The following is a 256,401-nucleotide window of genomic DNA, read 5'->3' as shown; positions in this document are numbered from 1 at the left end:
CTGTCACGTTCCTGACCTATTGTTCCTTTTTCCTTTTATTTATTTAGTTGGTCAGGGCGTGAGTTGGGGTGGGTTGTCTATGTGTGTTTTTCTATGTTGGGGTTTTGTGTTCGGCCTGGTATGATTCTCAATCAGAGGCAGCTGTAGATCGTTTGTCCCTGATTGAGAATCATACTAAGGCAGCCGGGGTTTCACGTGTGTTTTGTGGGTGGTTGTATCGCGTGTCTGTGTGAGCACCACACGGGACTGTTTGCGGTTTGTCACGTTTGTTGTTTTTGTATGTTAAGTGTTCAGTCTGTCTTCATTAAATAATCATGGACACTAACCACTCTGCATATTGGTCTGATCCTTCTCGCCTCTCCTCCTCGTCTGAGGAGGAGGATTACGACGATCGTTACATTTTCTCTATGCCCAAATTGTGTAGACTTGCAGGAAATTAACTTTAAAAGTGAGATTTTTCTCTCTGCTGTCAAGAGGGGAGGCCACTAAACACTTGTGCCCGCTTGGTGGGGGGGCCCTCCAACCAAATCTAGCTTCCTCTCTCTTTCTCTCTAGTCTTGAGGCTGGATTATGAGACAGTACAAGTTTACTCGTACTTTAAGACACACTATACTTGAGTCGCAACCATGACTAGTTGTGTTACTTAGGCCTATGTCATAGCAATGAATACCATGGCATCCAGACACTTACCATTATAACCAGCCATGTTATAAAATTGTGACATTTTAGGCCATAATGATGAGGTTTTTCATTATTGCATTATCGTGTCATATTGTAAAATCAGCTATACCACATTTAGGTGTTTGGTTTGCATTAACAGTAGAGGCTAAATAATCTATCTTTTTACTCTTAACAATTGCCATTACTTCACATTGTGGTTTAGGATAGATTCTTATACACCCACAAACTATAAGGCTACACCTGAATGCTTAAGGTAATGTCTCCATCAACACATATAATCTACCAATATAGCTACTACCCATCCCATCCCATAATAGAATTAGGTATTGGGAAGGTGCTGGCTCATTTGTTTTGCCCCCGCTAGATATGGCTATATCGGTCCGCTACATTCTAAAAGGAAAAGGTTTCTGCAGTATCCTTTTAAGGGGTTCTTCAAATTGAAACGGTGGGGGAACCCCTATAAGTTCTTTGAAGAATCCTTTTTAATGGATCCTCTAATAACCTTTTGAAGAACCGTTTGGGGTACATTTTTGAACTACCCGCCCCATTCCCGTTATTCTTATTAATAATAAAACGCTTAACAATGACAACAATAACACCATTTTTTTGTTCTCAGTGTTTATTATGATTTCAGTGGCAAAGCAGAATAAAAAAAATCGAAATATGAGGTAAACTCCCAGAAGAACCCCAAGTCCAATGGGTATATCCTCTGGCCTGTTGATGTTCATGTGTTGATGTCCTCCGTATCCATAGCCAGAATGATTTTACAGTGCATGGTGCTCAAACAGGTTTCCTGTTATATTCATCAGAGGTGTAGGGAGGGTGAAAAAGAGTAATTATACAGATGATTAACAAAACATGCACACGACAGTATTCATACCTGTTTTAGTGGTGAATGTGAGTGAAAAAAAGGGTTTTGTTAATGGCTTCCATACATATACCTTGTCCATAATGTAGAGGGCTATGGTATATTTGTTGACGAGGTAAGGAAAGAAGATGGTAAATGGGATCTGCATAACATTCCAATACCAATTGACATACCTTTGTTGATTCATATCCATTGAATTGTGTCCATTTTCTGTTTTAGAAAGATTTGTACAAATATGAAAAGATAGATGTTATCATCAAAAAACAATATCAATTTAGAGCATGCAACACTCTAAAAATGAGGGGTTCAACAAGGGTTCTTCTAAGATCCTCAAAGTTATTCGAAGAACCTTAGGGTTCTTGGCACTGAAAATGTCTCTCAAAGGTTCTTCCAAGAACCCCATATGAGGCGGGGGTCCTGCAGCACCCTCAGCCCCCCTACTGCCCGTGGCTATGCGCATGTCCTGGATTGTGTGGGACAGCCCTGCATTTTGGCCCTTTGTATCCACGTCGTGCAGCCAAACAATCATGTCCAGAATTTTATCAACAAATTCAAACACCAGTCATTTCCAAAAAAGGATGATTTGTCCCGTGTTTCAGTCAGTCATTCCAGCCTGTCTTTTTGCAGCATAGAGGAATAGGCGAAGCGATTTCCCTCTCGCTTGCCTTCCCGCCTTTGGGACAGTGACACCCATTGTTAGGGCGGAAACATGAGCATCTCGTCATTATATACAGATCTCTATTTGCAATAACGTTGACAAGACATACATCATAAGGATGTGGTACGGGTGATGTTAAACACTTATCTGATCGTTTTTGAGATCTGATATTCTGCACAGCGCAAATTGTCAAATAATTTCAGTCTAAATTACAGCTAAATTTGGAGAGGGCAGTTAACTACTTACAAACAGCGTGCTTCTGACAAAGAGCTACAAAAGGAAGTAAATAGCCATATTAGACTGAAAATTTAGGTGACTTCGTCAACCTTGTGAGGCTCTCCATGCTCATTAGTTGCGCATTCAACATATTACTGCTACTTTACTCAATCCGGTTTTCAAAGTATCCCTTTCCCAACTGTTTTACATTCCCTGAGACCAACCATAAGTATTTCTTTGACCAAGTATTCCCATATTTTCATAAAACAGCAACACATTTAGTGTCCCGTTTCTACATGACCAACGTTTGCAATAGGCAAAGGAGTACTTCGAGGATTACATTTAAATTCAGAAAGGATTTTTGCGTAAAAAAATGACACTTCTCTGTTTTCTCAATGAGATTCAAATCAGCATTGAAAAAAGGCTCAAGTTTAAGTTTGTTCCACCTGAGCGAGTCTGACCACAATGATGACACACCAAATGTGTTTGATGGATCGTGGTAAAAGAGCAGGAATAGGCTTTTGTAAACTACAGTCCAAACTATGTCTTCCAATTGCGCGACTGCTGTCGGCATCCAAAGATTATCCAACTTGAATAAACGCTTGGAGGTAAGGATGACAGCAGTGGTGTAATCTACGGCGATACGGATATCACTTATTTTGTATATCTACATAGTGCATTGACGTGAATCGCACTGCTGCTCTGTCATTAAGCTATTTGCGCCTTACGGATTGTGCTTGTTGTGGATGGCTGTTTATATATCTAAATGTGTATTTGAACCAAATAATGGGTTGAAATCAGGAGGCTTAAACTGCCTGTCAATCATTGTTTTTGAAACCAGTGGACTGCCAGTGAAAAATGCCCTATTGCAACAGTTGCATAGTGCGGATCCAAGCCCATGGAATAAACGTTTATTGCTCAGTCTAATTCATGCTGATAAAAAAAATCCATAGGCCAAATGGACACATGCAAAAACTTGCACATTTTTGATATACTTAAAGGGGCAATCTGTAGTTGCTACATCCATTTTGGGAGTTATAAATTATATATATAGTACCAATCAAAAGTTTGGATACACCTACTCATTCAAAGGTTTTTCTTTATTTTTTACTTAACCTTTATTTAACTAGGCAAGTCAGTTAAGAACACATTCTTATTTACAATGACGGCCTACACAGGCCAAACCTGGACCAATTATGCGCTGCCCTATGGGACTCTCAATCACGGCCGGGTGTGATACAGCCTGGATTCGAACCAGGGTGTCTGTAGTGACACCTCTAGCACTAAAATGCATTGCCTTAGACCACTGCGCCACTCTACATTGTAGAATAATAGTGAAGACATCAAAGCTATTAAATAACACATAAGGAATAATGTAGTAACCAAAAAAGTGTTAAACAAATCAAAATATATTTTAGATTCTTAAAAGTAGCCACTCTTTGCCTTGATGACAGCTTTGTACACTCTTGGCAAAGCATGCCATTCCATGAGCGTAGCATTTGTTTTTCAACTCGAATCAATGAGCAACAATCAGTCCCCCATGACAACAAAATCATAAACAACAGAGAAGGGCTGGCTAATAAGTCCTTCGTTTTGGGGTCATGCTCAGGTAAAACAATTTGTCTAATCTATACTTCCATATTTCCAAATCCTATTCTAGAAGATCAAGGGATATAACATTTATTGGAATGACTGGAATTCTGATAGACTTTGGATTTGAACGTACATATATAATTTAATCGTATTATTATGTAGTAGAAAGCGATGGGTTAGAAGAAGCCTACATAACCAACCCATAAAATGTAACATCCATATATAAGGCCAGCTATGTAAACTTTAACATAGATTTATCCTGCAACAGATGTCATTCAATTGGTAACATACATTTTTGTCTTTTTCTAATGCCTCTTAAGGGGAATGTAATCTAAAAGTAACGGAATGTAATCAGATTACGTCACTGAGTTTGGGTAATCCAAAAGTTACGTTACTGATTACAATTTTGGACAGGTAACTTGTAACTGATTACATTTAGAAAGTAACCTACCCAACCCTGAATGTAGGCTACACTGTCCCGCAGAATCATCACTGTGTCCCGCATTTGGGTATTTTAAATGTGGTTACACATTTTTTAAGTTAATTTGTTTGTTAATAGGGGTCTCTGGATAGGCTATTCAATCTAAAACAATTACTAAGTGCTGGGCTTATCCAGTTGTTGGGGGGGGGGGCAGAAATTGTTTTGGAGCCCTTGCTACAAACAGATATATTGGTCCGCTAATACAGGTCTAGTATTTTTCAAATATTTTCAGGGGTTGCTGCACCCCACTTCCCGCAGCTATGCCCTCATGTGCAACCAATCATTACCCCTATGTTTTATGAGTCTTCCCTCTGTGTTTTGTACCCTCTGTGTAGTCAAGGTATGAGGGGTAGCCTACTATCCCAGATTGACAAACACTGATGTAGACAGGTGGTGCTGGTAGTCTATACAATTGCTGTCCCAAGAGTGCAATTCTGACATGAGCAGCACTAGAGATCTAGCATATGCATCATCAACATTTTTACTGTTGAGTAGCAGGTCCTACTAAATCTTACCTTAGAAATGCATCTTGGTTTAGCTTATCACCACAAGTCATCAAAATCTTGGTATACCTATAGGCCTATGAAATGATGGTCTTGACTCAATCCGTATCACTGGAGATCAGCGCTACTTTTTACATTTAAAGTCAAAGTTCCCGCATTCCCGGTTAGCGTGCATGTCGGCTCCGTCGGAAATTACCTTTACAATTTCAATTGTTCTTTACTGTGAATCTTCCGTGATGCGATTGGATCGAGCCCTAGATGTTCAATGTCTGAGGACAGTATCTCCAGGTAGTGCTGCAGACGTGTGCTATGTTTGGTGATGTAGTGATTCTGGGGGAACAGACAACAAAGTAGGATATGTCCACACTCCTGGGCCATAAAGGTCCAGACATTACCCTTAGACATACAGGTCTAGGATCAGCTTACTCCTCCCTGACCATAGATCTGTTTGTAGTTGCCTATATATATATATCTACACACATGCACAAAAACATACATACACACACAAGATTAAATCAATATCATAAATGAAGAGAATTAATACAACATTTATCAAAAATAATATTGGATATTTGCAAGGACACATTTTCTGGAAGTATTCATTTTTATGTATCAACAGCATCTGTCAGACTATTCTGGAAACACTCCAAAACAAACTAGCAGGAATTCCGGTTTATAAATACATGAAAACATCAAGAGACTAAACAGCAGACCTGTGAGTTGAACTACTCTGTACTGTTCGATCAAATCAAACTTTATTGTTCATAGAACGTTTTACAAAGGTAAATTCATGCTATCTATTTATCTGAAACCCAGAGAATGAATGATCCAGAGTTGCTTTGCTTTTCCAAAGTGTTGTCCATCTTCAGACAAGATGTCTTTGTCCTAATTCGTTTCCTCTTTGTGTTTTCATTCGGTTTTCTTCATTTGTTTCTTTCTTTCTGGACATTTGTTCCTGTGTGAGTCAGTATGTGCAAGTTCAGGTTCCCTTTCCGATTGAAGCTTTTCCCACAGTCACCACAGCTAAATGGTTTCTCTCCGGTGTGAGTCAGTACATGCCTCCTTAGGTCCCCCTTCTGAATGAAGCTTTTCCCACAGTCACCACAGGTAAATGGTTTCTCTCCTGTGTGAATCCTCATGTGCCTGGAAAGATGTCCTTTGAGTTTGAAGGTCTTTCCACAAAAGGGGCAGGTGCAGGGTCTCTCCACGTGACAGAGTCTGACATGGGCCTTCAATTTACAGTTGGAGTTGTAGCGTTTTTGGCAGAGGCGGCATTCGCTGGGTCTCTTCTTAGCGAGAGTCACATGCCCCTGCAGGTCAGCTTTCAGAGCAAACGTTTCACCACAGTCACAGCAGCGGAGAGTTTTTCTAGATGTGGTGCTGGGTTTGAAACAGTGTTCCCCCATTGATAGGTTGGGATTCAATGGTGGGCTGGGATGGAATGGTGACAGCAGCCTAAGTCCTACTGGGTCACTGCTTACAGCTGAGCTGTGGCTGTAGACATTGTTTTGATTATCTGGAGGGTCACAGGGAATGTCAAGACTCTTCAGGTGGGTAACAGTGACAAAATGTGGGAGATCCACTGGTTTAGAGTTACTGTCTCTGTTCTCCACCGTCTGGGTTTGGGGAAGAGTCAAGGACTGAAGTGGGTTTTCCTGATCACATTTACTTTTCACACAAAGAGGGAATTTTAAAGCTATGATATCAGCCTCCTGCCCTTGAAGCTGCTCTTCCTCCTGACAGGTCCAGAGTTCCTCCTGTTCCTGTTTAATCTGTGTGGGTTCTAGGTCCTCCTGCTGCAGACTGGTTCTCCACTCCTGCTCACAATGCTGCTGCTCAGGTGGACCCTCGTCTTCAGAGACAGATAAGCGAAGGGACTCTGGAAGGAAGGCGAAGAGGAGCAGAGGTTATCGATACCATATAATTAAAAACACTTCATCTCTATAAGATATACAGTACCAGTCAAAAGTTTGGACACACCTAGTCATTCAAGGGTTTTTCTTTATTTTGACTTTTTTCTACATTGTAGAATAATAGTGAAGACATCAAAACTATAAAATAACACATATGGAATTATGTAGTATCCAAAAAAAAAGTGTTAAATAAATCAAAATATATTTTATATTTGAGATTCTTCAAATAGCCGCTGTTTGCCTTGAACACTTTGCACACTCTTGGCATTCTCACAACCAGCTTCATGAGGTAGTCACTTGGAATGCATTTCAATTAACAGGTGTGCCTGTTACATTTGTGGAATTTATTTCCTTCTTAATGCGTTTCAGCCAATCAGTTGTGTTGTGACAAGGTAAGGGTGGTATACAGAAGATAACCCTATTTGGTAAAAGACCAAGTCCAAATTATGGCAAGAACAGGTCAAATAAGCAAAGAGAAATGACAGTCCATCATTAATTTAAGACATGAAGATCAGTCAATCTGGAAAATTTCAAGAACTTTTAAAGTTTCTTCAAGGGCAGTCGCAAAAACCCACAAGCGCTATGATGAAACTGGCTCTAATGAGGACTGCCACAGGAAAGGAAGACCCAGAGTTACCTCTGCTGCAGAGGATAAGTTCATTAGAGCTAATTGCACCTCAGATTGCAGCCCAAATGCTTCAGAGTTCAAGTACCAGACACAACATCAATTGTTCAGAGGAGACTGTGAATCAGGCCTTCATGGTCGAATTGCTGCAAAGAAACCACTACTAAAGGACACCAATAATAAGAAGAAGACTTGCTTGGGCCAAGAAACACGAGTAATGGACTTTAGACCATTGGAAACTGTCCTTTGGTCTGATGAGTCCAAATTTTGTATTTTTGGTTCCAACCGCCATGTCTTTGTGAGACGCATAGTAGGTGAACCGATTATCTCGGCATGTCTCGTTTCCACCGTGATGCATGGGTAGGGGGTGTGATGGTGCTTTGCTGGTGACATTGTCAGTGATTTATTTAGAATTCAATGCACATTTAACCCATATGGCTACCACAACATTCTGCAGTGATACACCATCCCATCTGGTTTGCGCTTAGTGGGACTATCATTTGTTTGTCAACAGGACAACGACACAAAACACACCCCCAGGCTGTGTAAGGGCTATTTGACCAAGAAGGAAAGTGGTTGGAGTGCTGCATTAGATGACCTGGCCTCCACAATCATGCAATCTCAACCCAATTGAGATGGTTTGGGATGAGTTGGACCGCAGAGTGAAGGAAAAGCAGCCAACAAGTGCTCAGCATATGTGGGAACTCCTTCAAGACTGTTGGAAAAGCATTCCTCGTGAAGCTGGTTGAGAGAATGCCAAGAGTGTGCAACGCTGTCATCAAGGCTAAGAGTGGCTACTTTGAAGAATCTAAAAAATATTTAGATTTGTTTAACACTTTTTTTGGTTACTAAATTATTCCATATGTGTTATTTCTTAGTTTTGATGTCTTCACTATTGTTCTACAATGTAGAAAATAGTACAAATAATGAAAAACCCATGAATGAGTAGGTGTGTCCAAACTTTTGACTGGTACTGTATATAACCAACTTTTAGACATGCCGGTGTACGCATACCGAGCTATATGCTATAATAAGCTTTTCGTGACAAACTTTTTCATCATGCACGATAAACGTTACATTGAACTATTTAAAAAGTATTAAATGGTGATCCCTGTTAGCCTAAACCATTTAGCTGTTCATAAAACATTATTGTAGCTAGATATTTATAGATCTACCTACGAACCTTTTCTACATAGTTTTATGTCCGGTGTTATCCGCAGTAGTCTCCGTAGCCGATCATTCTCTTCCTGGTACTCGACTACCGTTTTCTCAACTGCCCCAAAAATCTCCACAGCAGCCGCCGTTAAACGTTCATTTAAGAACACGCGCAACATCTGTAATGTAGACATTTTCAGGTGAGTATTCAACTAGTATGGCAAATACACTGATAACTAACCCCTTTAATATGTGGTATGGTTTTGTACACAAACAAAACAAACCCTCTCCCAGTTTTACTTCCGTATTGTCTTCTTCTGTTTCTATCAGTCGGCGGTGAGCCCATAAACAGATCACAGCATCCCCATGTGGATGGATGTTTACTAGAAGGTGCACAGACAGAGTTTCCAAACAGTCTGTGGTTCAGACCAGTAATAATGGAAAAAGATTAAATTACAAATGGGGAAACAGTTATAATAACTAATATCTATGATCATTTCTTGCATGAACTGAACTGAAAAACAACACATTGTAACACAGTTACAGTCTGGCAACTGTATCGGCTTGGGAGGGACTGATGTGATAGCGTGTGCAATGAACCAGAGAATGCAGTTATCATGAGCAATTATAAAGAATGTTATTGAAAATCACTGTAATGCACTTAAAACAGAGTTTGCACTTATTCAAAGTGCACTTATCAGGAGTGAAGTGCATATCACTACTTTCAAATACATTTTAACAAAATCATGAATGAGCAGCATTACAGTTTTTCCCAAGTGTTAACACACAAAAATTGGAACTAGAAACGCAATCACAGAAACCTGAAACTCATGTACCAAATCCCTAAACCAAGTCTGAAAAATTGCAAGCACAATTCGTTCTTTACACTCAGTTTTCAATTCTCTATCACACTTTTTGCAAAACACTACACACAGTTCTCTACATTAGGCACAACATTCCAAATGAAAATCTATTTTGTTCCCTTTGGAAAGCAACGCCAATCACAATGCCAAGCTCTATACACCAATTGGCAACACCCACTCCTCACAGGTGTAAACACTAGTTGCTGAATTGTTCGCTTAGAAATCAGAGCTTTAGCGCTATAAAAGGCCACAGATGAGCTCTCCTGTTTTGGAGGAAAATGGAAGTCAATGGTGAAACAAGAGCTAGAGGTGAAGGAGTGAGAGGAAGAGGAGGACAGTTGTCTCAGATGAGATCAGCGCCACATTGGTTGACCATGTGCTCAACCATGGATTGAGAATGAGGGAGGCTGGGCAGAGAGTTCAGCCCAACCTGAGCCGCTACACGGTTGTATCTATCATCCGTACATTCAGAAATGAGAACCGGTAAGTTACCTACCATCTACACTATGCTCTTTATGTATGTATACTGCAGACCGACATATCAGTAGGCCTATGTTACTCAGTGGTTGTTGGCCAATGTTACAGTAATGTAATTTCATATGGAAAGAAAATAGATAATTTTAGCTTACTGTAACCAACCATATCATATTTGGGGATCTTCTGCAGAACTGAGAGATGACCAGGCCATGGTGGAAGACACCAAAACAGGAGACTACTATTGTGAACATGGTGGTGGCAAACAATACCATTAGACTACGAGAAATCCAGAACCACATAATTGCAGACAACACAATATTCAATAACATTCACCAGGTGGGCTTGTCTAAATTGTACCGTGTATTACAGCGCAACCGAATCCGGATGAAACGGGTTAAAGAACAGCTCTATGAATATGTGCAAGTAAGTACTATACTGTGAATTTACTATCATATCAGCACTGTATAGACACATTACAGTACTGTAATCCAGTGTATTGTGCCTCACCATATTGACTGCTCTAGGTCTACTAGGTCTATGTCACATATTGTCTTGTCTGTTTCAGAGTCTTGGAGCTGGATGCCGCTGCAATTCAGCACATTTATATTTACAATGATGACGCTGGCTTCAACCTGGGGACGGAACATTCTTGGCCACCGTGCCATTGTGAATGTCCCTGGACAGCGTGGAGGCAATATCACCATGTGTGCAGCCGTTAGCCAGCAAGGCGTCCTCCTTCACCATGCCAACCTTGGTCCCTACAACACCGCCTTTCTCATCACATTCCTGGACACACTACATGGCATCCTCATTCCAGCCGACCAGAGGGGTGGACCAGAGCAGCCCAGGTATGCTGTCATCTGGGACAACGTGAGTTTCCACCGGGCTCCTCTGGTCCGCAACCGGTTCATCGACCACCCACAATTTATTGTTCTATACCTCCCATCATATTCCCCATTCCTAAACTCAATTGGAGAGATTTTTCCCGGCATGGCGATGGAAGGTGTATGACCGCCATCCCCTCGCACGCATGCCTCTTCTCCTGGCAACGGAGGACGCATGGTGGTGAAGTTGAGGTGGGGGCTTTCGGCGGCTGGATCCGTCACTCCAGAAGATTCTTTCCCCGCTGTTTAGCCAGGGAGAACTTCGATGGTGATGTAGATGAGGTGCTGTGGCCAGACCAAAAATAGGATGCAGTCTTTGTTCTTACATTTACATGTGTTTTTGTCTTTTTTGTGTTTAGAGTTTTGAAAGAATGAGCCACTTTCATTTAAAAAAAAATTGTACAGAAAACCCTTTATGTTACTGAATGTTTTTCCTGTTTTTCTCCTGTTGGGTATGGAAAGTGTTACATACAAAACACAAATACTGCATTTTGGAAATAAATGAATGTTTTTGTTACTGTATTGCATTTGTGTGTGTTTATTTATGTATACATTACTGTAACAATCTTTTACAACGGCTACAGTGTAACACAAAGGCATAAACCTACTGATGGATATTCATAGTAGTGTTGAGCACATCAGTGTGTTGTTGGTAGACAGATCTACTCCTGTATGCCATTTTGATGCTAAAAAAAGAGAACAGTTTTGAATGCAGTGTTTGATTTTGCTCGAGATTTGTAGAGTTTGGGGTTTGTGCTTTGTGTTTAGAGTTTTTGGGGAAATGGGCCAAAGATTCAGCAAATGTGTGGAAAACTGTAAAACGAAATTGAAATCTCGGACAAATGGAAGGAGATCTTTTCTGGAAAGTATATATTTTTTTATGTATCAATAACAGTCTGACCATCACCCTGAGAGACATTCCAATACAAACAAGTGGAAGAGGAGAAGTCCAGTGGCTATAAGACTCAGGCTGGTTCCCATACTTGCCCTCTACAACATCATCAGCAGACTCCATCACCATCATCTACCATCCTCTTACCAGCTCTCTCCGCTCAAGCCATGCACTGACCCTCTCCATCTTCGGTGGATGCAGCATTCAAAGACTTGGCCTCTATTGATTGACCTGGGCTGATATATTGCTTGTTTTTTTGTTGTTGCTCTTGAACCCCTTTAGATTCTATGAAAAGCGCTATAGAAGTTGAATAAATAATTATTATTCACCTGCTTCCACGGAGTACATATTTATTATCCTTGGGACGACCACCAGAGGCCCGGAGTTAGCCTGCGTTCCCCATTGGGGGGGGGGGGGGGGGGGGGGGGGGTAGAGGCTTGCTCTGTAAAATGAAATATCAACAAAATGTAGAAACAAGTAGTACGCAACCATATAATAACACGCTCAAAGTTCCAATACAATTACAATGCTCTGATTTAAAATGGCTGTGGATAGTTGATACCATCTCCTGTGCAGCTGCGCTGCACTCTTAGCCACCCATCCATTGTGAGTCTGATCCCACGCAATCTGTGGAAGAAGATGGTAGGAATGAGAATCAGTCTTTACCCATCTATCGTTTTCTACCTTCAACTATCACTCAACCATTTCCGAATTACAAACCCTTTGTGTCCTGTGTATTGCGTTTGGTGTATTATTCCACAAATGTTTCTCGACAGGATATGAAGATTTGTTGGCATCTGGGAGGTGGTCCTTCTTACGCCCGAAGCCAAGCCAGCCCTCTCTGCTGTTCTTGGACTTTACATCCAGGTTGGTCGGCTCTGGACCACATGCAGGAGTTTGAGTTGGTCCGTTGGGGGCAGAAGGACTTTCAGTCACGTGGCTGGTCTTCTATTCCTGGCCCAGGATGTCCACATGCAGTGCATTCGAAAAGTAATCAGACCCCTTGACTTTATCCACATTTTGTCAAATCAAATCAAATGTTATTGGTCACATGCACATGGTTGGCAGATGTTATTGCGAGTGTAGCGAAATGCTTATGCTTCTAGATCCGACAGTGCAGCAGTGTCTAACAGTTAATATCTAACAAATTCCACAACGAAACCTAATATCTAACAAATTCCACAACAAAACCTAATACACACAATCTAGTAAAGGAACGGGATGAGAATATATAAGTATAAAATTTATGGATGAGCAGTGACAGAGCGGCTAAGATGCAATAGGTAGTAAAGAATAGATAGTGAAGGATACAGTATACAGTCTATACACATGAGAAGAGTAATGTGAGATATGTAAACATTCTTAAAGTGGCATTATTAAAGTGACTAGTGTTACATTTATTAATGTGGCCAATGATATCAAGTCTGTAGGTAGGCAGCCGCCTCTCTGTGCTAGTGGTGGCTGTTTAACAATACGATGGCCTTGAGATAGAAGCTGTTTTTCAATCTCTCTGTCCCAGGTTTGATGCACCTGTACTGACCTCGCCTTCTGGATGATAGTGGGGTGAACAGGTAGTGGCTCGGGTGGTTATTGTCCTTGATTATCTTTTTTGCCTTCCTGTGACATCGGGTGTTGTAGGTGTCCTGGAGGGCAGGTAATTTGCCCCCGGTGATGCATTGTGCAGACCGCACCACCCTCTGGAGAGCACTGCGGTTGTGGGCGGTGGAGTTGCCGTACCAGGAAGTGATACAGCCTGATAGGATGCTCTCAATTGTGCACCTGTAAAAGTTTGTGAGGGTTTTCGGTGACAAGCCACATTTTTTCAGCCTCCTGAGGTTGAAGAGGCGCTGTTGCACCTTCTTCACCACACTGTCTGTGTGCATTGACCATTTCAGTTTGTCGGTAATATGTACACAGAGGAACTTAAAAGTTTCCACCTTCTCCACTGCTGTCCCGTCAATGTAGATAGGGGGGTGCTCCCTCTACTGTTTCCTGAAGTCCACGATCATCTCTTTTGTTTTGCTGACATTGAGTGAGAGGTTATTTTCCTGACACCACACTCCGAGGGCCCTCACCTTCTCCCTGTAGGCTGTCTCGCCGTTGTTGGTAATCAAGCCTACCACTATGGTGTCGTTTGCAAACTTGATGATTGAGTTGGAGGCGTGCATGGCCACGCAGTCGTGGGTGAACAGGGAGTACAGAAGAGGGCTGAGAACACACCCTTGTGGGATCAGCGGAGTGGAGATGTTGTTTCCTACCTTCACCACCTGGGGGCAGCCCGTAAGGAAGTCCAGGACCCAGTTGCACAGGGCGGGGTCGAGACCCAGGGTCTCAAGCTTAATGATGAGTTTGGAGGGTACTATGGTGTTGAATGCTGAGTTGTAGTCAATGAACAGCATTCTTACATCGGTATTCCTCTTGTCCAGATGGGACAGGGCAGTGTGCAGTGTGATGGTGACTGCATCGTCTGCGGACCTATTGGGGCGGTAAGCAAATTGGAGTGGGTCTAGGCTGACAGGTAGGGTGGAGGTGATATGATCCTTGACTAGTCTCTCAAAGCACTTCATGATGACAGAAGTGAGTGCTACCGGGCGATAGTCATTTAGTTCAGTTACCTTAGCTTTCTTGGGAACAGGATCAATGGTGGCCATCTTGAAGCATGTGGGGACAGCAGACTGGGATAGGGATTGATTGAATATGTCCGTAAACACACCAGCCAGCTGGTCTGCGCATGCTCTGAGGACGCGGCCAGGGATGCCATCTGGGCCGGCAGCCTTGCGAGGGTTAACACGTTTAAATGTTTTACTCACATCAGCCACGGAGAAGGAGAGCCCATAGACATGAAATTACATTTTATTAGTGACATGCGCCGAATACAACAGTGAAATGCTTACTTACGTGCCCCTAACCAACAATGCAGTTCAAATAAAAAATTATAATAATAATAATACGAATAAGAATAAGAAATAAAAAGTAACAAGTAATTAAAGAGTAGTAGTAAAATAACAATAGCAAGACTATATACAGGGGGGTACCGGTACAGAGTCAATGTGTGGGGGCACCGATTAGTCGAGGTAATTGAGGTAATATGTACATGTAGGTAGAGTTACTAAAGTGAGTAGATGATAACAACAGAGAGTAGCAGCGGTGTAAATAAGAGGGGGGGGGGGGGGGGCAATGCAAACAGTCTAAGTAGCCATTTGATTAGATATTCAGGGGTCTTATGGTTTGGGGGTAGAAGCTTCGGTACCGCTTGCCGTACGGTAGCAGAGAGAACAGTCTTTAACTAGGGTAGCTGGAGTCTTTGACAATTGTTTGGGCCTTCCGCTACTTTGGTAGCGGTCCGTGTCAGTGGCACTGCATTGTCCTCAAAGCGCGTAAAGAAGTTGTTTAATTTGTCTGGGAGCAAGACGTCGACGTCCGCGTCGGGCTGGTTTTCTTTTTGTAATAAATCAATATTATTCTAGTTTTTTTTAAAGTAGTGGCATCATAATAATTTGCATGATATTCTGTAGTTCGTTGCTCAGTCTTATACCCAGGTATTTCATCCCTGATGGCACCCATTTGAACTGAAATTAAGTAATTGCAACAGGAGGACATCACTTGGATACAGGCATAGCCTCTGACTTCTGCCAATTAATCTTATAACCACATATATGTGAGAACAAGTCAATTGTGTTCAAAACCAAAGGGATTGATGCAGCCGGTTCCCTAATAAGTAACAATATGTCGTCAGCATATAAAAACAGCTCATGCTCTCTGGCACCTCCCATCACTCCTTTGATTCCTGAATCAGCTCTGATTGCTGCTGCCAAGGGCTCCAAAAATAGAGTAAAAAGGAGAGGTGAGAGAGGACTGCCCTGCTGGGTTCCCGTTGACAAATAAAAAAAGGAAGAGATCATACCATTTGTGAGGACTGCTGCTCTTGGATTGGAGTATAATACCTTAACCCACTTGTTAAATCCAGGGCCAAAGCCAAACTTTATAAGGGCATATGTCAAAAAGCCCCACTCCACCCTATCGAATGCCTTCGCCGCATCTAGTGAAAGGGCTGCCACCTGAGTATCCTCGTTTTGACTCAGCCACATGAGGTGAAGCATACATCTAAGATTGTCTGTGGAGGTTCTACTTTTTACAAATCCCACCTGATCCGTGTGAGTAATATGAGGTAAAACCTTCTCCAGCCTCATGACTAGTACTTTGGAAGGCACCTCACAATCAACTCTGAACCTGGGTCAGTGGGGTCTCTATCCTTCTTGAGAATTAATGAAATGAGTGCCTTATTAAAAGTGTCAGGTAGCTGCTCCAGTTCCAGAGCTTCTAAGTACACCAGTGTTAATATAAGAGCTAATACGTCATCATCCCTCTTATAATACTCAACCGGGAAGCCGTCTAATCCTGGTGACTTTCCAGACTTCATTGAGGTGATGGCTGTTCTTATCTCAGATTGTAGTATAGGAGAATCCAAATCCTTTATTTGATCTGGGGTCATGTGAATGAAATTTCAGATCACAGACTTGTTTCAATAGTGACTCAGTGTTTTTCTTGGATGACTATTTTTCCAACTCTTTAATTTCAAGACTCTAGTTTTTCAACTCTTTCTCCATCTTCCCTTTTCTTTCTACTGGTGTGTGCTATTGTCTTGCCCCGAACATAAGCTTCAGAGGCCTCCCACACCGTACTCAATTTATCAATGGAACCAATATTTGTTTGAAAAAAAACACTTGAGATCTTCATTGAGTGAAAGATGAAATGTTTCGCCTTGGAATAAGGACGTATTCATCCTCCATCTAGTGCTATTCTTAGCCATATCAGCCTCAACTGCTATACATAATTCCACTGTTGCGTGGCCTGTCAAAGCAATAACCCTTATTTTACATTCTATCACCTCTTTAGTCATACTCTTGGAAATTAGGAAGTAATCTATCCTGGAATGATATTAATGGTTATGTGAATAAAACATATATTCCTTCTCTCTAGGATTGACAAGTCTCCATATATCTACACAGACCCAGATCCCTCATTAATAGGTGTATCACTGCTCTGTCCCTTGGTACCGTTTTAGAATAAGTCGTTTTTATCAAGAATACCATCTTGAACCTGGTTAAAGTCTCCCGCTACCACTGTATTGCCAGCAATGATTTCTCCCATGACCTTATTAACCTTATGGAAAAACCCAGGATCCTCCTTGTTTGGTGCGTAAATATTACACATATTAACCGTATTACCATTTACCAGAGCCTCAACACAAATCATTCTTTCTGCCTCGTCGTTACGTAGCTTTAACATGACAAAATTGCAACACCGTGTTTTTTGCTTGAAAATGAGCTATGAAATATCTGCCCAACCCAATCCCTTTTCAATTTAGCAGCCTGTGAATCAACCAAATTAGTTTCTTGAATAAAAGCTATATCACTTAAAAGCGGTCACCCTAGTCCCAAGCCCCTCACCTCCTCAACACCCCCCCCCCCCCCCTTCTCAGGACACCTTAGTAAAAAAAATCATTAAAAAAGGAAATGATTTAAACATAGCATATACTTCACCCACCAAATGGAAATACGTAAAATTAACAGAAAGGGGGTTAACAACATTTTCTATGAACTCATAAAATCAGATCAATTAAAATAATGTCAAGGTTGTTAGTTCCATCTACTTAATTGACCGACATCTTTTCTTATGGGTAGTTTTGACAAGCCAACTTGAATACAGTCACTGAGTAACCGGCTAAACCTCCAGTAACAAAAATAGCAACATTGTAGCTATACAGTCTGAAATAGCCAAAAAGCTAAATACTGTAGCTATTAGTTTGCACGGTGTCTTTGCGATAGTGTGTCACATAAACACTGTACCATATAGAACTCGCCGGCAAATATAGCTATGCCATTCATGCCCTTGTTTCTGGTCCTCTGAGTTTTTCTTGAAGAATTCCATCGCCTTGCGATAGTCACCGAAGTAAAGCCTAGCACAGCTGGGTAGGCGAGTGTGAAACTTACATCCAACTCATGCAGCCTCTTCCTTGTTAAGGTAAACAGCCTCCTTTTATCCACCATAGCCTTGGTCATATCGGGAAAGAATCATAGCTTGAAGCCCTTACATGTCACCTCTCTCTTCTCCCGATACATTCCCTTCGCATTGGCCAGCTCTCTCTCCCCAGATCCCTGAGAAAGCAGATGATGATCGGTCTAGGCGGCAGATTTTTTTTACCTTTATTTAACTAGGCAAGTCAGTTAAGAACAAATTCTTATTTACAATGACAGCCTATCGGGGAACAGTGGGTTAACTGCCTTGTTCAGGGGCAGAACGGGGGATTTTTACCTTGTCAGTTCGAGGATTGTCAGCTCCGGGATTTGACACCTTACTGGCCCAACGCTCTAACCACTAGGCTACCTGATTCTCGCGTGGTATTGGTGCTAGAGAACCGTGGACTCGTTGAAGCTCAGATTCGTCCAGATCAACCCCCAGAGCCTCCGATATAATTCGTCTCACACATTCCCTCTGCTTGCAATCCTCCTTGACCCCTAAAAGTCATAAATTGAGGCGCCCTGTCTCGGTTAGCTTGCACCCTTCTGTGGAGATCCTCATACAGTTTGGTCATCCTCCAGCGTTGATATCGGACCATCTGCCTCATCTAACCTCTGTAATATGAACGATAAATGTTCTTGCATATCCATCTGAGATTGCTTGACCTGAGAAACATCCGATTCAAGAATAGTGCTGACTCAACCCATTTCTTCCATGGCCTTCTGTAGGGATGATTGCAAGGCCGACAACGAGCTGGGTTCTATGTTCTGCCCTGTCAAACGTCATGCTTGCTAAAGTGCTAGCAACAGAGCTAGCCCTGTTAGCCTCTGCACAAGGGATCGTGCTACGTGTACGTGTTGAAGCTGAATTCAATGCAGACATTGTTGAAAAACTTAGATAAACAACTAAAAGTACAGTTGAAGTCGATAGTTTACATACACTTACATTGGAGTCATTAAAACTCATTTTTCAACCACTCCACAAATTTCTTGTTAACAAACTATAGTTTTGGAAGTCGGTTAGGACATCTACTTTGTGCATGACACAAGTAATTTTTCCAACAATTGTTTACAGACAGATTATTTCATTTATAATTCATTGTATCACAATTCCAAGTGGGTCAGAAGTTTACATACACTAAGTTGACTGTGCCTTTAAACAGCTTGGAAAATTCCAGAAAATGATGTCATGGCTTTAGAAGCTTCTGATAGGCTAATTGACATAATTTGAGTCAATTGGAGGTGTACCTGTGGATGTATTTCAAAGCCTACCTTCAAACTCAGTGCCTCTTTGCTTGACATCATGGGAAAATCAAAAGAAATCAGCCAAGACCCCAGAAAAAAAATTGTAGACCTCCACAAGTCTGGTTCATCCTTGGGAGCAATTTCCAAACGCCTGAAGGTACCACGTTCGTCTGTGCAAACAATAGTACGCAAGTATAAACACCATGGGACCACGCAGCCGTCATACCGCTCAGGAAGGAGACGCGTTCTGTCTCCTAGAGATGAACGTACTTTGGTGCGAAAAGTGCAAATCAGTCCCAGAACAACAGCAAAGGACCTTGTGAAGATGCTGGAGGAAACAGGTACAAAAGTATCTATATCCACAGTAAAACGAGTCCTATATCGACATAACCTGAAATGATCGCTCAGCAAGGAAGAAGCCACTGCTCCAAAACCGCCATTAAAAAAGCCAGACTACGATTTGCAACTGCACATGGGGACAAAGATCAAACTTTTTGGAGAAATGTCCTCTGGTCTGATGAAGCAAAAATAGAACTGTTTGGCCATAATGACCATTGTTATGTTTGGAGGAAAAAGGGGGAGGCTTGCAAGCCGAAGAACACCATCCCAACCGTGAAGCACGGGGGTGGCAGCATCATGTTGTGTGGGTTTTCTGCTGCAGGAGGGACTGGTGCACTTCACAAAATAGATGGCAACATGAGGCAGGAAAATTATGTGGATATATTGAAGCAACATCTCAAGACATCAGTCAGGAAGTTAAAGCTTGGTCGCAAATGGGTCTTCCAAATGGACAATGACCCCAAGCATACTTCCAAAGTTGTGGCAAAATGGCTTAAAGACAACAAAGTCAAGGTGTTGGAGTGGCCATCACAAAGCCTTGACCTCAAATCTATAGACAATTTGTGGGCAGAACTGAAAAAGCGTGTGCGAGCAAGGAGGCCGACAAACCTGACTCAGTTACACCAGCTCTGTCAGGAGGAATGGGACAGAATTCACCCAACTTATTGTGGGAAGCTTGTGGAAGGCTACCCAAAACGTTTGACCCAAGTTAAACAATTTAAAGGCAATGCTACCAAATTCTAATTGAGTGTATGTAAACTTCTGACCCACTGGGAATGTGATGAAAGAAATAAAAGCTGAAATGAATCATTCTCTCTGCTATTATTCTGACATTTCACATTCTTAAAATAAAGTGGTGATCCTAACTGACCTAAAACAGGGATTTTTTACTAGGATTAAATGTCAGGAATTGTGAAAAACTGAGTTTAAATGTATTTGGCTAAGGTGTATGTAAACGTCTGACTTCAACTGTAACTTTCCCCTCAAAAACAATTATACTAAATTGACTATTCTATCGAACTTTGAAGAAATTGGGAGGGTTTTATCAGGAGGCTCCTTTCAGACAAGCACCTTTCTTCGTAGCATCACATGACTCCCCACCATCATCATCAGCACCTTTACTGTTGAGTTGCAAGTATTACTGAATCTTACCATATAAATGTGTCTTGGTTTAGCTTATCACTAATATACGCATTTCAGACAGAAGATGTAGTATATTACCTGTAAAAAAATATATTTAAAAATGATATGACCCCCTTTCATACAGCCCCCTATTTACCACTTTCTTGCAGTTCTACCCATTTTATACATATCAGTGGGTAACTGACAAATTGGGAGGGTTGGGGGCAGGGAGGTGTTTTTAAACCATGGCGGGCTGTTTGCATTTCAAATTCGGGAGGTGTTAATCAATGGAAGTGTTAAGGAAGTTACCTGCTGAAACGCAGAGAACCCTTCACACAGACCCGATACCTGTATTTTGATTACATGATCTGTGAAAATGCAGGAATCATGACCAGGGGTTCTATTCAATCTGTATCGCGGTAGAAATGTTAAGGTAATTTCTGATTGAGCCTACATAAACAGCGTTTACCATGAATGCAGACTCCGCTAACATAGTCTTTAAATTGAAGTAACGTTGTAATGCTACATTTCCGTGATATGGATTGACTAGAGCCCTAGGTCTTTAAGTGTATTTTATTTGTCTTTTTGTCTTTTGTTTTTTACCACCTACCCCTTTCAGCTATACGAAGAAGCAGGCATTGTAAATTAGTGAGATTTCCGTCTGTGCATGAAAGGGATCAGAATCTTGGTATAGGCCTATGGAATTAGGGGCTCGACTCAATCGCGACTGAAATTTAAAGGCAATGTTGTTGCCGTCTCGTGATTGCATTCACAGTAAGAAAAAACGGCATATGTCGACTCAATCGGAAATTACCTTTAAATTGAAATTGCGCTATACCACGGCTCTTCAGTGATACGATAGAATCGAGCCCTAGATGTTCAATGTCTGAGGACAGTATTTCCAGGTAGTGCTGCAGATTGTGCTATGTTTGGTGATGTAGTGATTCTGGGGGAACAGACAACAAAGAGGGGTATGGCCACAGTCCTTGGCTATAAAGGTCCAGACATTGCCCTTAGACATACAGGTCTAGGATCAGTTAACCATCCACTGGCTCCACAAATCCTACTCATATCCATGAGGAAGGGAAACACAAAACGTACCATATATCAGTCTGTAGTTTCCTACCATAGACACTGTATGAACAATAACAGTATTTAAAAATATATATATACAAGATTAAATCAATATCATAAATGAGCAGCATTAATACAACATTGATGAAAATTGATATTGAACAAATGCAAGTACACATTTTATTGGAGTATACATTTCTTTATGTCAATAACATCTGTCAGACTATTTTCCAGACATTCCTAAAACAAACGACCAGGAATTCCTGTTTATAATGAAGTGAATACATCAAGAGACTCTGAACAGCAGACCATGGGTTTTAAACTACTCTGTAGTGTTAGGTCAAATCAAACTTATTTTTACATAGAACATTTTACAAAGGTAAATTCATGACATCTATTTATCTGAAACCCAGAGAATGAATGATCCAGAGTTGCTTTGCTTTTCCAAAGTGTTGTCCATCTTCAGACAAGAGGTCTTTGTCCTAATTCGTTTCCTCCTTGATTTTTCATTCTGTTTTCTTTACTTGTTTCTTTATTTGTGAACGTTCTCTCCTGTGTGAGTCAGTATGTGCAAGTTCAGGTTCCCCTTCCGATTGAAGCTTTTCCCACAGTCACCACAGCTAAATGGTTTCTCTCCGGTGTGAGTCAGTACATGCCTCCTTAGGTCCCCCTTCTGAATGAAACTTTTCCCACAGTCACCACAGCTAAATGGTTTCTCTCCTGTGTGAGTCCTTATATGTTCAGTTAGGTGTCCCTTCTGATTGAAACTCTTACCACAGTCTCCACAGCTAAATGGTTTCTCTCCTGTGTGAATCCTCATATGTCTGGACAGATCTCCTTTGAGTTTGAAGGTCTTTCCACAAAAGGGGCAGGTGGAGGGTTTCTCCACATGACAGAGTCTAACATGGGCCTTCAATTTACAGGTGGAGTTGTAGCGTTTTTGGCAGAGGTGGCATTCGCTGGGTCTCTTCTTAGCGAGAGTCACATGCCCCTGCAGGTCAGCTTTCAGAGCAAACGTTTCACCACAGTCACAGCAATGGTGAGTTTTTCTAGACGTGGTGCTGGGTTTGGAACAGTGTTCCCCCATTGATGGGTTGGGATCCAATGGTGGGCTGCTGTCAAGTCCTACTGGGTCACTGCTTACAGCTGAGCTGTGGCTGTAGGTATTGTTTTGATTATTTGGAGGGTCACAGGGAATGTCAAGACTCTTCAGGTGGGTAACAGTGACAAAAGGTGTGAGATTCACTGGTTTAGTGGCACTGTCTCTGTTCTCCACAGTCTGGGTTTGGGGAAGAGTCAAGGAATGAAGAGGGTTATCCTGATCACAATCACTTTTCAAATAAAGATGAGGTAATTTGAACTCGATGATATCAGCCTCCTGCCCTTGAAGCTGCTCTTCCTCCTTACTGGCCTTGAGTTCCTGATGTTCTTGTTTAATCTGTGTGGGCTCTGGGTCCTCCTGCCCCAGACTGGGCCTCCACTCCTGCTCAAAGTGTTGCTGCTCAAGGGGAACATTCTCTTCAGAAACAGCGAGAGAGAGCTGCAAGGAGTCTGGAGGGAAGGTGCAGAGGTTATTTGTATACCACAGAATGAAATAGAACTGAATGATACATCTCTATGATATATAGATCTACAGCCTTTAGACATAGCTGAGTGCACATACCAAGCAAAATGCTATTTCAATAAGTTTTTCATGACAGACAACTTTTAAATCATGCACAGTAAAAAATACATACAAAACTGTTCTATAAAGGCTCGCTAATGCTAAAGCAGGCCATTGGATTCCATGAAAAGGTGGCGCCTAGTGTTTGGGTGAGTAGCTGCCGAAAGGGTTGTGGAATCCAATGGGCTGGTTTAGCATTAGCAAGCAGCATTTCAATCTTCTAATTATATCATTATCAACGACACCTTCCATCCCTGGATTGAGGTACATTTTTCAAGCTATATCCCTGATTTGTCACTGCAGTGCAAACATTATGGGCAAGCTGTGTTTCGACTTGAAAGAAAAGATACTGAACATCAAGTCGAGTTTTAACTAGATATGTATACTGCCCTACAAAGGCAAAGAGGACTAACTACACAAACAGTGAAACTGAGAAAAATGCCTGGAGTTTTTTTGCTACCAGGCCAAATATGGTGTAGGTAGATACAGTCCCTTAATTAAGTATTCACACCCCTTGACTTTTTACAAATTTTATGTTACAGCCTGAATTGTAAATGGATTAAATAAATAAGAATCTCACCCACCTACACACAATAACCCATAATGACAAAGTGAAAACATGTTTAGACATTATTTATTAAAAATGAAATCTCATTTACATAAGTATTCACACCCGAGTCAATACTTTGTAGAAGCTCTTTTGGCAGCGATTACAGCTTTGAGTCGTCTTGGGTATGTGTCAGAACATTCTATATCAGCTTTGGATTTGTGAATTTTCTCCCATTCTTCCTTGCAGATAGTCTCAAGCTCTGTTAAATTAGATATGGAGTGGCAGTGAACAGCAATCTTCAAGTCTTTCCACAGAATTTCAATGGGATTCAAGTTTGAGCTTTGGCTGGGCCACTCAATTACTTTTACATTTTTATTCTGAATCCATTACAGAAATGCTTTGGCTGTATGATTTGGGTCATTGTCCTATTGGAATGTAAATCTTGGCCCCCAGTCAAAGGTCATTTGCACGCTGAAGCATGTTCTCATCTAGTATTTGCCTGTATTTGGCTCCATTCACTGTTCCCTCTATCCACACCAGTCTCCCAGTCCCTTTTACTGAAAAGCATCCCCAAAGCATGATGCTGCCATCACCATGCCTCACGGTAGGGTTGGTGTTAGACAGGTGATGAGCTGTGCCTGGTTTCCTCCAGACATAGTGCTTTGCATTTAGGCCAAAGAGTAACAATTCTGCCTGATCAAACCACAGAATATTTTGCCTTATGCTCTCAGGAGTGGCGTCCTTCTGGCCACCCTCTCATAAAGCCCAGATTGGTGAAGTGCAATAGAGACTGTTGTCCTTCTGGCAGGTTCTCCTATCTTTGCCAAGGAACTCTGTAGTTCTATCAGGGTGGTTACTGGGATCTTGGTCACCTCTCTGACCAAGGTCCTTCTTGCCCAGTTTGGTCAGACGGCCAGCTCTAGGCAGAGTCTGGGTAGTTCCATCTTTTTTCAATTTCCCAATGGAGACCACTATGCGCTTGGAAATTTTCAACACCCTAGAAATTGTTTTATACCCTTCGCCAGCTATATGCCTCATCACATCTCAGCACTCTACAGACAGTTCCTTGGACTTCATGGTAGTTTCTGCTCTGACATACACTGTCAACTGTGGTACCTTATATAGACAGGTGTGTTTCTTTCTTAATCACGTCCAAACAATTTAATTGGCCACAGGTGCACTCCAATCAAGTTGTAGTTGTAGCGCAAGAATGATCAAAGGAAATTGGATGCACCTGAGCTCAAATTTGGAGCATCATAGTAAAGGGGTGTGAATACCTCAATAAATTGGCAAAAATGTGTAAAAACATGTTTTCACTTTGTCATTATGGGGTATTGTGTGTAGATGGGTGAGAATATATCAATAATCTCTGAAGGCACTGTATGTTTGGGGCAAATCCATCACATCACCGAGTACCACTCTTCATACATTATTTTCAAGGATGGTGGTGGCTGCATCATGTTATGGATATGCTCTTCTTCAGCAAGGACTAGGGAGTTTTTTTTATGATAAAAATAAATGAACAGCTGAGCACAGGCAAAATCCTAGAGGAAAACCTGCTTCAGTCTGCCTTCTAAAGACAAATTCACCTTTAACCTAAAACTCAAGGCCAAATATACACTGGAGTTGCTAACCAAGTTGACATTGAATGTTCCTGAGTGGCCTAGTTACAGTTTTGACTTAAACCAGCTATGACAAGACTTGAAAATGGCCATCTAGCGATGATCAACAACCAACTTGACAGAGCTTGAGGAGTTTTAAAAAGTATAACGAGCAAATAATATTGTACAATCCAGGTGTTTACCAAAAAAAGACTCAGCTGTAATCGCTGCCAAAGGTGATTCTAACATGTATTAACTCAGGGGGTTGAATACTTATCTAATGAAGATATATTAGTTCCATTTTTATCTTTTAAAAAAATGTTAGAATTTTTCATCCACTGTAGATCTTTGAAAAATTACAATTATATTAATTTGAATCCCAATTTGTAACAAGAAAATGTGTAAAAAGTCAAGGGGTGTGAATACTTTCTGAAGGCAATGTAAGTGGTAATGCATTGATGGATTATCTTATTATGAATTCATTTTTTCTGCAGATCAACCCTGACCACTGATCTGACCCCTATGCTGATACTGCAGTCTGCCTTTTGTATGACCTTAAACAACTGTATGGGTAATGCAAAAGCAAGGTGCAGTATCTACAATCTAAATGGGTTGAACCAACTTTTTTGTTGTTTTTCTTTTTGATGGAAAGAGTTTGAGAGCTCTAACTAAACTCACACATTTTTTATAGACTAGGCTAATATACATTTTGGGAATAAATCTTTGGATACCAACTAAATTCATGACAAACAAACAGTCAGTGAGTCATGATGGGATTCATGTCAACATGTATGTAAACTCAGCAAAAAAAGAAACATCCTCTCACTGTCAACTGCGTTTATTTTCAGCAAACTTAACATGTGTAAATATTTGTATGAACATAAAAAGATTCAACAACAGACATAAACTGAACAAGTTCCACAGACATGTGACTATCAGACATGGAATGTGTCGCTGAACAAAGGGGGGGGGGGGGTCAAAATAAAAAGTAACCATCAGTATCTGGTGTGGCCACCAGCTGCATTAAGTACTGCAGTGTATCTCCTCCTCATGGACTGCACCAGACTTGCCAGTTCTTGCTGTGAGATGTTATCCCTCTCTTCCACTAAGGCACCTGCAAGTTCCCGGACATTTCTGGGGGGAATGGGCCTAGCCCTCACCCTCCGATCCAACAGGTCCCAGACGTGCCATTGAGATCCGGGCTATTCGCTGGCCATGGCAGAACACTGACATTCCTGTCTTGCAGGAAATCACGCACAGAACGAGCAGTATGGCTGTTGGCATTGTCATGCTGGAGGGTCATGTCAGGATCAGCCTGCAGGAAGGGTACCACATGAGGGAGGAGAATGTCTTCCCTGCAACGCACAGCGTTGAGATTGCCTGCAATGACAACAAGCTCAGTTCGATGATGCTATGACACACCGCCCCAGACCATGACGGACCTCCACCTCCAAATCGATCGCGCTCCAGAGTATAGGCCTCGTTGTAACGCTCATTCCTTCGACGATAAACTCAAATCATACCATCACCCCTGGTGAGACAAAACCGCGACTCGTCAGTAAAGAGCACTTCTTGCCAGTCCTGTCTGGTCCAGCGACGGTAGGTTTGTGCCCATAGGCGACGTTGTTGCCGGTGATGTCTGGTGAGGACCTGCCTTACAACAGGCCTACAAGCCCTAAGTCAAGCCTCTCTCAGCCTATTGCGGACAGTCTGAGCACTGATGGAGGGATTGTGCGTTCCTGGTGTAACTCGGGCAGTTGTTGTTGCCATCCTGTACCTGTCCCGCAGGTGTGATGTTCGGATGTACCGATCCTGTGCAGGTGTTGTTACACGTGGTCTGCCACTGCGAGGGCGATCAGCTGTTCGTCCCGTCTCCCTGTAGCGCTGTCATAGGCGTCTCACAGTACGGACATTGCAATTTATTGCCCTGGTCACATCTGCAGTCCTCATGCCTCCTTGCAGCATGCCTAAGGCACGTTCACACAGATGAGCAGGGACCCTGGGCATCTTTCTTGTGGTGTTTTCATAGTCAGTAGAAAAGCCTCTTTAGTGTCCTAAGTTTTCATAACTGTGATCTTAATTGTCTACCCTCTGTAAGCTGTTAGTGTCGTAATGACCTTCCACAGGTGCATGTTCATGAATTGTTTATGGTTCATTGAACAAGCATGGGAAACAGTGTTTAAACCCTTTACAATGAAGATCTGTGAAGTTATTTGGATTTTTACGAATGATCTTTGAAAGACAGTTTCTTTTTTTGCTGAGTTTACATTCCAACTGTATTTAACGGTTTTATGTTGTTATGTTTTCACGTTTTGAATGTTCTATTTAAGTAACCCTCAATACTTTTTTCACCATAAGAAATATTTCATCACGGAGAATGTTTACTTAATAAATATTTCACATTGTATAACTATCATTATAACTCTTGTCATTTGCTTTATCTTAGCTAGCTCTTACATATTTTGTTTTATCTTTCTTACCATTTATGGGTATTTGCAGTTCTATCGTAATTGTTGCGCAGGACTGTGGTATGTTTATTCTGGTGATAACTGGATCACTGCCAATATTATGGTGTGTGCGTGATTATGATCAGGATGGCCTGAACTCGGAGCCCGGTAGAATAGCAAGGCAAACCACAGTAACTGCAGTAGGGATGTTAATAAAAGTTTACCATTAGTCACTGAAAATACATTTGACCGTCATGCTTATCAGTCTATCGGTTAACTTGCATAATTCTGTGGAATTAAATTGGTGTCCGAATTTCACAAAATCGGTCTAAAAACAGGCACAGTGTCTTGGTCGACGGGAATTGTTATTTAGCCGAAAATATTAATGTACAGTGAGTTAGAGTTAAAAAGTCGCTTTCTTATGTCAACTAATGGCTGTCAGTGAGCCGAGACTAGTTGCTAGGCAGGCTACAGGGAGCAGTGGGCAAGAGGTGCAAAAAAGCAGCTAACTAAGCAAAACGTTTCACAGCCTTTCTCTCATGTTCTACTGGTTTTTATATCAACTTTCTTTCGTTGTCAAGATGACAAAGTCACAATCCTAGTCCTAGTTGTTACATATTTACATTTTCCTCCAAATTTCTAATGAAAATGTTAATCTCGGTCACATGAATCTGTTCTTATCAGGTGCGTCTTTTAGAAGAGTGTTTTCCCGCAAATTGCATTTTGGCAAATGTTTGAAAATGATGTATTCCATTCTCTGCTTCATTACAGTAGTTGCATGTTCAATAATATGAGAGGATAGGCTTGCTATTGTCGCATGTTTTTTAAGCTCTTAGTGAAAAATCTCCGTTCCTTTACTTGGATTTTGTAGGTCATCATCTAAATTTAAAAAAAACAAGGCAAAGAGCAGTAAGTGAAGTTACTGCACTCTGAACCAATAGTGTGTGATTGCGGAGCACAATTCGTAGGGTTCCTGCATGTGGTTCCCATTGGTTCCTTCATGAACGCCCCCCCAAAGCGTCCCATTGGTTTCTGCATGAACGTCATCTTCTGTGGCGTTTACATCCAACTTTATGGTGCATTACCGCCACAAACTGTACTGCTCCCGCCTGTGTACCAGAGTCCTAGCTTAAAGAGAGATTGCCTTTAAAAGCAAGGAATCACGTTGAAAACGATGAGTCCAAAACAGCTAGTGTAAATAGGATAATTTTAGTCATAAAGTCAGTCTGGTCTAAAACTGAGTTTGGAACATCCGTGCGTCACAACGGGATAAATGAACGTTGGGTTTATATTTGGCGACGTACATTTTCCCACTAACATGGGATGAACAGCTGCGGTGATTGCGCTCTATCCAATAGTAGACAGTGAGACAGACCTGCCCCGCTGCCCGACTTTGTTTACCTACATAAGACAAAACGTCGCACATTTTTTTAACTTGAGAAATACTGCCCAAACACCTTACCTAGATGTAAAACATCCTCTGCAAAAACATCAACATTTATTACAGATTTCTTTAGTTATCTTAGATTCATTCTGGGGATTTTGAAGTAGTGAAATAGGCTTTCGAGTCTAGAGTGTCTCATGAGGGACAAACATCATTAACCAAACGTGGAATCAGTCAGGAAGAACACCTCCAAGAGCAACACATCAGTGGCACTTAAAAAATGGCCAATAGAAGTATAAAGAGGGGTTCCTGTTGCATCCTCCCATGACATTCCATTGTTTACAGTTTGTTGTGGAAGTGTCTGGTACCCTGGCGTCCCTGATCAACCAAATCTAAACTATTTGGTTTCACCCCAAAAACTTTTACAGTCAACAGAGGCATTTAACAATAATTACAATTTGATGTGTTGAATGTGTCCTTCGCTAACAAATATGCGTTTAAAACAGCTTTTTATCCAGCGCCTGTAGAAGTGGGAGATTACATTGTAATTTACTCTCGCGTGACTGTTTGGTCTAGAATGGGATACCCAAGATACACTTTTTTTTTAAACGGAAGAGCACATTCAATACGTCTAATAGTCAGTATTGTTCGTAGATATACTAAATATGCTTCTTGACTGGAAACCTTTATGGTGAATCCGAATTGTTTAGATTTGGTTTATCAAGGACGCCTGGCTATGGAAGCGTCTGTAAACAACGGCGTTGCAGGAACGAAGCAAGATTCCTACAGATGCAGAAACGCCCCGAAATGCGGGACGCAATTGCACCCTTCCCTGAACAACTAACGTTAGTTATTGCAAATTGGAAATTCCAGTTTCTCTTAAACAGAAAATAATTTAACCAGGACACTTTGTAACAAGATAAAACATATACTACAAAGCTTGATTTGGGTCTCAACAAAATGTTGACCAAAAGTGTAGTTACTGCTGTTTGCAATTGTACGGCAGAATAGATCTAAATGATACGAGCTATTTTACATTGTTTTATGTCCGGTGTTATCCGCAGTAGTCTCCGTAGACGACAATTCTCCTCCTGGTATTCCGTTACCGTTTTCTCAACTGCTCCGAAAATCTCCACAGCAGCCGCCGTTAAACGTTCATTCAAAAACACATGCAACAACTGTAATTTAGACATTTTCAGTCGACAGGGTTGTATTTTCAGCAAGTATTCCCTTCGTTCACAAGGAAAGAATGGTTGCCACAAACAAAACAAACCCGCTCCCCGTTTTACTTCCGTATTGTCTTCTTCTGTTTGTATCAGTGGGTGGGGAACCCATAAAAACATCACAGCCCCCCCATGTGGATGGAGTTTCACTACAGCCCTGTGATGATGGAAATAGATAATTAATGTGGGGAAGTTTCAATTAGTAAAAGGGTGATCTTGGATGATCATTTCTTGCATGAACTGAAAGACAACACATTGTAATACAGGTGACTCCTGACAGCTGCAACGGCTTGGGACTGATGTTTTTTATTTTTTTATTTAACCTTTATTTAACCAGGTAGGCAAATTGAGAACACGTTCTCATTTACAATTGCGACCTGGCCAAGATAAAGCAAAGCAGTTCGACACATACAACAACACATAGTTACACATGGAGTAAAAACAAACATATAGTCAATAATACAGTGAAAAAAAATAAGTCTATATACAATGTGAGCAAGTGAGGTGAGATAAGGGAGGTGAAGGCAAACAGATATATGTATAAATAAATAAAAATATAAAAAGGCCATGGAGGCGAAGTGAGTACAACACAGCAAGTAAAATAAAAACTAAAAAAACACTGGAATGGTTGGTTTGCATTGGAAGAAAGTGCAAAGTAGAGACAGAAATAATGGGGTGCAAAGGAGCAAAATAAATTAATAAATAAATACAGTAGGTAAAGAGGTAGTTGTTTGGGCTAAATTGTAGATGGGTTATGTACAGGTGCAGTAATCTATGAGAAATCTATGTGAAAGCGTGCATTAAACCAGAGAATGCAGTTATTAAATGCTATGACCTCGCATTTTTTTTTCAAACTCACCTGTTTTGTATTCTAGGGACTTTAGTGAGTAGACTGGTACATGGTTTTATGAACATACAATCATTATTTGTTCTGTACAGTGCAATATTTGTTCCATATGGTGTCCAGGGGCCATACACAAATCTATTTGACCACAGTAAAAGTCCAGCAACAGTTGCTATGACCTAGCTATTTGTTCAATTTACATGTGTTGTATTCTAGGGACTCTACGGTGTAGATTGCACCATGTTTTTTTGGTGACACAATCAATATTTTTTTCTGTACAGTGCAATATTTGTACCGTATAGTGTCCATTAAGCTATTTGACCACAGTAAAAGTCCAGAAACACTTGCTATGATCTAGCTTTATTTTTGTTCAAACTCACCTGTCAAGCCATCAAGAGGATTGTGACCTAGTGTGAGAGAGGTGGCAGGAAGCCTCTCAGCCTGCCTTGGTTTGTTTTGTATTACCGCTTTGGCATGCCTTTTTGTATTTTTTTCCTTTTTGTATATATTTATGTTTTGGCACCATCTGAATAAATAATCATCTGTTTGGACTGGCCTAACATGGGAGTCCTGGCTGAGCTATCCCTGGACATAAGGTAAGGTTGCTGGCTCCCAGGAACATACTGTACATTCATCACCTAGTCGCATACGCGTTTACCCCTAGATATAACGAGTGGAGCCAAATCATCAGTAGGCTAGATATTGGTTTCGTAACATCCCATTCACTTTTCACACAGGAAGCAGTGAATATGAACTCTGTGATATCTACCTCCAGCCATTGAAGCTGCTCTTTCTCCTGACTGGGTTCCTCCTGTTCCTCTTTAATATGTGTGGGCTCTGGGTCCAAAGACAGAGTGAGGTGATCAGCTGTGGAGTCTGTTTGGAGCAGTTAGTGGAGCTGCTGTTATAAAACAGGTTACATTAGGACTCTGCAAGGACACCGACAGAGAAGATATGTACTCAGCAGAGAGTAGAACTAAGAGCTGGAAAACTGTGATAGATAAAAAGATAGAAAGCAGTATCAGTGCAGTGGAGCTACCAATGGAGTGGACTCAGCTGCCTCCATGCACAGGACTGCAGAGCTAGATATTCGTATATCTGTCTCCTCCACAGGCGCCTCATTTATAACTGTTACGTAAATGTCACACTCAATTCCTGTGTGTGCCATTTATGAAAAGTCTGCACATGTACAATAATATTGAGATTGATACCTATCCTAAAACTGCAGGCATGAATCAGCATTAAAACCGCACCTGGAAAATGTCTTCCATTCACCTTTAATGGTGTCAATAATGCACTTTATTTGCTGTATAATTTGGAACTATTAGTAATTGGGCTAAGGCAGTATCTTAAAGAAAGCACAATGGTAATTTTGATCACATTTCTGTAGAGGTGGGCAGAAGGTTTTAATATTTTGCAGTGACTTCATCTAAAACATACATGCTGTTTATAGCAAATGCCTGTCTATGCATTCTGCAAGATTGATTGTATATTCAAAATCATTTAAAAGTAGGCTAAATGCTACAGCCCACACTTCTATGCAAAATATATATTTTTTTCAATATTTAGTTAATCAAGAGATTATTGGGTTTACACTGTTGAAGTCAGAAGTTTACATACACCTTAGCCAAATACTGACAATTCCTGACATTTAATCCGAGTAAAAATTCCCTGTCTTAGGTCAGTTAGGATCACCACTTTATTTTAAGAATGTCAAATGTCAGAATAATAGTAGAGAGAATGATTTATTTCAGCTTTTATTTCTTTCATCACATTCCCAGTGGGTCAGAAGTTTACATACACTCAATTTGTATTTGGTAGCATTGCCTTTAAATTGTTTAACTTGGGTCAAACGTATCGGGTAGCCTTCCACAAGCTTCCCACAATAAGTTGGGTGAATTTTGGCCCATTCCTCCTGACAGAGTTGGTGTAACTAAGTCAGGTTTGTAGGCCTCCTTGCTCGCACATGCTTTTTCAGTTCTGCCCACACATTTTCTATGGGATTGAGGTCAGGGCTTTGTGATGGCCACTCCAATACCTTGACTTTGTTGTCCTTAAGCCATTTTGCCACAACTTTGGAAGTATGCTTGGGGTCATTGTCCATTTGGAAGACCCATTTGCGACCAAGCTTTAAGTTCTTGACTGATGTCTTGAGATGCTGCTTCAATATATCCACATAATTTTCCTGCCTCATGATGCCATCTATTTTGTGAAGTGCACCAGTCCCTCCTGCAGCAAAGGACCCCCACAACATGATGCTGCTTCACGGTTGGGATGGTGTTCTTCAGCTTGCAAGCCTCCCCCTTTTTCCTCCAAACATAACAATGGTCATTATAGCCAAACAGTTCTATTTTTGTTTCATCAGACCAGAGGACCTTTCTCCAAAAAGTACGATCTTTGTCCCCATGTGCACTTGCAAACTGTAGTCTGGCTTTTTTATGGCGGTTTTGGAGCAGTGGCTTCTTCCTTGCTGAGTGGAATTTCAGGTTATGTCGATATAGGACTCGTTTTACTGTGGCTATAGATACTTTGTACCTGTTTCCTCCAGCATCTTCGCAAGGTCCTTTGTTCTGGGATTGATTTGCACTTTTCACACCAAAGTACGTTCATCTCTAGGAGACAGAACGCGTCTCCTTCCTGAGCGGTATGATGGCTGCGTGGACCCATGGTGTTTATACCTGCGTACTATTGTTTGTACAGATGAACGTGGTACCTTCAGGCGTTTTGAAATTGCTCCCAAGGATGAACCAGACTTGTGGAGGTCTACAATTTCTTTTCTGAGGTCTTGGCTGATTTCTTTTGATTGTCCCATGATGTCAAGCAAAGAGGCACTGAGTTTGAAGGTAGGCCTTGAAATACATCTACAGGTATACCTCCAATTGACTCAAATGATGTCAATTAGCCTATCAGAAGCTTCTAAAGCCATGACATAATTTTCTGGAATTTTCCAAGCTGTTTAAAGGCGCAGTCAACTTAGTGTATGTAAACTTCTGACCCACTGGAATTGTGATACAGTGAATTATAAGTGAAATAATCTGTCTGTAAACAATTGTTGGAAAAATTACTTGTGTCATGCACAAAGTAGATGTCCTAACCGACTTTCCAAAACTATAGTTTGTTAACAAGAAATTTGTGGAGTGGTTGAATAACGAGTTTTATTGACTCCAACCTAAGTGTATGTAAACTTCTGACTTCAACTGTATGTCCTGCCTTGCTTTACTCTCTGAGACTAAATAGGCAATGATGTCACTCTCCTATCGCACAGCAATACTGTAGCCTATAGGCTACTGTAAAATATTTAACATAAGCTACTGGTCAATTTACTGTGTTGGCAGAATGCTTTAATATTTTGCAGTAATTTATGCTGTATCTAGGAAAGAACTTTGTCTATTTCCGAAAGAGAAAACAATGGCAAATTGTTGTGGACCTGTCAGCAGAACGTTTGAATTCAACAATGACTTTTCCCCAGTGCTTAATTTGAGACTGATCTGGTACCTCTCTTGGCATGCATTTTTTTCTTGCACTTTTTGCAATGTACAAATTATAACAAAAGCGATCAAAGTGCCTCTTCCTTAATTCTCCTGGCCCCTCCAAAAAAAAACTAATGTGAAAAAATTGATTTTCATAGTTGATTTTGGTTGGGTCAGCTTGGGTTTATGGTTGGAACACTTTCTATTGTCTCTCTCCCTCAGCTCTAATAGACATAACTCTGCAACTCTCATCTCTCCAGCGTTGCACTTCATTTATTTCCTTATAGATTCATAGCCGTGCGAAGGGTTCTCGAGGAGCTGCAGCACCCCTGAATAAAAAAAAAAAAAGTTGTCCAAAGGTATAGAATTACTGCTGTCCAGAAAGAAATGAAATAATTCAGAATATCCTACTACATCACGAGGCCTATAATTTAGCCTCAGAGGATCAAAAGTTTATTTTAAAATAGCCTAGCTGTGGATTGATTGTGTGTAGCCCAATAACAAGACATAGACTACCGTCGGGAATGCGCGGCAAATCTGTCAGTGAACAGCACTCAGACAAAACAGGCCTTTTCACAATATTTCAAATATAATTGTGGAAAAACACAGGTTGGAAAGCAAATGGCTCCTGCTGAAAAGAAAAGACTAATCTGTCTGCTGTAGTCTACCAAAATATTTGATCAACTTCCAAATATTGTTTTACTAAGAAGCAGGGGCGCAACTTTGGTTTTAGAAGTGGGGGGCATAATATATATATATATATATATATATATATATATATATATATATATAATATATATAAATTGTCAGATAAACGCTCCGTTTAAACGGCGTCCACATGGTCCTAATGTCACGCCCTGAACTTAGTTATCTATGTTTTCTTTATTATTTTGGTTAGGTCAGGGTGTGACTAGGGTGGGTATGCTAGTTTTGTATTGTCTTGGGTTTTTGTAAGTCTAGGGTATGTAGGTCTAGGTGATGTGTAGGTTTATGTTGGCCTGATATGGTTCCCAATCAGAGGCAGCTGTTTATCGTTGTCTCTGATTGGGGATCATATTTAGGTAGCCATTTTCCCTTTTGTGTTCGTGGGTTCTTGTCTATGTGTAGTTGCCTGTTCAGCACTCATTTGTATAGCTTCACGGTTCATTTAGTTATTTTGTTAGTTTTGTTCAGTGTTCATTCTTATTAATAAAGAAGAATGTACGCATACCACGCTACGCCTTGGTCTCCACCTTTTGACGACCGTGACAGAAGAACCCACCATAAAAGGACCAAGCAGCGTGTTAAGGAGGGATGGACCTGGGAGGAGATTTTGGACGGAGTAGGACCCTGGACGCAGGCTGGGGAGTATCGCCTTCCGAGGGAGGAAATAGAGGCAGCTAAAGCGGAACGGCGATATTACGAGGAGAAATACCAACGAGGTAGGCCACAGAAACCCCAATAAGTTTTTTTGGGGGGGCACATGGAGCCAGTCAGGGAGTCGGATGAGGAGTTCGACGCACGATTCCGGAGAGAGGTGCTAGCATGGAGAGCGCTGCAGAGCGGGCGTGCTGGGGAGCGTGTGACTGGTCAGACACCGTGTTACGCAGTGAGGCACACTGTGTCTCCAGTTTGCATTCATAGCCTGGTGTGCTCTATTCCAGCTCTTCGCACTTGCCGGGCTCAAGTGAGCATCCAGCCAGGACGCATTGTGCCAGCTATACGCTCTAGATCTCCAGTGTGCCTCCACAGTCCAGGACGTCCTGTGCCTCCTCTCCGCACTCGCCCTGAGGTGCGTGTCCTCAGCCCGGTACCACCAGTTCCGGCACCACGCATCAGGCCTCCAGTGCGCTTCCGCAGTCCAGTACGGCCTGTGCCTCTTCCTCGCACTCGCCCTGAGGTGCGTGTTCTCAGCCCGGTACCACCAGTTCCGGCACCACGCATCAGGCCTCCAGTGTGCTTCCAGAGTCCAGTACGGCCTGTGCCTATTCCCCGCACTCGCCCTGAGGTGCGTGTCCTCAGCCCGGTACCACCAGTTCCGGCACCACGCATCAGGCCTCCAGTGCGCTTCCACAGTCCAGTACGGCCTGTGCCTCTTCCCCGCACTCGCCCTGAGGTGCGTGTCCTCAACCACCAGTTCCGGCACCACGCATCAGGCTTCCAGTGCGCTTCCATAGTCCAGAGCTTCCGGCGACAGTACCCAGTCCAGAGCTTCCGGCGACAGTACACAGTCCAGAGCTTCCGGCAACAGTACCCAGTCCAGAGCTTCCGGCGACAGTACCCAGTCCAGAGCTTCCGGCGACAGTACCCAGTCCAGAGCTTCCGGCGACGTTTCACAGTCCGGAACCTCCAACGACGGGCCACAGTCCGGAACCTCCAACGACGGGCCACAGTCCGGAACCTCCAACGACGGGCCACAGTCCGGAACCTCCAACGACGGGCAACAGTCCGGGGCCTCCAGCGATGATCTCCAGTCCGGGGCCTCCAGCGACGATCTCCAGTCCGGAGCCTCCAGCGACGATCCCCAGTCCGGAGCCTCCAGCGACGATCCCCAGTCCGGAGCCTCCGGCGATGATCCACGGTCCGGATCTACAAAGGCGGAGGGATCAGTGTAAAGAGGGGGGGCGGCGTCCAGAACCAGATCCGCCACCGATGGTAGATGCCCACCCGGACCCTCCCCTATAAGTTCAGGTTTGCGGTCGGGAGTCCGCACCTTTGGGGGGGGGGGGGGGGTACTGTCACGCCCTGAACTTAGTTATCTATGTTTTCTTTATTATTTTGGTTAGGTCAGGGTGTGACTAGGGTGGGTATGCTGGTTTTGTATTGTCTCGGGTTTTTGTAAGTCTATGGTATGTAGGTCTAGGTGATGTGTAGGTTTATGGTGGCCTGATATGGTTCCCAATCAAAGGCAGCTGTTTATCGTTGTCTCTGATTGGGGATCATATTTAGGTAGCCATTTTCCCTTTTGTGTTCGTGGGTTCTTGTCTATGTGTAGTTGCCTGTTCAGCACTCATTTGTATAGCTTTGTATAGGTTCATTTAGTTATTTTGTTAGTTTCGTTCAGTGTTCATTCTTATTAATAAAGAAGAATGTACGCATACGACGCTACGCCTTGGTCTCCACCTTTTGACGACCGTGACACCTAAAGCACACCGTTGCCTCGTTTTGTATCACATTCCAATGATAAAACTGGCGGGAACAAAAATGCAATTTCAGAGGGTGGGGGGGACATGTCCCTCCATGTTCTCAGCGAAAGTTGTGCCACCTTTTCTGGCCATGATGGGTTCATATTCCCGAAGTAGCCATACAACAAATTAGCACGCATACGCATCTCTCATTTAATTGGACCTATACTCTCTTGGGTTCTCTCTGTTAGCTGTGTTGCCTGGGTCAGCTGTAATATTCTCATAGGTATCAGCAGCTCCAGGGCCTGGCAGAAGAGTTGCATAGCCTATATATAATCTAGTCTCGGTAGCAGTCTTTTTCATGAACGTTCCACTCCTTGCCACTGCTGTCATTTGCCAAAGACAGTGGCCTTTGGCAATCTCAATGTTCAATATGCATAGCGCGGGAAGTAGGGGCGCAGAAAAAAAAACAAAGAAAAAAATAAAATAATAATAATTAGTCCTTTATTACTCCGGTATGAGTGGGAAAAAATACTCTTCAGACCAAAATTCCACCTCAATCCCAGCTTCAGTTGCATTGCATTAAGGACTCGAAAGAAACACGAAATTGTCAGATGCTGTCATTCCTCACACATATGATGATCATCCTGATTTTCTTAAATTTAAAGAATGTTGTTATAATAATTTCCATTATATTATGGAATCCAGACACGCTACTTTAGGAAACTTTCTGAATGGACATAAAGAGAATTAGCTAATTACACACACACACACACACACACACACACACACACACACACACACACACACACACACACACACACACACACACAAACCCTAAAAGGACAGCTGGTGCACGATATCAGCTGGTGCACGATATCTAAGGAAGTCTTGAGGTTTTGCTCGCCTGAGGTAGAGTATCTCATGATAAGCTGTAGACCACACTATCTAACCAGGGGGTTTTCATCTGTATTTTTCGTAGTTGTCTACCTCCACAGACTGAGGGAGGCACTAAAACCGCACTCAATGAGCTGTATTCCGCCATAAGCAAAAATGAAAATGCTCACCCAGAGGCGGCGCTCCTAGTGGCCGGGGAATTTAATGCAGGGAAACTTAAATCGGTCTTAACAAATTTTTATCAGCAAAAACAAAACTCTGGACCACTTTTACCCCACACACAGAGATGCATACAAAGCTCTCCGACACCCTCCATTTGGCAAATCTGACCATAATTCTATCCTCCTGATTCCTGCTTACAAGCAAAAATGTAAGCAGGGAGCACCAGTGACTCGATCAATAAAAAAGTGGTCAGATGAAGCAGATGCTAAGCTACAGGACTGTTTTGCTAGCATAGACTGGAATATGTTCTGGGATTCCTCCAATGGCATTGAGGAGTACACCACATCAGTCATTGGCTTCATCAATAAGTGCATCGATGACATCGTCCACAGAGTGACCGTACGTGTATGTGTTTAGTTGGTCAGGGCGTGAGTTGGGGTGGGCATTCTATGTTTTGTGTTTCTATGTTTAGGTCAGGTGTAATTAGCCTTATATGGTTCTCAATCAGGGACAGGTGTTTGACGTTTCCTCTGATTGAGAACCATATAAAGGTAGGCTGTTCACACTGTTTGTTTGTGGGTGATTGTCTTCTGTGTCTGTGTATGTTGCACCACACGGGACTGTTTCGGTTTGTTCGTTCGTTTGTTGTAGTCTGTACCTGTTCGTGCGTTCTTCGTCATTTTGTAAGTTCTCATAGTTCAGGTCTGTCTACGTTTGTTATTTTGTAGTTTGTTTAAGTATTTTCGTGTTTTCGTCTTTACTTTAATAAACATCATTATGTCAAATTATCACGCTGCGCTTTGGTCCAATCCCTACTCCTCCTCTTCATCCGAAGAGGAGGAGGACAGCCGTTACAGTTTGGAGGAAAAAGGGGGATGCTCGCAAGCCGAAGAACACCATCCCAACCGTGAAGCACGGGGGTGGCAGCATCATGTTGTGTGGATGCTTTGCTGCAGGAGGGACTGGTGCATTTCACAAAATAGATGGCATCATGAGGAAAGGAAAATTATGTGGATATATTGAAGCAACATCTCAAGACATCAGTCAGGAAGTTAAAGCTTGGTCGCAAATGGGTCTTCCAGTGTATATAAACTTCTGACCCACTGGGAATGTGATGAAATAAATAAAAGCTGAAATAAATCTTTCTCTCTACTATTATTCTGACATTTCACATTCTTAAAATAAAGTGGTGATCCTAACTGACCTAAGACAGGGATTTTTTACTAGGATTAAATGTCTGGAACTGTGCTAAACTGAGTTTAAATGTATTTGGCTAAGGTGTATGTAAACTCCCAACTTCAACTGTACATATTACCTCAATTACCTTGACTAACCTGTGCCCCCGCACATTGACTCTATACCGGGACCCCCCTGTATATAGTCTCGCTATTGTTATTTTACTGCTGCTCTTTAGTTACTTGTTACTTTTATTTCTTATTCTTATTTTTTATTTTTTATTGAATTTTTGGTTAGGGGCTCGTAAGTAAGCATTTCACTGTATTACCCATGTTGTATTCGGTGCATGTGACTAATACAATTTTATTTTATTTTACCCACCAATCAAAGCCAACAGCGCATGTCAGACACACACAAATCACATTTCTCCTTTTCCTATAAACTTTTTCAAAACCTAGGCTCACCTTCAAATCTAGTCTGTAGTCCATCAGAAAGTAGTCCTAGGTTACATAATGTTAAACCTTTGTTCTAAGACTACAGGTGTCACTCAATCCAATCTAACTGACCTGTTTAACAAGCATGTAAGGCTACCTCTATTTTCGGGGGACCCCTCTCACCCCCTGTAACAGAAGTTCCAGCTGCTGTCCTCAGAGCATCAGTTCAGAGTGCCTAGCCTGAGGACCGCCAGAGCTCGTGGCTCCATTGTCATGAAGGCTATAGCTGCCATCAATGGCCTCTTCCTGTAGTTCTCGCTTGTTGCTGGTAGTGCAATGTGTATAGACCAACTGACTGGCCTACAGTTATGCACATATGTTTCTGTATGTATATATATAAAATAAATATTTACTGTATATTTTGTACATGTGTGACTCTATTTTGTAGGTTTTTTAATCTTCCCTTGTCGGTGGATATTTACTGTGTGCATGTTTTTTTATGTATGTAAACATATTTTTACATTACACAAGAATTGCCCTTCGGGGAGAATAAAGATGTATTGAATTTAATTACAGTAGATAGATAAATGTGTAGTGGCTTCCTTTCCTCTTTACCATAGCCACTGCCCTAGCCTGAAAGCGGGGTTGCTTCGTACGCGTACAGTCCACATTCAAGGTTTCCAAACGGCCAAAACATTAAATGAGATCCAGGGATATGGTGCAACAAAAAGGTTTATTCTTCTCATATCTAACCAAAAAAATTATTATCCAATCAACTTAAAGCATAGATTAATTGACATGGAAAATACATAATATGACCTGTTTGTATGTCTGTATGGTCAAAAGACTATACCGCTCCCGCGTCTAGCTAGGACTCCTCCCCCCAAAGGCCCAACTTCCTGCCTTTATCCTAACACACTTACCACAGTACAATGAATGGGCAAGAGGGGGGGCAAGAACTAAGTTAAACTAACAAAAAATGAATAGATCTCAATCAGGTAAATATAAATCATAAAGGTACGTACCTAATATTTCATCATATACATTTACACAAAAGTACATGGAGCTGCTAGTTATGTCTTTTATAGAAATATGTCCAAATTGGCTCTAACAATGTGTATTCCTGTCCCTGCCAAAGGTGTATGTGAAAGTCAGTACCCTATCTAGTGATGTGGTTGGTGGTGGCTCTATTCCTGTTTTCAGAGATTGTAGGAGAAAGTTACTTATAACTGCCCACAATGTCCTTATTTACACACACACACACACACACACACACACACACACACACACACACACACACACACACACACACACACACACACACACACACACACACACACACACACACACACACACACACACACACACACACACATCAAAGGATAACACAGTTTATGTATTCTGGAACGTCATAGTCTGATTTGGAGGCACAGTTTACATCCCCAATAAAGGCTTATTTTTCGTGCAATTTTGACCAGGGCAAGAGGGCTCCCTGCGGGTGTATGACCTGACCTGCTGTCTTTGTGTGGGCCAAACTTTCCCTATGCTGTTCATTGAATGTGATATATTCTGTGATATGGCTTCTAGCTTGTCTCATGCACTTCTGAAAGCAGCCAGTAGATGGAGATATAAACAATTCTTTGTCTAGGAAAAAAGTGGCAATGACATTTTACATTTTTTATTTTATTTTAACCTTTATTTAACTAGGCAAGTCAGTTAGGAACAAATTCTTATTTACAATGACGGCCTACACCGGCCAAACCCTAACCCGGACGACGCTGGACCAATTGTTCGCCGCCCTATGGGACTTAAAATCAAATCAAAGTTTATTTGTCACGTGCGCCGAATTCAACAGGTGTAGGTAGACCCTACAGTGAAATGCTTACTTACAGGCTCTACCCAATAGTCCAGAAAAGGTATTAGGTGAACAATAGGTAGGTAAAGAAATAAAACAACAGTAAAAAGACAGGCTATATACAGTAAGTAGCGAGGCAATAAAAGTAGCGAGGCTACATACAGACACCGGTTAGTCAGGCTGATTGAGGTAGTATGTACATGTAGATATGGTTAAAGTGACTATGCATATATGATGAACAGAGAGTAGCAGTAGCGTAAAAGAGTGGTTGGCGGGTGGTGGGTGGCGGGTGGCGGTACAAAATGCAGATAGCCCGGTTAGCCAATGTGCGGGAGCACTGGTTGGTCGGCCCAATTGAGGTAGTATGTACATGAATGTATAGTTAAAGTGACTATGCATATTTGATAAACAGAGAGTAGCAGCAGCGTAAAAAGAGGGGTTGGGGGGGGGGGGGCACACAATGCAAATAGTCCAGGTAGCCATTTGATTACCTGTTCAGGAGTCTTATGGCTTGGGGGTAAAAACTGTTGAGAAGCCTTTTTGTCCTAGACTTGGCACTCCGGTACCGCTTGCCATGCGGTAGTAGAGAGAACAGTCTATGACTGGGGTGGCTGGGGTCTTTGACAATTAATAGGGCCTTCCTCTGACACCGCCTGGTGCAGAGGTCCTGGATGGCAGGCAGCTTAGCCCCAGTGATGTACTGGGCCGTACGCACTACCCTCTGTAGTGCCTTGTGGTCATAGGCCGAGCAATTGCCGTACCAAGCAGGTACGCAAATCAACCGGCAATCACGTCTGGTTGTGATACAGCCTGGAACCGAACCAGGGTCTGTAGTGACGCCTCTAGACTGCTGCACCACTCGGGAGCCCCAGACATGTAGCCCAGTGGTTCTTTTTGGTTAATGTAGGCCTACCTCCAATCACATTATGTTCTGCCAGAAGTTTACTACACGCGATTTTACTATACCCGATTTTACTATACCCGATTTTACTATACGCGATTTTACTATACCCGATTTTACTATACCCCGATTTTACTATACCCGATTTTACCCTACCCGATGTTACTATACCCGATTGAGAAACACTGATGCAGACCTCTACATATCAGCCCCCTTCTCTCCAGTTAGGTCTCTCCAGTTAGTGCTGCAGACTTGAGCTATGTTTGGTAATGTAGTGATTCAAGGGAAACGGACAGAAAGTGGGGTATGTCCACAGTCCTGTGTCATAAACGTCCAGACAATGCTTTTATGAACACACAAGTGTAGCATCAGTTTACCCTCCACTGGCTCCACAAAACCTATTCATAACCATGAGGACAGTGAAACATAAAACTGACCTTAGATCAGTCTAGTGAGGCAGTCCAGTGACAGAGGCTGTGGTTGCCTACCATATTGATGAACACAACATAAAAACAGTTAAATATGTCCAATAATCTCCTCTCATTTAAATAAACACTGTACATCAATTTAGTGCTTGTGTTTTAACCTTGTGAGTGATGTCACTAGAGGGGAGGGTCACTTTCCAAAAATTGAGACCAGCAAGACATCTCTGCTTGGAAATTTCAGCTACCCCCACTTCAAGCAGAAATGCCACCCCCAGCGGGAGAGGAGCTCACCCTTGGCTTTTGAAGCAGCCTTGGACGTCAAATAGCACTGTTTCTTTCGGGATGAGATCCTGGTTTATTGGAAATTAGCTTTTTATTTGAGGTTATTTCAGAGTATGCGCTCGAGACGGTGGTGAATAGCACTAGAGCTGTGCTCATCCGGGCCACTGTGCCGTGACTCCATTCTCTGTGAAACTGCCATAGCCATAGGAGTTAAATAGGGATTCATTTCTGTGAAATAGCTAGACACATGTATTATACATATTTTTGATAACCCACGTCAAGCTGGAACACAAACGGGCATGTCTAATCAAGGAGTTAGGAGAAATGGCCCAGTGAAACTGCGGTTGACAGGTAAGAATGTAAAACACCCTCGCTGTCTAGCTTCACTGGCTTGTTAGCTAATGGCGCTATCAAGCTAACGTTACTAGCTAGCTACAGTAGTTGGCTAGTTTTCTGCGTGAATGTTTACACTTTGTTATCCGCAACAACGCGATGTTATATTTACAAACACTGGTCAAATGTCGTTAACTACGATTCGAACAAGCATACTGTTTTCTAACAAGTAATTGTGTATTTTTTCAGTTTGTAATACTGGCCAACGTTAGTTTACCTACCTAGTCAGTTAGCTGACATAGTCGTGATTAACGTTGATTTACTGTTAACTAAGTTAGCTAGCTAGCGAACTCTCCAATTAAAAAAAGCCAACACATTTGGGGTCATCACAATGACTGCATTAGTTAATTGTTACAACAGTTTTGTTTGCCCACCCATCGTCATTACTTGTATGTGTTGTCCTATAATCTGAATTACAGTACTACTAAATTCAATTATCAGTGACATTATTATAAATAGGTAACGTTAGTTACACATTTTCGTCATTCAGGAGCGATTTACATGAGCAATTAGGGTTAAGTGCCTTGCTCAAGGGCACATCGACATATGTTTCACATAATCCGCGCTGAGATTCGAACTAGCGACCTCTCGGTTACTTGCCCAACGCTCTTAACCGCTAGGCTACCTGCCGCCCGAGTGTGCAGAGACTGCCCATAGTAGCCAGAGCTCGGTAATGAACTTTCAGCACCCCTATATAGCCTCAGCTTGTAGTGCATTCCCCCCTGTTTTAAGACACTATTCCTTAGGGAAAGGAGCCAGCATGAGTCCCCTTAACTTTCTGTCCTATTTGGTCTTATTCACGGTTTCTTACAACCCAAACATTTGTCTGTTTACTTGAGAAAGCAGTGTTTTGACTGGGGAGAGGAGGCGATAGCATGCCCTGCGTTTCATGTTTCTCCATGATCAGATCAAATTCCTGACCCCTCTATCTCCTGGGAACAGCCAAATTAAATATTTAGTCTTGTAATGTACTAGCCGGAAAAAAGCACTGAGTGAACAAGAGTTCTTCGCGGTCCGGCAAGAGTTGTCTGGTTGTTTGGAATATTCCATTACTTTGAAGATGTTTACCATACAGACCTAATTGCGTAATACCAAGGTAATCACTTGTTACTAACAAAGTAGCCTGTAATGTTACCTCTGTCCATACAAATGCTATCTTCATTATAGAAAAACAAGTACTTAGTGTGACCTTTTTTAAAAGGCTGTACATTTCTATTTTGCCCAAGATTTCTATGATGCAGTAAGCCAAGGCTATTCTTCAATAATGAGGCGTCCTGCAATAATAATACAAAAAAAATCTTGATTAGTGCAGTGAAGGCCTGGGTCTCTTTTTTCCCCATATGTGAAATGGTTTTAAATGGGCTGCTGCATTGGTCTTCACTCGGAATCCCAGGAATGTGAAACGGAGAGGAAACGTGAGTCTCTCCAGATCATAGGAACATCCTCTGTCTCGTTCACGCCATGGAGAAGGGGAAGAACGCTTCAAACCACTGCTCCTCTCAAACTGGGGAACACCACCACACATTTTAATGTTGCACATTTGTTGCGTGTGTGTGTCGTAGACAGGCCTCTCCACCCCGGTCTGTCTGTCTGCTCTGGTCTCACTGAATGCTCGCTTGTCATTTAGGATAGGGGAAGGGGTGGCTTGCAGACAGTAGAGCTCGATCAGTAGAGTTTGCTGGGTTACTCTTAAGCACTTATAGCTTCCTTGGGTCTATTGACTCTATTCAGATCTGAGCCGCCATTATTGTCTAATCGTAATGTAATCGTCAATAAACTACTGTGTCTGCTACCAGCAGCCTGGGAGACGCCTGAAGGTATTCTCAGGCCATTTGTCTGTGCGTTTGCCATTTAGAGGCCACATTCAAACTGTCAGTAGTTGCAGCTTTGCCTTGCAATTTATTTGCCATTTCCTCTCGTCTCAGATGCAATTTCGCTCAAGGAATAGCTAGAGCTAATCAAGGCCTAGCGGTTAGGCCGCATTCCACAGACATCTAAGATCAGTGCTAGTCTGTGAGGGGAGACGCCGGGGTGTTTTTCTGCACTGTTTTCCACCAGCCACAGTCTTTGGCACCCGACTGCTGGTCACAGATCAGGATTGATGGATTGTTTAGTGTGACCCGGTCCTGTTGTTTGCTCACTGGGCTGCTGTCTGATGAAGTCACCTGCCGTTTTGAACGGAATGCCGTTGCCAAGCAGTAAATGGTGAACAGTCTGGTGCAAAGCCGCTACTCCCAACACTACCGGGAGGTGACAATTGCTGCTGTTCGCACCGCTAGCGAACAGCCTGCTGCTGTGAGCGAACTACTAAATGGCTAGCCATTCCAACTCCATTTGCTCCTTTGCCTCCAGTTGGCACCGTGAGCATGTAGTGCCAGCCTGGAAGAATTGTTTCAGATCTCTCTTATGCAGCACAGTCTGTAATCACGCCGGGTGCATCTCAGCTGTCATAAGTGGCTTTTTCTCACCATCTAGGCCTCTTTTCCTAATGCACCGATGTGACAAAAATTGACTGGTGAAAGCTATTAGCCTAGACTACTTAGTAGGCATCTAATATACAGTTGAAGTCGGAAGTTTACATACACCTTAGCCAAATACATTTAAACTCAGTTTAGCACAGTTCCAGACATTTAATCCTAGTAAAAATTCCCTGTCTTAGGTCAGTTAGGATCACCACTTTATTTTAAGAATGTGAAATGTCAGAATAATAGTAGAGAGAATGATGTATTTCAGCTTTTATTTCTTTCATCACATTCCCAGTGGGTCAGAAGTTTACATACACTCAATATGTATTTGGAAGACCCATCTGTAACTAAACTTTAACTTCCTGACTGATGTCTTGAGATGTTGCTTCAATATATCCACATAATTTTCCTTTCCTCATGATGCCATCTATTTTGTGAAGCGCATCAGTCCCTCCTGCAGTAAAGCACCCCCACAACATGATGCTACCACCCCGTGCTTCACGGTTGGGATGGTGTTCTTCAGCTTGCAAGCCTCCACCTTTTTCCTCCAAACATAACAATGGTTATTTTGGCCAAACAGTTCTATTTTTGTTTCATCAGACCAGAGGTAATTTCTCCAAAAAGTCTGATCTTTGTCCCCATGTGCAGTTGCAAACCGTAATCTGGCTTTTTTATGGAGGTTTTGGAGCTGTGGCTTCTTCCTTCCTGAGCGGCCTTTCAGGTTATGTCGATGTAGGACTCGTTTTACTGTGGATATAGATACTTTTGTACCCGTTTCCTCCAGCATCTTCACAAGGTTCTTTTCTGTTGTTCTGGGATTGATTTGCACTTTTCGCACCAAAGTACGTTCATCTCTAGGAGACAGAACGCGTCTCCTTCCTGAGCGGTATGACGGCTGCGTGGTCCCGTGGTGTTTATATTTGCGTACTATTGTTTGTGTACAGATGAACGTGGTACCTTCAGGCGTTTGGAAATTGCTCCCAAGGATGAACCAGACTTGTGGAGGTCTTGGCTGATTTCTTTTGATTTTCCCATGATGTTAAGCAAGGAGGCACTGATTTTGAAGGTAGGCTTTGAAATACATCCACAGGTACACCTCCTATTGACTCAAATGATGTCAATTAGCCTATCAGAAGCTTCTAAAGCCATGACATAATTTTCTAGAATTTTCCAAGCTGTTTAAAGGCACAGTCAACTTAGTATGTAAACTTCTGACCCATTGGAATTGTGAAATAATCTGTCTGTAAATAATTGTTGGAAAAATTACTTTTGTCATGCACAAAGTAGACGTCCTAACCGACTTGCCAAAACTATAGTTTGTTAACGAGAAATTTGTGGAGTGGTTGAAAAACTAGTTTAATGACTCCAACCTAAGTGTATGTAAACTTCCGACTTCATCTGTATTACATGAATCTATCCCATGACTAAAGGTCAGTGCAGAGGAGGAAGCCACTTTAGACTGTTAAGTCTCTCTCTAGCATTTTGGGAAGTGGGCCTGGAGGAGCTGAGTAAGAGTGAGTGGGGAAAAGCCAGGAAGCTGGCGATTTTAAGATAAAGGCCCCGCCTCCGTCCTTCCTAGGCTGATCATTAGCTGGTGGGGGGAGAGAGCGAGAGAATGCATTTTTGGAAAGTTAGCAGAGGCCACTGTCTCAGCATTCACTCAGTCAGCAGTCAGAAAATAACGTTTGTGTGTGTCCTCAAAGGGAACACACACACTCTTCCACAGGATGTATCGTCAGCACCGAGCTAAATTAGGAGCCCTGTTGACTCCTGCCCCTAAAATGAAGGAAATGTATTTGATTGTGTTTTGTGAAGGGTAACCAACATCTGGTAAAGGTACGCCAACAAGACAATTTTAAATGGCATTGGGAGCTGGTTTTACTGCCCTCAGCGCTGTCCTGTCCCACTCTCCGTCCTAGCAGGATTAAGTTAATGCTGGTTTACACAGTCTAGCAGGCTAGGCCAGATGTTTTGAATGAAAGCAGATTAGAGGCATTCGTTTGCTGTTAATCTAAATCGACACAGGGAGAAGAGGCCATGCCCGTGTGTTATTGTTGTCACTTGGTGTCGGCTAGTTGTATACCGCCACATGAAACCCATTCTCCCGGGTCAAACTAGATCTTACCCGCAAGGCGAAGGCTGCTGCAAATACGTTTTAGCCTAGCAGCCATATTGATTAGCACATTTTTTGTTGTTGTTGATTCGCAAAAACATTTTAAGATAAGGCAGCACAGTATCCGTCCAGACAGAGGCTTAATTTGGCCACGCGGCTCTCTTCGCCCACCCGGCTCTGCAGAGCAGTCTGACCCATTTTAAGGCGCAATCAATAGGCGTTTGTCAGAAATCCATTGCAGCAATCTCCTCTAAGTTTCTGTGTTGGAATGAAAATGCTTCTCAGTGTTGCCTCTCCAGCTGAATATCAATGGGAGGAGAGTCCGATGAATTGGCTCTATTACGATTCACTGCCTTGAAATGTGGGGTTTGATGCCTTTCTGTAAGTCACAAGGGTCCTAGTACGTATTGTAAACCAGCCTACATGCTCCTTTCCATACTGCACACAGTTGACTTTATTTTTCTGTCTCTCCTCTCTCTCTGTTCTTTTTCATGTTTCTTCTATGGTCTGTCACTCAGTTTTCTGTACGTCAGTACAACGTTCCCCCTATGACAACCCTTCTGTGTGAGAAGTGTCTAGCAGAGGAGGGAGTGTGTGTATGCGTCTGCTCAAACATTTCACACTCATTGTAGCCTACTGAAGCGAAGCAGCCCATCTGGGATGGCCTGCCGTGTCTGTTCTTCTCTGGTTTTTCTTACCCGAGTCTTTCCTCAGTCGAGGTTGTCTTTTCATGTTGCCTCTGTCTGCTTCATACATGCATTATGCTCCCATTCAAGCTACAAGAGACACAGAGGAATGGAGAATCGGTAAGGTTTAATAGAGAATGACCTGAAGGCTCCTGTCAAAAGCTCAGTTATCGTCAATCTTGACTGTTTCCTTAAGGTAATCATCAGATGACTCACTCACTATTATGCCTATATGATATTGTAGAGCATGTATCCTCCTAGCTGCAGTGATTGTCAACCCAGGATCTAGACTCCGGATGTCTAGGTCAGGGTGTAAAACACACGGCCGGCGGAGGGGTTTGAGTAAAAAAAAAGTAATAAATTGTGGGGAAAAAATGTTGGGGGGGAAACGAACTCTGTACTTTCAAATGACTAAAACCAAATCAAATCTGTGCAGAAATGATAATCAGCCTATTTTCATACAGTTTCTTGACTGTCCAGCTCACTAACAATCACTAGACAGTCAGGAAGCATTGAAAATTACCAAAACAATGCATAGAGGACAATTATTTAGCCGATTTTTGCCGGCAAGGAAATATAACCACTTTTCAGTGCAACCCTCCTGAAATCGTTCAAGACCGACTGTGGCCCCTGGGGTGGGAAAATATGTTTGATGCCCCTGCTCTAGTTTATCAGTAACCCCAGGAATGTCAGTCAGAGTAGTAGTGGGGTGGAGACCAGAGCTAGTCTTTCTAACCTGTGAATGAATGGCTCTTTTGGGAGTGATATATATATAGTGAGCAGGTCTGTTTGAGTGTGTGGGCTCCAGCTATGGTCAGTTAGCAGTAACTTAGGAGGTCTTGTGTCATCTGCGTTGAATAGACCCCTCTCTGAGCGGTGTAGTCTATAGCCGAATTGTGTAGTCTGTGTGCATGGCCCTTGTAATCGGCCATTTAGCAGACACTGTTATCCAAAGCGACTTAGTCATGCATGCATACATTTTTCAAATGGGTGGTCCCGGGAATCGAACCCACTACCCTGCCGTTACTAGCACCATTCTCTACCAGCTGAGCTACAAAGGACCAAGAGCAGTTAGCGATGTGTGTTGGCTGTGGTCAGTAAGCGGCTGTGTAGGGAGTCCTGTGTCATCTGCATTAAAGTCTGAATAGTGCAGTGTAGTCTGTAGCCTTATAGTGTAGTCTGTGTGCAAGGCCCTTGTCTGAGCCAGAGCTTTTTTTCTCAGTGATCTGTAGATGGATGGAGAGAGAGAGAGGGCTTGTGTTGCGTCCAGGTGCTGCTATGCACATCCAGACTTCCTCGGCTCTGTTTAGTCTGCCCCGGCCACTCTCACACCACTCTAGATGACCTAGCTCCACGGCAGAGCTGCCCCCTCTTACATGGAAACCTTCATATCCTGTCTCTATCTGGCTGCTTTATATATGTTGCTCTGTGTGCCTGTGAGCCGACAAAAAGAGCAAATGATAACCCGGAGCAATAATAATGAAGATTTAATGGGTTGGTTGTCATCATTACTAGTTGTTGTATGTACAGTCATTGGCTTTATCGTGTCTTAATTGTCTGGTCAGGGGTCGCGTTACAGTTTTAGAAATCTGCATTTTCAAAACAGACCTTCCAAAAATCTGTTTTAAACCATTTCACCTGCGTTTTATATTGAAAGTCAAGTGATTTTTTATTTGTGTCAATTCGTCTGATGCTGAGAAGAAATTCCAATCAGAAGCTTTTTATCTGTATTTACAAAACGCAGCAAGATACTACTTATGTGTATTTATTTTTGGTGAATTGTGCAGTAGCGCGAGCCCACCTGTCTGGTGGGGTGTAATGCATGCTTCCCGGCTGGCACTGGCAGTTAGGCTAATCTGTTGCATGCGTTGGTTAGACATTTGTTCGAATTATGCACTTCAGGGAATTCACTTATCAATAACAGATGAGAGGGTTTTGTCTGAAATCCTTTACGACTTTGCAGATGTTAAAATTCTTTGAAGGTGCTCACGTTATTCGTAAGTCTAATCACCACGAGTCCTCGAGACAGTTCCACTTTAGTCTGCCCGTCTCTTAGCTGATGGGGTCTGACTGTTTTTATCTGCCTAATGGATTTGCAATCTACAGCTGTCTGACTGGACCGTTTGGAAATTGGCACATCACTGGCAATTGGGCAGTTGATTGCTTTATTGCCAAACTGTGTTTTCTGGATAGAAGATGACGTGTCTTGTTCACAGTTCAGTTAGCCGCTCTGGTTTGACAGTGGTTTGACATTTTTCTGTGGGGAATTGAAAGGCTCTGAAGGAGCGTCAACGTGGTGTAGTCGTGTGTGTGTGTGTGTGTGTGTGTACACGCATACGTTTGTCCACGGTTCACCTGGCCAGACAAGACAGGAAGGGAGAGAGGTTGGGTAGACTAAATGTATTTTTGTCATGTTGATACCACACACAAAATACTTTGCATTTTCTCAAAGCAAGCAGGTGTAGGCGGTTTAGACAGAGGTACATAGATTTAGGACCCTTTTTAGGAAGCTGTTTCCTTCAGCAATGGTTCTCCATTCATCTTCCCTTCAATTTTTCAGTTTAACAGATGAAGCGTTTCAGTCGTTAAAAGGGAGTGATTGTCTAAACGTCTGCTGAATGTTTTGCCATGTCATTGGAAAATGTAGTCTAGCCTAATGTGGCTGTTTTTAAACCAAGGTTGTGTCTGAAATGGCAACCTATTCCCTACATAGTGCACTTATTTTGACCATGGCCCATGGGGCTTTGGGCAAAAGTAGTGCACTAGAAAGGCGATAGGGTGCCATTTGGGACGCATACCAAGCATCTGTAAAACTACCTGCACCTTCAACCTCTGGTGCTGAGTTTCTACTCATTTTGATGATTCATGCAAGTTCTGCGCTCTGCACTCTTCGAATTATGGCTTAAGAATTCTGGCAGACACCGAACTTCAGTCTAGACAACAAGCAAATCATGTTATTGTTATTATAGCCCTGAATCCTAGGATTTAAGAATAACCCCCAGAAGTGGGGTATTGGTACGGTCTCACAAGGTCCTGTGTTTTTTTGTTGTTGATTCTGGCATGTCCCATATTGCGGGCGGGGAACGGAGCACCATGCTGTTTGTGGCCATCTCAGTTTCATTCTCTTGGTTTTCGTGCTGCGAGGGAGCCCCGGTATGGTGTGTAAGATTATGGCTTGTGTTTCATTGATACATTTGTTTTCAGTTTACACGGACATACAGTGAATTCGGAAAGTATTCAGACCGCTTGACTTTTTCCACATTTTGTTACGTTACAGCCTTATTCTGAAATGGAATCAATTGTTTTTTCCCCTCAATCTACACACAATACTCAATGACAAAGCAAAAACCGTTAAACTAAACATTTGCAAATGTTTTACAAATAAACTGAAATATCACATTTACATAAGTATTCAGACTCTTTACTTAGTACTTTGTTGAAGCACCTTTGGCAACAATTACAGCCTCTAGTCTTCTTGGGTATGGCGCTACAAGCTTGGCACAGCTGTATTTGGGGAGTTTCTCCCATTCTTCTCTGCAGATCCTATCAAGCTCTGTCAGGTTGGATGGGGAGCATCGCTGCACAGCTATTTTCAGGTCTCTCCAGAGAAGTTTGATCGGGTTCAGCTCTGGCTCGGCCACTCAAAGACTCCCGAAGCGACTCCTGCATTGTCTTGGCTGTGTGCTTAGGGTTGTTGTCCTGTTGGAATGTCTAACCACCTTTGCCCCAGTCTGAGGTCCTTAGCGCTCTGGAGCAGGTTTTCATCAAGGATCTCTCAGTACTTTGCTCCGTTCATCATCCCTTAATCCTGACTAGCCTCCTAGTCCCTGCCACTGAAAAACATCCCCACAGCATGATGCTGCTACCACCGTGCTTCACCGTAGAGATGGTGCAAGGTTTCTTCCAGACGTTACACTTGGCATTCAGGCCAAAGAGTTCAATCTTGGTTTCATCATACCAGAGAATCTTGTTTCTCATGGTCTGAGAGTCCTTTAGGTACTTTTTGTAAACTCCAAGCGGGCTGTCATGTGGCTTTTACGGAGGAGTGGCTTCCGTCTGGCCACTCTACCATAAAGGCCTGATTAGTGGAGAGCTGCACAGATGGTTGTACTTTCTGGAAGATTCTCCATTTCCACAGAGGAACTCTGGAGCTCTGTCAGTGACCATAGGGTTATTTTCAAGGCCCTTCTCCGATTTCTCAGTTTGGCCGGGCGGCCAGCTGTAGGAAGAGTCTTAGTGGTTCCAAACTTCTTCCATTTAAGAATGATGGAGGCCACTGTGTTCTTGAGGACCTTCAATGCTGCAGAAATGTTTTGGTACCCTTCCCCAAATCTGTACCTTGATTCTATCCTGTCTCGGAGTTCTAGGGACAATTTCTTCAGCCTCATGGCTTGGTTTTTGCTCTGACATGCACTGTCAACTGTGGGACTTTATAAAGACGTGTGTGCCTTTCCAAATCATGTCCAAACAATTACATTTACCACAGGTGAACTCAAATCAAGTTGTAGAAACATCACAAGGGTGATCAATGGAAACCGGATGCACCTGAGCTAAGTTTCGAGTCTCATAGCAAAGGTATTTCTGGTATTTCTAATACATTTGCAAACATTTCTAAACCTGTTTTTGCTTTATAGGGTATAGTGTGTAGATTGAGGAATATTTTAATACATTTAGAATAAGGCTGTAACGTAACAAAATGTGGAAAAAGTCAAGGGGTGAATACTTTCCAAATGCACTGTATACTAAGTATAGAGTGGACGCATTTGTGTGGAACACTGGTCTGCAGAGAGAAGTCTGCTGTCGGCAAGTAGGGGATTTGCACGTGATTTAGCCCAAGATGGACGCTCTCGATATTCGATAGGGTTTTGATTATATGATTTAAAGCATAATTTGAACCAAGGCTGGCCCATGAAGTCTCAAGGAAATGTAATTGTGCCTTGGTCTCAATAATGCAGATATTCTGTTACAGAATATTGTCTCACAGTGGGTTTCCTATTCAAAGTTAAAAACGTCGGCCTAGATCTTTTGCCAGGCTCTTTCCAAGGCATCATTCAACCCCCTTAATCATGGTTGCCGTGGCTGATTTTCAGGTCGACATTCTCACCATATTGAAACGGACTCACCTATTGGTCCAACTGACAATAGCACCTGCTCACCGAACCAGAAGTTCATTCTCCTTCAAATAAGGTTTAATAAGGGCGAAGCCCAGGTTTGGCGAGCAGCACAGCATGCATCAAGTTTGGCTGAAGTGTCTGGTGCTTCAGGGCCCACCATCTACAAAGCACTTTTTTACAGTGCTAGATCACGGTTGGTTAAATCCTCTCTTCATCCAGGTCTGCGAGAGCAAGATGGAGCTTTATCTGTTATTCAAATTATCCTCGAACTTTGTGGCATTCGTGTGCTTTAGAGTACGACAGTGGAACGAGTGCACACCTCATGACTTGCATAACAATATTATGGGTGGGAGCGGAGGCCGGGAGGAGAGTTTTATAGGTGGGCCGAAAGACCAATACATTAATCTTTCTGAAAGTGCATTCTTGGGCTTATGTCTTAGTGTAAACTAGTATCATCTGGAAGAAGGACTACCTTACTGTGTCTTACTATATGCCTTTTTAAAATTCTCTCTTGCTGTGCATTCGCCCAAATGTCTCTCAATGCACGTGGTCACAATGTCAAGATGCAGCCAAGTCAGTTTGCAGGTGCTGATGCTGCTTCACTTTGAGCTATTTTTACCCTCTGACCTCAGTGCCCTGTAAGATGCAAAGAGATACTGTATCCTGTCTCTCGCTCTCTGCTGTTTGCGATCGCTCGCCGGATCTGGCCCAGACGGCGTACAGACACCGCTGCCGGCGGCTTCTCTCCTCGGTCTCTCTTCCTGTCTCAACCCCGCGCACCGCCGCCACCGCAACAAAACAGATGCCTAGCCGCCGCGACCTAGCATGGCTTCTTAGACAGAACTGTTGATGTAGCTGACGTCATGCGTGAAAAGGTGTAAGAGTTGTGGCCAACTTGCCAAGCGAATGTTCTGCTGCTTCTAAGAACTGCTGGCGACATGACATGAGAGACCGTCATTGATAACATCTTTGCATGAAGGTGTTGGAACAGTGTGGCTTCAGTTCAGTTTCAAATGTCACTCAATTTATCTGACTAGCCGTTTTGGGTATTGAAGCACAGAGAGGGGTTTTTGAGGATCTGTAGAGCCTATGTAGACTAAAGACTAGAGAGAGTGCATTGGCTGTCCTCCGTCAATTGACTTTCCCAGTCATTCTATGGTCCGGTTGTTGGCTGTAGCAGACGGGGCCTGACTCTGGGGGGGTGTGAGTGTCCCTAAACCCTTGAGGAAGTAGTGAAGGTGAGGCTGTCTAACACTCACTGTTTTTGTTTGGCGGTCGGGGTCTGTCTCACTGTCCACCAAATCAAATGTATTTGTCACATGTGCCGAATACAACATTTCCTTACAGTGAAATGCTTACCACCACACCACTGCGTGTCTGTTATGCCACTCAGCAGCATGTCTAGCTACTGTACTTTCCCCCCTCTCTTTCCCTTTCCTCTCCTGCTCCAATGACATCCCTCTTTTCCTTTTTCTTCCTTTCAACCACGTAGCGCTGTACTTCTGTGGGATCTTTTGGTTTTCTTGCTGAGATGCCTGGCTTTCTCCTCTCCGTAACAGTCAATATCAGAGGTCCCCTTTTTCTTCAATGTTGTAATTCTAGTTAGCATTTAAGCTACTGTCCCTCATTTAGACTAGGTGGCCTCCATTATGAAAGCTCTGCATGCAGTATTGTTCCTTCAGTGGAGAGCACAGCATGCTAATGCATGGCACCGATAGACCTTACGTGGAAAGTGATCAGTACAAGACAGAAGCATAGACGACGTGAAACACGAACACACTGTTTGGAATGGAGTGTCCGTTTCTCTTCCTGTCTCTGATTCAAGCTCTCATGACCACAACAGCCCTGGACTCCAGTGAAAGTCTGCCAAGCTTAGCCCAATATTTATGTGTACACGGAGACTGTCAGGAACTGCAGCCTGAGTAACCTTTCTCTCTCTCTCTCTAGGGGAATTACACAGACGGCTGGAGAACATGACAGTCTGTGCTGTCTTTCTGTGTCTCTCGCTCTCTCTGTGTGTCTCGCACTTTCTGTGTGTGTGTCGCTCGCTCAGTGTGTGTCGCTCGCTCTGTCTCGTTCGCTCCGTCTGGCTCGCTCGCTCTCTTCTCTCTCTCTCTCTCTCTGTTTCTCCACCCGTCTTAACGTTGATGATGATGACGGATGTCAGACGGGAGTGGGCTCTCATCCGTACTAGAAGCGCAAAGTGCTGTAACACCCTCCCACCAGTTCCACTGCCATATTGTCAAGGGGGGGGGGGTATGCATCATGTGAGCTGGTGGCGAGAATCTGTTCCCCTCCGTAGTGTGCCAGTCTGCCAGAGCATCCGTCCATGCGGCCCATAACCCCCACACGTTATCATTAGCGTGAATGACAAGCTAGATGTGATGTCACTACCAGTGCACTTCCTCTCAGGCGAAAGTTGTCTCGTCTAGCACTCTCACGGCTCCCGCGTCCCCATTCTCTCTTCTCAGCTCTGTCTGCATATAGAGAGACTTGATGTGTCCCTAAAATTCTCCGGAAGCCATATAAACTAACTCTCGTCTTGCACTCTCGCGGCTCACCCGTACCCCTTATCTCGTCTCAGCTCAATCTACTATATAGGCTTACTTGATACAGTATGTGTCCACAGATTCCTCCCCAGCCACATTTTCACAAATGTATTTATTAACACACTAAGTCCCCTTAACAGAGCTCCCTCTTCAGCGCTCTCCCTCCAACCCCAAAGTGGCTCATCCCTGTCGTAGGGGTTTTGAATTGAAATACTGGCACATCCATTTCCCAGGGCTAGGCCTCCTTTTCTTTCTTCCTCTTCCCACGTTCCCGGGGCAGATCTGCAGCGCCAGATGGGAAATGATTCATCGTCTCTGTATGGGCTGCTGTGTGTGCGTGTATGGTGTGTGTGCAAGTGCATTTGCACATGTGCCTGTGTGTTTGCACGCCTGGGGATTGATGAAAAGTCAAACTGTTTGGTTTGGAAAGGCCCAAATGAGATGAAATGTATGTGAGCCAACATGTAACGTGACCAACGCTATTCCCAAACATCCCTCCTTTCCTCCCCATCCGCTTCTGCTTTAGGGATTATGTTGATATCATGGGACAAATGGGAAGTCAAGTGGAGATGCGTACAGGGAGAACTACGGCTTCTGCACGTACAACACATATGGTGCTCTCACAGACTGCAAACGTGCACAGTAGGACAGACACCGACACGCACACACATCCACTCTCTTCCTGTCCAGTCCCAGCCTCTGACACCGTTCCAGGTCAAGGAAGAATAGCAGGGTTGGTCAAACCCTGAGTCGTGTATCTCTGAGGCTCTCCCTCCCACAGCTTCAGCTGGGCAGAGCCTCAACCAGAGAGGCCCCCGCAGGAAATGACTTTGTCATTGGTCACAGGTAGAGCAGCATTCCAAAGAGCGTCATATCCTATTAGTTTTTAGACAAAACCACAAAGCGCTCTGGCATGTGATTGATACATTTTCTGGTTAGGCTAGATGAACCGTATCAATGAACAGCCGAAGCATGAAACCTTAATTTGGAAAGTACAAATGTTGGAGCTCTAATTTAGCATCTATTATTTTACCTGATAACAACCATCAGCTAGCATACTTATCCTACTGAGCGTATTCTGTGATATTCTGTATTTACACTAGCCTAGCTCTCTCTTGCTCACTCACCTCCCTCTCTCCCAATGAACAAACCCTCCCTCCCGCCGTCCTCCCCTGTTTGTCAGGCAGCGTGCCAGCTTGTGAGCGGCGGCGCTGCTCTGCGTTCCACTCCAGATTCCAGATTAGCGTCTGGGCGCTGATGAGGGGCGTGTCAACTGGAGCAGCTCTGGAGCAGGGAGCCATGGTTGAGGCGGGGCTATTTTAACGGATGACATAATTGGCATCCTGAGCATTCGTAGAGCTGTGGGAGGCTCTACGAGGGCGTAATGGCTGGCCAAATGAAGTGTGCTGTAGATTAGAACTCTTGTTTGATGTCCTCCGCATCAGTGTGTATGTGTGTAGACGGCCCGGGTCGTTCTAGCTTCTGTGTCAGTTTACTACCCTAAACTTCATACGTACACGCCTGTATGTCTAGGAGTGCTGTGTGATTGGGTAGGTTTTTCCACTGAAAGCCGACAGGCCAGGGAGGGAGCCGTGGTGGAGGGGAAGAGGAAGCCTTTTGTTTGTACTGGAACAATGCTGTGAATGAGACAGTGTGGGGCTGAAACAGGAGTCCAAACAGGACAGAGGTGATTGATGGGCGTCTACAGGCCCTGCCTGTTGGTAATGAGGTTTGCAACGTGGGTGGTGTGTTGGGGGAAGAGTCTTGTTCGACAGCCTTGTTCGAAAGCATGGCCTGGGTCATAACACAGAGCCCATTGCAGGGATGTGGGTGAGGTGTGTCTCTCTCTCTCGGCAGCTGCATACACGCACTCCTTTTGACTTATGACCTAAACTAGCTGGGAATCTATCCATTGACTCTTTTCTCCCTTGTTTTCACACACCCCCGCTTCCTAAAAAGCAGCCCGTCCTTCCCCCCTTCTCAGTAGTTTTCCATCCCAGCCCACTTTGACCACAGTGTGAAAAAGACGATGACAGAGTCACCAAAGCTCTCCAGACTAGTAGTCTAGAACATTCAGCTTATCCTATCCCAATCCATTGGAGGTCAATAGCTGAACTAACGCTGGATCAGTGTTCTGCTGTCTCATTAGGCTAATATACAGTTGAGTTGACAGGGTAATGTCTAACTGTATAGATGGCTGTAAAGATTTCACATACAGTGCCTTCAGAAAGTATTCATACGCCTTGACTTATTCCACGTTATGTTGTTACAGCCTGAATTGATTAAATCATTCTCTCACCCATCTACACACAATACCCCATAATGACAAAATGAAAACATGTTTTTAGAAATGTGTGTAAATGATTGAAAAATAAATTCAGAAATATCTCATTTACATAAGTATTCACAACTCTGATTCAGTACTTTGCTGTAGCACCTTTGGCATTGATTACAGCTGTGAGTCTTTCTGGGTAAGTCTCTAAGAGCTTTCTACACCTGGACTGTGCAACATTTTCCCATTTTTCTATTCAAAATTCTTCGCTGTTCACTTGGTAAGCAACTCCAGTGTAGATTTGGCCTTGTATTGTAGGATATTGTCCTGCTGAAAGGGGAATTCATCTCCAAGTGTCTGGTGGAAAGCAGACTGAACCAGGTTTTCCTCTAGAATTTGACCTGTGTTTAGCTCCATTCTGTTTCTTTTTATCCTGAAAAACTCCCCAGTCCTTAACGACTACAAGCATGCCCAAATCATGATGCAGCCACCACTATGCTTGAAAATATGGAGTGTTGCCCCAAACAACACTTGTATTCAGGACAAAATGTGAGTAGCTTTTATTTTGTTTTTTAACCCGTTTTCGCCCCTATTTCGTGGAATCCAATTGGTAGTTAGTCTTGTCTCATCTAGTGCGCGATGGGACATGGACATCCCTGCTGGCCAAACCCTCCTCTAACCGGGACGACGCTGGGCCAATTGTGCGCTGCCCAATGGGTCTCCCGGTCTCGGCCGGCTACGACAGAGCCTGGACTCGAACCCAGAATCTCTAGTGGCACAGCTAGAACTGTGATGCAGTGCCTTAGGCCACTGCACCACTCGGCAGGCCTCTTTGCCACTTTTTTTTTGCAGTATTACTTTAGTGCCTTGTTGCAAACAGGATGCATGTTTTGGAATATTTTTATTCTGTGCAGGCTTCCTTTTCATTTTGTCAATTAGGTTAGTATTGTGGAGTAACTACAATATTGTTGATCCATCCTCAGGAGAAAACGATCACAGCCATTAAACTGTAACTGTTTTAAAGTCACCATTGGCCTCATGGTGAAATCCCTGAGCTGTTTCCTTCCTCTCCGGCAACTGAGTTAGGAAGGACGCCTGTATATTTGTTGTGACTTGGTGTATTGATACACCATCCAAAGTGTAATTAATAACTTCATCATGCTCAAAGGGATATTCAGTGTCTGCTTTTACATTTCTTTACCTATCTACAGTACCTGTAGGTGCCCTTCTTTGCGATACATTGGAAAACCTCCTTGGTCTTAGGTTGAATCTGTGTTTGAAATTCACTGCTCGAATGAGGGACCTTATGTACCCGATCTGTATGTGTCGGGTACAGAGATGAGGTAGTCATTCAAAAATCACGTTAAACACTATTATTGCACACAGTGAGTCCATGCAACTTATTATTAGACTTGTAAAGCACATTTTCCCTACTGAACGTATTTAGGCTTGCCATAACAAAGGGGTTAATTCAAGACATTTCAGCTTTTCATTTTTCATTAAAACATAATCCCACTGGCATTGTGTGTAGGCCATTGACGACAAATCTCAATTTTAATTAATTTTAAATCCGGGCTGTATGTGGAAAGTCAAGGGGTGTGAATACTTTCTAAAGGCAATTTATGCCTTAGTCATATCTAACTTGACACCTCAGTGAGCAGTGTGTTTTTCAGCGCAACGCCATAAAATCATGCCATAAAATGCAGATCTCATGCACTTTGTGTTACATTTTAATCTCTTCCTCCTCTGGTTATTACTGTAGGTTGGTCCCTGCTTGCAGGGGGGAGCTGGGTCTCTGACTCTGAGGACATTGAACCATTTTGTTTGTTCTGCGGGCCTGCAGCGTCTGGTTGCACTGCAACCGTCTGTCTCCAAGAAAGTTTATTCCTAAATAGAGTTAACATTCTAAAAAAAATTGATTTGTTACTTTGCCTTTTAAGTTCCGCTGGGCTAAATCTTACAGCACTTAGCCTAGCTTATAGGCTATTCATATTGCTGCCAATTGCTGCAATGTTTCATGCTATAAAATCTCTATATCCGCGCACCAAAGTAGAAGACTTCCTTGTTAAACAGCTTCTTAGCCGTAGTGTATTGACCGTGCTAATTTTTACTACCAACATAACATTTATAGAAGCTAATGTGCGAATTTATGTAATTTAGCATGGCAGTAGAGAGAACTGAGGGACGGAAAGGCAAGTTTGCGATTCACGTGGGAATCAATGTTGTGTTGAGTCCATTAAATGTTTTCCACTTTTTTTTTGTGGGTAGATCAGCTTTAATATTGCAGATTGTGGCTTCATCAATGTAATCCTTTGCATCATCTCCAATCCACTGTTTTTTTGTGTGTGTGAGCCAATCAGATGTTGTGACATTCCAGGTGACTACCTCATGAAGCTGGTTGAGAGAATGCCAAGAGTGTGCAAAGCTGTCATCAAGGCAAAGGGTGGCTACTTTGAAGAATCTCAAATATAAAATATATTTTGATTTAACACTTTTTGGTTTACTACATGTTCCATATGTGTATTTCATAGTTTAGATGTCCTCGCTATTTTTCTACAATGTAGAAAATAGTAAAAATAAAGAAAAACCCTTGAATGAGTAGGTGTGTCAAACTTACTGTAGATTTTCGGTCACAGTATATTTTACATTAGTTATCTTGTTATTTTTAGTCCCACCCTTCAGCACCCCTCCCATCTATCTCTGAACACCATCCAGTTTTGTTTTTTTCGACTGTGCTGTGATGTTTCACAAAAGTTCTGAACCTTTCTATTTTGATTAGTTTCTAGATTATATATTAAAGATGGAAAAAAATCCTAAGAGTATTATTGATCGGTTGACTATGAATTTTCGAATCACCCAGCAGTGTTATTTGCAGGGTTAGCTCCAGATAAATTAGCAATTTTTTACCAAAACAAATTATCTAATTATTGTTTCTTCACAGCAAAATCTGCAGAGCTGGAATGGTTGTATTCCCCATTTATATACAATTTTATTGGTTGCAAGAATTTTGTATAATTGAAAAACTAAGTTGACAGTCTTTCTTACACTATCATTTTCTTTCATAGTTTGAAAAGACAATCCTCTAAAAGCTTCCCTAAAACATGTTCTACTTGTCCATCCAGATGCAGACTATGTCAAAATGGTGCCATTTTCTCTCAATGTCAGCCCTCTGTGGACAGACACTGTATGGGATTATGTTTGACAGTGTCTAGTCACACCTAGAGCTAGAGGATGTAAAATGGCAAAGCCAATAGGCCTACTTGAACTGGACTGAAATTGATACCTGTCAATGATCTATTGTGGGGTTGCAGGTAGCCTAGTGGTTAGAGAGTTGGACCAGTAACCGAAAGGTTGCTAGATCGAATCCCCGAGCTGACAAGGTAAAAATCTGTCGTTCTGCCCCTGAACAAGGCAGTTAACCCACTGTTCCTAGGCCATTGTAAATAAGAATTTGTTCTTAACTGACTTGCCTAGTTAAATAAAGGTAAGAAAATTGCCTACAAGCAGAGTTTTGTTAGCATGAATAATTTAGAAAGCATGCATTAGGCATAAAAATAACTTGTATGTTGTTGCTCCTGAACCGGATGATGGGATTTAAGAATGCTGACTGCAGGGATGAAGTCACTTCAATACAATAAGCAGTCCTTTCATGGTTTGAGGCTCTACTATCTAAGCATTGCTCTACCAACAATAAGGCATCTTTGGAGGCTGATCGGCCCTTTCGCCTACAATCGCTTCACTGCAATCCCTTCTCAGCCCGCCAGCAATTGTATTCTAACGTGAACAAATGGACCAGAAAATGGCCTAGTTGACTGTGGGAGATTTGCCCAGTCACGCAATCTCCACCAGCTACCTACCAGGCAGCCACAAACCTTTGGCTCAGGGTGGTTTAGCCCGGTATGGTTTCATCATACCGTAATCACAATTTTAAGAGGCCTGGGGTGATTGTAGTTAGTTTCCTCATTGGACTCACTTATCCCGATTTCATCATGTTGAACAACACAGATGTCCTGCAAGGCTAATTCGAACATTATTCCATTGTGCAGTGTGGATGTGTAATTTTTTCTTTTTTTAGAGTAGGCTTATTGCAACATATGGTCCCCACTCGACTTCACAAAGCTTATAGTGAGGTACAGTGTCAGTAAAGAGACAGAGGGAGAATTTCTGTCCTGTGTCTGCCAGAGGGACATTTTATTTATTTAGTCATTTTTGGTGTTCAGGATATTCAGGAAAAACTCCTGGCTCTATAATGACCCTTAGCCCTGGATGAGGGGTAAATGTCCACATCCACAATGGCCATTGTTTCAGACAGTGAGATCAATGCCCTTGGCTACTTCAATACTCTGAGTCAGTAGTCGGGTGACGGGCTGCCTGCAGTGACGTGGCCCTCAGGTATAACTCCTAAGGGAGACACAATGGAGGGGAGAGGAGCTCTGAGTTGACCTCTGTGGTGGATGGTGATGACTCAGTGTCTGGACAGTGCATTGAGTGGCGACTGTCTCTTGCCTCCTCATCCTCAGTTGGAAGATAAAGTTGTTAACCTTTACTGGTTTGGCTAGGAGGTAGGCCTAGTCAAACATGTGCAAACGTTATGGTGGTTGAACATATGGTTTGGGATTCTTGAACATGTAGCATGTGCAATATTTTTCTTTAGGCCATGATTTATTCATCCATTCGTAGGCCAAGTTCTTGTAAGGACATGATCTTAGCTACTAGTACCTATTTAGGCCAAAAGTGCAGAAAAGGATTAGATACATTTAAGCACACACAGGAGCAGTGAAGACTGAAAGCCGATTTATGGCCTGGCATCTGCAGTGGCCGTACAGCATTTACAGTGATGCAGCCTCTGCAGAAGTCAGAGCCATTCATACTTATTGAGATTCTCTGAGCAGAGCAGAGTGTGTCATACGCATCCAACACATTGGTCTGCACCACTTGTAGTGATTCAGGACTAATCTCGGTAGCCAGCCAAGACCTAACTTCTTCTGAGACGTTGGAGTCGGTTTCCCAGTGCTTGACATAGGTCAGCCAATATAGCGTGAAGTAAAAAGGCGGTACCATTTTACCACCTGCAACTCCACTTCAACCCTTCATATTTTTTTGTTGCTTTACGAGCTTGTCCTGCAACTGCCTCTTCTCGTGGCAAGCATCCCCTTCCATAGATGCGGTAACACACACTGTCAATGGAACTCGACCAAAACAATGGAAATGCCATGGAAATGGGTGAGGGAAAGATCCTGAATCTCCTCATTTCCCCCAAGCAAAATTAGCCTACATTTAGGCTATTGTTTGTGTACTTCACACTGCATTAGCTAAAAACAACTGACTACCACCACCAATTTCTGTATGCTAGCTATGCTACCAGCTTTTACGAACGGGAGTTAACATATAGTAGTCTAAACCTTAAAGGAGACAACTTTATAAATGTTTTGCAGCGAAAACAGCCAAATATATCCAGATCCGACTTTAGTAACCACATTGTGGGCCTGTTAAAATACATCAATCATGATGGATTTGACAGATATCCACTTTGTTAGATCAGATTTGTTGAATGTGTGCCAATTCGGCGTCCTATCCCCCACGGTTTGCATTTCATTGACTTCTTTACCGCATTTCTCCCCATTTACCTCTTTCCAAGAGTTCAAACAATCCCTACACGAGGTGTCATAAAGATGTTTTATATTTGCAAACTTGTTCTGATAGCCTTTTGTCAAAGTTCTACATGTTTATTGTGAAGGAAGTTGCAAAGGAAGTGAGTTTGTGTTTATACAGGAGGTACCGCCCCGAACTACTGTCAACCAATTATATCAATGCTGAGCTATACGGAGCCCTCCACATTGTTGCAAAATTTGGGAGGCGCACGGCATCGACCGGCAGAGCTCGATTTGGCCTCCGGAGGCTCCGCAATTGCGTCACACCCTCCGTACGGAGCCTTTAGGAGTGACCATCTACAGCAGGGTTTCCCAACCCTCTCCTTCGGGCCCTCCCAGACCTTTCAAATGTTTGTTTTAACCCTAAATTGGCACACCTGATTCAATTAGTCAAAGGCTTGATGATAAGTTGACTAATTGAATCGGGTGTGCCAGTTTAGGGTTAAAACAAAAATGTGAAGGAGAGGGTTGGGAAATCCTGATATTCAGGGTATCCCCTTCAGAAAAGGCTTAAAGAGGATTCTTTCTAGTTTGACATGGGCTGTCAGCAGGTTCTGTGTTTACAAGAGGCTCCACTGACCCCTGTTTCCCAGGTCAACATCAGAGAACGCTTGGTCCTCAGGCTGGGCTGAGAAGTGGTCACCTCAGTTTCCCAAACTCGGTCCAAGGGTTGCTCATTTTTTGCCCTAGCACTACACAGCTGACTCAAATAATCAACTAATCATCAAGCTTTGATTTGAGTCCGCTGTGTAGTGCTAGGGCAAAAACCAAAACGAGAACCGAGTTTGGGAAACGCTGCTTTAACCCATGGAAGCTGCAGCCTATTCTGTTTTTGTAAAATACATAGCTGCCTACCTAATGCTGAATTTAAATAATCTTGATTTCATTTCTTCAAATAAAATCTAATGTATTAGGCAATAGGCCTGTAGGCTACTGTACTGAAAGGTTGTCATCTTGACATTTCCCAGCCCCGATCACGCCATTTAATTCTGTATCCCCACTCATTATCCAAAAGTGTTTCCTATGAAGTCAATCGCTGATATTGCTTTCCAGAAAATGTAACCCATCCCGGGTTGAAAAGTTCAACTGAACTGAGGAATTGGGGATGGCTTAGTTTCGGGGGTGAAAAGTTCACCAGTTTATTAATAATGCAGCATGTTGGTGTGAAGGAGACGCAACAGACAGCTGTCTCTAGTGTTAAAGACAGTGTGAGTGCTACTTCCTCTCCTATCTAGACGCTTCCATAACATCTTTGCATGTTAGATACGTATTCTGTCTGAGTGTAGCTTCACCCAGAGAGGTCAAATGGAGTTTGAGGCTTGAAGTCCCTCGCAGCACGGCTCTCATGAGGGTGGTCCGTAGTGCCATATGTTATGTAGGCCTTCACACTATTATCAGAGGTGTGTGTGTGTAGACACACACTTACACATTCAAGATATCCCGTTGGCATGCACGGTTGCTTTCAGAGGCATGGAAGTACACGCCTTGACACCCTATAATGGCCCTACTCGGCAGGGTGCCACAAAACTAAACTTGGTGTTTATGCCTTGAAAGATGATGGGGATATACAGGCCTCTTCGAAGGCAGTACTTCAGCATTCATCTGAATTAACGTTCTAGACAAGAATGGTGTCTGCTGTCTCCCATTTTAGAATTGCTCGAATTTAAATGGTTTCCATATTTGATGAGAAGCCGCTCACATCAGAGAAATTCTTGAATTTTGGCGTTTTCTTTCACTCGACTTCTCACATAACATCCCCTTCATCCTGTGAGTGCCTCCATTCATTGGAAGCTTCGTGGCCAATTCTGCCCGGTAACAGTGCATCTGGGAGGTCAATGATGTGGTGATTGGTGAAAGAGGCTTTTATTTTAGCATGGTCAGACATTGGAGCAGGGTGCAGGTAATCCGCTTTTCTCCATTAGCATTAGGGTAACATGAGATCTACTGGTACCGACTTTGCTGAATGGAAGGGCTCAGGGTTGGTCAAGTCTCCATGGGTTGGTCAAGACTCCATTGGTTACGACCTCCCGAGTCCCATCTCCATGGGTTATGACCTCCCCTGGAGATCACTGTGACATGTCCCACTGAGATTTAACTAAGAGTAATCCTAACCTTAACCAGGTCATAATCCTAACCTTAACCAGGTCATAATCTTAACTGTAACCAGGTCATAATCCTAACCTTAACATTACGGGAATTAACAAATATCTTATCCTGTATCAGTGGTTAGGGGCATCCTAAGGATCTGGCCATCCAGCCTGTCACGAACATTACAATGACTGATGAATTCACTAAGGCTAAGCTATTTAAGTTTTATTTTTTAGCAATTTGACTGTGAAATTCGTGCGATTTTGTGTTCCTTAGAATCAGCTTTTGACAGCATGTTGCTAGCGTTTAGAATCACAAATCCATTTTCAGTATATAAGCCTACACTTGCTTTAGCCAAGACTGTGACTTCTTATGATGCTCGTTTTCTCCTCATTTCATCCTGACGACATGTCCATTTGGTCCCTGCAGGATCAGTTTAGTCTGTCTAGTGTTCTTGGCTCATAGCCAAACTGTCGGCTCTAACAGTGTAATTTCCCCTGACGAGCTGATTGGTTGTCTTCACGGTGTCATTTGGTTTGTGTCATGATGTTGTGATTCTGTTCGATTGGCTGTGTAATTTTGGTCGCTGTCCTGGTCTCTGGATTAAATGGGCGTGATTTGAGCCGTAACTTCCTTGCTTTGTGCTTCACTGTGTAATTTTCCTAGTATTTTGGTGGCTGTCTTTTCCTCCCTCGACATTCTTGAGTGTGTAATCAATTTTCACGTTGTCTCCGGGACGTGTGTGTGTGTTGTCTGGCCCGGCAGCCTGTCTGTTGGGGACTGGTAATCGTGACAGTGTGTGTGTGTGTGTGTGACAGACTGGCTTTTCCTGGCAGTATCATGACTCTGTCAGTGCTTAGTGCGCTTCTCCCCAGCCTCCATACATAACTCCATGGTGAGACTGGTTCGTTCCACTACCCACCCTGCTATTCCTTTTCCTCTTTCCCAAAACAGACAGAATCACACAAACCACCAACTTTCTGACCTCATCCAGAACTTGTGTGTGTCTGCCATACATTTTATAGCACTCTTCCTCCATGACAGCCTGTATATGAAACTGGCAGACATTTGAAAGATAGCGTACAGTACCTAAGAGAATGCAGGCAAGTCTGTGTTATGGCTATAAGTCTCTCTCAGGATCCTGTCTCTGGCTCGTGTGTGTGTGCGTGTCTCGGAGTGTTCGTGTGTGTGTGTTGCGGTATGGGAATGGAAAGTGCCCCATCACCTGCTCCCTACTCCTCACCCTGCATAAATAATGACCGTTGAGTCTGGGGCGTTGAAATGAGTGTGTGTCTTGACAGACACTGCAGACATGAGTGAGTGCATACCACAGCTTTGAGTAATGAGGTGGGCTTTGAGAGTAGTGCATTCCCCGGGACCGTGCGGCTGTGTAAAGGATACCCCCCCCCCCAGTCTGTGTCCTCCCAGCGCCTGCAAGGGAAAATACCTTTCCTGTCACTTGTCAGTATGGGGAGCATTTTAGTTACGCTAATTTAGGTAGGCAAATTTTGTACGTGTGTAGTCTAGGCATATGTTTCTGAGTCAATAGGTTTTTGTGGTGTTGGATACCAGACATGTTGGATACCATGACGATCATTTCCCTTTGGGGATTAATAAAGTACTATCTCTCATCTCGTCTCTGTCAGCTCGACTGTTACATTTCACCTGTCACTTTGCGGGCATAGGAAAGTAGCCTAGACACTGAGACACAGCAGTTCTATGATGGAAGGAGACCCAGACACCCCTCTCCTCTCTCCTCCCCTCCTCCATTTTGTGTCCTCACATTCTCCAGGGTCATCCATCTATCTGTCTGGGTCAGACTCTGGCCCAGACTCCTCCAGGCTTGCGGTGAGCTAAGTCGTCATGGAGGTCAGACTCCTAGACTACACTGTGGCTGCTACAGCCTTACCTCAACAATCCCTTCCCCCCTCCATTGCTCTACTGTTCCACCCCTAATGTCCCCCAATCAGCACCAGTGGTCTTGACGAGACCGGCCAACTGGGTACCTCCCAGGGTCCAGAAACATCTCCTTGGAATGTCTTTCCACTCCTCTGGCTAATCTGTAGGGGCCTGGCTGGGTAGTAGCCTGCTATCTGTCTGCTGGGAGGAGATGGGGGGGGGGGATAGAACTAAGTGTAGTGTGTGTGTATCCAGATTGTCATACCTTCATACTGGGATATTCTGTAATATTCACACAGAACACAAGGGGTGCTGTTTTCAAACCCCACTGATACTCTGTAATCCAAAGGTTATCAAAGCTAACAAGTAAATGTAAAATCCCATAGAAAATGCTAACGAGTGCATTGCCAACATTTTGTTTAGGTCAGAAACTGTACTATACAAGTAACTCCAAAACAAATATTAGCCTGCAATGCTCTTGATCCACAAGGGTATTCTCTGCTGTTCTGTGGTTAGCTCCGAAGAAGCTAACCACTTGGCCAACTAGCTACTAAATTAGCAAACCAAATGAACAACCGCAGAGCATTTTTGGCACATTATTAGACAGTTAACCTAATAGTTATAAGATATCTAGCTGGCAAACATTTAGTTGTGGATTCCATACTGTAATTATATCACCCGGTGCATGTTGCAGAACAGTGAGTGACACAGAAGGCTCCGGTCTCTTGTCATTGTGTGCTTGTAAATAAACACCATGTGACTGGGGACTACCGGTAAGCTTCATAATGTGACAAGTGAAATGAAGAACGTAATGTTTATCTCCTAACATATTGCACAAGTTGACTGCAGGTATTTTACGTAAGTAGCTACAAATATTAAAATGTATTTTTAAAAAAAAATCTAAAATAGTCTCAACGGTATTGAAAAACATCCTGTGGCTTTTTCCAAATACCCCAGTATACGGTATATACGGTATACCGCTCAACCCTACTGAGTTCTATTGCTACCTAAAAGAACTTGGCAGTACTAGGAAGACATTCCATAACTTTGGCCCACTTTGGCTCACCTGGACCCCATTACACCAGGAGAGAGATTTACAGAGATGGTAGAGAGAACTGTGAGCGAGAGAGCTAGGCATAGTGCTCCTTCAACTCATCTTTGCTTCTCTTCTGGAAGCCATTGTGTGTTGGCTCTTGGCTGTGATGCTTACCTCAGGGACTCACTCCGTATTGGAAAGAATGCTTGTCTGCTCAATATTTTACAAGGGAAGCCTCTAACCACTCTCTCTGCTGGCCCGTAATGGGCGGACAAACTGACAGACAACAGGGGTTACCCAGGGCAACCATGAAGACGACAAAGTAGAGCCAAGCCAGAAATCCTCCAATAATTGAGCTGTTAAACGTTTTGAGGGAGCACCACCCAAAAGTGAGGTTTATCGCAAAAGGGGACTGGGATTCCGAGCAGGAATCTAAGCCACTGGCAGGGATCAGATTCCAAGCTGAAGTTGGTTCTCATTTCATAATATCTGTCGGACTTCAAATACCTGGAGTGAAGGATTGAAATGGAGTGTAGCTTAGACTATTTGTGTAGGCCTAAACTGGACTTTGCCTTGTCATATAGGTGTGCCCCAAATTTGACCCACATGCTGTCTCTTGTGCTTTTGGTTGTTTTATTTAATATGTAAGCTCATAGGGTTTCCCCCCCCCCCCCCCCCCCCCCACAGCTGCTTTGCGTTGAATTGAGAATTCACTAATATTGCTCTTCCATTGTAGCACACCGATCATTTTACTCATCTAACGTTTCTTCTTCTCTCCTCTTCCAGTGCTGTGTGCGAAGAACTTGTCGAAGAAAGACTTCTTCCGTGAGTAGTAACCCATTTTTTGTTGTTGCATCAGTGCTATTTCTGTCCTCCCCCCGTGCATTGGTATGGGATTGTCAGCTAGCTGGCTGGCTTTGAAGCGTTCTGTAGATGGAGTCCCATAGGAGCTCAATCTGCCTGCAGTATTGGCTGACGAATACAGATTACAGATAGAACACATGATGCACATCGACGCTTGTCCCCCAATGCTATTCAATGAGGTGGAAGAGCATCGGTGATGAGCTAGTAATGCCTGACGCATGCTGTTATGACCGACACGGATGAGCCATTTTAATGTAGTTTTAATGTTACTCGGTCATTAGGCTGACTGTGAAAGGCTACCGGTCGTTAAGTAAGATATAGGAACTTCACAGTTATCTTCACATTGGCTTTATTCCAGAGGGTCTGGTGTAGTTTTTTATCATGGCGAGACGGAGATACTCACCACAAATAAATACCTCTGATGGGACACACAGCACAGGCACGTCCCCTTCGTAGGCTAATTATCATAGTGTGTGGTTTTGATAAAAAACTGAATTGGAACATTCTTTAGGCTATACAGTTGCACATCTCCCTTGAGACCGTGTATTGGATTACTGTGGGCTTTAAGGCACAGTTTCCTGTAAATGACTCTCTCTCTCTCTCTCTCTCTCACACACACACACACACACACACACACACACACACACACACACACACACACACACACACACACACACCTGCAGAGGGAAGTCCCTGCTTCCTCTGACAGTATGGCATTGGAGTGAATGTGACTCAACAAGTTTGACCTGTGGGTGGTATCATTGCCTGGAGCCACACACACACACTCCTAACTGTCACACACAGCATGTCATTTCTATGGAGCACAGTCTGTGTGTGTGTGCATACCAAGTTTCCGTTAGGACTATTTGGCGCCGAACAACGTGACCGGCAAGACTTTTAATTTCCCGGACATCCATATGCATTGGATACGTAACTCGTTAGGGTGTCCACCCACGGTGCTCAGAATCACATTTAGATTATTGTCATTCATCTTAACAAATTGGAAAGGGCCTGTAAGGGTTTAATAAAGTAGAACAATGTTTTTATACCAACATGACAGGTTTTATTGAAAAGCAAAAGATTACTCATTGCGTATTCATCCCTGCTATAAATCATCAATGAATATCATTGAAAAAAATATTAAAACATTTAGTGTAGAAAAACAAGCCTCCTAAAAAGTAATACACAACTTCAAAATATCATATTTGTATAATATAATTTGCGAACGACCTGACCTATAGGTCATTTGTATGAACACTTTATTTAATAAATAGCAAAACACAGCTGTTTTCAAATACAATCTAGCCTTTCTAATTTAATTCAGCCTAGGCATGAACATTTTAAGTAAGCCTAATAACTAACAAAACATGGCTGTCTACGAACACCAGGGCCGGCCGGTCATGACTAGAAACGATCCAGCTTTTGTCAAATTAATGGTAGATTTGACTTTTCGTAGCAGGTTAGGAGAATTTTACGTAGCAAGTTAGGAAAATTAGGTTAAGGTTAGGAAAGTTTGGGTTAGCTAAAATACAAAACAATTCAACTTTTTACGTTAATTTGACAAAAGCTGGATCCCTTCCCACCATTCCCCATTCCCGCTGTTATTCAGCACCACATCAGTGGAAAGAGGACATGCTAGGCGGCCACAAAATTCAGGAATTTTAAAGCTGATGTTGACCAATCAAATTCGATATGCAAATAAACAACATTTATTAAGGCTTGTTCATTGCGAGAAAGCTTATTACAATGCTCCTGCGAAATGAGGCCCGCGCCATGCATTTATGAAAGCACTTGTTTCCAAAGCTCAACTGATATCTCTATTTACAGTTCTACTGCGTGATGCTAATAAATGTTATGTTCATTGTAATTTGAACTATCGTGAGGTCGTGTCACGTGATACGTTGTTTATTGAGAACTCTGTTTCCTACAATAGGCAGTTGGCTGCCTAGTGATTGCAACATTGTAACTCTCCGATATGAATAGTTGGCAACGATGTTTTGTTTCCAAGTACTACTGAATATGCTCAACTGAAATACACATCATTACTCTACTCTAGTCTATCAATCCATTCCATATCTTTATACTATACATGAAACGGGCGGGATATGTTGATCTTGCCTAGGTGTGTGTACCGTCCCTTATCAGATTTCCAAAGACTATAATAGACTGGCGTGGAACGACATGCTTCTGAGCAGCTTGCTCAACTACAACTACACACAATATCACAGTGTATATAAAGTCCATTGACAATGAATGTTTTGTATGCCGTCTTATGACTCAGTTTCTATTGAACTGTATTCAAATACAACAGCTATCATTTTGACGAGCAACTACATATCCTCCATTTTGGCTCCAATTTCAGCTATAAGAAATTGTCGCACACTCTGTATATAAACTCCCAGTAATTTATTGGGTTAAATCACCAACGTTTCGACATCACCCTGAAGAAGGCACAGTGATGCCGAAACGTTGATTTACCCAATTTACTGGGAGTTTATATATAGAGTTGTGAGACTCTCTCTTTATAGCTTATAGTTTATTCACTGTTAGTCAGCACCTCTACTTAAAATACAGTTCTCTGGGTGTGTGCCAGCTCATGTTTTCTATCCAATTTCAGCTAGAACATATCTTCATGTTAGATAATTTAATATTATTATGTGAATTTGTCTGATAGTCATTGTTTCTATGCAATCAGCTTGTGAATACAGTTACCTCAACTCATTCAGGCATACGTCCTCCATTTTGTCTCCAATTGCAACATATAATCTCCATTTCATATCAACATTTATTTTCCATGCTAGATAAATGAACCATACTGTGACTGTAGTTCCATTGACTCCATTGTTTCTATGCCATCCACAGTTGTGAATACAATCCTCCATTTTGGCTCCTCCTCCACAGGGCTGCCTGACCCCTTTGCCAAAGTGGTGGTGGACGGCTCGGGGCAATGCCACTCCACAGACACCGTAAGGAACACGCTGGACCCCAAGTGGAACCAACATTACGACCTGTAAGTCACCAGGGAAGTCTCTAAACTGGGGGGACCACCTTAGACCAATAAACCCTTGTTTCACCATGTCTTCCTAGTTCCAGCTTGCCTCGGCAATTTATCCTTTCCGATCTACAAAAGTGCCTAGTAGGAAGTAGTAGCATAACCTCGTCCCCAGGGAGAACGTCTGGTGTGTGAGACTAAGAAAGTAAGGGACTAGGGTCTGGATTTGGTGAAACTCACTGTCAACCCCTGAAGAAACCACTTCCTAAAATGGATGCCAAAGAACCACAGACATCTGTTAACACATTCTTGTTGCCTATGGTTTTCAACATTGTCACACTGTTCTGGTTTCATTGACTAAGCTGTGGCGTCTCCGATCTCCATGCGCTGCTATGATAAGAGTGCGAGGAATGCAGCAGGTTACCCTCCCTTCCCGTGCTAATGTGCAGGAACACCCACCATAAACCATTTGAGGCCTTTTGACTGGGCTGCTGCACGCTCACTCTAAGGCTAGTCCGAAATTGCACCCTATTTCCTATCTAGTGCACTACTTTTGACTAAAGTCCTGGTCAAAAGTAGTGCACAATATAGTGAATAGGGTGCCATTTGACGCAACTCTAGTCTAACCATTGGGACTGTCCGACTGAAATGAGCCATGTGTTGTGAATGTCGAGCAGCAAGCTTCACGTGCTCTTCTTGGGAGTAATCGCCACCGGACCCAAAGGACCTACTGGCAGTGAGTTACAGGAGGGGGAAGAGAGGGATGTAGAGGGCTTGAGAAGAGGAGAGAAAGCTAGACATGGGGAGAAGAGAGGTGTGTGTGTGTTACAAAAAGCATTGGGAAACTATGCAGAGATGTTGGTGTCTTGGCACCAAAACACTACGCACAGATTGAATAGTACAGGGAATGTGGGTTACATCATCTATTAGGTCCCCAAGAAAGAAAAAAATGAAAAAAGTCATTAAGTTGGGCACTGCAGCGGGAAGACCTATTTGCTAGCTTTGCGTACACATGTAGATGTCTCTGTCTCTCACTGTGTGTTTGCATGCTTGTGTGTGTGCTTATACACCTGTCCCCCCCCCCCCCCCCACCCACCCCATGCTTGTCTTCAAACACTCTCCTCTCCACTGGTCCCGAGGGAGTCTCCCCTGCCAGTGACCCCAGGGCTCTGTCACAGGAAATGGCTGACATGCCAAGGAGCACAGCCACAGATGGAGCCTTCAGCCTGTTGGCTGGCAGGTTGCCACTGCTCTCCACACCTCCCTCTTCCACACCAGGCCAAGCTAAGTGCTCAGCACACAGGCAACCCAGCAGCCCACTCTCTGTGGGTCTGCTACTGTAGTGTAGTCTAACCCCCTCTGGACTACAGACCGTTACACCAGAATACATTCTTCATTTGCCCTGCATGTGCATATTCATGGAAGGGACTGTACTGGTGTACGAAATACACCAATCCAATGCTTTTTGTTTGAAATGCATTGGGTTGAGTGTATGAGTGTACACTTTGAAGAAATAGGGCACAGTCAAGGAGTGTGTGACATACAACCATTGACTAGTGCTTGTGTACTGGAAAACTCAGCCTGAGCATTGTCGTTGCAGGTTTCACTAATACAGTCAGTGAGTTTGCAATTATTGCGTAACTTATGTAGCTATACGTTTGCAGACAGAGGCCATTAAACCTGAAAAGAGAGAGCAGTCAAAACATGTATTAGTTCAGACCGTGTTTGGAGCTTGAGGAGCATACATTCTGCCCCTCTCTGTTTTCTTATTCGCTGCATCAGCGCCTGCAGCAGGGCAGGCGGCATTAGAGGGACAGGTCATGTAGCTCCCAATGGGATGCTAACAGGATGCTAATGTGATGCTAATGCACTGTATATCCCTTAGGCAAGCTAAAGACGTCATGAATAGTGAAGGGGTTGTTTTAGAGCACAAGGCCCGTAAGCGCTCTCGCTGCCTCTGTAGGAACCAATCTGGGTGTAGATGTGACCCATTTTAGCTTCATACTGTATGTTAGAGCCCTTGATCAATTTATACAGTAGGTGGTATCTCATATTTCTATAGAGAAAGCCAATTGATACGACTGACGGTTGTATTTTTCAGAGGCCTTGATTGGCGAAAACCCATTCCCACTCCTTCTCTCACTGCACCAACCACGCTATCCTCCTCACCAGACTCCTCCCCGGTTCCCTAATCGCTCGTCCCTCTCGGCCCAGGAAACCCAGAGCAGGTGGCCGGCCATGCTGTCATATCCCAGAAGGCAGAGCTGGTCTCGCCAGCCGTCAGTGGAGGAAGTGTGACCGTGTCGTCTGCCAGTCTGTCTGGACCGTTGATTAGTCTAGATGTCTATATCTAGCCTCATTACTTTTAACCCAGTCTGAGCTGTCAGACTGGCGTGACTGGGCATCCACTGGCATGACTAGATGTCTCCCATTGTGCCACCCCAGCTCACCAGTCACCATTAGTCACAAACCAGTAAATTGGCTAACTTGTTGCGGCATCAGCCTATAAACTGATCTAAGGCCAGTGTTGAGTGTTCCACCCTAATGGTTGAGGGATCAGTAAACTGATCCGAGATCTGTGATACTTACAATGAAAATCTCTTCGGCTAGCTAGACTGAGGCTCTATAAGTAATACTTACCTCATACTGTGGTGTGATCATATAGCTATACTTAGCCATATGCACGGACAAGTGGGTTTCCTTCTCTCTCTCTCTGTGGTTTTTTTCTCCTCCTTAATTTGCTGCGGTAAGCACTGTTCTAATCACCGGCTCTACCTGCAAAGCCAGACTGCACATGGGTTCACAAATGCGTGTGTGCACACGCGCGCTTGTGTGTGAACGTGTGTTTATCACGGTGTGTGTGTACACGTGTGTCGTCCTCAAGTCATTTTGACTGAGGAAATTGTGTTTACCTGTCCTCATTTTCAAAGCCCCAGACGCTAGGTCACTGTCTGGTCTGCTCTCTCATTTCCCCTTAAACGCAGCCTGGGTTTGCAACACACACACACACACACTCCAAATCATGTTGTTGGCCCATACATTACCACCACAGTGTAGAGGTGGAGTAACTTGGCTTAGTTTGAAGCCTTTATCCGGATCTAGATCAGACAGCAGGCGGAAATTTCAACCCACAATGCAGGGCTTTTAATATGAAGAAAAAAAAACAGCTTAGATTTAATGTGCTTAGATTAAAGTTTTATTTCATTTCTGTCCGTCATTCCTTTTAAAGACGGAACAATGCAAAAAGACATACGCCTCTATGGAAGCATTTATTTTGTCCACAGACATCAGTTGCCAGTGATATTAGTATCAGATATTTGAGCAGACTTGTCTATTGACAAAAGGAGACACTGTGAGGTGAGCAAATTTGAAAACTGACTAGACTACCTCTTCCCTCTCCCTATAACAGTATGGGCTATGTGCATTTTCTATGTGCGCTCTGGGAAACTCGTCTCCTTGAAATCTTTCTCTCCATGATGTATACGTATCCATGGAAGAGGGCTGAGTTGGGAAAGCTGTAATTAGACCAGTCGGTGTGTGTTACCGTAAGTGCTGTCTGTCTGGGGGACTGTGGTGCAGGAGAGAGAGGGGAGACGAGGTGTTCTCCTTTCTGATTCATGATGACTAGGCTGACCTTATAGCCAGACAAGCAGCTTCATCATCGTCATCGTGGACAGTTAGCACACTGTAATCCGAGTCATTTAGACCTCACAACCCCATCCATACGTTCTGTGATGTGACTTTGTGTACACACTTGTTTCTTTAGTAGGTCATCCTCTTCGGTGTGTATGAGATGGACATCTCTCCCTTCCAGTTCTCTGCTGCCAATGACTGGAATATAAGCTGTAGACTTATATTTCCCTCACTAACTTTAAACATCAGCTATCTGAGCAGCTAACCGATCGCTGCAGCTGTACATAGCCCATCTGTAAATAACCCACTCACCCAATCTACCCATCTCATCCCCATATTGTTTTTATTTACTTTTCTGCTCTTTTGCACACCAGTATTTCTACTTGCACATCACCATCTGCGCATCTATCACTTCAGTGTTAATTTGATAAATTGTAACTACTTTGCTACTATGGCCTATTTATTGCCTTACCACCTCACGCCATTTGCACACACTGTATATAGACTTTCTTTTTTTTCTATTGTGTTATTCGCTTGTTTATTCCATGTGTAACTCTGTGTTTGTGTCGCACCCTTTTGCTTTATCTTGGCCAGGTCGCAGTTGTAAATGAGAACTTGTTCTCAACTAGCCTACCTGGTGAAATAAAATAAAAAATCATTAAAAAATCCCTTTGCTCTTACCCTGGGATAATGACTCAGCACTCCAAAAGCACAGTGATGAGACGGAGAGGGCCACTCAGTGTTGTAAGCGATGCATTTAAAGATCTTAAATTATGCATATTAAAGAGACTAGCTCAATCGCTCACATTCACTCACTCTAACTCTCCCACTCATATCAGTTGGTCTGATGTCATGAATTTGGTGACAGATATTAAAGGGAATGTGTCACTCTCTTTGCCCTCCACAGGTACATTGGGAAGTCTGACTCCATCACCATCAGTGTGTGGAATCACAAGAAGATTCACAAGAAGCAGGGGGCCGGCTTCCTGGGCTGTGTACGCCTTCTCTCCAACGCCATCAACCGCCTCAAAGACACCGGCTGTAAGTGTGTGTGTGCGCGTTCAAGCATGTATTAGAGCAATAATTTATTTTTGCCCGTGCACGTTTTGAGCAAAAGTGAATGTGAACGTGTGATTGTGTGTCTGTCTGGAGGTGGTCTCAGTCTGGTGTGAGACAGCAAAACGATTACTCAAACCCAGACATGCATTCCCCCCTCTATTCATCATTATTCCACTCCTATTACGCAACGCATGATCTGATTTATAGACCACATCAAAGACAAGACAGGCTTCTGTCCTGCCCCGCTACCTAGAAGGCCCTATTACACAAACACACACACACACACACACACACACACACACACACACACACACACACACACACACACACACCTGCCATTAAACCCTATTGATTGACGACCATCTGGGAGGCTGGCACTGTCGCTGCCCCGCTCTGCCCGCTCCCTCTCTGGGTATCAGGTGCCAGTCTGGCTGGCTAGGGCCTGGAGCATGTTGGTCGCTGCCTGGCCTGGTGAGACGGACGCCATCGAGAGCGGGATAGGGGGCTCCTGGGAGTTGGGAGTCTCGCCCACGCCTGGCGCTGTCAGCTCAAACACACTCCCCGGGGTTTCCACCTCTATAGCGTGAAGGGAAACACACACGTCCTGCTGTCTCTTCAGACACAGACTTAACTTTTCTACTCTTGCAGTGACTGCTTCATTATGAGTACTTACTGGAAAGTCTATTTCCTTTGTGTTACCTGGCTTGTTAGCCGTTAGCTGCTGCGTTCAGACTGGGTCCCATCCCGACTGCTAGCGGTAGCAGTGAACAACCGTAGGTATACAGCATTTCTCTTTTCAGCAAGCTATAACAGTTAACAGTTAAAGATGCTAGCTAGGCTGTTAAACAAGCTGGCTCCACTTACAGTATATTGCCTATGCTATGATGTAGGCCTATTTGTACATCTAACTGCCCTACTTTCCTCACCCTCCGTCTATAGTGTATATATGTATATATATCTATACCACTCAGCGGTTTTCCCCCTAAGTGGTTTAGAATTGGAGCCATAACTGGCTGTGACAATGAGAGTCCTCTAGAAATTGTCAGTCAGACAGTGTGGCACTGAAGCCAGTCAGAATGGGTAGATGCTGCTGATGTGGACAACAAGTGGACAACAAGGGAGACAGGCTGTCGCAAGGCACCGCCCCCCCCCCCCCCGCCTGTCTGTCTGTATGTGGTCCAGCCACCACAGTCTCTAGGGGCCTCTTCTTCTTCTGCTGCCGTGCCGTTTCCTAACAGTCTGGCCCGGTACAGCTCTACAACTTCCTGTAAATTACTGTAGCGTCACACAAACACACACTGACACAAACCTCAGAGCCCTTTGTCCTAGTTACAAAGTGCAGGCCTCCGGATTCTGTCCTTTTTTTGTTGTCTTATTGTCCCATAGTTTATTTAAACTGGTTTTGGTTCGTCTGTGTTGGCGCACAGTAATGTATAGAATGTATACATGGATCAGTCATTTTAGTATTATGTCGGCTATGCACTGTCTGGGTGGCAAGACTTGTATACAGAGCAACATATACTGTTGATACACTGGTAATTAAGCCTACATATATTGTGTAGACAGTGTCCTTTCTTTGTGGTCGTTTTGGTTCCCGTACCCTTTGTATTCCCCCGCTCTTTCCTTTCGTCTGAGCCTGTTCCCCCCCCCACCACCCTTTCGTTTTTTTTTAAATGCACCTCAGATGTTTGCAGGGCCAGGATCCAGTTTCACTTAGTCTCTTTTTTTTCCGTCTTCTGAAAGCTGCTTACTATTCAGGCCTTGTAACCCCTAGACCGTCCCTGTTTAGTCTGGACACGTATCCGGAACAGATCCACAGTGCTGTCTGTCAGGACAGACGACCGGGGAGCGGATAGTCTCACCCCCCCACCTGTCTCCTGTAGTCTGGAAACAACCTAGGGTGTGCTTTCACTTTCTGCTCCCCCTGACCCAGACCAAAGAGTTAGCTAATAGGAGCTGACATGTATGTCTAGGATGTTTTAGGATGAGTAGAGGGAGAGCAGCTATGGCTGATTTGGGATCAGGTCTTAACCTGCACTGTGAAATGGAGATCCCTTTACTAGTGTAGGCCTCCTCCCATTGGCTGACGGTCTTATTCATAGGCAGATTTGATGTCGTTTTCTGACTCTGTCTTCATCTTTTCATATTTCTCTTGTTGTCCAAGGTATTAGTTTTCTTCACCTCTTGTTTTGAAGGCAAAGTGGAATGTTGAGTTGAGTTGAGTTTGAGTTTATTTTTACAGGGACAGTGCACTTTTTTTTCTTTTTTTCTTCTTTTTTTAAAAATAAATTTTCTCCCATTTTCTCCCCAATTTTCGTGGTATCCAATCGCTGGTAATTACTATCTTGTCTCATCGCTACAACTCCCGTACGGGCTCGGGAGAGACGAAGGTTGAAAGCCATGCGTCCTCCGAAGCACAACCCAACCAAGCCGCACTGCTTCTTAACACAGCGCGCCTCCAACCCGGAAGCCAGCCGCACCAATGTGTCGGAGGAAACACCGTGTACCTGGCCCCCTTGGTTAGCGCGCACTGCGCCCGGCCCGCCTCAGGAGTCGCTGGAGCGCGATGAGACAAGGATATCCCTACCGGCCAAACCCTCCCTAACCCGGACGACGCTATGCCAATTGTGCGTCGCCCCACGGACCTCCCGGTCGCGGCCGGCTGCGACAGAGCCTGGGCGCGAACCCAGAGACTCTGGTGGCGCAGTTAGCACTGCGATGCAGTGCCCTAGACCACTGCGCCACCCGGGAGGCCCGGGACAGTGCACATTAATCAACGTTTCAGTAAAAGTGCCGGTTTTAGCCAGCCGGCTAATTTTCAACCGCAGTCCCTGGGCAGGTTATTAAAAACAATTACAATATAGACAATAGCAACATAGAACAAGACATAGCATACAGACATAGCAACATAGGACAAGCAAGACGTAGCATACAGACAGAGCAACATAGAACAAAAAGCAGCAAGACAAAATTCATAAAAGCAACAAAGTGTTTCCACACCTCACAAGTTACAGACAACAGACATGGAAAGCGGCAACACACAGCTAGGGACCATGTTCACAAATCTGATTGACCTTTAGCCATGTCTTCAAGCATTTTGTGAAAGTGTGATATGTGGTGCAGTTATGTGTGTCTGATGGCAGTGTATTCCAGACATGGGAAGCTCTCACAGAAAAAGCGGATTTACTAAAGGTGCTTTTCCTTAGGGGAACTACACAGTCACCTCTCATGGCAGACCTTGCTGTTGTTGTATGAGGATTTTTTTTTTACACTTATTTTACCAGCTAAGTTGACTGAGAACCCATTCTGATTTACAGCAACGACCTGGGGAATAGTTACAAGGGAGAGGAGGCGGGATGAATGAGCCAATTGGAAGCTGGAAATGATTAGGTGTCCATGATGGTATGAGGGCCAGATTGGGAATTTAGCCAGGACACCGGGGTTAACACCCCTACTCTTACGATAAGTGCCATGGGATCTTTAGTGACCACAGAGAGTCAGGACACCCGTTTAACATCCCTCCGAAAGATGGCACCCTACACAAAGCAATGTCCCCAATTACAGCCCTGGGATCTTTTTTTTTTTTAGACCAGAGGAAAGAGTGCCTCCTACTGTCCCTCCAACACCACTTCCAGCAGCATCTGGTCTCCCATCCAGGGACCAACCTTGCTTAGCTTCAGAGGCAAGGCCGCAGTGGGAGGCAGGGTGGTATGGTGTTGCGTGGTATGGTGTTGCGTGGTATGGTGTTCCTCTTGTGGTGATGACATAACGGTATTGTAATAGCAGTGTTTGTCTTGTCCTTACTCAATACTAAGGCCAGACAGATATAATTCCAATAAGCTTTATAAATTCCCTTGGGGAAAAATAAAGCTTTGATAAGTTATTCGTTGCTCATGAATATTGTTCTCTTGTAAACCCACAGATCAGAGACTGGACCTGAACAAGCTGGGCCCCAATGACAACGACACAGTGAGAGGCCAGATAGTTGGTGAGTAGATCTGTGCAGTGCTGTGGACCGCACACAAGTACGCGTGGGCGCACACACACACACACACAACTCCGCACGCACGCACACCCACAGAAGCAAGCACACACACACACACACACAAAAACACACTTTGGTCCGAGTTTGCAGACGTGTGGTTCTGTCTGACACAACCACAGGTCTGGTGGATGTTTCGCCACCATCATCGGACTGTCTGAAAGGAAAGCCGTGTCTGTCTGAGTAGCTCGTCGTCTCGTTTCTAAGTAAAACCACCTTTGACCTCTTAGGTTTCCACGGAGTCTGTTTGCACAACACAGACGGGGCTCTCTGGATCCGGTGTCTCAGTACTCTGAGTTTACCTCGCCACCCACTGCTTGTAGTGTTGGGGATCTTTTCCAAACTGTGACCTGACCAGGAGGAACTCTGAGCCCCAGTTCAACTAGGGTCGAGAGTTTCCCTTGGTCAGGTTACGGTTAGGATAATCTCATTCTCATGGTCTTAGACCAATATCATGCAATGCTGTATAACTAACTGCTGCTGTTGTCTCCAGTGAGTCTACAGTCCAGAGACCGTATCGGCACAGGAGGCCCCGTGGTGGACTGCAGCCGTCTGTTTGATAATGATTTACCTGACGGGTAAGGCCTCCGGATGTTTCTTTCGACTAAAGCTACATTATGTACCAGTTTGCGTGTATCCAATGAGAGAGGCTCTGCGTGGCCAATCCGGCATCTGCATCGGCCGTACAGCATTTTAAGTCAGGGCTTTCATACTTCTTGCACTTCGTGTAGCGGAGCTGTTGTCAAGGAAGTGGGTTTGTATTTATACAGGACATCCTGCCCCCACCTACCCATCAACCAGTCATGTCAAAGTTATACGGAACCCGCTGCGTTGTTAGAAAATTTGAGGGGCTCGATTTTGGATTCTGCAAGCCTCCGGAGGCTCTGCAATTGCGTCACACCCTTCATACGGAGCCTCCGGACCGCATTGCCGGATCAAGCATAAATCAGCTATTAGATCGTTTTCTTATGTAGAGAGAGTTGTTTTTTTATTGTATAAGGTTTAGCTTGAAGGTTGATCTGAATCTAGTTGGAATAGGGGCATATTGAATCTGGTTGGATAAAAAACAATTAATGCATATGGAAATACTTGTTCCTTGGTCTGTTGCTCACTGTGTCTGTCTTCCTGTGTGTGTGTCTGTCCGTCTGTATCAGCTGGGAGGAGCGGAGAACAGCCTCTGGTCGGATCCAGTACCTTAACCACATCACACGCACCACGCAATGGGAGAGGCCCACCCGGTACGTCTTCACACACACACACCTTTGCGCCGGATAGAATCTCCCTCGGAAGCTACTGACCCTGGAGGGCTGCCAACATCCAGCAGACAGTTTGTTCACACACTGAGTACCAAAGATCAGATCCATCATCTGTAATTTACATAAACAGTCCAGACATTCTTATACAACACATCATCAACCTCCCTCTTCACCTCTGGCCTGTTTTATTAGTATGTCTTCCATACGTTGCCCTTTAAAAGGGCACCCAACCTCTCCAACTAAGTCCTAAGGGGAAACGGTTGCTTATATGCCACAACTACAACCTCCCCTTGCAAATCAAGTTTGTCTGGTAGTATATTGTGCCTTGCCGTCCATGCACTATTGTAAAAGGAAAACAAACCAGTCACCGGGCAGACTAATGAGTGAGTTCCTATCAATTTCCTGAAAGGCTCAGTCCCATAAATAGGGCCAGCCAGGTTTGGCTTGGCCCACCTTTCTCCTGGAACAACTGTCGCCTTCCTTACATGGCCCCCGTATCAGTGGAGCCGATTAGGGAATTAAGCAAACAAATAAATTACCCCTCTGGAGCTGGCCTTCCTATTTTTCTTTAAGCTGGCTGGGGAGGGGTGTGCTGTGGGATTGGGTAAGAGGAGAGGAGGTGGGTGAGGCAGGGGTTAAGGTGGGGGGGGGGGGGGGGGGGGGGGGGTTAACCAAGGCGTCAGTGGCCCTGGATGGCCAGACAAAGTGGTCTGGATTGGGGGGGGGCTCTTTCTCGTCTCCTCCTTTTTTTCCCTCCCTTTGACCAGTCATCTTATCAGTTGCTTTCCTGCCACTCTCATGGACTAGGCTGCCACTAAGACACACATACACACAGGCAGGGGGACAAACACAGTCCGACGCCATCACATGTTTACACACACACACACACACACACACACACACACACACACACACACACAAACAATACCCTGTCAAATGTGCACACTTTCTTAGATATTGTCTCAACCTTTGTCCCTCCCCCTTCCTTTCCAGGCCGGCGTCTGAGTACTCCAGCCCCTCCGGGCGGCCCCTCAGCTGCGTGGTGGATGAGAACACGCCGGTCATGACACCCAACGGAGCGGCCATCGGTGTGCTGCCCAGCAGTGGCAGTGACCCGCGGGTCCAGGAGAGACGCGTCCGCTCCCAGAGACACAGGAACTACATGAGCAGGACCCACCTCCACACCCCGCCAGACCTGCCAGAGGGATACGGTGAGACACACAACAACAACAAAACCGACATACAAAGACCTGCATACAAACATATACACTAACACACACACACACACACACACACACACACACACACACACACACACACACACACACACACACACACACACACACACAGTCACATAACTAATGTATACACACACATTTTCACACTGCCTGACCTACCTGGGGGATATGGTGGTCAGGTCATGTGGTTACAGAAACATACCCGCACCCCACACACACACACACACACTAGCCTGCAAAGCCGCATGACCTACCCAAGGGATATGGAGAGGACAGGGGTGCAGTTAGACACACAACACCCTCTGCCTGACCTACCTAAGGAATATGTGTATAGTTACTCATTATCAAGGAGAGAGAGAGAGACACTCGCTCACTCAGCCAGCATGATGTGCCAAAGGCTTCTGTAAGCACAGTCACATGCTTACATAAACACACCTCAACTGACCTGACTCAGAGCAACAGAGTCACACACACACACACACACACACACACACACGTACGCACACATGAACGCACACACTGTAATTATCAGTGAAAGGAATGAATGGACCTTGCAGTGTCCATGTAGCAGGGTAATACCAGGGTAAACATGGCTTTGTTATCAGCCTTTGAGAGGGTAGTACAACAATCTCCCTGCTACTACAACCACAGCCTTTACCCCTCCATGTCTCTCTAGATCCCTCTGTCCCTCCTTATTTTTCTCAGCTCCCTCCCTCGCCTTCCTCTCCCAGCTTCCCTCTTCCCACAGCACCACATTATAACAGCTGCAATCAGCGCAGGCTGTGTTTTCAAGGCCCCTCTTCTCTCCTCACCCCTCCTCTTCTCCTCACTTCCCCATGTTTGCCAACACTTCCCAGCGCTCCAAAGTGTTCTCGCAGTGCCGAGTGATATTCCCACAAAGGAGAGACGGAGAGAGGAAGGTTGGGGGGGGGGGGTGAGAGAAGGAGAGAGTGAGCCCAAGAGGAGGAGAGCGCTTGAGGTGAAGGGAGAGAGAACATTTCCCTCATGTGGAGGACAGCAAAGGGTGCATTCGAGGGGAACTGGTTTTCATTTGTGTGTTTCTGGTCAACCCCACGTCTGCCCTTGTCGAAGCGTCAGATATGATTATTGTTCCCTCTGTACAGCCTCAGTCTAGTATACATTATACATGCAGATGGAACGTATTACATACATTATGCAATAAGATTTAAGTACTACAGGCTGGTGGTTGCTAGGCTGTTGCTACGGAGTGCAGCTATTTCGAGCACCCCGTGCACACAGTGTTGGACCAGTTTGACTTTTACAGCCGGAGACCAACACACAGTTAATTTATGTATTTAATAGCTTATTTTCTTGTAGTCTGGTCCGCCAGCCAATTCTCTCTCTGTATATGTGATAGCGGTTGGCCTGAGGACGAGATACAATTGAAAAAAAACATTGACACGTTGGATGTCAACAGTCGAGTGTATTGCACCATTGTTGATATGCTGCAGCAATACACTGGTTCACAGCGCCGGGCCACCACAATCTCCCTGTTCTGTGGAAGTTCCCCATCCTCTATTTCTATATACGACGCAACTTAGCAAGTTCATAAATGATGAGTATGTACTGAGTATACCAAACATTCGTCGCGGCATGGACTCTACAAGGTGTCGAAAGCGTTCCACAGAGAATGCTGGTCCATGTTGACTCCAATGCTTCCCACAGTTGTGTCAAATTGTCTGGATGTCTTTTGGGTGGTGGACCGTTCTTGAAACACGCGGGAAACTGTTGAGCGTGAAAGACCCAGCTGCGTTGCAGTTCTTTGACACAAACCGGTGCGCCTGGCACCTGCTGCCGTACTCCGTTCAAAGGCACTTCAATCTTTCGTCTTGCCCATTCACCCTCCGAATGGCACATATACACAATCCATGTCTGAAGGCTTAAAATCCTTCTTTAACCCGTCTCCTCCCCTTCATCTACACTGTTTTGAAGTGGATTTAACACGTGACGTCAAGGGATCAGAGCTTTCACCTGGTCAGTCTGTCTGTCATGGAACGTTTTGTACACTCGGTGTACATCTCCTGCAGAGCTCTTGGGCCTCTGTGTTGAGCTGCATAAACTCAAGGCTCAACACTGAGCTCTGTAGAAGAACTGAACCAGAGAGTCTGTGAAGGAAATGATAATGGTGGTGATGAATGGCGGTGATCCATGCCCCTGAAAATGCCCAGTGTTCTTGGCCGAGGTTGGCAGAGGTGACTCACTTAAGGCCAGAGTGTGTTTTTCTCCTTTGACTCAGTCTCTGACTCTGACCAGTTGTGTGGGGCTCCCAAGACCCGAGGGAGTGAGAGGTGAGAGAGCTGGGTGGTTGTGTGGTGTCAGAAGGAAATGAGGGTTAATGGGGGTGAATGAGGGACTACATGTGCATGGACTAGGCACACGCACCGGTGCCCTGTCGCCGTCAGTGTTCACATACCTGGTTACACCTACATTAGTGTCCTGTCGCCGTCAGTGTTCACATACCTGGTTGTGTCCTGTCCATATTTTTTACAACATAAACACTCATTTGTGTGTCGTTTTAAGTTGAAAGAATTGAAGAACAAAAGGGTGTGCCATTTTTTAAGATTCCCTCAGCGTTTCTCACGGTGTTGTCTTTCTGTGTCCCCTCACAGAGCAGAGAACCACGCAGCAGGGCCAGGTGTACTTCCTCCACACCCAGACGGGCGTCAGCACATGGCACGACCCCCGAGTGCCCAGGTACACAATGCTATGAACACACCCACTTGCCTCTGTCTGTGTGTCTCTGTCTGTGTGTCTCTGTCTGTGTGTCTCTGTCTGTGTGTCTCTGTCTGTGTGTCTCTGTCTGTGTGTCTCTGTCTGTGTGTCTGCCTGTCTGTGTGTTTCTGCCTGTCTGTGTGTTTCTGCCTGTCTCTGCCTGTCTGTGTGTCTCTGCCTGTGTCTCTGTGCCTCTGTCTGTGTGTGTGTGTGTGTGTGTCTCTCTGTCTGCCTCTGCCTGTCTCTCTGCCTCTGCCTGTCTCTCCGTCTGGGTGCCTGTCTCTCCGTCTGCGTGCCTGTCTCTCCGTCTGGGTGCCTGTCTCCCCGTCTGCGTGCCTGTCTCCCCGTCTGCGTGCCTGTCTCCCCGTCTGTCTCTGCCTGTCTCCCCGTCTGTCTCTCTGCCTGTCTCCCCGTCTGTCTCTCTGCCTGTCTCCCCGTCTGTCTCTCTGCCTGTCTCCCCGTCTGTCTCTCTGCCTGTCTCCCCGTCTGTCTCTCTGCCTGTCTCCCCGTCTGTCTCTCTGCCTGTCTCCCCGTCTGTCTCTCTGCCTGTCTCCCCGTCTGTCTCTCTGCCTGTCTCCCCGTCTGTCTCTCTGCCTGTCTCACCGTCTGTCTCTCTGCCTCTCTCTCAATTCAATTTTCTTTATTGACTTGTAACAATGTACATTTGCCAAAGCTTACTTTGGAGATATACAATATTGACATAATTAAAATAATAATAATCTATAGTGTCAACGGGACAACAGTGATAACAATAATGAAGGGTCAAAATAACCATACATATAACAATAACAATCTGTCACTCCCTCTCTCTCTCTCTCTCCTTCACACAGACTAGAAACTTTGACAGTTGACCTTTCGCTGTTAGCCTTTTTTTGGTCTGTCTTCTGGGTCGTGTTCATTAAGGCATGCATTGGAAAACGTTTGAAAATGTCTCTTAAATCCAGGTAGACCTACCTATTTCAGTCCGTTTTTCTTCTGATGCCTAATGAACACAACCCTGGTTGTGTGCCCTGACCTTTCCTCACCTTCCTTAACTGTTTCCCAAAAGGTTCAATCGAACACTCCACTGAGTACTTCTTGTTCAGTGATACGCTAACACACACACACACACACATCGATTTATCCCAAATAATGAACATATCTTGATCTTCAGAGATTCAATGTCCTTAAGATTCAACCTTGAATCATGGTCATTTGGCCCAGAACGAGTTACGAACACCCATTATGTCATGAAACAGCTTAGCCAGGCATGTGCAGACTGCTTTAACGATGAGTCCTTAGTGGACAGTTAAACATCCCACTTCAGGGTTTTAGGTTTCAACAGAAAAGAATGTTAGGCTCATGGGGGAGTAGAGACCGATAGGGAATTTTTGGGAATTTATTCAAAGTGTTTTCTCAGATGTTTTGCGATCGATCCGACTCTGCCGAGTTGAATTTAGGCACGCCTCTGGGGTGTCCTTTTTATACTTGGAGAAAAGATTGTTGTATACTTATAAAGACAATTTGCACTCAATAATCCTACCTAACTGGTAGAATAAAGACGTCTTAACAGTAGTGACTGTGTTTACATGTCGTACAATAATAGCCTGGTTCTTACACTATAAAAGATCATATACTCTCATTAACCTAGATTAATATTCAATCAAGTATAATGATGATAATAGTGGTAAATACTGTAGTGTTATACTCATTGTGTTATACACTTGTTGTTTTAGCACCCTAGGTTGAGTGAGCGATGGGTTTACGTGGTTATGGTTTAGTTGTTTTCACGGACTCCTGTGGTCCTATTTTCCTGCCTAGGGATCTGAGCAACGTCAACTGTGAGGAGCTGGGTCCTCTGCCGCCGGGCTGGGAGATCCGCAACACGGCAACGGGGCGCGTCTACTTTGTGGACCACAACAACCGAACCACGCAGTTCACCGACCCGCGCCTCTCCGCCAACCTCCACCTGGTCCTCAAGTGAGTGCAAACGCTGTCACCGTTCAGGCTGTGACCTTTGACCCGAGCTGGGCTCTTTACTTTTAATCTAGTGGTCTACTCAAAGGTCATGCCTTTTTGTAGCTGAAAACACTGGGTTTGCTTATTTTCTAGATCACAGTAAAATATCATGGTAGCAAAAATGCAGAGGAAGCATTCTACCTGCTGCTAGTGAATCCATCTGCTGTGTGATGGCGTCAGATCTTTATGTCCTATTTTATATCACTGTTGGTTTGTTGCTCTCTCTCTCTCGCTCTCACCCTCTTTTCCTCCCTAGTCCAAACGGCCCTGGTCCAAACAGCCCTGGTCCAAACGGTCCTAGTCCAAACGGTTCCCGCGTGGCCATGGAGAGCCAGAGCCAGAACACTAACCTCAGGTAACCCTACACACACACACACACACACACACACACACACACACACACACACACACCACTCTTCAGGGGGTGACAAACAACAATACTGACACACACCACTCAACCTCACAAGTGTGTGTGTGCGAACTCGGCAACCTTTCACCATACACACAAGCGCTGACAAACACACATCACAACAGCAGCGTAAGCTGACAACGTGTGACCCTATCCTTGATTTATTTTAGAGCTGTAATTGAATGTCTGTTGACTCTGAAGCATTTCGGCTCAACAAAAATGTTTTAGCGACATCTCCCTCCCTGTCGTAGTGAGATCGATTAGCCTTATAATATTGTTATTATTGTTCTAATTAATTAACACGTCTGTGTGTGTAGCTTCGCCACTGTTGATTTTCACGTATGCCATTCAGGTTCACTAAACATGAACACACACTCCTGGCAGTCTGTCAGCGAGCTGCCTCAGCTGAACCTCAGGTAGTGGCATGCCTTGAAAGGCCTCTGGGCTAGATCTGGGGTTAGGGCTGGAGCTGTCCCACTACTGAGGAGACACTGTAATGTGGATCAGATGCTTCTAGGCTAGACCTCTCTCTGCAGTAAGCCAGCAGGTGTGTATGGCGCGTGCATGCCGCCCCCCCGAGCAGCTGTTCAAACACCAGCCGTGTACCGTGCGCCACAGTGGAACAGTCCAGTTACCGCGCGCTATTACCTACGCTGCTTTGCACACAGTAAGGTGGACACGGCGGGAGCAGGTGAAGGGCAGTAGCTAAACCCAGGGAACGAGGTAAAAAAAAATATTGTCTTACACCAGGAATGTGTCATTTTTTTTTCTTTAATAAGAAAACGTATTTTTTATATGAATTCTCGGTTGAAACCTTGCAATAACAGGGCCTGGCACGAGACGCGTGTTTGTGAAATCAACATCTGATCATTCGGCACGAATAGTATCCGTATGTGTCAAAATGGCCCCCCCGGTAGTGGAGCTAGCTTAGTGAGTTTACGCTGATGCACAACACTGTCTTATTCCCTTTTGAGGGCAAGATTTGCAGCGCTCTGAAAGAAGCTGCTTTTGGACACTTGAAATGTGGTTTTTCTTCACAGACGAGGGAAAAGTAAAGCAATACAAACCAAAGCAATAAACTCCCACACACTGTTGACTTGCATAATATACACTTGGTGGCCGCAGTCAGATCCAATAGTGTCTTATTTAGTTGTCTATGTATAGGCCTTTGTTGTACCTCGAAGTGTGTTACGCCACTAGTCACTACCCTATCGCATTCTAGTGCTTTAGAGCTGTCTATATAGCTGTGTAAGTAGATTCGAGTAGGGTGTTGAGCACCTGTGTGCTGAGCACAGGTGTGTGTTACTATTCTCCTTACATGGCAGTTAGTCAGGAGCCAATCGTCTCTCTCCCTGGAATTTAACCCCCAGACTCCATTTAAACAAGGCTGCAATGTGGCAACATTTCTTCCACCCCCCTCAGTCAGCACACTTCTATGAAGGCAACATTTCTTCCACCCCCCTCAGTCAGCACACTTCTATGAAGGCAACATTTCTTCCACCCCCCTCAGTCAGCACACTTCTATGAAGGCAACATTTCTTCCACCCCCCTCAGTCAGCACACTTCTATGAAGGCAACATTTCTTCCACCCCCCTCAGTCAGCACACTTCTATGAAGGCAACATTTCTTCCACCCCCCTCAGTCAGCACACATGAAGGCAACATTTTCTTTATTTTATGGCTTTGTTGGCGCTCGCACAATCGTGTTTTATTGGGTATTAAAGGCACTTAGCAGAACACGGACATCTTGTTTGATTGCTGACTGGTTCTCAGCCGGAACTATAAACAGTCCGTACTGACTGACAACAGGCAAGTAAACAGGCAAAGTGAGACCAGATGCAGCTGATAGAAGGGTGTGTCTGATGGAGACGTTAGCACTGTCTGGGGAAGAGAGTGAGCTATCTTGGACCGGGAGGGAGGACAAAGTGTGTATGAACCCTGTTTATGAATTGAGTGTGTCTGTGTATGCATGTTTACGTGTCTGTAAGTGTTGTCACAAATCGACTCGAAGCCCGTATCCAAAAGGGAGACAACGTAGAGATCAAGGAATAACAAAAATATATTTAATAACTGAAGTAACCTATATACAATTAACAATGGTGTACGTAGTCAGTAGTGTAAGTGAGTGGTTGCGTGCATAGATGTGATAATGAGGGGTGTTGAAAGGTGCCAAAGCAAACAACCAAAACGGCCACAAAAATGCCACAACCAAAATCCAACAGTGTGTCTGCATGGAGAGAGTCTCCTCCGTGAATGGGGGGGAAGAGGTGTATTTATCCCGGGACACACCCGGGCACAGGTGTGTCCCATTTCGCTGACGACCCTCCCGGCTCCGCCCACCAACATCCTATGAAGGAAAACGAGCAAAGAGAAAGAATTTGGCAGACAGAGTGGGAGGGTCATCACTGTGTGTGTGTGTCACCCCCTCCAAATATTGAGGGCTCCCCTGGCTCCAGTAACACCCCTACTGGCCCATCCCAGAACGCTCTGCGCTAAGCTGCTGGAAAACATATTAGCTAGCTAGCCTAGCGGTGCTGCAGCCAGGCTTGGCCTGCCATCAGCAGCACATCTGTCTTCGATCAGCCCCGGGATTTCAGAATATTTCACCCAACAACCTCCGTGGCCCACAACACGCTTGATAAATGTTTTTCGCCGGGATTCCCTTTAAGTCCTTTTAAGTTCCATTTAAGTTTGTCAGAGAGGACATGCTGATGATGATGGCCTCACGACAAGCGTTACCTCGCTGTTAGAGACAGTGTGGTGACAGTATGGTGACAGTATGCTGTGTTGCAGTGTGTGTGAAGCCCCCCCCCCCTAGAAAAACTGAACGGTACGGAGCCCCTAGTTAGTGGTGCTTTGGTTTTTGATTGAGGTTTCGAGTTCTTGTTTGATTCCATGTAAGGCAAAGGTAGCCTGACCACTTATTGGTGTTTAACATAGGAAGTTGTCACTATCGCTAAGTTGTCACACTTTACAGGGTTGAAAATAAGTTGGGAGGGTAGGAGTTGAATGCGTATTTGTATACCAGAGCGAGAGAGAGATTTGGAGAATGCGAGAGAGAAAGGAGGATGTGGAAGGAGAGGAATGTGAGAGTTATGCGCCAAAGTGCAGACTACTGTTCTGCAATGAGGTTCCTCTCTTCTCGCTCTCCTTCTCTCTCGCTCTCCTTTTTCTCTCCTCTTTCTCTCCTTCTCTCACCTCTCTCGCTCTCTCCTTCGCTCGCTCTCTCCTTCGCTCGCTCTCTCCTTCGCTCTCTCTCTCCTTCGCTCTCTCTCTCTCCTTCGCTCTCTCTCACTCGCTCTCTCCATCTCGCTCTCCTCTTTCTTTCGCTCCTGTGCTCTCCACCCTGCCTAGACTAGTGGCCAGGAAATGAAGGGATCCTGTAGTGGAGAGAGAGAGCGAGAGGAGTAGAATAGTAAGGGGTAGATTGAGATGCGATTTGTGAGAGGTAGGGTGTGATTGGATGTGGAGGAAAGGGAGAGGAAGTAAATGAAAGAGTAACGGATGAAAAAATGAAGAAGAGTAACGGAGAAGAGTAGAAAGATGGAGAGATTAATTAATTGTAATCAGATAATTAAGGAGACTGTGAGATGAGACTAGCCCACTGCTAGTGGTTTGGTGGTCGGCGGGATAGACAAATAAGCGACAGAATAGAGAAACAATAAAAGCTATTTCTATAATCGGGTGGAGTGGCATTTACCTGCTGTTTTGTCAACGCAGCACCGACCGGTTTATATTTGACTGACTGGTTGCTGGTTCAGCCTCAGACTGGAGAAGACCTTCAGACTGCTAAACATGTCTCACACATCCACGTTGCTGTTGTCTGCACTCAGCCACACTGTTCGTCTGTCTCTCACATGTATGTTCCTGACCAAACGTGCACATATCTATTTCTGCAGCATTACGTCACTGTCTGCGTTGTATTTATCAAGCGAGTCGTTTTATATTTGGTGTGCAATGGGGCGTCGAACTTACCTGGTGAAATGAAGGTGAGCGAATTAATAAAATGTCTTTATGATGCGATCTTTATGTATTTGAAGTTATCGCGGTGTGTGCCATATAAACACCTTTTTGTCGCTTAGATTCTGTAAACGTCGTGTCTGTAAACAGAGTGTTGTCAAGGCCTTTGGATGGGTCTTTATGTATTTTTAGTCTGTCATTTTTTGTTTGTCTTTGTGACGTATAGACACATTTTATGTAGCCTAAATACTGTAAACATCCTGTCTGTAAGCAGAGTGTTATTGTCAGTGTCTATGGGGGCTCTGTGTGAGTGAGACAGGGAGGCAGCCCCAGGCTTGTGAAAGCTACCTTTTGTGGTGCTAGGGTAGTGATTGGCTGACATCCTATTCCCTATATAGTGCAATACTTCCCTTGTCTGCCCTTAGGGAGAACTTGGCCATCCACTGCCAATGGGAACATCTCCCCTCCTTTCCGGAGCCTGGGTAGATGATTGGTGATTTAAGGGTTGAGCTCCAGCGCCACAAACACACACTCCTTTGTGGGTAGTAGTCAGCACGACAGCGCCGCTTGGACGACCCTTGGCGGGCCTTCTCCCCGCTGTTCACGCAAAGTGTAAAGGGCCAGGGAGAGGGAGGTTATAGCGAGGTAGTACGCCCAGCTCAATAAAGGAGCTTTTGATTCGCTGGGACCTTGGGTACCAAACCTGTGCCAACTACAGGATTGTGACCGCTTCGGTCCAGCGAATCCTGTTCTGGCAACGCTCGCTCTCGCCTCGCCTCATTCTTCTACCTTGGAATAACAATAATACTCCTAGATTGAATTTGAAAGTTTGTCTTTCTACCCGGATAGTCGTATTTCATCGAGGCTGGTCACAGAAAGGAACCCTCGACTCTTTCCCCTCGTGTGTCTCCGCGCCAGAGTGATTTTCGACTGAGCCGCACTTGTACTGCTATATTTACAGTTAGAAATATGCCGAGGTCATTCCGAATCGGGAACCCGAGACGGCGAACTATGCCTGAAACGTAGTTTTAATTACACCGCGCGCCCTCAACGAAAACACTCAAATTATGCTTTATTATATGGTTCAAGGGCTTCCCAACCCGAGCCAAGAGAAACTCATTCCATTTTGTTAAAGGGCCTCTTTTTTCCGTGTATGTGTCTTCCTAAAGTGGTTTTCAGCCCTGCGAGCCGAGCCTTACCCTCACTTTGACATGGAAGGGCCTCGACGCTGCCAATAAAATAAATACCAGCTGACTTGATTATACAGGGATACGGACCGGCGGAACACTGGGCCCGTTTAGTTTGGAGAACTCCAAATATAACACGCATTTTTTCTTTTTTCCACCCCTGAAGAATGAGGGAGTGACAGGGTGAATGTGTGTGTGTGTGTGAGAGTTTGGGTGGCTATGTTCTGTGGCCTCCCCTCAGACGCCGGGTTAAAAAACTTCCTCTCTGTGAACCACCTTTGTTTGGCTGCAACTGTACTGCTACTGGACAGTAGGTCTTTTTATTAGGACCTCTGTCTTCTGTACCGTCCTGTTGGAAACTCTTTTACGAGGCCCACCCAGGCGTGTAACCATCCCATACGGGCATAGATTGACGTGGGTACAGAGCCAGGGCAGCTGTGGCCCCAGCCGCGGTTAGCCAGGGGCAGGGTGGCAGAGGGCACCGACGAAAGGCGCCAGTTTCACTTTGAAGGCACTTTGAGGCTTTAAAGAGGAAACGGAGGTGTCTTACAAAGCGAAGGCTGCGTGTTTAATTAGTCTGCCAGCACCGAAATGAGAGGGAAGGAGAGGAGGAGGTGGTGGCGGAGGGCAGAAGGCACAGACAGACCACAACTCCCTCTGTCTACAACGAGCTGAGAGCCCAGAGGCGCCAGCACCCAGCACCTCACAACACTTGCCTTTGTGTGCCTCTATTTTCTCTCTCTCTCTTTCTCTTGGCCCTGTGGTAATACCACCTTGACGCCCAGTGAAGTCCCAGTCTAGCCAAAGATCTAGCTGAGATTGACTCTGAGATTTGGGGAGGAGAAAGAGTGGAGGATGAGGGTGGGGGGGGGTGGGTTTCTATGAAGTTTCAGTTAGAGGTTAGTGCTTAGAGGGCTTGTCGGAAGTCCCAAGGTTTCCCTGAAGGGGTTCAGCACCCATACACACGTTTAACCCCGTATTCTCCACAGTCCACACCACCTCGCTCTGTCTCTCTATCCAAATTCAAAACGAGCTGCCTTGCCATTTAAAGGAACAGTCCACTATTGCCAGAACCGTACTCAATAGAGAGAGAAAGATGGTGTTAATCATTTCATTCCATGTGTTACAATTGTCTTGTTTGAGTTCATATTGCAATCTTGTACTGTTTAACATTGAGCATTTCTGCTCGTCTCCCTCCCCAGTAGTCGTCAGTCGAACCAGTTGAAGGAGCAGCAGCCCCCCCCGCAGGTCCCGGCGTTGTCCCCGGCCCAGCTCCCCGAGGAGGCCGAGTGCCTCACCGTGCCCAAGTACAAGAGGGACCTGGTCCAGAAGCTCAAGATCCTCCGGCAGGAGCTGTCCAATCAGCAGCCCCAGGCAGGACACTGTCGCATCGAGGTCTGCCGCGAGGAGATCTTTGAGGTAAACTGAGGGGGGACCCTGTGTGAAAACCCTGTCCAGGTGTGTGATTGACGGCTTCATTTTATACTGGATCGTAATGGATTGCATTTGCATGTATATAGGTAGTGCTTTACATTGAGAGGCGTAACCCACTCATCCGCCACAAATCAAGCATACATTTTAAAGTAGGCTGCACACACCTTCCTAATATTGAGTTGCACCTCCCCCCTGCTTTTGCCCTCAGAACAGCCTCAATTAGTCGGGCATGGACACTAGAAGGTGTCGAACATACACAATCCATGTCTACAAGGCTTAAAAATCCTTCTTTAACCTGACTCCACCCCTACCCTGATTGAAGTGGAATTAACAAGTGCCATCAATAAGGGATCAGACTATGGGCAGACTTTGTCATGGAAAGAGCAGGTGCTCTTAATGTTTTGTACACCGTGTACACACTCAAATGCATACATGTAAAAATGACACGTGCAATAGTACAGTCGTGGCCAAAAGTTTTGAGAATGACACAAATATTAATTTTCACAAAGTCTGCTGCCTCAGTTTGTATGATGGCAATTTGCATATACTCCAGAATGTTAATAGTGATCAGATGAATTGCAATTAATTGCAAAGTCCCTCTTTGCCACGCAAATGAACTGAATCTTCCAAAAAACATTTCCACTGCATTTCAGCCCTGCCACAAAAGGACCAGCTGACATCATGTCAGTGATTCTCTCGTAAACACAGGTGTGAGTGTTGACGAGGACAAGGCTGGAGATCACTCTGTCATGCTGATTGAGTTCGAATAACAGACTGGAAGCTTCAAAAGGAGGGTTAGTGCTTGGTGGAATCATTGTTCTTCCTCTGTCAATCATGGTTACCTGCAAGGAAACACGTGCCGTCATCATTGCTTTGCACAAAAAGGGCTACACAGGCAAGGATATTGCTGCCAGTAAGATTGCACCTAAATCAACCATTTATCGGATCATCAAGAACTTCAAGGAGACTGGTTCAATTGTTGTGAAGAAGGTTTCAGGGTGCCCAAGAAAGTCCAGCAAGCACCAGGACCGTCTCCTAAAGTTGATTCAGCTGCGGGATCGGGGCACCACCAGTACAGAGCTTGCTCGGGAATAGCAGCAGGCAGGTGTGAGTGCATCTGCACGCACAGTGAGGCGAAGACTTTTGGAGGATGGCCTTGTGTCAAGAAGGGCAGCAAAGTAGCCACTTCTCTCCAGGAAAAACATCAGGGACAGACTGATATTCTGCAAAAGGTACAGGGATTGGACTGCTGAGGACTGGGGTAAAGTCATTTTCTCTGATGAATCCCCTTTCCGATTGTTTGGGGCATCCGGAAAAAAAGCTTGTCCGGAGAAGACTAGGTGAGCGCTACGATCAGTCCTGTGTCATGCCAACAGTAAAGCATCCTGAGATCATTCATGTGTGGGGTTGCTTCTCAGCCAAGGGAGTGGGCTCACTCACAATTTTGCCTAAGAACACAGACATGAATAAAGAATGGTACCAACACATCCTCCGAGAGCAACTTCTCCCAACCATCCAAGAACAGTTTGGTGACGAACAATGCCTTTTACAGCATGATGGAGCACCTTGCCATAAGGCAAAAGTGATAACTAAGTGGCTCGGAGAACAAAACATCTATATTTTGGGTCCATGGACAGGAAACTCCCCAGACCTTAATCCCATTGAGAACTTGTGGTAAATCCTCAAGAGGCGGGTTGACAAACAAAAACCCACAAATTCTGACAAACTCCAAGCATTGATTATGGAAGAATGGGCTGCCATCAGTCAAGATGTGGCCCAGAAGTTAATTGACAGCATGCCAGGGCGGATTGCAGAGGTCTTGAAAAAAAAGGGTCAACACTGCAAATATTGACTCTTTGCATCAACTTCATGTAATTGTAAATAAAAGCCTTTGACACTTATGAAATGCTTGTAATTATACTTCAGCATTCCATCTAAAGACACTGAGGCAGCAGACTTTGAAAATTAATATTTGTCATTCTCAAAACTTTTGGCCAAGACTGTACACTTTATGCTCATACACCCAAACAAGCGCTTATACTGAAGAAAAAAAAGAAAGGAAGAATAAATAAATAAAAACACTGAAACACCCTCGGTTTCAAGTCTACAAACATGCACACCCATACGATTTATAGGTTGCTTTGCATCCATTTACAGTCTGCAAGAAAAGGCCTACGACAACTGAGCAGTAATACCCCCAAATTCGTTACGATTCGCAGTAAAAACCAGAGAGGAAAAAGGCCCCTTCAAACACCAGTTTCCTCTTTCTTTCGCCTCCTCCAATCATCTGTTCTTCCACGGCAAGGCATTCTTTCAGGATGATTTCAGCAGTTAAAAGTGGGGGGGAAGGAGGGAGAGGGAGGAAGGACCTAGTGGCAAGTTTTGGGGACGGACATCTTTCGCCGGTACAATTTGAGCAATGAAATAAAAAGATGACTTCATCCTCGGGACGTAACAGCCACGGGGACACGATGTGCAAGAAAGCAAAGCGAGCATGCACCCGTGTGTGTGTGGCGCGCCCTGCCTGCAATTTCAACAGGGACTGGTGGCATTGTTTGCCACTGACCAGTGCACTGTAATTTCCTAACTAATAACCCTCGCTTCACACTCCTGCTTCTCCTCGAGCCTGCTTCCTGTGCTTTGCTGCGTTCACAGTTGCAACACTCCTCACAGCTCTGTGCTGTGGTGGCAGGAGGTTTGTTTTTGATGGCAGCCCTCCTGAGTTACTCTGGACCCTGATAGAGGAGAGGGAGTGAGAGAGAGCGAGGGGGGGGGGAGAGAGAAAGCCCTTACGTAATGTAAACGGAGCTAGTGCACGTAAAGCCCACTCACACATGCACTCACTCGCTTTCCCAGGCAGATATGTCATGGTGTTGGTGCATTCCTGCTGGTTTCTCCCAGGCACCACTAGGGCCTAGTCTACCAGGAGAGAGAGAGAAAGAGGAGAGGTGTACAGCGCTGTCAAACCATTCTGGATGGTGAATTGACTAATCTGAGGGAGTATTATGACAATGGTAAATTGTTGACCGCATACTGTTGTACTCTCTGCCCCACTTCAAAAAGATATATATATATATAAAAAAAGAACAGACTTTACTTGACATGATCATTTGTGGAATTCGGATCCGGAACATTGTAATCCACTGTTGCTCTTACTGCTGCGTAAAACAAGCGCTGTTTAGAACAGAAACAGCATGATTGAGGGTCAAGTTGAATGGCCTGCAGGTTGGCACATTTTAAGATTAGGGGTGTATTCCTAAGTGCAAATCCTGGCAAAAAGGTTTGCGGCAAAAATGAATTTCTATTGGACCAATTCGGGTAGGTTCCTCCCTGTTTGGTTCCGTTTGGTTCCTAGTGAATACACCCAAGGTTAACAGACCCATGCGCTCGTTTGTTGTGTTGCAGGAGTCGTACCGCCAGGTGATGAAGATGCGTCCCAAGGACCTGTGGAAGAGACTGATGGTCAAGTTCAGAGGAGAGGAGGGCCTGGATTACGGAGGAGTGGCCAGGTACTTCAGTCATCCACACCTCCAGGCTGAAACACTGTTTAATAATACCATGAGGTCAACCCAGTGAGCAAAATTGTTTTAATCAGTCAATCTATGGTCTTCAACGTCTTTTCAACCAAAAAGATGCCTTTTCAAAAATATTTAACGTCTTTTCAACATCTTTTGCTCATAGGGCTGTAGTCCAGAAAGAAACAACCTCTGTGGAAATTCACATTCAAAAAGCTTGATACATCAAACAGAATATTTTTGGGGGCATGTGGCCAACATGCAACCCAAAATAATGGTGTTTTTATTATGCCGGTGTCACGTGACTAACAAGATGTCTGTCTGTCGTACAGGGAGTGGCTGTACCTGCTGTCCCATGAGATGTTGAACCCCTACTACGGCCTGTTCCAGTACTCCAGAGACGACATCTACACCCTGCAGATCAACCCAGACAGCGCCGTCAACCCGGTGAGAGGGAGGACTAGAGGAATCAATGGATACATAGAGAGAGACACATAATAACAGAGAGGAGGAAGGAGAACGAGCCACAAACTGAATTCCTAAGAGAGGGAGGTTCTTGTAGACTGAAGGAGGTGGAGTAGACACGGGTAGAATCTCAATGACATTTTCTTGATTCCTCGTGTCCTCTCTCCACCTTCTTAAGCCCATTGGATGAGAAAGTCAGAGGGGAGGGACCTCGGTATAATAATGACGATAAGCTACATTTTATATCACGCTTTTCTCTACAACCCAATAGTGACCACACTCGCACATGTCAATACCACAAATAAGCATCGATGGCCAACCTCAAAACTCATGTCTCCCTTCTTTTCCTCCAGGAGCACCTGTCCTACTTCCACTTTGTGGGCCGTATCATGGGCATGGCGGTGTTCCACGGCCACTACATAGACGGGGGCTTCACCCTGCCCTTCTACAAACAGCTGCTGGGGAAACCCATCACCCTGGACGACATGGAGTCAGTGGACCCGGACCTCCACAACAGCCTGGTCTGGATCCTGTGAGTAGGAGACACCGACGCAAGCAGACACGTCCAGGGGCTCTGACGCGTTTTGGTCGCATATGCTCCTAAATATTTTGCTGTGCGACTTGGAAATTGCAATCTGGGAGCACCAGTGCACCTAGGGGGAAAAATGCCAGATAATAATTGTTGTAATGATTAGGCTTCACTGTACCGTTGTTTCCGAGTGGCCTAGAGAAAATACTGTTTTTTGACTCTAGCGCAAACTGTTCAAAAGTTGTAACCCGTATTACCTGCGCAATGTTTTTTCCCTCTATTGCGCGTTGGCGCTGCAGCTGGAAGCTTCTCCAGTGACGGGACGCATTTTACATTCATAAACCGTGGGCCGTTCTAAAACGGCTCGCGTGCTGTTAACACCGTAGCTAGCTAACGACCTGGTAACTTTACCAGTATATGCAAACATTTGGCGGCACAGAAAGAATGGAAAAGGGATATCTTCTTCAGGAGATCAACGATCATAGCAATGAATGAATGACTGATTTGCATGCTGTCACTCCAGAACGTCACTGACATTCTTAAAGACACAGTGTACAATTTTCAATGTAATGCATCTCAGTAGGAAACGGTGCTTTTTACACTGTAAAAACCTAATATTCCACAAATGACTGGGATTCGTATCACATTTTAGCTTTTATAATAAACAAATGCATGTGCTTCAAAACTAACTAGAATTCATATAGGCCCAATAAAGGCTGCTCCAGAGTTCAATGGTGGCGAGCTTTACACCACTCCAGCCGACTCTTGGCATTGTGCATGGTGATCTAAGGCTTGTGTGCGGCTGCTCGGCTGTGGAAACCCATTTCGTGAAGCTCCCAGCGAACAGTTCTTGTGCTGACATTGCTTCCAGAGGTAGTTTGGAACTCGGTTGTGAGTGACAGTTTTTACGCTCTGTGTGCTTCAGCACTCGGTGGTCCCGTTCTGTGAGCTTGTTGCTCCTAGACGTTTCAACTTCCATATAACAGCACTTACAGTTGACCAGGGCAGCTCTAGCAGGGCAGAAATTTGACAAACTGACCCGTTGGAAATGTGGCATCCTATGACAGTGCCACGTTGAAAGTCACTGAGCTCTTCAGTAAGGCCATTCTACTGCCAATGTGGGCCTATGGAGATTGCACGGCTGTGTGCTCCATTTTATACACCTGTCAGCAACGGATGTGGCTGAAATAGCTGAATCCACTAATTTGAAGGGGTGTCCTCATACTTTTGCATATATAGTGTATAGACCTGGACACACACACAGCGTTGAGGCAGACATCTACATACACACACACACACACACACACAGATGCATACATATACAGACATTTGCACACAGACACAATTGAACTTACGTGAACCCCCGGAGACATACTGTACAAGCACAGCCATACATATTCATACACACAGGATAGCATGTGTAATGTTTGAGTTTGCACGTGTGGCCGTGAGCTGACAACCTTGAGCTGACATGTTGGTTGTTTTGTATCCATGAAATGCCACTAAAACACCACCATGAACCAGTTCCTCTCCCATCAAGACTAGCGCCCTCTGTTGACAAGACAGGCTAACATGTCCGACGACTAACATTTCCGTCTTCTCCCCTCCAGGGACAATGACATCACGGGGGTGCTGGACCATACGTTCTGTGTGGAGCACAATGCCTACGGCGAGATCATCCAGCACGAACTGAAGCCCAACGGCAAGACTGTCTCTGTCTCCGAGGACACCAAGAAGGAGTATGTCAGGTACGGAGGAGGAGGCCGCCGCCTGGGTCCCACGCACGCGCGTACACACAGCCGACACGATACACACAGCCGACACGATACACACAGCCGACATGTTTCTGTACAGCACTTTGAGATATCAGCTGATGTAAGAAGGGCTATATAAATACATTTGATTTGATACACACAGCCGACACGATACACACACACACAGCCGACGCGATACACACACACACACAGCCGACGCGATACACACACACACACAGCCGACGCGATACACACACACAGCCGACGCGATACACACACACACAGCCGACGCGATACACACACACACAGCCGACGCGATACACACACACACAGCCGACGCGATACACACACACACAGCCGACGCGACACACACACACACAGCCGGCGCGATACACACACACACACACACACAGCCGGCGCGATACACACACACACACAGCAACCGTCATCACCCCTCACGTCTCAAGTATACACCTGAAATATACCTTGTGATGGAGTGACATTGTTCCTCTTACAACAAATGGGGTTCATTTATTATTTGATTTGATTGAACCTTTATGTATCCAGGTTGGTCTCATTGTGATACAATCTATTTTTCAAGAGAGACCTTTTCCGACCAAGACAGCAGCTGCATGCCAGCAAGTTGGCAGCGCAGTAGTCTCTCCCCCATCCGTAACCGTAACCCCCATCTGGAACATAGGGGCTATGAGGGTGAAGAGGAATAATTCCTCTGTTGCGCTGGTTTTTGCGTCACTTATTTGGCCGAATCACGATTAAGAGGAGATGGTTGTTACCTGGCGTCTTTCGAATTTCAGAAGGGGAGGGATTCGATTGGCTCATAGATGGCCAAGGGTTTCAAAGGACTACGCCCCTCGCACTGAGCCAAATCTCAACCCTCCCCTCCAGAACCAAATCTGAATTTGGTTCTGTCTTTCCAAGATTACCAGCACACCAAAAATACTTATCCATCAGTCCTGGTTTTGGTTGAACTGCTGTGGGGGTTTGACATGTTGCAATGTTATGTTGACTTCTCTCTTTATAGGCTGTATGTGAACTGGCGTTTCCTCCACGGCATCGAGGCTCAGTTCCTGGCCCTGCAGAAGGGCTTCAACGAGGTCATCCCCCAGCACCTGCTCAAGTCCTTTGACGAGAAGGAACTAGAGGTATGTAGACAGTTGCATATAACATGGTTTAGGAAAGAAATGATTAACTTACTGGAAACATGACATCATTTCTCAAGAGCATACATCTTTGTGTGGGTATCCTGAATAGGGGGGGGGGGGGGTTCCAAGATGAATCTGAGACCTTGGGATATACTTTTTAAATGAAATGAAAGGTGACAGCTATCGTACTTTTTCCCACGAATATACACCCCTTCAAACCATCTAATCAGCTATGTTCTCCCCTCTCCTCCCTACCCCAGTTGATAGTTTGTGGCCTGGGGAAGATCGACATAGCAGACTGGAAGAGCAACACACGTCTGAAGCACTGCACCACGGACAGCAACGTGGTCAAGTGGTTCTGGAAGGCCGTGGAGTCCTACGACGAGGAGAGGAGGGCCAGACTGCTGCAGTTTGTTACCGGGTCATCTAGAGTCCCACTGCAGGGATTCAAGGCTTTACAAGGTAAAAGTGTGCGCGGGGGGGGGGGGGGGGGGGGGGGGGAATGGAGAATGGGTGATGTGTTTACAGTACCTTCAGAAAGTATTCATGCCCCTTGACTTCTTCCGCATTTTGTTGTTACAGCCTGAATTCAAAAATGTATTAAAATATTTTTTTTCTCACCCATCTACACCTCATAATGACTAAGTGAAAATATGTTTTTGGAAATGTTTGCTAAGTTATGGAAAATGAAATAGCTCATTTACATAAGTATTCACGCAGTCTACTTTGTAGAGGCACCTTTGGCAGCAATTACAGAAGTGAGTCTTTCTGGGTAAATCTTTAAGAACTTTGCACAGCTGGATTGTACAATATTTGCACATTATTTTAAAAATTCAAGCTCTATCGAGTTGGTAGTTGATCATTGCTGGACGGCCATTTTCAAGTCTTGCCATAGATTTTAAAGCCGATTTTTAAGTCAAACCTGTAACTAGGTCACTCAGCAACATTCATTGCCTTCTTGGTAAGCAACTCCAGTGTAGATTTGGCCATGTGTTTTAGGTTATTGTCCTGCTGACAGGTGAATTCATCTCCCAGTGTCTGGTGGAAAGCAGACAACCAGGTTTTCCTCTAGCATCTTGCCAGTGCGTCGGCAAGGACTCCCTAGTTCTTGCTGATGACAAGCATACACATAACATGATGCAGCCACGCTTGAAAATATGAAGTGGTACTCCGAGATGTTGGATTTGCCCCAAACATAACACTTTGTAATCAGGACATAAAGTTAATTTCTTTGCCACTTTTTTTTGTTGCAGTATTACTTTAGTGCCTCGTTGCAAACAGGATGCATGTTTTGGAATATTTTTATTCTGTACAGGCTTCCTTCTTTTCACTCTGTCAATTAGGTGAAATCCCTGAGCGGTTTCCTTCCTCTCCGGCAACTGAGTTAGGAAGGACGCCTGTGTCTTTGTAGTGACTGGGTCTATTGATACACCATCCAAAGTGTAATTAATAACTTCACCATGCTACCATCTACCAATAGGTGCCCTTCTTTTGCAAGACCTCCCTGGTCTTTGTGGTTGAATCTGTGTTTGAAATTCACTGTTCGACTGAGGGACCTTACGGATAATTGTATGTGTGGGGTACAGAGATGAGGTAGTTATTCAAACATCATGTTAATCACTCTCTTTATTATACAGAGTGAGTCCATGTAACTTATTATGTGACTTGTTAAGCACATTTCTACTCCTGAACTTATTTACACTTGCCATAACAAAGGGGTTGAATACTTACTGACACAAGACATTTCAGCTTTAATTTTTTTATTAATTAGTCAAAAATTCCTCTGACGTTATGGGGTGTTGTGTGTAGGCTAGTTACACAAAATCTCAATTTTAATCCATTTTAAATGCAGGCTGTAACCCAACAAAATCTGTCAAAAGTCAAGGGGTGTGAATACTTTATGAAGGCACTGTAAGTATCGTTAGCTTTTAAAACAATTCAATCTGTTTTCTTTTATCATATTTTGGTGTAGAGTGAGGCTATCGCTCCACTACCCTAACAATTGTACCTACAGTGAATAGGATTCTTCATCGATTGTTTTCATAATTGATCTGCAGATTATCGACCTAAAAGCCTACCGGTATGCAAATTAGGGCGCCAGATGAACGGCTGTGCTCTTGCACTTCGTGGCTGCATATGAAACACGCAAAAGAAAAAATATGAATGTGCCAGGAAACAATATGCTGTGGATTTTGACTCATCGTTACCAGATTTTATACGGGACGTGCAAATTGACTCGTAGACAATGAAAGCGCATCAGGCTCTCTCCCACTGTGTAAAGAAATTTGACTGTAACCACAGCGTACACAACACACACACACCCAGGTACCGGGAGGCGGGACAGACAGCAGATTATCAAAGGAGCAGGGCTTCCTTGTCATCGCTCACTTTGTGACTGACAGGCGCTTGTCCTATCAATAGATCGCTGGAATGTTTTTAATATATTTTCTGACTTGTAAAAAAAATAAGTTGCTTAATTAATTGAAGTGGAAAAAGTACCTGGCTGAAAGTGAGTTTGTAACTGGCTATATAGCCAACACTAGTGGAAAACACTGTGCGAGTCTCAGACTGCCGGGATTGACCCAGTCTTCATGACAGAGTCGTGGCCGACCTCAGTGGGTTTGGTTAAATCCAGACAGACAGGAAGCCCTGGGGGAACAGAAGACCTCAGAGTGCAGCTGTGTGTGTTTCGGAGTGTGCGTGTTTGAGAGTTGATCTTTCTGTTCAAGCCGTGCGTGCCCGTGTGTGAGAGTCTCTGTTTGTCTGTCTGTGTGTGTGTGCCTGCCTGTGAGTCTCTGTCAGTCTGTCTGTCTGTCTGTGTCTGAGGCCAACCCAGCTGTCTTTCTGTATGAAAATATACACCCAGTCTTGTGTTAAAACAGCAGCCATGTTTGTTCACGTTCTAAACTGAGTTCAACTGGTCAACTGTCCTGAACTGTCTGACTTCTGTGTGTAGAGAAATATAATGATGGACAGCCTGAGAATTTATGATGACTCTCTTTTTCTCTCTCTCTGTGTGTGTGTGACCCTCCAGGTGCCGCGGGGCCCAGGCTCTTCACCATCCACCAGATCGATGCCAACACCAACAATCTACCCAAAGCCCACACCTGGTGAGTACAGTTACAGTACCACTGCTCTACTTAGACACACAGATACACACTGCTACAAGACTGCTACCCTATACATTTAACCTTTATACAGGTTAGTCAATTAACAACATATTCTTAATTACAAGTCATGAAAAGGGTGTCCAATCTCCCAACTAATATGGTTTTACCGGTTTTAAATGCATGTCCAAATCCAATATTAATGTTTTGTATGTAACACAGTTTAAAGAGAATTGTTGTAATGTTTGGGTTGCCAACTGGCGATTTGACACTAAAAATAAAATGTCATTCATTTATCGATAGATAAAGGTGCTTCAAAACTGTCCACTCAAACTAAAAATGTACTCCTCTCTCTTCCAAACTCTTTCTCTCCCCCTCTGTCCCCCTTTCCTCTCTGTCCAGCTTTAACCGGATTGATGTTCCCGCCTACGAGCACTATGACAAGCTGTACGACAAGCTGCTGACAGCCATCGAGGAGACGTGTGGCTTTGCGGTGGAATGAGTGACACATCAGTGGGGAAGTGTGTGTGTGTGTGTGTGTATGTCAGCGTGTGTGTATTTTGTGCGGTCAGCGCAGCAAGACTATAGACTCTGCTGTCACCACGGGAACCCTGCAACATTCAGGCACGCCCATGAGGATTGTGACCACACCCCTTTCTGCTGCCCAGTTCCCCAGGACAATATGGAGACAGACTGCAGAAGGACAGACTGAGATGCAGACCACACGGGAACTCTTCTCTCACTGCGTTCTTTTTTAGAAATATCACTTCCTTTTTCAGCTGCTACAGAGGAGTGACGATTACTTACCTTGAAACCCTGTGAGAATGCCAGCTTTTATTTCGTTTTTTAAGTTTTCTTCTTGTAATAGCTTGTATGTAATTCTAATGGTGAAATCCACAGAACAACCAGTTTTGTGTTGGACCGGGAGTTTTACCTGACCGAAGAAAACTCTGGTCCCTAGTATATGCGTTCCGTGAAAGCACATTTTTTTTGTTGTTGTTGTGGGTCGTCTGGTGCGATCGAATACCAAGGTCCAGACTGCAATGAGAGTATTTTAGAGAAGTTATGTTGGCTTTGGTCTGGGAGAGAGAAATATGAAGGTCCACGCTGAGTAGATGACTAGGGCCAGGGAGGTTGGGTTTCCTGACCATGAGTTAACCAGCAGAAACTAGGTCTTACTGATGACCAATACAGCCTCACAGCTAACTTCCTGCCACCTCTTGACATCAAAAGCTAATAGACATGCTAACCTGAACACCTAACCCCATCCAGCTACAAAGTCTGAGTTGAACTTAACGCTAAACATCATCATATCACACTGTACCTTTAAATCACACCATAGAAATTCCTTATCTAACACTCAGTGGGTCGTTGTCTGGTGAGTGGAACTCTGTCCCAGGGACCAGGCTAGTTGAAGGCAATTCAAGGACGATGTCGGGGTTTTCAAAAGTGACATCCAACCTAAGATGGCAGGATGTTTTTTCCCGTTGCCACTCTAGAGCACTTTACAAACTGAATGGCGACAAAGTACGTGCTTTCTTCATATTAAGTTCAAATGAATATACCACGTTTTATTCCAACCATACTGCATTCAATGGAAATATACAGATAAGAAAGTATATCTACCTGTAATTTTGAGTGTATATATATGTACAAAAACATACCTATTTTGTATATGGCTTGTTCCTCTTTCTATTCATGTACATGCTAGCATGTTGGTGTTATCACAGACCTCTGTATTCTCAGGTGAAGTCATCTTTCTTTGTGAGGCTGACTTGTGAAAGGGGAGATTATCTTCTGGTTATGGAAGCCGTTGTCAGGTCAAACCCGTGACCCTCTCCTTGAATGCGAGCTGAGTGCATAACCTTTAACCTTTTGGCCACTAAGAGACTGAGGTTGGGCCCAGAGAGCGTTCTCCCTGCTAGAGGTTTTTTGTCTAGAAGGGATACAGCTTTTGTCAAAATGGACATTTCGTAGAAGGTTGAGGAAAATGAACCTAGCAGGTTATGAGAAAAAGGTCAAGGTTAGCTAAAATGCATGGAAAAATCACCTTTTGACATGCTGTATCCCATCTAGACATGACCCTAATAGAGCCTCTACCACAACCCTTGCATGAATGGACTTTTTTTTAACAATATTTATTTGCTATTTTGTCCCTTCTGAGCAAAATGTGTGTTGACATGCTAAAAATTCTGTTAAATGTTTTTTTTTTTATACTGCCTGTTTAATAGCAATGGACGTGGACTATGACCATGGACTGTATTCACCTGCGTACATATAAAATAGACCCAATCCAGTGTGATCAAAGGTAAAGCAGATTCTCTTCAGATAGACAATTATCAAGTATCCTGAAATTGTGCTTTTGTACAGTATAAGATATTGTTCATGTGGTGGATCACAAGCAACCTTTTAATTAGACAGAAAATGAATAAAATGCATTAAAAAAAACAAGATTTTTTTTTGCACACGCAGACTTGTGTTGCTGTTATAATCAGCAACTTCCATCTATTTACAAAATAGTTAATGGACTGATTTTTTTATGTAGATATTTACGCGTGTAGATATGCACAGAGCTCATGTCCAGTGCACGCACACAGTACTGTTTCCTGCTATCTACATCTAACAGAATTGACTTTCACTCAGTCTTATGAGATGGTATTGGATGAGGTGGAGTTGTTTCTAGATAATAGATCAGACAATATGGACTGTTGCTTGTAGCATGCTTTGCCAGCCGAGCCCTGCGACATTTAGTCGCCGACCGGTGCAATTTCTCACATGGTGTAAAACCCACTTTCCTTTATTCTGTGTGTATGTAAGTATTGTGTAAATTAGTTTTCTTTTTGCTAAACTTTTGTCTGAAATTTTAACATGTTTTTATTTCTCATTTTTCAGTCTATTTTGTATTTATTACAGTGTGTTCATAGTTTTTTCACATCAGCTGCTCTGTGAGCTTCAACTGACACTGTAAATAAGAAAAATAAAAGCGGAAATTATAAACCTCTTGTACCCTTGCAGAAAACAAGCAATAAACTCTATGCTGTTTGGAACTCACAGCATAATGTTTCATAGAATAAAGTGTTATGTTTCTTCTTTCCTAGGTCTCATAAAATGAAGGGAATTGGTAAGACATTTCATTTAAGTTGCACACAAAATGAGGGCCAATTATTTACCATGTAGGCTCTCAATTTCAAAATCCTGCTCAAAATCCATCCTCTCATCTGCAATGATTTGACAGGTGAAAACAATGTAGTGGAAGCTCATGAAGATGGCTTTCACCAGGGCTCATTTCCCAAAAGCATTTGCATTTGAACTTAAACATGGGGAAAGTGCCAGTAAGGTAGGCGTTTAGGTTGGAGAGCACAGAAATGGAGGTGTGGCTGCTTGTGTCCACAGATATTCCATATTCTGACCTTAACTTAATTCCACCACTTTTACACGCAACCATGAATAAGGTCGAGAACCTGCCAGTTTCAAGTGGGAAAAGCATCTTTCTTATATAAATGACCACAATCTCCATGTCCTAATTAATAATTATATAAACTGATACTAGGTAGGTCAATGAGTAATCCGTTTGAATAAGGGGATTGTAAATATAGGATAAATGACCATTCTTATAGATCTATTTTACCTGGAGATGAATGTGAAACTGACATGCCGGGCAGGGCTATTTATGCCCCTTTCCTACAGTGAAGTATGAAACGCTGTGTCGTTATGCAGAATCTTTCATGTATGGCTTTATAATTTGTAGGGATTGAGACGCAAACCAAGTTGGATGACAAGAAAAGTCACATCAAATGTAACCGTCGCGCTCTCTAGAATGTTTTAATCATATGCCTGCCGACTTTTCCTCTTACCTTTCATTTGTGGGCTATAGCATATGTTAAATATTCTTAGCCACAATCGGTAGTGACCATAGGTAATAACCAGGTAGGGCAATATATTTAACAGCCAATTTAGTGTTCGTTCCCTTCATACATTCCATTCCATTTGATTTAACCTACCTTTATTTCCTCTGTAAACACAGTCACATCCTTGTGATTGAGAGTCAAGTAATAGTGGATAATATTTCATGAAGGCCAAAAGAAAGTTGTAGTAAAAATCAAATCGGGACCTATAGACTTATTAATCATTACGGAGCTCAAACCGTTACTTGGCACTTGCCCTCACAGTTTAATGATCAGTGCAGGCAATTAGGGTATATGTATTATACCAAACTATTATATTCTCTATATTATAATTATGTAGGCATTAGGATTCATTCCCTAAAAATAAATGTACCCATAGGTACTGAACGGAGACAAATATGCACATGTTTTCATGCCCATCTTTCTATATTCGGAACCATTCTCCATGGTTCTACATTAAAGTCTTGCACTGATCAAACTCAAATGTTATTTTTTTTTATTGTTTTAGAGAATTGAATAGAAAGAAAAAAAACTCCCTGATCAAATTGGTAGGACACCCAGTGGGTGTGCTGTCGGGTTTAATTCAAATGTATTCAGTGTGTAATGGAACCGCCCCCGCAGACCTCCTTAGACGCCTCCATACCAATTACTGAGAAGTGCATAGGAAAGGCATACATTTCCTGATTCTGAAATCGGCCCCATACACCCTATTCTCATGCTCCTTGGCCTTGTAAACTTGGGATGTCTTTTTAACCGTCTGATTTGTACGGTAGTATAATGGCAAAGGGAACTTTTACAGAGTTCTGATTATCAACGCTCTCTGGTGTTGGAAAAGTGTAGCGGGTTAGTTCTATAACATAAAAAACGGACTAATAGGTCATTTACAGTACAATCAAATAAACAATTCATCAACATTGTTACAAACGCTACGGGAGACAAATCCTGCATACCATTAAAAGGAAGAGGGGAAAAAATGTGATCAAAGAATCTTGTCCTGGCATGACATTCATAATTAGTGTTGCATCCAATTTTCACAATGGTCCCGTTTGGTTGTGAAAGACAATTCACTGGACAACACATCTTTACCACATGACAAAATCAAAACGACAGCACACAAAATGCACAGTGGGGAGTCTTTAAATATATATTTTTTTTTAACATGATTAAATAATCAAGTATTTAAAACAAATCAAAGAGTAGGACTCCGATCCGTGGGTTTTTAGAGACTTTAGAGTTTGTTTTTAGCAGCCGGAGGAAAGTTAGCAGTAGGTAGCTATAGATTGCTACCTCGTTAGCGGGGTCAGTGCAGACAGCTGGTGTTGTACTGGAAGGAAGCCATTTGCACGCGACGCCGTAACCTTTGGACCTCCAGGTCATGGAAGTAGTCGTCGTCGTCGTTCTGGACGATAATCTCCTGCAGCTCGCCTATCTCCCTCTCCATCTTGGAGCGCAGCTCTCGCTTCATCTTCTGAAGGGCCTGCAGAGAGAAACGCTTTAATATCCTGACCCCAATACCGTAGGATGTATGAAGTAGTCACATGGTGAACCCTGAATAAAGTTCACCTGTAAAGTATGAGCATTCATCTCAATCTCCCCTATACGTGCAGACAAAGTACAGGTACATGTGGTAAACTGTGTGTGCATGAGCATGCATTTACCTTTTCTTGGGCCTTCTTCCGTACTTGGATATCCCGTCTCTCTATAGCGAGAGTTTCGGCCAATAATGAAAACTGAAAGATGTCAGAACAGCGTGGAATTAGCTTTCAGCTGTCCCGTTCTTTCACATCAATGCCGATGGAGGAACAGAGACGAGTTCAGGAAGCCGTTTCTCGGTCTTACTCTTACTACTTCCGTATAGCGTGTGAGTGTGTTAATATGAAAGAGGGTCGTGTGTTGGTTCTACCTGGTCCTTGTAATAGTTCTCCATAGATTGGATCTGGTCTCTGTGTTTGTTCTGGTGCTCCTGGTGCTGCTCCTTGGCGTAGGCCCTCTGCTCTCGGAGACGGGCCTTCTGCACCTCCAAGCCCTCCTCAAACACCTGCTTAAACATCTGGAACACAACACACACACTTATACAACCAACATGTGTTTGTATAGTCATTGTGTTCATGACCTGTTTACTTTTGACTTTACAATGGAGCTAAATACATGACAATTGTGTCAAATATACCCTTCAAAAAAATACATGGGTGGAAAATGGAAAGTACTGTGAAGCGTTGCAACATGAAATTCTAGGAGAGTTTAAACCGTGTTGGGGATCGAGGCTCAGCGCGGCATCACTAACTGACCCTCTCCTCTTTCGTGCGGGCCCTCATCATGCGCGCGCGGAGCTGGACGTGGTAGTCACCGTGGTACTTCTTGGCCCGGGCGATCTGCTGCCTCTGCTCCTTCAGACGGTTCTGAGTCGACTTCTGTTGCTGGATACGCTCCTTAAAATCCCTCTGGAGGGGGAGAGGAGCGAGACGGCTGTACAGTTAGAGGGGCTGTTTGTATTATTGCTTGGTGTGTGTGTATGTGTGTTTGAGAATGTGTGAGAGACATAAGACTGGTAATATATATGTGTGTGTGTGTGTGTGTGTCTAGCCTACATGTATGCTGAAGCTCGTGCATGTTTTGAGTGGCTCACCAGGCGTCTGTTGTGTTCTTGCTCTTTGTGGATGATCTCCCCCAGCAGGTTGTGTCTCCTCTGAGCCTCTTCCACCTGGAGAGAGAAATATTGACGAGTTAACGGGAGGAGATCGAGGTGGAAAAGTTGCAATGGTGAACCCTGGTCTCTGGGGGTCATTATGGGGTCTTCGCCCAATCACAGGCTCCGCACTTAGACATCTGTTTTAACGTTACAGACAGGTAGGAAACTTGCAGAGATCCAACTGGCAAGCCAAGCTAAGCTAAACCCTCCCAGTTCGCCCTGTGGTTTATATGGTGGATAGTGTGTTATAGCGCCCCCACCTGGCTGGTGAGTTTAGTGCGTGGCCCCTGCCTCTGGTTGTCCAGGGAGAGGGAGGCGTTGAGGCGGTCCACCTGGCCCAGCTGCTGCTGCCACATCCTGCCCAGGGCGTGGGGCGAGAGGTGCAGGTTGGGGAACTCCTCCAGGAGCAGGGGGAGCAGGTCGTTGTCCTTCACCTTCACTGGAAAACGGGGGAGAGAGAGAGAGAAGCACAAACGGTTAATATAGAGGGACAAATCCATACCGTGCACTTAGACTAATGCGCAAATCCTTATCAAGCTCTTTCTCCTAAGGCATATGTAGTTCTGAAAGGATGGAATAGATAGCCAAGTAGGCATCCTCCATATTAGTTTCACCGAGGCCAATGCTGCGTTTTTAGTTCAGGGCAAATGAAGGAGAGGAAGCCACTTTGATTAGATTTGAGTTGATACGGTCTCCATCTCACTGGCAGAGACTCCAGCTTGGGGGTCTTACTTGGTGGGGCTCTCCTGGTTTTGTCTTGTCGCCTGCGGCCCGGAGTTGGTTGTCTGGTCCTAGGGGAGCGGTGTCGGGCTGCTGTGGTGTACACTTGGGACGGTTTGGGGGCTCGGGGAACATCTCTCAGTATGGCCTCTCTGTACTCCCTCTCCTACAGGGCAGAAGCACACATAGAACATCTGCTGTAGATAATATTGGGACACACAGTCTCTCTATCGCAGTCTCTGCCGGAGGGCTACTGTGTACACAGTCACATGCTGTCTAACGCACACAGCTCCCCAGGGCTAAAATGAGTAGGTCTGATGCTGTTTACACACACCTCTCCCTCTCTTACCGCCTCATGTGCTCTGGTTCGTTCCGTGGCCATAGCAGCCCGTTCTCTGTCCTCGTACACTTTCAGCTCCTCCTCATAGGCTGTTTCCAGCTAGAGAGAAATGTGTACACACCAACTATGTTGGACCGTTCAACTTGTCTCTTAAAAAAAGTCACCATCTTTATACTGAATATGGCGTTGGTCAATGTGATGATGTGGCAATTCCCTCTGACCTGGCGGTGTTTGTGTTGGGGCTGTAGATGGCGGAGTTGTCGTCGGCGCGTACGGGCGGCGGTGTGTCTCTGTGTGACCCCTCCACTCACCGCCTCTCTCGCGGCGCCCTCTAGCTGACCTGAAAGGGAGCGGCGGGCCCGGGGAGGGGAGGGGGACAGGGAGCGGGTACAGGGGGATGTGGGTGCTCGCGGCGTACCTGGGAGAAGGGTCAGAGGTTAAAGGTTAAAGCTGAGGAAACGTTAAATTGGTCAATAATGACTTATTGTAGTTCTACATTCAGGCTAGTCAACGGTGATTTTGTTGGAGAAGTGTGGTGCAATCTGGGACCGTATGCACAAAGCATCTCAGAGAAGGAGTGCTGATCTAGGATCTACCCATACAAATCGTATTCCTTATGATATCAAAGGCTAAACTGATCCAAGATCTGAGACGCTGTATGAATACGGCCCCTGATGTGATTGAAGAGGTGGACTGTATGTACCCGTTGGCCTCCTTGGGGGCCTGCGACACTCCATGACACTGTCACTGTGGTGGGACTGTTTGTCCACCTCCTTGACCTCGTCGGGCTCTCCGCTCTCTCCTAGCGCTCTCTTTAACATCTGACGAGTGGAAACACACACACGTTAAAACCTAGATTTACATTGCTGAGATGCCGGGGGTGACACAATCCCAGCTCCCGACACCTTCGTTTCCCCCCCACACACAATTTACCAGTGCGATTAATGGTCAGCCACGAAGCACGCAAAGTGAAAGCACGTCGGGTTGGGATGATTCTCCGGGTGAATGGGACTGTAAGGCATCCGACACGCGGTGAGACTGCTCAGAACTCGTCCCGTATCCCCACAATGTAAATATAGCTTGACACACACAGTCATTGGACTAACCAGTAAGGTCCACATAAAGACAAGTGCGTCACACACACACACACACACACGAGTGTACCACTCACCAGGTCCAGCTCCTCTAGCCGTCGGGACAGCTTCTCAGACATGTGGTGCAGCTCCTGTTCTGCCTTCCTGTTTCTCTGTCTACGCCAGGAGAGAGGCTCCTCACAATCCTCCTCCTCTAGTACCCTACTACTGCTGGAGAGAGGGAGAGAGAGGACAGGAGAGAGGGAGAGAGAGGAGAGAGAGAGCGGGGGAGGGGGAGAGAGAGGGAGGGGGAAGGAGAGGGAGGGGTGGAAAGGTAGAAAGAGATATTGGAAGAGTAGAGACAGAGAAAGGGTGAAGCAGGGAGGTGAATGTTAGATTGAGTGGCCTCTGTGTGTAACTAACTTATGTGCATATATATTGCTTTTCTCGCTATGCATCTATAATGCTATTCTAACCACCTCCCATTGTGTTGTTCTTACCTGAGCCCAGTCTGCCCCCTGTGAGCCCAGCTGTCCTGCTGCGTGAAGGTCTCTTCCTCAACTTCTTCCTCAGTGTCCAGTGGTGCCCTGTCCTCCAGCTCATCCTGCAGGGTGAGGAAATGAATGTCTGGCTGTGTCCGGAATAGAACCCTCCTGGGCCCCACACTGGTAGGCTATAGAGAAAGAGAGAAATTTGCTAAAAATTATACAATTTAGTCCTTAAATTAGCTGTAGATTGAACATGCATTGGGCATAAATTGGACATGCATTAGCAAATAATTAGATTTGAATTGGGCATGAGGTAGACTTCAACTATTGAATTAGCCCTCATTTGAGACATTGTAACTACAACAGTCCAGAGGGCGAGCGGTTCGTCATGCCTTACCTCCGGCTGCTCCTTGGCCTCCTCTAGCCTGGCCTTGGTTTGACTGGACACAGACTTCTCCCTCTCGACTACAAATGAAAAGCATGGAGGAATACGAGGTTGAATAAGTCAAATTGATACATGGTGCGGAGGTGCTACACATTTATTTTCTGATGCGTTGAACAGCGTGCATCACCGGGTGAGTGGTTGAAGGCTGGCGAGCGCACTCCATTGGTAACTGTGTCAGCCACTGGCCTTGGGGACTGAAAAAAAAAAAGAAGAGAAAGTCATTCATTAGACAGAGAAAAGGGGACAGAGACAAAGGGGTGGATGCATTTCCACTCAATGGGGGAGGGAGAATTCACAATCAAACTGACAAAAGAGAACCCAGCAGGAAGAGGAGTCTCAGTGGCTAGCTAGCGGATGCTAACGACATATCACACAAAAGAGGCACGGCGTTAACTACCGCTACCGGGAAATGACCGGGGGTCGATATAACGCATTGAAATACCAGTGTCACAGGCGGCAGGTCGTCTAGCGGTTAAGGTCGCTGGTTCGAATCCCCAATCTGTCAATGGGCCCTTGAGAAAGGCACTTAATACTAATTGTGCCTGTAAGTCTGCTAAATGACAAGGCTAAGTGAATACAGTAGCACAAAAGTAGTACAGTGTCTTAACATTGTAGTGAATTAGAACGAGAAGGACAGAAAGAATAACAGTAGTGTGTGCAGGTCAATTTGGGTAAATGCTTTATTTCATCCATAACACAGCTCCTTACCATCACCTATAATGGTATATGTGAGTCTTCAGCTAGTCTTCAGACAGAGCTAGACAGGCTAGTCTTCAGACAGAGCGAGCCCCAGTTGGTAATGGAATAACAAGTGGAAAGCATTTGCCCCTGCTAGCGTGTCTGGACTGCTTGCCAGAGGCATGCAGGTGGGATGTGACGTCATTCCCACGTTAGGAGTGTTGTCGCCCATAAAGAGAGAGGAGGAACACGTTGGAAAAGTGACTCCTGTGATGCGTCTCGTGGCCATTTTGGATGAGTCGGCAACAACTCCTCCTATGTCAGAGGAGGAAGGAAGCTCCTTTTTCAGAGGAGGAAGGAAGCTAGAGTTCTACAAACGTACTTGGCTGAGGTCACTTCAGAACATGTTTCAGAACACAGTCATTTGCCGAGAGCTTTGAAACACTGATTAAAACGGAAAGTTGATACTGTATTACGAAGCAACGAACAAGAGTTAAGCGTAATTTGAATCGATTCAGCATGGTTATGTTTGGCTAGATGGACATACCTGCGAGGTGCCAGCGGGTGCCTCCTGCTCCACTGCGGCCCCACTGCCGAGACCGTTGGCTGGGGGAGACTGGCTACCCGAGCCGGGAGCTCTGTCGGGCCTGTGGGGGGTAGTCTGGTAGGGGGGCTGCAGGGGGATGGCCGAGCGCAGGGGCTCCCTCAGTAGAGTGGCCTGGGTGCCTGGGGTTCCCGGAGCACCCATGGTGCTGGGGCACAGAGCTTGTGAAGAGGCTTCCACTGTTAGTGAGGGGTAAAATAGGTAGCTGTTAGAGGTGTAGATTTTGTAGGTAATGTATTGTAGGAGTATGTGTACACTGCTCAGTACTGAAGTTCCCATGGTTAACAGATGTTATGGCTATTCATGTCATGTTATAATTGGGTTATGCAGGATGTTTGAACAAAAGGTTCAAGTAAAATATTATTTTTCTTTCTATACAAATCAGATTTGCCTCTAACTGGTTCACTGTTCTTTAAGTAGCCTACAGTTCTGAATTATTTTCTCAGATACAGTTCTGTACTCCTAGCTATTAATGCCTTGCCAATAACCCTGGCATTGTGGGGCGCCAGGTAGCCTAGTGGTTAGCGCGTCGGACTAGTAACCGAAAGGTTACAAGATCGAATCTCCGAGCTGACGGGGTAAAAATCTGACGTTCTGCCCCTGAACAAGGCAGTTAACCCACTGTTCCTAGGCCGTCATTGAAAATAAGAATGTGTTCTTAACTGACCTGCCTAGTTAAATAAAAGGTCAAATAAAAATAAATAAATTGTCTAGCGAATATTCACAAGATCCATACCATGGAGCAAAGACACATATACAGGCCATTCGTATCCTAAACCGTTGTTGAAGACTATCATTAAAACCAAATGTAGGGACTCATGAGAGGGACTTAGTGGAAACTAATGAGAGGACGAGGGCTTTTAAAAGGAAAAGGTGACACAATCCTTTGTTGTTTTGTTGTTTTTTACTTCCACTTGAGGAAAAACGAACCCCCTGACCGCATAATAACCTAACATTCCCCACTGTCTCCATAAAGAATTCCATAGGAAAGACAGCAAAAAAAAGACAGGAAAAACTGGATACCTCATCAGCATCAGGTGCCGTTTGATAAGTGAAAGGTGGATGAAGTTTGCTGACGACAACAGTGGTAGGACTGATCACCGACGACGAGGCAGCCTACAGGGATGAGGTCAGAGACCTGGCAGTGTTGCAAGGACAACAACCTCTGAAAAGATTTGCCATGGGCCCTCAGATCCTCAAAAAGTTCTACAGCTGCACCATCACTGCTTGGTACGGCAACTGCAAGGCATCAGACCGCAAGGCGCTACAGAGGGTGGGGAGTACAGCCCAGTACATCACTGGGGCCGAGCTCCCTACCATTCAGGACCTCTATACCAGGCGGTGTTTGATGAAGGCCCGAAAGAATTGTCAAAGACTCCAGCCACCCAAGCCAATGACTGTTCTCTCTGCTACCACATGGCAAGCGGTACCAGTGCACCAAGTCTGGAACCAACAGGACCCTGAACAGCTTTAACACCCAAGCCATTAGACTGCTACATAGCTAATCAAATGGCTACCCAGACTACCTGCATTGACCCTTTTTTGCAACGACTCTGTGCACACACACTGGACTCTACCCACACACTCACACATACTTACACTGACACCCAAACAACACGCACACACATGAATGCTGACGTCACACACACACAACACATATGTTGCTGCTACTGCCTATTATCTATAATATTGCCTAGTCACTTCACCCCTACCTTTATGTACATAGCTACCTCGATTAGCTACATAGCTATAAAAAAAAAAAACATTTGTTGTTGATTTACCCTTGAGCAAGGTACTTAACCCTAATCCTGTAAGTCGCTCTGGATAAGGGCGTCTGAATGCCATGTAAATACCTCGTGCACCTACACATCAACTCGGTACAGGTACTCCCTGTATATAGCCATGTTATTTTTAATCATTGTTATTCACTGGGTATTTATTCCTTGTGTTTTATCTTTAACTCTGCATTGTTGGAAAAGGACCCGTTTAGTAAGCATTTCACTGTTACTCTACACCGGTTGTGTACAAAGCATGTGACAAATAAAATGGGATTTGATTTGAGTCTGAATGTAAATCCAGAAAGACAGAGGAAATGTTTTCCTTTTTCAGCATTCTATGTCACGAGCCAGGAACAAGCTTTCGGTTCCCGCCTACCTTCTTGTTTGGCCGTGAACGTGCGGGCGGAGTCTCCCAGGAGGATGAGCTCATTGGTCGAGCCCGTCTCCTCCGCATTCCAAGAGTGGAGGGAAGGTTTGCTGATAGACTGGACGGCAGAGCTGGAAGAGCAAAGAAACGTTGTAAAGTTACAGATGTATCACTATCAAAGTAAATCAAAGAACAGACCACCCAAACAGTTCAATGGAAAGTGCATCGGTGTGTCTGGTCCGTGTGATACCAGTCCAAGTCAGAACAACTACAACCTGCACGTGTTTCTAAACAGTGCATTGGGTTTCCTGGTTTAGGAACAGAGGTTTACGTCACCCACAATGACTCATTCAGCTTTGTTGACTTTCCAGCCAGCCTTTCTGTGCGACAGCCGTCGGAGACAGGCTGAGTAGACATAGTGATGTCACAGATGTTTGTGTTCCGTGTCCAACCTTAACATTTGCAGCTCCTGTTGCCATTTGTGTTGTGTGGCTGCTCCCTGACTGGCTGTTGTGTCAACAGGATGTACCGACTTGCCCTGCACGATGATGACATTTGAAGTGGTCCTGTCTGGTTCAGTTGCTAGAGCATGGCATTTGCAATGCCAGAGTAGTGGGTTCGATTCCCAGGGCCGCCCGTACGTAAAATGTACGCATGCATGACTAAGTCGCTTTGGATAAAAGCATCTGCTAAATGGCATTCGCAAGCGTCTTGTCTCGTGACGTAGTGTCTTTGGTTGTATCAACAGAGCTGGAACTCTGCTCGAACACGGAACTGAATCTGAAACCATGGAAATGTACATTGAACGTGTTGCGTGGAATATCTTGAAACACTCACTGCACACTAGAATACTGGGAGGCTCTCTCCATTAGGGACATCTGTTCCTCTGTCTGGGGGACCACTGGCCCTGTAGGGAAGGGGGCATCCTCCACAGGAACACCGTTTGGTTCCTTGTCTGGAGGGAGGAAAGGGGGAGGATTTGAAGAAGGGAGGAGAGAGAGATGGGTGATTACAGCGTGCCGCAATGTGGTGACGCTGACAGGCTCCTGCTGTGATGCAACGGGGAAACGAACAGGCTACCAGTCGACTTTCAGACCACCAATCAGTCCGTAATTATACAAATATTGAAGTCACATTAACACACTCGGTTAGAGTAGTAGAATAAGCACTCGGGACATAGTGATCCATAGACATTGGAGCTCATAGACACAGTAATGATCCAACCCCATTTCCGAAAGCTGAAGTGAAACAAGCAACTGTTCTCGCCATGTCATTGTGAAAGTGCATCGAAGAGTTCATCGAGTGTGACAGTAACATTATCTGTAGTGACTCACGCGTAGCCTATCCCACTAATTGGAAGTATCAACAGGTTTAAACTAGAGCCCGGCCGATACGTTATTCTGGGTACGATATCGGTTTCGCAAAACTTACTGATACCAATGTATCTGCCGATATACTGTTTTATGCCGGGAAAATTAAAGTGTAATTTTCACACACTGTATACGCATAAATTGCTATTCAAAAGAACAATTGTCTAAGAAATATGGTTCAAATATTGATTTCTTACATTGTGAAATGAATAACAATGAGAATGGCAGCAAGTGTTAAGGTAAGCATGAGAGTCCCTTTTTTCATCCTATAGATTGAATAATCGGTTATCGGTGGAATTATCAGCCAATACCAACATAGCTGTAATAGGCCAGTATCGGTCGATAATATTGGTGAACCGCGGTCTGTAGCATCACAGACAAACATTCACAGCTCCTTTCGAATTCACGGCAAGCCACCAACCCCGTCAATTTTGATAAATCAGCCTTTTTCACCAGAGCCTTCTTTCAATGCATGTCATTTAAATTTCCAGAGCTGATAGTCGGTCATTAAAAGTCTAATTGGTGTTTTGCGATGGGAGAGAGGGTCAGCAGACCACCATTCCACCATAGACGGACACAAAGGCTTGCGGAGCGCTGCCAATTGAATGGGCCAACCGCTTCCCAGTAATCCCAGAGCCAGCCACCTCTAAACCGGGTTTAGAAAGACCATTATGTCCACTTCATGTGTGGGTGATCTCACCCAAACAGGGTTGTGTCTCACTCAGTGACACAGATAAAGTTTGAGGGAGATGGGGTGATATCAGATCAGGAAGAACAGGGGCGATATCAGGCAGGTCTTCTGAACTCAATAGGACTTCCTGGTTAAATAAAGGTTAGCCTAAATGTAACAGTTGAGAGGGTAATGGAGTGAAATAAGATTTTTGTCGTCTACCTCCATTTTGCGACTCCTCTTCACTGATCTGCTCGGTGAGGTATTCAAGCAGCCCGTCAAAGATCTCCAACAGGTTCTTGATGGACTCCTTGTCCCCTCGTACAATGTTCTCGCCTAGAGCCGGGGAGAAAAAAACCATTAGGACAAGCCATGAATCAGTGGAACTATAATCAACACCACATTGTTGTCCTTTTAATAGATCCAACCAGTCTGCATCGTTTTACGGTGAATTTTCCTAAACAAAGAGGCTTGTGTTTGCTCTGAACAAGGCTGTGCTTTGAAATCTAAACAGCAATTTAGCCAGAGACCCTCTGCTTGTAGCTAAATAGATCACTTGATTTTCTTTCAGCATTCATCATCTGTTCTCTCTGCTACCACATGGCAAGCAGTACCGATGCACCAAGTCTGGAACCAACAGGACCCTGACCAGCTTCTACCCCCATGTATTAAGACTGCTAAATAGTTAGTCGTGGTAGCTATTGGTTAACTATTTAGCTATCTGCATTGACCCTTTTTTGCACTAACTCTTTTGACTCATCACATACACTGCTGTTACTGTGTTATATATCCAGTTGCCTAGTCACTTTATCCCTACCTATATGTACACATCTACCTCAATTACCTCGTATGGGCTATACTCGGCCTTGTCTCAGGATGGTAAGTTGGTGGTTGAAGTGGTGTGGGGGCTGTGCTTTGGCAAAGTGGGTGGGGTTATATCCTTCCTGTTTGGCCCTGTCCGGGGGTATCATCGGATGGGGCCACAGTGTCTCCTGACCCCTCCTGTCTCAGCCTCCAGTATTTATGCTGCATTAGTTTATGTGTCGGGGGGCTAGGGTCAGTTTGTTATATCTGGAGTACTTCTCCTGTCTTATCCGCTGTCCTGTGTGAATTTAAGTATGCTCTCTCTAATTCTCTCTTTCTCTCTCTCGGAGGACCTGAGCCCTAGGACCATGCCTCAGGACTACCTGGCATGATGATTCCTTGCTGTCCCCAGTCCACCTGGCCGTGCTGCTGCTCCAGTTTCAACTGTTCTGCCTGCGGCTATGGAACCCTGACCTGTTCACCGGACGTGCTACCTGTCCCAGACCTGCTGTTTTCAACTCTCTAGAGACCGCAGGAGCGGTAGAGATACTCTTAATGATCGGCTATGAAAAGCCAACTGACATTTACTCCTGAGGTGCTGACTTGCTGCACCCTCGACAACTACTGTGATTATTATTATTTGACCATGCTGGTAAATTTATGAACATTTGAACATCTTGGCCATGTTCTGTTATAATCTCCACCCGGCACAGCCAGAAGAGGACTGGCCACCCCTCATAGCCTGGTTCCTCTCTAGGTTTCTTCCTAGGTCTTGGCCTTTCTAGGGAGTTTTTCCTAGCCACCGTGCTTCTACACCTGCATTGCTTGCTGTTTGGGGTTTTAGGCTGTGTTTCTGTATAAGCACTTTGAGATATCAGCTGATGTACGAAGGGCTATATAAATACATTTGATTTGATATCCCTGCACAACGACTCAGTACTGGTACCCCGTGTATATAGCCAAGTTATCGTTACTCATTGTGTATTTATTTATTACTCTACATTGTTTGGAAGTAAGCATTTAACGGTTAGTCTACACCTGTTCACGAAGCACGTGACAAATAACATTTGAGTTGGTCAGATGATTGACTGAATAGCTAGTGAATACCTAGGGAATAAAGGAGTAGTTACTAGTTAATTAACTAGTGAATAGTGAGTCAAGAGTAAGAGCCGCTCACCTGTGATGTGTGAAAGGCTGATCTGAAGGTAGTCCAGAGCCAGGGAGTCGATCACAGACTGGATGTTGTGGACATCATCCTCCTGACTGCCCGGGGCGGCGATGTAGTCTACACACACACACGGTTCCAAATCACAGCCTCTACTTTGGCCACTTACTAGCTCATTAACAAACACAGCTTTGTGTTGGCAGGTTTGACGATCATAAGTAGCACTGTGTGGCATTCTTGAAATTCTAAGAATACTCTCCTCTAAAGCACTCAATTCTTGGCCTTAACAGCACGCAGCGCAGCATTTTCTTTCTTTTTTTAAATGAACTAACATGGGACGGTTGATTAGGTCTCAAAAAACACATATTGCTCTTTTGGTGGGCATGTTTATTGTGCCATGTTTGGTGTAAACTTTACCTGGGACTTTCTCCCCCAAGATGACCTCATACAGGGCGACAAAAACATTGGCATTACAGTCCGTCACCTTCCTCAGTCTCAGGTTAATGTGACACTTGCTAAGGATATCATTCGCCACGTCCACCCAATCTGTAAAAAAGGACATTACACACTAAATGCAGACCTTGAATATATTCATAAAGTGCATAGTATAGATCATACTTCTTGGAGCAGTTATGAACTAGACTACGTTAAAATTAAACGTGGCAGTAATAAAGCCTCTCCTGAAAAAAACAAATCTTAACCCGAAAATTGTTTAAAACGACCAGCCTGTATCGAATCTCCCATTCCTCTCAAAATGTTTTGACAAAGCTGTTAAGCAGAAACTCGCTGCCTTCCCGAAGCCAGATAAAGTATACAAAACGCTCCAGTCTGGTTGTAGACCCCATCATAGTACTGAGACTACATCGTGAAGGTGGTAAATTACATTTTAATGGCGTCAGACCAAGTATCTGTCCTCGTGCTCCTAGACCTTAGTGCCGCTTTTGACACCATCGATCACCACATTATTTTGGAGAGATTGGAAACCTTAATGGTTCCCAAACTTTTTACGGTCCCATACCCCATCAAACATTCAACCTACAGCTGCGTACCCCCTCTAGCAACAGGGTCATCGCACTCTCAAATGTTGTTTTTTGCCATCATTGTAAGCCTGCCACACGCACACTATATGAAACATTTATTAAACATAAGAATGAGTGTGAGTTGCGGTCACAACCCGGCTCGTGGGAAGTGACAAAGAGCTCTTATAGGACCAGGGCACAAATAATAATAATCAATAATTGTGCTCTTTATTTAGCCATCTTACATATAAAACCTTATTTGTTCATCAAAAATTGTGAATAACTCACCACAGGTTAATGAGGAGGGTGTGCTTGAAAGGATGCACATAACTCTGCAATGTTGTATTGGAGAGAGTCTCAGTCTTATGTCATTTTCCACACACAGTCTGTGCCTGTATTTAGTTTTCATGCTAGTGAGGGCTGAGAATCCATGCTAGTGAGGGCTGAGAATCCAAAGGTACGTGGTTGCAAAGGGCATCCGTGTCTTAACAGTGCAATTTGCCAAGGCAAGAAACTGAGCGCAGCCCTATTCAGAAATCTGGCAGTGGCTCCTGATTAAATTTTGTGCTGTTTGAAAATGTGAAGATTTTTTAAAATGTTAATCACATTTCTATTTGGCGTACCCAAGACGGCAGGGGTCGTACCCCAGTTTGGGAATACGTGGTCTACACGGACAAGTTTGTGCCTGGTTTAGATCTTATCTGTTGGAAAGATATCTGTTCATCTCTGTGGATGGTTTGTCCTCTGACAAATCAATGGTAAGTTCCGGTGTTCCTCAAGGTTCTGTTTTAGAACCACTATTGTTTTCATTATATAATCTCTCTCTGTTTCAGACACAAGGAAGTGGATGGCGGCAAATGTTTTACTTTTAAACCTGCTTTATCTTGGCCAGGTCACAGTTGTAAATGAGAACATGTTCTCAACTGGCCTACCTGGTTAAATAAAGGTGAAATAAAAAAATAAAAAAATACAGTTGGACAAAACAGAGATGCTAGTTCTAGGTCACAAGAAACAAAGAGATCTGCTGTTTGATTTTACAATTTATCTTGATGGTTGTACAGTCATCTCAAATGAAACTGTGAAGGACCTCTGCGTTACTCTGGACACCGATCTCTCTTTTGATGAACATATCAACAATATTTAAGGGCAGCTTTTTTCCATCTTTGTAAAATTGCTAAATCTATTTTTTTGTCCCCAAATTATGCAGAGAAGCTAATCCATGCTTTTGTCACTTCCAGCTTAGACTACTACAATGCTCTACTCTCCGGCTAACCCGATAAAGCACTAAATAAACTTCAGTTAGTGTTAAATACAGCTGCAAGAATCTTGACTAGAACCAAAAAATGTGATCATATTATTCCAATTCTAGCCTCTCTACACTGGCTTCCTGTTAAGGCTAGGGCTGATTTCAAGGTTTTACTGCTAACCTACAAAGCATTACATGGACTTGCTACATCGACTTGCTCCTACCTACGGTCAAAAGTGACAGGCCTTCTTATTGTCCCTATAACTTCTAAGCAAACAGCTGGAGGCAGGGGCTTTCTCCTTTTGAGCTCAATTTTTATGGAATGGTCTGCATATCATTGTGAGACGCAGACTCGGTCTAAACCTTTAAGTGTTTACTGAAGACTCATCTCTTCAGTAGGTCCTATGATTGAGTGTAGTCTGGCCCAGGGGTGCGAAGGTGAACGGCAAGGCACTGGAGTGACGAACCGCCTTGCTGTCTATGCCTGGCCGGCTCCCATCTCTCCACTGGGATTTTCTGCCTCTGAACATATTGGGGGCTGAGTCACTGGCTTACTAGTGCTCTTCCATGCCGTTCCTAGGAGGGGTGCGTCACGTTGTGCCAGGATTTTTTCGCTATACTCGACTTGAGTGGGTTGAGTCACTGACGTGGCCTTCCTGCCCGGTTTTGCGCCCCCACGGACTTATGCCGTGGAGAAGATATTCGTGGGCTATACTCGGCCTTGTCTCAGGGTAGTAAGTTAGTGGTCTGTTGATATCCCTCTAGTGGTGTGGGGGCTTTGCTTTGGCAAAGTGGGTGGGATTATATCCTGCCTGGTTGGCCCTGCCCTGTCCGGGGGTATCATGTCCAGTGTCCTCCGACCCCCCTGTCTCAGCCGCCAGTATCTATGCTGCAATAGTCTATGTGCTGGGGGCTAGGGTCAGTCTGTCCTATCTGGTGAAATTCTCCTGTCTTATCTGGTGTCCTGTGTGAATTTAAGTAATCTCCCTCTCTCCTCCCTGACGACCTGCGCCCTAGGACACTGCCTCAGGACTACCTGGCGACTCCTGGCTGTCGCCGTCCCCAGTCCACCTGGTCGTGCTGCTGCTCCAGTTTCAACTGTTCTGCCTGCGGCTATGGATCCCTGATCTGTTCACTTCACGTGCGACCTTGTCCCAGACCTGCTGTTTTTGACCCTTTCTCTCTCCCAATCCCACTCCCTCTCTACCGCACCTGCTGTCTCGACCTATGAATGCTTGGCTATGAAAAGCCAACTTACATTTACTCCTCAGGTGCTGACCTGTTGCACCCTCTACAGTCACTTTGATTATTATTTGACCCTGCTGGTCATCTATGAACATCTGAGCATCTTGTAGAACGATCTGGCCTTAATGGCCGTGTACTCTTATAATCTCCACCCTGCACAGCCAGAAGAAGACTGGCCACCCCTCAGAGCCTGGTTCCTCTCTAGGTTTCTTCCTAGGTTCCTGCCTTTCTAGGGAGTTTTTCCTTGCCACCGTGCTTCTAAATCTGCATTGCTTGCTGTTTAGGGTTTTGGGCTGGGTTTCTGTATAAGCACTTTGTGACATCTGCTGATGTAAAAAGGACTTTATAAATACATGTGATTTGATTCAGTTTGTTGACAATGCACAACAAAACTGCTCAGTTGGTGGCAACCATCCCAACATGATTGTTGACATATTGGCGGCTGATTTGTGGGCATGCGCGGGCAGGCACAGTATGCTAGCTAACTTTACAGTAGCTAAGTTTAGAAATGTTAGCAACACCAACTACAGTGTGGTAAGCCAGCTAATACTAACGCAAAGAACACTACTGTAGTTAGCAAACTGGCTATGTATGTTACAGTAGCTAGATAGCTAAGTTTAAGAAAAGTACTGGATAACTCCTTAAATAGCCTACTATGTAGTTATTCTCTTGATTGATATTGCTAGCTACTAAATACAGTAGCCACCAAGTTAGGTGCTATTTCTTCTTAGTTAACTAGTAAATTAACCGTCGTTAGCTTACCTCTCTCATCTTCTTGGGTTCCCATTAGGCATTAACTAGCGCGCTAGCTAGCTGTGTGGTAGTCAGTCGAGCTGGCAACAATACTGGCTCCCTTGACCTCTGAAAAGAGTTACTCGCATTGCTAGCTAGTAGCAGTACGTTTTCCAAATTTCGAGGTTAATCACTCACTGATAAACCTTCATCATGAGAACAGAAATGAAAAAGGGTGCCGGCTGCCAGCAAGAAAGTAATCGACATTTTAAAATGCAAGTGTTTTCTGATTGGGTGGTAAACGGTTTCCACTAGTTACCCAAAACACAAAGTCAAAATGGATATATTGTAAAAATTCATGAAAACTAACATTTGCTTTTGGCCTTAATTTAAGGTTGGAGTTGGGCATGAGCTTAGCAGTGTGGTCAATGTTACGGTTAAGTTTAAAATCACATTTTAAGAAAATACATTGTAGAAATAGGCGGGGTTTGTGACTTTGTGGCTGTGGTAACTAGTGATGACCATGGTAAACTGGTACTTTGTTTCCGGAAGTAGCGTATAAACGATCGGGAAAATGGGTTCCTTGTCCTCTTTTTTCTTTCTTCTAGTTAGTCCAGTTGACTCTTCTGTTATTTTACAAGATAGCCCGGACATACATTTAAAAAATTAACCATATTTGTTATTAAAATATCACACGGTAGACAGGGTGTTCTTCCGAGTATCTGTCTTAAAGTAGTTCCCAGAGTTTCTAAGCACAGAGGCCCAACATCGCGAGACTTCCGGGATGGCTAGCGAAGCAGACCAGGACTGGGTTTGGGGTTTGAGAAGTAATTAACTTCTACACTACAGGGATTTTTTTTGTGTCGATATTCAGCAAGTTCGCATAGAAAATAGATGCAACAATTGCCTGCTAACAAAGTTAGTTTTTTGTTGTTGTTGATGTTTTCATGTCTTAAAAATGTTTTACTTTTGGTAAATCATTTGTACACAGTTTAAATGGCTTTTACAGATTTTATGTTTTTACAAGGAAAAGTAATTTTATTCATGGTTGTTTCTATTGTTTTTAACAACATGTACTTTTTAACAAATTTAAATGGAATATTCAAATGCTGTTTTTATGCTTTTAGGCCGTTTTTATATGTATAAACTGATATACAAAAATATATATGAGCTGTTTTTAAAGGAAATGTGATAAAACTTTTCCAAAATAAAAAAATTGCCTGCTAGGGTGCATTTAAATTCTAATAGTTCGCCTTATTTCAATTTATGTGACAAAACAAGCAGTCATTGTAGAGAATCATTGTACCGTCTAAACCAGGGTTTCCCAACCCTGGTCCTCGAGTGCCGCAACAGTTTCCATTACAGGTTGCACATTTGGGGGGTTAATAAACCTGGGTCTATGGAAACAGAAGTGAAAAATGATTCCTTAGTTGTTAATTTTCTAGAAATATAAAGGCATAATCTAGAATCGAGCCAATGTCTTATTTTTATTATTTTATTTTTATTTTTATTTTTATTAACAACAAATCAATACAGAAAGTACATAAGGGAACACAAGTATATATAGATGATATATAATGGACAATCGAGCTAGGGTGTACAATATCACATTACAATTACACAAGGACCTTAAGGGACATACATACACTTACAATTCTAACAGCTTTTTTGTTAGTAGAGTATTTAATAGTCTTAAAATACAGTTCAATTTCTTTTTGTAGGGTAAGAAAATGTGTTTTTTTGTTAGTAAATTTACATTTGTGTATATGAAATTTGGCCAAAAGAATAATGAAATGAATTACATAAAAATGTTTCAGCTTATTTTTATCGTATGTAAAGAATCCAAGCAGTACATCTCTCCACAATAGTGTAAAATCTTCATAAATGTGTTCAATTATAAATCTGCTGATGTCTTGCCACAGTTTTCTTACATGTATACAATGCCAAAAAAGATGCAACACTGTTTCTGGGTGGTCATTACAAAAGGAGCAATTTGAATTGATGTTTTCCTTAAACTTCTTCATATAGTGGTTGGCAGGATAATATTTATGAATAATTTTAAAGGAAACCTCCTTAATTTTGTTAACAAGTAGGTATGTGTATGGCAACATCCAAACTTTTTTCACAACAGATATTATCAATAAATCCATTCCAATAAGGCATGACATAAGGTATAGATAGATACAACATCCTGCTGAAACAAGGTTCGTATCGCTCTGTTGTTGAATGGGCCAAAAGAGAAACAAATCTTTCCTACTGATGAGTCAACAGTGTCAATAGAAGGTAGTTAAGTAGTTGAACATGTTATTACTCCAACCTATTGAAAGCGACAAACTGACACTTTTCCATTTTCGTAAAACAAACATTGTATATGGAAGGAGTGCCTTTCGATTTGACCGCCTGCACGTGCGCAATCCGTTAAAACCGATGACCTGTGTTTCTGCGCATGAGTTTAGCTAGCAAAAGTCGCCTTAACGTCGCCAACAAGTGGGATCTGGGTTTTCTATTAGAGAAGCAGTTTCTGCCTGTCTTTGGTATCCATTATCTGTTGACTGCATTAAAATGAACATTGGTCAAATTTGATTTGAAGATAGGTGTTAATTGCAAACGTTGGGAGTGATCACTATTTGCTTTTGTACATATTTGATTCCCATCAATTTTGGGGGAAATGTTATTGTTGCTTCTTTCAGTAGACTATTGAGTAGAAGTTGTAGCTAACGTAGTGTTCCTGTGTAAAAACAATGTTGCGTCTACTACCTGCATTCATTTTTTAAATGATTTATAAGTTGTCCATGTTGAATAAATTAATACATTAGTACTTAATTTGGCTCAAGTAATGAAGGTTACTGTAAAAATGGGGTAATAATCACGTCATAAACTGTGCCAAACAACTAACTTCCGTGACCAAATAAGGAGAAAAAGTAGTACCAGACACAGGCGCGTTGATATGTTCCAATGTGTTATGAGCTAGTACACCGTTTGACTGACATTTGTGTCCCCGGCATTTCTATTTTCGTGTGTCGCACTTGTAGATTATCCACTTGTATTTATCATAGATTGGTTTAGAGATATAGACGTAGATACAGTCTGTTACTTTCATACTCTGCTTAATCATGCCCGGATTTTCCGACAGAGATCGTGGCAGAGACAGGGGGTAAGTAACGCGAATGTCTGTTTAGCTAACGTCGTTAGCTAGGAAAAGACGGTGCGATGGTTAGTTTTAACGCGGTACTGTAGCTAGCTAGTTAAGTTTTGTTTATCCCTGCCATTGGCTTTGGCTAGATGCGCAATGTTAATGCGACTTCTTTGAACCCTAATCAATTGTTAAAGTACATTTTGCCTGATCTAATTGATGTAACGAGCAGGTCGGGCAAATGTTTAGCTGGCACCTAACGTTAACATTTGCTAGCTAGGTATAACGCGCGTTAGCAATGGGAGATTATCAGAGGCCTATGTTATATTTGATATAATAACGATATCCACCACGCTTGCACATCGGCGCATAAAATATAGTATGTGATGTTGGTTAGGTAAGAACCCTGGAATGTTAGGTCATCTTAAATGTGGCAAATTGTTTCGAATCAAAATGCCGGCCGGTTCCCTTTGTTCCTCTACCGGCCGGAATTAAAATGGCAGCTAAACTGGTTTAAACGTGACGCAGAAACTAATGTCGTAAGACCTACCACATCTTTGTATGTGTAAGCAAACGAGTCACTACTGTCAAGCCCTTGATCGTGGCTCCCAGTTCCATTACACATAAGTCATTAGATGAAGGTGTCGTTCTGTAGGGGAGTGTTAAGATAAGAGCCACGACGCTCGGCCTTAACATTAACATGCATCGATTGCGGTACGGGTTTGGAAGCATAAGGACCTTATCTTTCATATCGGCGAAATTGATAAACACATTTATTGGGTAAGGGTTCCCGCACGGCCATGTTACAGTGCTTGTTTACGGAAGCGCGAGTGTGGACTACCTGCACTAATTAGCTGTCTGCGTCTCAGGCACCTGTGTAAACGGAAGACAGACCTCACTAAAAAATACTGTCGGCTGCAACTGTTTACAGTTAAAATAATTTCACAAAAGGAAAATATACTGTGATATTAAAGTAGGGGGATTTGTTTCTTTAACCAATTAACTTTTAGATGGAGTGTTTGGCTTCCAGAGCCAATTTGCCCATAAATAAACACTAAGGAGTAACGTTAGCCAAATATTGGACTAAAGGAACCTAACTTCTTTCATGCTAACGTTAGCTGTTGTAGTACTCATCAAGCCATGAAAACTCGTAGGGGAATGTGGGGTATCAGTTCCTCAAGGTAGTTGGCATAACTATCTGACCTCAACACAGCATCCACTGTATGTTCAGTCATCTAATATTAGGTTGTTCCCCCCCTGCTATTTCAGGTATGGAGGTGCACCTCGTTTTGGAGGCGGCGGTGGTGGCAGTAGGGGTGGACCCCCGCAGGGGAAATTTGGCAACCCAGGCGAAAGGCTGCGTAAAAAACACTGGAACATGGATGAGCTCCCAAAGTTTGAGAAGAACTTCTACCAGGAGCACCCGGATGTGTGCCGCAGACCACCTGTAAGTGACCCAGGCAGTTCTTTCCATCTGATTTGAGTGTGTGGTCTTCACCTTTTGATTCAAATGGTCTTTGCCAATTAACAACCTTTTATGTGTCTAATTGCAGCAAGAGGTGGAGAACTACCTGAGAGGTAAAGAAGTAACAGTGAAAGGCAGAGACTGCCCCAAGCCCATGATGAAGTTTCATGAGGCCAATTTTCCAAGTGAGTAAAACCTGTCTTCCAACTTTGCTTAAGAACAAGCTGGTCGTATAAGATGGTGGAATTGAATCTCATATGTAATCGAACTTTGTATTTTTCAGATTATGTGATGGATGTGATTGCCAAACAAGGATGGGCTGAGCCAACTCCTATCCAGGCTCAGGGCTGGCCTCTGGCCCTCAGTGGGAAAGACATGGTGGGCATCGCCCAGACAGGCTCTGGTAAAACCCTCGCTGTAAGTACATTGATTTAAAACTACTCTTGGTAGCATCTTTCTGGTACATATTTGTGCAGATGAACCGAGCTCAATTTTTCACCCCTCACAGTATCTGCTGCCTGCAATCGTGCACATTCAACACCAGCCATTCTTGGAGCATGGAGACGGACCTATAGTAAGTACACCATAAGCCTCTTGACTAGAGAACATCCTTAGTTTTTACAGGGTAAGTCCAGCTGAATAACACTTCTCTCTATCTTTGTCTCTCAGTGTTTGGTGCTGGCCCCGACCCGTGAGCTGGCCCAGCAGGTGCAGCAGGTTGCCGCTGAATATGGCAGGGCCTCCCGTCTGAAGTCAGTCTGCGTCTATGGTGGAGCCCCCAAAGGACCCCAGATTCGGGACCTTGAGCGAGGTATCTATCCACCACTTTGTTTTTCTATAATTTTTCTCAGTACGTTGGTTCTGTATTAAATCATTTTGGTGACAGAGGCAGACATCTGAGTGAGTGTTGTCTGTTCCCCCCCCAGGTGTTGAGATCTGTATTGCCACCCCAGGGCGTCTCATTGACTTCCTGGAGGCTGGGAAGACCAACCTTCGCAGGTGTACCTACCTTGTGCTGGACGAGGCTGACCGTATGCTGGACATGGGCTTCGAGCCCCAAATCCGCAAAATTGTGGACCAAATTAGAGTATGTGGCTTTGACTCAACGCAATTCCTTTGGCGCGAGTTCTTCAGTATAAAGGCTCATTCCCACAATGATTTGCAGACTTACCCAATACTTGCAACTCATTTCAATTGGCAGAATTCCCATTGGACTTTGACAAATCAGTGCAGAGTCTGCATACCTTGACTAACCAGTACCCCTGCACATTGACTCGGTACCGATACTCCCTGTATATAGCCTTAGTATTGTTTATTTTATTGTTACTTTTTATAAATGTTTTACTTTAGCTTCTTTATTAAATATTTTCTTAACTCTATTTCTTAAACTGCATTGTTGGTTAAGTGCTTGTAAGTGAGCATTTCACGGTAAAATCTACACCTGTTGTATACGGCGTATGTGACAAATAAAATTTGATTCGGTTTTCCTGTAGGATCAGCCATTAGACTGCTTGAAGGATTTGATGAAATGCCAAGTAATCTGTTTTCTCTGTTCTTCTCTCAGCCGGATCGTCAGACCCTCATGTGGAGTGCCACCTGGCCCAAGGAGGTGCGTCAGCTGGCTGAGGACTTCCTGAAGCAGTATGTCCAGATCAACGTGGGTGCTCTGCAGCTCAGCGCCAACCACAACATCCTGCAGATAGTGGACGTGTGCAATGACGGAGAGAAGGATGACAAGTGAGTGACACATTCCTCCTCCGCAAAGCCAAACGTCACATTTACACTGCTTCATAATTGAAGGAATTCAAACGGAAGAACTCTTCAATTGGTCATTAATTTGTCCAGGATAAAGTGTGAGTCATGCCAATTTGAACCCGGTCTCTTGTCTTTACACCTAAGACTCCTCCGACTGCTGGAAGAGATCATGAGCGAGAAGGAGAACAAGACCATCATATTTACCGAGACCAAGAGACGCTGCGATGAGCTCACCAGGAGGATGAGACGAGATGGGTAAGGGTCATCACAATAGTGTCTCATTTAACTGGGACATCATTCTCCTTGTAATGAGTCATGCCTCTGATGTCCATGTTTGTCTGCTACAGCTGGCCAGCAATGGGTATCCACGGAGACAAGAGCCAGCAGGAGAGGGACTGGGTTCTCAATGGTATGCCTGAAATAAATAAAAATATTTTTTTATATTTTTTTTGTCGCTACAATGTTATGGACTCGGTTTAACTGAAGTCTCTTTCCACAGAGTTCAAATACGGCAAGGCCCCCATCCTCATCGCCACTGACGTGGCATCCCGCGGTCTAGGTCAGTATGGCTTTGGTTAAACCTTCTGGTTGTTTTCCTCAATATTTTCACTTTTTTTTAAAAAAAAAAGTGGTTTTGGCTTTCTTTAACTTCTATGCATTTTCTGAGTTTTTCTCACCTAAAGGTGCAGTCTTTGTGGCAGGGCCTAGGCATGACAAGTCCCAGGCCTCGAGGGGGAAGGAGGACATATTGGAAATGAAGTTGCCCCACTGGCTGCCACCCAGTGGGCCTAGAGAGGTGAAAGCTCTGTGTGCCAGTAATCCTCAAGTCAAAAGGCAGTGTGGCTAAGCCTTGTTTCTGATATCTTTTTTTATTTTTATACTTGACATTATTTGTTCTCTGTCCATGGATTTTACCTGACAAATGCCTTCGTCGAGACGTTTCCAACTCAAACGTTACACACACAAAAACAAACGCTTGATGTGACCATTTGCCTTGCATGCGTTTGGTAGAGGGCACTGTATTGCAAGTCACTGTTTGAGATTTGGAGCGATTCTGTTAGTTGCGGAGCTTGCCCCCCCCCCCTCCCCCCAAAAAAGCATGGGTGTTTTGCAAATGTCACAGCTTTCCATTGCTATATTTTTTTTTCTCCCTCACTCAAAGCACTGGTTTTCTTGAAATGGAGAGAGCAGTTTTCAACTTACTGTTGTCGAATCGAAATTGATGAGAAACTGGCACATGTGTTTAAGGGGCTATGGGAACATCTAGAGAAAGTGACAAATAGAAGAGCTTCAAAAACCAAAGTTCCTCCCTCGCCTGCTTTTTAAAGTCATGTCGAGACCTGCCAACGAGAGACATTTTCTCAAGTGAATGAACACTGGCTTCTGGGAAGATCTTGCCTAGACGAGACTGATGGGGGCGGGGTGCTCTATGCTCTCTGAGGGGCACCACAGGGGTCAATACTTGGGCCTTTTTCATTTTTGCCTTTTTTGGGTCCGCCCTCAAATTAGTACTTGGTCTATTCGGTCTTGGCAAGACGTGCAGTGAGGCCTTTATTAGCAAGCTTCTCATGAGTGTGTACTGGGAAAAAGGACCTTCAGAACCCATACCAACTGAAAGGTCCTATATTGGCACACGAGGAGGCAACAGTGCACATAGCGGCCCTACTGCGTAGAAGCTCCTGGATGTCACTTGACAATTTGTGGGGGAGTTCGCTGCATTGGGAAAGGACTAGTGAATGCATACTCCTTAATGGTAAGACTTCAAATCCAGTTCTTTTCCTCCCCTGGTTAAAAAAGGGAGGGAGAATGCCTTAGGATTTTTTGATATGGTAGGCAAATGGAGTGTGCATCTCGTTTCTCTCTTCCCACAGTAGTATTCCCATGGAGTAGAATGTATTTCTTGGATTGTGTTGGTTAACCCTGTTCTTTGCAGCTCAGTTAAGTATCCAGACTGGAACCTTTTAGCTCTCCATTCTATATGCTAACCTTGTCCTTTGGTCTGGCTGTTGTGGTGTGCAAAATCCTGTATGGCGTCCTTTTTGCCACACTGCAACACTTTACAGATGTGGAGGATGTGAAATTTGTCATAAATTATGACTATCCTAACTCCTCTGAGGACTATATCCACCGCATTGGACGCACGGCCCGCAGTCAAAAAACGGGCACCGCCTACACCTTCTTCACCCCCAACAACATGAAACAGGCCAGTGACCTCATAGCTGTGCTCCGCGAAGCTAACCAGGCTATCAACCCCAAGCTCCTCCAGATGGCGGAGGCCAGAGGAGGTAATTCCTATGGCGGGTGAGACGCGAACAAGGCTGTGGTTACATCTGCAGACATTTAGATTTTCTAGATAAGAAATCTATTTGAAGGGTTTTGGGGCAGAAGTTCTTAAAGTTAAATACGAAGATGACCCACCTTGTTCTCGCCATATTTGTCAACTATCATTTTAGTTTAAATGTCTTCATGCCACCCATCACTGCTACCAGTCTCATCACTGCCCTGTCTCTTGTTTTTGTCTTGTTTTCCAGGTCGTGGAGGGGGGGGAAGAGGTGGCTTTAGGGATGACCGACGAGATAGGTATTCTGGGGGGAGGAGTTACGGTGGAGGTGGTGGTGGTGGTGGTGGTAGTTACAGGGACAAGGATAGCGACAGGGGGTTCGGTGGGGGACCAAAGAGTGCCTTCGGCGCAAAAACCCAAAACGGAGGGGGCTACGGGGGTAGCACCTATGACAAGGGCGCTAGCTCTGGCGGTAGCTACGGCAACAGCTACAGCAGCAACGGACAGGCTAGCTTCGGCGCCACCAATCAGGTGGGTGCGTTCGGTGGCCAGAATTTCCAGGCCCCTCCACAGTTTGGAGCCGCACAGGCGGCCGCCCCAAACGGCATGGGTCGCCCGCCGTTTCCCTTTAACCCACAGGCACAGCAGCCCCAACAACCCCCACCCATGGTACCCTACTCTATGCCTCCATCTTTCCCACAGTAACTGACGAGGTGTAGATTGTGCGCACAATTCACAACGAAACCACCCATTTTCCCCTCTTGTCTTTTTAAATCTTATATGAATATTATTATCCTTTGTACTGTTTAACTTTTTTTGCTTACAGCAGGGTTGGAATTTGTCAGTAACCCCAAGCATTGAAATGAGTCACAAGGGGGCTGTTGAAGTGCATCTTTAACTGGTGCACCTCTCCTTGACTGTTTTTATTTGTTACATTCCTCAGTAATTTATTTTTACTAAGTAATGCAGATTTTGAATTAGTGGTATGTTTAAAGTGATATGTTAAGATCTTACCTGGGGGCCCATGCATGGGCCTTCAAATAAAACAAATCAATTGAAGTTGTGGTGGTTCATTGTTCTATTCTGATTACTCATCCAGCTTTTAATCTTAGTGGATATTCAATTAAAACAATTACATCAGGCCGCAAAATAATATAGCAAACATTACTAGTTGCACAAGTATAACCGTGAGGTAAAAGAACGTAAGGTAATGGATGAAGACTTGTATCATTTTCTTGTCGCTACGGAATGTGACGTAGACATAGCTTTACTTCCGGGTGCTCCCAGCCCACGCATTACACATGGTTGCAAGTATTTTAGAAATAGAAGAGTGTGTATGTCTATATATATGTTACTTTATTATATTAAGTTGTTAGGCTTTGCCAAACTCGTGGTTTAATTCGCAGGCAAGTGCATTCACTTTCAAATGTCAATTTTCTAACGTGATTTCAGCCTAGGAATGAGCGCACACAATGTTAGTTAAATTTCAGCTTGACGCATGCTTAACAACTTTTCAATAACGAAATGAGTGACCACTAAACATGCTCACTTATTGTGTTAAACGACTCATCTGGAGATGTGAGAATATACCAAAAACGTCACTATGCTGCAGGATAGCTTTTGCGCTTCAGCACTGCAGTACTGCAACTTCTGCCAGGTCTGTCGCTGAGGACTCTTGACCACACAAACACTGCTATGCACTGACAGGTAACTAATTACATAGCTTCTGGCCAACTTCATAGAGATTCTTTTCAGCGTGGAACCAACTGTGGCTATGGACCACTTGGTATGGAACTTAGGAAGAACATTCTTGAACAATGGTGGAACTCTGATATGGTCCAGGGCAGAGTTGTAAGGGATAAGCACTCTACACCTGGGTAAAGACAGAACTACTGAGATGGATGAACAACGAGAACCTACATAAAATACTTTCCCAGAGAGAACTAAGTAAGGACCAACTTATTTAGAAGCTACATCCCCTTATCCAGAATGGTGCATCTGTTCGAACCAGTCTTTTCCAAGGTAACTATCATTGGATGTTGTATTGAACATCTGCTATTTTTACATGTGCGCATGCTTCAGGACATAGAAATCAACGCGTAGAGTTAAATGAAATTCAACATTGGGTTTCCAGGCTATCATTGTCAATGTTTTTCCCTCTTGTCCAGGTGTTTTGAAGCAGTATGTGCCCTCTTTGGAACTAGTGAACAGAAAGCTGCCGTTAGGCCTGGCTAAAAACGGCTTGTGCTTCCAGCCATCAGGTGGACCTGGTTGGTGAGGCTTCCTCTCCCTCAAATCACATGAACCATTCAGCTGCACTGTGGTCATTTACCATTATGTTTATTCAAAGTGCAAATAGATTTAATCGAGCATAGATTTAACCTAAATCATACGTCTCCTTGTGTTTTGTTTTTAGATGGTAGGTTGCTATAATTATACCTGGTCATAGCAGACTATAGAGTAGTTGTGCACTTTAAAGGTAGACTCAGCGAAGTGCGAGGTTCAACTTCTCCACTGTTTTGGTCCCGTACCTATGACATTCTAACAGCAAAAAGCGAACCCGTGCGCATGCGCACAGACTGTGAGCAAAGTCTTGCATCTCGCTCAACTCAATATCTGCGGTGCTGCTCGTGGCAGTCATTTTGCTAAGTCTACCTTTAACCCCTAATCTGTGTCCATTCCTGGCAGCCCAGATGAAGTTACCCAGTCCTCTTTAGTGTGGTTTTGCTCGCCCCGCATCTCCTCGCAGTGACTGGACTACTGGGCACGGCATCGGCTGTAGTGGTGGAGAAAGGTGGGTCTCTTTCTGATCAAATTTTAATACATTGTGGTCAATATCTGTTTTTGTCTGCAAATTAATCTGGATCTTGAACATGAATCTTGATTTTAAATCTATAGAAACAACATTGTTTCTATGTTGGTATTTGTAATACTGAAAGGCAACTTGACTTAATGTGGATACAAAGTACTTTTCTCTAATCTCATCTCTCTGTCCATCCAATCCTGTCCCTCTGTTCATCTATGATCCAGTTTGCCCTGGGCCCGTCTGACTTCAGCTGCAGTGACATAACAGAAGAGGAGCTGGCAGGCAGCGTGTCTCGTGGTGTGAAAATTGTGTACAATTTCCCATGGGGCCCAGAGGCCCTGGAGACTCTGTTGAGCCCGAGGGGACGCAGAGCTGCTGCAGACGCACAAGGGCGCTCGCAATAAACTACAGGTCAGTGTAATGCTGCCTTCTACAGCAGGGACAAAACTGCAGTTAATACCCTATCCCTCTCATGCTGTCACAATACAACAACTTAGGAGTAGATCTTTAAAATTTTTCACAATATGTCAGTTGCACAGGAGGCTGCTGAGGGGAGGACGGCTCATAATAATTGCTGGAATGGAATGATATTAAACACACGGAAACCGTGTGTTAGATTTGCTTGATACCATTCCATTAGTTCTGTTCCAGCCATTACTTTGAGCCTGTCCTCCCCAATTATGGTGCCAGCGGCCGCCTGTGATCAGTTGTGTGGCGGCAGGTTGCCTAGCGGTTAGCGCGTTATTTCGTTAACCCAAAAGGTCTCTGGTTTGAATACCCAAGGTGAAGAATCTCTGTGCCCTTGAGCAAGGCACTTAACCCTAATTTGCTCCAAGGGCGCTATACTACTATGCTGCCCTACCAAGCAAAAAAGGCATTAACTGCTCATTTGGTCGGAAATGGTTGCTACATTAAATACATGCTTATTCATGTGGACAAGTATCTAGCCTCTCTTGTATTGTGTTTTGGTGAAAATGGGGGTCATATTAGCAGTAACTGCACTAGGTTACTGTGAAACCAAGGTACATAAAAGCCATTTTTCTCAGTTCCATGCTATGAGCAGGTACTGCCTTTTTGCTTGGTATGACAGTATGACTGACCCTGCAATACAACACATTTCACTGCACTTATCTGGTGTGTGTGACAATAAAACATATTTTTGTTATGGTTAATAAAATCTTACTTCAATATCAGTGCTCCATCTTTTTTTTCTGTCTGTCATTCACAGTGCCGAGATGGAAGTCAACTCCGTAACATCTATGCCATCTCCGTAACTGGAAACAGAGCGAGGTCTGTTGGCGTACCTGTACAACTCACTCCGGCGAGGGAAGAAAGTCGACAGCAAACAGAGGTTACAGCAGAGAAAGGTGAAACACCTAAGTCCTTTCCACACTAGCTTTAGTATGGTTACGTCTCTGATAACATGGGTGACAACTTGAGCATCCAACATCTCTTCTGTTTTTTTTGAACTGATGGACATTATTAGAATGTGCTACACACACTGACATCTTGTGGCCCTTGTAGGTTTTGAAGCTCCATCCTATTTTGTCTCCAGTTAAAGTGGCCTTGGACATGGGAAGGGGAGCCCGGTGCACTGTGGAACTAAGACAGGTGGGAAACTATTGAGGTATACGCAAAGTTATTCAATAAGACTATGATTGTAGTTATAACATTTATATTCTACGTCTTAGGTTTGTGAAAGCTTGCTGCAGGAGTTCTTGGAAAGGGGAGTCTCTGCATGGCCTGGATGTCTTGAAACCATGCCAACCTCAATGGAGCTGCTAAACGCAAAGTAAAACTTCTTCATACCATTATAGTTTCTTTATGTTGTGGTTTCCCATTTCATGTGACAGATTTAATGTGCTGTCCACTGTTGGATGCGTTCTGAGTTCAATAGAATTCTGATATCAAAAACCACACATTTAGTGGCCATGCAATTTAGTGGATACAGAATGATGTAACAGAATGATGTAACATCCTGATGTTTGACTTCACTGAAGGTTATCTCGATAGAAGATGTACTGTTTCCCCGTGGGGACCCTACTGTAAATATAATGTTTGGTGCCTTTGTGCCCAGGTATGATGAGATGGGGGTGCTGTTCACTGTGGTGATCAGTGACAACATGCTTGAGTGGCCTACTGCAGGTGCACAGCCGCGACACCACCATCAAGGAGACCGTGCACATCTCCGAGGTCAAGAACTTTCTGGCTAGATACATATCTGCTGCGCAGAACACATGAACCAATGAGGAAGTTATATTAATGTCTGGGTTAGCGTGGATTACATATGTTTTTGAACCTGGCTGCATCCCGGGCGTGAGCCTAGGTGCCCCATTTTCAACAGAAGTGACGTAGATTATGCAACGATAATAGATGGTGTATGTTTCTGAACGATGCTGCCTTGTTGACAACATGACCGAGTGGTGTAGATTACTGTTTAATTTGAAAAGGGCGCTCCTCCCTCAACGCTTTGCCCATTCACGTCACATGCCATAGCCCGGTGCACTTAATCAAACTTCCTCATTGATTGAAAACTGACATGTTCGGCTGACATTTGGCAAAATGTCAAAGGAGACTCAAAGAATGGGGTGGTGGGCCCTCATGGGCACCGGGAAAGCTGTCTACATGTGTTTTGGAGAACTATACCTCAAAGCCTATTTGACTGTCTAGGATACTATTTTAAAGGTGTTCATAATTTTCACTTTGTGGTTGCCATTTTGTTGTCAAAGTGTCGCTCATTCTGTCATATCAGTAGCAAATTCTCATATGCAATTTTTTCTACGGGTCAACAAAACATGATTTAAGTGTGTGTGTATGTATATATGTATATATATATATATACACTGCTCAAAAAAATAAAGGGAACACTTAAACAACACAATGTAACTCCAAGTCAATCACACTTCTGTGAAATCAAAATGTCCACTTAGGAAGCTACACTGATTGACAATAAATGTCACATGCTGTTGTGCAAATGGAATAGACAAAAGGTGGAAATTATAGGCAATTAACAAGACACCCCCAATAAAGGAGTGGTTCTGCAGGTGGTGACCACAGACCACTTCTCAGTGGAGGAGGCCGTAGGAGGGCAACAACCCAGCAGCAGGACCGCTACCTCCGCCTTTGTGCAAGGAGGAGCACTGCCAGAGCCCTGCAAAATGACCTCCAGCAGGCCACAAATGTGCATGTGTATACATGTATATACAGTACCAGTCAAAAGTTTAGACACCTATTCATTCAAGGGTTTTTCTTTATTTGTACTATTTTCTACATCGTAAAAGTGTTGATGTCTTCACTCATATGAAATAACACATGGAATCATGTAATAAGCAAAAACGTTTTCAAAAAAGCAAAATAAATGTTATATTTTAGATTCTTCAAAGTACCCACCCTTTGTTTTGGTGACAGCTTTGCACACTTTCTCTCAACCAGCTTCACCTGGAATGCTTTTCCAACAGTCTTGATGGAGTTCCCACATATCCTGAGCACTTGTTGGCTGCTTTTCCTAAACTCTGCGGTCCAACTCATCCCGAACCATCTCAATTGGGCTGAGGTCAGGTGATTGTGGGGGCCAGGTAATCTGATGCAGCACCATCACTCTCCTTCTTGGTCAAAAATCCCTTACACAGACTTGAGGTGTGTTGGGTCATTGTCCTGTTGAAAAACAAATGAGATGGGATGGCGTATCGCTGCAGAACGCTGTGGTAGCCATGCTGGTTAAGTGTGCCTTGAATTCTAAATAAATCACTGACCATGTCACCAGAAAAGCACACCCACACAATCACACCACCTCCATGCTTCACGGTGGGAACCACAAAAGCGGAGATCATCCGTTCACCTACTCTGCGTCTCACAAAGACACGGCAGTTGGAACCAAAAATCTCACATTTGGACTCATCAGACCAAAGGACAGTTTCCACTGGTCTAAAGTCCATTGCTCGTGTTTCTTGGGCCAAGCAAGTCTCTTATTCTTATTGGTGTCCTTTAGTAGTGGTTTCTTTGCAGCAATTTGACCTTGAAGGCCTGATTCACGCAGTCTCCTCTGAACAGTTGATGTTGAGACGTGTCCGTTACTTGAACTCTGTGAAGCATTTATTTGGGCTGCATTTTCTGAGGCTGGTAACTCCTTTCTTGTGGCGGTCCTCATGAGAGCCAGTTTCATCATAGCGCTTGATGGTTTTTGCGACTACACTTGAAGAAACATTCAAAGTTCTTGAAATGTTCTGCATTGACTGACCATGTCTTAAAGTAATGATGGACTGTCATTTCTCTTTACTTATTTGAGCTGTTCTTGCCACAATATGGACTTGGTCTTTTACCAAATAGGGCTATCTTCTGTATACCAACCCTACCTTGTCACAACACAACTGATTGGTTCAAATGCATTAAGAAGGAAATCAATTAAACAAATTAACTTTTAACAGACTACCTCATGAAGCTGGTTGAGAGAATCCCCCAGGTGAAGAAGCCAGATGTGGAGGTCCTGGGCTGGCTTGGTTACACGTGGTCTGCGGTTGTGAGGCCGGTTGGAAGTACTTCCAAAATCTCTAAAACGACGTTGGAGGCAGCTTATGGTAGAGAAATGAACATTTAATTCTCAGGCAACAACTCTGGTGGACATTCCAGCAGTCAGCATGCCAATTGCACGCCCCTAAACTAGAGACACCTCTGGCATTGTGTGACAAAACGGCACATTTTAGTGGTCTTTTATTGTCCCCAGCACAAGGTGCACCTGTGTGATGATCATGCTGTTTATTCAACTTCTTAATATGCCACACCAGTTAGGTGCTAGACTGAGTTTTGGAGGGGAAATGGAAGTGAATGAGGGTGAGTTAAGTGAGGTGGAAGGTGTGGTGAAAAGCTTGGCGCCCGAGCCTGCCATCAATGGACATGATAAAGAAGAATCTGGTCCAGTACGAGTGAACTTTTTGGAGAATGTGGATCCTTGCCTTTTGGCGGATCTATTTGTTGTTTCAGGGTGGGTGAGAAAGAAGTTAGGTGCCGTTGAATCAGTTAAGGTAACCTGTGGTGTACTTGTGATATTTGTTTGTGTTTCTTCTGACCAGAGGGAGTGGGCGCTACATGTTACCTAACTTGGGTCAAGATCTGTTTCTTGCTTTGCTCTTAGGAACAGGGCACCATTGAAAGGATTGATTTCTGGGGAAGCGTTGATTTCTGGGGAAGCGTTAAGTGTGGAGGTGGAGCAATTGAAGTTGAAGATTCCTGGTGTTTGTGATACCCGCCGTTTGGTGCGACGCAGTCCCAGTGGTGTGCGTGGTGAAGCAGAGGAGTCACTGTCAATCCTTTTGAGTTTTGAGTCAGTCTTTAAATCAAATCAAATCAAATGTTATTGGTCACATACACATGGTTAGCAGATGTTAATGTGAGTGTAGCGAAATGCTTGTGCTTCTAGTTTCGACAGTGCAATAATATCTAACAAGTAATCTAACAATTCCCCAACAACTACCTAATACACAGAAATCTAAAGGGATGGAATAAGAATATGTACATATAAATATATGGATGAGCGATGGCCAAACGGCATAGGCAAGGTGCAATAGATGGTATAAGGTACAGTATATACATATGAGATGAGTAATGTAAGATATGTTAACATTATTAAAGTGGCATTGTTTAAAGTGACTAGTGATCCATTTATTAAAGTGGCCAGTGATTTGAGTCTATGTAGGCAGCAGCCTCTGAGTTAGTGATTGCTGTTTAGCAGTCTGATGGCCTTGAGATAGAAACAGTTTTTCAGTCTCTTGGTCTCAGCTTTGATGCATCTGTACTGACCTCGCCTTCTGGATGTTAGCGGGGTGAACAGGCAGTGGTTCGGGTGGTTGTTGTCCTTGATGATCTTTTTGGCCTTCCTGTGACATCGTGGCTGTAGGTGTCTTGGAGGGCAGGTAGTTTCCCACGGTGATGCGTGTGCAGACTGCACCACCCTCTGGAAAGCCTTGCAGTTGAGGGCGGTGCAGTTGCCGTACCAGGCGGTGATACAGCCCGACAGGATGCTCTCAATTGTGCATCTGTAAAAGTTTGTGAGGGTTTTAGGTGACAAGACAAATTTCTTCAGCCTCCTGAGGTTGAAGAGGCGCTGTTGCACCTTCTTCACCACACTATCTGTGTGGGTGGACCATTTCAGTTTATCTGTGATGTGTACGCCGAGGAACTTAAAACTTTCCACCTTATCCACTAGTGTCCCTTTGATGTGGATCGGGGGGTGCTCCTAACAAAGCCATGTTAGGATATATCAGTTATCCTGTTAGAGCTTTTGTGCCGAATCCACTGCGCTGTTTCAGGTGCAATGTTTATGGTCACGTTGCATCAGTTTGAAGGAGGGAGATTCCAAGATTTGGGAAGTGTGCAAGAGGGCATGGGCTAGAGGATTGTGTCGTTTTGGTGGATAACATTTTGTGTGTTAACTGTAGGGGTGCCCATGTTGCTGGGGATCAGAAGTGTCTGGTGCGAGAGAGGGAGGTTGAGGTGGCTAGAGTCAGAGTATTGCAGAAGGTGTTGTATGCTGAGGTAGTGAAGAAAGTAGATGAGGATGATTCAAGGGTGAGGATCCCTGTGAGTAGTAGATCTGTGTCAGAACAGAGGAATAGGCCAATGAGTGACATGCTTCAGTAAGGTTGGCTTCATAGCAATGGTTATCAACTGTACCACTGAAATGGAATGTCAATCACAGAAAACAGATGTGGTGGCAACTGCAGAGAAGCATTTGGGTATGTCAGATTTGTCTTTAGAATAGTGTTATTTATTTATTTTTTACTTCAGAAGAGTTACAGGGTGTGTTGAGTGGTGGTGTTCCGTCCTCCCAGGCCGTTGGCATGGTGCAGGAGTAGATAGGGTCAAAGTAGTGGAATGGGGTAGTGGGGTTTTAAAGAGTGTAGGATTAGTTTGAAAGAAAAAAATGTATTTTGTATTTTGGGGCGGCAGGTAGCCTAGTGGTTAAAGCGTTGGGCCAGTTACCAAAAAGGTTGCGAGTTTGAATCCCCGAGCTGACAAGGTAAAAATCTGTTGTTCTGCCCCTAAACAAGGCACTGTTCCTAGGCTGTCATTGTAAATAAGAATTTGTTCTTAACTGACTTGCCTAGTTAAATAAAAAAAAATAAAAAATTATAATGGATTTATATTATAGTCCAGTTGGGCGCGGTAATGCAGTATATTGGATGCCACCTGCTGTTAAACTCAGAAGAAGAAGATGGTGAATGCATTATCTTGGCAAAGGAAAAAATGCTCACTAACAGGGATGTAAATTAATGTGTGCAGTTTTTCGTTTTTTTGGGGCGTTTTGTGCGTAAACTTTCTAGGATCTTTTATTTCAGCTCATGAAACATGGGAATAACACTGTTACATGTTGCGTTTATGTTTTTGTAGAATTTTGTGTTGAACTGTTTTGAATTATGTGCTTCACTAGTGTTGCGTGTCATGTGTAAACATGGCAAGAATTGCATAAAAAAGGTATGATGACGCTGACGCTGGAGTTTACTTCCGGCGCATTTCTTCGGGTCAGTTTGGCCGTGTGCTGCTAGCAGAAAAATGGCCTTAGACAAGCAAAATGAAGGAAAAATATTGCCTATGGATGAGAATAAAGAAAATAAAACGGAAGATGGAATAGGACTGGAGAGTATCCTTTCTAAAGCTATAAAGCTGACCCGGGACCAATATGTAATTTTGAGACACCAGTATTTTTTGGTGGAGGTAGGCTTGCCTAACTAACGTTAGTTAGCTAACGTAATGCCGGAAGTCTAGCGCTACGTGTCATTAGAAAAGCGGTTTACAGATGTTGTCATTAGAATATTGCTAAAATCATGTGTATTTAAGTAAATAAACATTGTCAACCTGCTACATCCATCACATAATGCAAATCCACTGCTAAAGTATATTTACTGTGATCTTTTCTCATGCACCACTGTGTATGTAGCTAGCTATTGGTTCCTGTGTGAATGTAGGAGAATGGCCCTTAACGCAGACTTGCAGTTCTCCAGATCATCAAGGATTCCCAGCAACAACATGGCTTGCGACACGGGGATTATCAGAGATACAGGTGAGATGGAGGACTGGACTATGGCAGCGAATGGGAGTTTGACAATCATAGACTATACCTTATGGTTGGCTCTTAGTTTCACACTGTAAAATTCACCCATCTCTTTCTCTCTGTCCTAGGGGATACTGCTCCCGGCGCTTGCGTCGTCTGCGCAAGACCCTGGGCTTCAAGTGTGGAAACAGGCACAAGTTCACTGGGAAGAAAGTGACTGTCGAGATGCTCTCTGACAACCGGTACTCTGACAACAGGTAAAAGCACCCGATCCCGTTCTTACAACAGTATTAAAGTACAACTGGATTTACAATCCAAATACTTCATGCATGAAAGCTGCCGGCAACCATCGTTTGGTTCTAGAACTACAATCAAAATACTCATAATGCATTAAGTGCGCAAAGAGGCACTAAAGTTGGCCCAAGTCCCTTGAATATAACAAATCCCCTTTTTAGGTATCTACTGCTGGTACTGATGGAGGCTGAGCGGGCGTGGAGCTACGCCATGCAGCTGAAGCAGGAGGCCAACACAGAGCCCCGCAAGCGCTTCCACCTGCTGTCCCGCCTGCGGAAGGCCGCCAAACATGGAGAGAGGCTGGAGAAGCTGTGTGAGAGCCCTCGTGTGGATGCCAAGACTAAACTGGAAGCACAGGTATGCTAATGCCCTGACCTGGAGAGTCAGTGACTTTCCCTATTGTTTCACCTTCATTTCTTTCAACATGTGGTTCAAGTTCTGTGCAAGTGAAGTAACAATTTAACTGAAACTAATATTTAAAGACAAATTTATCAGTTGAGGAACCAACAGTATAGGCAGCTGGGCGTGTCCTTGAGGAAAGAGCACTTCAGGGCCCTGTCTTTCTAACCCAGCTGAGATAGCTGCCGATGACCTCTGAATGAATAATAATGAAAGCAACTTGTCTGCAGGCCTACACCTCCTACCTGAGTGGCATGGTGCGCTTTGAGCTGCAGGAGTGGAAGGCTGCCACGGAGGCCTTCAACAAGTGCAAGTGAGTCTGACCCCACTCTACTACCTAAAGGCCGAAGTGTGGCCCTTTTTGATTGCTGATCTTTTGATCTAGAGTATTGAGATCATTTCACATGGGGCAAATGAGGCCTCAAGAATGTAGGCTACATTGTATGTTGACAGATGTCAAGTTGTCTGTTTACAAGCGGTACCTACGTGTAGGCGTATGCTTAACATATCCAAACACATTCAGCGTATAGCTGTATTCTCGGACCACCATCTTGCTACTTGTGAACTATAGACAATTCCATGTGTCTGTATTGTAACCTCTCTCAGGACCATCTATGAGAAGCTGGCCAGTGCCTTTACTGAGGAGCTGGCAGTGCTGTATCACCAGCGTGTGGAGGAGATCTCACCCAACATCCGTTACTGTGCTTACAACATAGGTAGGCGACACACGCATCCCGTCGCTCAGATTGACAGTGGATTGCACTTTCATTTGCATTCACACCTCTCATACACTACCGTTCAAAAGTTTGGGGTCACTTAGAAATGTATTTTTTTAAGAAAAGCACTTTTTTTTAAACCATTAATATAACATCACATTTATCAGAAATACACTGTAGACATTGTTAATGTTGTAAATAACAATTTTAGCAAAAACATTTTTATTTTAATTATTTTGTATTGGGTATCTACATAGGCATAGAGAGGCCCATTATCAGAAACCATCACGCCTGTGTTCCAATGGCACGTTGTTAGCTAATCCAAGTTTATTATTTTAAAAGGCTAATTGATAATTTAGAAAACCCTTTTGCAATTATGTTAGCACAGCTGAAAACTGTTGTCCTGGTTAAAGAAGCAATAAAACTGGACCTCTTTAGCCTAGTTGAGTGTCTGGAGCATCAGCATTTGTGGGTTTGATTACAGGCTCAAAATGGCCAGAAACAAAAAGCTTTCTTCTGAAACTTGTCAGTATTCTTGTTCTGAGAAATGAAGGCTATTCAATGAGAAATTGCCAAGAAACTGAAGATCTTGTACAACGAACGCTGTGTACTACTCCCTTCACAGAACAGCGCAAACGGTCTCTATCCAGAATAGAAAGAGTCGGAGGCCCCGGTGCACAACTGAGAAAGAAGCCAAGTACATTAGTGTCTAGTTTGAGAAACAGACGCAAGTCCTCAACTGGCAGCTTCATTAAATGGTACCCGCAAAACACCAGTCTCAACGTCAACAGTGACGAGGCGACTCGGATGCTGGCCTTCTTGGCGGAGTTGGAAAAATAAAAAGCCGTATCTCAGACTGGCCAATAAAAAGATTAAGATTGGCAAAAGAACAGACACAGGACAGAGGAAGATTGGGGAAAAAGTGTAATGGACAGGCAAATCTAAGTTTGAGGTGTTCGGATCACAAAGGCCATTCGTGAGAAGCAGAAAAGATGCTGGAGGAGTGCTTGACGCCATCTGTCAAGCATGGAGGCAATGTGATGGTCTGGGGGTGCTTTGGTGGTGGTAAAGTGGGAGATTTGTAAAGGGTAAAAGAGCCTTCCTTCAAGATCCATCACTCCATTTTGCAACGCCATGCCATACCCCGTGGATGGCGCTTATTTGGAGGCAATTTCCTCCTACAACAGGACAATGACCAAAAGCACAGCTCCAAACTATGCAGTAACTATTTAGGAAAGAAGCAGTCAGCTGGATCTCAACCCTATTGAGCTGTTGTGGGAGCAGCTTGACCGTATGGTACGTAAGAAGTGCCCTTCAAGACAATCCAACTTGTGGGAGGTGCTTCATGAAGCATTGTGTGAAATCTCTTCAGATTACCTCAACAAATTGACTACTAGAATGCCAAAGGTCTGCAAGGCTGTAATTGCTGCAAACGGCGAATTCTTTGACGAAAGCAAAGTTTGAAGGACACTATTTCAATTAAAAATCATTATTTGTAACCTTGTCAACATCTTGACTATTTCCTTTTCATTTTGCAACTCATTTCATGTATGTTGTCATGGAAAAGGACATTTCTAAGTGACCCCAAACTTTTGAACGGTAGTATATGCATTCTACTGCTTTTCTCTCCCCCCCACACACACATGCACAACTCATTCCTGTTCAGTTGACTGGTACTGAACAACCCTACTCCCCTCTGATTCCAGGTGACCAGAACGCCATGAATGAGCTGATGCAGATGAGGCTGAGTGCAGGAGGAGGAGGGGGCATGATGGCTGAGAAACTAGAGGTCAGTGTGTGGTCCCTCTCACTGTAAAACACATGCAAAGTAACTACTACTTTCCTACTGGAAAGTATGGCCATACATCTGTCCCTACATCTATTTTTTTACTCATTAAGTGCAGAGAGAATCACTTTGTTCCATTGTCCATACTGTTATACCACTTAGAATGCAGGCCCAATACATTGGTCTCTATATCAGTAGTAGGCTAGTGTGGATATCGGAATAGACCTGTCTTATGTAGCATACTGTTGAATGGTTATGGTATTGTTCCAGGCCCTGATCACACAGACGAGAGCCAAGCAGGCAGCCACCATGAGCGAGGTGGAGTGGCGAGGCCGGACGGTGCCCGTCAAGATCGACAAGGCCCGCATCTTCCTGCTGGGCCTGGGAGACAACGAGGCCGCCATCGCCCAGGTCAGTGACCCTACCAGGGGACTAGTCACATTTTCACAGTACTGAGCCAAGCAGAACTTGACTGGTCTGGTTTCTCATCCACTGCAGTTGCTAGAAAGGACAATGTGAAAATAGAATATCCGAGCCGGCACAGTACGGTTCAGGTCAGCACGATAGTGTTAAAAGGAGTTCTCGACATTAACGCTTGTCCTCTTGTCTGGGACAAGCAACAACAACAAGTCGGACAAGCAGAATATAGATTAGTTGTCACACATCAAACAATTACTCAGATTAGAATTTAATCTAAGTGTCTTCTAGATGTGCTGTCTCGTGTTTTCCCGATCTCTGCAGAGAGCATCTGAGTAGACATATTGTATTGCATTGACAGGCACGAGCGGTCTTTCAATCAAGTGGGCCGTTGCCTGAGAGAGAGGGAGACATGGCAGCAGGTAGCCTTTAAAATAATCATAGACCTCAGACTAACTAGTGAGGAAAATTCTGTGAAACCCTATTAATGTTCTTTGCCTCTTACAAAATGCTTATCAGTCACCTTTTTTGGCTTATGGCGTTAAAGGCCTTTTATTTGGTGGGGTGACCAGTAACTTGAGCTTTCAGACAAGTCAAGAAACTGTCCTACTTGTCCGACTGACAAGTGGCTAAACGTTAATGTCAAGCCCTGAAAAGGGTTTCTGCTTGGACACCTCTGCTTCATTATGGACTAGTGTGAAGTAGCTACGGGACTAGTAGCAAACTTATGAGCCTAGTGAACAAGGATGCCTTATGAACTAGAGAAACTTTTAGTGAACTAGGAGGACCAGTGAACAGGGGTTTAGTGGCGCAGCCTAGTCAGTGCTCTTTCTTTAGCCGTATCAAGCTGTTATCAACCAGTCTGCAGGGAGAGGTTATCCCAAAGGCAGGTCAGGAGTCCAACGGTGGCTATCGTCTCGTGTAGTTCACCTTGGGTCTCAGTAGGTGGCGTTCGCTCCACTGCAGCTCTCTGACAGGTGTCTATTGTCAGACTCTTCTTACCTTCCCTGTCGGGCTTCCTGTAGTCCTACCTCTTCCACCCTGCGGCCACACCCGTCACACCCACCTGCACTAGGCTCTGGCATGCTGCCGCTCGTGCTGTCAAACTGCATTCTATGCATAGCGACCCACACTCACATGGCTACACCCATCAGCCCTGGTCTCTATGGACAGACTAGCATCGGAGCTAAATGGTTATTAGCTTGGGAGTGGGACCACCATTTCTGTTAGATGTAGTGTAGCATTGCATTACACGTAATTGTTGTGCTTACACTTTTGAAGTAAGGCTGAATTTGGGTCTGGTCAGAAATTCCCCTCATTCCTGTCCTGTCCACAACCAGTTGTATCCAAATGTGCTTTTTGAGTTAAGGGTTAACATTTCATGCACAAAGATCCTTAATTGATATGTCAGTCTGATTCTGTTACGTTTATGGAAGGTACCATTTGATGAACACAAGGGTTCAGAAACAGTTGGACCATAATACCTTTCCCCCTATGGCTGCCTCTACTTCTACCCTCCCCTTTATCTACCTCAGCTGTCTAAAGTTATGGCCTATTTTATACAGAGAAATTGCTATAGTAGACAATGTAACCAATCACAACCCTCCTTTTACTTGTATCGTTGCACATCCTGCAAATCACCAGTAGAGTGTGACAGTTTTGAATCCATTTTCACATTCACTATGTTGGTAATGCTTACAAACCCTAAAAGTAGCATTGATCCCACACTGGATCTTTGATATGCCTGTAGAGTATATTATGTTAAAACAATTTATATAGAATATCAAAACATTTAAATATTCATGTTTTATATATTTCTATATTCATAAATGTATGAACATTAAAATACTATTATTACAGAGCAAGCGGTAAAGCTATATTTGACGTATGTTTTTGCTTTGTAGCACACAAATGAAACATTATGGAGTCCTAGGTAAGGTTAAAATGTCATATGGCAACTGTTTATTATTTTTTTATTGACTTTATATTATTTCTCATTTATGCTTTTTATATTTGACATTTGTATCTGTCAACATTCTTTCCTCCAAAGGACTTCTGTGGATTACAATTGTCTGGGTGCGTGAGGAATCCCTCAACCATTCCAACGGAAATGCCATTTAAGGCCATGCGCAATCCCTAGGGGCCATACTGAAGAGGGATGCGCCCTCCCTCTCTCTGTGGAAGCACAGAAGACACCAGACTGGTTCTCCCAGTCCTATTAGGGGCTTTGCCAGGGTGGTGGCACTAGTTTGTGTGTCACCACAAGACGCCCTCCCTACATGCTGGATGGAGAGGAGTGAATGTTACTTCATTGTCTGCCCAATACAAATTTGTGTTAAATGGCAACTCTCACAGCTTTTCAGACTCATTTTCATTATCTCCAGCACAGTAACGTTTACATATGGGAAAATGGGGATTTTTCTACTTTTTGTAGAAAATTATATTATGTTAACACATTCCACCCGATTACATCAAAAGTTACATTTGAAAAACAGGGATTTTCAAACAGATTCATGGTGACGCGGGGAACAAGAAAATGCCATCCCTCTGGCTAGAAACTCGTTGAAGGTTTTTTTAACAGTTAAAAAAATATATATATATATCCTACTCTGTGTGTCAGAAGGTAGGTTTCCATCCAATTGGCGACAGATTTTGATGCGGATATTCCAAAATCCACAAAACTGACTTTGAAAAATCAGTGTGTGACGACGTAGTGCACACAATGTACTTTTTCTCTTAAGTTCATGTACCGGGAAAAATGTTGAAAGGTAAATGTGTTTCCATCGCATTTTCAACTGTCTCAAACTGTTGTGTTAAATAGCAATTGTCACTACTCTGGTCAGATACACTGCGTAGGGTTGGGCGTAATCCAGATTTTGGTAGTCCTACTGTTTCTGTTATACATTTGTATTTTTTGCACACAACAATTTAGGCAACAGGGATCTTGATCATGGGAAGGATTGAATGTCTGTGCTGTAAACCAGAAGCTTGATCTTTACATCTAGCCACTAGATGTTAAGTTTGCAAACCAAATGCATAGCTGGAGCCCGTAGCTTTCTAACAGTTATTTGTTATAAGCAGGGGCGTAGCATGCACCCTCGTACAATAACATAAACATTTAAACAATGTGTGTGGGTGCGTGCTATGCCACGGTTTATAACGAAATCTAAGATGTGTCAAATTATATCCAGCTAAGGGCTCCAGCATACGCATTTGGTTTGCTTATTCTTTTGACCGGTGTTCAAATCAATACCGCCGGTATTTCGAAATACCCCGGTATACTGTATAACCGGTATACCATCCAAGCCTAACAGTGCGGGTAGGCTACTGAACATGACGCTATTAAGAGCGAGAATATCTTTATTGTCAAATAGCAGTCAAGCATCGATCTTCATGTCACCAAAATAAGACCCTCGATATTTATTGGAAAAGGAGCATTAAGATCACTGCACTTTCACCACCCTGTGAAGTTCATCGTAAATGATTTAAACTGTAGCCTAGCTTACTTAAACTGCATGGTTTCTGGAGTTGTAGTGGCAGGACCACACACCATGTCATCTCACGACTCCAGTAGAAGGATTTATAATGTCAATATTTGTGCATTTAAGGAGTTTCCACCACCATTGCTCACATAATGAATTTTACTGACACAAAAAGATCCCACCATGTCGAATGAACGCCATCTTTCGGCATTTTATAAAATTGTACTGAAACCATCGGTTTCATCACAGCTGTCGTGATTTTAAAAAAGTATTTATACAGTTACTTTACCTGCATAACTGGATGGAAACGTGCTTAATGATAAGCATTTTTTTAGGATGTTTTTATAGTTTTAAACACATCCATATAAATGTGCAGTTTTCAGATATGTAGACACTGGTATGGTGCTGGAGATTAGGAATTTGAGGTTAAAAAGTGGCAGAATTTTCAATTTTTAAGTAGAACGCTCCCAATCATTCCCCGCCATGTTTTAGCACTTAAATCCATCCAATCTGAAATAATTTTGCTGCATCCTATCCTCTGATGAATCGGTGTACATGCTTGTGAGACATAGTAAATCTCAGGATTCGCCAGCGTCTTCTCTGTTTTAGCTGACAAAAACACAAGCAATCATTAGTCAGCAGGTAAATATATAACACATTTTATTAGCATTTAAAAAAAATATATATTTAATATGGGCACTGCTAGGACGTTCTAACTAGGACATATGAGTCATTGACGATACTTTTAATATTTCTGACTCACTCATCTTCTAAAACGACTGACCTTTGTCATAAACAATATAAACCACGACACTTGGCTGCCTTCCAAACCTGCAAGTTAGCCGACTGTAACGTACACAATGAGCCTGTGTTACATCTTGGGTGACGTGAAGAACAAAGCTTCTCTTTCACATTGGTCCTGAGCTACAGTAGCTCTAGGAATTCACCTTCTACAGGAATGTCTACAGCATCCTGCTCTGCTGCATACTTCTGTCTCTCCCAGTCACAGCCTTACATTTCAAGTATGAGCACGTGTGAGTAAAATGCTGCCGTAGGCATTTCAGCAGCTCAGGGATAGGGAAGATCTCTCTTGCTTATGCCTCATGTCCTCTATCCTCATGTCCTTCTCAATACCCATTGGGGAAGGTCAGGGGAGGTATATATGGAAATATGAATTTATATTGTATGTCATATTTCTACTGGATCACCATTTGTCCCCCACAGGCAGCCAATGAGGAGACCAAGGAACGTCTGTACGAGACCCTACTAGCCGAGTGCAGAGACACCATCCAGGCTGTGAGAGAGGAGCTGAAAACTGAAGCGGTATGTATGACTGACTGACACCGAAAGAGTTACAGACATGACTGTTTGGGTTACAGAATGACAAATGAGGTTACAGACATGACCGTTAGGGTTATGGGCTGATACATTTGTAGTTACAGACATGACAGTTAGGGTTACGAACTGACCGGGGTTCACATTGATACGTGGGTTTACTGACCTGACGTAGTAAAGTTCATAGGCTAAACAGTAACGTGAGTAGGAGGGTCAAGGACCGTACCAGACTCTGTCACTATCTGTCTATGGGTAAATGCTCCCTGATTTCTCAACTCTGCAGAAGCAGCGAGAGAGATCTGATGAAGCCAGTGGCAAGGTGTCCAACCTGCAGTTCCTGCACAGGTAAGCGAGGTCATTCTGTCTGACATTTGTCAGAGGATGCTAGACGCATGGTGACCACTATAGGTCCCTCAGACCGTCTTCTCCAATGCGTTTTGAGAAGATGAGAAATACAATCAAATAAGAGCCTATCTGTACATTGAATCAGTCTTTGACCTGTGTTTGTGTCCGTCCCCCCCCTCCATAGCTACCTGACCTACATCAAGCTGTGGACGGTGGTGAAGAGGAACGAGAGCATGGCCCACATGCTGCAGGCCAAGCTGAAGGAGCCGCAGACGGACGAGAACAAAAGGGGCCCTCGCCCCCAGGACCTCATCCGTCTCTACGACATCATCCTCCAGGTACAAGCACACACCTGGGTCGTATTCAGTAGCCACAAAACAGAGTAGAACAGGGCGGTACTACCTGATGTTGTCCAATAAAACCTTTCTGTTTTGCTGTTGTGTGCACTAATGAATACACCTCTGATAACACAACAACACGATGTCACATTACATTGTCTGGCACATTCCAAATGTCTGTCCTTGTCGTCTCATAATGTTACAGTAATTGATAGTGAAACTGAAAGGTTAGATAATTTCCTGCTTCATGACCACAAAACATCCGAACCCTTCTTGGAGTTGGAGAAAGTTCAAATACCTCTATTTACTCCGCATACCCAGGGTCAAGTACATAAACTATACTGAACAAAAATATAAATGCAACATGTAGCGGTTTCATGAGCTTAAATAGAAGATCCCAGAAATGTTCCATGCGCACCACAAGCTTATTTCTCTCAAATTGAGCACAAGTTTGTTTACATCCCTGTTAGTGAGCATTTCTCCAAACATCCACCCGACAGGTGTGGCATATCAAGAAGCTGATTAAACAGCAGGATCATAACACCGGTGCACCTTGTTCTGCAGACCATAAAAGGCCACTCTAAAATGTGCAGTTTTGTCACACAACACAATGCCACAGATGTCTCAAGTTTTGAGGGAGCGTGCAATTGGCATGCTGACTACAGGAATGTCCACCAGAGCTGTTGCCGGAGATTCGAATTTTCATTTCTCTACCATAAGCCTCCAACGTCACTTTAGAAAATGTTTCAGTATAGGCAACTGGCCTCACAACCACAGACCAGGCCAGCCCAGGACATCCACATCCGACTTCTTCGCCAGCGGGATTGTCTGAGGGAGGCCTGCCATTCAACCCTAATGTTAAGCCTGTAGAAATAGCATGTTTCTTTCTGACTCATTCTATTTCTATGGTTAAGCCTCTAGCAGTGAGTCATCTTGTCCTTGTTGATGTTGCCTCATGACTGTTTCTACAGAGTCTAGCAGAGCTGTCCACCCTGCAGGGGCTAGAGGAAGATCACACGTTCCAGAAGGAGGTGGCCCTCAAGATGCTGGTCTACAAGGCCTACAGGTCAGAGCTCACCCGACGGAGGACACACACCGTCCACGCACACACACACCCACAGGTGTTTCTTCATAGCCTTGATGTATAAGCTAGTAAAGAAATGTAGTGAACTGTGTGTTCTATATCACACACACTTGCTGGCTTGACCCCTGCCTTTCTGATCCGCCTCTGCCAGAACAGAAGCGTAAACCAGTCACTAACGTCCCTGCTCGCTCTCTCCCCCAGGTGTTTCTTCATAGCCCAGTCGTACGTGCTGGTGAAGAAGTGGAGCGAGGCTCTGGTCCTGTATGAACGGGTCCTGAAGTACGCCAAGGAGGTCCAGTCCAAGGCTAAGAGCCTCAACAACAGCCTCAAGGTATCAGACACTGACCCCTGACCTATAACCTTCGACCCCCTGACTCTGGCCAGTGTGTAAACGTACATTTTAACACGCAGGTAACTGCCAAAATAAAGGAAACGCTAACATAAGGTGTCTTTTAATAGGGCATTGGGCCAACACGAGTCACAACGGCTTCAATGCGCCTCTGCATGACAGATTCTGCCAGTGTCTGGAACTTTATTGGAGGGATGTGATACCATTCTTCCATGAGACATTCCATAATGTGGTGGTGGGAAAGGCCGTCTCAGACGCCGTTCCAGATCGCCCATAAGGTTTCAATTGGGTTGAGATCTGGTGACTGAGACGGCCATGACGCGTGGTTTAAATCATTTTCATGCTCATCGAACCATTCCGTGACCGCTCGTGCCACCTGGATGGGGCCATTGTCATCCAATGGGGGCATAGCCATGATAGCCAAAATAATTAACTCGGCACTGTGTGGAAGCACCTGCTTTCAAAATACTTTGTATCCCTCATTCAAGTGTTTCCATTATTTTGGCAGTTACCTGTATCTACAACTCATGCGTTGAAGAAAAGCTTTGTCTGTCAAATACTATTCATGATATAGAATCAATTGGCTCCGAGTTCAAACATGACAATATCCACAAAGTTGGTGTTCTTTTATCTTTTGGGGGGGGCGTGTTTGTCATTGAAATGTTTGCAGGTCGGTAAACATACGTGTTATTCATGATACTCTACTGTGGGACTGTCTAAAAGTGTCTTTGCCTGATGTATCTGTCTCTCTTGCCTAAAGGATCTGCCTGATGTGCAGGAGCTGATCACAGAGGTCAACGCTGAGAAATACTCGCTTCAGGCGGCAGCCATCTTAGGTGGGTACCTGACTTGCAAGGGCAGCCATTTTGTTTCTATAGGGTTAGGCAACTTATCTTTGTATTGACTTTTCTGCTTGACTTGTCATTGTTGTGACCTGACCGGTATGTGTTTTGTAAGACTTGTGGTCTCTGGTTTATTTTGCCTGTGTTATGAAGCTGAGGGTGTGTTTGTATTTTAGACACCGAGGATGCTCCTGAAGCACCCTCTCAGCAGAAGGTGAAAGACAACACGGTAAGAACGAACAAAATTAGCCTCCCACATGAAAACGAAGTCTCACAGCGAACTACCCCCAATGTGCTTAGTCCTAACTCTAATCTCTCGTGGAGAGACTCTGCGTGTCATTACGGTGTTTGGGTTTTTTGTCACTGGTTATTTGAACAAATCACTATTTCGCAGGTGTTAGCATCTTTTGAATTTTGGAAGGGGACATTCGGCCGTAACTTGCAAAGAGAGGGTAGAGCTCCTCGTTCCGCTCCTCATTCTAGCATTTCTTGATCTCTTCTCTTAACGTTGACCCAGAACTTAATTGCGCAGCTGACCAATTACGTGGTACTTTAGTTCTGGGTTAAATCTGACTCCTCTGTACCTCAAGTTCCAGCCCAGCCATTTTCTGGGCTACTTTCAGATAATGGTGGAGTAAATGAAAAGTGTAGAGAATACTACTGTATGTATGTTAGTTGTGAGAGGAGGTAGTGTTGGGAATAGGAGTGTGCCTACCACAAATCATTGCCTTACATGGGACAGTCTGTGGGAAATAATACTCCCTGACCTGCCTCAGTCAATACATTACAGAGCTGGAATGCTGCCTAGCAGACTGACATGGAAAAAAGACAATGTTTGGGAGATGGGTGAAATATCAGGAGACCTCTGCCAGACATGCTAAACTCGGCAACAAAAAAAAAGAAACGTCCTCTCACTGTCAACTGCGTTTATTTTCAGCAAACTTAACATGTGTAAATATTTGTATGAACATAAGATTCAACAACTGAGACAAACTGAACAAGTTCCACAGACATGTGACTAACAGAAATGGAATAATGTGTCCCTGAACAAAGGGGGGGTCAAAATCAAAAGTAACAGTCAGTATCTGGTGTGGCCACCAGCTGCATTAAGTACTGCAGTGCATCTCCTCATAGACTGCACAAGATTTGCCAGTTCTTGCTGTGAGATGTTACCCCACACTTCCACCAAGGCACCTGCAAGTTCCCGGACATTTCTGGGGGGGGGGTGGCCCTAGCCCTCACCCTCCGATCCAACAGGTCCCAGACATGCTCAGTGGGATTGAGTTCTGGGCTCTTTGCAGGCCATGGCAGAACACTGACATTCCTGTCTTGCAGGAAATCACGCACAGAATGAGCAGTATGGCTGGTGGCATTGTCATGCTGGAGGGTCAAGTCAGAATGAGCCTGCAGGAAGGGTACCACATGAGGGAGGAGGTCTTCCCTGTAACGCACAGTGTTGAGATTGCCTACAATGACAACAAGCTCAATCCAATGATGCTGTGACACACCGCCCCAGACCATGACGGACCCTCCACCTCCAAATCGATCCCGCTCCAGAGTACAGGCCTCGGTGTAACGCTCATTCCTTCGACGATAAACGTGAATCCGACCATCACCCCTGGTGAGGCAAAGCTGACTCATCAGTGAAGAGCACTTTTTACCAATCCTGTCTGGTCCAGAGATGGTGGGTTTGTGCCCAGAAGTTGACATTGTTGCCGGTGATGTCTGGTGAGGACCTGCCTTACAACAGGCCTACAAGCCCTCAGTCCAGCCTCTCTCAGCCTATTGCGGACAGTCTGAGCACTGATGGAGGAAATGTGCATTCCTGGTGTAACTCGGGCAGTTGTTATTGCCATCCTGTACCTGTCCCGCTGGTGTGATGTTCGGATGTACCGATCCTGTGCAGGTGTTACACGTGGTCTGCCACTGCGAGGACGAACAGCTGTCCGTCCTGTCTCCCTGTAGCGCTGTCTTAGGCGTCTCATTGCAATTTATTGCCCTGGCCACATCTGCAGTCCTCATGCCTCCTCGCAGCATGCCTAAGGCACATTCACGCAGATGAGCAGGGACCCTGGGCATCTTTCTTTTGGTGTTTTCATAGTCAGTAGAAAGGCCTCTTTAGTGTCCTAAGTTTTCATAACTGTGACCTTAATTGCCTACCGTCTGTAAGCTGTTAGTCTCTTAACGACCGTTCCACAGGTGCATGTTCATTAATTGCTTATGGTTCATTGAACAACCATGGGAAACTGTGTTTAAACCCTTTACAAGGAAGATCTGTGAAGTTATTTGGATTTTTACGAATTATCTTTGAAAGACAGGGTCCTGAAAAAGGGGCGTTTATTTTTTTGCTGAGTATATATGTCATTGTGTAATCCCACACAGGATCGGGTTTCACTCTTAAATCTGTCATACACTGCTCATGATAGCAGCATGACATTTCTATGTCGACATGGCAGGCATTAGTTGTTCACTACTGAACCTAGTGCTGGTTCATGAAAAATGACCTGCATTGGAACCACAGCATATGTTTTCTGCTAGCTGACAGACTAGCCATACCTTATGACAGGTTCTAGTCATTTACTTTTACCAGTCCCTTCTCTCACTCTAATTTGTCTACCCCTACCCCTCTTTTGGCTACCACCCCTCTCCATCCAGCCTCTGTGCGAGCGCCTGGAAACCTTCCACCTGGACCCCACCCTGGTGGGGAAGCAGCCCAACCTGGTCCAGTTTCCCCCTGACTTCCAGCCAATCCCCTGTAAGCCCCTCTTCTTTGACCTGGCACTCAACCACGTGGCCTTCCCACCCCTCGACGACAAGGTGGAGCAGAAGGGCAAGGGCGGCCTGACCGGCTACATCAAGGGCATCTTCGGCTTCGGCAGCTAAATCGAGTCCCAGGCTTTGGTGAGGCCTTCAGGTTGGAAGCAGCCAGATATTGATAAACAGGCTGAGTGGGTTTCTAGAAAACTGTCATCCATCTGAACTGTGGAAACAATGTCTGTCTGGAAATGGCACCCTGTTTCCTTATGTAGTAGACAATTTGGTCAAAAGTAGTGCACTGCGTAGGGTATAGAGCGTCATTTCAAAAGCTCCCAGTTTGAGACTTCATGTTCTAGAGGTTTCCTGCCTTGTTTGTTCCCTTCAACAACCCCCAACACACTTTACAGAGGGAAACAAACCCAATTGACTTATCTTGAATTATTTTCATTTTCAACTCTTAAAAGTGCTTTCGTGTACCCAGTCTCAATGTCAGTATACAGGAGGGAGGGAGAGTAAGTGTTGTATCAATCACTATCAAACAGGAGAAACCGTATAAATACAGCCCACAGGGTAAATCCACGACCGAGCCGTGATGTCTCATAACACATTAATTTCTGATCGTGGTCATGCTGTCAAAATTCTATCACCTCTGTATTGCCTCAAATTTCTTATGACTTTAATATCTAGATTGTGAGACAAGTTCTCAATTTAGAGAATAAATGATCTGTCTGTCTTGTCCTGCATGCTATTGTGGCACCAATACAGCTCTGCATGGATGACAGTTAAAGTTAGACTAGACATCAGGATTGAAATGGTCCTGTTAATTTCCTTATACAACAATGGGGTTCAGTGGCCAATGACTTTATATTCGGAACAGGAACATGTGTTTATATTCTCTAATGATATGACTTTTTAAAACATTTATGTAAGTTCTGTGTGTGACAAGACAGAATGACCTTTGAGGTCAAAGTTGACTGCTTAGGATTCCTTTTCGACTCACCCCCGAAAGCTTCAGGCAGCATTCATGAACTTCTGTCAAAAACAACCCTAGTATGTCTAGAAATACAGTATTTTAGTACACACTACTTCATTGTATCAGTTGGCTCCTATTCCAACAGGTTTTAAATGGGAGGGAGCGGCACCCTTTTTGAGTGCCTAACACCTCTTCAGCTTTTCCAGTACCGAACCCAGTTCTGTAATCAAGTCTTTAGCTATTCAATGGACCTCGCATTTGCTTATGATGACTAACTGTGTTCTCCACTACAGGTTATCAATTTACCTTCTGTCTTCTCTTCAATCTAACTCTTTGTTTTCTCTTTAATTCGGGGTGATATCGGTCTTGTACGTTTTATTTCAATGCTTTTTTTTGTTTCCCAATGTGGTCATGTGTTAATAAACAGGATTTGGATTAGATGCGTTTTGGAATGGTTTCACGCATCGTCACCCAAGATGCCCGAAAACTGGTTTCTGTAAACATGATTTGAAAACTAAGTGGAGTATTGAAGAGAATTGTGAAATGATGAATTTTCCAGGCTTCTAATTAATAAACGAGACATTTGCGTGACCAGAGTTTGTCCTTTTTTTCCTCTCATGTCTAACTTCTCTTGAACGTTTCAAGATGTTATAACTTTGCTTTTTGTCGTTTTCATTCACTTTTTAGTTTGACTGATACTGACTTTATACTGTAGCTTCAATTGACAACCTCTATCACAGACTTTATAAACCTGCTATTATAATGAAGTAATAAGGCACGAAGGGGTGTGTTTTTTTTTATAGCCAATATACCATGGCTAAAGGCTGTTCTTAGGCGCAGTGTGGAGTGCCTGGATACAGCCCGTAGCTGTGGTATATTGGCCATAAACCACAAACCCCTGAGGTGCCTTATTGCTATAAAATGGTTACCAACTTAATTAGAGCAGTAAAAATACATCCTTTGTCATACTCGTTGTATACGGTCTGATATGCCACGGCTGTCAGCCAATCAGCATTCAGGGCTTGAACCACAGTGTTATAGTAGTGCTTTTGGCACTTTCACAGAAGCCTATTAGTGTAGTTTCATGATCATAGGCTCTTGTGTCAGGTGTGGGTGTGTGAGCAGCATGAGATGCCTGTGTTGGGTGTGTGTTTTTGTTCCAGGCAGACATACAGGTGATACATGTTAACAACTTTCAAAGCTAACCAGCCTCTTCCCACCACCTAACATTTTTCCCTTGATCCCTTATCGGTAACCGACAGCTGGGCTCTGTCATCACGAGCCGCCGGTATGTGCCTTCCACCACGCACACTTCAGACACCATCAAATGCATTCTAACCTCGTATGGGTCATTTTGTGTGTGATAATAGGTCATGATCAGGAGTCATCATCAGTATGAGTAGATGATTATGATGTGCTGTTTGTCTGGTGAATCACTTTCCTTCTACTGTATACATATCTATACAGGGTTATGTACTTCAATATAAAATGGCTAATCACAATCCTACTTGTGTGTACTAAAATAATGTGGTATTACGGTAGATGTCTTACACCTTTACTGTGTACACACACCTATGTTTAATGTATTCCCACGCACTCTTACTGCAGAAGTGTTGCCATAGGAACCTTGAGGCTGGCAGTTCCTCCAAGTTTCCCCTATCTCTGGTGTTCCTTGTACCCCACCCAAACGGTATGACAGCATGACAACTGAGTTTTCCTAATGATTATGACAGTCATGTGGTATGGCATTACATATCATTTTTTTAATTTAACCAGGTAAGTCAATTAAGAACAAATTATTATTTACAATGATGGCCTAAGAACAGTGGGTTAACTGCCTTCTTCAGGGGCAGACGACAGATTTTTACCTTGTCAGCTCGGGGATTCGATCTAGCAACTTTTCTGTTACTGGCCCAATGCTCTAACCACTAGGCTACCTGCCGCCCCAAATATAAAGAAATTGACAACCCTGCCCATTGATAAAAGCAGCCATATTTTCCCCCTCATGGCCATTCTTGAGGAAGGCTAATGGGCATTTCCAAAACAAAAACAGTAACGGTAATTATCAATCAATGGGCAAATAATAGCCTGGTTAAACCAGACTGAACATGTGACATCAAGTAAAACAAATAATCCCTTTAATGGCCCCAATGGCTGTTTTGAGTAAAGTAATTTTATTTGGTTGTACATAAGTCGATACTGAGCAAAAATATAAACGCAACATGTAAAGTGTTGGTCCCATTTTTATTTAATTTTTTTACCCCTTTTTCTCCCCAATTTCGTGGTATCCAATTGGTAGTTAGTCTTGTCTCATCGCTGCAACTCCCGTATGGACTCGGGAGAGGCGAAGGGTCCTCCGAAACACGACCCAACCACGCCGCACTGCTTCTTGATACCATGCCCGCTTAACCCGGCAGCCAGCCACACCAATTTGTTGGAGGAAAAATCGTACACCTGGCGACCGTGTCAGCGTGCATGCGCCCGGTCCGCCATGCCACAGGAGTCGCTAGAGCGCGATGGGACAAGGATAATCCTGACAGCCAAACCCTTCCCTAACCCGGACGACGCTGGGCCAATTGTGCGCCGCCCCATGGGCCGCGACCGAGCCTGGACTCAAACCAGGATCTCTAGTGGCACAGCTAGCAACTGCGATGTAGACCTATGCCCTCCCATAGCTGCGGCCCTGCCCAGTCATGAATTGATTTCAATTGACTGATTTCCTTGTATGAACTGTAACTCAATAAAAGTGTTGAAATTGTTGCGTTTATATATTTTTTTCAGTATAAAATTTTAAACAATTTAGATAACGTCTAAGGCAAATCAAACATTCAATAAATCAAAAGTTCAGTAAACAACTGGTAATTAAATTAAATTAAGGCAAACTAGGCAGATCAAATAAAATAAATAGTAAACCAAAATCAAACAGCCATCAAAAGGAATGGGGGAAATAATCTATCAACAAAGAAAAAATGTGAATGTCCTTTCGCAGTATGACATGAGTAAAGGAAAAATGAAGGGGATGTGGCTGGCGTGCGAACTGATTATTTAATTTCAGAATGGATTAAAATTAGGATAAGATTAGGGTCAGGATTAAGGGTTTGGTTAAGGTTGGGAACAAGTTAAGGGTCAGAAGCTATGTTACCATTAACTTCAGCAATTATTTATTTATTTTTTGATGACATTTATTGAGTTTGCATAGAAAATAGATTGACAATTGCCTGCTACGGTACGTTTCCATTGAACTGTCTTGTGTCAATAAAAATAGCTGTACATTTGGTTTCCCTTTCCTCTTTCCTTTAAGAACACTGATCTAGTGAAAGGACTTGGCATGTCCCTATGTACTTGGAATGCTTTCACCCATCCGGTCCTCTGAAACCAGTTGTCATAAATTAAAGTCAAGGAAAGTTAACAATTTAGAACCATTGTTACACCGCTCTCTACTGTTTCACATTTCAAATGGGTTTTATCCACAAGGTAGAATGTAGAATGAAGTGGGTGAAGTCTTCCATTTTCCATTGAGGCAAATTGTGCATTAATAAATTGACATCAGCCTGTATGCCCTCCCACCTAGCATTTAGAATTACTTCAGGTGCCCCGCGGACCTTCAAAATGATTCTGCAATTATCCTTTATTTGAAAAACACCATTTCCATCACCATTTGTCACAATAAAAATGGGACCGAGCATATAACAAATGTGTGCTCTCTATCTCAATCTTACTCTCTTGCAATTGAAGTCTTCAAGCCACATTCCTGTCCATCTCCCATCGTTGATAAGCTTAGCAGAAACCCTAATCTTGAATAAATGTACAAGTCTTCCGTTTGGCAAAGAAGGACACTATCAATGTATGGAGTATTTGTATGATTAAACATTTTGCAGTGGGCCTACTAGTTGAGATGTCCCTTGTCTTAGATCACTCCCAATAACAGTCATTCTAGGCCTCTATCCTGTTCCTTGTTGATTTCTGGTCAACCTATTGATTAGAGCATTAATAACTTTGATATCTGGTTTTATAAAGGTGCACAGCAGTCTCCTGTCCAGAGCTAGGTAATTGAGGATAATGTCTAACTTTATTGTGGATTTGTGACAGGCCATCTCCAAGGGGTCGTTCGACGTTAGTTTCCAGAAATGGCTTCTTGAAGACGTGAACTTTCATGTGTCTTAATTACGAACTTGTATGGGATCCATAAATATGAATAAAAATGTTAAATGATGAGCCTAGTTTAGCCAAGGAGAAAGCACTGAGCTATATGGGGATGGTTGTGCGTTTACATGTGAATTCTTAAAGAGATGGGTGGGGCTTAAGAGGGTGTGAACGATGCTGAATGGCCGTTCACAAAAAATAGCTTTTTTTCTTTTTTCTCCTAAATGGGATAGCAAGTTTATCAACTTTCAAAGCAGCATAACTTTCCCATATTTACTCCAACAGTGTATGAAATACATTTTGAAGCTGAGTTTGTATAAAATGTAAAAAACGAAAGAAAATCACTTACATTTGACATAAGCCCCCATAGAGAAATCTGGTCACATTTGTGAAAGCTTAGCTTGGTTGAAGCCCACTGTAAGGAATATGTACCGGTAATATATATAACAGACCCAATTTTCTTATGGAATGTGTAAAATATAATTTCTCTGTTGGATACATTCTAACATTATGAACTTTGATTCAGAAAGATATTTGTTGCTTTTTTTTAAATCATTCTGAACTTTAATTCAGAAAGATTTTTGTTGCTTTTTTAAAAATCAATGTAATACTTGGAAATGGATTGTGTTACAACAGGGATCATCACACAGGAAACCATCTATCTGCCACAGGCCAATTATTTTCTTGAGCGGATGATCGGGCGACCGGAACATAATTACAAATAATTTATAAACTGCAAATTGACCGCAAAAAGCCCAAACATATATAATATTTGACTAAAGTATAATAATTTCAAACATTTCTTACATTTGTAGATGATCGCGTGTGTCTCTATTATGCGTGGGAATACTTGGAAACAGATTTCCACAATTAAAATCACTTGGAGCTGACTTTCTGGTGTTTTTAGTCCTTTATTTCCAACAATTAAAGTTTGAAAAACTTGGGGGCCAAATAAAACCACTGGCGAGCCGCCAGTTGGGGAACCCTGTTTTACAATGTCAACATTTCTATTTGTTTATGGCCCCTCTGCGCACACACACACACACACACATACACACACACACACACACACTATAGGAACAGAGTACACAGGCATCCACTAAGATAGGATTGTACTTCATCTTGCCTTGTTTAAGGTTTACATTACCTCCACTACTTATTAGTATCTAATTACCCACAAGCCAATATGTTATTCTACAGAAACAAATGTTTCTCCAGACTCCCTAGCAAAATAGCGACAGTGACTTTAGAAAACCTCAATGAGTGGCAGTGAACTAAGGAATGGGGAGGGTTGAACTAGAGGTGAGTAAAGGAGGGCAGAAGTGAGGAGAAGGAGTGTGTAAGAACAGGTTGGCCCGGTCCTGTGGAACTAAATAGATTGTAAACAGGGAGGGGCACAGGTACTCTTTCAGTCAGCTTAATCACAGTGCTGACACCAACGGGGACACACAGTAAAATACGCACAGGTAGTGTGTGTCTTATCTGTGACAGTGAGAGAGGAACAGAGAGTGTGAGGGGACCAGAGAGACTTGAGTTCTGTCCGTGGAGTGGAACTTCCACTCACTAAAAGATCCAGGATGTTCAAGAAGAAGGACAGTAATAGCTTGAAGGGGTCCAGCAAGATCAGCAAGTGAGTCTTTAAGGAAAGATAGCAAACTCGGTCATGCAACCCCCTCCACTCCACCTCCTTCCTCCTTTCCTCTCCTTCTTCCTAAACTTGGATTTGTTTCATATCTCCTGTGTTTGCTGTGTTGTCCTCTTTCTCATAGAATCCTCTGGAATCTCCTTTGTTTATTTCATTCCTAACTCCTGGATAATGGAGATTGGAAGATAGATGGTTTACTGTGTGTTTTGGCATGTTGTTGTAGTCAAGAAGACCAACTTTGTTCTATGTAAAGATATGAAGAGAAGTTTTGTTTGTCTCTTTGGTTGTCTTGATGTTATTGTAGGTTTTGCGGGGGTTTTATGTGGCCTTAGGGCAGATTTGCTCAATCACCTGTTTGTGTATGTGTGTGTGTGTTTTCAGGTCACGTAAAACAGATTCTAAAATTTGATGGCGTTATCAAATGGTACGACTCATTAGATTCACATTGATTTGGTGACTATTCACGTCATTATAACATTCCCCGTGGAGGGATATATGATGGCGTCAAGATTTCTACGTTACCACGAAAGAGTAGGACATACAGTACTTAGATAAGGTAGATAGGGACACATATTTTTATCAATGTTCATCCATCAATCAAGTATGACTCCTATGTCAATGCGTCATCAAAAGCGTAGCCTGTAGGCCTACATTAGCGATGAATCAAATGTCACCCGATTAGAAAAATATGAATCACTTGAGCTTCCCTAAGGTTGAAAATCAACCCTGACCTTTTGTTTTGTCTCACCCTCAGCACAGACCGCTTAGCACCAGGACTTGTGGTGTTTATGTTGAGTCAATGGAGACTGATGTTAATGGAGATGTAACCTGTAAGTCTATGGGTGTAACACGGGTGAAAAGACTCCCACGAAAAAGATAGGAATGAAAATGAAGCGTGAACACATGGAAGGTGTGTCAGTTGATCATTGTGATGCTATAGCAACAGGATGATTGTCTTATAGTATCCATGCACGACACCTGGACCGAGATGAAAGATAGAGGGGATGACCATTCAGAGAGAGAGAGAGAGTGAGAGGAGTGCCACTGGTGTGTCTGATGGCCCTGCTGATCAGGGCAGATAAGACCTCTGTCTGTGCTGTTCAGCTGGTTTCTCCACAGCCTATGGGTGTTGGCTCACCGTCTTGCCACGGTGGTGCAAATGGGATATTTAAAGGGAAAGTCCTTGTCTGATTGATAGACTGCTTGTCTTTCTGTTAAACACAATTGAAACATCTGTATCAGCACTGTGAAGGGTGCTACAGTACAACTGTTGATGAAGCATTTAATCGCAGTGAAGATACTTTAGTATAGTAGGTCTATCTTAGTTATGGAGGAGGACGTTCGTGTAAAATCTAGGCCAGGGCCTGCATTTAATGTGTATAAGGCACTTAAGTATCTCTACTTGCACATTCATCTTCTGCACATTCTACCATTCCAGTGTTTAATTGCTATATTGTAATTACTTCGCCACCATGGCCTATTTATTGCCGTACCTCTCTTATCCTACCTCATTTGCACATGCTGTATATAGATTTTTCTACTGTATTATTGATTGTATGTTTGTTTATTCCATGTGTAACTCTGTGTTGTTGTGTGTGTCAAACTGCTTTGCTTTATCTTGGCCAGGTCGCAGTTGCAAATGAGAACTTGTTCTCAACTAGCCTACCTGGTTAAATAAAGGTGAAATAAAAAATAAATAGTTTACCCAATCCATCACCTGTAGAAGTTGTCATTGGAGGGATAGTGGTGTTTCAACAGGAGGTTTGTGAGTCCTGTAGTGCTGGTATTTAAAGGGGAGGTGAGTGACATCACTTCAGTGCTGCTATGGTCCTTAGGGGCAGGTTGATGTGAGAACACAGATCTACTGAATCGGTCATCTTATGCTGCTGGTACAAGCATATGTAATCTCATTACATCATAATACATGTTTTACTGTTGATAACAGCACTTTCATTTCAAAATGGCTCCTGAGGTTAAAAGGAACATGGGCAGAAATGTTGGGGTCGTCGAATGTAGTCAGTTCGGCAAATTCAACTACACAGTCAAAATAGTGGACTATTTTCTACACATGCACTGAATATCACCTGAATTGGTGAAACGAATTGATCCCAACTCAGATGAACAGTTGTAAGATGACAGTTACATACAGTATTTTACAGTTTATCAGGCAATCTGAATAGCCTGGATTCAAAGCTGTGGAAAGTATTCAACACACTTCTAACCCTCTCTGGAGATTAATGCTCTACCTTGAACACTGCCCTGGGAGAGTACCCACTAGGTACCTTGAACACTGCCCTGGGAGAGTACCCACTAGGTACCTTGAACACTGCCCTGGGAGAGTACCCACTAGGTACCTTGAACACTGCCCTGGGAGAGTACCCACTAGGTACCTTGAACACTGCCCTGGGAGAGTACCCACTAGGTACCTTGAACACTGCCCTGGGAGAGTACCCACTAGGTGCCTTGAACACTGCCCTGGGAGAGTACCCACTAGGTACCTTGAACACTGCCCTGGGAGAGTACCCACTAGGTACCTTGAACACTGCCCTGGGAGAGTACCCACTAGGTCGGCAGAGAGGGAGAGCAATACAGGTAGTCACAGTCACACAGAGGGAGTGACAGGGAGACAAACAAATAGTTGTTGTGGAATGATGGAATGTTCAGCGTTTCGGGAATTCTCAGGTGGGGCAGTGGAAGTGATTCACCCTCCTGTTGATCCCAGGTCGTCACCTCTAGAGAGGCCATTGGGTTCGGTCCCAAATGGCACACTATTCCCTACATAGTGCACTACTTTTGACCGGAGACATGGTCAAACGTATTGCACTATGAAGGGAATAGGGTGCCTTTTGGGACTCATTCGTGGTTTCAGTTCAAGAGTGTTGTCTTATGTAGGGCCAGGAGTTTTTCCTGAACATCAAGAACCCAGTGCCCTAGTTATAGGTTCTAACTATGGCCCAGAGTTCTTCCTGGTCAAGTCACATAAGAACTCCTGGTCCTAGTAATACATTTGGACTTTTGTTAGTCGTGGACAAAGTGTTGATTTTGGACAAAGGGAGTTCACAGAGGACAGCTTCACACACATCTACTCTGTGTCGCTATCTATTCTTAGCCTGTGGTTTTATATCTAATGATTTTGCGTGTTAGGTTTTGTAATTGGATAGCTTCCACAAGGATAATGGCCTCTGCATCCATCTTAAATGTTTAGGACCTTGACCTTCATTGGTCACTTAAGTCAAGGACAACAACTGAAGTGCTCGATTCAAACAGAGATTCCATGTCCACATTCTTCTCTCTGCCTCTTTCCTCTTTGCATTTTGTATCTTCTTTGCTATTTTTCTAAATCAGATCTTTAACCTTTAACCTTTGCCCTCTAAACAGGTCCACAGCCAACGACTTGGCCTTGGTGATTGCACGGATGCAAAAGAATTCCGACCAGGTGGAGAAAAATGTCCTCCGTGCCGAAGAGCTACTGGCTGTGGTGAGATGACGGTCTCTCTCTTTCTTTCTCTCTAAATAATAGTGTGTCCATGGACTTCAATTCTGGCCACTAACCATTCTGTTGACTCACCTACTGTCTTCATCCCCATTGCCATGTAGGATGCAGAGAATGAGAAGAAAAACCGGCCCCTCCAGCACCAGAAAGTGGTGGCAAGCAACCTGTCTGAGGCTGAGGGCCTGCTGAATGACCTCTTCCTGGATGTGGACAAGGCCAAGAAGTGCAAACACCCCCAAAGCAGCGAGATAGAGAGCGAGTGAGTGACCTCTTCTAGGCCCATCCCACTGGGCACAAATGTCAATTCAACGTTTATTCTACAATTTCATTGAAATGAGATGGGAAATGGGATATCTCTTATGAACGCTGATATCATTTGGGCTCTTCAGCTGCTTCAAAAAGATTAGTCTCTGCAGAAATCCATTTTTTCCCTTTAAGACATTTGATCATTGGGGGATGCAGTAAGGTCCATCTGGATTTATTTACTAAAACGTGTTGCTCTTGCCAGTTCTCTTTGTTATCATGCTCATGCTAAACATACTAAACGTCTTTTCCCCTCCCTCCCTCAACCTTTTGTTCATTCCAGTGTCAGTCACCTCCATGACCGCTGGCTGAAAGACTGTGCCTTCTACCGGGACATCTATGAGCCTGTCAACGATGTGGAGCTGAAGCCCAGAATCGACTGGGCTTCAGTGCTCAATCAGAAACAGGTAAAATCAAGTGTCCTCTTCATCTTTGGCAACTAACTTAAGATCAAGCCTCCATATTGTAAACATCCTTATAAAAGCATGGTGCGCATCCCCTTGACACACTGTTCTGTTGACCAATCCAAGCTGAAATTGACTTCAGTTGTACTATATATTGACTGACTTAGCTAACACAACAGTACACAACGTTCAGTTCATCGTTATCCTACAGTTTATGTTCATTTAAGATACCCCTCTTTAGTTTTCTTCTGAGTCTAATTGTGTCCATGACTGACCATACCGTTCTGTGTGTCTGTCTCTCAGAGGGAGGTGAACACAGAAGAGTACGGGCCCACCATGGCTGACCTGAAGAAGCAGATCGCTGCCCACAACATACTGCACAAGGAGATCGAGGCCTACAGCTCTCAGCTCAGCAGCAGCTCCACCAGCACCAAGGTAACCCCTTCAACTCTCTCATCTCCGTGACGATGAATTACAGGGTTCGTGGATTTAATGGATGTGTTTGAAAACGTCTTGTAGCTAGTGACCATGACAACAATTCATTTGTGTTTCAGGAGGAGTATGCTGCCATCAAGAAACAATACAACAACCTTTTGGTAAGTCATAGTTATCATATGGGTACGATGAAATCCAGAGGAGGCTGGTGGGAGGAGGTATAGGAGGACGGGCTCATTGTAATGGCTGGAATGGAATAAATGGAACAGAGTCCAACACGGGGTTTCCAAATGTTTGACGTGTTTGATACTGTTCCATTTATTCCATTCCAGCAAATTACAATGAGCCCATCCTCCTATAGCTCCTCCCACAATCCTCCTCTGATGGGATCGGTGGGATTTCACTTTCAACCAAAAAGTAATTGTAACACATGTTCTCTTTTTGGTGTGACTCTTTACAGTTGTTTATATAATATTGTTCTATTCCCACAGGACAATTCAAAATGGCGGCACCACTACCTAAGCAGTCTGTATGACTATATGCAGGGCTGTAACAAGGAGCTGGCCTATCTAGGAGACGAACAGACAAAAATCCTGAAACAGGACTGGAGCGACCACATGTTGGACCCTCCGGACGTCCGTAGACAGTATGAGGTGAGAGTCCATCTCAGGGGTCAAATAGAGTGTCACTCAATGTCAATAAGACTTAATAATATAACAATAAAGTATGAAAATGCTGCTTGAGGAGGTGCTTCATAGGTTTCTGGCATGGATGTACATTTAGTTTTTTTTTACTGAAGGAGTCATGTTCAGTGACATCATATTTCATTTTTTATCTCAATCAGAACTTCAAGAACAACAGCCTGCTGTCCCATGAGAGCGAAGTGAACAAACTCCAGGATGACGGTGATCGACTCATTGAGTTGAAGCACCCGGCCAGCACCCCAATAGAGGTACATGCCAATAACCAATTTCAACTTTAAGTACACCTCCCCTTGTAGACTATTACCATTTTACATTGTCTTCAGTCAAGAATCGATCAGTCTTCCGTAGATTAGACTTCTACATTTAGGTCCACCAAGTTTACAATGTTCCTGAAAGATATCGAGATTTTCCCTTTACGTGATGGCTTCATCTTTATACTCGTTTCAGGCTCAGAGAGATTCTTTGCGGAATGAGTGGCAGAAGTTCCTCAACCTGTGCATCTGCCAAGAGACCCATCTGGATTACATGGAGGATTTCAAGAAGGTAAATGTCACTCAGAATACATTAACAAGGCTTCATAGTATCTACATCAGTTTAGAATAATATTCAGACTTCCGTCTTTATTGCCAGAATGGAAAGGGTATCTTCTGTTTGGTTTTGAACCAGAAATGTCCCTAAGCACATTAGCATAGACATTCAAACTACAGCATGATCAGTAACCTGGATAGGTCAAAGATACTGTATGTGAAAAAGATACCATGTTCTGATGTGTTGTCTGTCCCTGTTCAGTACCAACTAGATGTGGAGACACTATCGGAGTCTCTGAGTGAACTCAACTCTAGCCTGAAGAAAGTGGAAGGCTCAACTGGGAGGAGTAGCTCAGCGATGACTCTGCAACTGGAGGTAAGAGAAGATATCGTTTATTAGTCCATACTAGATGGAAATTTGTCTTCTGCTTATTTCCAACCTCTCTGACACATCTCTGACACACGCATGCACGCGAGCACGCACACACACACACACACACACACAAAAAAACACAAACAAACAAACACAAATATAGGTAATGCCAGGATGTGAACACTGACATCTATTGTACATCTGGATGCAGTTCCAATCTCATTGAATCTTCGGTGTTAACTTGCGCAGTAAACTTTCAACACACCCATGAATCATAAAGATGCTCCATTGCATTTCACATTGATACAAATAAATACAACTCGTGCTTTTACCTCTGCACATTTATTATCAATGTCAAATAAAAATATGAAAAAAACATTTTCAAGACCAATCTTTTTTCTACAGTGTCCATTTTTGGGCTTTAACTCCCTGCACCACAGTAGAGAAATAAATGGTAGTGTGTGTGTTAACACTTCACTTCTAAAGACATTACATTTCTTTCACACATTATCAAACGTTATCATGACATTACCATACTACATTATTTAAATAATGTGAAGAAAAATGGTTATGCTGAAATGCAATGCAGGTGGTCCCAATTTCACCTTACCACTCTCTCTCCTCCTCTCTCTCTCTCTTTCTTTCTCCATCTCTCAGGCGGAGGAGAGCACGGTGCAACGCAACGAGCAGCTCCTGGCTGACCTGAGGAAGAGGAGCACCACCATCGCCCCTCTCAAGCTGCGCCGCTACCCGCCCACCAGGTCCACCACCGTGGACGCTCTCTGTGACTGGAAGACTGAGAAGGTATGACCAGCTGCTCTTGACCTCTCACCTTTTAACTTTGACCCTGTCCTGGAGCCTCCACCACAGGTTACGGTATGAAGCGGGTTCGAAACCTCTGTAGAATCTTTGATAAAGCTACTAAGCAATGACGTGACTACTAGAATAGAATGCTCTACCACTGCACTGAGAGGTGTGTCAAGGCATGCAACGTAACGTAGGCTCATGTAAACATCACAAAACCAAACATTACTGTAACTAGGGAACTCACGAAAGTAAATTAAAGTTCCTAGATACCTCAGTATTGGGCATTGTGTTTGTAAGATGAAAAGGAATATTTACATGTGATCCATTCTGAGGAAAGTTCTCTCTTTGTGTTCTTTTAGGCTGAACTCACTCGAGGGGACAAGTTCACCCTCAAGTCGAATTCAGACGTTGAGAACTGGGACGTATTGACCAGCAGTGGGGCAACCAAAACCTTTCCAGGGGTCTGCTTCCTGATCCCACCCCCTGACCCAGAGGCCATTGCCACCGTAGACCTGTAAGCAACAGGAGCATATGTCATTTATGTCAATTATATGACATGCATATGGACAATAATATGTCAATTTTGTGACTTAAAATGTCTCAGTTCTAATGATTTTTGTGTGTGTGTGTGTGCACAGACACGGTGATGTGCTTGACGACATCAAGAAGAGGAGGGCTGTTTATTTAGGCACAATGAAGGACAAGATCCGTTGTGTCGAAGAGAAACCCGTATACACAGGTGAGAAACAGTTGCTCTATTAATCCCAGTGCCCCAAAACAAAGCCTTCCAAATAACTCTGGAACTGCTACTGTTACTGCCATGATCATTCACTGGAAATAAGGAGAAATGGCTTCTCTAACTTTTGATTCAACCTTGTCCCTAGACCACATTGTGATATCACATTCAATTCATCACGTCATGTAAACCCCAAGCCAAAGGGTATTTATGGGACATGTGTACATATACAATGTGTGAAATTAACTAAGGCTGCAGATAAAATGGCACCCTATTCCCTACATAGTGCACTACTTTTGATAAGGCCAGATTAGCATTGCCCTGTGTTCCCCTCATAGCTCCTCCGTCCAACCCCAAAGCTAAAGCCGTGGCCGGTCAGCTGGATAAGCTGGATGAGGACCTGGTCAAAGCCAAGCAGGGCATGTTGAGCCGTCTGAGGGCCCCGCTTGACCGCAGTGACCCCACCACCGACCTGGCCAAGAGGCTGAAGGAGCAAGAGGTGAGAGAGAGAGAGAGTCTTGTTTTTAACTTTATTGAGACAGATACAAGTGGAAGTGAGCAGGAAGACAGAGAAGGAGAGAGAAAGTCTTGTTTTTAACTTTATTGAGACCGATACAAGAGGAAATGAGCAAGGAAACGGAGAAGGAGGGAGAAAGAGAGTAGAGGTGGAGCCGGGATTCGTACCCACGCTGTGGAGTGATATGTGTTGCAGGCCACATTACCCACTAGACCAGCCTCAGGCACAGTCTAAGAGGATATCCAAAATGACACCCTATTCAGCTACTTTTGATAGATAGAAAGCATGTCTACCAGCCATTGTAACTGTACAATATATCTTCATGCTGGTTGACAAGCTAAATCTGAATAATTATAGATTGACATTGATGGATTCGTGCCTCCTAAAGATGATGATGACAACGATGATGAGTCTAATGACTATGGCGATGAGGATGATGATAGTTATGCTATTGTTGGTGAGGATGGTACTGGACCCTAATGATACGGTGGTTGTATCTCTTGTAGAAAGCAGCAGATGCTCTGGCAGCTATGGAGCAGCCGAAGTTGGAGAAGGACGTCTCCAAAGGTCTTGCAGCCAAACTTCAAGCTACCAAGGACAAGCAAGATGGCATCGCAGCCCTGGCCGACCTATTTAACAAGAAGTACGACCATTTTACAAACATACATTATCACCGATCACCTGTCTTAGCGATATATGATCAGAAAATAGCATCAAACAGCAGATCTTGCTGTTAATTATATATTATTTTTGTTGTCATTTCTTCTATAGGACTAATGCATCTCTGAACCTGGAGAAGCAGATCAAGAAAGTGGATGGCATCGTCTCTGGCTTTGAGGAAAAGCTGAATAATGATGGCCCTATCCCAGATGTCCCCAATGCTATTCAGGCCCGCACCCAGGAGATCCAGGTGGGTGGGACAATTACCAGTGCACCCTATTCCCTATACAGTGAAATACTTTTGACCAGGACCATTGCCTACACTGCCTTGGATTAGTGTGCCATTTTGGACACACCTCAACTTTCTTAAGAGAACCAAATAGATTCTACAGTATCTTTGAACAAATTGGACCAGAGAATACCCTAGTAGTTGACTTGAAGTAATAAAGGACTGTATCATTTGACTGCACATATCAGTCATCCCTTCTAATTTAGCTAAATGCACACCACCAGGACACATATATCATATCTGTTCTCTACAGAGTCTGCGTAAGGACGTAGCGGGCTCTCAGGATGAACTGAAGAAGCTGGGCCAGGACCTGGAGACCAGCGAGCAGCTGTGTAGTTCCCTGCAGCAGGGCTACCAGGAGTACTGCCCAGACATCCATCGCCAGGGGACCCAGGTCAAACAACTACAGAACCGCTACTCTAATGTCAACAACCAGCTGAAGGAGAGGTGAGCCCAGGGCCACTTGTCTGTTAGCTAACGTTGACTACACACACCATGTCTGCAAATATATGGTATCAAAATAGTCCATTTGTTTGCTCGAACGTCAGATGAACAGAATAATTGTTTTCAGTTTGTCATCATGAAAGTGTTTTTCATTGCGTTTTTCTTTCTCAGAGAGGGCCTCTTGCAAGAGGCTGCAGGCAAGAACCAGGAATTCCAGAACACAAGCAAATCTCTGAACTCCTTCCTGAAAAATCTGCCTGACAACAAGATCAGCCCCAGCGATGACCTATCACAGGTCAACTCCAAGCAGACCTCCCAGAAGGTCAGTTTGTTTGTGTTATGTGTCAAGAAGCTCTGAAATTGTTGACGATATTCTTAAAATATCATTGTAAGACACATATTTTGCAATCAAGTTTAATTTTGTAATTTTTATTGCAGAGGGTGGTGGATGACATCAAGAGGAAGGGAGACGACCTGGATAGAGTGGTTGACCTTTCCCAAGATTTGCAGAATATCCTCAATGTAAGACTCTGATTAAGTTACATTATCCTACTGCATCATGATTAACCTTTTATTTGTGTAACAGATATTTGGATATTTGGATACAAAATCTTAATTTCAACTGCTTGTGCAGGAATATGAGGTCAACACTGACAAATACAGCAGCACCCTCGACAATGTGGGAGCCAAAGATTCCAAAAAACGTCACACCTCCACCCTTGCTGATACTGTGCAGAACCAGGTAATACATAAGGAATGGAAGTCAATAGACACAAATTACATTCATGTTTATCAACTTCTATGCAGACCAATGTAGGGCGCATCATGTTTTCCTGCATGTTTTCTTGAGCACTGTGAGCTGAAGGATGTCTGTGCTTCTTTGTATATTACAGGAAAAGGCTGTGGTGAACCACTATGCTAAAACATCAGCTGAGAATGACCAGCAGCTCAATCAGATGGGCTATGCTAAGAAGCTCATCGCTCAGGTGAGTTGGAAAATCTAGGTGCACGTAACAGCTTTCCCACTGCCAATTTTGATCAATTGAATGTGTTTAGGATACAAAATTATGAAAATGTTGACGTATTTTTTGTTTACTTTTTGTAGAAACATGAGAAACAATCCATAGAACCAACCCTAAAACCAACCATAAACATAAAGAGCCTGCAGAAAGAGTTGAGTGCGGAGAGCGATAGACGCAGCCGTGCTGAGACTGACGTGGCAAATTTCAGAACCAGGATGCTGTCTCTGAAGAGCCGTAAAGGGATGCATCGAGTTGAGGAGAAGGAGGTACTCGAGTACTACCGCGACCCTAAACTGGAAACCGACCTAAAAGATCTGGAGGACCAAATCCACAAAGAGGCCTTGAAGCGCAGCCGTACCCAGGGTGAGATTGAGGGTGTGAAAATCAAAATCGCCAATTTTGGGGACGACCTCAAGTGCATCAAGCCCAAACTGGTGACTAGAGAGGTGACTGAGTTTGAGAGAGATCCTCAGTTGGATGTAGAAGCCTCCAAGTTAAAAGATGAGATCGGCAAGATAAAGAATGAGGTTCGAGTAAAAGAGGGAGAAGTCATTCAACAGAAGACAGAGGTCACCATCCTGAATGCTACAAGACCCAACATCAGGGAGAAGGTTATGAAAAAGGAGGTGATTCGATTGGAGAAGGATCCAGAGATGCTCAAGGCTGTTAAAACATTTGAAAAGGAAATCGCAGATGAAGGCCACAAGAGCAAGACTCTGAATGACGAGATCTTCCAAACGAGGAGCCAGATCAATGCATTGGAGAGGATCATTCCCACCATTCAGCCCAAGATGGTCACCAGGGAGGTGAAGAAAGTCGAACAGGACCCTGAGCTCATCAATGAATCCAAGAGGATTCGATCAGGCCTAGAGGGAGAGAAAATTGAGACGGACTCTCTGGTCAAGGAGGTCTCTCAGCTCAAAATTCGGTATAGCGAGGTGGGGCAGTGGAAGCCCAAGGTCGAACTCAAGGAAATCGTCAATGAGATCTACCGCATAGATCCACAAACAGAGTTGGAGATAATGCGTCTGAAGAAAGATGTTCAAGACTTGAACAAGCAGCGTTCTGACTTACAGGACCAGATCACTCTGGTCATGGTCGATCTGGAAGCCCTGCGTTCCAAGAAGCCAAAGGTGGAGCTGAAGGAAGTCATCCAAGACGTGGTGAAAGAGGAGAGGAGCCCTGAGAATGAAAGAGAGATACAAAGGCTCAATGATCAGGTGAACCATCTGCACCATACTTACAATAATGTAGAGGACCAGATTAACCTCCTGAGAAAAGAGAGGGACGAGTGGAAAGCAGAAAAATCCAAGGTGGAGACAAAGCTTACGACCAAAGATATCTTCAAGTATGAGGACGATCCGCTCTTGGAGAAGGAGGCTGATCGGCTGAGAAAGGAGGTACGCGAAGAGCAACAGTGTCGCCGTACCACTGAGGAGATGGTGTTCGACCTGCAAAACAAGTACATCCAGCTGGAGAGACAAAAGCCAGAGGAAAAAGTGGTGGTGCAGGAGGTGGTGCGTCTACAGAAGGACCCCAAGCAGATAGTTGAGCATGATAAGCTTGGCAGGAGTCTGGATGAGGAGGTTAAGTCTCGCCGGCAGCTAGAGCTTGAGATGCAAAAACTTAAAACCTTAGTGGAGGAGAAGGAGAACATCCTAAAGCAGAGTGACGAACATCAGAGGAAGATTAAAGTGGAGTTTGAACTGAAACAGATCAAACTGCGCATCAAAGAGCTTGAGAATGCCCCACCGCCCGTCGAGGAGAGTATCGTTGTTGAGGAGGTCCTGAAAGTTGAGAGAGACCCCAGACTGGAGAGGATGACCAATGGTCTTCGCTCAGACATGGACAAGGAAACCAATGACGTCCTGAATATTCAGAGAAACATCAGGAACACCAATGTCAAGCTTGAGCTCCTTCAGCGAGAAAAGGCCATTGAGAAGACAGTGTACAAAGAGGTTATCCGTGTGGAGAAAGACCAGGCTGTAGAAGCAGAGAGATACCGCCTGAAGGGCCTGGTGTCTCAGGAGAAACATGCCAGGCAGGACCTGGAGGAAAAAATCAAACAACTCTCTGATAAACTCAACCGACTGAATGGCACTCAGTCAAGCACTTCTCGGGAAGAGACAAGTCTCATTCTGGCCAGGGACACCTTGCAGAGGGAGAAAGACAACCTCACCCGGGAGCTGAAGAAGTTGGAGTCTGAGAGGCAAGACATCAGCGTATCGTTCCAGCAGCAGACCAGGCTGATGAGCGAGAGAAGCCAGATCAACAGGCAAAAGAGCGTCAAGATGGAGTCTGACGTGCAGCGTCTGGAGAGGGAGATACTGGACGAGAAAGACACGATCCACCAGAAAGACAACACCATCAGGGAACTCCAAAGGGACAAGGAGAAGGAAGACCATACAGAGACCCGGACAAAGGAGACCAATGTCTCCACTAAAATCACCATCTTGGACCCTGATACTGGCAAAGAACTATCGCCATATGAAGCCTACCTGCAGGGACTGATCGACCGTACCCAGTACATGCATCTGCAAGAGCTGGAGTGCGATTGGGAGGAAATAACTTCCATGGGACCTGATGGGGAGACCTCTGTGCTGCAGGATCGCAAGAGCGGCAAGCAGTACTCTATCAAAAATGCCTTGAAAGATGGAAAACTGACCCAGTATGATCTGCAAAAATACAAGGATGGGAAAATGCCTATTTCAGAGTTTGCCCTCCTTGTCGCAGGTGAAAAAGAGAAACAGCCCAAGTTCAACTCAATCACATCAAAGCCAGCATCCTCGCTAAAGTCGTCCCCAACCAGCAGTGCCCCTGTTCCTGCCCCGAAGGAAAGATATCCTATCGCTGGTGTAATTGACACAAACACTGACACATGCGTCTCCATACGCAGTGCAGTGGCCCGCAAGCTGATCGAAAGCGGCACGGCACAAAAGCTGTTGGAAGCACAGGCTGCTACAGGGGGCATCATTGACATCAGCAACAAGGAGAGATACTCGGTCCACAAAGCAGCCGAGAGGGGCCTCATCGATTCGAGCCAACTGCAGAGGCTACTCAACGCCCAGAAAGCCTACACTGGCGTGGAGGACCCCACGACCAGAGAACGCCTGTCGGTGGGAGAGGCCGTCTTGAAAGGTTGGATGCCCAAAGAAACTGCCCTGCGTTACATGGAGGTGCAACACCTGACGGGAGGGCTGGTAAATCCCAACAACACGGACCGTGTGGGCATACAGGAGGCCATTGGAGCCAAAATGATTGACAGCACCATGATGAGAGAGCTTCAGGACGAGTACAACTACGCCAAGGAAATTGTCGACCCCACAACAAAGGATAAAATCAACTACAAGCAAGCGATGGCCCGCTGCAAGACCGATCCTCAGTCTGGCCTACTGATGCTACCTGCTTCCTCCAAAGTGTCTGTCAGCAGCTACACCCCTACATACAATTCTCATCGATTTTCTTCGAGATAATAGACCTGTTAACAGTGTGCTTGGAGGGTATTGTTGTCTCTAGGGTGAATAATATGAAGTCAAATTATATTGTATAAACATAAATATCAATACTACCCAGAATGTGTAATTTAATTCTGTCTGAAAATACTGCATAGCTCACTGTAAGGTCATGATTGTTGCTGCTGAGTTGCTTTTGTTTACCAAATTTGTTTGGAGATGGCAGAATCTACTTTAAAAAAGGAAAGACACAAAGGAGTTTTGTTTTTTTGTTTATCCTTGATATGATTGTTTTACTAGAGATGATGGGACATGGTGCAATGTTATTGACTAAGTTTTGCTTGTCTATTTCTTATTATTCCTATGTCTTATTATTCTCCTGACACTGATCCTTTTAAATGCAACCTTGATACTGTATCAAGAAAATAATTATTAAAGATTAGATTGTCAACATGTGCTTGCTTCTTCATTTCCAACACAATAGAAGAATTAACTACCAAACAAAGCAACATGATAACACACACCTCGTCCACAAATACATCTAATATCAAATCAAGAATTTATGTTTCTCACAAAGATACATTTCCAAACGACATATCAGTTTTCACTCACAAATGTAAACATTGCATAAATGGCCACATCGAACATTCTCTCTCTTATCTTAGATTAGCTACAATAAGAATGTAAGTATGCATTTTCTTGACCTACTTCATACACCTGACCCAACATTCAGTGAACCTGCCAAACTCTGTCAGGAGGAAGAGGGTGTCTTCCAGAACTGATATCGTATGACAAAGGCAGGACTTCACAGTGCACCAGAACAAGCAGCTTTTATGTATCAATCAGGATTTCCTCAGAAGTCTTTTTATAGTGTAATTCCACCCTTCGCCATTCTAAATTAGCTAGAGGCACAGTCTCATAATCTTTGACATCTCCATGTAATCGGCTATTTGGGAAAATGGCCCAACCATAATAAAATATGACCTTTTGACACAATCCATCTGAGGTATAAATGAGGTCATATAAACATTACAACATGTACAAAAGAACATTAAATTCAACCTGGTTCATAACTTTACACCAGTAGCACTATATCAGTGCAGCAGTTGTGACCGATGAATTCTTATTTGGGTCCAGGTCAGAGAGGAGCACGTGGCTGAGCAGCAGTAGCAGCATCTCCCTTGCTCTCCTCCCTCTCTCTGAAGTAGCTCCTCTGTTCAGTGACACCTCTCTGTAGCAGGGCTAGGTTCACCCCATCCACACAGTTCAGCACACGGGCATGGACCATCACACCATCACCTCCTGTGAAGAGATAGGTAAGTAGGTTTTGGGAGTTACAAAGCATATAAACCAAATAAAAACCTAATTTTACCCTCTGCTTTTTCAATCTCGCCCAGAACTATGTACTGGGCTCCAATGATGGGGTCAAAGGGTTCCACAAATGGAGTCTGAACAACAACTTGGTGCTGTCTTGTTGCATGCTGGGTAGACAGTGTAGTCTTCGATTCCTCTGGTTGGTAACTCACCAATCTAGAAAATGAACTAGTCTGTTAGCCATGCAATCCAAAAGGGATAACAAATCATTTAAAAAAGCTACGATTATACATTGTGTGTTAAAGATAGTACCAGAGGCGGCTGCTGACGGAAGGACGGCTCATAATAATGGCCGGAACGGAGCAAATGGAATGGCATCGAACACCTGGAAACCACGCGGTTCATGTATTTGATACCATTCCACTGATTCGCTCCAGTCATAACCACGACCCCTTTCTTAATAACAATTGCGGTAGACACTCCTCACCTTCCAAATGTTCTCACTGAATCTCCCTCCTTGACTGCACCAAAGTTGACTTCCCAAAGGAAATGAAAGACTGCAGGTGCTGGAAGCATCTTCTCAATAAGTTATCAAAGGGTAAAATAGGCCAAATACTATAAAGATGCCAGATTATTGTTTTGTCCGTAATGTTCAAGGCCGTAATTGTTCAAGGCCGTAATGTTTAACAACGTCACATAACGTGATTTCTTTTTACGCGCCCCCTTTTCTAGCCATTCAGGAAGTCGTCAATAATTATTCAGGCTCCAGTTATTGCAGTGCTGAACTTTGCTCATGTAGTCCTAAGATTACACAACTCACATTTTATTGCCACACGCAACGTCGTCTTTTGCAAAGGAAAATATTATTTATTTCGCCATGAATCCTGACATAACTAGAGAGCGTGAGAACGCTACATTTGACGTGGAGAAACTCACACATATTCTGGACGGAGGCATCGAGAAGACCAAAAGAAGAAGAGAAATTGGTAAGGTTGGAATGTCTTGTATTGTGTCTCGTATGTGTAGCCTATCTTTGCTCGCGAGGTAAAGCACCATGAAACAAGTGTAAACAAAATATTGAACTAGCAGCTAGCTAGCTAACAAAACAAGTTCATAACTAGCTAGCTGGCCTACATTGGCGAAGGTTGGTTATACACAGGCTAGGCAACCGATAGTGGTCGCTATATCTGCTGCCTAGGCTAGGTTATCTATCTGTTGTTGTAACAGTAGTTATAACCAGTCAGCTGTTGTTTATAATTGTGAGCCAATGACAAGATTAAGGCCAATTTCTGCATTCATTGTAACTTGTGCATGCTGTTTTGTGTAAACGAGGCTCTGATTTGTTCATTGCCAGATAACATAGCCAGCTTGCAGCAACCTTGCTTAGATAGCATGTTAGGGTCACTTGCTAGGGCTGGGCGATATATCGTTTTTTTTCTCTCGATATATTTGAGTTTATGTTTTAGCGCGATTTGGAAAATGCCTGTATCGCAAGAATCGAGGTTCTGTTATAACGTTGTAACGTTTTACAAATGCAACATCTCACTGTTTCTTTGTCAGCCCAATGTCGAATCATGTCCCAATTGCGTGACAACACGTGCACAGCGGTTATCCACCAATCACAACCCTGGACAGCTTTCACAAATTGTAACCACGCCGGAGAAGTGTAACAGTAGGAGTTCCACCAAAATGGAAAGTGAGGAAGCCAGCTCAGCCTCTCGTGAGGATGAAATCATCCCCAAAAATGGCAGCAATATTTTTTTTCAGTTATATGGAAGTGGTTCGGGTTCAAGAGGTCTGATGTTCAGCAAACGAATGTCCTGTGCAAAATGTGTCAAAAGACAATTGCTACGAAAAGCAGAAGTACAACCAACCCCTTCCACCACCTGTAACTGAAACGACGCAATGCCGATTCCAGTCGGCCATTCCCAAAACGTCTGCTAAAAGACAAACTACCATAGCCGCATCCTTTTCAAACGTAATCACTTATGACAAGAAACGTTTGAGGTGGAAGGAGATAATGGATGCAGTGATCTATTACATAGTGAAAGATATGGTTCCAATCTTTACAGTAGAAAAGCCAGGCTTCAGGTACAGTAGTCAGGTACAGTTGAACACAAGTTTTTATTTAACTAGTCAGTTAAGAACAAATCGTTATTTTCAATGACGCCTAGGAAAGGTGGGTTACTGCCTTGTTCAGGGGCAGAACGACAGATTTTTACCTTGTCAGCTCGGGGATTCGATCTAACAACCTTTCGGTTACTGGCCCAGCCTTCTAACCTACCTGCCGTAAGTATTTCACAAAAGAAGCCCTGCTGTTATTGTACACTGCTACACGCGAAAGAGTCGCAGAGAAGCTGGCTAGTGTTTCTTATTTTTCCACTACAGCCGATCTATGGTCGAGCAGTGGTGTATTATGTTGCAGATAGAAATGTAGCTAATGATATTACATACATTTATTTATCCAATGATAATACTACCCAATTTGCACATAATGTTTGACCTAGTCTCGCATGGCCACCCTTCCAAAAGCCTGGGTTTCCGACACTGTTTACCCTGATGTCTTAATCTCCCAATCTTCTCTATCCCCTGCAGAGTCACTGGTGATCAGTGACCCAGACTTCCAAAGTGAGGACCTCAACTTCCTGTCCAGGAGCGAGCGATACGATGCCGCCGTGAAGAAGAGTGCCCAGATGATCCTGAAGCTCAGAGAGTATGGCATCTCAGACCCTGAGGAAATCTACTGCTACAAGAGGTAAGGCTGGGACACAGACCCAGGCCAGCTACCTGCTATGGGCGGCAGGTATCCTAGCGGTTAAGAGCATTGGGCCAGTAACCGAAAGGTTGCTGGTTTGAATCCCAAAGTATGGCGATATGCCCTTGAGCAAGGCACTTAACCCTAATTGCTCCTGTACGTCGCTCTGGATAAGAGAGTCTATTAAATGACGTCAGTGTAAATGCTATGGACCTGCACATCACAACTAGAAATGTGAAAATAGATATATGGTTTTGTCCATAGAGTTGTCTTCCTGTTAGGTGTACTGACCGATGCAGATGAAAGTAATGAAAGGTGAGGAATTGAAGATCATTTGGGCTAGTTTTGTTGTTTACAAGCAGGATTTGGTTTCAATGGACTGTATAAATTCTGTAAGGGTTTGGGATGATCAAAGCAAATATCATACTTCCCGGTATCCTCCAGTCATCACACATTTCATGTTTTCTTTTCTTTCTTAACATTTCATAGAAAGTTCTAATGGTAAACACAGCGTGACAAACATCGCTGAGGTTTCTCATGCTTGTTTTGAGGTTTGAAGTGCAGATGGCTGTATTGATGCTGCTTTGGACACACTGAAGCAAAACACAGCATTTGCTGAAATTACACAAACACTCTAAGCCTTTCACCTATATGCTAAAGTCTTCTTCACATCCCATGCTAATGTATTGCCTTCTATTAGCCCCATGAGTAATTGCATTGTGTTTATTGGTATCTTCCTGATCAAAGTCTGTTTTATTTATTTATATATACAGTATATCACAAAAGTGAGTACACCCCTCACATTTTTGTAAATATTTGAGTATATCTTTTCATGTGACAACACTGAAGAAATGACACTTTGCTACAATGTAAAGTAGTGAGTGTACAGCTTGTATAACAGTGTACATTTGCTGTCCCCTCAATAACTCAACACACAGCCATTAATGTCTAAACCGCTGGCAACAAAAGTGAGTACACCCCTAAGTGAAAATGTCCAAATTGGGCCCAATTAGCCATTTTCCCTCCCCGGTGTCATGCGACTCATTAGTGTTACAAGGTCTCAGGTGTGAATGGGGAGCAGGTGTGTTAACTTTGGTGTCATTGCTCTCACACTCCCTCATACTGACTGGTCACTGTAAGTTCAACATGGCACCTCATGGCAAAGAACTCTCTGAGGATCTGAAAAAAAGAATTGATGCTCTACATAAAGATGGCCTGGGCTATAAGAAGATTGCCAAGACCCTGAAACTGAGCTGCAGCACGGTGGCCAAGACCATACAGCGGTTTAACTGGACAGGTTCCACTCAGAACAGGCCTCGCCATGGTCGACCAAAGAAGTTGAGTGCACGTGCTCAGCGTCATATCCAGAGGTTGTCTTTGGGAAATAGACGTATGAGTGCTGCCAGTTGCTGCAGAGGTTGAAGGGGTGGGGGGGTCAGCCTGTCAGTGCTCAGACCATACGCTGTACACTGCATCAAATTGGTCTGCATGGCTGTCGTCCCAGAAGGAAGCCTCTTCTAAAGATGATGCACAAGAAAGCCCGCAAACAGTTTGCTGAAGACAAGCAGACTAAGGACATGGATTACTGGAACCATGTCCTGTGGTCTGATGAGACCAAGATAAACTTATTTGGTTCAGATGGTGTCAAGCGTGTGTGGCGGCAACCAGGTGAGGAGTACAAAGACAAGTGTGTCTTGCCTACAGTCAAGCATGGTGGTGGGAGTGTCATGGTCTGGGGCTGCATGAGTGCTGCCGGCACTGGGGAGCTACAGTTCATTGAGGGAACCATGAATGCCAACATGTACTGTGACATACTGAAGCAGAGCATGATCCCCTCCCTTCGGAGACTGGGCCGCAGGGCAGTATTCCAACATGATAACGACCCCAAACACACCTCCAAGATGACCACTACCGTGCTAAAGAAGCTGAGGGTAAAGGTAATGAGTCCCATGTGGCTATAAAGGTTTGTGTGTGTTAGGGATGTGCGGGCTTATTTGAATATCTGAACATTAGTATTAGAATACTTGTAAGTATCATTTTTAGCGAGGGGGGGTAATTATATTTTAGAATCAAGTTTTGTCACATGCACAAGTACAGTGAAATGCTTAACTTGAGAGCTCTACCCAACAGTGCAGTAATAGTACAAAAATAAACGCAACTTGTAAAGTATTGGTCCCATGTTTCACGAGGTGAAATAAAAGATCCCAAAAAATGTTCATGTGCACAAAAAGCTTATTTCTCTCAAATTTTGTGAACAAATTTGTTTGAATCCCTGTTAGTGAGCATTTCTCCTTTGCCAAGATAATCCATCCACCTGACAGGTGTTGCATATCAAGAAACTGGTTAAACAGCATGATCATTACACAGGTGCACCTTGTACTGGGGACAATAAAAGACCACTCTACAATGTACTGTCTTGTCACACAACACAATGCCACAGGGAGCATGCAATTGGCATGCTGACTGCAGAGATTTCCACCAGAGCTGTTGCCAGAGAGTTGAATGTTTTTCTCTACCATAAGTTGCATCCAATATCGTTTTAGAGAATTTGGCAGTAAGTCTATCTGGCCTCACAACCGCAGACCACATGTATGGCTTCGTGTGGGAGAGCGGTTTGCTGATGTCAACGTTGTGAACAGAGTGACCCGCGGTGGGGTTATGGTATGGGCAGGCATAAGCTACGGACAACAAACACAATTGCATTTATGGATGGCAAATTGCATGCACAGGGATACCGTGACGAGATCCTGAGGCCCATTTTCGTGCTATTCATCCGTTGCCATCACATGTTTCAGCATGATATTGCACAGCCCCATGTCGCAAGGATCTTTACACAATTCCTGGAAGCGGAAAATGTCCCAATTCTTCCATGGCCTGCAAACTCTCCAGACATGTCACCCATTGAGCATGTTTGGGATGCTCTGGGAAGACGTGTACGACAGCGTATTCCAGTTCCCGCCAATATCCAGCGACGTCTTTAACTCTCGATGTAGTTCTTGTGTGGTTTTTATTCTATTATCACTGCATTGTTGGGAAAGAGCTCTCAAAGAATTTCATTGTACCTGTTCATTACACCCGTTTTATCCTGTTATTCGCACGTGGCGAATAAACGTTGTAACCTGAAACTATACTGAACAAAAATATAACATGCAACAATTTCAACGATTTTACTGAGTTACAGTTCATATAAAGAAATCAGTCAATTGAAATCAACTCTTTAGGCCCTAATCTATGGATTTCACATCACTGGGAATACAGATATGCATCTGTTGGTCACATACCTTAAAAAAAAAAAAAAAGTAGGGGCGTGGATCAGAAAACCAGTCAGTATCTGGTGTGACCACCATTAGCCTCATGCAGCGCGACACATCTCCTTCGCATAGAGTTGATTGTGGAATGTTGTCCCACTCCTCTTCAATGGCTGTGCGAAGTTGTTGGATATTGGCAGGAACTAGAACACGTGGTCGTACACATATATGCTCAATGGGTGACAGGACAGCACCATCTCTCTAGGCAGAGCGAAGGTCACATCAAGATTAAAACTGTGTCACAGGCTACGCTATGTCCTACCCTTTCACTTATAAAAACTGCCAATGTGCCTCATCAAATATGTTTAGCCTTAAATAGCCCAAGTCAAGTATAAAAGTCAGACGTTAGTTACATATTAAAGGCCTCAGCCAGGAGCCTATATTTTCTCTTTGTAAGTCTCATTTGATAACATCTATTTCTCCATATGACAATGATGATGATGATGATGATGAGCAAATTGGAGATGAGGCAAATCAGAGCACATTTTGTAGTGAAACTAAAGGGATTGGGTTTGTCCAATGTCCATTCTTTTCTAGTGTTAGAGATTCTCTGGTACTTTTGTATACTTTTTAGCCAGTACTTCTGAAAGTAGCGCGCTCACGAGCCAAAAATAAACCCCCCAAAATGGTGTACTGTCACACATGTGCACCACATTATTGCTCTCTGTCACTCTACTGTGTGTGTGTGCGCGCGTCTTGCTAGCTGTCACTCAAATGGTGAGGAGCTGAAGCTCAGTGGCTAGAACTCTAATTGCTAGGGGGCTGGCCCATGTGGGGTAAAATGGCACTGCACAGCTTCATGTAGACAGTTGCTTTCAAACTAGGGATTTCGTGGCTAATTGAGGTAAGACAGTAATTCTGATTATAGATTATGCATGTAGAGTTTACATCCACTTAGGTTGGAGTCATTAAAACTAGTTTTTCAACCACTCCACAAATTTCTTGTTAACAAACTTCGGGTTAGTCGGTTAGGACATCTACTTTGTGCATGACACAAGTCATTTTTCCAACAATTGTTTACAGACAGATTATTTAACTTATAATTCACTGTACCTGTGGATGTATTTCAAAACCTCAAACTCAGTGCCTCTTTGCTTGACATCATGGGAAAATCAAAAGAAATCAGCCAAGACCTCAGAAAAAAAATTGTAGACCTACACAAGTCTGGTTCATCCTTGGGAGCAATTTCCAAACGCCTGAAGGTACCACGTTCATCTGTACAAACAATAGTACGCACGTATAAACACCATAGGACCACACAGCCGTCATACTGCTCAGGAAGGAGACGCGTTCTGTCTCCTAGAGATGAACGTACTCTGGTGCGGAAAGTGCAAATCAATCCCAGAACAAAGGACCTTGTGAAGATGCTGGAGGAAACCTGTACAAAAGTATATATATCCACAGTAAAACGAGTCCTATATCGACATAACCTGAAAGGCCGTTCGACAAGGAAGAAACCGCCATAAATTAACCAGACTACGGTTTGCAACTGCACACGGAGACAAAGATCAGACTTTTTGGAGAAATGTCCTCTGGTTTGATGAAACAAAAATAGAACTGTGGCAGCATCATGTTGTGGAGGTGCTTTGCTGCAGGAGGGACTGGTGCACTTCACAAAATAGATGGCATCATGAGGAAGGAAAACTATGTAGATAAATTGAAGCAACATCTCAAGACATCAGTCAGGAAGTTAAAGCTTGGTCGCAAATGGGTCTTCCAAATGGACAATGACCCCAAGCATACTTCCAAAGTTGGAAAATGGTAGCAAAATGGCTTAAGGACAACAACGTTGAGTTATTGGAGTGGCCATCACAAAGCCTTGACCTCAATCCTATAGAAAATGTGTGGGCAGAACTGAAAAAGCATGTGCAAGCAAGGAGGCCTACAAACCTGACTCAGTTACGCCAGCTCTGTCAGGAGGAATGGGACAAAATTCACCCAACTTATTGTGGGAAGCTTGTGGAAGGCTACCTGAAACGTTTGACCCAGGTTAAACAATTTAAAGGCAATGTTACACTCAATTAGTATTTGTATGTAAACTTCTGACCCACTGGGAATGCGATGATAGAAATAAAAGCTGAAATAAATCATTTTCTCTACTATTATTCTGACATTTCACGTTCTTAAAATAAAGTGGTGATCCTAACTGACCTAAAACAGGGAATTTTTACAAGGATTAAATGTCAGGAATTGTGAAAAACTGAGTTTAAATGTATTTGGCTCAGGTGTATGTAAACTTCCCACTTCAACTGTATGAACTACACATTGACACATCTAGCCCAAAAGGGAAGGTTTAAAAAAAAAACATACTTAGTGGTCTTCTAAGATCCAGAGCATGTCTTTAAAGGGATACTGCAAGAATCTGTCAATTAAGTGGTTTTCTACTTACCTAGAGTCAGAAACTCGTGGGTTCTATTTTGAAGTCTCTGCGTGCAGTATGAAGGACATTAGAGGTCGTTTTGAGAGCCAACGCTAACTACCGTTAGTGCAAAACTGGAAGTCTATAGGTACAGTAGCTTATGCTTGCGTACCTATAGACTTCCATGATTGATTACCAGAATCTTGCAGAATCCCTTTAACAAATAAAAAGCCTTGCTTTTACAGTAAGGTCATGTTGACACTAGTGTCAACCCTAAACCTGGGTCCTTTTTTAGTAGGCACAAAACACTTTGAAATGGAAAACTAAAATGCACATTCTTATTGGACAAGTTTAGTTAGAACCTCCCCTTTTTTTAAACGAGTAAAATGACCACAAACCTGCTGAGTGGTCCCGCCCAGTCTGTCCATCCGTCAACCTGTGTGTCTGTCCCCCCCCCTCAGCGTGTTTCGGGGCCACCATCACGAGGCTCTGGGGCTCCACTTCGTCATGTTCCTTCCCACCCTGTACACCCAGTGTAACAAGCAGCAGTTCAAGAAGTGGGTCCCCCTGGCCGAGTCCTTCAAGGCCCTGGGCACCTACGCCCAGACAGAGATGGGGCACGGTCAGTCCCCATACAGAGAATTTATAATAATGATAACGTAAAAGCACAATTTATACGACATAAAGTACTTGTGCAATTGTTTTAACTAGCTAGCTAAGTATATGTTTGAATTATGAAAAGGATCACAGGGATGCTTAGGGATGGACAGTTGTCGATCCTTGACGTAGGATTTTCTTTTAATATTGTTTTCAAATCATGGGGTGGACATTGTGATTGAAAGTGATTCTTTGTAGGTGTTTGACATCACTGTAGTTGTTTGTGTAACGGATGTGAAATGGCTAGCTAGTTAGCGGTGGTGCGCGCTAATAGCCTTTCAATCGGTGACGTCACTTGCTCTGGGACCTTGAAGTAGTGGTTCCCCTTGCTCTGCAAGGGCCGCGGCCTTTGTGGAGCGATGGATAACGATGCTTCGTGGGTGACTGTTGTTGATGTGTGCAGAGGGTCCCTGGTTCGCGCCCGGGTCGGGGCGAGGGGACGGACTAAAGTTAAACTGTTACATTTGTGTAGACAAAATGTGCCCAGACTGTAGGCATAACTCAATAGTTAATAGCTAAACTGAATAGCCAAAACTAATATGCAGGATTCAAAATGTCATGATTGTCGGTCTGTTTTTCGAGTCCTCATAACCTGCCCAATACCATGGACAAAATAAACAATTGAAGGACAAAAAAAAAATCCTAACATTGCGCTTAAACAATATAAAAAAATCCATTCACGTCTAGTTTTTAGTTTCATTCCATTCCTCAAACCTCTCTTATTTCCTTTCCTGCTGCTAGTAGTGGCCTGTTAGCCTAATGAGTTGTTTCCAAGCTTATGTCAGTTAATTCTGATTGCTATTAAGTCTTGATTTTTCCCCTACTCCCCATTTTCTCTGAATCTAGTCTACTCATTACAAATGATTAACCCTAACACTGTAGAATCTGTAGCTTTTTTAAGCAAATGACCTAACATTCTGAATTGTGCATTTGAGCGGATGGATGTAGGCCTAATTGTTATGCTGTTTGTGAATTTATAGCTTGGATGAATGAATTTAGGCCTAACAATTGTTCTTGTCTGTCGAAGTCTCAACTGATAGAGAAGACGCACTGTGTCCTGCCAAAGAACATGCAGTGTGATTTGAGTTTCAGCTCCCTGAATATCCCATTGTTAATCTGAAAGCAGAGAAATCTGTGCGATGTAAGAGAATTTTGGCCATGCCAGATGTCTCTTGTTGCCAATGTTTCATTTCTATGACGCTGCGAAGTGGACATTATTCACGATCACGTAACCATGGCATTTCCATGACAATACTACTCTAGGGAATGTCTAGGACTGGCTTTTAAGAATTTTCAGAAGGCCTTCTTTTTTCAGAGTTCTGGTCTGGTTCACTTCTTCTCAGCAACTCACTAGCTAGGTTTCCATTAACTTTTCAAATTATTTTTGTGTCAAAACTTTTACAAAAGTTTGCATAGAAAATAGATACAATTGCCTGCTGTCTTGCGTTTCCATTTTAATTATCTTGTGTCAATAAAAACAGCTGGATTTAATGACCTCACACCTCAACAACAAAAAATCTGCAAAACCCTAAAGTGTTGAATAAAAATGTCATGGTCAGTGTCTCCATTACCCAATTTAGGCAAATTGCACATTGGCAACACCCTGTATGCCCTCCCACCTATCTGTTTCATGTCTCAGGTAGCCCGCGAAAGCCACCATCAATAGAATGCAATAATTTACAAATATTTACCATATTCTAATCATTTGCATGTGCCAATGTATCCCCACTGTCCGTGCCATGGTGAAACTTGCACTCCTGTAGATCGGAAATAATTGGATGGTGAAACTTGCCAGCCAACCAGAAAAGCAAGGTGTAAGTAATTCAGACCCACTTGAAAGTCAGGATAATCCTTTTCCTGCAAATAAACATTATTTGTATAGTTACGTGACGACGTCACATGCCCGTGTACCTTCAAATTTGTGACAATCGGCATTTATTCGAAAAACACTGGTTCCGTCATTTGTCGCAATGAAGAACGTTCGACAAAATAAATATCCACCCGTCGAACTTATAAAAATGTTGCCTATCTTTAGAAAATGTCTCCTATATCTATTAATAATAATTAGGTAGGTGCTTACGTTGGTCCTATTTCGTACATGTAAAAGTGTGTACGTATGTGTGAATTGGAAATTAGTTTGATTCTTTTTATTTCACACTCCCTCCGACACCCTAAGAGAGTGAGGTCCCGGCCAGGGATCAGCCATTATTGACAGTGACCCTGGAGCAAAAGTGCCTTGCTCAAGGGCACATTGGCAGATATGTTTCACCTAGTCGGCTCGGGTATTCGAGCCAGTGACCTTTCGGTTTTTGACCCAACAGTCTTAACCGCTAGCCTACCTGCTGTCTCCGTAACACGTATCGCACAGATTTCTTTTGCGACTTTTCTTTTGTCGAATAATCCTGGGTCAATGGAAAACTGCCTATTGTCTTAACCTTAAATGCCCTTACAACTGCTTCACCCTTCCTTTATAAACTAAAGCAGGGGTAGGCAAACGTGATTCGGGCGTTTTACAGGCACTTCGTGTTTTTGATTTAACCAACCTGGAAGACCAGGTGTGTTGAATTTAGGCAATCACTGAATTAGGTCAATTGGTCAGGTGGTGCATACTTGGAACAAAATCCTGCGGTCCCCGTGGCCCTCCAGGAACAGGGTTGCCTACCCCTGGACTAAAGAGTCTGCTTTAAAACTGCTAGTTGCACTGCACTAGTTGGTAGCATAGAAAGATGTATTGGTTGTCACACATTTGACATTTTACTGCCTCAGGGTTGTGTTCATGAGGCCATGCAATGACAACTTTTACAATGGAAAACTAAATTGGCCATTTCTTAATGGAGCAAGTCCAGTTTGTCCCTTGTGTCAGTTTTCTTCCGTTGGGTGCCTAATGAACACATCCCAGAGTTTGCCTCAATTCATTTGAAATTGAAAATGTTTTTTCAGTGAAATGAGAGAGTACAGGTTACACTGCATTTGGAAATTAACATTTCAGGCAAGTAAATGACGTGTTGCAACAATCATGCATGAGAAGGTTATTTTGAATGAATGAACTTATGATTCTAATCAGTTCTCCGCAGTCAACAATTTGCATGGCTAGCTCAGTTAATTTTTTTTATATGAATTCTTGCACTCCCCCCCCACCCCCCTATCCCTTCACCCATCCCTCCACCTATTCATCCATCATCCATCCTTTCTGCCCCCAAAATGTTATTTACCAACACTAATCTCCCATCTTTTCCAACCATCTCTTCATTGTCATTTCCCATTATACGGTCTATTATTATCCCTTGGCTATACCTTATTTTGCATGCCCCCCAATGTCCTATCCTTCCTTTACCCTCTTCTCCCTTCAAACTACCCTCCTATCCCGTACCCCCTCCTCTTGGCGCTGCCCCAGCTGTGTGCACCGTGGGCGGTCAGAGCCGCTGGACCTCCACCTGGGAATGTTCCTGCCCACCCTGCTGAACCAGGCCAGTCCTGAGCAGATGGAGACATTCTTCATACCCGCCTGGAACCTGGAGATCATCGGCACCTACGCACAGACAGAGATGGGCCACGGTAAAATGCCAAACAAACCGTACCTGATCACCAACCTCCGGTCACCCACATGCTCTGTGGAGTGGACGAGATGCATGCCCAACCTCTTCAACATTTGAGTCGAGCCACCAGAGAACTCTCCCATACTCGTTAGGGAATTTTGCGTAAAAACATCTCCCCAGACAGAACGTTTGTGTTGTTAAAGGTCCCATGCTGCCGTTTTTTTTATCTCAATATCAAATTGTTTCTGGGTAACAATTAACTACCTTAGTGTGATTATTTTCAATTAAAATGGTCAAAAATAAACAAAAATGGCTTCTTAGCAAAGAGCAATTTATCAAACAAGAATTTTGCTAGCACTGTCTGGGAGTGGTCTGAGTATGGAGGGGGATACTCAAAAAACTAGCTGTTATTGACAGAGATGTTTGGTACTAATTTACTGCCTGATGTCACCAGGCATTCCAAAACTCCATCCCACCAAAGCAGGATGACATTTTAGACTGTCTTTTCAAACATCTCTTGCACTAAAAGGGCATTATCATTTTCACAATTTCACAGTATTATTCCAACCTCATAGTGTGGAATTATATATAAAACACAGGAATCATATTTTTGACTGCACTGGGCCTTTTTTTTTTTTACGCTATATAAAAATAAGGAAATTTCACTCTGGCCTTTACGCTGACTAAATACTAGCTGGCTTGGAGAGTGCGTGTTGTGGCCGAACAGCTTCGCATTGGCTTCCCTTTGGAATGTGCTCTGCCCCTGGTTCTCACACAGTCTTGTTGCCAGCCGCGGTGAACGTGCATGCCCACTTGTAAAGCACCCACTTGTAAAGCACCCTCAGTGACATCCTTTCCAAAACCAGTTACCCTCCACCGCCTCTGTCCCTTTTGTCCCCCTTACAGTGTTTGGAAGTATATTGATTTTAAAGACAGACAACCTACGTCCTTCGTCACATGTATCTTCACTGTATAAACATAATAGAGCTGTCAAACGATTCAAATCATGAATTGAGTTAGTGGTGTTAGTTATAGGCATACTATGTTTTGATTGTAAAGGAAAGAAACACAAAATTATCTGTATCAAAATGTTTCACCATAACACAAAAGTCACTGAAACATACAGCTGGCAATTTAAGTCTCAATGTTTAAGTAGGCCTACTCCCTCTTATCAATGTTCTTGAAGTTTAACAGTTGTCCACATACACACTCAAGTACTGTTAACGCTTCATTCGTTCCAATTTCTAATTGGAGGGTTGACTATAGGGGGGGAAAGAACTGGCTCTATGGATACAAAGAGCATTTAAATCTGTCCAACAATGTTATGAGTTCCACAGAAGACTAACAACAGCTCAGCCAGGTCTGAGTTAATGTAGAATATAATACAGCTATTAGATCTAGCCTAGGTTACTGATCCATGTTCTTCATGAACTAGTCACAAACTGCTGCTGCTACTAGAACTGGGATCATTGTTTTAAATCGTTTGACCTGAGAGAGAAAACAGTAGCAAAATTAACAGCATAAAACATGTCAGGGGTTAACTTTGACAGCCCTAAACCGTACACAAATTAGTTATGCAAATTGTAAGAAATAGATTGGATTTTCTTTGGTTTTGATCTGTCAAACACCTACAAAGGTTTTCCAACTATAGAATAGAATAACTTTTTTTTGTGTGAGGGAACTGGTTAACAAAAAATAATTATCGACAAAGTATACCCACTAGACACAACAAATAATATATTTACTGCTGTAAGATAAAGCTAAGTTTGAAGTTGCATTATTAGTTGAGATTGTGTCAGGTTTGCACTGCATAATATTTGAAAATATCAATGTGCTCCTGCCATAACTTAGTGATGACTCTCTTTCTTTGGTTTTATGTGTTGTGTGTTTGGGGGCCTTGGTGTCTTTCTCGTTGCCTAGGCACCCACCTCAGGGGGCTTGAAACCACGGCAACGTATGACCCGGCCACCCAGGAGTTTGTCATGAACAGCCCGACCATCACCTCCATCAAGTGGTGGCCTGGGGGACGTGAGTACACACACACACTTTAGCTTCAGGGCATGCCCGATACACATACAGTGCCTTTGGAAAGTATTCAGTCCCCTTGACCTTTTCCACATTTTAAGTTACAGCCTTATTCTAAAATGGATTAAATTGTGTCCCCCCTCCCCCCTCAATCTACACACAATGCCCCGTAATGACAAAGCAAAAACTGTTTTTTAGAAACTTAAATATCACAGACCCTTTACTCAGTACTTTGTTGAAGCACCTTTGGCAGCGATTACAGCCTCGAGTCTTCTTCGGTATGACGCTCCAAGCTTGGCACACCTGTATTTGGGGAGTTTCTCCCATTCTTCTCTGCAGAACCTCTCATGCTCTGTCAGGTTTAATGGTGAGCGTTGCTGCACAGCTATTTTCAGGTCTCTCCAGAGATGTTCGATCGGGTTCAAGCCCGGGCTCTGGCTGGGGCACTCAAGGACATTCAGAGACTTATCCTGTGTTGTCTTGGCTGTGTGCTTAGGGTCGTTGTCCTATTGGAAGGTGAACCTTCACCCCAGTCTGAGGACCTGAGCGCTCTGGAGCATGTTTTCATCAAGGATCTCTCTGTACTTTGCTCCGTTCATCTTTGCCTCGATCCTGACTAGTCTCCCAGTCCCTGCTGCTGAACAACATCCCCACAGCATGATGCTGCCACCGCCATGCTTCACCGTAGGGACGGTGCCAGGTTTCCTCCAGACGTAACGCTTGGAATTCAGGCCAAATAGTTAAATCTTGGTTTTATCAGATCAGAGAACCTTGGTTCTCATGGTCTGAGAGTCTTTAGGTACCTTTTTGGCAAACTTCAAGCGGGCTATCATTTCTAATCAAATTTTATTTGTCACATGTACCGAATACAGCAGGTGTAGACTTCAGAGTGCTTCAGAGATGATTGTCCTTCTGTAAGGTTCTCCCATCTCCACCGAGGAAATCTAGAGTTCTGTTAGAGTGACCATTGGTTTCTTGGTCACCTCCCTGACCAAGGGCCTTCTCCCCCGATTGCTCAGTTTGGCCGGGCGGCCAGCTCTAGGAAGAGTCTCGGTGGTTCCAAACTTCTTCCAATTAAGAATGATGGAGGCCAATGTGTTTTTTTGGGGGACCTTCAATGCTGCAGAAATGTTTTGGTACCCTTCTCCAGATCTGTGCCTCGACACAATCCTGTCTCGGAGCTCTACGGACAATTCCTTCAAACTCATGGCTTGGTTTTTGCTCTGACATGCATTGTCAACTGTGTGACCTTAAATAGACAGGTGTGTGCCTTTCCAAATCATGTCCAATCAATTGAATTTACCACAGGTGGACTCCAATCGAGTTGTAGAAGAATCTCAAGGATGATCAATGGAAACAGGATGCGTCTGAGCTCAATTTCGAGTCTCAAAGCAAAAGGTCTGAATACTCATGTAACTAATACTCAGGTAACTAAATTTTTCAAAAATTTGCAAAAATGTTCTAAAAACCTGTTTTCACTTGATCATTATGGGGTATTGTGTGTAGATTGCTGAGGATTCTTTTTTTAAATACATTTTAGAATAAGGCTGTAATGTAACAAAATGTGGAAAGTCAAGGGGTCTGAATACTTTCCCGAATGCACTGTACAATCAAACCAATCCCCAGTTAAGTCTGTGGACTTAAACACATTCCACAATATTGCTGAACAAGATCAAACAATTTACTTCTGATTCTCATTGTAGTGTGGACCAGAGACTTAAATGACTGCCAAATTATTTCAATAGAATTATTTTAATAGTGAGAATCTCTCGCTCGCTCTCTCGCCCCCGCCCTCCAGTGGGTAAGACGTCTAACTACGCCATAGTTCTGGCCCAGCTCCACACCCAGGGGAAGTGTCACGGACTGCAGGCCTTCATCGTACCTCTCCGCAGTATGAACACACACATACCACTGCCAGGTACTGTACATACTGCTGTGGGTGCATCAAGAGTGTCTCTGTCTCTGTATGTAGCTTTGCTGGTAGCCTACTGTCTAAATAACTCACTCTCTTTCTCTCTCAGGTGTGGTGGTAGGGGACATAGGACCCAAGTTTGGCTTTGATGAGGTTGACAATGGTTACCTGAAATTGGAGAACGTACGAATTCCTCGCGACCACATGCTGATGAAATATGCAAAGGTGAGCGACTGGGAAGTTAAGCACATTTCAAGGAGACACTGTTCTTTGTTTCTGTTGGTTGACTTTAATGCTGTCACAAAGCTTAGATTTGAAGTTATATTGTATGCATATTCCTCACAGAGAGCGTATACTTACTACCTGATTGTCCTAGAACTGTATACCACAGACCAGTGGCGGTCTGTGCCGTTTAAGATGAGGGAGGACGATTAAATTATATATATATATTTTTTAATGTATGAGCCTTATTTCAATTAAAGCATATTGGATGACTGTCATTCATATTTCATTCACCCAGCTCAATGTAACATCGATAGGTTTAGGTTACTACATGATACCCGACTTTTCCCTATACCCATCCTATGAATGAAAGTTTACAACGTAGGTGCACACAGGTGGAGCTACATTTTTGTAATCAAGGTCAGTGGCACATTCAATACCGCCTTGCACACTCTTGCCTGCATCTAGCTGATCTAAGGTGTAGTCATTAGTCCAACAGTGGCAAACAAGAGTTTATATTGGACAAATTCAGGTATTTTATCCCGTTCCGTTTGCTTCAGTTTAAGAAACATTTTTCAACAGAATCGGCGGAATGAATACACCACTGATCACACAAAAACAGCTCACTTTCATAGCAGCCACATAAAAACAGCATGATCACTTTGCTTATTGTATTTCTTCTCGCATATTAGTCTACATAGCTACTAGAACTAACGCTTTAGTAAACCCGCTACAATCATGCAGTACAGTGTGCAGTCAGCGAGCAGTTTAGCAGTTAAACCGGTGGGCCCCAGTGGCAATAAATTAATAAAACCAAAAGCTTACCTTGACATGGAAGAGTGCCAGTGTTGGATAGGATAGGATAGCCATAGCCAGCTAGCTAACATAGAATCTGTTTATGTTTGAGTAGGCTAAACTAGCTAGCTGCATTAGCTAGCTAAGTGAAAAAAAATACAATGACATATAACTAGCTCTCTCCCTCTCTCTCCGCCTTCATTTAAAAAAATATATATTTGTTCAAAGCTGTTCAACTATTGTCTTTCTTTGAGTCAATTACTCACCACATTTTATACAGTGCTAGCTAGCTGTAGCTTATGCTTTCAGTACTAGATTCATTATTTGATTGTTTGATTGGGTGGACAACATGTCAGTTCATGTTGCAAGAGCTTTGAAGTTGTCATAATTACTGTGTGAGTCTATAGAAGGGAACCATGAGCCTCCTGGGCTTTGTGTTGAAGTCAATGTTCCCAGAGAAGGACAGAAACTAGCTGTCCTCCGGCTACACCATGGTGCTACCCTACAGAGTGCTGTTGCGGCTACATTTCAAAAAAGTGCGTTTTAATCAATTATTTGGTGACGTGAAGATATTTATTATAGTTTCATTCTTTAAAAAAAATAAAAATATTCACTGAGGAGGATGGTCCTCCCCTTCTTCCTATGAGGAGCCGCCGCTGCCACAGACAGTATGTATTCTCCCCACCAGGTGGAGGCAGATGGTACGTACGTGAAGCCTCCCAGTGCCAAGCTGACCTACGGCACCATGGTGTTCATCAGGTCCATGATCGTAGGGGAAGCGGCCCACGCCCTCGCCAAGTCCTGCACCATCGCCATCCGCTACAGCTCCGTACGGCACCAGTCTGAGATACGCCCAGGGTCAGTTGTAGCTCTGGACACACCAGGGTCATGTTCATTAGGTCAAACTGTAGCAAAAAGTTTTGAGACGGAAATCGAAATTGTTATTGTACAGATACAACTATGTTGTGTTTTGGTGTGTTTTCATCCGTTTGGTGCCTAATGAACAAGACAAGACCCTGGATACACACATTTACTGAAAAATACACTACCGTTAAAACGTTTAGGGTCACACCAGTCTCGAGGCAACTCTGGGATGCTGGCCTTCTAGGCAGAGTTCCTCTGTCCAGCGTCTGTTCTTTTGCCCATCTTAATATTTTCTTTTTATTGGCCAGTCTGAGATATGGCTTTTTCTTTGCAACTCTGCCTAGAAGGCCAGCATCCCAGAGTCGCCTCTATACTGTTGACGTTGAGACTGGTGTTTTGTGGGTACTATTTAATGAAGCTGCCAGTTGGACTTGTGAGGCATCTGTTTCTCAAACCTGACACTCTAATGTACTTGTCCTCTTGCTCAGTTGTACACCGGGGCCTCCCACTCTTTCTATTCTGGATAGAGCCAGTTTGCGCTGTTCTGTGAAGGGAGTAGTACACAGCGTTGTACAAGATCTTCAGTTTCTTGGCAAAAAGCCGAGGGGGGTGAATACGTTCGCAAGGCACTGTAAATAGTCAAAGGAATTACAAAAATACTCACACATACTTGTGCACATCCATACACAAGTAACACGCTCAGACACAAACAAGAATAGAAAGCAAAGTACTAGAACCCTTACCATTTTAACAAAATCTATACTCTTATTCTAATTGTGTGAGAGCTGATGTAGGTAGATGTTACATAGAGTTTGGGTAGATATTAGGAAGCCTTACTCATATAATATCTGTATCTCAATGTTCTTCAAAGACTAACATATAAAAGATGGCAATCGAACCGTTAACCTTACATCAAAGTCTATATTCTTATTTTGTGGTTTCTCCAGAGAGCCGGAGCCCCAGATCATGGACTACCAGACGCAACAGTACAAGCTGTTCCCCCTGCTGGCTACAGCCTATGCCTACAAGTTTGTTGGTCAGTACATGAACCAGGTCTACCACCGCATCACTGGAGACATCAGCCAGGGAGACTTCAGTGAACTACCAGAGGTACTTACAGTAACTACTAGCCTGAAATCCAGAATCTGTTTTGCTAACATTCCACGTCGTGTCATGCTATACGAGGAGTGGAATGATAGCTAAACAGACTGGTACCCAGGCTAAGTAAATAGCTCCTCTTGATATAGTACATGATGAAAGAAGGCTGGCAATGGCCCAGAGGTTATTTTTCTTCTTCGTCCGAACCACGTGACCTGACCTGGAAAAATGGGAAAAGACTCCACTCACTGAATAGTCTTGAAATGTTTCATCCAGTTTCAGCGGCTGAAGTCTAATGGAGGCGTTTTGACAACAGGCTCCGTCGGTGTTAATTCTTTAGTCTAAGACGTTGGGGGAGGGAGACATGTGGAATAGTTTTTAGATGGTTATACTATGAATCATTTAGCTATTTGATTTTGAATTTTAAACAATTATTTGATTAAAATATTTAATTTGGCCTTTGCTACTAAAGCACATAGAAACACATTCATAATGTGAAAAAGGACAGTCAAAAAATGTATCATAAGAAACGAGTTGTCTTTTCTATATATTTAACCCCTTTTTTGGGTAGGCACAAAACGTCCTTCAAACTTGAATTTTGTTTTTTTAAACCGATAATGGTTACCTTCAAACGAGTCTGTAGCCCAAACGGTTCGGACGCTACCACACATCGACGTTACAGACGAGTCTTCTGACACTTGTGGGGAGTTGTAGAGCAAAACGGAGAACGTGTTCGTGAGGGTCTCCCCTTTCCATAGAGTGGTTCGGACGCTACAGACGTTTTTGTGAGAAGACCGATTTTCGGGATGTTTCATGGTCTGACAAACACATCTCTATCTCTGAAACCTTCAACCGCAGAAGTGAGACACTGGAGGATGCGATGGATTGAGACACATCCAATGAAAAAAACATATCTCTAGCTTAAACTGACAGATATTTTAATGGGGATTTTTTTGTTGTAACTTACTGGCGCACTGGTGCGTCAATCAACTCTCTGTGGAGTTAAACGAAAGATCCTCATTCATATTAACAAATTTCATCATTTTTAATTTGCTTCTTTTTCTGTGCCAATATAACTGTACCCTGTGCCCATCCTCTACCATCCTGTGTCAATATAATTGTATAACCCTGTGCCGTCGTCTGACCTGTGCCCAGCTCCATGCCCTGTCCGCGGGCCTGAAGGCCTTCACCACATGGACGGCCAGCGCGGGCATCGAGGTGTGTCGCATGGCGTGTGGCGGGCACGGCTACTCCCGCTGCAGCGCCCTCCCAGACATCTATGTTAACTTCGTGCCCACGTGTACCTACGAGGGAGAGAACACTGTCATGATGCTGCAGACCGCTAGGTAGGTACATGCGCACGCACACATGCAGATGCAAACACCCACTCACACACACAAATATAAGACACAGATATGACACACTCACACACACACCCTGAAATGACACATTCTTTCCTTGCTGAATCAAAAACATCAGTTAGTCACATTATACAGCTCACACAAACACACATTGCGATGTATTCCAAAACTTGCAAGTCAGGGCACATAACCCTAGTATTAAAAGCTATTGTGTGATATTGCGCCCTGCACATCAAAGGTAGTAATTATCAACCAAGCATCGATCTAACTGTCTAAATGTTTTTGGGAGTGTGTTCAGTGTAAGCACTGCTAAGTGTGAAGTGTACAATGGAAAGGGTGAGGAAAGTAGTTGAGTGGGAGTGAGTGAGACTAGGACCAAATGAATGGGTGTGTATGAGTTTTTGTGTACTTAGTTAGAGCTGGGTGGTAAACGGCGTTTTACTATATACCAGTATTAATGCATGGACCGGTTTGGATTTTTACCTTACCTAATGGTATTTCAATGCTTGCTTTGTTAAGTGTAATAACTGAGTGATGAAACTTGAAAAATGATTGCAATTGTCCGTTCTTACCGCCAGTGAGAGAGTTGCTAACAGTTGAGATCTGATCATTCGCGAGCAAGAGCTTCAGGTGCGCGCATGTCATTTTGTGCGATGAATAGGCTAGTGTCTGAGGCAGTGGGGGTGCCAAAAGCACCTTAGAAATCAGCACAATGCCCTTCGTGGCGAAAGTAAAAACTGCCATGGAATCCATTGAAAATACATGGTCAGAGGAGAATTATTATTTTCATAAAGGAAAAGTTACCTTTTCACAATAGAGGTATACAAAGATAAAACAAATGTTTTACAGTGTGGAAATGATAGCAAATGAGTGAAGGAAATTGATGAAAAGGCTGAAATTATTTTGGGTTTCTTTGTTTTGTACAATCAATCAGAAGAGAGAGAGCCCCATTAAAACCACTTAGAATGTATTTGTTGCCACCCTAGGATCATGCATGACTCATTAAGCATACGTAGAACTTTTTATTATACCAAAACATAAAATACCGCCAAAAATGAGAAACCTAGTGATATGATATTTTGGCCATATCGCCCATCTCTACTTTGTGTGTGTTCTTGTCTGTGTGTGACCTTCGTGCCCGTCCACCGTCTTGCTCATGTGTTTGCATCCCTCACTCCCCAGGTTCTTGATAAAGAGCTACCGCCAGGCGTCGGCAGGCCACCAGCTGAGTGGCATCGTGTCCTACCTGAACGAGTCAGAGCGTAGCCTGCAGCCCCAGTCTGTGTCCTCCCGACCCACTGTAGTCAACGTCAATGACCTGGCCAGCCTTGTGGATGCTTACAAACTACGAGCTGCCAAGTAAGTGGACCTACAAGCTAACCAAAATGGAACAGTAATAGATCCGGTTTAGATATTTGACCTTCGTTAAGTCCCAAAGGGCTGTACATTGTATGGCAGAGACTTTTAATCAGAGCAACGTGGTAGTTGGTGCCAGGCAATGCAATGGGTTGAGCTAAAATGGTCCACCAGTTCAGCACACAACGAATTGTACTTGTACTCTATGGACAGCCATGCGTCAGTTTTTGTTGGAAGGTTTCCTATGTCAATGCCTCTCTGTGTGTCTTTAGGCTGGTTGAGTTGGCAGCTAAGAGTATTCAGCAGGAGCTACAGAAGAGAGTCAGTCAGGAGGATGCCTGGAACAACAGCGCTATAGACCTGGTCAGAGCCTCTGATGTAAGTTACCTTACCAACCTGGGATATGGAATGTGTTGTTTTTTGGGAGGGATCCCCCCCCCCCCCATCCCTCCTATCTCTTCCCCTCTGCTTCCCTCTTTCAATTTCCTTTTCCTCCTCTCTCTCTGGTCCTCATTTAACTCTCATCCATCTCTTCTCCTCCTCCCTTTCCATCTCCAGGCCCACTGTCACTATGTGGTGGTGAAGCTGTTTGCAGCTAAGCTGGGGGAGATAGGAGACACGGGGGTTCACTCTGTCCTCAGCACCCTGGCCCTGCTCTATGCCCTCCAGGGTATCCAACAGCACAGCGGAGACTTCCTCCAGGTAACCACCACCATGGCAACTGGCAATCACAGACTCCCAGGGGGAAAATACAGGGACGACATACGTACTCAAGTAGAAGAATATGTGAATTTCAATGCGCCTATAAGTGGGTCCCGTACCAAAGTCTATATTCATTTTTATAACGTCATGTATGATGTTTTAAGCAAGACATGGCATTACACTCGTACTTGTATCACTTATTAAAGGAAGATTATCTTATTTTTGTATATTTCATCACCACCCCTCTTCGGAGGACAAATATATATATTTTTTAATAGCTTTTGCTTACAAATTTTACATACATGGTACTTTTATATAAAGCAGTCACATAACCGTAATACATTACCAAACATAAACTCTTTAATCCCACCCCTCAGCCACTCTCAGCCCATCCCACCTATCACCATAGACCACACTCGTTTGGTTTCTATGTGCCATATATTTTTCAATTGTGCTGTGTGACGTTTTATATAGTTTTAACCTTTCTAATCGTATAGTGTCCACAGATTGTGAGTTAAAGATGAAAACCTTTCCTACGAGTATTATTATATTATTTGACAGACTATGGCTTTCTAAATCAACCAACACTGCTATTTATAAGGTTAATTTTAAGTGCATGTCTTGATGTTTTTGAATCATTCCTGAACCTGTGACCAGAAACAAGCTACATAGGGGCAATACCAGAATAAGTGACCTATTGATTCTGTCTCTTCGCACAACAATCTCAGCTCTGTAGATTCAGTACATCGAAAATCTCTTCCCATTTATTTTGCGACCTGTATGGCACAGCTGTCAACATTTCTGTCCTCAGATGAAACTGGTATATTTTTCTATTTATGCCAGTTCCTTTCAGCCAATTTGTATCTTTAATATATGGCAGAATAACAAGTTCCCTACCTTCTCCCTTTTCCACTTGCCTCTTCCATTTTTGTGGTAATGGTGCAATCAGTTATCTTCTTACTCTAACTTTCCGATTTGTTTGATTTGATTTTACATATAAAGGCTCTAACTCGTTTGTCATGACATTTGGATATTTTAACCTATTGCTTATATATTGAGAACACATTCTCTTTAACAATAATGACCTGACTATTCCTTCCTCACTCCAGACTGGTCTCCTGAGTGTGCCCCAGCTCTCCCAGGTGTCCCAGCGTCTGAAGGAGCTTCTGGCCCAGCTGAGGCCCAACGCCGTGGCCCTGGTGGACGCCTTCGACTACCGTGATGAAATGCTCAACTCCGTCCTGGGACGCTACGACGGCAATGTCTATGAGCACATGTTCGAGTGGGCCCGCCGCTCGCCTCTCAACAAGACAGAGGTCAGAGTTCATGGAGAGGGCCTTTAAAAAAGAGACAAAGATTAAGAAAATGAATTTACTGTTAATTTTACTTTTTTTTTTTTTTTTTTTTTACCTTAGTCCATTATTAAGAACATGAATAGACCATTTGAGAACCATTTACAAGGATTTGTTTCAGATTATGATCAAGAGCCAAATTATATCTGTGTTCATTGTGTTGTTTGCCTACATAAACACGGCAATCGAATGAATGATTTGCTGTAGTAATAAGTCTGCTGCAGAGTAACCTTGTCCCAAGTAGAGGTCGACATATGAAAGCTGGTGGTTTCTTTTAACATGAGTGTTCTATATTCCTAGGTAAGAAGTTTTAGGTTGTAGTTATTATAGGAATTATAGGACTATTTCTCTCAATACCATTTGTATTTCATATACCTTTGACTATTGGATGTTCTTATAGGCACTTTAGTGTTGCCAGTGTAACAGTATAGCTTCCATCCCTCTCCTCGCTCCTACCTGGGCTCGAACCAGGAACACATCGAAAACAGCCACCCTCGAAGCATCGTTACCCATGCAGAGCAAGGGGAATAACTACTCCAAGTCTCAGAGCAAGTGACGTTTGAAACGCTATTAGCGCGCACCCCGCTAACTAGCTAGCCATTTCACATCGGTTACACCAGCCTAATCTCGGGAGTTGATAGGCTTGAAGCACAGCGAAGAGCTTCTGGGAAAACGCAGGAAAGTGCTGTTTGAATGAATGCTTACGAGCCTGCTGCTGCCTACCACCGCTCAGTCAGACTGCTCTATCAAATCATAGACTTAGTTATAACATAATAACACACACAAATACGAGCCTTAGGTCATTAATATGGTCGAATCTGGAAACTATCATCTCGAAAACAAGACGTTTATTCTTTCAGTGAAATACGGGTGGCATCCATAAGTCTAAATATTCCTGTTACATTGCACAACCTTCAATGTTATGTCATAATTACTTAAAATTCTGGAAAATTAGGCAGCCCAAACTGTTGCAAATACACTGACTCTGCGTGCAATGAACGCAAGAGAAGTGACACAATTTCACCTGGTTAATATTGCCTGCTAACCTGGATTTCTTTTAGCTAAATATGCAGGTTTAAATATATACTTCTGTGTATTGATTTTAAGAAAGGCATTGATGTTTATGGTTAGGTACACATTGGAGCAACGATACGCACCGCATCGATTATATGCAACGCAGGACACGCTAGATAAACTAGTAATATCATCAACCATGTGTAGTTAACTAGTGATTATGATTGATTGATTTATTGTTTTTTATAAGATAAGTTTAATGCTAGCTAGCAACTTACTTTGGCTTCTACTGCATTCGCGTAACAGGCAGGCTCCTCGTGGAGTGCAAGGTAATCAGGTGGTTAGAGCGTTGGACTAGTTAACTGTAAGGTTGCAAGATTGAATCGCCTGAGCTGACAAGGTAAAAATCTGTCGTTCTGTCCCTGAACGAGGCAGTTAACCCACCGTTCCTAGGCCGTCATTGAAAATAAGAATGTGTTCTTAACTGACTTGCCTAGTTAAATAAAGTTTAAATAAAGGTGTACCGATAATTTTTTTTTTTTTTTTATCGGCCAAATCAGTGTCCAAAAATACCGATTTCCGATTGTTATGAAAACTTGAAATCGGCCCTAATTATTCGGCCATTCCGATTAATCGGTCGACCTCTAGTCCCAAGGCTATTGTTACCGACAGAGGGAGCCGGTAGGTGGAAGAGACTACCTGCAGAGTACTCAAATTGACCCTCCTTCCCTCTCTTCTAGGTCCACGAGTCCTACCACAAGTACCTGAAACCCTTGCAGGCCAAGCTGTAAGATGACCCCTGAGCCTTCTCACCTGACCCCTCCACTACAGGGGACGGGAAGCACACTAACAACACTAATCCAGCAGTGGGACCCCAACACGGCCGCCGCCGCCCGTCCACCAATCGGAAGAGGCTCATTCCACCCGCCCCTTCTGTGTTTAACCAACCACAGGTGGTGGAACATTTTTAAAGGGGAACCATTGGAGACTAGCCTCCTTACCCCACCTCTACTGATGTGCTGCTAATGAATCAATCATTCTACTGGACTTATTAAACTAGTACTTAGTTTATGAGTTTAAATATACCCCCATGCCTTGTTAATGGATTTAATCGAAGGTCTGAGAAAACCATAAGATGGAGAGGAAGAAAAACTGCAGTTAGCATACGAGGTGGCCTAAAGATGAAGGGGTTTTAATGACTGATCCTTGTGATCTAATCAAGCTCTTTGGATCATGTACATTGCAAATCACTCGATTTGTTGAGATATGTTGAATCCCATTTTTTTATTTTTTTATCTGTATAATTTCTCATCATGCATGTCACGGTATTTGATGCTAATGTACTGCGGATGGTTGTCTTTAGTAGTGGGTGACGGGTCAGTTGTGGTTTGCAATGAACCAAAGGTGTGCGTGTCTCTGTCTAGGTGTGAGAGAGTTTGTGGTTGTGGGGTAACGAATATGATTAGTGAATAACGAGTTGATGAGTAAGCTATTCTAGTGATTTGAGAAAAGGGGCCTTTCAATTCTTGCACTTTAATACAAACCACTAGTATAAATGCATGAGGATCTTTTCTACCATGTGGAGCTTAATTACTAAGAAATTACATGAAAATCAAACTAGCTTGAAGAACAAGGTCGAATTCATTAGGGCACACTGGTAAAACGTCTAGCAATGGAAAGAAAGAATGAGGTTCCTATTGGACAAGTCCGGGTAGTCCCCCCCATCTGTTTCAGTCAGTTTTCTTTTGTTTGGTGCCTATTGAATAAAACCCTGATGTGGCATTCGGAACAAGTACATTCTTCAACACAATGAAATAAGTATTTTTATACTCGATTACTAGCTGTTGATTGTACTGCTGTTGACATTTACAGTATGTTGCAGATTGATACATGATTGATACAGTTTCAAATGGAACGAAGCAGTATTTACTGTTTGTGGGAGAATTATGTGCCAGCGAAATTTGTCTTACTTTAATGAAGCTAACATGGTAGTATTATCACACAAGGTCCATGCATATATTTTTGATTGAAAAATATGCTTTATCAATTTATTTTGTGATTTTCGTTGCAATATAAGGATGTATGATTATTATTTCAATGTAGCTACTGAATTTTTGTTTAACAAATGTTTGTGATCGTATAAGAAATCTATTCAGCCTGAATATGTTTTAAACTTGATTATGTTTATTGAATTGAAAGTGAATAACTTGTCATGCTTAATGATCTTAGTAAACAACTGGAAAAAACTATCAAATGATGTTCATGGTTTCCTTCAACTTTGTTTCATAGACTGCCAGAAGCAACCACTAGATGGTGTTATGAAATCAGATAAGAAAAAAGTCTGTCAGAGCCATGTTTATTTATGACATTTTTACATTTTATTTCAGTGGCATAGATTTAGGAGAGCCAATTCTACAAATGGATAAAGGATTGAGTGTAATCATTCATAAGATTATGAAGAGACTATATTAGAGATTATATTAGCACATTAGATTATAACACTGCAATGCATCTGATTCCGAAAATTTTACCTTTTTAGGAAATTAACCTGTACTTTTACAATAAATCAATGCATTTTATTTAAAACCTTTGGACAGTGTTTCTCTTGATGAGATTCTTCTTCTGGAATTGTGTTAACTCTTGCTTGGGTGGAAATGTCAAAAGAAGTGCTCTCACACTTTTCCTTTCCATATATTACTATAGCAACACAGGTTACTTTCATGTTAGTTTGCTTTAGTTTTTTGGGGAGGTATTGCTTTTGCTGGGAAAGTCTCATGTCCCCCTCATTGCGTCATTTAGGGACATTGTGGTAGGGGTGTCAAGCTTCGGGACTCAAAGAGCAATATTATAAAGTTATATTTATGCCCTATCACAAACAACAATCATGCAAACATAACCAAAATATATACAACTATTACAGTCCATCAGCTACGGACATAACTGTACTATATTAATATTATTACTAAACCATTCTTGACTTCTATGTGTGTTTGTCAGTTATCAGATAGGTTAGGCCTGTCTAGTCTCCGCCCACCTTCGCCGAAATCAGGATATTTGGAGAGAGAAGGAAAGTAACACGTTGGTGCAACATTGTATGAATTTTAGGAACATAACTTGTATCTTATTCTGAGCAACATTGATGAAAGCAACGTATATCTTTTTCCTTACAGGTGAGTAGCCTATTTATCCTCATCCAACATTGAATAGTTTTTTCAAAATGTGTTAATGATCGAAAGTGGGCACAATGTGTGGTTTTTACCAGTCCTCTTGTCGGAGTTTCAGAGAGCGAAACAATAGGGAAAGTGTAGGCGTGAGGAAGTCACATTTAAATGAATTATAAAGTCATTGAACTATTTCAACATTGGAATTGGAATTCTCAAAGGACCGCAAACGACATCATGTTACGCGCGCAGTTAAAATGTGAAAACGTGCGTATTCATATTCCATTGTTGCGCTGCCCAGGAAAAAAACAATTAACTTTAGAGAAATGTGTCAATTCTATCTTCACACAAACCTTCGTTCAACTTCCGTCAAACGCCCGCTAACTGGCGTCACGTTAGAATTCCCATTGGTCTCCCATTTTTCCAGAAATGTGGGAGGGTTTGGTTTGTTGACACGACAGGATACTGTATCGTTTCTTGCTGAATTATGCAGGCTCTCACTGTAACTAAGTATGCAGGTCAACATTGTTAAATAGTTGCTACATCATTTTCTTATCTTGTTGCCAAAGTTATGATATGAATACGCGAACATTCTGTTCGAAAGATGTTTGCCACAGTCACTGACTGTTAACTCGTGTACATTAATCTAACAGTTAACATTTCTTTATAGGGTTAAATAGTGCGAAAGTAATGTGTGAGATGAGTATTATATCTTTATGTAAAGGCTAAAATATCATTTTAACCCAGTCTGAAATGATTGGTATAGCATTAGTAACAACCATTGTTGCAGGGCTGAGAAACTGGTAGACATCTGCAGATAAGTAGTTCAAGATAGGCCTACAATATACAGAACATTCCTCAGTAAGGCAGGCTGTCTTTGAAATGTCTATCATTAGTGCTCTTTTATTCGTTCATGTTTCAAACAATGGAGTCTTACAGATCTCTTCCTTTGAATTATGCGTACTGTAGTGCGTTTCAGAGGGAACAAAGAATAGAATGTTGATAAGCAACCACTGACCCACAACATCTGCATCAGTAGTCTTGAACTGTAAGTTCTGTTACACCACAAGTGCACCTGTTGTCAAGCTAACAAAGTATAGTGGAGCGAAGTGGAACCTATGTAAATGCCTAGGTTGCAGGTTGACACAGTTTTAAAACAGAAAAAGTTAAATGGTCATGGTTGACTGGACTGGGAATCAGAAACAAGGTTGGTTTTCCAGATGAGCAAACATTTAGAAGTGATACAATAGCTAGGTTTTCATCCAATTGTCAACAGATTTTCATGCAAATATTCTAAAAGCTGCATAAAAAATATGCTTCTTTTCCCACCAGAGATGTTTCCATCAAACAGACTTATTGAGGATAAAAATGTGACTTTTGCGGTCAAATTCCCATGTTCCAAAATAAAATGACCATCGCATAATCAACTCTACTGATGGTTTTGTCACAAACTGTTGCATTATATTTCAAAAGTGCCCACTCTGGTCTTGGCTTGTGTGCTCTAGCCAACAGCTTGCACATACAGTGCAGGTAAGATACCTACATGATGAGATTATTATGGATAAGAGCAATATCATTTTTTATCTGTTAAACGGCAGCCAAGCATCGATCATCTTGTCATTAAAATAAGACAGTTGATATTTATTGAAAAGGAGTATCAAGCTCATCACCGTGCACTTTCACCACCCTGTGTTCAGTAATTTACAGTATTTAATCTGTAGCCTAATAAACTGCATGCTTTCCCGGGTCGTAGTGGGAGGACCACACAACATATCATTGTGTAACTCCAAGTTTACTTCCATATGATGGTTATTTAAATACAGTGCATTCAAAAAAACTATTCAGACCCTTTGAATTTTTCTACATTTTGTTACGTTACAGCCTTATTCTAAAATGGATTAAATAAAACATTTTCCTCATCAATCTACACACAATACCCCATAATGACAGAGCGAAAACAGGTTTTTAGAACATTTTGCAAATGTATTAAAAATAAAAAAACAAATACCTTATTTACATTAGTATTCAGACCCTTTGCTATGAGACTCGAAATTGAGATCAGGTGCATACCGTTTCCATTGATCATCCTTGAGATGTTTAAACAACTTGATTGGAGTCCACCTGTGGTAAAATCAATTGATTGGACATTATTTGGAAAAGCACACCTGTCTATATAAGGTCCCACAGTTGACAGTGCATGTCAGAGCAAAAACCAAGCCATGAGGTTGAAAGAATTGTCCGTAGAGCTCCGAGACAGGATTGTGTTGAGGCACAGATCTGGGGAAGGGTACCAAAACATTTCTGCAGCATTGAAGGTCCCCAAAAACACAGTGGCCTCCATCATTCTTAATTGGAAGAAGTTTGGAACCCCCAAGACTCTTCCTAGAGCTGGCCAAACTGAGCAATCAGGGGAGAATGGCCTTGGTCAGGGAGGTGACTAAGAACCCAATGGTCACTCTGACAGAGCTCCAGGGTTCCTCTGTGGAGATGGGAGAACCTACCAGAAGGACAACCATCTCTGCAGCACTCCACCAATCAGGCCTTTATGGTAGAGTGGCCAGACGGAAGCCACTCCTCAGTAAAAGGCGCATGTCAGCACGCTTGGAGTTTGCCAAAAGGCACCTAAAGACTCTCAGACCATGAGAAACAAGATTCTCAGGTCTGATGAAACTAAGATTGAACTCTTTGGCCTGAATGCCAAGTGTCACGTCTGGAGGAAACCTGACACCATCCATACAGTGAAGCATGGTGGTGGCAGCATAATGCTGTGGGGATGTTTTTCAGCGGCAGGGACTGGGAGACTAGTCAGGATCGAGGGAAAGATGAACGGAGCAAGGTACAGAGAGATCCTTGATGAAAACCTGCTCCAGAGCGCTCAGGACCTCGGACTGGGGCGAAGGTTCACCTTCCAACAGGACAATGACACTAAGCACACAGCCAAGACAATGCAGGAGTGGCTTCGGGACAAGTCCTTGAGTGGCCCAGCCAGAGCCCGGACTTGAACCCAATCAAACATCTCTGGAGAGACCTATAGCTGTGCAGCGAGGCTACCCATCCAATCTGACAGAGCTTGAGAGGATCTGCAGAGAAGAATGGGAGAAACTTCCCAAATACAGGTGTGCCAAGCTGTTAGCGTAATACCCAAGAAGACTCGAGGCTGTACGCTGCCAAAGTTGCTTCAACAAAAGTACTGAGTAAAGGGTCTGAATACTTATGTAAATGTGATCTTTCAGTTTCTTATTTTTAATAAATTCTAAAAACCTGTTTTTGCTTTGTCATTATGGGGTATTTTGTGTAGGTTGATGAGTGACAAACACTATTTAATCCATTTTAGAATGTTGTAACAAAATGTGGAAAAGGTTTGATTACTTTCCTAATGCCCTGTATGTGTGGTATGTATGTATGTACAGTGGGCTCCAAAATTACTGGCACCCCTGACTGGCAATGCACAAGTAATGCTTAAACAAATATAAACAATATAATTATAGAGTTAAACTCAAAATACCAACATGTGAGAAATACTGTACTTTATTCATGTTTCAATGGAACCAACGAAAATCATTTATTGATTTAATTAAAAATCAATATGCTCCAAATCAAGGTTTCACAATTAATGGCACCCTTAAAGATTATTGTAACTAACATCTACTAAAATTAAACCACAAATTAAATTCAACTTATTTAAGTTTTTCTAAGTCTTAAGGAACTATATTGAGCCATTTACATCACTTCCTGTTTCACTAGGGTATAAAAATGAGGTAACACACATGCAATATCCCTTTGTCATCCAACACCATGAAGAAAACAAAAGAACTGGCAGTTCAAAAGAAACAGATGGTCGTAGTCCTTCATAAATCTGGTAATGGCTACAAGAAGATCCACAAACGATTGAATATACCACTGAGCACTGTCAGGGCAATTATAAAAACATTATAAAGATATGCAACTGTTGAAAACCGTTTTGGTCAGATACAGCATCGGCATGTTTGGCGTCGAAACAGAGATGCATACAAGGAGAGGCACCTCATACTGACGGTGAAATATGGAGGGGGGTCAGTGATGTTTTGGGGCTGTTTTAATTCCAGAGGTCCAGAGGCACTGGTTAAGATTGATGGCATAATGAATTCCACCAAGTATCAGGCAATTTTGGCTGACAATCTGGTTGCCTCTGCCAGAAGGCTGGGACTTGGCTGTAGGTGGACTTTCCAACAAGACAATGACCCAAAACAGACCTCAAGATCCACACAGAAATGATTCTGTGACAACAAAATCAATGTTCTGCCATGGCCATCTCAGTCGCCAGACCTCAATCCAATCGAAAACCTGTGGGCTGAGTGGAAGAGGGCAGTTGATAAGCGCAAACCCAAGAATGTGAAGGATCTTGAAAAGATCTGCATAGAGGAATGGTCCAAAATCCCTCCAAATGTGTTCCTTAACCTTGTCAAACATTACAGGAAAAGACTCTATGCTGTTATCCTTGCCAGAGGTGGTTGCACTAAGTAGTAAATGAGGAGTGCCAATAATTATGAAACCTCGATTTTGGTTAATGTATTTTGTATTAAATAATTGTATGATTTTGGTTGGTTCCATTGAAACATTAATAAAGTACAGTATTTCTCACATGTTGGTATTTTGAGTTTATCTTTATAATTATATTGTTTATATTTTTTAAAGTATTGTTTGTGCATTGCCAGTCAGGGGTGCCAGTAATTTTGGAGCTCACTGTATGTATGTACAGTACCAGTCAAAAGTTTTAGAACACCTATTTATTCAAGGGTTTTTCTTCATTTTTACTATTATTACATTGCAGAATAATAGTGAAGATGTCAACACTATGAAATAACACATATGGAATCATGTAGTAACCAAAAAAGTGTTAAACAAATAAAAATATATGTTATATTCTTCATAGTAGCCACCCTTTGCCTTGATGACAGCTTTGCACACTCTTGGCATTCTCAAATCAAATCAAATTTTATTGGTCACATACACGTGTTTAGCAGATGTTATTGCGAGTGTAGCGAAATGCTTGTGTTTCTAGCTCCGGCAGTGCAGTAATACCCAAAACACACAAATCTAAGTAAAGTAATGTAATTAAGAATATATAAATATATGGATGAGCAATGTCAGAGCGGTATAGAGTGGCCAGTGATTTCAAGTCTATGTATATAGACAGCAGCCTCTCTCAACCAGCTTCATGAGGAATGCTTTTCCAACAGTCTTGAAGGACTTCCCACATATGCAGAGCACTTGTTGGCTGCTTTTCCTTCACTCATTCCAACTCATCTCAAACCATCTCAATTGGGTTGAGGTCGGGTGATTGTGGAGGCCAGGTCATCTGATGCACTACTCCATCACTCTCCTTGGTCAAATAGCTCTTACACAGCATGGATGTGTGTTTTGGGTCATTGTCCTGTTGAAAAGCAAATGATAGTCCCACTAAGCGCAAACCAGATGGGATGGCGTATCTCTGCAGAATGCTCTGGTAGCCATGCTGGTTAAGTGTGCCTTGAATTCTAAATTAATCACTGACAGTGTCACCAGCAAAGCACCATCACACCTCCTCCTCCTCCATGCTTCACGGTGGGAACCACACATGCTGAGATCATCCGTTCACCTGCTCTGCATCTCACAAAGACACGGCGGTTGAAACCAAAAATCTCAAATTTGGATTCATCAGACCAAAGAACAGATTTCTACTGGTCTAATGTCCATTGCTCGTGTTTCTTTGCACAAGCAAGTCTCTTTTTCTTATTGCTGTCCTTTAGTAGTGGTTTCTTTGCAGCAATTCGACCATGAAGGCCTGATTCACGCAGTCTCCTCGAAACAGTTGATGTTGATATGTGTCTGTTACTTGAACTCTGTGAAGCATTTATTTGGGCAGCAATTTCTGAGGCTGGTAATTCTAATGAACTTATCCTCTGCCGCAGAGGTGACTCTGTGTCTTCCTTTCCTGTGGCTGTCCTCATGAGAGCCAGTTTCATCATAGCGCTTGATATTTTTTGCGACTGCACTTGAAGGAACTTTCAAAGTTCTTGAAATTTTCCAGATTGACTGACCTTCATGTCTTAAAGTAATGATGGACTGTGGTTTCTCTTTGCTTATTTGAGCTGTTCCTGCCATAATATGGACTTGGTCTTTTACCAAATAGGGCGATCTTCTGTTTACCACCCATACCTTGTCATGTATATATTTTATATTATTTGAGCACGAAGGTGTTTCCACAGCCATTGCTAGCATAATACATTTTACCGACACACAAAGATCCAAGACCATATCGAACAAACAAATAGTTTGTCGACATTTATAAAATTGTCCTGCCATTTCAGCCCGGTCGTAATTTTTTTTTTTTCATGCATCAGGTAATTCAAACTGGATAATGACCATTCAGGCGTACAGTCGTCCATTCTGTCTTTCCTCCCCCTTGGATTCTATTGAGTCATGCTTGCAATCCCCCTGCCCCTCCTAGGTTTCAGCTCCAGTTCTCAGCTGTTGTGCCACAACATGCCTGCCAGTAAACAGAGCCTTGAGTCTCTCCTAGTGACAGGCCTCTTCCCAGTAGTATCTGTGGGCTCATTGGGATTTTTTCCCTGCTACGTCATGGTAATGCCAACTTATGCAAATTCAGCTTCCATACTGTCTGACACATCATCCTTCGCTTCGACACGACACAGGAAAAGGGCCTAAACCTCAACCTGAAAGGACGCAAGGCCGCTCTGGTAGTGGCACTTTGACATGTTAACTTTGATTCTCATGAACATCAGAGCATCGGAAGTTCAAAGCTTCATCCATTTTCTAATTGATGCGCACTGATCCAGGAAGGGATCTGACTTAAATATCTGCGAATATGGGGGGAATGTGTGTCACAGACTCGTAGTATCCTGCTGTGTCTTCTTCAGATCGCTCTCATCTTCTGAGTGAGCCAGAGACTCATTCCGCAGGCTGGAGGCTGGCTGGCTAGCTGGCTGGCTTCCTCCTTGTGCTGTACTGCTCTCTCAAGCGGTTGCACCCACGACAAGCCAAAAACCATGACATGCCGTGTAACTGGGAAATATCAGCACTGTCTATGTTGGATCTAGTTTGAAAGGTAGCCCAGGTTTTGAGTTTGGTGTCTTGTGTATTCAAAACATTCACGGCCCCTGAAGGCAGCTAGGGGTCTCGGTAAGGGTGATGGAGCTGTGATACTTGTGGGAAGCTTCCTGCCATGCAAGTTTGGACCTGCATGCATGCTCTGTGAAGTGCAGATTCTGTTTCAGTTATGGAATACACATTTCCCGTCCAGCTACAGTAGAACACTAACCAAGAATACTGTGACAAATCTCTCACAAGAATTCTGTAGTTTCTCTGAGAAGCTTTCAGTTGCTCAAAATGACAAAGAGGGTCTCATAGCTTTTGAGGTCAAATAACCTGCCATACTACTGTTTTTTTCAACTAAAGTTCTTCAACTATTTGATCACAAGGATAGCACTAGCCATTTGAGCAATGTCATTACCACACACATTGTGTTTAAGTAGACAAGAGTGAGGGGTGATTTCAGTTGCTACACTGATGTATCGATGCATTCTGAAGTTACTTTCCTACCCCATTCGATTGATTCGCCCCCTGGTATGAAGAGATGACTGTTTTTGCTCGTTCATTCATGCACATGCAAGTTAGATCTTGAATGCTATTGGCATGTTGCGCAATCCACACAAGTCCTTTTGAAATCTATTGAAGTCTGACATTTGTCAAGATCTCGAGTCTCTCGCAAGTCTCTCGAAGTTCTTGGTGGGTACTTATCTACTAGGTTCTGACTTGTGGTTCAAATGCTCTTTCAGGTTGCAGTAATCAGGGCGGTAGAGATGTTACTGGTCACAGGATGTGGTGATGAGGTAATCATCTGAAGGACTGTTCCTCTTTCGCCCTGCTGCGAGCGGTCGGAGGTAACAGAGACCGGTCGTCAGGCAACACCCATATCTGGAGGCGAGTCGAGCAGTAAGTGTGAACGCTGTTCCACAGCTCCAAATGTGTGACAATTATGTCAAGTGACAAAATATGCGGTGATACAGTATTTAACTGGTGTCATTTTTGTTATTTGTTTGAAACAGCTGTGGGTCCTGCACTCTGAAACGTATATGTTGTGTGTCAAGAGTTCATTGAAGAAGTGATGGAGAACAATGGATGTGTTGTACAGCTGTGCATCTGTGCTGCTCTGCACAAGATGCCATTGAAGCGACAGTATGTTCTTCAGTGGATGTTGTCGTGCATTTCACAGCAACAAGTGAAACTTCTGCATAGGTAATCTAGTCTTAAAGAGTCTTAGCGTAGAACGCAAAGGAAGGTTAATTGGAACCTGACACTCTTAAGCATGTAGCCATGTACAGTACCAGTCAAAAGTTTCGACACACCTACTCACTGTATTAAAGTAATAATAATAGTGAAGTCATCAAAACTATGAAATAGCACATATTGAATTATGTTGTAACCAAAAAAGGGTCGAACAAATCAAAATATATATTATATTTGAGATTCTTCGAAGTAGCCACCCTTTTGCCTTGATGACAGCTTTGCACACTCTTGGCATTCTCTCAACCAGCTTAATGAGGAATGCTTTTCCAACAGTCTTGAAGGAGTTGCTGAGCACTTTTCCTTCGCTCTGCAGTCCAACTCATCCCAAACCATCTCAATTGGGTTGAGGTCGGATGATTGTGGAGACCAGGTCATCTTATGCAGCACCATCACTCTCCTTCTTGGTCAAATAGCCCTTACACAGCATGGAGGTGTGTTTTGGGTCATTGTCCTGTTAAAAAACAATTGATAGTCTCACTAAGTGCAAACCAAATGGGATGGCATATCGCTGCAGAATGCTCTGCTATAGAGGTCGACCGATTATAACTTTTCAATGCCGATACCGATTATTGGAGGACCAACAAAAGCCGATACCGATTAATCGGCCGATTTCAATTTTGAAAAATATTTATTTATTTATTTGTAATAATGACAATTACAACAATACTGAATGAACACTTTTATTTTAACTTAATATAATACATCAATAAAATCAATTTAGCCTCAAATAAATAATGAAACATGTTCAATTTGGTTTAAATAATGCAAAAACAAAGTGTTGGAGAAGAAAGTAAAAGTGCAATATGTGCCATGTACAAAAGCTAACGTTTAAGTTCCTTGCTCAGAACATATGAAAGCTGGTGGTTCCTTTTAACATGAATCTTCAATATTCCCAGGTAAGAAGTTTTAGGTTGAGGTTATTATAGGAATTATAGGACTATTTCTCTCTATACCATTTGTATTTCATATACCTTTGACTATTGGATGTTCTTATAGGCACTATAGTATTGCCAGTGTAACAGTATAGCTTCCGTCCCTCTCCTCGCCCCTACCTGGGCTCGAACCAGGAACACATCGAAAACAGCCACCCTCGAAGCATCGTTACCCATCACTCCACAAAAGCCGCGGCCCTTGCAGAGCAAGGGGAACAACTACTCCAAGTCTCAGAGCGAGTGACGTTTGAAACGCTATTAGCGCGCACCCCGCTAACTAGCTAGCCATTTCACATCGGTTACACCAGCCTAATCTCGGGAGTTGATAGGCTTGAAGTCATAAACAGAGCTGTGCTTGAAGCATTGTGAAGAGCTGCTGGCAAACGCACGAAAGTGCTGTTTGAATGAATGCTTACGAGCCTGCTGCTGCCTACCACCGCTCAGTCAGACTGCTCTATCAAATATCAAATCATAGACTTAATTATAACATAATAACACAGAAATACGAGCCTTAGGTCATTAATATGGTCAAAGCGGGAAACTATCATTTCGAAAATAAAACGTTTATTCTTTCAGTGAAATACGGAACCGTTCTGTATTTTATCTAACGGGTGGCATCCATAAGTCTAAATATTCCTGTTACATTGCACAACCTTCAATGTTATGTTATAATGATGTAAAATTCTGGCAAATTAGTTCGCAACGAGCCAGGTGGCCCAAACTGCTGCATATACCCTGACTCTGTTGCACAGAACGCAAGAGAAGTGACACAATTTCCCTAGTTAAAATAAATGAATGTTAGCAGGCAATATTAACTAAATATGCAGGTTTAAAAATATATACTTGTGTATTGATTTTAAGAAAGGCGCTTTTTTCGCGATTGCGCCTGTTAAATCACCCGTTTGGCGAAGTAGGCTATGATTTCATGATAAATTAACAGGCACCGCATCGATTATATGCAACGCAGGACAAGCTAGAGAAACTAGTATTATCATCAACCATGTGTAGTTAACTAGTGATTATGTTAAGATTGATTGTTTTTTATAAGATAAGTTTAATGCTAGCTAGCACCTTACCTTGGCTCCTTGCTGCACTCGCATAACAGGTAGTCAGCCTGCCACGCAGTCTCCTCGTGGAGTGCAATGTAATTGGCCATGATCGGCGTCCAAAAATGCCGATCACCGATTGTTATGAAAACTTGAAATCGGCCCTAATTAATCGCCATTCCGATTTAATCGGTCGACCTCTACTCTGGTAGCCATGCTAGTTAAGTGTGCCTTGAATTCTAAATAAATCACTGACAGTGTCACCAGCAAAGCACCATCACACCACCTCCTCCATGCTTCACGGTGGGAACCACACATGCTGAGATCATCCTTTCACCTACTCTGCGTCTCACAAAGACACGGCGGTTGGAACCAAAAATCTCAAATTTGGACTCATCAGACCAAAGGACAGATTTCCACCGGTCTAATATCAATTGCACATGTTTCTTGGCCCAAGCAAATCTCTTCTTATTGGTGTCCTTTAGTAGTGGTTTCTTTGCAGCAATTCGAACATGAAGGCCTGATTCACGCAGTCTCAGTTGATGTTGATATGTGTCTGTTACTTGAACTCTGTGAAGCATTTACTTTCCTGTGGCGGTCCTCATGAGAGCCAGTTTCATCATAGCGCTTGATGGTTTTTCCGACTGCACTTGAAGAAACTTTCAAAGTTCTTGAAATTTTCAGCATTGACTGACCTTCATGTCTTAAAGTAATGATGGACTGTCGTTTCTCTTTGCTTATTTGAGCTGATCTTGCCATAATATGGACTTGGTCTTTTACCAAATAGGGCTATCTTCTGTATACCACCCGTACCTTGTCACAACACAACTGATTGGCTCAAACGCATTAACTTCATTGGGATAGGGGGTGCTGTTGTCACTTTTTCTGGAAATCGTGTAATTTTTAAACGGCTTCCTACTCAATTCTTGCTCGTACAATATGCATATTATTATTATTATTGGATAGAAAACAGTCTCTAGTTTCTATAGCCGTTGAAATTTTGTCTCTGAGTGGAACAGAACTCATTCTACAGCAATTTCCCTGACATGGAGTCAGATTTCACACATCTTGGCCCCTGATCTGGAGTCAGTTTAAAGGTCCCCGTGAATGCTATGAGGATACAGACACTGCTTACGTCTTCCCCTGGATGTCTTTACGTGATGACGCTTTGAATGGTGTCGATTGCGCAATCACAGCCACTATAAAACAAAAAAACGTGTAGGTAGGAACTCTTTTCCAGCTGCGCCGGACGCGCGGTGGACACCGACCTGCTCTTTTTCCAAGCATTAGTGTAGCCTGTAATATTTCTCCGGTCATGTTTTTACTTGTAATAGGTGTTAAAGACATCATAAGGTAGTTAATTTGAACCGTTTTATAGCAATTTATATCCGTTTAGTGCGATTTTGGGACATTTATTTCTGAGACCCTTTGAATCTCTGGGCACGTTTCCAGTTCATGCCGAACGCAGTGGGCATTTCCACATGGCAAGAGGACAGCTTTCGACCAAAAGACGATTAGACCCAAGAAAGGATTCTTTGCCCAAGATTCTGATGGAAGAACAGCTCAAAGTAAGAACAATTTATTATGATAAATCGTGTTTCTGTCGAAAAATGTTAATCGCTAATGCCGCCATTTTGTTAGACGTAGCTTCGCTTGGCGCAAACTGTATTGAAAAGTAAGGATAATTTAAAAAATGTAAATCAGCGATTGTATTAAGAATTAAATTGTCTATCAATCGCTGTCCACCCTATATTTTTTAGTCACGTTTATGAGTATTTATGTATACGACTAGATCACTGTCTAATATGTCGCACGACATTTTCTGACCAGCTGGGCAACTTTTGTCATTGTCTAACCATGATTTTGGTGGCTAAATATGCACATTTTCGAACAAACTCTATATGTATGTTGTAATATGATGTTACAGGAGTGTCATCTGAAGAATTCTGAGAAGGTTAGTGAAAAAATTAATATATTTTGGCGATGTTGACGTTATCGCTCTCTTTGGCTAGAATCAATGCTCTGGTAATGTTTGCACATGTGGTATGCTAATATAACGATTTATTGTGTTTTCGCTGTAAGACACTTAGAAAATCTGAAATATTGTCTGTATTCACAGGATCTGTGTCTTTCGATTAGTGTATGCTGTGTATTTTTACGAAATGTTTTATGATTAGTAATTAGGTAATACACGTTGCTCTATGTATTTATTCTAGTCGATTTGTGACGGTGGGTGCAATTGTAAACTATGATATCTACCTGAAATATGCACATTTTTCTAACAAAACCTATCCTATACCATAAATATGTTATCAGACTGTCATCTGATGAGGTTTTTTCTTGGTTAGTGGCTATCAATATCTTAGTTTAGCCGAATTGGTGATAGCTACTGGTGTTGGTGGACAAAGAAAAAATGGTGTCTTTTGCTAAGGTGTTTACCTAATAGATTTACATATTGTGTCTTCCCTGTAAAACATTTTAAAAATCGGACATGTTGGCTGGATTCACACGATCTGTATCTTTCATTAGCTGTATTGGACTTGTTAATGTGTGAAAGTTAAATATTTCAAATCATTTTTTTTTTTGAATTTGCCGCTCTGCCTTTTCAATGGAATGTGGGAGGAGTGCCGCTAGCGGCACCCCTTGCCTAAACAGGTTAAGGAAAGAAATTAACTTTTAACAAGGCACACCTGTTAATTGAAACGTATTCCAGGTGACTACCTCATGAAGCTGGTTGAGAGAATGCCAAGAGTGTGCAAAGCTGTCATCAAGTCAAAGGGTGGCTACTTTGATTTGTTTAACACTTTTTTGCTTACTACATGATTCCATATGTGTTATTTCATAGTGTTGATGTCTTCACTATTTTTCAACAATGTAGAAAATAGTACAAATAAAGAAAAACCCTTGAATGAGTAGGTGTGTCCAACCTTTTGACTGGTACTGTAGCTAAACTCACCCAGGCTGTACTGTACTTGGGCTGACCTGTTCATCATTGAAGCCTATGACAGAAAGTGAAAGATGAGACCGACTGCCCTTGCCTTTGTCTATGTTTGGGAACTTGGCTCTAGGCCATTACCACTTCTAACTGTAACTAGCTATCACCGGTGGCAACCAAACCTAGCAATTTCTCAACGAGCACATTCCTGTCTGCCTGTGTCCAGGGCTATGGTGTGAGGTGGCAGCTGTGCTTGGCGTCACGTTAACATGCAACAGCAGCACTCTGTGGGCTATAGGGGCTTGGTGACAGACACGCACCTTCGCAGGATACACACTCACACACACTTGTACAGGAACACACGGTGGCACCAAACACCAAGTATGCAAATGAAGCATTGACGCTTCATCTGCTATTGACTTAAGGCCAGGGTCATGTACATTAGGCACCAATCAAAAGAAACCAGACTGAAATAGGGAGGGACTAACTGGTGCTTGTCCCATAAGAAGTTTTCGTTTTCAGTTGCAAAACGTATCCCGGTGTGTGTGTGTCCTAATAAAAATGACCCTGCTCGCATGTCATGACATCTTCAAGAGCTCCACTCTCAACACTGGCCCCAATGTAAAGAACTGGACAGATTCGTTTAGATTTCTTGAAGTACACAGAGAGAGGGGGTGGAGAGAGAGACTGGGAGTGTGGGAGCTCGTGATACACGAGTCATGTGATAGGAGCACTATGATTGTCACCCTGGGTATGTCACTACACATGTGTGACTCATTACTGGGATGTGTGACTGGGCTGGGACTTGGAATTAGTGTACACTGAGTGGACAAAACATTAAGAACACCTGCTCTTTCCATGACACAGACTGACCAGTTGAAAGCTATGAACCATTATTGATGTCACTTGTTAAATGCACTTCAATCAGTGTAGATGAAGGGGAGGAGACCGGTCATACAATTATTTTAAAGCCTTGAGACAATTGAGACATGGATTGTGTATGTGTGTCATTCAGAGGGTGAATGGGCAAGACAACAGATTTTAACGGGGTATGGTAGTAGGTGCCAGGCGCACCGTTTTGTGCCAAGAACAGCAACGCTGCTGGGTTTTTCACCCACAACAGTTTCCGTGTGTATCAAGAATGGTCCACCGCCCAACTGTGGGAAGCATTGGAGTCGGCATGTGCCGGCATCCTTGTAGAGTCCATGCCCAGACGAATTGAGGCTGTTCTGAGGACAAAAGGGGCGGGGGGTGCAACTCAATATTAGGAAGGTATTCTTAATGTTTTGTACACTCAATGTATGTCATCATGAGCTGTCTCTTACAAGACTACTGTGACACTGTGTTTGAGTTCTCACTCACTTAGGATATTTGAGTGGCAGAGAGAGAGAGTGAGAGACTGAGAACTAACAATCTACAGTACTGTGCTTCGTGTGCTGGGAGTTACTGTGGAAGCCTTGGGCTGTGTTGTCACATCTGCTGTTCCCAGACTACTGTGAGATTGAGACTCCCTCTGGACTCAGTTAATCATTTATTACAAATGTTCCATATTGATCAAGAAAACATACCCTTATGCTACCATCTAGTAGCTACTATAATGTTTTTCACTTGCTCTCTAACGATTTGGGTAAATGTTCAGTCAACATCTGAATGTGCAACAACACAAAAGTTCCCCCCTGTGAGGAAATCATTATCCTGGAGCTGTTGTTTCCCCGGGGGACTGAAGATGATGATGCGCAGTGTTCCAGTATTGCCTGAAAATCACTTCTATGTTGCTCGGTAATCTCCCTAAATGTATTTTGGCTGTGGAGGGGGAAAAACTATGATGACACAATTTATAGAAAACCCAACCCACATCACAGGTCGATCATTGACCTATTGTTATCCTATCCAAGATCTGTTGGCAAGACAACCAGGCTATTGTTATCCTATTGGTTTAGAATAGGTGTTGACTGTTATTCATGCTACCAGTCACATAGGTATGGGCCTAATAGATGTGTCAAAACCCTCATTGTCATCAACAGGGTAATCTCAGTGAGCAATCTGGGAAGCCCTTTGAGTTTTGGCTATTCTGGTTCTGGTAATCTGTCATCTCCACACTACATTATCTGTTATGGATGGTATTGATATTGATTGACTCATAATTGTTAAGATATGGATGAAGATATAGGATTAATATCACAAAGATATATACATAAATATAGGCAATCAAGTATGCAGATTACAGACCAGCAGAATATTATTTCCGTAGGCCCATGCATTTAGAATGAGACTCCCAATGAGACAATGTCTACAATGAGACTGATCTCTCTTTCTCCACTCTACCAAAACAACACCACCCTGACTCACTCCTTGACTGTCTCCCGATGGAAACTATAAAAGCATTCTCCACATTGACAGACTGTGCGGTTAGTGACTGTCTGCCACTAAAGCACGGCACCACACTGTTAAAACCCCTCCATTAGTGAAAGCCTTGGATATTTCATTATGTGAAAGGGTGTGGGCCTGACCCGGTCCCATAGGAACATATGAGTTCTTCCATCCCCCAACGAGTCTCTGTACTATTCTGCTCCCATAGCCACAGACTTGATTGCCATTGACTCGACTGGTGTCAGATTTCCCTCCTGCTGCCGTTCCCGACGCTGACACCAAGGCCCTTTTTTCTAGTGATGTATAGCGACTCCAAGGTTTCAAGACATTGACTAGATCTATAATGGACACGTATGGCCAGGGAGAATACGGCTATAGGAATATTGCAATCTTGCCTTGACTTGCCTATGGAAATATACAATGACACAATTCAAAAAGCCTGAAGAGTGAGGACTAATTGAGCTCTGAGTGGGTCCAGAGGCCGATAACGATATCTAATGGAGACTTGGAGCTGGGGACAGGAAGGCATGATTATGGTTGTGGCTTTGAGCAGATAAGAAAGGTAGGCCTATGTACTGATATTGAATGTATTTTTAGTTAAGTTTAGTTTATTTGATCATTTAAAGGTACACCTACAAAATGATACACTTGATTTAAGAATCTTCGAGGGTAAACACAATAGTTGACGACTTATTTCCATTGTTGTCCTTTAGTAACATCTCATTTAGAGATGAGGGACTCAGGGTGGCTTTCAGAGATAGTTGTTGCATGGTGTTACTGTATGTAACACTTCATGATGGTCTTCCTGTGCACATGGCTTGGCAGTCAGTCCATTAATCATTGCACTAAATGTAAGATGTTTGCTTTGCTGGAAGGTCTATACAGGGCTTTGCTGGAAGGTCTATACAGCCTGCCCATGAAATGCTTGGGCAGGCTGTCTAAGTCCAAACAGTGTAATATAATCATGAATAATGATGAGTGAGAAAGTTACAGGCACAAAGATCATACCCCCAAGACATACTAACCTTTCACCATTACCAGTAACAGGGGAAGTTAGCATTTTGGGGGGGTGGGGTTATGATATTCATGCCTCTGAGAAAGTTACACTCATCATTATTCGTAATCGTGGTAGCATCCACATAAATGTAGAAGTGTTCAGAAAAATATTGTTTTCTTATTTACAGTAGAAGTGAGTCCAGAATTACACAATACGTGATTTACCATTCATTTCTTTTGGAAACAAAATCATCCGAAAGACACTAAGTGAATTTGTCCAAATACTAATAACAGAACTAGATGCATACATGTTTGATCTTGAATCCAAAATGCTGCAGTATGGAGTCACATTAAGGTTTCAGCTTCACTGACCAAAGAATTACATAGGGGAGTATATGTAACCAATGTGAAATGGCTAGCTAGGTAGCGGTGGTGCGCGCTAGCAGCCTTTCAGTCGGTGACGTCACTTGCTCTGAGACTTGAAGTAGTGGTTCCCCTTGCTCTGCAAGGGCCGCGGCTTTTGTGGAGCGATGGGTAACGATGCTTCGTGGGTGACTGTTGTTGATGTGTGCAGAAGGTGCCTGGTTCGCGCCCGGGTCGTGGGCGAGGGGATGGACGTAAAGTTAAACTGTTACATATATATAGATAGAATTATAAGGCTAGTGATATCTCTTTCTTTCTTTCTCTTGCTCTTTCTCTAAAAATGTGTCCCGACAGGTGCAACTTTCTAGGAATGACATGTTGCAGCCTACATCCCCACTAGCACTGCCAAGTAACAAGCCATTGTCTCAGTCACCTCAGTCTCAACCATGCATTCATTCAAGCTCCTACCACGATGCTTCTATCTAATGACTGGCTGGCGTCCTACAGACGAGGTCACAGCCCCTGCAGAAAACCTATTGTTAACTCATTCAGTGTAGCGGCCCACAAGAACCCTTTAACTAATTGCATGTCAAATAAGAATGATGGTACTGATAGACAGACAAGTGTTTGGGTGACATTACTAAATTGCATAGAAGGGTTGCTAACACACAGGGTTGCTAATGTAACTGATTTATGCGGTCTCGTCCAGGATCTCATCAAACTAACATGGACAAAACACCTGCTGTTTTTCTAAGGCATATTTGCTTGGACAGGCAGTGTTTTCCTTCAATAGATATTGTTATGTATGTGGCGGAAAAGGCGGGCTTCTCTCTCAGGACCTACTGGGCCCCAGTGATATGGATATTGTTTACGTAGTGCCGGTCAGCGACTGTTACCCAAGAGTGGGGCTAGGCTAGCGCGCCAGGCTCCTATTCCCTCACATTGCTGGGTCTTGTTCATTAGGGCGTGCAAAGGAAAACGCTTTGCAACAGAAAACAAGAATGAGCGTTTCTTATTGGCCAAAACCTGGTAGTCCCTCCCTGTTTCAGTCCGTTTCCTTTTGTTTGGTGTCTAATGAACGCTACCCTGGGGAATGAGACTAGGGTTATGCCTCTGTTGTGACAAGAGTTATCATATAGGGTTTCTTTCCAGCTCGACCCACTGACCCAGTCTTCATATAGACACAGTAGCATGCCCAATGCGCACATACAGTATATATTGTTTAGCCTATTTCTGTAGAGTTCTGAGGAAAGTTAGATGGAGATGTCCAGGCATTGGGTTTTCTGGTGTTGGGACCGCTGGAGTGTGATTGCGCTGCATTCGTGTGTGCTGTGGCGGGCTACTTTTGTGTTGTTTTTAATGGTTTAGCTGATGGGCATTTACATGGAAAACGAAGCTTCAGCGAAAAGGGTGGTATTCAAATCCAGTGGTTTCCTTTCCCTATACACGTGTGGAAGGTTCTTTTCAGCAGGGCAATGTGTCCTTCCTTTTTGCAGATAGGAGTTCCTCTAGTCATTTGTCATTTGGCTAATATGTTTGTGTTAAAGTAGCTACTTCAGTTAGTTCCTGAATGGTTCAAAGTTCAAAGTAGGACGTGTCTGAGTAGGTCAGTCTTTGTAAATGGAACCACATTTGCGCAAGTTGAGAGTGAAAGTGGAAGTTGTAGGCTACTGAGAAGTAGAGGTGATATGAGGGTTGTGAGGAATGGAAAGAAAGGGTCACGGCTGGTTTCACATCTCTTTAAGACGGAAGAAAGAAAGAAGAAATGCACGTTTTTGTCTTTGAAGAAGATTCCATCTCAAACACGCCATTAATCAATTTTACTCTCGTTTGCCCTCAGAACTCAGACAGGATGGCGTCACAGGAAGGGGGGGAGCCTCCTCCTAACGGCAGCCAATCAGACAGCCGGTTGAAGAGCAAGAAGCCACCCAGTCTGGTCATAGCCATCCCTGCCCCAGAGGAAGAAGAGCGGGTTGAAGAGGGAGCTGAAACGGTCAAGCAGGTACCCCTTTCACCTGCTCTTTCCATGTTGACCCCTCTTTATGGAAACATGGTCTGTACTTGGAAAATGTCAGTTGATGCTCTGATGAAGGTCATTTCAATAGGAGAGGGAAGAATTGGCAAGCTAACTTTTACAGTTGGTAGTATAGTCGGGGAGTTTCAGCCCCCAACTGAAAACCTTTTTACTAAAGAGGAGAATGCTATCGCCCTTGCCTTCATACACAGTAATGTGTCTATGGGCACTGGGCCAGCCATATCCCAACCAGCCTCCCAAACCTCCCCCACCCCCCCACCCCACCCCAGTCCACTCATGCTAGTGTTGCACGGTCACTCACGACTAGCTACTCTATAGCAAAGCCGAGATATGCCCTGTTAACATTCCTGTCTTTACATGTCGGCCTTTATAAATAGGGCCAGGGTTTTTTCTGACCTGGACAAAATTACCCCCAAAATCCAGATTTTTAGTTTCCCCTATAAGACCCATAAATGGCCATTTGAAAGCTGTTCTGGTCTAATGTAGTTACATTAGCTAGATGTTGGGTACATGTATCCATGTTCCTGGTTAACTCACATCTCTGTCTCTGTCTGGACTGGCCCCGGGGGACTCCTTCAGATTCAGTGGTTATTTTACCTGAAATGATGTGCTCCAATCACGCATAAAGCACTCCCTGCACCATTACCTTTCACAAGTCATCATTGTTAGGCGTCTGCCTGCAGAGCGGATGTGTCGGAAAGGGATGAGGGAGGGTGTGTGTGTGGGGGACAGTGGGTGGGTGGGTAGGTGAGTGTGTGGGTGGGTGTGTGTGTGAGGGAGAGTGCACGTGTGAGAACACAAGTGTGTGTGCTCATTAATTTGTGTGCATGCGTGTGTGTGTGTGTGCATGCGTGTGGGTGTGTTTCCCCAACAAAGAGCCTCTGGTGGCAGGCTGGCTAGCTAAGCACGCCCCCTGCTGGCTGACACACAGGCAGCTCACATGGCTCTCACAATACTCCGTTAACTCCACAGTGACTCCACAAGTCGTTAGCCAAGTCGCCGTTAAAGACACGAATGGGCTTTGAAAGAACATGCCATACAAAATGAAATAACATTACAATGGAAAAATATTACGCTTTAGTATGATCTGGTGTTTTCCTAGTATCACTTCTATGTTTTGTAAAAAAAAATGTATATTTGTGCATTTTGCTGCAGTCTCAGAAAAAGAAAACTCCGTACTTTGCCATTCTTACACTTCTGTTCTGGAATAAGGTGATTGATCTGAGCTAAACCAGGTAGTTGTAATCACTACAGGCAATGGAACGCTGTTGACTGAATCATAACAAAACAATCATGCACTTAACACGCATTTCTGTCCAAATGTTCCATTGACGACAATGGACGATTTACACGATCTTCAAATTATTCACACACCACAAGGGACGATTTAGCCCAGTAGTTTACCTGTGATGGCGTAAATCCCATTTATATTCAGCCAGTCCATTTCAAGTGCCCTTTACTTTCATGGCCTGCGGTATACTGGCTCTCTGAGGTAGGATTATGCTCAGTAGGCCTACCTGTATACTGACCCTCTGCTCTTTCCCCTGTCCCTCTGTCCAGCCCCTGCGTTCGTCCCTGAAGAAGAGCGAGAGCCTGCAGCAGGCCAGTCCTCTGTCTGACAGTGGTACTGATGGTGGTGGTGGAGGAGGTCACAATGTTGGGGACAGGAGGGCAGCCTTCCACAGACAGAACTCCCTGTCTCAGAGCATACGCAAGTAAGTGGGGGTGGAGAGAGAGAGAAGTGGGAAGAAATAAAGGGAGGAAGAAACTAACGGAGGGCAGAAGAAAAAGCTGAAAGGGTGTATAGGAGGATTTCAGGGGCAGTGGGTGAGAAAGGAGGAAGAGGGAAGAGGGCAAAAAGAAAGGGGAGGTACTGTATGAGAAGGGGATGGGGGGGTGGAAAGAGGCTGTAGATTAAAAGATGGCGGCAGAGAGAGAAATGGAAGGGAGAGCGAGAGAAAAGACAGTGGGAGAATCACACTTGCATACTCTTCGCATCCTCTCCTCCTTCTCAAACCCCATTGGAGAAGGAGGTCAGAGGGGAGGGACCTCTGGCTTTCTCATCCAATGGATTTTGAGAATTGGGGGGGGGGGGGGCATATAACGGGGGATTTCCTTTTATGACTGTTTGGAATGTTGGACATAATCAAGTTGTATTCTCTCTTATTATTCTCTCCTCTTCCCCCTTCCCGCTCTTCCAATACCCTGTCTCTCCCTCCCCCTCCTGCCAGGGGTACAGCCCAAGCTACAGCCCAGGCAGCAGGTTGGTTCGGGGTGGGTGAGGACTGTGAGACCAAGCAGCAGCTATGGCAGAAGAAGAGCCTGCGCCACTGCAGCCAGCGCTACGGCAAGCTCAAGGCCCAGTACAGAGAGCCAGAGCTCCCCATCAGCATGGACCAGGGCCTGGACTCACCCGCCGCAAACAAGATGCCCAAGGTAGGCTCCTAGCCCCTAGGTCTGACAGAACTGGGTCGGTACAGTGCATTCGGGAAGTATTCAGACCCCTTGACTTTTTCCACATTTTGTTACGTTACAGCCTTATTCTAAAACAGATTCAATTGAGGTTTTTAGACATTTTTGCAAATGTATTGAACATAAAAAAACGTAATATCACATTTTACATAAGTATTCAGACCCTTTACTCAGTACTTTGTTGAATCACCTTTGGCAGCGATTACAGCCTCGAGTTTTCTTGGGTATGACGCTACAACTTGGCACAGCTGTATTTGGGGAGTTTCTCCCATTCTTCTCTGCAGATCCTCTCAAGCTCTGTCAGGTTGGATGGGGAGCGTCGCTGCACAGCTATTTTCAGGTCTCTCCAGAGATGTTCGATTGCGTTCAAGTCCGGGCTCTGGCTAGGCCACTCAAGGATGTTCAGAGACTTGTCCCGAAGCCACTCCTGCGTTGTCTTGGCTGTGTGCTTAGTATTGTTGTCCTGTTGGAAGGTGAACCTTCGACCCAGTCTGAGGTCCTCAGCGCTCTGGAGCAGGTTTCCATCAAGGATCTCTCTGTACTTTGTGCCGTTCATCTTTCCCTCGATCCTGACTAGTCTCCCAGTCCCTGCTGCTGAAAAACATATCCAGAGCATGATGCTGCCACCACCATACTTCACCGTAGAGATGGTGGCAGGTTTCCTTCAGAGTTGGCATTCAGGCCAAAGAGTTCAATCTTGGTTTCATCAGACCAGAGAATCTTGTTTCTCATGGTCTGAGAGTCTTTAGGTACCTTTTGGCAAGCTTCAATCGGGCTCTCATGTGCCTTTTACTGAGGAGTGGCTTTCGTTTGGCCACTCTACCATAAAGGCCTGATTGGTGGAGAGCTGCACAGATAGTTGTCCTTCTGGAAGGTTCTCCCATCTCCACAGAGGAACTCTGGAGCACTGTCAGAGTGACCATCAGGTTCTTGGTCACCTCCCTGAACAAGGCCCTTCTCTTTGTAAGGGCGGCCAGCTCTAGGAAGAGTCTTGGGGGTTCCAAACTTCTTCCAATTAAGAATGATGGAGGCCACAGTGTTTTTGGGGACCTTCAATATTGCAGAAATGTTGTGGTACCCTTCCCCAGATCTGTGCCTCAACACAATCCTGTCTCGGAGCTCTACGGACAATTCCTTCGACCTCATGGCTTTGTTTTTGCTCTGACATGCATTGTCAACTGTGTGACCTTAAATAGACAGGTGTGTGCCTTTCCAAATCATGTCCAATCAATTGAATTTACCACAGGTGGACTCCAATCAAGTTGTAGAAGCATCTCAAGGATGAATAATGGAAACAGGATGCACCTGAGCTCAATCGAAATCTCATAGCAAAGGGTTTGAATACTTATGTGAATAAGTTATTTCTGTTTTTAACTTTTAATAGTTTAGCAAAAATTTCAAAAACCTGTTTTGACTTTGTCATTATGGGGTATTGTGTGTAGATTGATTGAGGGAAAACTTATTTAATCCATTTTAGAAGAAGGCAATAACGAAAAAGTCAAGTGGTCTGAATGCTTTCTGAATGCACTGTATTAGCAGTGTCCAGGGAGTGAGGGATAGGGGCTGTTTGTAGACGGGGCCACTGTATTAGCAGTGCCCAGGGAGTGAGGGATAGGGGCTGTTTGTAGACGGGGCCACTGTATTAGCAGTGCCCAGGGAGTGCGGGATAGGGGCTGTTTGTAGACGGGGCCACTGTATTAGCAGTGTCCAGGGAGTGAGGGATAGGGGCTGTTTGTAGACGGGGCCACTGTATTAGCAGTGCCCAGGGAGTGAGGGATAGGGGCTGTTTGTAGACGGGGCCACTGTATTAGCAGTGTCCAGGGAGTGAGGGATAGGGGCCACTGTATTAGCAGTGCCCAGGGAGTGAGGGATAGGGGCTGTTTGTAGACGGGGCCACTGTATTAGCAGTGCCCAGGGAGTGAGGGATAGGGGCCACTGTATTAGCAGTGCCCAGGGAGTGAGGGATAGGGGCTGTTTGTAGACGGGGCCACTGTATTAGCAGTGCCCAGGGAGTGAGGGATAGGGGCTGTTTGTAGACGGGGCCACTGTATTAGCAGTGTCCAGGGAGTGAGGGATAGGGGCTGTTTGTAGACGGGGCCACTGTATTAGCAGTGCCCAGGGAGTGAGGGATAGGGGCTGTTTGTAGACGGGGCCACTGTATTAGCAGTGTCCAGGGAGTGAGGGATAGGGGCTGTTTGTAGACGGGGCCACTGTATTAGCAGTGCCCAGGGAGTGAGGGATAGGGGCTGTTTGTAGACGGGGCCACTGTATTAGCAGTGTCCAGGGAGTGAGGGATAGGGGCTGTTTGTAGACGGGGCCACTGTATTAGCAGTGCCCAGGGAGTGAGGGATAGGGGCTGTTTGTAGACGGGGCCACTGTATTAGCAGTGCCCAGGGAGTGAGGGATAGGGGCTGTTTGTAGACGGGGCCACTGTATTAGCAGTGCCCAGGGAGTGAGGGATAGGGGCTGTTTGTAGACGGGGCCACTGTATTAGCAGTGCCCAGGGAGTGAGGGATAGGGGCTGTTTGTAGACGGGGCCACTGTATTAGCAGTGCCCAGGGAGTGAGGGATAGGGGCTGTTTGTAGATGGGGCCACTGTATTAGCAGTGCCCAGGGAGTGAGGGATAGGGGCCACTGTATTAGCAGTGCCCAGGGAGTGAGGGATAGGGGCTGTTTGTAGACGGGGCCACTGTATTAGCAGTGCCCAGGGAGTGAGGGATAGGGGCTGTTTGTAGACGGGGCCACTGTATTAGCAGTGCCCAGGGAGTGAGGGATAGGGGCCACTGTATTAGCAGTGCCCAGGGAGTGAGGGATAGGGGCTGTTTGTAGACGGGGCCACTGTATTAGCAGTGCCCAGGGAGTGAGGGATAGGGGCCACTGTATTAGCAGTGCCCAGGGAGTGAGGGATAGGGGCTGTTTGTAGACGGGGCCACTGTATTAGCAGTGCCCAGGGAGTGAGGGATAGGGGCCACTGTATTAGCAGTGCCCAGGGAGTGAGGGATAGGGGCTGTTTGTAGACGGGGCCACTGTATTAGCAGTGCCCAGGGAGTGAGGGATAGGGGCTGTTTGTAGACGGGGCCACTGTATTAGCAGTGCCCAGGGAGTGAGGGATAGGGGCCACTGTATTAGCAGTGCCCAGGGAGTGAGGGATAGGGGCTGTTTGTAGACGGGGCTACTGTATTAGCAGTGCCCAGGGAGTGAGGGATAGGGGCCACTGTATTAGCAGTGCCCAGGGAGTGAGGGATAGGGGCTGTTTGTAGACGGGGCCACTGTATTAGCAGTGCCCAGGGAGTGAGGGATAGGGGCTGTTTGTAGACACTGTATCTGTTGCACAATCAAATCAACTTGACCTAACAAGACGCTATCGTCACTTGTCTCGGTGTCCGACATCCGATTAGACTCCACTTTTGGACCTCTACTCAGAATGGAGAGATCGCAGAGAGGAGGTGGAGGAAGGGTGGCGGTAGTGTCACTCACGGGGAAGTGAAGTGCACCCTCTGCCTGCCCTAAATAATGCAGAGCGGGGCACCGTGTTGACAGAAGGCAGGCTTACATCTGAGCCCCAACCAGACGTGGTGTTTCTGTTAGTCCCCACACACTCCGCTCTCCTCCACCGACTCCAACACACCCGCTCACTCCTGGGTGCTTATTCGTCTCCACGACTCTCTCTCTCTCTCTCTCTCTCCTTCTGTCTGTCACTCTCTGCCCCCTTATTTCTGTCTGTCCCTCTCTCTCTCTCCCAATCTCTCTCTTTTTTGTTCATCTTTCTCCTTTGCGCTCTGTCAACACCTATGAAGACTCGGGTAAGACTTCATAACGAGCGTCTACACTCACGCTGACTGACACCTCTATACACACACACACACAGACGCAAACACACACGCACACTCAGAACACTCCTAGTAGATGGATTAAAGATGTGTGAATGTCATTGTGCCATCAGTAACGCTTTCACGTGGAGCTGTCAGTGTAATTCTGTGTCAGCTCTTGTAGAGTGCAATGTTTTCATGATTTCGTTTCCTCCAGCTAGTTTAAATGTCCCCTCCTTGAGGATTTCAGCATTACAATGTAGCTTTTTTGTGTGTTGAAGCTAACGATGTGACAGTTCATTCGTTTGTTTATTTCTGTTTCATACCCTGTCTGTCTGCCTCTCTTTCGCCCCCCCCCCCCCCCCCCCCCCCCCCAGATTGTGGACCCCCTAGCTCGGGGGCGAGCGTTCCGTTACCCGGATGAGACGGACCGACCTCCACGTACCCCCCACACGGGACCCGTCACCCCGGGGTTTACCTCCCTGTCCTCCTTCACCTCCCAGCGCTCTGGGGGCTACGCCCGTCTGCCCCAACGCAAGAGGGAGTCTGTCGCCCGCATGAGTATACGAGCAGCATCCAACCTGCTCAGGGTGAGCGGGCACTGGGGGGGGACGTTAGGTGAAGTGTGCGTGCCGGGGTGGGTGTGGATGGGGTTTCCTCTCCAACCTGCTCAGGGTGAGCGGGCACTGGGGGGGAACGTTAGGTGAAGTGTGCGTGCCGGGGTGGGTGTGGATGGGGTTTCCTCTCCAACCTGCTCAGGGTGAGCGGGCACTGGGGGGGAACGTTAGGTGAAGTGTGCGTGCCGGGGTGGGTGTGGATGGGGTTTCCTCTCCAACCTGATCATCCCTGGGGAGCGTTACAGGAAACTAGACTACCTTTGAGTGTACATTCCAAAGTATGTGTGTTGCTATTGAGCGAAATACATATGAATGTTTGATGGTTTTGTGTATCTACGTTCCTGACATAAATACAGATTTTTCTATCGCTTAAAAGACTGCTATGTTGATCTGTGTATGTTGTACTCTACTTCACAGTCATATTTGAGTTGTCTCTCCCCACATGCTAGTCGTTGATGTTGTCCCACTAACGTCCTGGTTGTGTGTGTGGTTCAGGGTCGTTCAGGTCTAGTGGGCTCCCAGACCGGTCGTAGTTTCCCCCGGCGGAGCTTCGCCCGGCCCAGCTGGCTGGAGGAGGACACCGTGGACTCGGCAGACACTCACGGGTCCGTCTTCTTCAGCAAGGTAGTGATACTCTGTCTACCTTTCTCCCGGTGTCCTTCTCTTGCTTTCTCTGTCTCTCTTTTGGTTTGTCTGTCTCTCCGCGTGCCTCAGTCTCTCTCTTCTCTCCCTCTGCTTTCGCTGCCTCCGTCTGTGTGTTCTTGTTTGTATTAGTTCTGTCTCTTCTATATGTCTCTGTCTCTTCTATATGTCTCTGTCTTTTCTCCTCTCTCTCTCTTCTATATGTCTCTCTGTCTCTTCTATATGTCTCTCTCTCTCTCTTCTATATGTCTCTGTCTTTTCTCCTCTCTCTCTCTTCTATATGTCTCTGTCTTTTCTCCTCTCTCTCTCTTCTATATGTCTCTGTCTTTTCTCCTCTCTCTCTCTTCTATATGTCTCTGTCTCTTCTATATGTCTCTCTCGCTCTCTTCTATATGTCTCTCTCTGTCTCTTCTATATGTCTCTGTCTCTTCTATATGTCTCTTCTATATGTCTCTGTCTTTTCTCCTCTCTCTCTCTTCTATATGTCTCTCTGTCTCTTCTATATGTCTCTTCTATATGTCTCTGTCTTTTCTCCTCTCTCTCTCTTCTATATGTCTCTCTCTGTCTCTTCTATATGTCTCTGTCTCTTCTATATGTCTCTTCTATATGTCTCTGTCTTTTCTCCTCTCTCTCTCTTCTATATGTCTCTATGTCTCTTCTGTATGTCTCTTCTATACGTTTCTGTCTTTTCTCCTCTCTCTCTCTCTCTTCTATATGTCTCTCTGTCTCTTCTATATGTCTTTCTGTCTCTTCTATATGTCTCTTCTATATGTCTCTGTCTTTTCTCCTCTCTCTCTTCTATATGTCTCTATGTCTCTTCTATATGTCTCTTCTATATGTCTCTGTCTTTTCTCCTCTCTCTCTCTTCTATATGTCTCTCTGTCTCTTCTATATGTCTCTGTCTTTTCTCCTCTGTATGTCTCTGTCTTTTCTCCTCTCTCTCTCTTCTATATGTCTCTCTGTCTCTTCTATATGTCTCTTCTATATGTCTCTGTCTTTTCTCCTCTATATGTCTCTGTCTTTTCTCCTCTATATGTCTCTGTCTTTTCCCCTCTCTCTCTCTTCTATATGTCTCTCTGTCTCTTCTATATATCTCTCTGTCTCTTCTATATGTCTCTGTCTTTTCTATATGTCTCTCTGTCTCTTCTATATGTCTCTATCTTTTCTCCTCTCTCTCTTCTATATGGCTTTTCTATATGTCTCTTCTATATGTCTCTCTGTCTCTTCTATATGTCTCTTCTATATGTCTATGTCTCTTCTATATGTCTCTCTGTCTCTTCTATATGTCTCTTCTATATGTCTCTGTTTCTTCTATATGTCTCTGTCTTTTCTCCTCTCTTTCTTCTATATGTCTCTCTGTCTCTTCTATATGTCTCTTCTATATGTCTCTGCCTTTTCTCCTCTATATGTCTCTGTCTTTTCCCCTCTCTCTCTTCTATATGTGTCTCTGTCTTTTCTCCTCTCTCTCTCTTCAATATGTCTCTGACTCTTCTATATGTCTTTCTTTTCTCTTCTATATGTCTCTGTCTTTTTTCTCTCTCTCTTCTATATGTCTCTCTGTCTCTTCTATATGTCTCTTCTATATGTCCTTCTTTTCTCCTCTATATGTCTCTGTCTCTTCTATATGTCTCTGTCTTTTTTTCTCTCTCTCTTCTATATGTCTCTCTCTCTTCTATATGTCTCTGTCTCTTCTATATGTCTCTGTCTTTTCTCCTCTCTCTCTTCTATATGTCTCTGTTTCTTCTATATGTCCCTGTCTCTTCTATATGTCTCTTCTACATGTCTCTTCTATATGTCTTTCTTTTCTCCTCTATATGTCTCTGTCTCTTCTATATGTCTCTGTCTTTTTTTCTCTCTCTCTTCTATATGTCTCTCTGTCTCTTCTATATGTCTCTCTGTCTCTTCTATATTTCTCTGTCTCTTCTATATGTCTCTGTCTTTTCTCCTCTGTCTCTTCTATATGTCTCTCTGTCTCTTCTATATGTCTCTTCTATATGTCTCTGCCTTTTCTCCTCTATATGTCTCTGTCTTTTCCCCTCTCTCTCTTCTATATGTGTCTCTATCTTTTCTCCTCTCTCTCTCTTCAATATGTCTCTCTGTCTCTTCTATATGTCTTTCTTTTCTCATCTATATGTCTCTGTCTCTTCTATATGTCTCTGTCTTTTTTCTCTCTCTCTTCTATATGTCTCTCTGTCTCTTCTATATGTCTCTCTGTCTCTTCTATATGTCTCTGTCTCTTCTATATGTCTCTGTCTTTTTTTCTCTCTCTCTTCTATATGTCTCTCTGTCTCTTCTATATGTCTCTGTCTTTTCTCCTCTATATGTCTCTGTCTTTTCTCCTCTCTCTCTCTTCTATATGTCTCTTCTATATGTCTCTGTCTTTTCCCCTCTCTATCTCTTCTATATGTTTCTCTGTCTCTTCTATATGTCTCTGTCTCTTCTATATGTCTCTTCTATATGTCTCTCTCTCTCTTCTATATGTCTCTCTGTCTCTTCTATATGTCTCTTCTATATGTCTCTGTCTTTTCCCCTCTCTATCTCTTCTATATGTCTCTCTGTCTCTTCTATATGTCTCTTCTATATGTCTCTCTCTCTCTTCTATATGTCTCTCTGTCTCTTCTATATGTCTCTGTCTCTTCTATATGTCTCTTCTATATGTCTCTCTCTCTCTTCTATATGTCTCTCTATCTCTTCTATATGTCTCTGTCTCTTCTATATGTCTCATCTACATGTCTCTGTCTTTTCTCCTCTCTCTCTTCTATATGTCTCTCTGTCTCTTCTATATGTCTCTTCTATATGTCTCTGTCTCTTCTATATGTCTCTCTGTCTCTTCTATATGTCTCTGTTTCTTTTATATGTCTCTGTCTTTTCTCCTCTCTCTCTCGTCTATATGTCTCTCTGTGTCTTCTATATGTCTCTTCTATATGTCTCTGTCTTTTCCCCTCTCTTTCTTCTATATGTCTATCTTTCTCTTCTGTATGTCTCTTCTATATGTCTCTGTCTGTCTCTTCTATGTCTCTCTATGTCTCTTCTATGGGTCTCTCTCTGTCTCTTCTATATGTCTCTGTCGTTTCCCCTCTCTCTCTCTTCTATATGTCTCTTCTATATGTCTTTGTCTGTCTTTTCTATATGTCTCTCTGTCTCTTCTATATGTCTCTTCTATATGTCTCTCTGTCTCTTCTATATGTCTCTTCTATATGCCTCTGTCTTTTCTCCTCTATGTCTCTGTCTTTCCCCCTCTCTCTCTCTTCTATATGTCTCTCTGTCTCTTCTATATGTCTCTTCTATATGTCTCTCTCTGTCTCTTCTATGGGTCTCTCTCTGTCTCTTCTATATGTCTCTGTCGTTTCCCCCCTCTCTCTCTCTTCTATATGTCTCTCTCTGTCGCTTCTATATGTCTCTTTTATATGTCTCTGTCTTTTCTCCTCTCTCTCTCTTCTATATGTCTCTCTGTCTCTTCTATATGTCTCTCTTTTCTCCTCTATATGTCTCTGTCGTTTCCCCTCTCTCGCTCTCTTCTATATGTCTCTCTCTGTCTCTTCTATATGTCTCTCTGTCTCTTCTATATGTCTCTTTTATATGTCTCTGTCTTTTCTCCTCTCTCTCTCTTCTATATGTCTCTCTGTCTCTTCTATATGTCTCTCTTTTCTCCTCTATATGTCTCTGTTGTTTCCCCTCTCTCTCTCTCTTCTATATGTCTCTCTCTGTCTCTCCTATATGTCTCTCTGTCTCTTCTATGTGTCTCTCTCTGTCTCTTCTATATGTCTCTGTCTGTCTCTTCTATATGTCTCTATCTATCTCTTCTATATGTCTCTGTCTGTGCTGTGTGTTCCAGGTGAAAGCAGTCAGTCTCAGTTTAGCCACTGTGCTAGATCACACAGATTAGATAATTAACACAATGTCAAGTGGCTATTTTGGGTCCCCTCCTCTCTACTCCAGCAGTCTGTATGTGCTACCAGATTAATCACAGTCTGATGGACCGGACCGGCTGCTGGATGTACCGTTGGCGTTAGAGAGATGGAGGGGTGTAGTCTGGAGAGATGTATGGGCTGGTGAGGGCTATGTGGGATGAGGGTTGGGGAGGATGGTAGGTTAAGAAAGCCAGATCCTTGTACTGTTGGTGTGAGACGTGTGTGATGGAGTATGTAGTGATTTATATGGACTGGTAGAGGGGGACGATGGTGTGTAGGGGAGGATAGCAGACGGAATGATTAGTGCAGAATGGTGGATGGCATTTTCTACGTTAAGACAGTTGAGAAGAGATTGGTTTTCTGTGGGCCTCTCAATAACATTCTCCCCTCGTCAACTCTCTCTCTCTCTCTCTCTCTCTCTCTCTCAGGTGGATGCCCATGAGGAGTTATACTCCATGGCTGATGATGTGTTCGAGTCGCCCCCTATGTCGGCTTCCTACGGAGACCACCATGAGCCCTACCAGAGCCTGTAAGTAGCCTCCATTAGAGGGATGGGGAGAGTGATTCAAAGACATAGATTGATGAAGTCTCGTTGGCTTCTACAGTATTTGACTTTTTTTTCTTTCTCTCCTCCACTCTTTCAACCCTTCCCTTCGCCTCATGTTTCTGTCTCTGTGCGTCTCGCTCTCTCCTCCTGTCTGTCTCTCTCCCTGTGTCTGTCTCTCTCCTTGCGTCTCTTTCTCTGTGTGTGTCTCTCTCCTCCTGTCTGTCTCTCTCCCTGTGTCTGTCTCTCTCCCTGCGTCTCTTTCTCTGTGTGTGTGTCCCCCCCAGTAGGGACGTGTCTAAAACCCCCACCATGCATATTGAGAAGGCCGGGTCACAGCAGCGGGGGCGTCGTATCGCCTCCCAGGTCAAGCACTTTGCCTTTGACAAGCCCAAGCGGCAGTACGGTATGGGGGTGGTGGGAAACTGGCTCAACCGTCACTACCGCCGCAGCATCAGCAGCCAGGTGCAGAAACAGCTGGACGACTTCAGCAGCCACAGGTGAGGAGGGCAGGGAAACACGCATATGAATACGTACAGTACTTTCACACACACAATCCACACCTAGTACTTCACACTTAGTGGGCATTCATTCATCTCTGAGAACCACATACGTGATTTTCGCTCTGCGGTGATATCGTTTTTCAAATGATCCAATTCGAATAAGTAAAACGACCCTGCCGTGTCGTCTCCCTCAGACCGTACTTCACCTACTGGATCACCTTTGTCCACGTGGTCATCACCATCCTGGCCTGTGCTACCTATGGCTTTGCCCCTGTGGGGTTCGCCCAACACTCCACCTCTGAACTGGTGAGGAGACCCATAGGGCCTAGGCAACTGGACCCCCTAATAGGATCCAAAATGGCTTCTGTAATCCAGTGGTTTCTGTGGTGGCTTCTGGCATAACTCTTTTGATCCACAATGGCTACCTTTAGTGATCTATTGCGCTGTTTCTCCTGACTGTGTTTTCTTGGTCTCCCTCCACAGGTGTTGAAGAACAAAGGCATCTATGAGAGCGTCAAGTTCATCCAGCAGGAGAACTTCTGGATCGGCCCCGGCTCTGTGAGTCACTGCTCTTCTATCGCACATGTCATACATACTGAATGTCTTTTCAGTCTTACATGTGGGGTCATAGGGAAAGGCTTATAGGTGCACATACCGTAGGCTTATGCTATATTAACACACACACACACACACACACACACACACACACACACACACACACACACACACACACACACACACACACACACACACACACACACACACACACACACACACACACCTGAACCCCAGCACGTGCTGTAATCTCCTCACTATGTACCCATATCTGAATCTGATGGGCTACGTCTGCTGTGGTGTTGGTAGGTGCCAGGTGGGAGACGCACTTAGGCTTCAACAGGACACGCTAAAGAAGTTCTGGACTGACTCACTGGTACTTATTAACTAGTTATTTACTCACTTACTGCAGTGTACTTACTAGTGTGCCTTCTGACTGTACTAGTGTGCCTTCTGACTGTACTAGTGTGCCTTCTGACTGTACTAGTGTGCCTTCTGACTGTACTAGTGTGCCTTCTGACTGTGCTAGTGTGCCTTCTGACTGTACTAGTGTGCCTTTTGACTGTACTAGTGTGCCTTTTGACTGTACTAGTTTGCCTTTTGACTGTACTAGTTTGCCTTTTGACTGTACTAGTGTGCCTTTTGACTGTACTAGTTTGCCTTTTGACTGTACTAGTTTGCCTTTTGACTGTACTAGTTTGCCTTTTGACTGTACTAGTTTGCCTTTTGACTGTACTAGTGTGCCTTTTGACTGTACTAGTGTGCCTTCTGACTGTACTAGTGTGCCTTCTGACTGTACTAGTGTGCCTTTTGACTGTACTAGTGTGCCTTTTGACTGTACTAGTTTGCCTTTTGACTGTACTAGTTTGCCTTTTGACTGTACTAGTGTGCCTTCTGACTGTACTAGTGTGCCTTTTAACTGTATTAAAGTACTTTCTGACTGTACTAAAGTACTTTCTGACTGTACAAAAGTACTTTCTGACTGTTCCAAGAGACTTTCTGACTCATTCACACTTACTGACTTCATTTTGCCTTGAGAAACTTCACACTTGTCAGGTTCATATCCACTTCGACAGTGATACAGAATGTTCATTTCAGAGAATGTGGTGGGCTGACAGTCAGTAACCCACATTACAGTTTATGTTCTATGTAGGGTGTCAGGTGAAAAAGTGGGTGTGAAAAAGTGGGTGTTTTCTGATCAAGTAAGACGATGGCTCCACCACGTCATCCCACGTAGGCCACAGTATGAAGAGTGTAAAGGGTCCCACATGACTAGTCTAGTGGGTGGCTATAGCTCAAATAACTGTAGCTGTGGTTTTGGTGGAAAACTATCTTTGTCTGTTCTGTACTGTGATGCACTAGGTGCTACCTTTTTGTATGGTTGACTATCAAAATAGGATCTCTTGACTACTTACAATACAGGAAAGAGGTCTAACGACCAGCTAAAACAGAGGCTAGGCCAGTAAACCTAACTCTTTTTTTGGCCCTGGTTCTCAGTTAGGTTAACTGCTGGGGTTGCCAGGTTAACTGTGCTGGGGTTGCCAGGTTAACTGTGCTGGGGTTGCCAGGTTAGGTTAACTGTGCTGGGGTTGCCAGGTTAGGTTAACTGTGCTGGGGTTGCCAGGTTAGGTTAACTGTGCTGGGGTTGCCAGGTTAGGTTAACTGTGCTGCGGTTGCCAGGTTAACTGTGCTGGGGTTGCCAGGTTAACTGTGCTGGGGTTGCCAGGTTAGGTTAACTCTGCTGGGGTTGCCAGGTTAGGTGAACTATTTTTGGTTGCTATGTCAATTATGTGTCTGGTTGCCAGATTAACAGTGTATTCCTGTATTCTATCCTCCCAGGAGGACCTAATCCACCTTGGAGCCAAGTTCTCCCCGTGTATCCGCAAGGACAGCCAGATAGTCAGTCTCATCCAGAAAGCCAAGGACCAGGAGAGAGAGTCAGGCTGCTGTGTACAGAACGACAACTCAGGCTGTGTCCAGACCCTCAGCGACGACTGCTCGGTACGCAAACACACACGTACGCAGTAGGCTCACATGCATATGTATTATTGTAGACCCACACACATACACACAAACCACTATTGTACTCCCACTTACGTTCCCTCGCACTCTCTCTCTCTCTCTCTCTCTCTCTCTCTGTGTTACGCTCACACACACTCTCTCTCTCTGTGTTATGCTCACACACACTCTCTCCTGCCACTTAAAGATGAATGATTGTAAACTTGATCAACTTGTGTCTGGCTGTGTTTATTCTGGTCTGTGTGAAGGAGTCATTGGCCACCTTCATGAAATGGAGGGATGAAGATGTGGACATTCTGAGGTCGTCAGGCTCTGTGTGTCACCAGGACCCCAGGTACCGTCTTTGATACTGTTCTACTATAACGACTACAGTGGTAACACACACACACACACACACACAAAACTAACTCAAGAGAGTATCATAAAGTGTCTTCCTGCTATCTTATTTCCTGATGCATGCTGGGAACAGGACCTGTGAAGAGCCCGCCTCCGCAGAGCCTCACATCTGGCCCGATGACATCACACATTGGCCGGTGAGTGACAGGAGGATCAGCCAATGTTATGCTCCGTCTGACAGCCCTGCTAATATGTATTGCGTGAACAGACATCGTCATGCATTCCATTTCTACAGAATGTTGCACCCCACTGTACAGTGTAAGCCCCTGGTGTTAAAATAAAGCAGTGGATGAGAGGTGACAGAACCATCGTAACCTCAGGTCTTGGATCAGTGGAAACCAACACTAGCTTCTTCTCACCCTCCCTCCATCTGATCCCAGATCTGTACCTCCCCCCGCAAGACGAACCTGACAGGCTACAGACACATGGACTGTAACCTCAAGGGACGACCCTGCTGCATAGGAACTAAGGGCCGGTGTGAGATCACTACGAGAGAGTACTGCTCCTTCATGCACGGTTACTTCCACGAGGAGGCCACCCTCTGCTCCCAGGTAGGTGGGTGTGTGTCCGTCTGTCTGTCCTGTGGTGGGTGTTGTCTACAGGGTTTGTTTAATGACAGCCAGCTCCCCATCTGATCCGGTGGTCTCTCTTCGTTAACAGATCCACTGTCTGGATGATGTGTGTGGCCTCCTGCCCTTCCTCAACCCTGACGTCCCTGACCAGGTCTACAGGCTGTGGCTCTCCTTGTTCCTGCACGCAGGGTAATCATACACTGTATTTCTATGGTACTTTTCTATACATGATATTGTTTTTAGCCTAAAGTGCTTGACAGTAAGAGTATGTCGACCTCGGGTCATCTGACTGTAGTCACATCGGTACTTAGTGCAAATCCAAACACCATAGGTGGAGTCATGGGTTTTTGCCGACCAATTGACCTGAACAGGAAAGTCTCTGTAATACTCTGTTAAAGATCCAATGCAGCCTTTTAATCTCAATATCAAATCATTTCCGGGTAACAATTCATTAACTTACTGTGATTAAAAAATATAAAATAATGAAATGGTCAAAAATAGCTTCTTAGCAAAGCGCAATTTCTCAAGCAATAATTTAGCTAATACTATCTGGTAGGGGTCTGGGGAGGGGAAAACTTAAAATGTGCTTTTTGGAACTCTCTTTCTTATTGGTCTATTAACAATTAACAAATTTACTGCCTGCAAAACTCCATCCCACCAAAACAGCAGTTCTTACACTAAAAGGGCATTATCGTCATTTTCACAATTTCACAGTATTATTCCAACCTCAGTGTGGAAATAGATATATAAAACACAGGTAAATCACGTTTTTGACTGCACTGGGCCTTTAATACTTTGTGTAACCCTAGTTGTAGCCTACTACACGGCTCTGATTGTTCCTTGTCAGTTTACACGGTCAGTGTATGGTCAGGGATATCCCATTGTATCCCACCGTACCTAAGTATGGCCTTAACAGCAAATACTACGTCAAGAGGATTCCCCCCACATGATTCAGATATGGGTACTTAGTGAGGAGATTACAGCACGTGCTGGGGTTTGTTTGTGTGTGTGTGTGTTAATATAGCATAAACCTACGGTATGTGCGCCTATAAACCTATTTCCATGCGTTGTCCTCTGACTGGCCTCTTCCCTTTCCCTATGAAGCCTCCTCCACTGCCTGGTGTCCGTAGTGTTCCAGATGACTATCCTGAGAGACCTGGAGAAGCTGGCTGGCTGGGTCCGCATCTCTATCATCTACGTCCTCTCTGGCATCACCGGCAACCTGGCCAGCGCCCTCTTCCTCCCCTACAGAGCTGAGGTACACACACACACACACACAGGCTCACACACAGGAGCGCACGTACACACACCTGCTCAGCTAACACAACCGCCACTGCTAATCTTCATTGAGCTGGTCAGGTGTTTTCTAGGAAAGCTGGCGAGAGAGAGAGAGAGCGTTAACATCTCAGCTAGGCCCGGGCAGCCACTGAGCTTAGCACGGTTACTGGAGGAGCTTTGGATAGGGAGATTACTGGACTGGACGTGACCCCGTCTGGAGGGTAAACGATCAGGACTTAACTGCCTTTGCCCTGTCTCCGTATCACCTGAAGCTGGAACAGAACCATTACACGTGGCTTGAGAAAGCCATCGAGATCCTCTATTCGTTTGTATGCTCAAAGCATTGGTAGAAATGCCATTGACAAAAACGTATTGCAATTGTGCGAACTGGCTGAATTGCTAGGGTTGGCACAGTCAACGAGACGTTCTGACAGCCTGAGAAGAAGAGCCTTGGCTGCAGCAGCCAGATGTGGTGTGCCAGGGTCCCCCTAGTGGTGAAAAGGAGTATCAATTCACTCCATGTAAACTGTAAAGCTCCATGCATCCAACACATTTGCATTCCTTTGTCCAACACACACAACTGGGTCTCATGTTCATGTTTAATCACAAATGAGTGTTAACCCAGTCAGTTGACCCATTCTTTCTGTCTCAGACCATGTCTTGAGTCTCTCAAGTGTGGTCGCACACACAAACACACTCTTACACGTTTTGTCATTCACTGACATTCCCATTGTAGCCCTATCTTCACCTACTGAGGAAATGTCCAGCTCTCTGTGTTCCTCTCCCTGACCGGGACACGCTGGTGCTTGTTGTGTTATCTGCACATGATCTAATCCAACCAAGCCCTTTTCTTCTGCAGTGTGTGATGTGCTAATGGTAAATTAGTCCAATCCCCTTGAGGTGACGCAGCTGGCTTAATTGTGCCTGCGTGTTAAGGAGAGAGCGAGAGAGGCAGGGACATTCAGTCCAGGTTGCGGAGTCAGCAGCAGGGTAAATGTGAAGGGCACAGGAAGTGATGTCAGAGCGTCTTTGGACAAGAGACCCTGTTCCCTTGTCATCTCCTCTTATAGCTTCACCATTGGGCTATTGCTGTCCATTTGGCATAGGAAGAGTGGACAAGTTACTTAAATGTTTTTCCCTTGTTCTATTTCTTCTGGTGTTCAGACTCCTTTCTGTATGACCAGACTGTAATAGCCCGTCCATGCCAAACTTAATCGATTTACAATTGGACTCACTCGTAGTCCCGGTATGTTAGGTTGCAGAAATGAAGAGTGCAAATGTTACTGGAAAGAAGAGGGCACGCTACAGTTTTGTGCTCGAGGACAAGGCTCAGTGTGGTGGACAGGAAGCATTGTCTGTGACGTGGGCGTTGCCAAGTGGGAGAAGAGAGCTGTCGTGGATGACCTAATTGGCGCAAACCAACCTCTCCCAATTGGCCTCTGTAAAACGCACTCTCTTGCTCGCTACAGATTACCCGAAGGATATTGTGTGGGTTAACAAAGGTCCCTGCTACACTAGTCCAGATTCCTGCTCTGTTCAATTGTTGAAAAAAAGAAATGGTCTGGTCTTCCAGTGCTTCTACATACAGATTATGGATCAGAGTTTAGTACTGCCGAGGAGTACCTATTTCTGGAAGAATCCATTTTTTTCATTTCCCCAGATTACCAGCTCTAAATCTGCAGGTATGTGGCTGCAGCTGTGCGTCTTTGGCGCTAGGTACGTCTGTCACTCTCCTAGTGTGAAGTTACTGTGAGGTAGCACTCTGAAATGTCACCGCTGCTGCACCAGCAGGACGCAGGCTTTCACACAACAGGAATAGCTCCAGAGACGTGAGGCGACGCACGGCTCCTCATCTCAAGCCACTTAGGGCCCCGTTTGAGTTAAAGGGGATTATCCCATTGGTGGAGTAAACAAGACCCCGAAGCGGTGGCCGAACCAGTCTCTATCCACTGTGGTTGAACCAGTCTCTATCCACTGTGGTTGAACCAGTCTCTATCCACTGTGGTTGAACCAGTCTCTATCCACTGTGGTTGAACCAGTCTCTATCCACTGTGGTTGAACCAGTCTCTATCCACTGTGGTTGAACACATCACAAATTAGGATTAGTTTTAGGTCTTCACGATGTTGGAAACTAAATGTTTGTGTTATACCCCTAAAAGGGAGAAATATATAAATAAATAAATCACATGGAGATGTGGCTACGGCTTCAAGTCACTTGTAATGAGTCTTTTCTTATGAAATCATCAGCCATTTACCTAGGTACAAAATATGTTTCACAAATGCACTATATATTCTCCGAAATTACATAGCTGTTACAAGTGTTCAATAAACCAGTATTGTCTCATTTATACATTACAATGGCTCAATGGATCCTTTATTATCCCCCTTATCCCCCCTTAAATGCGTCACGTATCTGGTGGCAGATTTCAGAAATGCTTAATGATACAACGGTAACAGTCGCTAGTACTTCTTCAAAGGACTTTGAGTCACTCGTGAGAGCAGGAATTCAGAAGTCAGCGAGAGTTCAGACGTTCTGAAACTCAGCCTGTCAAACGAAGTGTTCAATGGCCAATGAAGCTTAGACTGTCGAGCGCCGGCTGGGGAATGATTGGATTCAGAGCACCCATATAGCGTGTCTGGAACGCGTAGGCCGCGTGCCTAGGGCGTGTGAAAAGCCTCACTCCTCCTCGCCCGTCCTTCTGGGAGGTTAGAATCTCAGATTAGCCATCTGCCCCGGTACGCCGACCACAGCACTGACGTCTATCTAATCAGGATGCCAGCTGTAGAACCAGTGACCAAAGAACCATTGCTGTTGGTTTCGACCTAGACCTAACTATTGAGGAGTTACAACTGAAATGTACATTAAGTCGTAAGGTTTAGAACGGAGGCACAATGTGATACTCTTTTGTTATACTACTTCAACAATGACACATTCCCATTTTTGGAACATCCAACGTCACTGTAGACATAAAAAAGTGAAGATGGTTAAAATGTCTGATGGTGTAATTTATATATTGATCGCAACATTTGTTTGGGGACATCATACCAAAGAGAATTACCCCGCTGAGAGGAAGTTAATTGAAGGGCTGAACCTCTCCAGACCCCTGAGCTGCATGCATTTGGATCAGTAGGCTACCGACCAAATTCACTATGACACACAGACGTCAACATTTAATGCACTCAGCTGGTGCACTTGCTTCCCATTTTGCCCGATTCCTATTGTCCTCTGCTATAAGGGACTATAACAACTCAGCCTCAGTCATCTGCCTGCCCATTAGCAAGGAGTACATAATGCTACCACCACTTCCTTCATGCTAATGTACTAGCATTTGATATGAATTTCAACAGATGCCAGTGAGCAGGATGCATGCATCTATCCTGGCATCTTCCGCTGATGTGCCCCATGCTATGGTCAACAGTGACATTCATTCATGCACATGCTGGTCTTGTCACCCATTCATCCAGTGCTGGCATCGTCATTGAGTGAAACATCATCCCCTCCCTCCATTTTGTTTAGTCAGAGCAGGTGGATGTATGACTCTCTCTTTTCCCCCTCTCTCTGTCTTTCTCCGGTTATCATCCAGGTTGGCCCAGCTGGCTCCCAGTTCGGGCTGCTTGCCTGCCTGTTTGTGGAGCTCATCCAGGGCTGGCAGATGCTGGAGAAGCCGTGGAAGGCCTTCCTCAAGCTGGTGGGCATCGTCTTCTTCCTGTTCCTGTGTGGCTTGCTGCCCTGGATCGACAACATCGCCCACATCTTCGGCTTCCTCAGCGGCCTGCTGCTCTCCTTCTCCTTCCTGCCCTACGTGACGTTCGGCGACTTCGACAAGTACCGAAAGCGTGTCCTCATCCTGCTATCGCTGCTGGTCTACCTGGGCCTGCTCTCCTCGTTGGTTGTCTGGTTCTATATCTACCCCATCAACTGGCACTGGCTGGAGCACCTCACCTGCCTGCCCTTCACCGGCAAGTTCTGCGAGAAGTACGACATCGACCATGTGGTGCACTAGAATAGCACTCACTAAAGCGCTAACAGCTAATGCTAGCTGGCTATAGAACCTGGACATTCACTAAAGCGCTAACAGCTAATGCTAACTGGCTTTAGAACCTGGACATTCACTAAAGCGCTAACGGCTAATGTGAGCTGGCTTTAGAACCTGGACAGGAAGCGCAGTGGAAAATACTTTTAAGGGAAACGGAACTTAAAGGGAGAGCGCACCTGGTTCATATGCCCGTAAGCACCCAGGGTATCTACGCACATTGCCTTCAAGACTGTACAGCTATGCTAGTTCCTCTGGAGAGAACGACTCAGTCTGAGCGTGGCGTTAAAGTGGACTTGGAAGACGACAGAGGATATCCTGCCCTGTCGTTTCATAAACTGTCACCTTAATACTACAGAGGCCTCTTATTTGTTACCTTTTGGACTCATTTTCTACAACACTGGATGTATCTAACACTACGTGATATAGCATTTCATTATGTTCAAATACTTTGAATTAGCTGTTCATGTGAGCATTTCACTATGGTATTGAATAGTTTGTCACTGGCTGGAGCGTTGTTTCAACTTGAACCTAGTTTTGTGTGCTTTTCATGACTTTTCCATGGCACTTATTTTGGGGGGACCAGTTAAGTGTTAAGAATTCCATCCAATAGCAGTTGCCTTTCACAATGAATTATACCGTACAGACAGTGTCAATAAAATAGTGTTATTGTATCTGTAAATGATGCTTGTTCTTCATCTGAAGGATTGGTCTGACCTTCCAAATCCTGCCTTCCAATCTGCCTAGGTTATTTATGGCAACTGTAGGTGCTTGATAAATATACATCTAACTAATTCCAATTGAACTGTGTCACTGCCCCAAAGACAAGCGGTTGGCCTTACGGAAGGCTTTTCAGTTTAAGTGCACTACTAATTAAACACGTTGACATGTTTTGGCCATAATTGTGGCGTTTCACTGGACACTGTGGTATAGGTTTGATACGCAAACGTTAATTAAACGTAATATCGTAAGATTATAGGATCTGACTGACTGTCCAAAAGGCAGTATGTGATCTGATAGAGCAAACTAGAAAGTCCATGTTGTTTCACTTCAAACTACGATGTGCTTGCACTATATCTCTACAGTAATATATATATATATAATAATTATAGCACTTCAGTGCTAGCAAAGCAAATTACTTATCAATGTGTTATGCGTATATATTTAAAAAGCGAACGAGAATCCGTGTACTGTGTGCCTTGATCAATGGCCATTGATTCAAGAAAGGCTGCTAGTCACTCTTGCCATTATAGATATCAAAATGGCCAACAGAGTTTCTGCCATCCCGGCCTGCTCCTGGTCTCTTGGATTATGACCCTCTCCTCTGGCAGCTGTGCACTCTTTACTGTTTAGGACGTTTCCTGAGAGGTGGATTACTGCGTTGATGTGGATTATTTGAGCAGGATTTACTATGCTTTGTTAAGTCACTTTACACACCAGCAGTCAACTGGTGGCGTTAATGGCCGACTATGTCAATAACGTGCAATTCTTCGCAGGTGTTGGTTGGACGATCGTTGAGTACAGTTTTACGTTGTTTTGTCATTTAAATGGTTGTGACCCTGTTTAATTTGCTCAGAATCTGTCCCTCTTTTCTTTTTACATGAACACTTTAGCACAGTCTGCTCCTCTTCATAGGAATTCACCGTGCCTTCTGAAATGTGTGTAACCCTTGAATTTGAGTGTCTGTAAATCGGCAAGCATAAATGCATAAGTCTGTAAATGCATTTGGACCAAATTGATTAGTTATTTATTGGAATAAAAAAGTATACTTTGGAATTTGCTCTTTTACTGAGATATTGTGATATTATTGCTGCAGTTTTTAAGATATTACCCTTACGTGTATGTACAAATTCACACGATGTTCTTAAAAATAAATGTAAATGTCATAATGTTTTCCCTTGTCTGTCTTGAGCTCATAGATTCAACTACCGGTAACCTTTTGTGAAAATGGCTTGAGGAACTACTTCTTTGGATCTATGCTTCTGAACTATTTCTCTTGACAATCGCATTCAGCCGGGTAGCGTGTTGGTGCTTGAAAAGCTAGGAATAGAAATACTGTTGTAGATTCACCCTCTTCAAGAGAGATTTACTCCACAACTTTAATCTCTGTGGGTCCAGTTTTTGCAAGCTGAGAAGTTGAAAACAAGTTGCTTTGTCTTCTAAATCTGGCATTTGTTAATCATAGAAACCCTACAGTGTAATGCATTTCTACATTCCAAGTGAAAGGGAAACAGTCAGAAACAGAAATGTTTGAAAAATAGTTTATTTTCAAAATGTTATAAAAATTAGTAACGTCTTGATTCAAGATTGATGGAGGTAGAGGTGGTGGTTTTCTACAGAGAAAAAGACGACTCATTTATCAAGGGGAATGGAAAATCCCGGGGAGGGATATTGGTAAAAATTGCTCCGTTTCAAACATTAAAATGCTATAACGTCTATCTTCAAATACTGTGCCAGCTACAAGTATATTGTTCACAACTCCATACTATATTGTTAATTGGATTCCCATAAATGTGTCATTACACCAACACCCTCCAGACATGGCCTCTTGCGGTAATGCTGCTTACTGAATACAGTAGGCCTAGCTTTGTTTAAAATGCTTGGCAGCAGCAAATAGGCGATTCTCGTAAATCCCTAGAAGTTACACGACAATAATGCTTGCTAATGGACACGTTAGCAGATAAATCCCTATAGCCCCAGGGAGAGGGGCGTGCAATACTGGTCTACTTT

General features: G+C 43.8%; 9 protein-coding genes and 1 pseudogene across 18 annotated transcripts; 7 read left to right on the top strand and 3 right to left on the bottom strand.

The window, feature by feature from the left end:
• Window positions 1–5,580: 5,580 nt before the first annotated feature.
• Window positions 5,581–8,992, bottom strand: LOC120032857 (zinc finger protein 554-like). The gene is made up of 2 exons (XM_038979068.1): window positions 8,722–8,992; window positions 5,581–6,879 (listed from the first exon to the last, which is right to left on the bottom strand). Exons 1-2 carry the CDS (start codon window positions 8,885–8,887, stop codon window positions 5,924–5,926), a joined length of 1,122 nt encoding a protein of 373 aa, XP_038834996.1. The 5' UTR covers window positions 8,888–8,992; the 3' UTR covers window positions 5,581–5,923.
• Window positions 8,993–21,800: 12,808 nt separating this feature from the next.
• Window positions 21,801–30,531, bottom strand: LOC120033060 (zinc finger protein 184-like). Its single transcript, XM_038979350.1, has 2 exons — window positions 30,291–30,531; window positions 21,801–23,160 (listed from the first exon to the last, which is right to left on the bottom strand). Exons 1-2 carry the CDS (start codon window positions 30,445–30,447, stop codon window positions 22,142–22,144), a joined length of 1,176 nt encoding a protein of 391 aa, XP_038835278.1. The 5' UTR covers window positions 30,448–30,531; the 3' UTR covers window positions 21,801–22,141.
• A 13,431-nt stretch (window positions 30,532–43,962) lies between these two features.
• On the top strand, window positions 43,963–110,694 carry LOC120032501 (E3 ubiquitin-protein ligase SMURF2-like). 3 transcript variants are annotated; one of them, XM_038978609.1, is made up of 20 exons: window positions 43,963–44,378; window positions 71,080–71,118; window positions 74,020–74,167; window positions 78,690–78,823; window positions 82,764–82,829; window positions 83,377–83,461; window positions 84,038–84,121; window positions 85,133–85,350; window positions 88,008–88,092; window positions 89,911–90,069; window positions 90,365–90,463; window positions 96,866–97,082; window positions 100,503–100,606; window positions 100,945–101,059; window positions 101,431–101,609; window positions 103,217–103,354; window positions 104,403–104,523; window positions 104,784–104,985; window positions 107,558–107,633; window positions 108,033–110,694. In XM_038978609.1, the coding sequence occupies exons 1-20, from the start codon at window positions 44,327–44,329 to the stop codon at window positions 108,130–108,132; spliced, it is 2,421 nt and encodes an 806-aa protein (XP_038834537.1). In that variant the 5' UTR covers window positions 43,963–44,326; the 3' UTR covers window positions 108,133–110,694. The 3 variants fall into 3 exon arrangements, with proteins under 3 accessions (XP_038834537.1, XP_038834540.1, XP_038834538.1); XM_038978612.1 differs by having other exon boundaries at window positions 74,059–74,167; window positions 108,033–108,132; XM_038978610.1 differs by having other exon boundaries at window positions 96,869–97,082; window positions 108,033–108,132.
• Window positions 110,695–111,368: 674 nt separating this feature from the next.
• On the bottom strand, window positions 111,369–129,711 carry LOC120032987 (centrosomal protein of 95 kDa-like). 3 transcript variants are annotated; one of them, XM_038979270.1, is made up of 21 exons: window positions 128,999–129,711; window positions 125,144–125,272; window positions 124,739–124,846; window positions 122,980–123,093; window positions 121,555–121,672; window positions 120,727–120,848; window positions 118,516–118,751; window positions 117,418–117,484; window positions 117,243–117,310; window positions 116,858–117,030; window positions 116,456–116,585; window positions 115,988–116,105; window positions 115,506–115,702; window positions 115,279–115,383; window positions 114,957–115,110; window positions 114,485–114,663; window positions 114,162–114,236; window positions 113,824–113,976; window positions 113,439–113,585; window positions 113,194–113,265; window positions 111,369–113,012 (listed from the first exon to the last, which is right to left on the bottom strand). In XM_038979270.1, exons 1-21 carry the CDS (start codon window positions 129,021–129,023, stop codon window positions 112,836–112,838), a joined length of 2,667 nt encoding a protein of 888 aa, XP_038835198.1. In that variant the 5' UTR covers window positions 129,024–129,711; the 3' UTR covers window positions 111,369–112,835. The 3 variants fall into 3 exon arrangements, with proteins under 3 accessions (XP_038835198.1, XP_038835197.1, XP_038835199.1); XM_038979269.1 differs by having other exon boundaries at window positions 111,370–113,012; window positions 116,456–116,588; XM_038979271.1 differs by having other exon boundaries at window positions 111,371–113,012; window positions 115,294–115,383; window positions 116,456–116,588; window positions 128,999–129,710.
• A 2,213-nt stretch (window positions 129,712–131,924) lies between these two features.
• LOC120033024 (probable ATP-dependent RNA helicase DDX5) lies at window positions 131,925–138,661 on the top strand. Of its 2 annotated transcripts, none has more exons than XM_038979312.1 (13): window positions 131,925–132,122; window positions 133,371–133,548; window positions 133,655–133,751; window positions 133,850–133,983; window positions 134,075–134,140; window positions 134,236–134,377; window positions 134,493–134,653; window positions 135,131–135,303; window positions 135,466–135,576; window positions 135,669–135,730; window positions 135,821–135,880; window positions 137,385–137,606; window positions 137,853–138,661. In XM_038979312.1, exons 1-13 carry the CDS (start codon window positions 132,082–132,084, stop codon window positions 138,305–138,307), a joined length of 1,902 nt encoding a protein of 633 aa, XP_038835240.1. In that variant the 5' UTR covers window positions 131,925–132,081; the 3' UTR covers window positions 138,308–138,661. The 2 variants fall into 2 exon arrangements, with proteins under 2 accessions (XP_038835240.1, XP_038835239.1); XM_038979311.1 differs by lacking the exon at window positions 131,925–132,122 and adding an exon at window positions 132,712–132,881.
• A 3,021-nt stretch (window positions 138,662–141,682) lies between these two features.
• LOC120033026 lies at window positions 141,683–143,109 on the top strand (annotated as a pseudogene).
• Window positions 143,110–147,896: 4,787 nt separating this feature from the next.
• LOC120032498 (signal recognition particle subunit SRP68-like) lies at window positions 147,897–164,165 on the top strand. Of its 3 annotated transcripts, none has more exons than XM_038978603.1 (16): window positions 147,897–148,041; window positions 148,395–148,461; window positions 148,581–148,709; window positions 148,908–149,103; window positions 149,376–149,458; window positions 149,752–149,861; window positions 151,568–151,650; window positions 151,918–152,058; window positions 156,771–156,869; window positions 157,165–157,226; window positions 157,411–157,564; window positions 158,536–158,630; window positions 158,850–158,979; window positions 159,758–159,833; window positions 160,016–160,068; window positions 162,495–164,165. In XM_038978603.1, exons 1-16 carry the CDS (start codon window positions 147,954–147,956, stop codon window positions 162,720–162,722), a joined length of 1,794 nt encoding a protein of 597 aa, XP_038834531.1. In that variant the 5' UTR covers window positions 147,897–147,953; the 3' UTR covers window positions 162,723–164,165. The 3 variants fall into 3 exon arrangements, with proteins under 3 accessions (XP_038834531.1, XP_038834532.1, XP_038834533.1); XM_038978605.1 differs by having other exon boundaries at window positions 148,034–148,115; window positions 148,339–148,461; XM_038978604.1 differs by lacking the exon at window positions 160,016–160,068 and having other exon boundaries at window positions 162,495–162,692.
• Window positions 164,166–169,289: 5,124 nt separating this feature from the next.
• On the top strand, window positions 169,290–184,219 carry LOC120032731 (envoplakin-like). The gene is made up of 22 exons (XM_038978921.1): window positions 169,290–169,342; window positions 172,736–172,835; window positions 172,955–173,109; window positions 173,437–173,560; window positions 173,861–173,992; window positions 174,112–174,153; window positions 174,484–174,645; window positions 174,837–174,944; window positions 175,144–175,239; window positions 175,486–175,599; window positions 176,254–176,400; window positions 176,763–176,917; window positions 177,042–177,112; window positions 177,454–177,638; window positions 178,163–178,299; window positions 178,428–178,566; window positions 178,859–179,052; window positions 179,221–179,371; window positions 179,488–179,571; window positions 179,684–179,791; window positions 179,943–180,035; window positions 180,155–184,219. Exons 1-22 carry the CDS (start codon window positions 169,290–169,292, stop codon window positions 183,542–183,544), a joined length of 5,940 nt encoding a protein of 1,979 aa, XP_038834849.1. The 3' UTR covers window positions 183,545–184,219.
• A 1,375-nt stretch (window positions 184,220–185,594) lies between these two features.
• On the top strand, window positions 185,595–212,410 carry LOC120032590 (peroxisomal acyl-coenzyme A oxidase 1-like). 3 transcript variants are annotated; one of them, XM_038978735.1, is made up of 14 exons: window positions 185,595–185,823; window positions 187,433–187,592; window positions 197,311–197,471; window positions 199,373–199,480; window positions 201,276–201,395; window positions 201,499–201,614; window positions 203,095–203,264; window positions 204,218–204,380; window positions 205,524–205,714; window positions 206,912–207,088; window positions 207,358–207,463; window positions 207,644–207,787; window positions 208,897–209,103; window positions 210,894–212,410. In XM_038978735.1, the coding sequence occupies exons 1-14, from the start codon at window positions 185,715–185,717 to the stop codon at window positions 210,942–210,944; spliced, it is 1,983 nt and encodes a 660-aa protein (XP_038834663.1). In that variant the 5' UTR covers window positions 185,595–185,714; the 3' UTR covers window positions 210,945–212,410. The 3 variants fall into 3 exon arrangements, with proteins under 3 accessions (XP_038834663.1, XP_038834662.1, XP_038834664.1); XM_038978734.1 differs by lacking the exon at window positions 197,311–197,471 and adding an exon at window positions 193,721–193,881 and having other exon boundaries at window positions 185,596–185,823; XM_038978736.1 differs by lacking the exons at window positions 185,595–185,823; window positions 197,311–197,471 and having other exon boundaries at window positions 187,442–187,592.
• An 815-nt stretch (window positions 212,411–213,225) lies between these two features.
• Window positions 213,226–255,558, top strand: LOC120032975 (inactive rhomboid protein 2-like). Its single transcript, XM_038979251.1, has 18 exons — window positions 213,226–213,323; window positions 221,132–221,288; window positions 232,125–232,286; window positions 233,880–234,034; window positions 234,551–234,755; window positions 238,978–239,190; window positions 239,713–239,841; window positions 244,199–244,299; window positions 244,602–244,814; window positions 245,012–245,123; window positions 245,301–245,375; window positions 247,212–247,373; window positions 247,640–247,725; window positions 247,861–247,924; window positions 248,168–248,338; window positions 248,448–248,548; window positions 249,464–249,617; window positions 253,222–255,558. The coding sequence occupies exons 3-18, from the start codon at window positions 232,137–232,139 to the stop codon at window positions 253,639–253,641; spliced, it is 2,511 nt and encodes an 836-aa protein (XP_038835179.1). The 5' UTR covers window positions 213,226–213,323; window positions 221,132–221,288; window positions 232,125–232,136; the 3' UTR covers window positions 253,642–255,558.
• The last annotated feature ends 843 nt before the right edge of the window (window positions 255,559–256,401 follow it).

This window comes from Salvelinus namaycush, chromosome 39 (assembly GCF_016432855.1).
Source record: "Salvelinus namaycush isolate Seneca chromosome 39, SaNama_1.0, whole genome shotgun sequence".
Classification (NCBI taxonomy): Eukaryota; Metazoa; Chordata; class Actinopteri; order Salmoniformes; family Salmonidae; genus Salvelinus; species Salvelinus namaycush.
The sequence above is the reverse complement of the archived record's forward strand: the minus strand, read 5'-3'. Positions and strand labels throughout refer to the sequence as shown.

Excerpts from the sequence above, each read along its gene's own strand:
- LOC120032857 (XM_038979068.1), bottom strand. The coding sequence starts at position 8,887 with ATGTCTACATTACAGATGTTGCGCGTGTTCTTAAATGAACGTTTAACG. Across the intron at positions 6,880-8,721 it reads CATAAAACTATGTAGAAAAG|AGTCCCTTCGCTTATCTGTC; the intron begins GTTCGTAGGTAG and ends CCTTCCTTCCAG.
- LOC120033060 (XM_038979350.1), bottom strand. The coding sequence starts at position 30,447 with ATGTCTAAATTACAGTTGTTGCATGTGTTTTTGAATGAACGTTTAACG. Across the intron at positions 23,161-30,290 it reads AACACCGGACATAAAACAAT|ACTCCTTGCAGCTCTCTCTC; the intron begins GTAAAATAGCTC and ends CCTTCCCTCCAG.
- LOC120032501 (XM_038978609.1), top strand. The coding sequence starts at position 44,327 with ATGTCTAATCAAGGAGTTAGGAGAAATGGCCCAGTGAAACTGCGGTTG. Across the intron at positions 44,379-71,079 it reads AGTGAAACTGCGGTTGACAG|TGCTGTGTGCGAAGAACTTG; the intron begins GTAAGAATGTAA and ends CTCCTCTTCCAG. Across the intron at positions 90,464-96,865 it reads AGCCAGAACACTAACCTCAG|TAGTCGTCAGTCGAACCAGT; the intron begins GTAACCCTACAC and ends CTCCCTCCCCAG.
- LOC120032987 (XM_038979269.1), bottom strand. The coding sequence starts at position 129,023 with ATGGGAACCCAAGAAGATGAGAGAG. Across the intron at positions 124,847-125,143 it reads CTTGGGGGAGAAAGTCCCAG|ACTACATCGCCGCCCCGGGC; the intron begins GTAAAGTTTACA and ends GTGTGTGTGTAG. Across the intron at positions 113,266-113,438 it reads AGAACTATTACAAGGACCAG|TTTTCATTATTGGCCGAAAC; the intron begins GTAGAACCAACA and ends GACATCTTTCAG.
- LOC120033024 (XM_038979311.1), top strand. The coding sequence starts at position 132,802 with ATGCATCGATTGCGGTACGGGTTTGGAAGCATAAGGACCTTATCTTTC. Across the intron at positions 135,304-135,465 it reads GACGGAGAGAAGGATGACAA|ACTCCTCCGACTGCTGGAAG; the intron begins GTGAGTGACACA and ends TTTACACCTAAG. Across the intron at positions 135,577-135,668 it reads AGGAGGATGAGACGAGATGG|CTGGCCAGCAATGGGTATCC; the intron begins GTAAGGGTCATC and ends TGTCTGCTACAG.
- LOC120032498 (XM_038978603.1), top strand. The coding sequence starts at position 147,954 with ATGGCCTTAGACAAGCAAAATGAAGGAAAAATATTGCCTATGGATGAG. Across the intron at positions 151,651-151,917 it reads TGATGGCTGAGAAACTAGAG|GCCCTGATCACACAGACGAG; the intron begins GTCAGTGTGTGG and ends GTATTGTTCCAG. Across the intron at positions 159,834-160,015 it reads TCAGGCGGCAGCCATCTTAG|ACACCGAGGATGCTCCTGAA; the intron begins GTGGGTACCTGA and ends TTTGTATTTTAG.
- LOC120032731 (XM_038978921.1), top strand. The coding sequence starts at position 169,290 with ATGTTCAAGAAGAAGGACAGTAATAGCTTGAAGGGGTCCAGCAAGATC. Across the intron at positions 173,561-173,860 it reads CAGTGCTCAATCAGAAACAG|AGGGAGGTGAACACAGAAGA; the intron begins GTAAAATCAAGT and ends TCTGTCTCTCAG. Across the intron at positions 174,945-175,143 it reads CGGCCAGCACCCCAATAGAG|GCTCAGAGAGATTCTTTGCG; the intron begins GTACATGCCAAT and ends TACTCGTTTCAG.
- LOC120032590 (XM_038978735.1), top strand. The coding sequence starts at position 185,715 with ATGAATCCTGACATAACTAGAGAGCGTGAGAACGCTACATTTGACGTG. Across the intron at positions 207,464-207,643 it reads ACCTGGTCAGAGCCTCTGAT|GCCCACTGTCACTATGTGGT; the intron begins GTAAGTTACCTT and ends TTCCATCTCCAG. Across the intron at positions 209,104-210,893 it reads CGCCTCTCAACAAGACAGAG|GTCCACGAGTCCTACCACAA; the intron begins GTCAGAGTTCAT and ends CCTCTCTTCTAG.
- LOC120032975 (XM_038979251.1), top strand. The coding sequence starts at position 232,137 with ATGGCGTCACAGGAAGGGGGGGAGCCTCCTCCTAACGGCAGCCAATCA. Across the intron at positions 239,842-244,198 it reads GGTCCGTCTTCTTCAGCAAG|GTGGATGCCCATGAGGAGTT; the intron begins GTAGTGATACTC and ends TCTCTCTCTCAG. Across the intron at positions 245,124-245,300 it reads AACACTCCACCTCTGAACTG|GTGTTGAAGAACAAAGGCAT; the intron begins GTGAGGAGACCC and ends CTCCCTCCACAG.